Genomic DNA, 288358 nt, shown 5'->3' with positions numbered 1-288358 from the left:
GGCATTGCTCATTTCTGATGTCTCCTGCTTCAAAAATAACTTAATGACAGTGTAGGGTTTATATTTATTTTAACTAACATTTATTTTAAGTTTAAACTACCTTTCCTGTCAAGCCTTACTTTCCCCTGGAACTGCCAATGCCAGAATATGTAAATTTGAGTAGAACGCGCAAGGATTCAAATTATCAGCGGAAGTATTCTGATTTAAATAGAAGGAAACAAGTTCGGTGAGAGAGATTCTCTTACTTAGCCAGCGCGGAGGTAGTTAGCGAGAATTGAAGAACCCCGCGTTGCGGCCTATGTGCTTGGCGGGAAGTAGTGGTCATCGTTCCAGTGAGCTTCAAGTCTGCTGAATTAGCAGCGGTATTGTAAAACGCGGTGAGTTAGTTATTTGAGAGAGCCTCGTAGTTAGAATCTTGTCTTTATTTTTCTTTTCAGGTTATTATTTTTATTTGACTGCCAAGTTGGCATCGTCTGTAAGCGTCGAGAGGATGCAATTGTAATTTATTACGTTGAATAAAAAGGGACTTAAACCCTTCACAAGCTTCTATCTTTTATACAAGTTTTCACAGTCACCTCTTGGTTGCGTGCAAGTTGTAGGCGCGCAACGTTATATTGGCGCCCGAACACTTATCGAACTGAAATGGCCGAAAATTGGATGGAAGCCGCTGGACAACACCAAGAAATGACAACTCAGTTAGAAGGATTTGGATACCTGGTCCAGACTTTGAGAGCATCAATCAAGCCAAACGTCTATTTCGACGGAAAACATTCGGTGTCCGTATTTTTAGAAGGTATAGAAAACCACTTTCAGCTCTACCCTGTGCCTGAAAGACAAAAAGTTGCCCTCGCCACATCAGCACTAAGAGGACAGGCCGCGCTATGGTGGAAAAATATAGGCAAATTTCTTCTAGGTGAATTTGGAAGCCTGACGTATACATTTGAAAATTTCAAAAAATCGTTAGTAAAGGCCTTCCCCATAGTGAAAGATCGCGCACGGCTGGAAGCCGAGCTATATAGTTTCTATCAATGGGATACAGCAGATTTGACGGACTTTATTTTACGAAAAATCAAGCTAACGGATATGCTGTATGGGAAAAAACCCGATGCGGAGATTATTGAAATAATATTACCAAGATTGTTACCCGCTGTCCAAGACTACTTTGAAATTAGAAACCCAAAACATTGCAGGAACTTTTCGAATTGGCGGTGAAGTTTCAAAATCGCAGAATAGCGGAAAAAGCGAGAGGGAAACATATTGTCAACATACCCGAAGGAAGGAGGAAACCAGAAATGGAAATCGCTCATATGGGGGAAAGAACTATCAAGCTAACGCATCGAAACTCGAAGGTCAAGGCCCAAAAAGAAAATTTGAAAATAAGCATCCGCGTACCCAGAAGACACAGATTGAAAGGAAGGCTTTAAACGACTAGAGGGGCCTGTGAAAGGGAGGGTTCAGACCCCGGAAGTTTTAAAAAAACCCTCAAATAGACATTTAAATACAGTCATCGTAAAAAACTCACAGCTACCAATTATACAAGTCCTGGTTGGCGATGTACCAGTAGAAGCCCTCATCGATACAGGAGCAGAAGGAAATTTTATGAGTGAAAAGTTCTTCAAAAAGAATTTTTATAGGATACGACTCTTTAAAACCAGAAATACGGAAATTATAGCGCCGCAAGGAAAAACATGTCACTGCATCGGGAAAGTATCATTAAACGTACAGGTAAAAGAGGAAAATCTCAAAGTATTAATTTTTGTGGTGAAACACCTGCAACACTCTCTTATTTTAGGTATGGACTTTTTAAGGGCCGCGAGGGCCAAATTGAATTTTCAAGATAGTTCCGTGGTGCTGGAGATGGACCAGAGGGTGGTGGAACCTGTGGAGACACCTGAATTGGACCTTAGCCATTTGAATGACCAGAAAAGTAAAGCAATACAGCAAGTGGTGAGTAATTTTTCTCATTTGTTTTCAGAAAAACCAGGAAACTGTCAAATCGTGACTCACAAGATTCAATTAAATGCCGAAAAACCTTGTAGGACTAAACCGTATCGCTACGATAAACAAAAAGACTTAATCATTGTAGAACATATTCAGGAGATGTTAAAGAATAAAATAATAACGCCATAAATAGTGAGTACGCGAGTCCAGTCGTACTATGTAGGAAAAAGAACGAGTTTCCTCCTTCAGATAAAAGGGCTTGGAGGTTTGCTATCGATTATAGAAAACTAAATAGTATCACTAAATTTCCAGTTTACCCTTTGCCGGTTATAGACGAGATCATTAGACAGATCAAATCGACAAGATATATGTCTACTTTGGACTTAACGTCTGGCTACTATCAAATAGCTATGAGACCCGAAGATATTCACAAAACCGCGTTTATAACAAAATCGGGCAATTATGCATTTTTACGCATGCCCTTTGGGTTGTGTGGGGCCCCATCAACATTCCAGAGAGCTATGGACATTGTTCTAAAGCCTGTCCTAGGAAAATCAACTTTAATTTATCTAGATGATATAATTATAACGAGTAGTACGTTGGAACAACACATTAATGACCTCGAACAAGTTTTTAAATTATTAAAAGAGGCCGGTCTTACAATTAACGCCTCAAAATGCAAGTTCGCAACTAAAGAACTTAAATATCTCGGTTATAAAATTTCGCAAAAGGGTATAGAAACGCAAGATTCTAAAATAAAAGCTATTAAGAATTTCCCACCGCCCAACACCGCCAAGAAACTTTCATCTTTCCTTGGATTATGTTCTTACTATCGATCTTTCATAAAAGATTTCGCTAATATTGTTGAACCACTCTTAGTAATCAAAAGAAAAAAGAGTAAATTTACATGGACAGCGGAAGCTAACACAGCTTTTGAAAGATTAAAAGAAGCGCTTATTAATGCCCCGTGTTTTAAAATTCCCTGAGGGGGACGAAAACCTGGAAATTGCGGGAGATGCGTCAGACAATGCGGTGGGTGCGGTTCTTATGCAAAATAACCATCCGCTGGCATTTTTTAGTAAAACATTGAATCAGACACAAAGGAATTATACAGCTACAGAAAGAGAAACATTAGCCGTATTAATGGCTGTACACAAATTTCGAGTTTATTTCGGCAAATCGCCAGTAACAGTCTTTTCGGATCATGCGGCTGTTGGTAGACTTTACTCGGGAAAAAACCTAACGCCCAGGTTAATAAGATGGGCTTTAAAACTCCAAGAATATAATATCACAATAAAATATAAACCGGGTAAGGAAAACAATGTAGCTGACGCACTTTCTCGTATAAAACTGGACGACGAAGGAAATGAACTTAAATGCGCTGTGTTGACTGCAAAAATTTTAGATTCTAGAGATACGGTTATTACTGAACTGAAAGCTGATCCTGAATTTGGAAATATCTATGCTTATTTGAAAGACCCCGAAAGCTTTGAGCATACAGATATCGATGCGATAAGAAATAGAGCAAAAAACTATGAAATAATAGATAATTTATTATTCTATACGAAAACAACAAACGAAAATCTTGAGTATAAGCCAGTTATCCCAGCCTCGCTTCGATTAAGCATTTTGAGGGAGTTGCACGAAAAAAAAACAGCGGGCCACCTCGGGGTCAGAAAGACTATAAAAAGGGTACGCGAGGCGGTATATTTCCCGCAATTATACAAAATAGTAACGGCGTATGTCAGGTCCTGCAATCAATGTCAGTTAATAAATGATATTAATTACAGCCCGGCCGGGTACTTAAATAGCATTCGCGCTACATTTCCGAATGAAATTTTAGGAATAGATCTCCTTGGTCCCTTCCCCCAGAGCGAGTTAAATAAAAATCGTTTTCTTTTAGTAATAGTAGATCATTTTTCAAAATGGATAGAAATTGTTCCTCTTAAACGCGCGTCAGCCAAAACAGTCGCAGATGCATTCTTACACAGATACATTTTAAAATACGGTGCACCGATAAAAGTCATTAGCGATAACGGAAAACAATTCATTAGTCAAGTATTTGAAAACATATGCAATGGACTTGGCATACGCCATATCAAAATGGTTCCGTATAGACCACAGGCTAACATAGCAGAAAGAGTTAATAAAAACATAGTAAAAATAATTCGCAGTTACGTGAGCACACATCACAAGCGCTGGGATGGCTACATAAATGAATTAGCTTATGCTTTAAGAACGGCACATCATGATACTACGGGAAAAACTCCAGCAGAATTATTTTTAGGCAGAAAGTTAATTACGCCTTTAGATAAATTATTCTTTGTGCAACAAAGAGAGCAGGAGTTTAAACAGCAAGATGTGCAAAAGTTGATTGATCAGGCGATTAAAACCTCGGATACGGCAAGAAATAGACAAAAGTTATATTATGATAGAAAACGCCGTGAAGCAGATTTTAAAGTTGGGTATAAAGTATTGAAGCGGAAATTTTCTTTATCAAGTGCCCCAGACAATTTTATGGCAAAGCTAGCTCCAAAGTTTGAAGGCCCCTATGTAATTCAGGAAATCAAAGGGGTAGTATTATATCTTAAGAACGACAGAGGGGAAATCTGTAAAGCAAGTCCCGATCAGGTGAAAAAATACTATAATCCAAATGATTTTGAAATCCTTAAAAGTTTCTTGCAGGACTCAAGTCTAAACGAAATAGAAGGGCCAGAGACTGCAACAACTATTCCACCACCCAAGAAACGGAGAACTGAAGAGAGACCTAGCACTTCTACAACCCGGACGTCGGTATCAAAAAGAAAAAATGATTTTCAAACTCCGGCGTTTAAGAAAAACAAAAGTACAGATGAACCGGGTAAAGAAACCGTGGTAAAGACGAAAACACCACCTACAAAGGATGGCAGGAGAAATTACACATCAAGGAGAACGCGCACACGGCCACAGAGTCAGGTGCCAGCAAGGCCGCCGTTCCGGAAACTGAAACGACAACAGGAGGCACAAAAATACGACGAACAGAAGAAATTCAAGAAGGACTCCAGACCGGAGGACGTCAAGACCAGCCGTCCCAGGCAGAAACGCAAAGGCCAACAACCAGACGATTACTCCGTCAAGAGGCCAGCATGTAGAGGACGCAAAAGAAAAAGCAACGGGGACGACACTCGGAGATCAATAAGGAGAAGATTGAAATCCATGAAACCTCTAACTTGGGATCAATTTTGCCAAAAATGGATGACGGAATTTCAAGCATCGAAACTCAAAGATAAGTTAAAACCTTCTATAAATTTTTCTTTCTGTTTTGTTCCGAAATGTTATGCATAAGTACGAAGTTCTATGTTTTGACGAAAGTCAATATGTCTCGGTTGAGACTTAGTTTTGTTTTACTTTATTTAGCTAAGGCAAAAGTATTATTTTCTTTAAGTGTAAAAGCTAAAAACAAGCATTTTCTGTTGGTCGAAAGACTAATTCTGTTATGTTAAAGCCAAAATTTGGCCGAAGATAAAAATAACTTCGTATTCTTGTACTAATAAGAATTTTAGTTTCAGTGCCGCCAGCTTGGCGAAGAATGAGTAAAGTAAAAATTTATTTTCTCTTATTCATTTTATGGTAAATTGTAAAAAGCATATGTATTAAACTTTTGTAAATGTATGTAAATACTTGCATGTTATGTAAAAGTAGAATTTAGTCTAGAAGCATAAAATTGTAGATGCTAAAAGTGAATGCTTAAAAGCAATGAAGTCAAAATTTAAGTAGTAAATTGTAGATAAAGTCATGCTTTAGAGCGAAAGCCTGCATGTTTAAAGATGAATGAGGGGGAAGTTAGAATGAATGTGTTTTGTAGGGTTATCCACCTACATTTGAATTTTTAAGAATATTAAAGTAGCTCATTGAGTTGTAGAATGTCGAGTAAGGTGTGTCTATTTGGTTGTTGAATTCTAACAAATCATGGTGGTTAGGGGAAGTGTTGTAAGACTAAAACACGAATATTCCCGTTTGACACCACACACGGTGGAGAGCCAGGGTAAAGTTAAATTAATGCTTGAAAAATTGAATGAATGTGAAGTAAGCAATAACTAAGAAAAACGAATCGTTAAAAACAAAAATTTATTGTGTCAAGAAAGTGTAAATTATAATGTATGTAGAAAGATACTGATACTTATTCCTTCCAGATGCTGGAAGGAAAGACCAAGATTGATTGATGAAGTCCAGGAAAAGTTGCTGTAAGAAGAAAGCTTTGTAACGAGTAACAGAATTTTAATATATAATTGTTACATAAGATTTTTTTTTGTGTAAACGAGGTTCTCGCCAGTTAGTTCAGAATTAGATAAACTTACAACAGGTCGTTTGTAGGACCTGCTTCCAAGTTTTCCAAATTCTGGCAGCGGCAAATGTAGGGTTTATATTTATTTTAACTAACATTTATTTTAAGTTTAAACTATCTTTCCTGTCAAGCCTTACTTTCCCCTGGAACTGCCAATGCCAGAATATGTAAATTTGAGTAGAACGCGCAAGGATTCAAATTATCAGCGGAAGTATTCTGATTTAAATAGAAGGAAACAAGTTCGATGAGAGAGATTCTCTTACTTAGCGAGCGCGGAGGTAGTTAGCGAGAATTGAAGAACCCCGCGTTGCGGCCTATGTGCTTGGCGGGAAGTAGTGGTCATCGTTCCAGTGAGCTTCAAGTCTGCTGAATTAGCAGCGGTATTGTAAAACGCGGTGAGTTAGTTATTTGAGAGAGCCTCGTAGTTAGAATCTTGTCTTTATTTTCTTTTCAGGTTATTATTTTTATTTTGACTGCCAAGTTGGCACAGTTTGTAAGCGTCAAGAGGATGCAATTGTAATTTATTACGTTGAATAAAAAGGGACTTAAACCCTTCACAAGCTTCTTTTATACAAGTTTTCACAGTCACCTCTTGGTTGCGTGCAAGTTGGAGGCGCGCAACGTTATAACAGTATAAGAGTAGCTATTGGATAAGACGTAAAGACAGTAATTATATGCATTTTTGTGAAAGGAAAATTTATTAGTCGGTTAAGCTTCAAATAAATAAATATTACGGTAAATGGAAACTAGACCATTATAATAATGAATATTCTAAGTAAATATTTTACCATTTTTTATTAACAAACTGCCTTTAAAAAGTATGGAAATATACTTAATGTTTTTCCTTATTACTTGATGCATAGATCTCTCAAAATGACTATTCAGACATCCTGTTCGTTATCTTGTTTTAAGTTAATTTTATCACAAATCTTCTTGGTACAGACTTATCAGAAAATCAATATGCTCAACTATTAAAGTAACTTATATTGTGTATTATTGCTACTTATTAGATTTAATCAAGAAGTTAAAAACGATTACGTGTGTCATTTATATGGATATTTGCACAAAGATTTAAAAATGGATCTTTAATTTATCAAAGAGAAAATATCGATCAAAAAACCATAAGCTTAATTCGCAATGGAATACGCCACTGGTTATTATTATTGTATTTTTTCTTTTTTTTATATCAGGAGTTCTTAAAGTTTGAGCTGTCAGTTGGAGAAATGGTTTTCAGGAAAAACGCAAACTGGTAGGAATCATTTATATAATCGCAAAAAGAAGTTTTAAAAAAAGAGGAATTTATTTTTCCAAGTACTCAGGGTGAAGTGAAAAACTGAATGAGCATTTCTTGAACAAGATTACATTAAGGTACATGCTGTGAGAGATGTCTGTTCATTTCGCTAGTCTCTTTACAATGCACAGGTGCACGAAATGTCTTGCCATAGACATCAAATATATTTCCAACTTATAAGACTACTTTGATGGCAACGGGGACTTCTGAATTTCTCTTTCCTATCTAAAGGAAAGCAGGTTTCTTGAATCAGACTTTATGGAAATGCATATCAGAAAAAAAATTATTTTTTAGTTTGCAATAAAAAAAACATATAAGCATAGAAGAATGTTTTAGTATCTTAGTCTAAAAATGTAGAAACGTCCTTATACATCGACAAGTAAAATGTTTCAATCAGTTTGGTGATGTAAGATAGAAAATGTAACTTTTGTAAAGGTAACATTTTTATTCATTCTTTGGAAATGTAGATGTAAAAATATGAGTAGGTCCCTATTGGGCAATATGCTTTCACAAATTCTGCGATGCGTACAAAATACATGCAAAATAATATTTTTTGAATGCCGAATATTTTCTTGTTTTAAGATTTAAAATATTTAAGATGATTTGAAATTCGTTCCGAATGCGAAACACAGATTCCCATTCATATTTTGAATTCGAAATATATATTTTAAGAATATATTCACAGTAGAATTTGCAACATATATGGTTTGGTTTTTGGTTTATTAGATTACGGCAAAGCACTCGAGGGCTATCTGCCTTAAGGGAGGGATGCCTTCGTGGAGGAATTTTTAAGGGAAACTGGCTCGTATACACGTTACACATGGGGAAACCACGAAAGCACCCATGCAGCCAGCCCGTTCGCGGAATTCGAACCTCGGATCGAACTACCAGTGTTCAGCGACGTTACCGCTCGGCAGCTGGTGGGCCCTGCAACATTTATGAACAGTAGTCTATGTCATACCAGACGCTGAGAGAGCGAATTTAAAGTGTGTGATGATAATTTTCACTGTAAATGGTAGATTATCTCTTAAAGCAGACTATTTGACAATGCCTTTCGTTAAGAAAAATTCTTGAAGACCAAAGGTTTGCTGCTGCATCTAATTCCATGAATTTTTTATGAATACCCAAGACTAGCCTATTACAAGATGTCAAAAATCAATTGCACCGTTAATTTGATTTGGTTTTGTTTATTTGATTATCACAAAGCACTCGAAAACTATTTGCCTAATCTCGAGGAAAGGGATGACTTCGTCGAAGACTTTCTACGGGCGACTGGCTCATCTACATGTTACACATGGGAAAAGCGCCGTCCAGATTGTAGAATGGTTAGGAAAGCTTACAGCGGTTCCAAAAAGCCAGAATTCGAATCTCGGAGAAGGCATGCATGTTTGTAAATGTATATTGTCTTTGCGACATGGGGCACTCTAAATATATGGGAACCCTAAAGTCCTCTCGTGCAGTTTGTTGGAAGAGAGAGGATTGGAAGACCCTCGAACCAACCCCGGCGTGCTCTTCCTCAAAATTGGAGTGGAATTCGAAGTCCAACATCCTTGAGGCTCTGGCAACTCTTTTTACAAGAAATACATGGCCAAAAGAATAACAACAAAATGGGAAAAGCCACAAAGGCGCGCATGCAGCCAGTCCATTCTTCGGGATTTGAACCTTGGATAGAAATACCAGTGTTCAGCGACTTTACCGCTAGGCCACTGGTGGACCCGTGGCACTATGGAAACTTTGAGCTCTTGCTGGGATCCAGAAGCGTGGTTTAAAGATGTTTTTGCTTAGCAATGTTTCGATAAAACGAAGCAAAGAGGAAAAAATGGGAAAGTATCTGACTGTATATGATATGAATTTCTGCGAGAAAGGTGTAAAACTGTGCTGCAGCATTGCGACAAATATATCAATAATGCAGTTATTGTGTACACAAATACTTTAAATAGGTAAAAATAAATTATAATCGTAATTAGAAAGAAGAAAAAAGATGATGTTTTAAAAAAATACCACGTTTAATCTCATATTTTTACTTCTCGCATGATTTTTCCCTAAATATTTCAGTATATAGCTCTGAATTATTTTTAAAGTATTCACGTAATTTTCAAATTCTTCAAGGTGTTTAGAAAAAAAGAGCTCCTTTTAATTTTGAAATGAATTTTTTCACATAGTGGCCTCTTTCATCTTACTAATTGATTTGATAGACTTTTGGTTTCAGGAGATCTGATTGATGAAGCAACAATAGTGGGGAGTTTCAAGAAAATGGGGATATCGAATGCTCTTAATCGTTCTGATAATCATTGCTCGTGGGATATTCAGGACCCAGGGAAGTAGAATTTGAGAAATCTTATTAAATATTGTAATATTAATATTACTACGGGAGTTCTCGTTAGAATACAGGTTTTTCTTTAATAAATAATATTATGATAAATTACCAGTAGTTTATCACTGAATATTTCTCATTTGGTATATACTTATTGTGACAGTCTCCTTCAGAAGTTACATTATTCACATAACCTTCTCCTCTCGATTTTCGATAAATAAAATTAATATAAAAGGGAGGGAAAATATGTGGGTTATTACAAATCTTTTAAATATTTGGTCTACCATTACCTGAATGGTAAGATCGTTAACCACCAGTATTAGCCTAGGTTTCAAATGCTGACGAGAGGGTTGGAAACATGGGAAATTTCAGTCTTTTCCCCGAGTTTACTATGTTTTAAGGTTTGCACTTTTCAACCAGAAATCTTAAACGTCACTGGTATTGCTGATGTCACTGACTCATTGCCTGCAAAACAGTTACTTCTTTTCTCTTTTTTCTGAAGTGATGTTGCTAAACTCGAGCAAATATACTGACATAAAATAATAATAAGAAAAACTGGGTAATCACGTGGTATGCGATCTACCGCTTTAAGTTCTTTCTTTATTTTTTTAGATAGCGCCACTAAAATTGGTTGTTGTTTTAAAGGGTACGATAATCAAACCGAAAGAACTTTGTCAGTCCTGCAGATGGTACTAATATTTTAAGAACCCCCGGGGGTCGACATAGAGAACTCTGCGAAGCTACTGGCTAGGATCTGTACCTAGGCAGTCTCGGCCACGGGGGTACAAAATTTATGAACTTGGTGGTTCTGAAGGCTCTGGGAAAGGTCACTTATTGGCCGGCCTCGGAGTCTGGTACGTCCTAGCGCGGCGTGGTTCTAGTAACTCGGGGGTCTCCGCCGGGGTCGCTTGGTAATATCCCGTTGCGACGGGCTCGCCCAAGCGACCGGTAGGAGCATTAGACGACCGGTGCTGCCTGGTGTCTTATCCAGGTGGTGCGCTGCTCTCCTGGAGGGTAATGTGCCCAAAGGGGGAGTAGACCTGTAGTGGGCTTAGTTCCCGGAACAGGGAAGCCAAAATCTTACTTACTTAATATTTTAAGAACAAAACTGTGAAGGGGAATTTTGAAACTAAAGATTCTGAATTACATGCAAAATACCATGTCTCAAATACTTTCACGTTCACGCAGAAGCGTGGTGAAGATCTGTTATTAAAAGTCATCACTAGATTTTAGTCCTGCTGCGTGACATTCGTAATGAACATGACTGAACAACTCATCAAAAAGGCCCTTTTAAAAGCCACCTCTGCTTTTGTTTTGTGGAACTAGAATGAATTAAAATTTAATGAAAATAAAAATTTAATAAGTTATTAAATTAATTAATGTAATAATTTTAAATTATGTATTCTTAATTACTTATATTTATTATCTTTTTTAGAAACAGCGTTTTAGTGGGGCCGTCTAAGAAATAAATAATAACTTAAAGCGGTAGATAGCATACAGCATCATTACCGAAGACAGAATATACATCATTATAAACATTAGCGCATACAAGCGCGATCTTGATAGCAATAACGAGCTCAGACGCGATATACATTGCATGATATTGCGATAATAGTCATTGCGATAATAGTACGTCGTAGTAAAGTTACGGCAGGTATTTATCGCTAGTTAAGAGAGAGCGAATCTTCTTCGAGTTCCAATTTCGATAGTGATGTTCTGAACGCAGTCGCTTGTAAATTAAGCTTGCATTAAACTTTTATTCAAGGAGGAATCTATACTATTAAAATCTGTGCGGGTCTGTTTGTTTGTCTGTGGCAGTATCTCCTCCGGAACGGCGGGGAGTTGAGTTAGAGAAAAGTACCCCCCCGGAATCCAAAAATTTGTGGGAAGCCATTTAGACCATTCTCAACTTCGTACGACTTTAAACAGCCGAGATATTAATTTAAAACCCCCAATTTTCGCGATCATTTTTCCGAGCAGCATCAGTCTCGCACGCTGGAGATAAAAATCGGCTTTAATTTGAGAGCATAGCCACTGCTCGCTTTCAAATCGTACAGTTTGCTAATAAAAAAAATTTATTTTTATGAAATATGAAACAGAAATAGCAGTGCTAAATATTCAGTGTATTTTTCCGGATACCAAAAATTCACGGGAAGCCATTTTGACTATTGTCATCTTCGTACGACCTTAATCAAACAATTGTGCAGGCAAGCCTCCACATTTATTCAACATCAAGTCTGTTCACTGCGATCGCTCAATGACAGAGAGAGATTGACCACTACAACCGGTTTTCTTTCTTCTTCTGCTGGACTCCGAAGGGATAGGACGGGCTTCTGTCCGTTCTCATCGCGGATGTCACGTGTCTGCAATCTGTTCTTTTTCGTGCCTTTCTGACGACCATCTCCATATAATTTGAAGAGAATGCATTTTGCCTAAAAAATAGATTGGCACTGAAGATTCAACTAAATGTATCTAGATGCTGACTTCTGCAGTAAATTAATGATGTTCTACGACTTAAAATATCCTCGGAAGAACTTCATGTGCACGTGTAGCGCCCTTCAGATGGTGCGGGAATTTGCCTTGTGTTTCTTCAAAAATATATTGGAATAACCAGTCAACTCAGTTTCCTCCGTTATAAAAATTGAATTTTGTTATCATAAAACTTTGTTTAACGAAGATGAACTGAGATTTACTTAGATTGGAATATTACGCATTTCTTGTACGAAAGATAGGACTCAAAATGGTAGGACTGATACTTACTGCTGCTGCATTACCAAGGTCTATTATCTTCTGTCTGGTGATGATTTCTTGATTTATACTAGTATTAATTTAAATAGTATTAATTTAATTGCACGATGTCAAGATATAATAAATTTATTATTTATTATTCACATTATTTTATTATTTATTTTCACATTATTAAGTGTCATCCTTTGGGGGTAAGTTACTTTAATTCCATATTTTTTTTCAGATCACACATTTCATCCTGCACGTTTTCCAGCATTTCTGGGTTATTGCGGGCCTACCATATTTATTATTACAACAGTATATTAATTAAAAACTCTGAGAAAGCTAATTTTCGTCTTCATACTTCCGAGGGGCAACTGTAACGCTGGAGATAAAAATCTGCGTTGTTTCGAAAAGTATTGCCACTGCTCGCTTTCAAATCGTAGAGTCTGTTAATAAAAAATTTAGATTTACAAAATATGAAATAAAAATATCATTGCAAAATATTAAATACATTATTATTATATACGTTGAAGGAAGCACGCAATTTCATGTGAGGTCACAGTATATAGAAAATGTTTCGTTAATGTCAGCATTTTAAACAAACAGATGCTGTTGGCATTTTTTTGTTTCAGCTTAATGCATGATAGATTATTGCAACGTTAATTCTTTTATTGATAACAAAACAAAGTTATGATGTTACATTAAATTTGAATCCTAATGTCACAGGTATACGTATTAACCTTAAGTGTGCAATGTTTTTGTTCCCTGGTTTGGGAAAAAAAAAAAAAAAAAAAAAAACGAATTGGTTGTTGTTTGTAAGGAATGAACTGATTTCATTCATACTAAAACGTTTTTATTCACTTTCTTTTCAGATGATCATAAAACTCATAAATTTTGCTTTAGTCACAGCTAGCAACTTTGTATACAATACATTTAAATTAATAGTTCATTTTATTTTCAGTTTTTCAGTACATAGAACGAATAAATATTGCTTTGGCCGTAACCCGCTCAACTGGCGGGCTTCCCCTCTAGTATTTTCAAGTTTGCTAGGATAAAACCTCTCGAACTGAGAAGAATGAAAGAATTAACTTCTTTTCTTTCGAGGTTTTTGATAAATATGGAAAATGAGAGTTAGTTTGCAATCTGACAGCGCGGTGGAAATATAACCAGTTTTTAACAATAACAGCAGAATGTGAATAAGAGTTTGAGGAACATCTATGTGGTTTTCGCTATTTTCTAAGTTGTTTATTTCTAGGCAATTTCTAAATAACTCAGTTTTATAAATCAAAATATCATTGGTACATGTTCTACGGATGAGTAGCAATTGATACAATGATGATATCTATGATATCTATTAATTCATTAGAGACAGAGGATAACGTTCTACGTGGTACATGTTCTACGGATGAGTAGCAATTGATACAATGATGATATCTATGATATCTATTAATTCATTAGAGACAGAGGATAACGTTTCATTGCAGAGTCGTATATAAACTTTCCCAATGATAAAATACACTCAATCCTATTTTAGTGCGGTACTTTTTTATGCGATTTTTTTGCTCAATTAAATTGAAGAACGAAGTTATCAATAAAAATGTCATTTTCTTGCAATCGATGCGAAAGAACTTCAAAATTCCAAAAGGAGCTTCAATCTTGCATATCTAACTACCGAGATATATAGAAGCGTTTAGTGAAACAGTATTCGTCGCAAAACCTGATCACCGACTACATGGTAACTGAAAAAAAGTGAACTCTAAACGAGTGCGAGGTAAGTATCTTCAGGTTACTTAAGCTATTTTGAACCAGTTTACCACAAGAAAGTTAGCGTATACTACAGACTATGTATAATACAGACTACGAAGGATAATGGTTATGCGCTTTGAAAAGTTTTGTATGTATAAAATAAGTATATATGTAAATAAATTATTTAAAAATGTTCGCAAGTGCATTTTTTAAATCTGATTCTAAAAGGTCTGGCGAGATTCCAAGTAGCTGCCAAGCCTCGTGTCTTGGTTTCGTTTAAAAAACAATTTCTACTTATTTCATAAGGTTTTGAGTTATTTCCTACGTGAGCACGGCATAAAAAAGTACTTTTTAATTATGTTGCGAAAACTATTTTTTTACAGCTCCTCGTGAAATTTTGTGCAATTTCTTTTATGCTGTCCCTTTCCACCGCACAAAAACCGGTTTGAGTGTACACGTCTTTATTAAAAGTATTTATTTCATTCTCCAGTTATATAGCTTCTGAATGACTGAATGAAATTAGCAAAAAACAAAGAAAAGCAAATAAAAATATTAGCTAAACAGAAAAATAAAAATCATCTCACAATCTTATAAAACATTTGATTTCAAATTCGTAAGGTATTTAATACAAAAAAATATTGTTACGAATTTTGTATGTATTTAAATGATTTTAATGAGGCTATACAAATTTTAGTATCTCTCGTATAATGTTACAAGAAAGAGAATACGAAATATCGCCAAAAAATTAGGTTGATGAGAATAATTCAATTTAACATTGAGGTAAATAGTTATCTTGCCAATAGCACCAAGCTGGCAAAGGTTTTGGTGACTTTTGCTGCCCAAATTTAGAGGAAAATTCAAGTATGGCGACCGTTTGTTTGATATTTTGGTCCGGTCCCTGTATAACTGTAACTAGTCCGATCCACATGTAACTTTGACTGTATACGACTCTACATATTTTCACCAATTACGTTAAAATTAAACTACAGGAAATTTCTAGGCTAACGGAGAAAAACTGTATAAGATCTGAGAGAGCATCAGTTTCATTTAAGCTCAGAACATTGATAGCTTAAAGCATTGAGTTCAGAGTATTGAGAGATCATTGGGCGGAACTTGTGCATTTGAGGATCTCTGCATTACTTTGGGTTCGACGTGCTTAGTAGTTTGAATTGGTAACTACTGACTGTGCTTTCCCAATCTGAGATGAATTTTACAAGAACTTTTGTGAGGAAAATTTTAGAATTATGAGGTGTTATCGGAAAATAATATTCATGAAGCTTTTATTGTTCTATGTTCACTGATCCATTACGAACCTGTGAACAGATAACAAATTTGGTGTCAAAAGCGGCAATGAATGCTGGTGAAAAGAGCGATGGAGTTAACTAAGACAGCTGGTGACAGCCTTTGCAGCATTCAAAGAAAATAGAAACGGGGACGTCAAATCAGTTAAAGAAAAGATATGAGCAAGGTCATGAAGAGATGAAAGCGAGTCAAGAATAGATGGAAGAGCAAAAAGAAAAGATGGAAGCGGCCGTCAAGAGGCCATTAGTTCAAAAACAGATTAAGGCAGGTCAACAGGAAATGGAAAGAGAAATTAGTGCCATGACAGAAAACAAATTCTAGTCTATGGAAGGCAGAGTAGATACGGTTGAAAATAAAGTTGGACAAAACTGGAGAAAGTGTTTCTGCTGTCGAACAATAAATCGAAGAAATAGCATCTGCTGTCGGAAAACAAATGGAAGATAGAATCTCTGCTGTCGCCAAGGAAGTTGACAGCTTGAAGAAATTCATAGTGACAGCTGGAAACAATACTGACTTGCTTTAAATTTCCACCTATGTTTTCTCGACTCTTTCTAAAGCAACTCATACATAATGAAAGACCTGGCAAGTGTACTATAGAGGCGGACGCAGATGCATGGGATTCCAAAGCTAAGGCTTGCATCTCACTATTTCTGTGAGAGCTGACGCAGCGGATATCCTTCAAATTCTACTGAAAATCAGAGGCTAGACTTCGAAGCTGTATCCTGCGCTTTATAACCGCAATTTGGAGAGAAGTATTTAAAAGACATTAGAAGACTTCAGTTAAAATCTTGCCAACATATGTCCATGGAAACACTTCATGAGTTCACCATGAATGTTGAAAAGCACGTCCATGTCGTCTTTTCTGGCCATTAGAGTCAAGGGAAATGTCACAGATGTGCGAGGAGAAGCTCAGAGCTCAGACACCACCATGTCGGAATGTGTAAGCTCTGCGTGACCGCTGCTTAGACATTTGGTAAAACCTGTCTCCAATCACTTACCAAGAATTTGTGGCATCCATGCCAAGGCGAAGTGCAGCTGTTTTGCAGGCCAAGGTCGTGTAACGTGTTTTTGAGTAGGTAGTCATAATGTTTTGACTCTTCAGTGTATGTTAAAAAATTCCGAATAGAGAGATGGACACAGAGACTCCAGGAATATGACATCACTATCTGTCATCGAAGAGGATCTTCACTCGGAAACACTGATAACTCGTCTAGAAGACCTTGCCCAGAAAGCTGCCGATATTACAGCAGTGTCGAAGCGAAATGCGAGTTGTCTAACCGGGTCAAATTGCAACTTCATTGTCTGCTTCAGACCAAACGAAGAAGTCAGCAATGTTTTATAGCTTGCTATGGAATAATGAACTTACATACTTAATTTAATAGCTATGGAATAACGAAGATTTTGAATAGAAGAAAAGCAAGATTTGATGTGCAAAAGTGGTTCAAATCTTGCGATGCCTAAGTGGGCCTGAAAACCGCAGCGGAAGGAAGCTGCTTTGTTTCAACATAGAAGTGCCTTTGATATCCTGTAACTTCTGTCATGATCTGCTGATAGCAACAAATACACCAGTAATAACAATCAGTTGTCTGCTATGAACATTTTTCTTTTTTCATAGAAATATAATTAAGAAACGTAGCAAACAGTTTTATGATAAAATAGCTACTGGTGAAAATGCAAAAGAAATTGAATTTCTCGTTAAGCCTTTATTATTTTGTTGCTACAGAAATTGAACTTTAATTTACAGGGAATAAAGTGCATCTGTTCGATCATAATTGTCTTAAAAATAAACTCTGTTGTTTAGATTTCGTAGCAAAACAGGATAACGAGAATATTATTTATATTAAAGGATTTCCTGATAAATGCTTTTAAAATTAAATTTGATAAGCGTATGCTTCATAACTTATTTCAAATTGTAAAAGATTGATATTTATATGTTTGACGGTAGCACATTAAAAAATTTATCTAACCCATAAATTTCACGTTTTTGATCTATTTCAAGATGCTCGAGAATAATGAATTATGCAGACGATATCGAAATACATTAAAAAACCATGCCTGTCATCTCTTTAAATTACACTCACAAAATAAGTTTAAGATTCGCAGTCAGTATAAAACTAATTAAATGATAAAATAAGTCCTTATAAACTTAAAATTTAATAAAAAACACTACCGCTTTTGAAAAATTCAACTAACCAGAAAAATACATTCTGAAACTTTGTTTTACAAAACAACGGCGCATATACCAGGTCCGTAGCAGAGAAATTTTGGAAGCGAAATTCAGATACAAATTGAATATTGAAATTATTCGAATGATATGAGCATTTTTGTTTGAAAACTAAAAAGCATTTGAGCATAAATTCTGAAAACGTAGGTCCTAATACTGATTCAGTATACATATAGATAGAGTATTTTATTCAATACTCATTGAACGATTCATCCGAAAACTTAATACAAGATGCCGAGATTCGAAATAGAAATGCTAAGATGTGAAAGATACACATAAAAATACTTTTTCTATAACTCAGTACCTAATACAAGTTTTCACACTATGTTTTCCAAAACAGAAATTGTTGATTCAGAATTAATTGAGAAATCCTTTTCATAAATAAAATTTTAATTAAATTATGGTAGAATTTAAGAGGAATCGTTAATTTTGTAGATTAACGGTGTAGAGACATTAGATTTTTTTTTTAAAGCCGGAGAGATGAAAAATTAGCAACCGCCTTCGCCGAGAATCGAACCACGGACCTCTGAAATACCGGTCCAGCGTGCAGAACCACTACACCACGAAGGTACGCTAGAAAAGCGAGAGAAATACCTTATATACTCCACTTTTTAAATGGCGATTGGGTTTTTTTAGGGGATCCAGTCGCCAAATCCTGGGTGCAGAGAGCCAACATCCACAACCCTTTTAGTTCGGGCGCCATTGTAGAGATATTAGGTATTTTTTGGAAGTAGGCAAGATCAAAAATAGCAAAAGCCTTCGCCGGGAATCGAACCACGGACCTCTGGAAATACCGGCCCAGCGTGCGGAACCACTACACCACGAAGGCACGCTAGAAAAGCGGGAGAAATACCTTATAACGCTATGCTACTATGTAATTTAATGTTATTTTTATTACTGAAAATCGTGGGCGTCATGCTAAAAGTAATAATCTGCAAAATAAGCAGTACGAGAAAAATACATTTTGAATGTGGACCAGTTGAGACATTTTAACAAAATGCAAGTTAACTATCTTATGACATTTTTTGTACGTATCTCAGAGAATACAAATCTCTTTCTGTTTTCTGTTCTCTCTGAATTCTCTTTATGTAAAATTAATACCAGAAAAGAAAAAAAGTCTTGTTTTAGGTGTGTTTGTTTAGTTATTTAGTCTTGTTTTAGTTTGCACACTTTCAAATTCACGTCCTCCGCTAAAAGAAACTAGTTTCTGTCGTTTTAATAGGCTATATTTTGCAGCGTTAAAAGAACTGGCGAAAACAGCAAAACTAACATCTCTGGATACTATTTGCTTAATTTAATTTGTTTTTAGTAGACTGCGGGAAAGGATACGTAATTTACAGTAATTTTTTCTTTTATCTTTACTTATCTTTTCTGTTTCCTGTGATTCATATTGCTTTACACGCTAGCGCTGTAATGCGGCATTAACGCATAACAGATTTCTATACGAAATCTGCTTAATGAGGTTCCCTCTATCTGCCTTTACATTTTTAACATATAGTTTTGAACCATCCTGTATGCTAGGTAGAGCCATCTCATGAATGTATCTTATTATTAATAAATCATCATTTTGAAGAAATGGATTAAAATTTTACGTTTTTTTTCCATCGATATCATCCTGGCGTTCAACTTATGTCATGTGGTGATTATAATAGTATTTCGTATGAGGACATTAAAACAGTTTATTAGGCCAAGCTGTTTAGACTTTTCGGTAGATATGTAGAGGTATTAGATATTTATTTTGAAAGCAGGAGAGATGAAAAATAAGCAATACCCTCGCCGGGACTCGAACCACTGACCTCTCGAATACGCGCCGAGTGTGCTGACCACTACAACACGAAGGCATGCTAAGAAGGCGGGAGAAATACCTTATATGCACAGAATGTCATAAAATGTGGGCATTGGAACAACAGGAGATTACTAAAACAAAAAGGGAAGAAAAAAAGGAATGGGAAAAAGGCTTACTGTTAAAAACAAATATTATGAAATACACCCCTATAGAATAATTAGAACTATCTGTATGGTCCCTCATTCTTCAATGTTCAACAGTGCAATTTTTTTAATATAAAAGATAAACAGCGTAAGAGATAAAATAATTTTAAAAAAGCATTCTTAAATATTCGATTACTTGTATAGGAGGACTGTATTAAATGAATTTATAGTGTAACTGTATTTTTTTCTTTTTGTCTTTTAGGTAAGTCATAACTGGTTTTTTAAAGACATTCTACTTCAGCAGTAGTGGTATTTTTAACCCTTAGCATAATTCGTAAAATAGTTTCAAGTTCCCCATGTGGGTGTCGCAAATTTTATGCTCTTTTCTTCCTTTTTATTTCCTTCGGCAGATACTGTATTCTTTTACAATTCAGCAATAAGTGCATTGGCGATATTTTGCCAATAATCACTGCTTGTTTCATGTCTCCGAGTCCCATCGCATTTGTGCTTTTTCACACTTTATGTTTTGAAAATGTGTATGTTAGAGCATTTCAGGCTTTCTTTGTGATGACTGTGAAATTAATTCAATTAATAATACGAATATAATATTTAGCAATCATACAGATAATTTGCAATTCCGATTTTCCAAGACATTGCAAAGATTTTGCAAGAGAATATATGATTATTAGTACTTTGCAGCTTATTCACACTTGTTCAAATTTATGGGCTTGTAAACAATCCTTCAGGAGTAATTTAGTCAGGTAATTTTTTTTACTATTGCAGAGTTCCTCACTTCGGAATTCCAAGTTAATGTTGGAAGTGAAGAATCTAAGAACTGATAAGCGAATAATCGCTTGAGTTCGGTGACAAGAAACAACAAGATAGAAGGGTAACTAACCCTTTATTATTCCAATAAGATTTAACAAAACTCCGCCTGGGAGTGTACAAACAAAGCCCGCACTTGGGCTTGAATTTAAAGACTAAGATTTAAACTAAAACTAAGATTAACTAAAGAAGTATAGCCGAAGCTATCAAGGTTCAAATCGAGTTGGCCGCTTAACTTATTTGACTGCGAAGCTTAGCAAGGGCCTGAGTACAGCCGAGCGTAATAACACCTTTGAGAGAGAGAGTGGACAAAACGTCAGACGCGCGTAAATCAGAAACCCTGATTCTCTCTGACTCAGTAAGTAACTTCGTGGTTTAAATACCGCTCCTCCTCATTAAATATTCAGCAAGATTCCAAAACTGCGTTCTGGCCGGAAGTAGTAAGTTGAAATTAAGAATTTGACAGGAAAGGAACTTTAACTTAAAATTTAACTGTTAATAAAGTTAACATAATCCTTACATAATTAACATGAAAAATGTAGTACTGATGTTAAATAATGCATAAATGTTAGACTTGATTTTATTTTAATTATGTAAGTAAAGAATTTTTTGACTTAATTTACATTTACCTTTTTTTTTATCTCATAAATTTTGCGGGCGAAAACTTTTTCATTAAGCTGGAAATAAGGTTTATGTATTCTTCAGTAAAGATTTACATTCATTCATATAATAATTTATGTGTATTGAAAATTGTTTTTCATTGTATGGAAAATTTATGCGGCAAAAGTGAATTTAGAAAGTTTCTACATTGGTTACAATTTTTACCCTTCTGCAGAGATTGGTATATAAGCGAAACACATTTTGTCGAATGTCGAATTACGGCATTGATGTAGAACTGTGCTGCTTATTTTTTTAAATGGTGTTCCCGTCATTAACTTTTGCTAACCTTTTTAGGATCCTAACGTGTTCAAAAATTCAAACATTTACTGTACTATTACGTAAATTATATCCTTATATGTTACATGAAGGTGATTAAATTGAATATAAACTCAAACAAAATACTTACAAGTCTTTTTACTAATATTTCTAGTAATTTTAATTTTATGAGGAACGGTATCAGTCTTTGATGATATAAGAGGACTGAAGGTCCTTTGTGCTCTAAATTCATAAAGCATGATACAAAATGCAGCCCATTAGTGCTACAGAGGTAAGATCGCTTAACACTGATCGTTCAATCGGGGATGAAATCCCTGCAAACAACTTGGTTACAAGAGAAATTTCGTTATTTTCTTCATGTATAAAGTAAATGAGAGCCAGTTTCCTTTGAAAGTCGCCCACGAAGCCATCCCTTCTCTTAGACAGATAGCCCACATGTGTTTTATCATAAAACAAGTAACCTAAGACAAAATGAAGGGGAAATGCAGTATATATTAGCTGGTCAAGGGATAGAAAAATTATTAATAGATGTAGCAGATTAAGGATTATCATAATTAAGGATTTTGAATTTTTGAAATAATGTACGCACAAAATAATGATCAACAATTGATTCAAAACGTTCATACGAATACAATAATCCGAATGGAATGTAAAAGACTGTTACTATTCTAATTTATATCGAAAAGTTATACGACGTTGAAAAACCAATATTATAATTTATAAGGCAGACATGTTAAATAAACTGAAATTATTAAATGCCACAAAAATGCAAATATAATGAGACTTTTCTAATGCGACCAGTAACGGCTTCAAGCGATTTGGGCCATTTATATAGATGGTTAGATGGTTGCATTAGAGAGGCAAATGTGCAAAAGCCTGTTTACTTACGTTGTAGGAAACACTTTTAGAGTTCGTCGTCATGAGATTCTCTGCGCTTATATGTAAAACAGTTACAAATAATATGTCTTACTAAAACGATCAGACATATTTATGCTTCTAAAATGATGTCAAAAATTTAAAAAAGGATAACAGAAAAGTTGCTGAAATGGTTAATTTAAAGTCTTTAACACAGTGTATGATAAATAAAACATTAATTAAAGCATCATGGGTGTCTTCATAGAGGACTCTTTATAGTGTGGAGTTGATACAAAAATGATTTCATAAGTCTGATAACTGACTCATGTATTTATGTTACACGTGGAGAAACCCATGAAACTTTCCTTGTAAGCAGTCCATCCGCCATGGTTTGAACGCCAGGTCGAACTACCAATATTCAACGATTTTTACCTATCCGTTGCTAGTGGTCGAAGGTCATCAAAGCTATTCTCTGAATTTCAAAGTTATCGATCTATGTTTTATTACATGATTATTCATGCTCAGAATTTTGGAAACTAGGGATAAATTAAAAATTGATATTCTGCATAAAAAATAAATAATTAATTTTATTTAATATTCCGTTCTGATTCCTTTTAGGTTTTGAATACGAAAAGCTCCCACATATGATTTATTTGGAGCGCAATTTAGAGAGTAAAATGAATAAGTTTCATTTTGTTTTTGATTTAATTTGGTTTTAATTGTAACAAAGCGTGTGAAACTATCTGCCTAAGCGAAGAGTTGTCTTCGTGGAGAGCTTTCTAAGGAAAACTCGCTCGTAACCACGTTATATGTGGGAAAAACCACGAATAGCCGCTATGCTAGGAATCGAACCCACGTCTAACTACCAGTATTCAGCATCTTAAACGCTCGGCCGCTTATAAGTTTCCTTAAGCTTTACACGTAATTGTAATGAATGAAACTACTATGAATAAAAATCTTTCTAAGATATCCATCCATGTTTCTAGTTGATTTTTGGTATTCTGTGGAGGTGATCACCTTAGAAAGATGATGTTCAGTGCAAGTGTTTATTTATACTTTTAGAAATGCTGGTCACTTTTGGAAGTGATGGTCTTAGAGAGGTGGCCGCCAATCGTTTATGGGCTACTAGATGGTCCGGATCTAGGTGGATCACGCACTGTGCATTGTGAAAATATATTAAATCCTGTGTCAGACGACCATCCCCATTTCCAATTATTTTGGTCTTCGGTGGAGGTGGTCGTCTTAGAGAGATAATGTTCAGTACAAGCGTTTATTTCTACTCTGAGAAATTCTTTTGAAAGACGTCGCCACATTGTGTAGTAAATGTTTAAATCCAAATCACATGGTTAAAGGATCCATTTTAATTAAATTTTAAAATTTTAATATAATTTTGAAATAAACCTCTTAATTTTTTAATAACTATGATTTTCTTGCTTTCCTATTCCGCCTTAAATGCAAAATTAAACAATTGTTTCCTGTGCAAATACGTTACTTTTAATTAAAATCAAACGAGGAATAAAATATGCGACAGTTAATTAGCTAAAATGTTTACTACTACTTTTATCGCAAACCATGACTTTAAATTACACCTACAACTGTTCGTTATAATACTGTTTTATACCAAAGCTCAGATGAGTTCATTTTCAATTAGGCGACAATCAATGTTTCACTAAACCCAACTTAAGGCTGTAACTACATGGGGTGCGAAAGGAGCAATTGCTAATGACCTGAGAATGACACCCGCTAGACAACCCGCCTTCGCCTGCTGGACACCACTCTTTTTTTACCATAAGGGAGAAGCAGCGCATCTTCTTGCAATCATTCTCAGAAATTTCCGGTTGTCCGAAGCTACGGTTGTGGTGATAAAGCTTTTATCCCCCAGCTTGGCGATCGCCTTACATTTCTCATTGCAGACGAAGGGTGACTTAGTTTCCCGTTTCCTAATTTTCCGGTGCCCTTCTTTCCATTCCTTCTTTTCCGGGTGACATTTTACCCTACAACCGGTAGGGCTTTCTAAACCGCAGGGATAAAGAGGAAAGAAGTAGGGTAAAAGGATCCAAATTGATCTCCCTTCTGGATGAACTCATCTTTAATTTTATTTTCGATATCATTCGAAAACTCATAGCTAAGATAAGCTCTTTAAATCATTGAAATGACGCTTGGCTGACTGTTTACTAGTTTTTAATTTATTATGTGCTGCGCCATTAGGTACTACACCGAAAGGAAGGGATGCCCTGTGGAAAAAGATTTCAAAGGAAACTAGCTTTTTTCCACTTCCACTTTACATATGGAGTTAATAATGCCCATGCAGCCAGTCCGTTGGCCGGATTCAAATCTCGGACCTAACTACTAGGGTCCAGCGACTTTAAGCAATCGGCCACTGATGGACCGACTGTTTACATTTGATTACAGAAAGAAAAACTATGTCGCTGTATCTATGAGAAGGGCCGAAAAAGAACCAGAGAATTTGAAAAATCGATTGTTTTGAGAATTTAAAGGGTATGAGACTCCTTAACGATAATTAATTCTGGATTGACTACAGTTAGAAAACTGAAGAATTTCTGGTTAAATATGATTCAAACGGATCCAGCTAGCATTTTGTTTTTTTCTGAGTGATTACTTAGCTCTAAAAGTAAATTATACGATTGTGTGAAGCATATTAAGATTTTAATTTAATTAACGCAAATGTTTAATTAAAATGGTGGTAGTTATTACTGAAATTAATTTATTAGCACGTCGTTATAACGTTTCGGAAAACAATTAGGAATTGAGTTCTTAAATGGCGAAACGATACCACGAAAAGTGAGAAAACATAATTAGGAAACATTAAGATATCCAATATGAAAGTTATCTTTTTTAGTCACTTCTTTCAAAATTTCTTCCATTAGCTGGAAAGGCTACAGCGTAGAGTTAAGATATAAAAGAATTAGTTATCAATTTCGGGAGGAAAAAGTCCGCGCTGTCATCTTTTTTCTTCCTTTCCCCCTGGAACGGTAAACAACACGTAATTGATTATATTCGGGAAAAGTTTTTCAAATATTTCTACACTTCCCTGTTATTAATTTCAGCTTTTGGGGCCTCTTTTTTATGAAATGCCAAAGAAACGATTAGATGATAGGACATTCAATTAAATTTCCAATTATCTTCAGCTTTCTGAGCTGCAGAATAATAATTAATTGGTAACTTCATTAAGATAAAATGTTGTCCTGTTGACATCGGTGTTTTGGAGCGAAATCACTAAAAAGAGAGTTATAGCCTTCAAATTTTGCGTTAATAATTTTATTTTGGGTATACTTTCTTGTGGTCTCGAAATACATTTTGACACTTGTTTACTTAAAAGCTCATCAGTTAAATTAAATGTGATTTCTTACATTTTAGGTTGTAGGGTTTATATTTATTTTAACTAACATTTATTTTAAGTTTAAACTATCTTTCCTGTTAAGCCTTACTTTCCCCTGGAACTGCCAACGCCAGAGTATGTAAATTTTAGTAGAACGCGCAAGGATTCAAATTATCTGCGGAAGTATTCTGAGTTAAATAGAAAGGAAACGAGTTCGAGGTGTGCTGTTCTTACTTCACGAGCGCGGAGGTAGTTAGCCAGAAATTGAAGAACCCCGCGTTTCGGCCTGTGTGCTTGCCTAGAAGAATTGTTAATCGTTCAAGTGATCTTCAAGTTTGCTGAATTAGCAGCGGTATTGTAAAACGCGGTGAGGTTAGTTACTTTTAGAGAGCCTCGTAGTTAGAGTCTTGTCATTAGTTTCTTTTCAGGTTATTATTTTTATTTTACCGCCGAGTTGGCGTAGTTTGTGAGCGTCAAGAGCACGCACTTGTAATTTATTACGTTGAATAAAAAGGGACTTACACCCTTAACAAGACTCTGTCATTTATCCGGTTTTCACACTGACCTCTTGGTTGCGTGCAAGTTGGAGGCGCGCAACGCTGCAAGGTAATTCATTAAAGGTATTCAATAAGTGTTAATTTTTGTGTCACAATTCAGAAGGTTATGCAATTTAAAATTGCTGTTACTTTCAGATTGGCTCTTAGGTTTTAATTCTAGCAGGAAATGTTTATCAATAGGATTACCTTCTCATCAACATTTTTATTATATACATTTCTAATTAATCTATTTGTTACTCATTACAATTTCTAGACATTTCAGAATTCTCAGAAATTAGGTGTAAATTGATTAATTGCAAAAAATATGTAAAGGATGAGTTAGAAACATGGCTACATATTTGGTCACATGATGTCATGATAGTATTGCGGTTATGTGAAGTGAGATAAACTATTAGAGAGTCAGTTCGTTACACTGAGAGCAACATACAACTAGCAGAAATACTCATTCTACATCTCGGTGGCAGGTCCTGCCCTCAGCAGGTTCTGCCATCAAAACGTCAATTGCACCTGCGGTGACTCAGTTTCTTCAGCACAAGTTTAACATTGCATCCACGACTGTCCACTTACTTCTCCCACTACAGCCTCCCTTCCTCAGCTCCAGGGATCACATAGCCTCAAATACCTTTTTAAGGATTAATACGGACAGCGGGGAGTCAGAACCATCATGGAGTAGGTCTATTCTAAGAGAAACTTAATCATAGCAGATAACCAGGTATAGGCACCTTCGAAATGTAAAGGCAGCAAGCCTCTATTCATGTATTTATATGTAAATATTTCTAAACTAACTAATCCATTTGCTAATTCTGTACTAACATACCAAAGCATTGTAAGTTTAAGCACACAACAAAAAGTAATACACTAATGTTAAATATGTTTATTAATAATAAGGTTGAAAAGATAAACAACCCAAAAAGGTTGCTAGTGCAACAATTAGGATGACATGACGGACCTATAGTGCCCATTGAGAGGTGAAGCAGGTGCAATCATAATAAATAAATAATCTTGGTGGCAATCATTTTTGATGTGGCTACTGTATGGAGTCTTTAACCTTCAGTATTACGTGCTTCTCGTGCCACAGTTCCTTCAGCAGTTAGTAATTGCTGGCTTCTAGGAGGCATAATTTGAAAAAGAAAATAATTTAAATAATTAAGTTATGCGTTTAGAAAGCATAATTTAAAAAGGTAAATATGATGCTAGAGCCATCCAGTTTTGAATAACATAGTCTTCCACTCAAAGAGTTTCAAGAGAGTTCAGAGAGAATTTATTTTATTATCTATTTCATGTCTTGTAAAATTTTAACGAATTTTTGATTTATAAGTTCAACGATTTCAAACAGAGCAATGGTAAAACTGTCCGGTCGGTATAAAAAAATTTATCTTCCAGGACGCGAGACTGTCTATCGGAAATTCTAAAGATATGCTGTTTATAAATATTTTGTAATTTTGCTGTTGAATCGAATTTTATGCGGCGTAAGTGCCAAAACCATGATATTTATTGAATAAAGTTAACGCGCCAAACGTTAATAATAAAAAGAAAAAAAAAAAAAAAAAAAAAAAAAAAACAGCTGAACATTGATATAATGAACTGAGGGCATGTTGCAAAAAATAGAAAACTGTATGCCAATACTTAATACTGCATCAGGAATTCGAAACATATGATGACATATTACTTTTAAAATGTTTGTAATTTTGCTATTGAACTGTATACAATGTAAGTGCGAAGAAAATGACTGCTTAATAATAAAGGTAGGAGGATGAAATAGGTTTAGTAGGAGTGAGGCTAATAGCAGACTGGTAGACTGTGAGCTAAGCGATAGAGTCAAAAACTTTAGCAAATCCTTATGGGCGATCTTAAAATTTGAACTTTCCCAGACATTTTTAGTCCATTTTTAGACTTTTTTAGAGGCAATTTGCCCAGAAGGCCCATTAATTTCGTTTGGACGTTTTGCGTCGTCCACTATAAAGCGGTGTTTTACTTTTTAAATTGTTGCCACGAAATATTATCGCCCTGCTTTATATTAAAAAAATTAAATAATGAAGAATCTGCATGAATATATGTATGTTTCTCGCATTGTGAAGAAAAAATGGTACCTGGAGACATCAAATTTTGAATAGCGTAATCGTCCAGTCGAATATGGGTATCTCGAAGCTCAAATTTCAAATTTAGAATTCGTTTCATTTTTTTTTTCTATTTCATGTTTTGTAAAACTTGAACGAATTTTTGATTAACAAACTGAACGATTTCAAAACGAGCAACAGCAACACTGTACAGGGAAAAAAATATTTTGATCTCTAGCGCGCGATACTGTGTACTGCAAATTCTAAAGCTATGCTACTTTTAAATTATTTTGCGACATTGCTGTTGAATTGAATTTTATGATTTAAGTGCGAAGGACATGATATTTAATAAATAAAGATAACGCACAAAACGTTAAAAAAGGCCACTTTGGGCGTAATATAAAAATCTGAAAATTTTCAGATTTTATTTCTTTTTCTTTTTTTTTTTTGTTATTGATTGAGTGACTGATTTTTACTTCCTTGTACGAAGTAAAAAGGAAGTATTGTAATCGCGAAAAGTTTCAGGCAGCATATTTCAACGAAAATATCCATTTTGACCGCTATCGAATGCAATTTAACCATGGTTTTGCGTGATATCTATACGTAAGGACAGAATAAAAGACTCGTTTCCTCCAAAAAAATTATAAAACTGCTTTAAAATGAATTCTGAAGAGAGTTTTTCGTGGCGTCTGTACGGACGTATGTACGTACGTACGTATCTCGCATAACTCAAAAACGAGTAGCCTCAGAACGATGAAATTTTGTATATAGAACTGCTATAACATGTAGATGTGCACCTAGTATTTTGGTTACAATCGGCCGCACCAAACGTATATAAATATATTTATATATATATCCACTCTGTTACCCGGCTCAGTCATCTCAGTTTCTTTACTCTTATATGTTTGAAAATTGTGCATTTTTTTCTTTAAAAAAATGATTGAATTATGTTGTTTTTATCTTCCGGTTCAGGTTTTTATGCCTTTAGTAAATCTGTATGCAATATTTTTAGAATTATCAACAATTTTAAAGTGCCGCTAAGACTTAATTTTCATGGCGGCCATTGATTGTTTACATTTGAAACAGCAAACTAGTGGATTTGTTGCCAATCTAGAGAAACTTAGCTTTGCAACAACAAAGATAACGTCTTCATTTACTATTGCCAATTAAATCACGCTTAATACTTTCTCGAATTTTTTCGAGGAAATAAGTGTTTAAGATTTACTTCGTAAGTTTAATATACATATTTTGAGTTTTTATGTATTTTTGCCTTCTCGCAAAGTGAGAACTGAATTAATTGAATGAGAAATACTCAATCGTCTGTGAAAACACTGTTTCTTTTTTGTTTTGTTTGCTTAATTTCTTTTATACATCATTCTAGCTTTATTATAGTATTTGAATAGAACGTGTGGCAACGATTAGATAATTCTATTCTTTAAATGATAGAAATTTTGAGCATTATGAGTTATAATATGAACGAAATATAATACTGTTAAGTGAATCTAGCGCCAGAGTGTGGCTATAGTAAACACATACTAGAGTGAATTTTAAATAATGCATTTATTCTATTGTGGTTTATGCGGTGTCGGCGTAGTAGATTTAATTCAATCCAATAAGTTTAAATAAAATGCAAGAAAAAATGCGTATAATTTAAAATTCCGTACAAGGAAGTCATGTGGTGTACACATCAGATTTTTAAAACTGGGATAGCAATCTATAATCAGTTGTTCAAGAGTTATTCAGTCAGACAATCTTTACACATATTAAAAGACTTATAGGGAGAGTGATTGTAGAACACTTATGAAAATACTGACTTTTGAAAGAAGGGAGAGTGTAATTCGTGAATTATGAAGACATTTCAAGCAGATTTATTGTTTCATTGAGAAAGATAACATAAAAATTGTGATAAGAAATATTTATTACGAAATAAAAGAAGAAATTTTATTAAATATAAATACATAGCGTTTTACGGAAAATTAATAATTTTTCTACAAATTGCGTTTATAAACTAATTTAACTCACATTTTAAAAATCTTTTCAAAATGTAAGGAATCCTACATCTTAATATACCTTTCGTTTTTAAGAACTTATTCTTCTCACATTCTTTGAAATACGCGCAGAAATGTTTGCATAACGTGCGTTCAAGATCTCCTCCAAAAATTTACATAATGCTAGCAATTCTAGAAACAAATCCAGCTCGTCCTCTCTCGAGATGTTTCCAAGACAGTCTGCATTTTGTTGTACTCTGCAGAAAAGATTTATTTCGTTCTTAAACAAGAGATAGCTGCAGGCTCGCTTTATTCTAAGATTTAATTTAGTATTTAAATTTTCGAGAATCTTCATGAATTTTAAATGTGCTTTGCATGCTAGTAATATCGCTGGAGAACATATTTAGATTACTCGCTACGCTACGGATAAAGGCCTGCTGATAGCCTTTTAACGTGAGTTCTATGAAACTGAAACTGTTTCTTAGAATTTTGCAAGTAAAAAACGTTTTGATTTTCAATATACCAATGTTTAAGAAAATATGGAAAACAAAACGCTTATTACCTTGTATTGCTTTCAGATAAATGATAAGAATAGCAAAAAGAATTCATTTCAGAGCTACGATGTGAAATCTGCTAGGGTTCCTTCTTTAAATTTAAATCACTATCAATTAAACTTTCTGTTTAACGCTCGTTTCACCATATGATTATTAAAATTCAGGTTTTTGCTTATAAACAAACAAATCTAATCTAGATTTTTCATGTAAAATATTTATCTTAAAATACCCACCAATATTTTTCCTGTAATTAAACATCTATATTTGCAGTAAACAACGTACTGTTATAATTTGATATATAAATTACAAACACTTAGACATAAATTTTTTAAAATGTGCTACTACTGTGGTTGTTTCGCTCAGCTGGTAAGGAATTGAAAAATGTTATGGAATATGGAATTGAAGGGCTTTCATGGTTAGTTTCTTGTAACACCATGTGGAAAATGAATAGAAAATAATGCGTCTTGTGCAATGTTAACACTTGCCATGATGTGTAGATAATGAGTCTAGTGTAAAGTAATGTAACATAACGACCGAAAAGAATTAGCTGTATTCCATGAAAGTGGTATTTTTCTCAAATCAGAAGGTGAAGGAAATTATTAAAAATAGATCTAAACTGATGACAAAATTAAACTGCTTCGTCTTGAATCTCGTTATTCCTTTATAATGTTACTGAAAAGTGGCAAAGATATTTAGCATGCATTAAGTGGTAAGGAATTTAAGGCGTACCTAGCATGTCCTCTTGCGGCATAACGGATAATGCAAATCGTGAAAAACAAACACATCTAGTTAAAATGATAAATGTTTTTTCTGTTACCTTAACACTAAAAAATGCTTTTTTCTATGTATGAAGCATGGATAAAGCAAATTTTTTTTATATACAGTTAAATATATTCCCGAAAATTCTCTGTTTAAATTGTTTTTCGATAGAAAGTGTCCAATTAAAAAGGAGCAGTGTAAATAACAGCTTATACCTGTGTGTTTTTAAATAACCTTAAATAAAATCTGCTATATATATGTATTATATATATATAAACATTCATTTTTCTAGCTCATATGACTTCTTTAAGTAGATATATTTTACGTAAATTTGCTAAAAACAGTACTTTTATTATAATTAGATTATTATTAATAATTAGATTTTATTATAATTAGATTATTAATTTTGTTAATGACAATTTACAGCACTTCGGAAACTTATCACCAAGGTATGATACAAGAGATCATAATTTAGGTTTCGAAATACTGCACAATCATATTTTCTTCCCCACCAGCAGCAAGCGGTAACATCGCTGAACACTAATAGTTCGATGCAGGTTCAAATATTGGGGAATCGGGGGACAGCTGCGTGTGAGCTTTCCTGGATTTCTTTATGTGTAATTTGAATACGAGCTTCTTCTCCTTAAAAATTCTTCCATGAATGCATTTCTCTCCTTAGGCAAATTGTCCTAGTGTACATTCTTTAATCCAAATAACCCAAAGTTGCATTCCGTAAATGATACAAATATTGCCGATTTTTTTATGAAGGATAGGAATAGACAGAGAAAAAAAAAGAAGAATAAAATTATTTTCAAGGAATCTAAATGTAATTTAATTTCTAGGTACTTAAATAACTATAAATTAAGTGGAATATAAAATATGTAATATTCCAAATACCTGCGGAATAAATAATATTTTATTTATGTAGCTTTAATTTCTTTCAAGCAGTCCAAATAACCTAATCCTCTGCTTATATGAAGGAAATTTTTCCTCTTTTTTTTTCCTTTTTTAGTAGGACAAGAAAAGATGAAAAAAAAAAAAATGGAAAGGAATTTCACTCAAGCTACCTAAAGAATGTAATGTAATGTACGAGTCATTGATAGTGATGAGTCGGTACTACCGAACCGGGTATTTTGTAACGAGTACTTAGTTGTAACGGGTACTGAAAATCGGTACATCCAAGTACCCGTTACTTCAGTACCGAAATCGGTACTTTTCGGTATTCGTTACTTCTGTACCGAAACGGGTACATTTCGGTATTCGTTACTTCTGTACCGAAACGGGCACTTTTCTGTATTCGTTACTTCTGTACCGAAACGGGTACTTTTCGGTATTCGTTACTTCTGTACCGAAACGGGTGCTTTTCGGTATTCGTTACTTTGTAACGAAAATATGCGTCTTTTCTCGGTATTTCGGTATTCGTTACTGGAAGATCGATGAGGGTTCAGCTCACTTCGGTTTTGGTACGAGGACAGTAGTATTTGGTTGTATTTGCGAAATGGTGATATGCGCTCCTTGTGTCCATGAATGGTCTGCTCCTCAGACACTTCCGTAGTTGACATGTTTTCTGATATTCAAAATCTTACTCCGTACAGATAAAATCAAACACGTGGTGACGTGGCAGAGTTCCTTCAGCGCGCAAAATCGTTAGCTGCATATTTTGGTACTCCAAATCGTTACTAGGGTACTCCAGTACAGTAAACCGTTACTCCGGTATTTCGTTACTTCGGTACTCCAAATCGTTACTTGGGTACTCGTTACTTGAAATCGGTTTTCGGTACTTTTCAAAGTAACGGTTACTTGAGTAACGGGTATTTTGTACCGGGTACTTGTCTGTACCTGTTACTCTCGTACCGGGTACAAGAATGTACCGAAGTTGCTCATCACTAGTCATTGAACTGCGATTACCGTTGGTAATAACTTTTTATGCATAATTAACCATTTAAATGAATCATATTTATGCTCGGTACATGAATATGACTTTCTATAGAACGCTGGTGGCTTCAAATAAATATCTGAAATATCACTTACCTTTAAGAATTATCTTATATTATACGAATTTAAAAATTTAACGTGAAGAGCGGTGGAAGACCCTTGGACCCGTCCTCTGGAGTATTCTCCACCAGAATTGGGGAGAGGCGCAACTGAGAAAAGTCGTGCTGTCACCTCAATGGTTCTCAAGGCTATCAACGAAAGGCGCAATATTGCACTCATTGCTACAATGAAGTTCGTGGGCTTGTTCCGATGTCACTGTCAGACAAGTGAGTGGCGGAGATAATTCGTCACCACCAAGATTTGGCGACCGGTTACCAAAATCCTCAGTCGTCCTTTAAAAGATAGTGTATGTAACGTATTTTCCTCCTCATTTCCGCATGCCTTCCTTGTGTAACAGGAAGCATACTCGAGGCGTATTCAAGAGGGCCAAGGTTCGCGCCTTGGCGAGGACATTGCACATTTTGCTCGTCTCCAGCATCAAAAAAAGTTATTGTCTCTACAGAGTGATACATATTCTTCCGGAATCCAACGTCTGTGGTTTGTGAGACTAAGAGACAGATTGCCAAACATGATACACTGGAAGAAGTAATCCCAGAAGTTGCAGAAACCAGTCTGATAAAATTGGCAAAAGCTATTATTTTGCAAGGTTCCAAGTCGTCCATGCTTGGCCTTATGTAGACCATGTAGGAAAGAAAAATATCGATTTTTGGTTTTGCTAAATAATAAAATGTTTTGAATATTCAGTTGTGTTTTTAATTCATTTTTGTTTGATATCTGCATTTATGACATTTTTGCTTTTAAAACAGCGCTAATAAAATGTAAAAAGTAAGGACATTAAAGTGTCAGCGTGACCACCAGCTAATATAATGTCATTATAACGCGATAATAAATTATTTAAATACTGTTATCGACATTTAAAATTTAGATGTGACGTTTTGAAGAAAGTTACCGGATAGAAACGTATGATGATGAAAGGATGATATCATAGATTAATTTCAAAATAATTCTTTCAATTAATCGAAGAAACCATTCACTTGCCGATTTAAGACGCGTGGAATTTATTCAAACATTTATAACTTCATTAAGTTCTCGGACCAGAAAAAGATTAGATTAATTAAAATCTCAATTCGAATTCAGCTTTTCTATATTTAATTCAATTTGCCAAATTGTGTAATTTCTCCTAACTCTAGAATATAATATTTTGTTGTAATATTCAATTATAAATGCATGTGACAAATCTGCCACCGAAATTATAAACACTGTTTAATTTATAAATTTAATACAAGGAAAAGAAGATTCATAAATGCACATCTAATTAACGGAGATATTGTTAATTTTATTATCGTTGTGGTCTAAAGTTATTATTTGTTATGGCCTGCTCAGGTTTTAAGTACAGAAATCATGAAGTTCGGCTCTTAGTTGGAATCAAGAAACTGAGGATTCAAACCAAATTTACACTGCGCAAGAAAAAAAATGAGACAGTTCTCCCGTTCTGCTGAGGCGATTTACGAAATTCAACTTCGTTTCATTTTATCTCGAAAGCACGGCTTAGGATATGTATTAGATTTATATATAGAATGTTTCTAATATAGGTGTTTTGACACAAAATCGGACAATTTATGAAATGACATGCCATTTTTTTTTCATATTTTGAGTCTATGACTCAAACTATGCCCAACTGGCAAGTTTTGTAAATATCGCACGAGCAGTTTTTAAAAGATTAGCTCTCAAAATTTTAGCTCCTTCATGTTAATTAAATTTGATATATACTATTTATTAGTATCTCTTTTTTTATTAAACTTATTTAATTCTTCTTTTCATATTTCGAAATTTAAGTTGATATCAAATAAAATTAGATCATTTTTTATGATTTATTTTAAAAATTTCTATAAATTTTTCGAAGAAAATTTAATTATAACTTATAAAATGTTTGCCATCATCTGAGAGTAGATGTATTTCTAAGCATACCTGCAAAAGATTAGAGTTTCTTATTCAAAATTTCCTAAGATATACGTGAATTTACATTTTGGCGCGTTTTGAAATAGGGCGTATTTATTATAAGCCATAATAAAATGTAGTTTACGCATTTTTTAAAAATTATTTGAATGATGAACGATGACTTTTTTCCGCTCGTGCATAATGAAAAAAATCTGATGTCTACACCACATGACTTCCTTGTACGGAATATTAAATTATACGCATTTTTTCTTGCATTTTATTTAAATTTATTAGATTGAATTAAACGTACTTCGCCGACAGCGCATAAACCACAATAGAATAAATGCATTCTTTAAAATTCACTTTGTTTACCATAGCGACGCTCTGGCGCTAGGTTTACTTAACAGTATTATATTTCATTCATATTATAACTCAGAATGCACAAAATGTATATTATTTAAAGAATTATCTAATCGTTGCCACATGTTCTATTCAAATACTATAATAAAGCTAGAACTATGTATAAAAGATATTAAGCAAACAAAACAAAAACAAAACAAAAAAAACAAAACAAAAAAAAAAAAAAAAAAACGTTTTTCACAGACGATTGAGTATTTCTCATTTAATTAATTCAGTTCTCACTTCGCGAGAAGGCAAAAATGCATAAAAACTCAAAATATCTATATTAAAAATTACGAAGTAAATCTCAAACGCTTATTTCCTCGAAAAAATTCCAGAAAGAATTAAGCATGATTTAATTGTCAATAATAAATGAATGCGTTATCTTTGTTGTTGCGAAGCTAAGTTTCTTTAGATTGGCAACAAATCCACTAGTTTCCTGTTTCAAATGTAAACATTAATGGCCGCCATTAAAAACAGGCTTAGCGGCAATTAAACAGCTTTAAAATTGCTGATAATTCTAAAAATATTGCACACAGATTTACTAAAGGCATAAAATCCTTAACCGGAAGATAAAAACAATATAATTCAATTATTTTTAAAGAAAAAAAAATTTACAATTTACAAACATATAAGAGTAAAGAAACTGAGATCACTGAGCCGGGTAAGAGAGTGGATATATATATAAATATATTTATATACGTTTGGTGCGGCCGATTGCAACCAAAATACGAGGTGCACATCTACATGTTATAGCAGTCCTATATACAAAATTTCAACGTTCTGAGGCTACTCGTTTTTGAGTTATGCGAGATACGTACGTACTCACGAACGTACGTTACTCACGAACGTACGTACATACGTTCGTTCAGACGCCACGAAAAATTCTCTTCAGAATTAATTTTAAAGCAGTTTTAGAATTTTTTTCAAGGAAAAGAGTATTTTATTCTGTCCTTACGTACAGATATCACGCAAAAACATTGTTAAATTGCATTCGATAGCGGTCAAAATGGATATTTTCGTTGAAATATGCTCCCTGAAACCTTTCGCGATTACAATACTTCCTTTTTACTTCGTACAAGGAAGTAAAAAAAAAAGGAAAATAGGTTGCTATAAATTAAGAAGTTCGCTAAGTGAATTATTCATGGCGCAAACTGAAAAAAGTTCGCCAAGGTGAATTTTATAATTTCTTTATAAATTTCTCACCAAAAATTACAAAATTTAATATTTAGGCATACTTTTGAGTCGTAGAATCGAAATATCGAAATATGGTATGTTGTTTTAGAAAACGTCCGATTTTGTGTCAAAACACTTATGTTAGAACAATGCTATATATAAATCTAATATATATCCTAAGTCGCACACTAAGACGTGAAAAGCACAATTGTAATTTTGTCAATCAGCCAAGTACAACGGGAGATAGAACTGTCCCATTTTTCTCTTTTTTTTCGCAAGATGAATAACAGCTAGAAGATGAATAAGAAGATGAATAAGAGCTCGAGCAATTATGGTCTTTTTGATTTTTTTCCTGGATATTGCGACTATCACTGTTATTTTTATGATGTCGTTGGAGGCTCTAGAGGAGACTTCAGATGCATAGATTACTTATTTGAAAAATTATAATTTAAATATTAAAAAGTATTTTTTTATCAGGTTGAAGGATATTAATGAAGATTTGGCTTGCGAAAATTCAAGTGCATAAAAATATAAGAAAAATACTGTGTCATCGAAATTTTTTCTGTCACATAAACTTCATACTATCTATGTCATACTTCATGAATTTATCCAGCTTGGAGCTTGGAAATGGTGCGGAAGCTCGTTGGAAGATTTGTTTCAGTAGGTGCTTTCAGTTAATCTCTACGCTGAGAGTGGTTTAAGTTGTTCCGAACTATAGTAATATGTATCTTGAGGATGTGAAAAGAAATTTGCAACCAAGCAAAAAACAAAAAAGGATGAATTGCAAACTTCTGGCAGAATAAATTTTACGTATCAGCAGCAAAATAATAACCGGAAAGATATCTCTGTGGACACCGAACAGCAACAGATTACTCGAAATGAATATTTTATCTTGCAATTGTTTGCGTTCCAGATGAACTCGCAACTAAAAAGAATCAGTAACTAGTGCCGATTTGCACGTCTTCATTCATAAGAAACACGTGGAGTCTTCCTTACATCGTATTTGGACTGGAAATGAAAAAACAAGAATCGTCTTGATAAAGGTACTAAAAAAAAGTAATAATTGTACCCAAAGACGAAGCCAAATACCACAAAGAAGACAAAATTGTATCCAAAGAAAGTTTTGCTTTGCCTATGGGAACTTATAGTTTATTTCGAAATTTTTTAAAAATAACTAAACCATTTAAAAATAACTAAACTTATATTACATAAACTACCAGGTTATCTGTTTATCAACGTATTTGATGTGATTCGTCCGTACGGTAACACTATATCTCCTTTTGCTAAAGCGTCGTGATAAAATCTTTATAATGGGATCTTTATACCGACTTACTTAAGGGTTCAGTTACTACCTCTTATAGCCATTATCAGTTTAGGTCATTGTAGAATTTCCTTGTTGGTAAAAACAGTCATGGCGGATACGATTTTCAAAATATCATAAATGTATATTTTATTGTAAAACCAAACTGATTCTACAATTAAAGGCTTATAGGTTACCTGAAAAAACTGGAAGAAGTAATAAGATTGACGGATATATATATATATATATATATATATATAATCACCATGTATTTCCTCTTTTATTATGAAATATGTAATTAGAGCTTTGGGTTATCATAGAATTTATGGAATTAGATGTTGGAAGATCTAGTCTTTTTTGCTAACGTATACTTTAACTAGATCTACTTGAAAGTCTGCGTTACAAAAGACTAGAAGATGAATACAACAGGAGAAGGGTGTAAAAGGACCCTTTTATTGAGCACAATGTTTTGCAGACGGCCCGTGCTTACACTATCACCAAGCACTTGTTGTGAAGAACTAAAAGATAAGGTAATGTAACAAATTAAATTTAAACGCAAATTAAATCAAGACTACACAATTTAATTTAACCTATCAGGTTGAATCAGAAACCTACACCAGAGAGATACTCATCCGGCGGCAAGGATGCGAAGCCGAGATTCAAAATTCAAACAGCTGATATAAATAGCAACGTGCGCAATCAATAGCGAAAACACGCTCTGGCTAATCTTTTCGCTGATTCAGTTTAAATACACTCTCGTTCACCTTGCCTCATTTACGTGCTGACGAGGAAACGTGAGGGAAATCAGAAAGGACAGAAAATGCTAAGAAATTAAAATAACTATTAACAAAAATGGTAGAAATTCTACATTTTAAAACAAAGAATTACATATATTGTTGACAGGAATTTAAGAATTGCGTTATTGTTGATTAAAGAAATATATTTTTGCATGCGTACGGGTTCGTAATAGACTGAATACAACAAAAGGCTAATAAAATTTACCCCTGTCTCAAGAAATATAACAAATGGCCGGATATATCCTCAAAGATATTCGTACATTATCGCAATATCACCCAATATATACCATAGCTATATTTTAAACTACAAAAACATTAAATAGAACGCTATCCAAAGCGCAGAAAAAGCTAATCCGATGTCACCGCAAATTCGCTACAATCAACAGCAGCAACTAAGTAAACAACTGAACTGAGATGTTTCCCTCAGACGTTTTAAAGCTTTTTAATCGGGCACGCGAAAGTTCTGGTAATTGCTGCTTCTCGAGATTTCCGGAAAACAAAAGAGTAGAATTACGGTTACAGCTAACACAGTAGTCATTTACATTTATTCAATTTCAATATAAATTATGAGATATCTATTTATTAAATGTTAAATGAGCATGATCTTGTATTTTTATTTTTGCGGCGCAGCTTTCTCTAAAACTATGTCTCGTGCTGCATTGCACGGATATATAAAACAACTTTAATTAGAATTTTACTAAACACGGGTAACTAAATACAAAATCCGTAACAATATGCATTTAATAGAATGAAATTTAAAATTGTTAAAGAAAGTCGTTTGTAAATACATTGGAATTAAAAAAATCTTTTATTTAAACATTTCTGCAAACCTAGGAAGAAAATAAAAAAAGGAATTCAAAAAGAAAATTCAATCACACAGTTGCATTAATACATCAAACTACCCTATTTTATTCATTCATTTATTTTTATCAGTAAGAAGAGAATTAAATGCGTAGTAATCAAATAAAGTTCATTGTAAGATAAAAGTGGAATTTTTAAAATTATCCTAAAACAGATGAGAAAGTCGTTTAGGATTCTCCAAGATTTCGCTGTATGATTTTGATTTAAAACTCTGAATTTTATTACTGCACAAACGTGTCTGTCTTTCCCTAGAGTCATCAATCTTATTTTTAATAATGGCTGTAAGAGCAATAAAAAATTTTCGTAATACGAAATTTATAAAAAGAGATCCTTCTGCTAAGCAATAAATTGTATCTGAAACTAATAACAGTGAATCAAATCGAAGTATGCAATGCATATCGCAAAAGCAGAAGAGCTTCAAAATAATGTAATGCCTTTTGTTTCATTTTTACTTATGTCGAAAGGGAAAAAATGCAATATTTTTTACTCTTGGTGACATTTACATGAATTATGCATAAACTCCACATTACGTAATTTTATGTCAGAAAAGGAATTTTAGAGTTATATATTCAAAGGGGGGGGGAGTTTGATTTTTGAAGAAAAACGAATAATAAAGAAAAAAAAAAGAAAATTAAGAAAAAGTTCGAATTATTTAGTTTTTCCGAATTTATATCGATCTTGCATATTTACATAAAATTGGAATTCATTTCCAATTGATATTTTTTTTTTTGGTATTTGTTCACATCCTTTGTTTTCAGTTTTGAAAGACTAAACCTGATGTAAAACTAGCAATTTAAAACAAGAGTTAAGCAAGTTTAAACTATTCAACAGAATTTTCAACAATTCGAATTGCAATAACTGGAAATTTCAGTAAATTGAAGTATAGGATCTACACAGGTGAAATTTTGTTAAAATTATTGTTAACGTTTCTGATATAATTTTCGATATTTCTTGACTAATCTAAATCGATATTCAAATCATAAAAACTTACGTTTTTGAATTCTCAATATGATTTGCCTTTTCCATGTTTTATTTCTCTTCTTTTATTTATCCGCTTTCAAAGAAAACACAAATCCATACTTTTTAAATACTAATGTAATGTTTAAAAAACTGAATTATTTTACAAACACAACGTATATTTTTTATCTGTAATTCAGTGGAACTCAAATTTTTGACATTTCATTCAATTTGAGTTTTTATAAACATTACATATAATATGCAAAAATTGTTTTCAGGTTAGGAGCCAGTGCACTTGGAAGAAAGACTGCTATAACTTTGGCCAATCGCTTACTCCCGTGTGAGTCGCTGGCTTTAAATACAGAGACCACACTTTTAAACTGTAGCAGAACGAGCAAAGTGAATTTTGAAAATATAACAGCCATTTGTATATTTTTGTGCAGAATGACCCTGCTGGTAAGCAAGCTTTGCGCGCTATATAGCCCATAGCTTTTCTCCGGACGGATGGTAAGTTTTATTACGGTTTGTTTATATACTTTTCCATCCGTCTCCTGTCGGATAGTAAGTTTTATTGCGGTTTGATACTAAGAGAAAAGCTGTTGCCCATAGTTTTTCTCCTGACGGATGGTAAGTTTCATTACAGTTTGTTCACATACGATTGATAAACAAGTTATGTGGAAATTGATAAACGTTATGTGCAAATTCGCTCAAATACGGAAGAGTAATGCTATAAGGTATTTTTTCCGCCTTCTTCGCATACTTTCTTAATGTAGTGGTCAGCACGCTCGGCGCTTATTCGAGAGGTCCGAGGTTCGAGTCCCGGTGAAGGCATTGTACATTTTTCATGTCTCCTGCTTCGAAATAATAACTCTACAGTAGCACCTGAACTAAGAAAAAGGTAGTGGCCACCAGGATTTTGGCGATTGGGTCACCTAAACCCCAGTCGCCCTTTAAAAGAGGGAGTATATAAGATATTTCTCCCACCTTCTTACCATGTCTTCGTGATGTAGTGGTCAGCATTTGTGGCGCTTATTCGAGAGATCTGAGGTTCGAGTCCCAGAGAAGGCATTGCACATTTTTCATGTCTCCTGCTTCGAAGGTCTCTACAATGCTAATGTAAGAATGCAAAGGTAAGTAATACGGTTATTGATGAACGTTTAATCAAAGGTGATCCCTTTCCTGATGATCTGTAATTAGAATATTTCGTTTAGAATCCTCAGACATTAAGGTGATGGCTCGAACAGAACTGAGGCCCATCAAGAAGGAGAGAAGCTTAATTTCTGAAAATTTAAGCTACTCTCCTTTTTGATGTTCTCCTTTTTGAAGCTTTTCTCCTTTAATTTAGAGAATTTTTTCTCCTTTAACTTTTTTTAAAACAAAGTCACGAAAGCACAATCTTATTATTACGATGAAGTCGGTAGCCGGTGTTTGAACATTAGCTACCGACATATCAACAATGATATGTTACTTTCATGGAAGCATCAAAATCTGCATCTACAGTGCAGATCACAGACAGTTCTCAAAATAAAAACCCTTTTACCAGTGTACAGGAGCATTTAAAGAAAATGAAGGATATGTTTATCACAGATCCCAAGCCCTTGCCTACTCTAGGGAAGGAAAATATCCATCTATAATCTGCCTAAGGCCGAATACGTACATGAAACAGATCAGATTAATTTTCGTGCATCACACATCAATCTTTGGGACTTCGAGTAAGGATAAAGTTAGGCTAACACGCATTTCAAACATCGAATGAATCGACGACCAGTTCATGAAAAACAACTTTCAGATCAACACCTTAAAACCCAAACTCCATTAAAATAATGATGAGAAGACTTTCAGCTAAGTTGGGGCAGGATAAAATCAAGAAAGACATCTGTGATGTGAGTTATTCAGTTGAATTCAAGAGATTTTTCAGGAGGACTAAACAGAAGTGAAGGTGCACTTTATATTTTTCGTCGTTTCCATGGAATGACGTAAGAAGAAATATTTAGAATCTGAGAAGAACCCCTAAATATCAGCAACTGCACATTTCGGCCAGAAAAATCTCTTGTGATCTATTTGAGAGGCCAAGAACTCGGCCACAGTCGGATTGGTTGCAACAATATTCCTCGTTGCATGAAATGCGTATAAAACCATTTAACCCACCTATAATCTGCCCAAGACACCTGACAGTTAACCAAAGTTCAAAGGCTAATGTGCATGGGACGTAAGGACAACTCAAGAGATTGCCCACTATGTCCGAGAAAATAATTTCCAGAGAATCATCCTCTTGGGCAAGAAAACATCTGTCACAATTCTGAATTATAGGAAGATATCGCTGCGTAAGCGCCAGAGAATTTAGCTACTAATTCTATCTTCTAAAAGACTCGATATCGATATTCTCTCGATCTTTTAAAAGACTGAAAATATCAAGAATTTCTGTATAAAATCACAGATACAACAAAGAAATCCAGAAAGGACACGTCTCTTCTTCTAAGATTGTAAATAACACAGAAACTTACAGGTATATTAAAAAAATGACTACAAGAATTACATTTTTCATCTTTCAGCAAGGTGATTTGTTCTCTACCATCCGTGTCATGTTTTCCTCGTGAACACTTTTACGATGATTTCCTTCTTTCATAAAATGAAGCAGTTCAGCTGCCATCCGAAATAAGATTCTAGACTCTTCTTTCACATACTCTTTCTTACTGTGAAGCCAACTTAATTCAGTGATATTTATACTTTTATTTTTCAAGCAATAGTATGAGACTTTGGGGAAAAAGTGCCCTTTTTTCCTTCTTTCAGTGGACTCCTAATTTTCTGGATTACTCCTTTGAAGTTTAGTTAATGACTTTCAAGCCTTATTATGGGATCATTTGCGACATCTGGAAGAGTTGCTCAATGGAAGTAGCTGAATGCGAGTTTACAAATGAATGTTCGAACATCTAAAATTGAAACATATACATATAGAATATAATACTTAATTGGTGCAATGTAAGCCCTCTCGAAGGCAGTACTTCAACTATTAGACTTAGAAATGACCGGTACAAGGGCACAAATTTACATACAAACAATTACTTTCAATCCTTTCTAAAAAAAGTCGTTACTTCAAGTAGAATAAGAAACACGTTAATGTAAGACGCAAAATTAAGCTATAAGGTATTTTCTCCCTTGTGTTTCACCATGCCTTCGTGGAGTAACTGAAGGAATAATCGACACGTATTCGGGAAGTCTGGAATTCGAATCCCGGAGACGACATTGCACGTTTTTCACATTTCTGATGTAAACTAATGACACTTCAGTGACGTTCAGTGGCGTCCCCTCTTCAGTGGGGGCAATAAATCGTCACTCAGGAGTTGGCGACTGGTCTCCCTAATTCGCAGTCGCCCTCTAAAAGGGGGAGTACATAAGGTATTTCTGCCTTTTATGCCAGACATATTGTGAGGTCAGCCCTGCAAAACCGTGCAATCTCATCATAGCCTATTAGTAAGGAAATGAGCATGTTTGCAGCACGCCCAGTATCAGCTCGTAAGTTTCATCGACTTTTGTAGCAGCGTGGGCTATTAGCAGGTTGACCATTACTTCGGCTTCTCTTGACAATGCAGCATAGAGAAAGACGACGACTCTAGTGCCCAAAATGATAAAGCTGGGCACAGGATTGGCCCAATGTCGCTTTTCCAAACGAGTCCTGGTTTTACGTGCAGTATTCTGACAGCCGTATACGTGTCTGGAGTGTCCGAGGAGAACGCACGTCGGCTGCTGGCATTCTTTATCGGTATAGGGGCCCTGCACATAGAGTGATATTTTGGGAAGCCCTTGAGTATACGACACGCAAATTTCTAGTTCGGATCGACGGTAATTTGAACGCAGATGGGTACATTTTTGACATCTTGCGTCCAGTGGTTGTGCCGTATCTTTGAGGGCCCCAAACGCCATGTTCCAACAAGATAATACAAGACCACATGTTGCACGTCTTGTTCTGACCTTCTTCGATACACAGGTGACAGGCGACAGCAGGGCCGGACACCCGGACGGCTTTCAAAGGCTAATCCGGGACCCGCTCCATCTAGAGCATAACATGTTTAGAACATTAAATATTAGCGTTGCATTACCTACGCGACAGGAGGGCATCGCATGGCGACATAACATAGCTCAGCATTCGATGTGACATAGTATAAAATATAGTCGATACACAGGTGACAGGTGACAGCAGGACAGGGCACCCGGAGGGCTTTCTATGACTACTCGGGTATTACCCTGGCCCTGCAACCATCTTGAGTCTTCACAGTTGTAAGATGCTTTTATGTTTATTGCAGGTGCCCTATTCCGGCCTGCAGAGGTCTATGCCCATTTTTTCTAGTTTGGCCATTATGCATTTAAGCTTTTGCCGCGTGCCTCGATGTTTTATGAGAAGGCGTTTGAAAGGCAGAACATTGGTAGTTGGGAATTTTATGTGTCATTCTGCTGTTAAGGGGCACTCCGTGACATAATGGTCTGGTGAGCCCACGTTGCCACAAACACACATATCAGTTGTTGCTAGACCCCTTTCTGCAAAGTACGTCGGAAAGGGGCCGTGGCCTGTTATATATCGCGTGAGGTAGGGCGATGAGATGAGCCGGTCCACCTCTACCTTGGGCAGGAACTCATATGCTCTGCGGCCTTGCGGGATTTGGTCCCATTCATTCTGCCAGTTTCCAATGGCGGACTCCTCTATTTGCCTCTTTAGGCATGACCGGGCAGGGACACCTGAATCTGCTCCGTTTCCTCAGTTTGGGCAGCCTTCTTGGCAAGAGCGTCTGCTGCTTCATTTCCCTGGATTCCGGCGTGCGCCTTCACCCAGGAAATTTGGATTCTCATTGACTTTTCTTGTAGACGGAGGACTTCTTGCAGGTGCGAGATTAGTGCGGAGCGCTGGAGAGGGTTGTTGATAGCATAAATGCTTGACAGGCTGTCAGTAAATATCGTAGCTCGACTCTGCCGTGTGTCAATTGCCCATTTCACTGCCTTTGTGAGGGCAACTACTTCCGCTTGGAACACTGAGTTCTGTGCTCCCAGACGGCCCTTCCATTCCTTTGCTATGTTTCCATTTATATAGGCTATATAGGCACTGCCTACAGCGTTATCAGTTTTTGACCCATCTGTATAAAGCACGGCCCCTGGTCCGTCTAAGCGCGGTGTTAACGCTGGTGAGTGGAAAGTCCTTATGCCCAGTCCATATTCCGACGGATGTGTGCTTAGTTTGGACCTGCGTGTTTCGTAGACTTCTGGCAGATAGCATGTATCCCCATATGTGCATGGCTGTTGGAGTTGCGTCACCTTTGCAATTGAGGCTTCTTGCTGCGCTTTGATTGGGGGCGGCATAAGCCCTGCTAATACCGAAGCGGCCGCAGTCGACGTTGTTCTGTAGGTCTTCGTTATGGCCAGGACAAATGGTCGCTGTGCACTACTTAGCAATTTTGCCTTTCTGACTGTCATCGGGGCTGCCCAGATGGCTGCTCCGTAGGTTAGGACCCTCTCCGCGACAGTGGAGTAAAGTATCTTGTAGATATTGGGGCGAAGGCCCCAGTGCGGGCCTTGCATTTTTTGCAGATTGTTTGCGATTCGGCGAGCCTTTTCTATTTGGGCTTTAAGGTGAGGCAGCCAGGTGAACTTTTCATCCAATATAATACCCAGGAGTTTTAGTTCTCTGACCCTTTTGATGGTCTTCCCATTAAGCTGGATGGTTGGGTTTCTTATTAAAGTTTGGCCTGGCTTATGATAAATTATATATTTCGATTTTGCCTCAGAAATTATTAGCTTTTTCTCCTGACATAGCCGAGAGAAGGTATCAATAACATCATTGCAGTTTTGCTGCAGTTCATCTCTACTCTTGCCGCCCACCACAAAGGTCGCGTCATCCGCAAAGGCTACTATCTGGGTATGGGACGGCCATTCGTATCGTAGGATGGAATCGAAAGTTGCATTACACAAGTCTGGACCCGCGCACGATCCCTGTGGACAGCCTTTTGTCTGGCTTCTGGTTATGACACCGCCAGTGTGTGTTACTATTAACTTTCTATTGGACAGGTATTGCTTGAAAACCTGCAAGAGGTTATCAGGGATCCTTGCCTGGTGCAGTGCCTCTAAAATTGAGGGCCACCACAGAGAGTCAAATGCGCTTTGCAGGTCCAGACTTAGGACCGCTGCATGCTGTTTCCTTTCATGCAAGTGGCTGATATAGTCTCTTATCTTTGATAGGGCAGCAATCGTTGAGCGTAGCTCTCTGAATCCATATTGTGCGTCAGAGATTGCCCCACTCTGCGTCATATGAAATTTAAGCCGCTGGACTAGGAGCTTCTCATAGAGTTTCCCTATTACCGGGAGAAGACAAATCGGCCTAAACGAGGATGGGCTGTTTGGATCCTTCCCTTCTTTCTTAAAGAGCACAACCTGCTCCGTTTTGTAAGGTTCCGGAAAGCTTTGCAGTGCTAGCAGTTTGTTAAAATAACGCGTGAGAAAGCCGGATCTTGCTTTATGTATTGCTCTCAAGATTGGATAGTCTATTGAGTCCGGACCAGGGGCTTTACTTTTCGGGAGAATTTTGATCGTTGCGGAGACTTCCTTCTCCGTAAATGGCATATCATCTGGGACAGATGTGTGCAGCGTATAAGCCTGGTGGTCGGACGGATCTGTAATATCCTCTTCCGGAAGTACGGCGTCAAGAATTGTCCTGAGCGTGATTTCTGTTATGTGTCCAGCCTGCTGCCCTGCAAAGGCTCTTAGCTCCGGTGGTCTGTAAACTTTGTTCGAAGCTATCTTGTGGAGAGCACCATAGACTTCTACGTTCTTAGTACAGAACTCCCTCCAGCTGGCAAGTTTTGCGGCTGCAATTGCCCTTTTGTACTGAGCTTGCTCTTTATTATAAAGAACACTAAGGGCTTGCCTCCTGTCTGGGTCTCTTTCGCTCTTCATCTTACGCCTAAGTGCCCTGGTGCGACTGCGCTGTGCACGGAGCTCTTTCGTCCACCAGTTTGCCACTCTTAAACCTTTTGGTGATTTCAGGCCTAGGGTGGCATCACAGATAGATTGAATATCTTGTATCATTCTGGTGGTTAAGTCGTCAGCATCCTTTATGTTCTGACATTTCATAAGTGCCTCGTCCACCTGCTCTAGTACTGGTCCTAGCCTGCTTATAAGTTGTTTTAATTTTCTGCTATTGGTTCTATAACGCATGTTCATAAACTGCGCATGTGGCTGACCTATCTGGAACGTTATATAGCGATGGTCCGAGTTTGAGGGAGTGTCACTTACGGTCCAGTGCTGTATTTTCTGAGCCAGACGCGCTGTTGACAGAGTGATGTCGGGCCATCCTTTTCCCATTTGGGTCTCGAAGGTCGGCAGACTGTCCGGCACGTTATGAAGAATGAGTCCGTTGCATGCAATGAAGTCCACAACTTCTCTACCTCTTGGGTCTGTGGTCGGATATCCGAAGTCCTCCGCATGAGAGTTAAAATCTCCTGCCAATACATGGTGTGCATGCGGGTAGGACGTAAGGATATTCTGCAAGGCATCTAATGTGGGAGAAACGTCTACTGTAGGTGGAATGTAAACATTCGTGACCAGGACACTCAGTCCCATAGTATAGTCGATACACAGGATGTTTGATTGCTGCCCTGGCCTGCACGGTCTACAGGCCTGTCACTCATTGAAAACATCTGGTCATGGGTCGCTGTTAGACTGGCCGGGCACCCCTCTCCAGCAAGTACGATTGATGAAGTGGGGCATAGACCTGAAGCAGCATGGAATGAGTTGCCTATTTCTGTCATCCAAGCCCAGTTTGACTCCATGCCTAATGGGTTTAGGGCCTTTTCTGGCTGTCAGGGATGCCAGCTGTTTCTATTAATTTCGCACCCATGTAAACCTCCAAAATGCTTACAAATTTAACAATTTTGTTTTCATGCCATACTGTTTACGTGCAATAAATATCTTTCTTGTCTTTGCTATCCTTCATTGTGCTACAATTTTAATGGCCAGCTGTGTATATACAAACGTGAAATTTAGAAGTCTGTATTTACTGAGCCCTCTACGAATTATTATGTTAATGATAATATTTGATTGCAATTTGTCTTTATCTAGAATGTTGTGTATTTGTCTGAATTTGATTTCTCGCCTATAAGTTTTCAAAAAGTCCAAAATTACAGTAATTTTTTTCTCACTTTTAAGACTTTGATTGCCATTGCATACTTTAGAGTTCTGATGGCACAAGTGAAGTTGATTATTATTCATGTTAATAACTATAGTACAAATAAAATGAAATTTTGTATTTGAAGAGCTACATTATTATTTACAGAACATTGCGGTCATTTAAAAATCCATTGTCTGACAAAGCCATGTCAATATCAAATTTGCACCCAATCTAAATACATCGAAAAATGCGTTATTTGGGTCTACTTTATAAAAAAAACCAGCATTTGTGTGGGTGATTGTTTTAGAAAATACCATAAAAGTTCATAAAACATCGTGTTTTTATTTTGTAAAATATTTTATATCTATATTTTATGTTTATTTGTAAAAAATATGCTTATATGTCTTGTTCACATAGTAATAACTATTCATTTCGTGTTAGCCAGCCTTGAGTTTTTACCTTTTCCCAGAAGCCACCTTATCGTAAATAAACTTGTATTCCATGAATCTAAAAATTAGTTTGACGAAAATAAAACACCAATTCTCCGAATGGAAACCTGCTAGACTTTAGAAGAACTTTTTCTCATAGATAAATAGTCAACGTATTAAATTAGTATTTCCTTTTTTCTATTTCCGCTAATGAAAGAGAAGAAGTACTGTAGAATTGCCTTGATTATTCAGCCTGCCACAGGAAACTTCATTGGTACTGAAATATCTATTCTGGAGAAAGATAGGGCTCGAAAAGAAGGCATATTAACTATATTTTTTGCACAATGTTTTGTTAAACTTTATAGTTTATTAATTATCTCTGCCTTCGATATGTACGTAGAATGTTTCAGATGCATTTAAGTTTTTTTCGCAGTGCGCTATATATTACCGACCATGTATACTGTACCATGTAAGTGTGAAAACAACGAAAGCCATAAAAAACATATCAACAGTAGTTACATAAATTTTGGTTCTGGAAAGTTGAAAGATATAGAAATGTAGCATAAGAAGATGAAAAACTGCTACTAGCGGCTAAAGCCGTCGAGCTGGTGTGAACAAAGTTCTGTGCTTAGTCATAACAAGTCCTTTCGTTAGATTCTAACTGCTCATTCGTTGGAGCCAGTCACGTGGGAGGTCACCCTCCCCGAAACTGACCCCAATCGATGCTGCTTGAAAACCAGAAAAGTGTAGAAATGTGAAGAAAGTGATAGTAAAACGTAATATCACTGCATCTCTTTTGATGTAAGATACTTAAAAGTCTTCATCGGCAATCTTCACAAGATACATTGCAGCTTTAAATCCACATGAAAGTTACTCCACAGTAGTTTTTTGCTCTCTTGGTGCTCTATGAAGTATATGATTTTTCCAAGAAATTCTTGAACCTTATCGTCTCGTAGCCAAATGAAAGCTTCGCTAGTGTCTGCAGGAACTTGGTTCAGTTTATTCTTTAATTTATCACTGTACAGGGCTTTCAGAAGTAAGGGAAAACTTCCTTCAGGAGTTGTAATAGGGCGTGGAAATTCATCATTCTTGAAAGTAGATTCTGTCGTCTTGCATGGGGCTGGTTTTCTGTCAAATATTTTCTTGTACACTTCGCAACCGCGATAACTGGATACATGATTTTACCCGCAAAATAGACATGCGGGAGTTCCGTCCTGTTTCTTGGGGCAAGTATTGCTGCGGTGATTTTCTCCACATTTACAGCATCTTATTTCGTTAGTGCATAAGTGTTGGGAGTGCCCCCACTCCTGACATCAAAAACACTGCGTCGGTCGCTTCTTGGGGCTGTATTTTTCGATCTTTATGTTCACACTGAACATACAGTTCAGCTGATGTATTGCATGGTCTTCGTCGTTTCGTTTTAGTTCAACAAGCCATATTGGCAATTTTTCCGAATTATATTTTTTGCTCCAGTACTGTTTGACCTTAAGGACTGGAAACTTTCTTCTTGCGAGATCGTTGTAGATTACTTCTTCGGTAACTTTAGCCGGGAGATTTTTCAAGATGACTTTGAGTGGTTTTTCATTTTCAGTTAAATAAGTATGAAAAGGTATTTCATTGGATTTCAGAAATTTCATTGCATTTTGATAATCCTCCATCTTTTTAGTGTTTACGTAAATTAATTTCACCTTCATACTTGCTTCAATATCCTCCGTACATATTTCTCTTGAATCACGTTTAACTATCAGCCAGTCAATCAGCTCTTGTTTGAAGACTATTGGGGGGGGTATATCTCCTGTGCATTTATTTTCCGGTTCTTTCTGAGTTTCTTTCTGGATTTCATTCAATTTCTCAAATCTGTTATCAGTTATAATTTCCATATGGTCAGGCGTAGGCAGTATCTTCGCCGTTTTCTTAGGGGAAATCCAAGAGTTTTCCTTCGGCAGCACTTCCTCTCCTTTCTGAACACTTTCGGCCGGTGTAGTCAGAAAGCTCCATTTAGCCGGTAATTTCGGTTAGCCGGCAACTCCTTATGAGGTTCAGTAATCCATCCATTCTGTGCACACGTACTATTTGCTCTAATCTAGCATTCATCTCACCTGGTTTCAAGGAGGGGGCCTCATCATTTTCAGTAACATCCGGTTCAGACGATGGCTTTACCTTCGTTTTCTTGCTTTTTCTTCTAGGCGATTTCACAAAATCCTCTCTCCGAAGTGGGAATTGCATGGATTTACTTGATATCATAGACCGGTCCGATTCCATATCATCAACCGTAGATTATCCATGTGTCCTAAAGAAGGACATTCTGTTGTACCAAGGGTACCTGCAAAAGCTCAGAAATATGCAGTAAAACCTAATCAAAGACTTAACTGTCCGCCTACGTGACTGGGACAGTTCGCAGTGAGAAAAATCAGGAGAGCTCAGCAATGCGTTCTACACGCTCGGCAACTACAGCTCGATATGCAAGAACTATTTCTGGCTTTTATTGCTAAAAATGTCTCATAATATGATTTTATGCATATGTGTTTTAATAAATGGTTTTCGGCAGTTCTGCGTTTTTCTGCAGTGAAGTAAAAGGAAATAATTTATATTACTTCACTGCATTTCCAGATATAACGAAAACAATTTGTAAATTTTCGTTTTTATTTTCACATGGAGTATTCGATCTAGCTTTCCCCTACAGCAGTATAACTTCATGGAAGGGTTGGTTTCTCCAGAAATACCTTCCATCGTTTTTAGTTTCGAAAGTATTAGCGTCAAAATTGATAATAACTAATAGCTTCATTATCATTTTGTTGAAACATTTTTAATGAATCTAAATAATTCTTATCATTTATCTTACTTCGTTAAATTCTAAATTGAAAAGTTTCATGTTAATTAACACGTTATGGTTTCATTTGAATTGCACTAGCACTTCTAATTTTCGTTAGCTCTCACCAAGGTGTAAAGGAGATTAGGATGCTTGGAAAAGAGCTGGATCATTTCAATTTTTTGTATCTGAAGATATAATAGGCTTACATGTAAATAAGAATAGAGTTCTTGAAAATTAGACAGAAAGCTCTGGCAGAGACGTTGAACATTGTGATATTTTCTTGTCCAACTGTGAGAACTTTACACTCTGAGTCACAATATCAAGTTTATTTTGAATTTTAATCCACGTTCTATATTATATGAAATCTCGCAAGCTGCTTAGATTTAAATTGTAAGGACAGGCCATGCATCAGTTTAGTTTAAAGTTTGCAATAAAAGTGTTGTTTGAACCTTTCTTCGTCACCCAAACGGGATAGTGGTTAGTGACTCTGACTATCGTAGAGAACGGCCCTGGTTCGAATTCTGGAGAAGGCATGGATAAAAGTATAGCGTCTTTGCGGCATGGGGCACACTAAATGTATGGCGAGCCGAATGTACTCTCGTGCGTACTGGTAGTAGGGAAAGAGGGATGGGAGACCATCGGATCCACCCCCGAGGTTCTCTCTCTCAAACCTAGGCTACCTGGGTAAAATCGTTCTGTCACTTATAAGTTGCTCAAAGCTCTTGCCAACGACAGGCGTAATCTTGTCTTCCTTGCCGAGATGAATTTCGTGAGATCGTTCTGATATCAGACAAGCGAGATTTATCACAACATTTAACAAACCTTCCTTGACTGAGTTGTTATTTCGCTGAGAAGATAAGTCTTCTGAAAATGTCTGTAAAGTCCAGGGTTAAACTAATTAAGGAGTGGAATTCTACGAATTTTTAGCCGTATCTGCGAAGAATCCTTAAAAGTGCTTATTTGTGTCCTTCAGTTCCTTTCCCTGGATTCTGTCTTTTTCATGAACCGATGAGTGAAACAGTGTCGTATTTTTGAATTAAATACACTGCTGGCCACCGTAAATGCAACACCCTGAAGGAAGCATGCAAATAACATGAAATTTACAACATGCTTTAGCGGAGGTGAGATATGCAAATAATTAGAATTTCAGCGCAGACGCACATCACGCACGCCTGTGGCGCCACTTCAAAGTGCTATTTAAGGCTTGGAGTTTTCGACGATTTCAAGTTCGACAATTGTGTTTTTCTTATGGTTTTTTCAAAAAAAAAAAAAAAAAAAAAAAACTGTCAATTATGCCACGAAGTAAACAGCGATCATCGTTTGATCAAGTATCCGAGTTCGACAGAGGAAGGATAGAAGCCTACCCAGAATGTGGATTATCTTTCAGGGAAATCGGTAGTCGTATTGGACGGTGTCCGCCGATAACATCGCGGCAAAAACATCGCGGACGAAAACGTCGCGGAGAAAACAACGCAAGACGAAAACGTCGTGCAACAAAACATCGTGGCAGAAAACATCGCAAAGAGAAAATATCGCAATTCTAAAACATCGTGGTACAAAACATCGTCGTCGAAAATGAAGCGCTTCAAAAACTTCGCAGTTTAAAAACATCGTCGTCGAAAATATCGTGGTAAAAAATAAAGTATCTACAAATTATCGCATGACGATAACATCGCAGACATGCTTTTTTCATACATGCTTTAATAACTGTAAATGGATATTCCTATAATGATTTGTGAGCGCAAGATGGAAAGAAGGATAATTTTTACTTTCACTTTTTTATTAACTAATAACTTTTTGCTGAAAAAGTAAGAAGGAAACTTAAGCATACCAAATTAATGCAACTTATAGCTTATACTTTTCCTGAAAACTTACCAGTAAAAACTTTATAAAAAATGATTTATTAATGGCCTTTGTTAGTTAACAATGTCGGTTTAAAATTCTATTAATTGCTATAAGTTGCATTTAATTTGCTATGATTAAGTTTCCTTCTTGCTTTTACTTTTTCAGCAAAAATTTATTAGTTAATAAAAAAATGTGAAAGTAAAAATTATCCTTCTTTCCATCTTGCGCTCACAAATCATTATGGGAATATCCATTTATAGTTCTTAAAGCATGTTTGCGAAAAGCATGTATGAAAAAAGCATGTCTGCGATGTTATCGTCATGCGATGACTTTTGGATACTTTATTTTTTACCACGATATTTTCGACGACGATGTTTTTAAACTGCGAAGTTTTTGAAGCGCTTTATTTTCGACGACGATGTTTTGTACCACGATGTTTTATAATTGCAATATTTTCTCTTTGCGATGTTTTCTCCCACGATCTTTTGTAGCACGACGTTTTCGCCTTGCGTTGTTTTCTCCGCGACGTTTTCGTCCGCGATATTTTTGCCGCGATGTTTTCGGCTGTAACCGTATTGGACGAAACCAAACAATTGTAATGCGGATATGTGACCGTTGGATGCAGGAGGGTAAGACGGACCGATGTGTTCGAACACATCCACCTCAGTGCACCTCTTCACGTGATGACAGGAACATTGTGCACATGGCAGTGACGGATCGCTTAGTCACATCACGTACCATAGCACAGCACATTCAGTCTGTAACGCATCATTCAGTGTCTGCGCGTACCATTCGACACCGCTTACAGCAGAGTGGTCTATCCGCAAGACGTCCATTGCTTCGTCTACCTTTGACGCAGAACCACAGATGTATTCGCCGCCAATGGTGCGATGAAAGAAGGATGTGGACAGCAGAATGGAATGAAATTGTCTTTACTGACGAGTCATGCTTCTGTCTGCAACACCACGATGGTCGGATTTGAGTCTGGAGACACCGTGGTGAGAGGATGCTGAACAGCTACGTTATGCACCGCCACACTGGTCTGCACAGGGTATTATGATATTGCGCGGTATTGGATATCACTCTCGCACTTTTCTAATACGCATTGCCGGTACTTTAAACAGCCAGAGATACATCTTCGAGGTGTTCGTGGTGTGGTGATATGCACACTGGGCGCGTATTTCAGAGGTCCGCGGTTCGATTCCAGGTGAAGACGCTTGCTAATTTTTTATCTTTCCTGCTTCCAAATTACCAAATGTCTCTGCAACCTTATAAAATTTATCTAGCTCTTGCGAAAAATACCGTGAATATCGTGAAGCAGTACGAGCACGAAAATCGCAGAAAATTCATCGTGAGCTTATATTTCCACGGTTACGTATTCGATACCGATTACGATCTCCAGGATTAAGTGCACTATTTCGTATTCGAGTCTGAATATTTGCGAAATTCTCCGGAGGCATAATTAGTATATTTGGTTTAATACTTTTTGGAAAGTTAGACATTATTTTGAAGTTCTCTTAATTTTCACACTAATGTATTTTTATAAAAGTCAAACGGAATTAATGAGCCACAGCCAAAATTGCTACATCAACGGTTACAGTGTCACTTGGTAAGGCAGTATCTACCAGTACCAGTGCGCCGAATATTTCACGTAGAAATTCACGTAGAAAGATTGTAGCAAATGTATTTGTACTCGAATATCCAGCTTCTGTGTTCCACTAACCTCCTAGTTCAAAGGGAAAAGATTAAAGTAGTGTTATCAACATCTGCATTGACTGCCAAGGACTGAATTTCAGCCTGGAGCAACGTCCTTCTTCAGATTTCAGATTTGCCCTGAAATTGGATGATAAGCATTTAAGAGCATGGTGAGAACGAGGCACATGCAATCATGTCGAAGCATCACGCAGTCAGAGGTGACAGCGTCATGGCTCGTCTGGAGTTTCAGCGAGATATCACACCCAGCTGCGCATTTTTAAAAATGGCTCTGTGACGGCTATGAGCTATCGGGATAAAATCCTACACTCCGACGTGAGATTCTATGCTGTAGCTGCTGATCCTGATTTCCTCCTTATGACTGCTAATGCCCATCGCCATGGAGCTAATGTCCTAAAGGGTACACGAAGATTGGGGGTGGGGCGTCCCCCTTGAAAATTTCTAGGATGTTCTCAGTGTTGCTCACTCTGCGCGTTTACGTCCTCCAGCCAGTCTGAGACAGGTGGAAACTGCCTTAATAGAGCAACGGCCATTATTAGCTTCTGCGGTGTGTTAATTACATTCTTGAAACCATGAGCAGTCGCTGTGAAATCTGTGTCGCATGTGAGTCTCTGTGAAAGTCCTCAGTGGTCACATATTTTATTAAAATAAATATTGCTAGTTTGTTTTTGGTTTTAAACATCATTTTGTTAATGATGCAAATGCGACATCGAAATTTTGCGAAAATTAAATATTGTTTTCATCTTTGCTTGTTTTCGTTTCATAAACATATTTTCTACCTTCATATCCATAAACGCATATTCTACCTTCCTGTGTAATTTGGTGTTAATTAAAGGTTTATTTTCCCCATTTCGTGTATTTTAGCGTCGCATGCTTAACCTTTTCAAGCTTAACCTCTTTTTAACCTTTTTAAGTATTTCCATCCTGAATGAGTAGGTATTTATCTTTTGCTTTTATAGCTTTACATTACATGCAATTGTATCTTTTGATTTGAACAAAATGCAACAGAAATATGTTATTTGATAAAAAATGTCTTCTAATCTTTACTCAAATAACTATCTTGTGAGATTTCTTTGCCATAAGCTATTTTTTTAATATAAAAAATAATATTATGAATTTAAAACCAATACCTACTTGTTAAAATGTTTTTAAAAGTGTTTATGCACCAAATAACTGATTAATTTATTTGTGAAGTGTTTCGGTTTATATCGCATCCAATGCTGATTCGAAGTCTTGATCCCCAGGTTACTAGCTATTGGTACTTCCAGTTGCACAACGAAGGCACGTGGCAGAGGAGAAAAATTCCTTACATTCCCTTACAGAAGGCGACTGAGGATAAGGTTGAACCATCTATCATAAATCCAGGTGGTGAAAAATAATCGTGTTTTACATTTAACTCCAAGATCCACTTTGAGAAAGAGTAGGCATTTATCGAAGAAGGAAGCAACAGAAATGTGCAGTGCCCTCGGTGGGATTTTAATGCGGGACCACCCGCTTGCTAGCTGGACGTGCACCAAGGCACACAGTAAAGAGCAAGAAAATACTTTACAAATTTATATTTTATAAAAACATATATATTTGAATGAAAGATGAATTATTTTTGTATTTATTGAAGAAATTTTGTTCAAGTTATTTATTGATAAGAAACTAACACCTATTTTAATTTGATAAAATGTTTTCCTCTCAGTGAGTAGCTTTAATATTGTTATTTTTGAGTTAGTAATAGTGGTATCCGTTTTGAAGGATTAATTTTTCCAAATGTCAGAGGTTTCATAGAAACAGTATATTAAATTATTAACAATTTTGAATATATTATACTTGATTTATTACGAAAATTCACAAATCAAAATTAATAATTTCTTTTACCTACCTTTAATAGCATGCGTTTTAAATTGTTTGAGTTTAAAATTCAGTTTAGTGCTGTACAAATACTTCAAATCGTAGTATACGCAATATCCTATATTGAAGCACAATATCTTGTACTGAAGATAAATTTATAACGGCATTGAACTAAATTACAGTCTTGGAAACTGTACTAGTTTGTATGTGATAAATCTAAATCATGGACCTTAGGGACTACGGAAATTTTGGAGCAATCTGTTTGCGTTCATGCATCAGTTAGCAAACTTACTAATCAGTGACACATAGCTTAGTTTGACAAACTACATATAAATTCTTGGAAGATATATGAGTTATTAATCTATTCGGGAGAGTATGTGAAGGACGGGAATATTTCTCGTCATTAAAATCGATTAAGCTTGGTCGTCTCCATAATCTCTGTAACCAATTGCACAAACTCTTACCTCGTATATCTTACCTTAAAAGCTGTACAGAAAGTCTTCAAAAGTGATGCTTTACATTGCATCACTCCGTTTCTCTCTGATTAAAGTTTTAATAACCATTTATTAGTTTAATGAAAGTACCTGTGACTCATAATTATAAGTAGCTCTCTCATATTTTCACAAAACTAAAGCGGAATGCGTTATTAATATTTGAAATTGTAAAGGAAGACATATGTACTTATTTAAATGTTCTTGTAGGGGTATATTTTAATGTCTTAATAGTTATTTTTATTTTTTAAAACGCTTTCCTTTAGCTTCTTATTTCCTACCAACAATTCCTTGCCAGAATGAATTTCGAGGATCGAACTGTATATAAATGAGGTGGAACCCATATTTTAGTTGAAGTATCCGTCACTTCAGTAGAAGAACTTAGACGTTTTTAATAGAGCATGTTTTGCCTTCTGGCGTTGTCGTTGCTTTAAGCCAAATCTTACTACGTTCGGCCGTATTATTAAGTGCCTATTACTATTCGCCGATGAGCTTAAAAATGGGTCAACTCTGTTAGTTAGTTCTGTGCCGCCCAAACGGTGTAGTGAAGTCTACTGAGATACCAAAGGGCCCTGGTTCGAATCCCATAAAGTGCATGGATGTTTGTAAATATATAGTGTCTGTGCGGCATGAAGCTACTCTAAATATGCGGCAAGCCGAAAGTTATCTGCAGAGATATACAACTATCGAATCAGCTATATATATATGTGTACATAAAATTTCGGGTAAACTATTAATATTAAAAAATATATTCAAATGGTTCATCAGCTAATTTTAGATACAAAAAAACACGGATTTTGTTTTGGAAGGGGAGCTGAGTTCGACATAACATCCTTCTGAAGAATCAACCAATCTTCCAATCAATCTTCCAATCAACTTCGTGTCGAAGTTGATTGGATTTCCCTGCTTTCTCTTTCTTTTATATTATTTTTTAATTTTTCTTGTGATGTTTTATTTTAATTTTTACGTTTTAGAATATTCTTATTCTACATTTATAGTTTTTTATGAACTTCATTTGAATTTGAATTTTTAGTTTTTGCGAAAATTTTGTTCGAAATTTCTTTCTATACATTTATATTATGTAGACATATATACATAGACATAGGTAGACATATATACATAGACATATTTTTCTACACACACACACATATATATATATATGTAATAATAAAATTCCAACAAGAATACACTTAAAATTCTAACTGTATATTCTTTTAATTGTTAATGGCGATGGTCTCTTATTTGAAAGTACGTGGAATTAAATGCACAGCCCCGTAGTCAAGTTGTTTTTCACGCCTTTTTCTACACGTACAATTATAGAATGTTCTGGAGATTTTTAAAGCGAACTGGAATGGGTGACGAGGCTGACGCCATTTCTTGGAAGCTCCGCCTTTCCAGAGGCTATAAAAGGACTCGCAAAGGAATATCGGGATCTTTTCTTTAATGTAATGATGCAGTAAACTTCATACAAAAAGTTATTAGTAATTATTTTTTATTTACTCCGGAATTATGATTTTTGTAACTGCTATTTATCCTGACCAATAATAAATGGATCCTTGTTTTTTAAACTTATCGTCTGATAATTTAAGCTACGACTACATCTATATTTCTTCACCAATCTATTTATTCCGGACAAAAGCTGGTACATCACAAGGAGGCGACAGGATGGGTGTACCCAAAGAAGAAAGTAATTCTAATGGAAGTGAAAGAACTTTTTAAGTGCAAGTTGTGTCTGTTTTTTTTTTTTTTTTTTTTTTTTTTTTTTTCCTTTAATGTAACGATGCAGTAAACTTCATACAAAAGTTATTAGTTATATATATGTATGTTTTCCAGTATAAAGCATGTTGTTCAAGAAATAGAAAGTAACATTATTTAGAGGTATTTCATTTGAAAACATTAACTCTATTAAAAAATATTGCTGCATATAATTATTTCTGAATCTTCATTCCAGGGACAGATTTGAATGAATTGTTATCTAGAAGGCAATTTAAGTACATCTGAATCGACACAATGGTAGGTAGGCATATACTAGCTTACAACGACACATTTATTTTTTCATATATAGTTATTGTATAACGTTTTTATTTTTACTGTATGTTATAGAATAGAGCTAAATAAAACTAATTGAAACTCTTCTAAAATGTTTATTTTGTGCATGAATGTTAGTCCGGGATTAGCTTTTACCCCAAAATGTTGTTCGCACCTTGAGTAACTAGTCTGAAAATTGATATTTAATATAGATCCTAAGCTACTGTTTACAAAATATACGAAAGTTTATCAAATGCATCGCCAGCTGCAGAAATAACATCATTGTTTGCCTCTAGCAGCTCTTAATGAGAACTAGCGAAAGGAAATATTTTATTGCAACAATTTTGAATATTTGTTTTCCCAGTTTCATATCATGTCGCTTACAGCAGTACTATGAATGACACAAATTGACATTTAGAAAAAAGCTTAGTTTTATAGCACGATTTTTTTTTTAAAGACGGTTTTTGATTTGCCAATAGATTTTTTCCCGCCATAAAAAAAAAAAAAAAAAAAAAAAATACGGCTTTAAAATAATACTATTGGGCAAGGCAACATAGTGTGCTTTGAAATACTCGCCGCATAGATAAAACTGGTGGATAACATATAAAAAAGCTTTTCCATTTCATCTAACCGGGATATTGAACACTATGCTATTTACTATCGCAAGAAATGTTCCTCAAGATCCCATCAATCTTTAAGAAGCACCCAAGAGCAGTGAATATCTTCTTTGCAGAGACACAAAAACATTCCCCACAGGAGCTACAGTCCTTAAAGATAAAACCTTGACCGTAAAAAGAGTCAACTTGCTTCACAGAGGAAATGATACGTATTCTTGCGGAATCCAGAGTTTGCGGCCTGTCAGAGTGAGCGTCCCCATAGACAAGATATACTGGAAGAAGAAACCCCGGAAGTTTCAGAAGCCACTCTGACAAAATTGGCTAAAGCTATTATTCTGCAGGACCTATAAGTCATCCATGTTTGGTCTTACATAGACCACTTAGAGAAATAATCGATTATTTTTTGGGCTAAGTTATAGAATTTTACCTATTTAGTTTTGTTTTAAATTTATATTTGTTCTGCAGTTCTTTTTATTGCATCTCCTTACGTTTAAAATAACAATAGTAAAACGTAAAACAGTTTTACATTAAAATACCAGCAAAACATATGTAACTAAAATTTTGTTAAGTTAACACGATCATAGACAACTTAAATTGCATTATGAGAATAACAGATTTAAAAATGAGGATTTGAAAATCATAACCGGAAGAGAGAATAATACTAAGATTATACCAGAGATTTGCAGAGTCATTAGGATATTTTGAAGCAGGAGGTATGAAAAATGAGCAACTTCCTCGCCGAGGTTCGAGCTGGAAACTCTCGAATAGGCTCCGAGTGTGCTACCGTTACACCACGAAAGCATGCAGAAAGGAGGGAGAAAATGCCTTATAGCTAAGCCTTAAACTCCATCTTTCAGTTAACTGAAGAAGCATTCACTTGCCGATTTAAGATACGTAGAAATTATTCAAAATTTTACAACTTTGTTAAGTACTTGAAGTACGTGCGTACGTACACGTACGTACGTACTTAACAAACGTACGCACGTACCTTTTAAGGTTTTTATGCCTTTAGTTAATCTGTGTGCAATATTTTTAGAATAATCAACAATTTTAAAGTTGTTTAACCGCCGCTAAGCCTTTTTTTTTACGTACATACATACGTACGTATCTCGCATAACTCAAAAACGAGTAGCCTCAGAAAGTTGAAATTTTGTATATAGGACTGCTATAACACGTAGATATGCACCTCGTATTTTGGTTGCAATCGGCTGCACCAAACGTATATAAAAATATTTATATATATATCCACTCTGTTACTCGGCTCAGTGATCTTAGATTCTTTACTCTTGTATGTTCGTAAATTGTACATATTTTGCTTTAAAAATGATTGAATTATGTTGTTTTTATCTTCCAGTTAAGGTTTTTATGCCTTTAGTAAATCTGTGTGGAATATTTTTAGAATTATCAACAATTTTAAAGTTGTTTAAATGCCGCTGAGCCTTTTTTTTTACAGCAGCCATTGATTTTTTACATTTGAAACAGCAGACTAGTGAATTTGTTGCCGATCTAGAGAAACTTAGCTTCGCGACAACAAAAATAACGCCTTCGTTTATTATTTCGAATTAAATCATGCTTAATCCTTTCTGGAATTTTTTCGAGGAAATAAGTGTTTAAGATTTACTTCGTAATTTTTAATATAGATATTTTGAGTTTTTATATATTTTCGCCTTCCTGCGAAGTGAGAACTGAATTAATTGAATGAGAAATACTCAATCGTCTGGGAAAAACTGTTTCTTTTTTGTTTTATTTGCTTAATTTCTTTTATACATCATTCTAGCTTTATTATAGTATTTGAATAGAACATGTGGCAACGATTAGATAATTCTATTCTTTAAATGATATAAATTTTGTCATTCTGAGTTATAATATGAACGAAATATAATAGTGTTAAGTGAATCTAGCGCCAGAGTGTCTCTATGGTAAACAAATACTAGAGTGAATTTTAGAGAATGCATTTATTCTATTGTGGTTTATGCGCTGTCGGCGAAGTAGATTTAATTCAATCCAATAAGTTTAAATGAAATGCAAGAAAAAATGCGTATAATTTAATATTCCGTACAAGGAAGTTATGTGGTGTACACATTAGATTTTTTTTATTGTCTTCGCAATTATCTCATTATTTCTGTAATGACTTTATGAAGTTCGGTTCTTGGTCGGTATTCAGCTATTGGGATTTACTTACTTTTGACCTAATCAATACAACAAAAAATATATACAAAATTCAATTAACATTAAGGAGCTAAACTACGAGAGCTAATTTTTTAAAATCTATTCGTGCGATTTTTACAAAACTTGGCAATTTGGCCTAGTTCGAGTCGTAGAATCGAAATATTGAAAAAAAAAAATGTTATATCATTTCAGAAGAAGTCCGATTTTGTGTCAAAATACCTATATGAGAACAATGCTATATATAAATCTAATACATATCCTAAGTCGCGCTTTCGAGACATGAAAAACGCAAGCTGAATTTCGTCATTCTGCCCAGTAGAACGGGAGATATAGAATTGTCCTCCCTAATTTTTTTTTTGGGCGCAGTCCATGGAGCCTTTTATGCATTCAGAACGCATGTCCAGTCCTCGTCCCCCTCCTTTTTCAGAAATAAATGAAGCATCGTTAATGCCTCTAAAAAAAAAAAACAAGTTTACAAGATATGAACACTCACTGTATTTAAATCTAATAAAGAAGCATATAAGTGAGATATCACTGATTTTGTATATCGTTACATGCCAATGTGCTATTTTTTGGAACATTGCAGTTTTATGCAATCATGAGAGAATATTTCTTGTTCTTATTTGAATTTTTTTTTACTAACCCATTAAATTTGTACGATGGAATAATTTTTGGGTAAATTTGAATTTTTAGGAATTTTATGGAATTGCTTTTCTTAAATGCTGTAGAAATTGTAGAAAAAAAGAGGCGATTTTTAGAAATTTTTCTATGCTCAAATATTCATATTTGAAAAATAAATTTTATGTCAAAAAATAAATCATACCTTCTATAATAAACTTAATTTTTCAAACTGACAGACATAATAGTTTATTTAAAAAAAAATATTAAACATGATGTTCCAAAAAAAGGAACAATGGGATGTAAAAGGTTAATTTCGTTTAGCAGAATAAGAGTAAAAACACTAATTAATTTATATTCTGAATATACATTTAGTTTAATTGAAATTCAAAATATTTTCATTTGTTTCGAGCTCTAAACATCTCAAATCAATGTGAAATGCTTAAATAACTGATTATGATATCTTTCAGGAGATGAAAAAAGATCATTTAGCATTTATCACATTTTCTAAAAGTATCCTATTTGAATTTCAGAATTGTTAAAAAAAAAAAATTGGAGGCCGCTCCCTTGTTACTGATGCATTTATCGGGAATGGCCGGACCTGCCGGGTCATTTAGATGCCTCATAACTAAGACCGTTGCAGAGGATATACCACAGAGGACCACAGATATTACACTCATTAAAGTGACGATATACATGTTGAAGTGGCCAGGACACCAGAAGCTCATCATTGGTCGTATGGATGTACTTCTGCTGCAATAACTGTGTAATTCTGCTTTAGTTATGTGGAAGAACAACCAAACATGCGATCTGAAGAATTGAAATTCCTTTTGACCTAAAAGAAACCTCTTGAGAGTATATTCTCTCAGTGTATTTTGCGCGTCCCCTTACCGCACAGACATTATACACTTGCAAATATCCATGCCTTCTCTTGGATTCGGACTCGAGCCCATAAAGGTAGCACTCAGCTATTTCTAACTACTCGGATGTGCGGCTGCGAAGATAAATAATCATAAACATACATGTCTTCATTGAGGATCGAAACCAGGAACAAAGGCGCAACAGCAGGTTTCGTTAATTTCAGTAATAACCACGGCGCCTTGCCAGATTCCTTATTCGGCAAATTAAATTTTATTACGAATATTATATTTTCCATAGCTTTAATCTAGTTTTTCACTATATAGATTACACTATCCATTTGAAAATTTATAATATTTAAATACTATAAAAATACAATAAAAAGTGATACGCTTTACAACGCCTAATCAGCATGGTTGAAATACAACTCTCTTGAAAGTCACGGAACAGGTGATATATGTCCATTCTAATATTTTTAGGGATAAATGAAATATAAACAGTCATTCATTTTCGAAACTGATTGAAAGAAAATACTTTTTATCATAATAAAAAGAACATTTTCAATAGCGAAGATTATTATCTTTTTATAAAATGTGTTTTCCTTTAATTATAAAAGTATTTTTTTAAATTTGAAATAGGAAAATCATATAATTTGAGAAATACAGAGGAGAATCTTTCACTTATGTGATTAATTATCACTTTAAGCTAATGTAAGGAAAAAACAATATCTTAAGCTTTCTCGCTACATTCTGGACTACATTATTTTTTTTAATATAAAAAGTTCAACTACTCTCATTTGAAAAATGAAATGTAATGCATTCCTTGTTTCCAAAATGAACAAAATGAAGGTGGCCAATCAAGCACTGGAGAGGATATTTTACTAGTAAACGTCTAGCAGCTTTGCTTTTTCTATGAAATCTGAAATCAAATTGTAATCTTGTAATCTTTGTAAGTCTTTTATTGCTGATTGTGAATTATTGTTTTTGTGAGTCTTTTATTGTCTTTTATTGATCGATTCTTTTATTGCTGATGGAATACATAATGGCCGTTGATAGGGTTGATAGGTTAAGCTATAATTTTATGGGTTTTATAAGTTTTCAAAAGGAATATAAAACAATAAATGTGGCAATCTTTAAGAATATTTTATGTTAATTAACAAATTAGTATGATTTTAATTTTTACTATAACTTCTCCTTTCCGAAGTCCTCAGCATGATGCAAATTAGATTGTAGAGTATTTAAGTCGTGGTTCTAAATGTTTTAGACGTACAGCGTTTTGTAGCATCGCTTAAAGTTTACGTTCCTTCTCCCAATGGACATTCCGTCTTTAGCAATTTTGCTAATCGGCATTAAAGTACTGAACCAATTAAAGTAGCCCAGATTGAGTAGTCTTCAACTGCGATTCATTTATTTTTAAATTCCAAATTTTGAAATTTGTTATTAATACCTGCAAGGAACGGTGTTTATTTATATGCAAGAGTTGTACATTCTGTTCGTTTAAATAATTAATAAAAAGTTATTTAAACCTCCCCAGAACTTTCTCATAATATTTCAGACAGAGTAATAACTCGCTTGTCATTCTAAAAGGGTCTGAGAGTCTTTGAATTTATTCTACACAATGAGGAATCCATAACGTCTTACATAGAATATAACATTCAAGTTAAATAGATGATCTAATATTATTGATTCCTGAGTAGTCTGTTAAAATTATTTAACTTGTTTCAAAAAGATTTGAAAAAGCGTAAAAAGATCATGCTTCAGAAGGCGCGGCCAATGAACTTATGAGGTATTTCTCTCGCCTTCCTAGCGTGCCTTCGTGGTATAGTGGTTCTGCACGCTGGGCCGGTATTCCAGAGGTCCGTGGTTCGATTCCCGGCGAAGGCGATTGCTCTTTTTCCATTTTACCTGCTTCCAAACAATACCTAATGTGTCTACAGTGGCGTCCGAACTAAAAGAATGTTAGTTGATGATTCTCTTCACCTAGGATTTTTCATCTTGCTTGCTTCCAAACATTACCTAATGTCTCTACAAACTAAATGCTAAAGAAGAAACATAATAACAGGAATTGGCATAAATTAAATAAAATGTGCAATAATGTAGTTTCGAAAGTCAAATTGACTTCTTTTTTTTAAGTCATCATTGTGAAAATGGGGTGAAGAACTATATGTATATGTGAAGGTACTGGAGGAAGATAAGAAATCTTCTAAACTATCTGTTGACGAAGAGTGAGAAGGGGACAACTAAAAATAAGTAATATCAGTTGAAATCAATTCCCTATGATTACCACTGAGTTTCTGCTGATCCAAAATTAGCTGACGAACCATTGTTAAATTATATGCAATTTTTCCTGCATTTTCTTTAAACTCGAAAACGAATAGCCTCAGAACGTTGAAATTTTGTATATAGGACTACTATAACATGTAGATGTGCACCTCGTATGGTTGTTATCGGCCGCATCAAACGTATATAAATATATGTATATGCATATATCCACTTTGTTAACCAGCTCAGTGATCTCAGTTTCTTTACTCTTATATGTTTGCAAGTTGTGCATTTTTTGATTTAAAAATGATTGAATTATATTGTTCTTATCTTCCGGTTATGGTTTTTATGCCTTTAGTAAATCTGCATGCAATATTTGTGGTGTTATCAACAATTTAAAAGTTGTTTAAGTGCAGCTAAGCCTAAAATGTTTGCGATGGCGGACATGTTTGTTTACATTTGAAACTTGGCAAAATAGCGGATTTGTTGCCAATCTAGAGAAACTAAGCTTCGCAACAACAAAGATAACGCCTTCTTTTATTATTACGAATTAAATCATGTTTAATCCATTCTGGAATTTATTCTAGGAAATAAGTGTTTAAAATTTACTTCGTGATTTTTAATATAGATATTTTTAGTTTTTATGTAGTTTTGCCTTGTCGGGAAGTGAGAACTGAATTAATTGAATGAGAAATACTGAATCGTCGTCAAAAAAGTGTTCTTTTAGTTTTGTTTGCTTAATTTCTTTTAAACATCGTTTTAGATTTATTATAGTATTTGAATAGGCGCCAGAATGTCGCTATGGTAAACAAATATAGTGAATTTTAAAGAGTACATTTATTCTATTGTGGTTTATGCACTATCGACGAAGTAGATTTAATTCAATCCAATAAGTGTAAATGAAATGCAAGAAAAAATACGTATAATTTAATATTCCGTGCAAGGAAATCATGTGGTGAAATCATCAGATTTTTTTTCCCAGTTGTCCCAATGTTGAGTTTTATTTTTCTCAGTTAGCTAATTTACACTTTTCTTGTCTTTTATATCTTTTTGTCTTTTTAACTTTATTTATTAAGCATCACTTCGTTTGCAAAGAATTCAAAAGCAAAATCGCACAATAATTTTTAACAACTTTTCTTTAGAATTCCTCATAGAATTATAAATGTTGCCATATACTTTTTTCACATTCGCTATTTTATTTCTTAAAAATGAACATGTTTTGATAATATTTGATGGCAACATTCTTTTATATGAAGATTGATATAGAACAAAAGTGCAGATCGAGACTAATGACATCTCTGATGCTAAACAATCAAAATGGGTGTTACTAAAAACGTCTCTCTCTAATCATTTTAGGATTCTCGAAAAAACTTCTCTCGCTAATCATTCTAGGATTCTCGATTCATACTTTCAATTTTCTCTCTTAAAATAGCAGAAAAAATATTCTTTTATATCTTTCGCATTGACAAATACCGAATGAACTTAGTTCAGGATTGAACGTTCCTTATAGGTAAATCATACTTATTAAAATACCACTCATAATTTCATGCATTTTTTTCTTCTACTGCTTCTAATAAATACAGTTGATTTTCGGTCATTTCCAGTATTATTAAAACCACTAACCTAATGATATTGAACAAAATAGTTATTCTGATACATATAGAAAAAAATCTCTTATTTGTTGAAATTCATAAGATATCTATATTAAACAATTGCTAAAATGCATAGTTGTTGAATATTAAACTTTACTTTAACACAAATATTCATGTGAATAAAAATGCGTAATGCAAAAAGCATGAAATTTTACACAATCAAAGTTAGCGTACTATTATATATAAATGAAAATGAACACGCCTAAAAGCAAAGTTTAAAGATAATATAGCAGTGAGAATCAGCGTAACATAAGTCAATTTGCAGGATTATAATTTTCAAGTTTAAACAAAATTTCATCTTTCAGCAACATTAGTGAAAATGGTGAACAAGAAACATATCCTGACGCGATAACAATTTAGAAAGAAATAGAGATTCGGACAAAGGAAGAAAAAACATCGCTTCATGTAGTTTCTGAAGCTACAGCCTTGGAAATTCGCGCATGTTATGTTGATTTTTACTATTAGAGTATCTTTAAAACATAATATTATCAAATATTATATTTAAGATACTATAGCGAATTATATATGTTAAAAATCATTTGTATTAAAATAACATACTTTGTAGAGGCATTAGGATTATTTGGAAGCAGGACTGATGCGAAAATTAGCAATGCCCTCGCCAGGACGAGAACTATGGACCTTTTGAATACTACGAAGGAATGCAAAGAAGGAGGGAGAAATACCTTATATAGTCACTCTTTTAAAGAACCACTAGAGATTAGGGTTCACAATCGCCAAATCCTGGTGGTGGAGAATTATCATCCACCACCATTTTAGTTCGGGCGCCACTGTAGAGACATGAAGTATATTTAGAAAGCAGGAGAGATGAAAAATGAGCAATGCCCTCGCCGGGACTCGAATCGAGGACCTCTCGAATACGCTTCAAGCGTAGAAGGCGGGAGAAATACCTTATAACGTAATTAAAACGGAATTTCCATGAGTGCAGCGAAAATTAATAAGGCAAATAACCAAAAACAGAAATTTATGAAAGTTATTTAAAATATTCAGAATACGAAGTTTTTACTGAAGAGCTACATAACAGCTTCGAGAACATAATTTATTCTTGTAGCTGTTGCTCCAATTAAACTGATTCTAAGTTTTTACTGAAAAGCTACGTAATAACTACAGCTAGTTTAATATTGGATTGATGCAGAATTTCATGTCGTCTATTTTCGGAATGCTTTTCTAAATGCTACTAGTGATAATAACAATGGAGATTAATAAGCTTTATTGTAGCAAATTATACTCCATATTCATATTAATAACATGATACTTTCCACTGAACAGGAAATCCTTTGCGAGCATGAATTATGGAGTATGAAGTCGAAAAGGAAATGCATCTTCAACAGGTTTACTATATGAATTTGTAATATTCTAGCTAAATTTGTAGTATTTCATAGCTAGAACACTTAAGAACTATTCAGCGAATTATTTGAATAGTTCTCGTACATAAATGACAAGTCCAAAGAAGGATTAAAATTACCTTTTATTCCAACTCAAAATGATTAACAGATCGCCCCTTCTCGAGCTTACAGTAAGCTTAGCCTCCCCATGAGATTTAACTCAAAATTTAAAATAAGAAACTAATCTAATACTAAATAAACTAAAACCAGTTCAAGCTGCACAGAAATAACTAACAGAGTTGGCCCTTAAAAATGATCACCTGCGAATACTAGCAGGCGCGTAACAATACGACGGAATAGTAGTAAGATTAGACTTTTAGCAACACCGTGGCCAAAGGCAGAGCATACTCTCATAACGCTCTACTATGCTCTTCTAAGCTCTTCTGGGGAAGTGACTTCAACTTAAATATTGCTTTTTATCTCATTTACATAAAACGAAATCCTGAAAACTCATTCTGGTAGGGAATCGTAGGTGGGAAACAAGAAAGTAAAGGAAAGGCTTGTTACAAAATAAAAATAACTATTAGAAAATTAAAGTAAACCTCTACAAATTCAATAAAAGTTTCAGTGATTAGAATCCTTAAACAGAAAAATTTCCTGAGATGTTTGTTCTGTGTATATAATTATGCTGTTGTTGAGAGAACAACCCTAAAATAGATTGAAAGGTTCTGTGGTGGAAAGTTTGATTTAGGCAATGTTGCTCTGGTCTTTGATGAGGGAAATTTGAACCACCTAATACCACTTGATCCACCACAAACCACTCGCGAATTTATTTATCTGAGCAATGCGTTAATGCGCAATTTCAGCATAAAATGTAAAATAAATGATGATGATCATCATCATCCCATAGGTAATGCCAGACCGCATATAGCAAACCTGACAGAAGCTGCAGTTCTTCAGACCGCATATATAAAACCTGACAGAAACTGAAGTTATTTTACATATTACCTTGAAACAGATTTATTTATTTAAGCATTGCGTTCATGCGTAATTTCAAGATAATATGTAAAATAAATGATGTAGCATCATCGTCATCACATAGACAATGCTAGACCGCATATAGCAAACCTGACAGAAGCTGCAGTTAAGTTGGTGGTTCTATATCTGCCACAATTCACGGATGTAGCTCCTGTATATTGCTAACAATTCGACTCACTGTTGAAGCCATCCCACAACAAAGCTTTCAAAAACAATGACTGGCTCCAAATCTTTCTAATTGAGTTTTATGCATCCAAACTACCGAAAGTTTACAAATACAATATCCAGAAGCTGTGAGAACGTAGGGAAAAGATTGTGGACATTACAGATGAATACTTCAATGGTGCATTTTACAATTAGTTTACCACTGAAAGCATTAAATGATCTGCAGTGAAAAAAACTGCGCGAACTTTCAACTAATACTAAAGAACTAATTACGTTGTAAAGAAAGTGAAGAACACCAAGTCACATCTTAATAAAAACAAATGGGCAGAGATTTACTAAGCTATTCTTAGTTTTTAAGCAAATGTAATTCGGATTTAGTTCGGTTACAGGTTAAAGTGATAACAATAGTTGCCTATCTAGATAAGCCCCATGGATAAGAAGGAACTTCGGAAGAAAAAATACCCTTCACTCTTGTTGCGAGATAACTTCTGTTTCAAACAGAAGGAAAGAGGAAACATGAAAATGCAAATGCTGACGCATTACAAACCAATCAATCAAAGAGAAACTGTAGGAAATTATTGTGCTAACTTTCGGTGTGTAAACAGTTAACACGCCTATCTTACAAGAGCAAGATCCGAGGTTCGTATCACAGAGGGACCATATTTAAGTTTTCTCGTTTCCCTTTTTCCTAAATTCTATTAGTGTTTATGGTGGTGAACGAATTAATATGTGGTGGATAATAGCGCTTCGCTACTTGGATTTAATCTAATAGGTCTCTTTTAAGACGCCCTGTAAATGGGAGAGAATGCTAGGATTCCGCTTTCCTAATTCTTACAGTGTAAGTGGTTAACGTATCCAGAACAAAAAGAGGAAGATCAGTGGTTCCAGTATTGGGGACGGCGCAAATGATTGTTCTCGCTTCTTACTCTGAATAAAGTAACGGTTTCTAGGGAGTGATATGACTAATTAGACATCACCGGGAGTTAATTAGAGACTAGAGGTAATTAATTTAAGAGGACTACTTAGCTGCGAAGCGACAGTCACCTCCGAAGCTATTTGACATCTGTTTTAGCCTGGATTATTTCAACCGATAGTGCTGCTGGAAAGGAAAAGTGAGTTTTCAATTTTTAAATAAGTCTTTCCTTTGTAATGAATTTAAGCATCAATTAACAATTTTTAAAAACTTTTTTGAGGCTCTAATGATTCTACGCAACGTTATTATTAAGTTTTGTAATAAGAGTTACGGCAGTCATAAAAAATGTGGAAATGTCTTTTATAGTGGCAGAACTACAGTTCGGTTTGCAGTTTCTTCTTTTTAACGAATCTAATCACCGAGAACTTTTACAGTATCTTGACTTCCTGTAGATTTTCTTTTTATTCCTGAAGATTTTTTGAACTATGATGGATACATCATTAGTGACGGTATCGATCTTTCTACACGAAAATGTTTTCTTAAACTGATAAAGATGTTATCTCTTGCTATTTTTAACACTTTTGTCTTCATTACTTTACGAAAAATATAACGTTATTGATGTGCATCATCGCAGAACCTTATGATAATATTCGAATTTTATTTTGGTTAAAGATAAAAAGGGCTGGAAGACTTTTATGGATTCATTTTAGTATTAGAATATGTATAAAATAATAAACTTTATACTGTTTTAGAGAAAAAAGTTTTTTATTGTCTTGCATAGAAGCTCAGTTATGTTTACAGGGATATAAATTTAGCAGTTCAATATAGTCATTATATCTAGGGTAGTAACGAAACCTCATAAAATAATTCATTATTTTTCTCCAAGTATTAGAGATAAAATATAAATATTGTCGCAGTTACTTACAGGAACTTAGTAAAATACTTGCCGCCTTTCACAGATAAGGTTAATTTTCATTTATGGTTTTAAATTAATGGCTACTTAAATTCCGACAGATAATACATTGGCGATGATAAGAGTAGATAGTATACAAATAGAGTTGCAAATTTTCGCTTAATATACCAAACTCTCATATGAAGGTAATAAGTGTAAGACAATTTTTAATAAGCCCAATATAATTATTTAGCTATTCAATAATCGTTCAAAACAATTTCTTCCTTTCCTTTTTCATATCTATTAAAATTTTGTCAGATACACATAAACATTAGTGTAATTTACCTACCGTAGTTTTCATTTTATGTTGTAGTGCATTCCCTGACAAACGAATAGATATGTAAGTTTAAATGTGATGTATATTGATTTTTAGTGCTCAAGAAATGAGTTATTAAAATGCATTTCAATGGGAAAATTAAGAGTAAGGACCAAAATTAAATTCAGCATTTCTGGTCATGCATTTCAGCAGTATAGATACCATATTATTGAGCACTTTTCTTAATTTCTCCATATATTTAAAGAAAGACAACGAAATTTGCGCTATTTTTAAAGCTGTTTGCTCTGCCACACCGAGCATTGATTAAAAGAAATACAGCGGATGGACAAAAATATAGAAACACCTTGTGAAATGCATGTTTGAAAAGAAAGATTGATTTTAATGAAATATGTAGGTGGCGCTGGCGTTTTTGACTACTGACGCCACCTATACAACTTCGTAAATGTGCTAAACAGTTCAGTTGTTGTCGGAGTACTGTTATGTGAGGTTGTCATTGCCATTATGTCAGAGTTAACAGACTTCGAACGTGGGCAAATTGTTGGAGCACGTATGGTAGGTGCTTCCGTAAGCAAGGTAGCCGAGGTGTTTAGTGTTTCAAGAGGTACTGTATCGAAGATTTATTCCGCATATTTGAAAAGCGGAAAAACATCATCTGCTAAATCACAGTGCGGACGAAAGTGTGTCCTGAGTGATCGTGACAGACGATCAATAAGGGCAATTGTGACGAAAAATAAGAAGACCACAGCTGCAAAAGTTACTGCTGAAATGAATGTTGTGTTACCGAACCCTGTAAGTACCAAAACAATTAGAAGGGAGCTTCATAAACAGGGAATTGTTGGCCGTGCTGCAATTGAGAAGCCACTCATCAGTGATGCTAATGCCCTTAACAGGAAAAGATGGTGTTTAAGTCATAAAGCCTGGACTATAGAGCAGTGGAAGCGAGTAATATGGTCTGACGAGTCTTCTTTCACATTGTTTCCCACTTCTGGCCGAGTTTACGTCTGGAGAACGCCATCTCAAGCCTATAATACAGACTGCTTGTTGCCAAGAGTGAAACATGGCGGGGGTTCTGTTATGGTTTGGGCAGCCATATCGTGATTCTTTGCAAGCCCCATGATAACTGTGTCAGGGCACATGACTGCCAAGACTTATGTGAACATTTTGGCCGATCAAGTTCATCCCATGGTACAAACTTTGTTCCCCTATGGTGATGGTGTCTTCCAAGACGACAAAGCCCCTGTTCACACAGCTCACATTGTCCAGGACCCGTTTTCTGAGCACGAGGATGAGTTGTCCCATCTCCCCTGGCCACCACAGTCACCAGACCTGAAAATTATCGAACCTCTGTGGTCTACATTGGAACGGAAAGTGCGTTCTCGTTATCCACCGCCAAAATCGTTATCTGAACTTGCCACCGTTTTGCAGGAAGAATGGTATAATATTCCCTTGGCAAAAATACAAGAACTGTATTTATCCATTCCAAGAATACTGCTAGCTGTTTTGGATGCCAACGGGTTTCCTACACCATATTAAGCAAAGAAACATGTTTTTTTAAAGGTGTTTCCATATTTTTGTCCAACCCCTGTAGTTCGTGACGATATGCAGGTGAAGAATTAACCGTTTGGAAATCATGTAGATGTTTCAGACTCTAGCATGGATTGGTTTCCTTAAATGCTTAAATTAATATTTTTCTAATTTAATTTAACTAAGTTTAAACTTCATTTGTTGTTAGAAACAACTGTGAAATTTCTGAATAGTCATAACATTTAGTGCCACTTTAAGGTCTGAAAGAGCTTAGGAAAACTCAGTCTAAATATCGCAAGCAAGAATTCGCCACAGCAATTTAGTCTGGGCTTTAGCCAAATAACATCAAGGATTTCATATTTTTTTTTTTTGTTCTTTCAGTTTCAAAGCCAGCTGCAAACAAAAACATTTTTTGGTTGGCTCTGTAAGGTATTACTACCGCCTTTTTAGCTTGTCTTCGTAGTGTAGCGGTCAGCACTCTCGGCACGTTTTCGAGAGGTCCGTGGTTCGGGCCCCGGCGACGGCATTGCTCATTTTTATACATCTCCAGCTTCAAAAAAATTCTAATGTTTCTACAACTCTAATTTTAACGCCTCGTATTCCACAAAGTACGCCACGAGGCTTACACAAGTAAGTTATAGCACAAACAAAACAGATAAACATAAATACCATACCACTGCAAATAGGGAATAAATTTTAATAATGATAATTTATATATTAAAAAATAAAATAAAAGTAATAAAATTTAACTCTGTAATATAAATAGAGAATAAAATTTTGAAAAGCAGGAATTGTTTCTTCAGTCCGAAAAAAATTGGTGGACAAGATACAGGCAGGCGCTTCAAAGTTGCCTGAAGTATCTTCCTCTGCTGGACCTGATGAACGTACTCAATAAGAATATACATCTTCATCGCCGCTACCGCAGCTGCAAAAATCCTTTGAAAAGAGTCCTTATCGCTATGAGCTGCTCTTAACTTTGCGATGTCCAATTTGTTGAAAATTGATCAACTGTTAGTCTGCGAAAAATTGTTGGAAAAAATCATTTGATCTATTGACATTAAAGGCCAGATGTTCTCTGTTCCAAACACAGCATAATTTCTATAAAATTCTCGGAAAAGGTATTAAGTGCTTTAAATAAGGCATTTAATAGCGTAAACACAGTTTTAACTATAAATTTAAACAGTTTTCATGAAACAATTAAAGACATTAAGACACAATAACACGACGAACAAATATTAATTTAGAAGTCAAACAGCAAAATCCATTGATCCTGCTATTCAGTTCACTTTTGAACTTGAGACTTGCAATTCTGTTCCGTTTCTCGACATTTTGGTCACACGTAACACATCCAACTTCAGAACTACGGTTTACCGTAAACCTTCATCGGTTTGCCTTCCACCATACTTCAAATCATGTCATCCGACTAAACAAAAGTTACCTTCATTTTATTCCTATGTTTTCCGTGCTCTTCAAATTTGCTCCTCCAAACTATCCCTTGATGAAGAACTAAATTATTTAAAAGCAATAGCTATTGACAGGGGCTTTTCACCCAACATTATTAATCAAGCAGTTAAAAAATTCTCATCTCAACACACCAAAAGGCACACTCGGGTCCTTTATTCTCTCCTCAATAAAATTCCGAGTTCCATACTCAAGGACCCCATTCCGGATATGAATTTCTGGGATATTTACAGGATTCCTTGCCAGTGTGGCTAATCTTACATTGACCAAACCAAGAGAGCCTTAAAATTTCTCGTCAAGGAACATGAGGCATATGTTAGAAAAAAGGAAACACAGATTTCTTTCAAATTTTCAGCTTCCAAAATTATTCAAAAAATATCTTCCATTGGAGAACTGGATTTTCTAGAGGCATTTCACATTCAAAAAAATCTTTCTGGTCTAGTTAACGACCCTAATTCCAATTCATCTTTGCCTTCAGCCTTTAAAGAAATTATGTTTTAGTTCTGGTTTCATCAACAGATGGCGCCAGTGGCTTATCTCCTGTCCTGGCTTTCTTATCTTATCTAATCATTATATCTTATCTCGTTCATTTGCGCTGTTGCAGCTAAGGATGATGGTTAGATAAAACTATCGAAACTAACCCTGTGAAAATTTGAAAATATAAGGCTGATTTTTGTTGTTTGAAATTAATTAAAGACATTTTGGTAAATATTTTGTTACATCATTGCAGATTTATTTATTTATTATTAGTTTTTAAACACTAAAATCATTATATGCGTTTACTACTATCGACGTTTACTATAAACTATGAACTTAAACGCCATGGGTGCAATATCGGTCGTCCTCTGTAATACACGCTTGACAACATACTCGATAACGAGGCGACTGAACATCTGATAGGCTTTTCAGTTCCTGATAAATGTGCTCCCAAATAAATGTTTTCCTTTGAATTAAAAACTGTTATAAGCAGTTAAAATTTTAGAACTTTGCATTGAAGCATATAAATTTGCTTCATAATTATAGTTTCAAGTTTGAAAATGGAAGAATATTCTAACTGTAGCTTTCAGATCTAAAATTTAAGTATTATGTTACAATTCTGTTATATATCGTCTTTTGTGAATGTAATTTTCATGTTCTTCGCAAGTAGGAATTCAGTGTTCATTGTACTGAACTTCTTCCTCCCATTTCAATACAGATCCCAGATAAATTCTCTTTTTTTCAGCAGATTTTCTTCTAAAGTTGTACATGCGCAAAAGCACAAAATCTGTGTTTTGTAATTTTATTATCTGTCTTTCTTTCAACATAAATTGATTAAACCTGTTAGCAGGCACTTTGTTAAAGGTAGAATTATTGCTGTTTCTTATATACACTGCGCAAAAACAAAATTGGACAGTTCTATATCTCCCTTTCTACTGGACCGATTGAAGAAATTCAAACTGCGTTTTCCACGTCTCGAAAGCGCGACATAGATTATATATTAGATTTAATATAGCTTTGTTCTAACATTAGTATTTTGACATAAAATCGGATTTTTTTTCTGAAATAACATACGAATTGTTTTCCATATTTCCATATTTCCATTCTTCGATTCAAATTATGCCCAGATATTAAATTTTGTAATTTTTAACGAAAAATTTATTTAGAAATTAAAAAAAAAATCTTGGCGATTTTTATTCAGTTTGCGCCAATAATAATTCACTTGGCGAACTTCTTAATTTATAGCACCCTATTTTCCTTTCCTTTTTCTTCATTGTCCACGAGGAGGGAAGTCATCGTTCATACTTTCAAATAATTTTGGCAAAGTGCGTAAACCACATTTTCGTGGTGATTGCTTATAATAAATACGCCAAATTTCAAACCGCGCCAAAATATAAATTCACATATATCTTAAAAAATTTGAATAAAAAACTCTAATTTTTTGCAGGTATGCTTAGAAAGACACCTACTTTAAGATGATGGCAAAACTTTTATAAGTTATAATTCAAAATGGTTTTCGAAAATTTATAAAAATTATTTAAACATACGTACAAATTAAAAAAAATAAGTTATAAAATAAAGGCAAAATTTATTTGGAATGAACCTACATTTCGAAATATGAAAGGAAGGAAGAATCAAATAAGTTTATTTAAAAAGAGATATTAATAAATATATACCAAATTCAATTAATATTCAGGAGCTAAAATTTTGAGACCTAGGTTTTTAAAAAAACTACTGGTGCAATTTTTACAGGCTTGGCAGTTTGGCATAACTTGAGTTGTGGAATCGAAATATGGAAACAATGGGCATGTAATTTCAGAAAAATTCAGATTTTGTGTCAAAATACCTGTATTAGAACATTACTATGTATAAATCTAGTACATATCTTAAGTCGCGTTTTCGATACATACAAAATGCAATTTCGTCAATCGGACAAGTAGAACGGGAGATATAGAACTATCCCATTTTTTTTGGCGCAGTGTACATGTGTATGCTGATTCCGAATTCTGAAAGTAAAATCTGATTTTTTCTGTCACCCACAAAATTTTATTTTGTTTCGTACTAGTCTTTATCTTTAACATTATGCTGCTTTATTATCGTAAATCTATAGTTATGCTGTTTTAACCTGCAAATGAGGATAACTGCATTAACTACTGGAAAGTGTCACTTCAGCGACTTGGAGTTCTGGTAGCCAAAGTACAGATTTCTATAGATGCGAGTAAAGAGTTCTAGAAGCAACAGGTATGAAATTATCATTGAATTTTCAGAACCATTGCCTAGCTTCAGGCTTCTGTGCTCCAAGCCTGTCATTCCAAGTCATGTGTGGAAACAATTAGTTACCAGTGCCTATGAGCGATTTGCCTGATTTCTTGTCGAGTACAAAGTACCCACGAAACATATTTTTCTGTTTAAAAAAGAGACAAATTTCGGGACTTTGTGTAAATGTCAACCAAATAATTTCTATTGTATTTGTCGTAAACAAACATCAAAAGCACATAGGTTAAACATTCTTGCAAGTAGTAACAAACTATACGCCACAATTTCAGTCGGACGCCACTATACAGTCTTTTAGAAATTTTGCAGTTTCAAATGTGAGAATAACAGCTATGCTTTCACCGAAACTCGAAATCCCGAATCCCAACTACCAGTTATACAATGAAGCCACGTAGTAAAGAAGGAGAACATTCATTATAATATAAACCTAAATCAGAATTATTTGCTTTCAGACTGGAAAACTGGAACCTTCTTCAATATAAGAACAAAGTACGCTTCTTTGGTCATCGTCAAAAACAATTTGTGCATCGGGTTTCTAAGTGAGAGGAATTAATCTTCTGAAATGATATACCAATCAGTAGTAGTTAATTATATTTACAAGCTTGAAGAATGGCTCCCAATTATTAATTCCTTAAAGTCACGTTTGAAATTAGTGCTGTTTTGCAATGGGGAATAATAACAACAAGCTGTAAACTCATGCAGTTGACATGAACGAATCGATGATAAAAATGAATTTTTTCTGTCGTCTATCTAATATGAAAACTATATTTAGAGATATGAAAACATTTGAACCTAGTAGCTCTCTTATCTAGATTTTATTTAGGATATAGGAAATTCGCTTCTTATGTATACAGAATAATCGAGATAAAAAAAAAAACTACTGCAACCCCCCCCCGAAAAAAAAACCGTGAGTCATTTATTCTAGGGCCAATATATTTTGCTTATCAGCCACTTAATAAATCTGGAAACATCTTACTGTCTCTAATGTGATAGTAATGATATGTGATGGACTTTGTGATAATAGTAGGTCGGAATGAAAACACAATCCTCATGAACAAATTTAAGAAAATCAACGCAACTAAAACAGAGAAAAGTATATTTTTGAGTTTCCGAATCAGCAAAAGGAAGGATAAACTATTTAAAAACAAGTTAAATATGCAAAAAACGGCTGCATCCTCGTATCTAAAAAAACTGTCACAAACATTTAAGGTAAATGAAGGTCTAAGAATTACAAGAAACATGATAATGGACTTACTGAAACTCTCAAAATATATTTTTCAGATCCTTTTCAAAATGTATTTTAGAAACGTTGTCGCTGTGTCCGACGAGTATGGAGAACATATGGATAGATGGAAATGAAAGACTGAATAGGAATATTAAATCGAAGCATGTTGGCTGGCTGTTGGAAACTGTTCAAGAGGATTGTCGTTTTGTTTCAAAATCGATAAGAAAAATCTTTTTCTTGAATTTTATGTAAATAAAGACTGAGTTAAGATGTTCTAGTAACAGAAGTAAGAGTAATTTCTTTTATATTTTTAGCTCCAGTGATTACTCAAATATCCTGGCTGATAATAAGATGTTATAAAGATATCTCAAAATCAGCTCCAAAAGTTCTATAACAATTATTATTTCACTTCAATTTATCTCCAACCGATTTATTAAGAAACGCGAGCAACGTAATATGATAAATTATGTAAAAGCTTATTGTTTCAGTAGACTATTCTTCTTGACCAAACATGCCCCAGAACTCTTGTCAGCTAAAAGCCCGGAACTAAGCCTAAGAACATTACTTGTTCTTAGTAAATGTGAAATTTTATTATATATTGCATTTTTATTTTCACCAACAGTAAGCAGTTTTAAGAAAATAAGTAATTTAGAACACGTAAAACTGTTAAAAATGTAAAATCCTGCAGGAAAGGAAATAAGAATTTGTACGCTTAGTTTGTACGCCATCACGTGACAAGTTATGACAGGAAAAGAAAGAAATTTATAATTATTTGCATAAAAACAATGTACTTTTATTTATGCGTGGAAGAAAAATTGAATCAATAAGGAGACTATGTTGCCATTATTAATTCTCAACTTTCTCTTTCTTGGAAAATTTCGTCTAAAAAGTTAAGAAATTTTTCATAATTTCTTTCATGCTAAATTTAATTATGTTGTTTAATTATTAATTAAACATGTTAGATTTATTTTAAATAAATGCGAGACACAATTTCATATTTAGCTGTCAGTACATTTGAATAACAAAATATAACCAATAAAAATGCTTTGCGGTATCAATCATCAATCCACTATTCAATCCATGAATTTATTGCAAAATTAATTTTTCATGAAGCACAACATGCGTTCCTTTAATGCTCGATATTAAAGTATATTAATACTTCGCAATGAAGGCTTTTTTCTCTCGAGCGAAACAGTAACTCGAGATGAGTTATGACTTAAAATGATTTGACACACAAGTTAAAGACATCTAATGGTTCTTTCATGTCTAAATGGTTCTTTCATGTCTAAATGGTTCTTTCATGTCTAAATGGTTCTTTCATGTCTAAAGATACTTGCGGCCCTGCGACTGTTTCGCCGGAGACAAATGGTATTCTTTGAGACATTATTCGTATTCTCCGCGAGTTACCTTTTCTGAATTTTCAGACTCTTCTGCGGAATCGCTGTCCTTTTCACGTTCATTATCTACTACTTTTGATGTTTCGCCTTCTTACCCCTCTTTCTTTCTCGCTATCTTCATCACTGCTTTTCTCTACTTTGTCGTCATATAGTCTATGCAAGGACGTAATTTCTTTCTTCGTAAATGAAAATCCAACTCATCTTCACTTGAACTGATTCCTTTATGCTCTTTGGGCTCCGTAACTTATTCGTAAATAATATAATATAATATTCGTAAATAATATTCGTGTTGCCATGACTATCGAGTTTGAACTAACGTCGAAGACGCCTGTATAAGTCTAAAACATGTTTAAGACTAAAGATTGGCAATTGTTTCACATGCATGCACTATTGAATACACCCATATCGCCCAAGCCAAAACATCATTACCCCTAGAACTATCACGTCAAACCGAGTGATGATCGAGAGTCATCTCTCAAGTTATCACATGAAATCTGAAATCAAACATTAACCGAGAGTCATCTCTCGAGTGCAAAGATTTAAATCCACTGTGTAACTGCCTACTTATGGATGATTCTAATGCAAAAAAAAAAAAAAAAATGTAGTATTTTTAAAGTAATGGATCTTCTTAAGTGTAAAAACTACGTAACAGAATTTCGAAGAATACATTTCTACCATTATGAATTCCATTCCTTTATGAATTACCATTCCACCACGATTATGAATATTTCGCTATGCATCTGCTCCAATAATACAATAACGTTTGAATATGAAAACTGATGTTATGGAATAGGAAAGTTCATAGAAAAGAGAATTTTATTAAAAAAATACTGTTCTAAGATTAAATTTTTTTTTTGTATTCTAAACAGTTTTGTATTGTTTCAGAACGGAAACTTTTCCTTTTCTTCCAGAGGATGCGTATGAAATGAATTGCAAAAGGAAGTTCTAAGCCGAAAGCTAAAAACGGTGACTTCTTTTAAAGTGAAAAAAGATTTAAGAAAAAAAAAAAAAAAAAAAAAAAAAAGAATTTAGCCTTTGGCACCTCGACTAACAAGACTAAAATTTCGAATGAATTTAGGTTTAGGAAAAAAAAAAAAAAAAAAGACCTTATTCAGTGAAAAGCGAAATGTAGAAATAAAGGTTAAACATATATTCGCTTCCCTTTTCAGTGAAAGGCAAAACCTTTTCTTTTTTAAAAATCCGTTTTTCAATTTCCCCTTCGTTTTTGTTCATATGTTGTTTTATTTGATTTGTTCCCTCAGTTTTATATTACGTTTTGATCAATTTATTGTTCTATATAAGTTCGTTTTTTATATTATATTTTGTGCAAGTTATTGGTTTATATACGTTTTCTTTACGTAAGGTTAAGTGTTTTGAGAGTATGTTCACAAGTATGTAAAATATAGTTTTCAATCACAAGACTATTTATCAGTTTATCAGAAAAATCTTATCTTACAAATAAGGTTTTAGTACAGAGTTGATTTAGGGATCTTAAAGAACTATGTGAACAGCTGTATAAAGAAACTGCTTAATTTCATATCTATTTCTTGAATTAACGGATTGTGTCTGATTATACTTTAGATATTTTTGGCAAGCGATGAGTACCAATATTATAAATTTAAGTACCAATGGAAGGTGCAAGTAACTTCAAATAAAATTACGATTACTATATGTTTATTTTATAAGGGATTTTCGCCATCCTTTGCGCATGCCTTCGTGGTGTACGGTTACAGCCGAAAACATCGCGGCAAAAACATCGCAGACGAAAATGTCGCGGAGAAAACAACGCAAGGCGAAAACGTCGTGCTACAAAACATCGTGGGAGAAAACATCGCAAAGAGAAAACATCGCAAAGAGAAAACATCGCAGTTCTAAAACATCGTGGTACAAAACATCGTCGTCGAAAATAAAGCGGTTCAGAAACATCCCAGTTTAAAAACATCGTCGTCAAAAATATCGTGGTAAAAAATAAAGTATCTACAAATCATCGCATGACGATAACATCGCAGACATTCTTTTTTCAGGCATGCTTTAATAAGTGTAAACGGATATTCCCGTAATGATTTGTGAGCGCAAGATGGAAAGAAGGATAATTTTTACTTTCAGATTTTTTATTAGTTAATAAATTTTTGCTGAGAAAATAAAAAGGAAACTTAAGCATAAAAAATTAATGCAACTTATAGCACTTAATAGAGTTTTAAACCGACATAGTTAACTAACAAAGGCCATTACTAAATCATTTTTATAAAGTTTTTACTGGTAATATTTCATGAAAAGTATAATCTATAAGTTGCATTTAATTTTCTATGCTTAAGTTTCGTTCTTACGTTTTCAGCAAAAATTTATTAGTTAATAAAATATGTGAAAGTAAAATTTATCCTTCTTTACACCTTGCGCTCACAAATCATTATGGGAATATCCATTTACAATTATTAAAACCTGAAAAAAGCATGTCTGCGATGTTATCGTCATGCGATGATTTGTAGATACTTTATTTTTCACCACGATATTTTCGACGACGATGTTTTTAAACTGCGATGTTTTTGAACCGCTTTATTTTCGACGACGATGTTTTGTACCACGATGTTTTAGAACTGCGATGTTTTCTCTTTGCGATGTTTTCTCCCACGATGTTTTGTAGCACGACGTTTTTACCTTGCGTTGTTTTCTCCGCGACGTTTTCGTCCACGATGTTTTTGCCGCGATGTTATCGGCGGACACCGTGGTGTACCCGTAGCACACTCGGCGCATATTCGAGAGTCCAGGTTCGAGTCCCGGCGATGGCACTGCATACGTCTCCAGCTTGAAAAAATCTTTATGACTCTACAATGACACCGAAATAAAAGGTGGTGGACGATAATTCGTCACCACCCAAGATTTGGCAATTGGGATTCCTAATCCACAGTTGCCTTCTAAAAGGGGCAGTACATAAGATATTTTCCTACTCCTTCTAACATGGCTTCGTGGTATAAAGGTAGCACATTCGACACGTATTCGAGAGGTGCTGGATCGAGTCCCGGCGAGGGTGCTGCTCATTTTTCTTATCTCCTGCTTCAAAATAATCTAATGACTCTACATCTTATCAAAAATAAATAATATGTGAAGTGAATGTAAATATAATATTCAAGCATTTTACGTTGTATGGAATATAAAACAATTAATTATTTTACTATCTGAAGCGCATTCATTACTTTAGGCAATCCTTACGTAATAAAAATCCCTACTACGGCGTTGCTCAAAATTTTCATGTTCCTGGACATGACATACAGGTATGAGCAGATAAGTATACTTACAATTAAAAATAAGCAGTAATTAGAAAATAAAACTCTACTGCGGGTAAAATATTTGCGAACGGTGTATTTGTCTACAAAGATTGAGAATGAGAACAACTGTATAATGATTCGCAAAATCAGGAATCTGCGTTAAGGAAAAAACAATTCTCTTTTTAAAATTAATACTTATATACAGAGTAGGTCACAGTATAAGGATTAAGAACTTCATAGGAACCCATGCCCGAAAATGTGAGAGTAAGTGGCGCGCATGTGTGATCACCCTTATTTCTGTCATTCAGGGTAGAAACGCCCATTTTAGTCCCAAATAGGAGGGCGATAAATGAAGCTATTTGTGGGAGCTTGTGTTTGTAAAGGAGACGAAGAAAATTCGAGTTTGAAGCACCTTTCGACTGACTTTTTGGACTGACTTTTTCGGGAGACATGCGACATGCGACGGGGGGACGTGGGCACCACCCCTTTACCGTCGGTTAATTGGTGTAGCGCCACGTCCACCAATATCTAGAGTTGAACCTTGAGTCTTTCAAAAGAGCAATTACATGGCCATACAAGGGCTGTTAATATTTAGTATTACATTCTTGTTTGCTGGTTAACATATTCTATGGATAACGTGATTTACAGAGTTACATACTGACTTTGTCTCTCATTTCCGGCATACAATGCATATGCATTACCTGAATTACATTAATCTTACATTGCGTTGGATTACTTTTGTGTACAGTTACAGTTTTTAGCTGTACATTTCAATAAATATACCTACATTACTTGTAGATTGCATATAAATACAGTTTGCATGTACAGTTACATATGCCAATATTACATGTGCCTTGCGTTACATTATTTTTATATACGTACATAGTCAGGCACGCCTGCTTCACATATTACTTAATTTTACCTACACTGCTTAACCTTAGGTTACATATACTTGCACTTGCATATAGATACATGCAGATACATTCTGATTAATTTTTTAGATACAAATATTTAAAAACATAATAGTCTTACAGGTTACTTACATTACATGTTATTTGGGTACTTATTGCATTATTTTCCAGTACATGAAATAGACATTGCAATACACATACACTGCTTTGCGTTAGACATCCTATATCCCTTATTCATAATACAAAACATATGTGTTACCTATGCATTTTTATTAGACATTTCTGCATTTATATTGCATTACTTTAAATTGCATAACTTACTTATACATAGCTTACTGATACACAAAAATATTTACATATATTACACTCCCTTACATTACTTTGCTTACAGATATATGCACTTTCATACATTCGTTATGCCTACATTATATATCGGTTCATTATATATGGTCTTACGGTATAATTTGCCGAAATTTATTTACACAGTACATGCACATTGTTAAATGCAACTGACTTTCCAGGTATGAATACAGGCAGTCTTTATACTGTGAGTTTCTAGTCTACATTATAGTTTCTTACAATTCACTTGAATGACAGTTTTCCTACATTGCAATACATGTCCTTTTTAAAATGCTTAAGTTGTTTTTACATGCTGGGTTGTTCTATGGCTGACACAAGTCTGTATCTAAGTCGGACAGTCTGTCCATCAACTGTACAGCTTTTTAATAAAGTGCCGCTGTTTTATCATATATTTACAGAACGGCTGGCGATTTGTTTCAGGGAGATTGATATGCAGTCCTTCTGTTAATGGGCATGACGTTAGATAGTGCTCTAGTGAGCCTGAGTCGCCGCATGCACATTGACTTGGGTGACTTATGCCACGCTTGACATGTTGATTGACGCGCAGATTCTAAACTAGTGGTGTCATGAAGTGAAAAAAGAAAAAGATGTAGAGGCCTGCTAGATTTGCTTCCGGCGGGGAGCGGCAAATATGCTCCCCGGCCGCGTTTTGGCCTACGCGGTATCAAAACGAAGATGAAGAGTGGCCGAGTTTTCTGAAATATCTAAAAAGACTTCGACTAAAGTGGGTTTTAATTTGCACTACGTTTTGTTCGGATAGTTTTTGCTGATGTTGCCTTTCTTGCCGTGGTTTGCAAAGGCAGGGAGCTGCCAAGATGTTCCCGGGTGCTTTCGACATAAAGCGAAAAAGAAGATGGAACTATGATTTTAACATCCGGAATAATTGAGGATTTTCTCAAGTATTTTAAAAATAATAAAGTTTGCTCCAGTGTTTCGTTAATTCCTGACATTTATTGGCCAAGTTCCCCACGTCAATGTGAGATTGTATCCTCGGCAGCCGGTGGCGAATTTTGAAGGCTCTTCTTTAGTTCTTTTTCCAGTGGCAATTTTTCTTCGATGTAGAGCATGCTGAGGTGTTACTGAAAATGATGCAAAAATCGTTCTTCAATATTTCGGTCGGTGTTCCTGAAAGCGTGAGGCAAATTGGTCGTCAGTGTCCCTCTTATGGATTGTATTTCTCCTAGAATGCCAGGCCTGGCTGAGTCATTCCCGAGTGCGCTTCAAGTTCTCTACGTAACAGATAAGGTTTTTTTTTTTTTTTTTTTTTTTTTGTTATCAATTTTTTCCATGAACTTTGAGGAATTTGGACTTTATACTTAAATTAAATCTCTAATTTAATTCTAAATGGCTGAAAATTGGTTCCTCTTTCCCCCTTCTTAATTTACCGAGACAAACAGAAAAATCTTAATAAGTTAATTGTGGTGTAAAAATATAGTTTGTTTTTGTGAAATCATCCTTAGTATAGATGTTGAATTTCAGATAATGTGTTTTTTTTTACATCCTAGGATATACTGCAGTAGTCCTGGTTAAAGTTAAATTAAATGGGTCATAAAGTGAATTCTGAGACTAATTTCATTAAGTTAATTGAAAAGAAAATGAAATTTGTAAATCCTTTTTGAATGTATAAATGATATAAATTGAAGATTTCACATGTGTAACTAAAATAAAGAATTGAGTATTGATTATGCAGGATGTGAAATTTAATTTTAATTGTTAAGGAATCAGAATAAACTGTATTTTAACCTGGAACCTATTTCTTATGTTTTCTTATCTCTATTTATGTGTTTCTTTATGTATATAGAATTTTACTTTTGTTTATCCGATCCTGTCACGGCATGTTCCCGGATGCAATTATAAACACAACGCAACAACTTCCACTTGTACGATCACGAAAAATGTTGAAATTAACAGGCTCTTAAGAGTTTGCTTTCAGTTTGGTATTTAGTTAGTTCCGAGTTTGATTTTCAGGTTGGTATTAGTTTAGTTACGGATTCACCATATCTGTTTCTGTATCGCTGTTTATACCTGTAGATGCCTATATGGAAACAGAACAGAGTGATATCTATTATAAGTAAATAGCTTTCTCTTTAACATATGATGGTTACAATCCAAAGACTTACAGCAATCTGCGCATAGTTTTCCAGCTTCTTTATTATAAAAATGTAAGAAATGCCTAATCATTTTCACTCTGTTTCGAATTTTCTAATGAGTTTCTATTAATAGTTTTACTAATTTCAATGTATACCTAAGACTTAAAGTGAGCGAATTTAGATGCTCTCTACAGATAACAATTTTGTTATTATTTAAAGGGCAGTGAAAAAAAATATATCATATCACTAGTAAATTAAACGAGATTCTTGAATGAAGAAAATGTTGTCCAGTTTTTTTCCTTCTTTTATTTACATTACACAAAAATCATATTAGACAGAAAAATCGAAGCGTGATTAATCCGAGAACAGAAAATAAAATACTAGCCTAGTAAGCCAAGGAAATACGTTAAATAGAATTCTAAAGATTTGTTTACATAAACATTTACCGCAAAGCCTGCCGGGAAAGAATTCAGACGACCATTAATCACGCCATCTGATCACATGATCATGTTATTTTTAACAGGCAGGAATGATCTAAACAAACCCGAAAAGATTTTTGAACTAAAAATTTCATAAGGACATGGTGAGGCGAAAGGTTTGGAAACTATGCTCTAATCCTGGGTTGTCCAGCTCGCAGGACGTGGACCGCATGAGGTCCAAAGCAATTAGTGTTATCCAAGAAGTGAATGCGAAAGGAGTATCAGTGTTATTCAAGAAGCGAAACGCGAATACCAATGATGTATTTTACTGTTGTGATCGGTATTCGAGGTTGGCTTTCAACATGGACGGGCAAGTTAATTGACGCACCAAGTTGGCGTGAAATAAAATGCATTTTAAGTGGAATGACGATTCCAGATTTTCTTTTGACTTGTGTGCGAAGTCATTGTTTTCAATCGTGATACATTGTTTGTGTTTGTACGTATCGCCAAGATGAAAATATCAAGATTAGTGTTTCCAGAGTTTGTCGTCTTCAAGCTGCAATGGACCTCAACGATGCTATGTTTTCAAGAACTCGATGGTGTGCAATATGGCATTACACTTAAAGTTAAAATTTGATCATGCATCTTTATTGGAATTTTATAAATCAAACATACCCAGAGACAAATATACCTATGTGCACAGTCATAAATTACATGGCAGAATGTACATTTATGAACAACTATTTTCGAGAGTGAAGCATACTAAGAGCTAGAACTTCGGATGAACACTTTGAGAACTCCCTCAGTATAGCAACCTGTTCTATCAAAAAAGATACTGACGCATTATTTTCTCGAATTGAAGGCTAAATATCACATTAATTTTATGATTTCTTGCCATCTTTACATTTATAAATAAGTTTATAATGGGATGTTATGTATAAATGTCGAATACAATGTAAAAATAAATCTATGTTCCTGTCATTATATTAAAAAATCAAAAATTAATAAATTTTAAATTATTTAAATAGGCTTTTTTTATACATTTTTACTGAGCCATCGCTAGTAGTGGCTGCTCTCTTAACATGCCTTCGTGGTGTAGTGGTCAGCACACTTGGCGCGTATTCGAGAGATCCATGATTCGAGTCCCGGTGATGGCATTGCTGAGATTTTCATTTCTCCTGCTTCGAAATAATCTACAGTTTTTTTTATAAAACTATAAAAAGTCACAAGAAATTATGTGTCGCTAATTTACCATGAAGTAACATGTTTCTTTTCTGCCACTTAGCTTGCTAATTTCAAGATAAGAGCTTATGTTCTGTATCCTTAATTTCGATGGGAAAAATTCGTATATTATCAGGTCTATCGTAAAACTGTTTCAGATGTGAAACCGAACTCCTGATATTGTGATAAGATTCTTGAATCAATATTTTTATGGAAGCAAGAAACGGAGCAATATTCTAACTGGGATTCGAACTTCGGTCTTCACTATATCCAAGCGGACATACATAATATGCTAAACTCTATTGATTTGGAGTTTTATATATTCTTAACCAGGCATACCAATTACACCACGAAGGTATGTAGGAAATAGGGAGAAATTTCCTTATATATATCGTATTTTTAATCTTACGACTTTCACGTTTTTCATAAATGTTTTTAATATTTTTCGAATTTTGTAGAGTATCTTATGTTAATTAACCAATTACTTTGATTTCAACCTTTTCTACAACGTTTGCTTTCCGCATTCCTCACCAGAATGCAAATAAGCAGTAATTATTTAAATAGAGGTTTTTGGATTCAACCAATGATGTTTTACATGTGATTAAGTGTCTTGATTTCAGACAGTGTTTCTGGCACTGCGTGTGCGCCGCTATTTAGGTTCCTGATACGCTCGGGTAGAGTTAGTGAACCAACTTCTAGCAGTCCTTGACTACTGTTCAACGTTTAGCTTAAATTGGACTGTTCAATTTACTTGCATCACTACGAATTGTGGTCGTTGTAGCAAAAGTCGTGGCGTTATGTTCTAAGTTTTGTTTAAATAAAAACGTTATTTTAACCTTCTCAAGACCTGCTACCGTTCCTAGGCATAGCGATAATTTGCTTCACGTCTGTTACGGTTATAGAACTAAAATAGTATCACCAGATCAAGTGTAACTTTACAACGTTATAAAACTTTAATTGTCTCTTTCAGCTGTTACATTGGAATCAAGCTTTCAGACTGTAATTTGATTTCATTCTTGATTTTAATTCAAAAATATATTATAACATTAAGGAGGATGACTAATTGAATGGAATCATATATGTAGTATTTTCATTTACCTACGACGTCGATAAGGTAATCAATTCTCTTTCTACGTTGCAAGAAATGTATATTTCTTTCTGAGAAAGTTTAAATTTAAGCGGATTTAGTGTTACTGAGAAATCTCTGTGAAGTATGGAACTGTTGCTACAGGACCATAATCAATACATACGAAAAATATCAGCGAAGCGAGATCCTCTGTTTCTGAGGAAAAACAGCATTTAGGATAATTGGAGAAATGAGGGTATCAAAGATAGATCTTAGAGCCACTTAACTGAATGATGACACATCCGAAATATAGGTGACAAATATATGAGTTATTTTTCAGAATGTTAAGATCTCCTTTTTAGTTAAAATGAAAATTAAGTTTTTCCTAGGAAATAATTATGAACAATAATTCCCTTAATGTCTTACTAAAATTCACATGTGGAAACCCCGAAATTTCGTTTTCAGTTCCAATTAAAAATTAGCGGATAAAAATTACGATAGATACAAATTACTTCTCGTTTAGATTGTTTAATTTATATAATTTAAATTCTTTTATATAGTTTTCAATCTATGGAAGACTGAAAAGTCCAAAAGCAAGAAAATCTCTTCTTCTGAATATAACAAAATTATTTTTTCTAATCTGGCGTAAGATGTAATTTAATTAGATATCAAAATTTATCATAATTTAAAATCAAGGAGTTGCTAACGATGAAGGATTAAATTGTTTTATTTAAAATTCATGAATGTTACCAAATGTACTATAAATGTAAAATTGAAAGACTTTTGAAAAAGCACAAAAATTTGGCAAATGACACTAGAGGTTCAAACACATGAAGAAGACACATTTTTTGATAAATCCGTTGGAATAAATATCAACATTTTCTCATAATTAGTTTTAACTTATGATGATTAGTGCACAAGGATTTTTTAGAACAAAATCAAATTAAAATACGTCTTATTTGTGGAATTTTAGAAAACTAATTCCCCATATTACTATATTGTCAGTTTAAAACACGCACGAGTGAAAACCTTCAAGGGTATAGTTTGGAAAATTAATCCGAGGATTTGACCCAAACAGAGAAACCAAACTAAATATAAGAGTGTGAAAGATCTTATTCTGTAGAAGAAAGTTAAAATGGAATCTGTATTTGGCTACATTACAGATTAGTTATTATTTTCACTCGGAAAACTGCTATTTCAAGTAAAGCTGACATTTTACATGCAGCTTGAAGAAGTAATCTTATCCTGTTGCTGAGAAGGAAATGATGGAAAGATCTAAAAAGCGATTAAATTCCGAAGTTCATTTTAGTCGCAGAATTCCAAGAATATAAAATCAATACGCGTGACCCTAAGGGAAAAGGCTTTGAATTTCAGTCAGCGAGAGCTACGATGTAATAAAGTAGATATTTAAGAGATATCTGAATATTAAAATTTCCTCGAGTCAGATGGAATTCATGAAAGCTGAAACCGACTAGAATAAGAAAAGTAAATTGATATAGAAATCATTTCCAAAAATGAAATACTTTTAAATCTACAGTAAGAACTATTTCAAAAACATCTGATTACAATTTATGTTAAACCATCTTACATTACCATACGTTACGTAAACTGTACGTTTAAAGTTTTGTATGATGCCTTGAATCATTAAAATATTTCGCTAATTTCCTCATTAAGTAATTTTTGTATTTTTGCGACCTGTTGATATTAATGTTTATTAGTAAAATACCAGTCCTAAAATATTTCCTTTCCTGCTAGTAGGAAAAACTGAGAAACAACTGTAAAAATTCTTGTAACTTTTAAATAATTTTGCACCTAAGAAGAGAGAACTTGCACAACCCCTTTATTTTGTCATAACTAAAATATCTTCAAAATGCAGAAATGTCTATTTCTGAATGTAAAATTGAGATGTTACAACGTTTCAGAGACGCATAGAAAAATTATAGTCTAGTTCTCTTTGAGAGCATACATTATAGATTTTAAGAAGACTATTGGAGAATTGTCTTCTAGCCTGAAACAAAATAACAGTCAGAAGAAGGGTGCACAAGACTATTTTATTCGAACAAAAACTTAACAATTACCAACTTGGGTTTACATAAGCCAAATACTTCTGGCTTAACATAAATATGCAACGTTTAATATTCAAAACGAGGTAGATTAGCCTAACAGGTGACAGGATAATGTAAAGCGCAGGCAAGGCTCTGAGATTTAGAAAACTGGCGAGCCAAAGCAAAATGGATAGAAGCACTCAACGCTACTGAATCCAGTCGCTAATAATCACGGCACAACGTGGCATGGAATAGTCAGACACGATCTAAAACTAACTTCCGAAATACTTGCTTGTATATAGCACTTCTTTCTGTCTTATCTTAATAAATGCTCGCTGGCTCATTTACATTCTGCCGTGAAATGTGTGGGTGAAAAGAGAGTAATAGGAAAGTGCTAACTTAAAATGAACTATTAGTTAAAAATAAATTAAACCTCACAAAACGAGTAGTGTGTTCGATTATCCTTTACCAAAATACAAGCTGTATAGGGCTTTTTCTTGCTGTGTCCAGAAAATTCTGCGGTAACAAAATTTATTCAAGAAGAATAGCGACTTGATGCTCCTGGAGTGTTCCAGACGGGGAGTGCTGTTATAAATTTCGACGTCGTGACATTCATCGAATTTAAATCCGGAAAAAATGCGGAGCACTCCATCCGCTAGATTTCTTCGTTTTAAAGATTATCAATCACTACTTGCTCAGCTTGAGTAAGACGAGAATTCGGACATTAGATGGAACTTATTACAGGATGCACATCAAGGATCAAGGAACACATCTTGTATATTTCAACATTAATTGCTGTAGTGGTGAAAATTTGTACATCACTGCAGCCATTAAAAACGATGCTTTCCTATACCATGATCCTAGTACCTTTTTATAGATGCCTTTTACACATGTTCAGGCTTTCTTGCATCCAGATTGTAACACGTCTGAAATCGCCTTCAAAACAAAACGAGACTCTTTAACGAAGAGGAGTCGTCTCCAATCTATGGTACTTGAATCACGATCACTTCCATACCACTGCAGTCGAGTGCCTACTTGGATAGTCGAGTTCCTGTAGTTGTAGCAAACTTCCATACAGCCTGAAATAACGTCTTTGTTCTATTTCTTTAGCCAGCCCTTCTCAAACAATGGTCATGGGAGTCTCTTGTGATGAGTTTTGATCTTAACTTGGTTTTCTGCATACACCATTTGCAATTTTAGCCGTTTCCAGATGTCTGATCTAACCAAACTAGTAGCTAAAGTAGCCAAGCACTGGCTACTAGTAGACTTTTACAGCCTTGTGTCAGTGTCTGTCCTGCTACCATTATACCAATTATCGCATACCATTTCTCACAATCCATAGAATATATCCTCAACAATATGTTCTATCTTTCACATGCGAAAGCTTTATCAAAAATGCTTATAATCCTCGAAATTAGAATGAAAAGCAGCCTTTTGTTTTCCTTTCAAGCATATGACAAGAATGGACACAAAATGTTGCATAAGTTTTGCATAGTGAATGTTGACACCATTGGAGTATGTAATAAAGCTCAATTTGAGTTACCATTTGATTATCTTTTATTGGGCTTAATAGAATTAACAAAAAGTCCCTTTGATTCTTTCTGGAAAGATCGACCTCGAAATAAAATTGGCATATTCATTTCATACATTTTCAACATTTTTTATAAAATATTTTTTCATCCCCGAAGGGGTCCTAAAAATTGGATTTTACGTTGGTTCACTATAAACGGCAAACTACTTTTCAGATTGTTGCAACCAAATATGCCCTGTATTATTTCTAAAGAAAGAAAATAATGAAAAATCTGGACGTATGTATGTATGTATGTTTCCGGAATTGTTGAAAAACGACGGTAGGTAGAGGCGTCAAATTTGAACAACATAGCCCTCTACTCGAACATTTGTACCTGGATGTCTAGATTATAAAATTTCGAATTTTATATTTCATGGTTTGTAAAATTTTCAAACATTTTTGATTAACAGACTCAACCATTTGAAAGCGAACAGTGGTAGTACTGTACGGAATAAAACATTTTATCCCCAGTGCGCGAGATTGTATATAGGAAATTAAAAAGATAAGTTGTTATTTTACTACTGAAGTGAATTTTTTGTTGCGCAAGTGAGAAGAACATGGTACTTAATCAATAAATTTAGCACACAAAACGTTAGTATCTAAAAGAGAAAAAATAGTTTTGCATGCTATCTTATTAAGAAAACTGAAAACTGATATGATGAACTAACAAAAGACTGAGAAAAAAGTGAAACAATACATGTAAACCTTAACACTACATCGGGTATTCTAAACTTATGCTCCTATGCTTATTTTAAAATTTTTGTAATTTTGTTGTTGAACTGTATGTGCGAAATTTCGAAGAAAACGATGCTTAAAAATAAAGCTAAAAAGACAATAAAAAAATGTTAGCTGGAGTGAGTGCTACAGCGCAGATAAGAAATCTTAACAAATCCTTTTAAGCTATCGTTCCAATCTGAAACATTTCATATATATACGTAGGTAAGCTGAAAAATAAGTTCCCCCTGACGACTGTGGTCAGAGTTGTGTATGAAAGTCAAAAAATAGAATGAGGCATTAAAGATATGACATACCTTTATTTTTCCACATAGGTACCAAGTACATTGATACATTTGTCATATCGCTTGATAAGCTTCAAAAAGCCCTCCAGGAAAAAATCAGGACTTTGAATATGGAAGAAGCGTTGAACGGCTTGTTTCACTTCAGTATTGCTTCCAAAGCGCCTTCCCCCGAGATTTTTCTTCAAAGCCGGAAACAGATGGAAGTCGCTTGGTGCGAGATCAGGACTGTATGGCGGATGGTGTAGGCGCTCCCAACCAAGAGTTGCAATATGGTTTTGCGTTGCCGTCGCCGAATGTCGTCTGGCATTGTCATCCAACAGCAAAACGCCAGATGTGAGAAGTCCAGGCCGCTTTTTCCGAGTCGTCTCTTTCAATTTCGACAGGGTGTCACAGTAGCGCGTAGCATTGATGGTTCCAACCTCCAAAAAGTGCAGCAACAAAACTCCTTGGGCGTCCCAGAAAACTGTGAGGAGCACTTTCGGACGGGTGACAACTCCCTCTGCAGGTAAAGTGCTCCTCACAGTTTTCTGGGACGCCCAAGGAGTTTTGTTGCTGGACTTTTTGGAGGTTGGAACCATCAATGCTACGCGCTACTGTGACACCCTGTCGAAATTGAAAGAGACGACTCGGAAAAAGTGACCTGGCCTACTCACATCTGACGTTCTGCTGTTGGATGACAATGCCAGACTATATTCGGCGACGGCAACGCAAAACCATATTGCAACTCTTGGTTGGGAGCGCCTACACCATCCGCCATACAGTCCTGATCTCGCACCAAGCGACTTCCATCTGTTTCCGGCTTTGAAGAAAAATCTCGGGGGAAGGCGCTTTGGAAGCAATACTGAAGTGAAACAAGGCGTTCAACGCTTCTTCCATATGCAAAGCCCTGATTTTTCCTGGAAAGCTTTTTGAAGCTTATCAAGCGATATGACAAATGTCTCAATGTCCTTGGTACCTATGTGGAAAAATAAAGGTATGTCATATCTTTAATGTCTCATTCTATTTTTTGACTTTCGTACACAACTCTGACCACAGTCGACAGGAGAATCTTATTTTTCAACTTACCCTCGTATATGTGTGATGTACCAGCTTTTGTCCGGAATAAATAAATTGGTGAAGAATCATAGATGTAGTCGAAGCTCAAATTATCAGACGATAAGTTTAAAAAAAAACAAGATCCATTTATTATTATTCAGCAGAAATAGCAGTTGCAAAAATCATATCTCCGGAGTAAATAAAAAAGAACTACTAATCATATTTTGTATGAAGTTTACTGCATCGTGACATTTAAGAAAAAGCCCTGATATTCTTTTGCGAGTCATTTTATAGCCTCTGGAAAGGCGGAACTTCCAAGAAATGACGTCAGCCTTGTCAGCCATTCCAGTTCGCTTTAAATATCTCCAGAATATTCTATAACTGTACGTGTAGAAAAAAAGCGGGAAAAACCACTTGACTACTGGGCTGTGCATTTAACTCCACGTACTTTCAAATAAGAGACCGTCGCCATTAAAAATGGAAAGAACATACAGTTAGAATTTTAAGTGTATTTTTGACTATCGAATTTTATTATTACATATATATTTATACATATATCAAGAAAACTGTATAGAGTCTCTGCTTATATAAATAAGACTCGTTCTTGCGAAATACTTTACTAATAGATATATCGACGCAGTTTTCCTTGTTTTTAACCCTTTTCGTATTTATTATGGACCAAAGTTTTCTCAAAATCTATGGTAAAATATTAACTAACTAATGTGCTTAATGTTTTACTTGATATTTTTACTTCATATTTTACCTTATAGTACAAACTAATGATTTCATTCGTTTATTGACTTCACAAACAGGAAGAGAGACAAGAAAATAAAATAATTTCCGACAGCATACGAGTCTTTCAAAATAAAAATAAAAGAAAAGGTAAAATATTTAAATTGCTGTTAAGTATTCACTAGGATTGAATACAAAATGAAGCTAGAGGGTCGAATTTCCTTTCAGCCCACTTATGTTTCCGCTACCTCTTCTGCGTTTTAAAACCCATCTTAATATTCATCAAATATTTTCGTTGAAAAGTCGAAGAGAGTGCATATTTTACGTTTCAAGTACTCTGAAGAGATAAAATTGCATTAAAGGTCAAAGGCCTCTTGCAGATAAATTACTCACAGTTTAACAAGCCAAGAGAAAACCCTTCGAGATATTTTGTAACTTTGCTGTTAACACCAATATGAAAAAAGAAAATCCTTAATCCTAATTGTACAAAAACACCGCAGTTTTAGAAGATTAAGCTTAATTACACTGTATCTTAATATTCAAAAGTGAAGACAAAAAACAAGCAAAACTTTTGGTCATCTTGGAGGCGCGATAATTTATTTTATTTCAGATAACTTGATATATTAACTTAAATCATTGCGCGTTGGCAGCAGCTCAACTTGCTGTTGTTAAGAATATATTAGGTGTTTGTCACGACTTGATACTGGTGCAGGAGCCATGTTTGGTTAAAAGTAAGGTTGCCTATACTGAAGGGAAAACGGAGAGTTTTAAATTGTAATAGTTGGTCGATCAGCTATTGTAACAGTTACTGAAAATATAGATTTTGCTGTCGATTGTGAAATCGATGAGATTGTAGGAATTACTGTATTTTTGGAAGAACAGAGTATGGCAATTATTTCGGTTTATTTCTCTCCAGCCGAGGGTATTGCGATAAATTTGCATAGATTAGAAAGAGTTTGTAATTTTTATACAAAAGTTTTAGTAATTGGCGATTTTAATGCAAAACATTTTACTTAGAAGGCTGATTTGAATGATTTAAAAGGGGTACTAGTTTTCGATTTTATAGTAAGAAATGATTTCAATTCAGAACCCACGGTTTATTCTTCTGTTGGAAGAGGATGGACTGATTTCGCCATGGGTTTAAAAATTTTTGATATAGATAATTGTAGTCTCAAAATCTGCGAAGAGGAATCACAGAGTTATATGTTATTTGATTTAAGTGATGTTTGTCTTCAGCATGGAAGTCGGACTTGTATTTCAAGAAATCGTAACAGAATCCAAAGACTTGGGTTAAAATGAAGCATAGAGCAATCCCAAAAAAAAGGTCTCCTATTTTTTGGGGACGTAGACAAAGTTTTAATACGGTTGTTGGCAACACTGTTGTGAGTGGTGCCTTTTCCGCTACCACATAAGCACACAGGCGCTTCGCTCGGATGCTCAGTCTTGGCTTCGCAGCCATTCGAAATGGAGCTCCCGATAAACGTTACCGCCAGGTGCGAAGTGCACGCAGTTATTCGATTTTGAACCGTTAAACCGGTTGAAATTCACCGCCTATTGACGGAAGTGTATGGACAGTCGTGCATGGATGTCAAAAGCGTTCGCAAGTGGTGTAGAGAGTTTACAGCCGGTCGTACTGAAATTCATGACGAAGAAAGGAGCGGGAGGCCGTCATTTGCCGACGAGACAATCGCGAAAGTTGAGTAACTCAACTTTCGCGATTTTTGAGTTCGTATTCGTTGAGTTTCGCGATTGTTGAGTTCGTAAAATGCGTAAAGATCGGATGATCATCTGGATGCTCCTGAAGCTCCTCAACACTTCCTGAAGGGCATGGCGGCAAGCTGGTATGACATGGGCATTGTAAAACTGCCACAGCGTCTACAAAAATTCATCGACCGAAATGGCGATTATGTTGAAAAATAAAGCATTCTTCAATCTTTAAAGTGATGTAGCAATTATAGAAAATAAACGGTTCTTTGTATATCTAAAAATATAGGAGACCTTTTTTTGGGGATTGCCCTCGTATTATAGGAAAGCTCAGTGAAAGACTTGAATATGTTTACAATGGCGAAAATCTTGTTAAGATTAAAGATCAGTTTGAAAACACTTTACGAGATAAAATTTGTCGGGATTTATTGTTAAAGAGGAAGAAAGGAAAAAAGATCTATCAGTGGAACTGGGAATTGAAGAAATGTAAAAGGCTTATACGCGCTGTTAGGAAAAGCGCCCCAATAACCTGGACTAGATTGCGCGGACTATTCGAATTGTTGAAAAGTTAAATATAAGAAGGAATTAGCACGTTATAAATCATTGATTAGAAAATCTGAATGGGCATGTAAAATTAAATATTTTTTGAATGGCGTTAATTATTTTGATGGTTTTTATCGAAATGCAACTTCAAAGCAAAACCCTATTCTATGGCTAAAGGACCAGCTGGACCGGATGGTAGATCTTTTGAGATCAATATGGCATACGTCTAAAATATCTTTGATGTGGATTTCAGAATTAATTTGGAGATTTTGGAGGGCAGAATATTGGAATGTGGAGAGGATGACTCTTTGTTTATTAGGGATGAAATTTTTTCTGTTATAGCGAACTTGAGGAACTCTGCTTCGGCTGGTCCGGATAATGTACATGCTGTTATAGTCAAAATGGTCTTTAATATGTATCCGCTGTTTTTGTGAATTTATATAATCTGTGTTTGAAGTATGCTGTTTTTCCAAGGCATTTTAAACTGGGTACAGTAATATTGATTCCCAAAAGTGGTGACAAGCAAAGAACCATTACTCTGTTAAACTACTTTGAAAAGGTTTTAGATAAGTTGATTACCAATAAATTGACACATCATATTGTTAAAAAGTTTCCTTTGAATGAGAGTCAATACGATTTCACCTTTGGAAAGAGCACGGATGATGCCTTGTTTGATGTCTTTAATTTTATTAGAACATATAAGAAAGATCAACACGTGGTTTTGATATGATTAGACATTTCGGCAGCATTTGATTTGGTCGATTGATTTAAAAATCGATAGATTTAAAAATTCCTAAAAACCAGTTTTACTTGCTTACAAACTATTTTACTAATAGAAAAATGACGTTTAATTGTTTCAATGATACAAACAAAGAGGTTATTTATAATATACATAGGGGATGCCCACAGGACACCTGCAGTGCTCCCCTGTTCTGGAATATTGTTATTGACAAGTTATTGCAAAATGATATTCCCCATAACTAAAAACATATTGCCTATTCTGATGATATTGTTGTTCTAATATGACATTATTCTTTAGAAAAAAAATCGAAAAGACGTATGATGAAATTTGTAGTATTCTAGAAAATTGGCAAAGTCAGGAAAAGTTTTAATTTGAAATTTAATTTTGACAAGACTAATGCTTTATTCTCTCCCATGGGTGGGAAAAAACACGAAATCCACAATTAAAGTTTCGAGGCAAAAGAATTCGCTTAGTAGACGATTTGAGATACCTAGGCGTCATCGTGGATAATAAACTGAACTTTGTTGAGCACTTTACAGAAATTCAAAGTAGAACTGTTTCAATTCTCTTAAATTATAAAAGAACATTTTCTGCAGACGTTCCGGGTTCCTCTCGAAACGTTGGTTGTAGATGAATAGAGGTGGAAAATTCTCGGAACTGTCTCCCAGAGAAATCAGCTAGCCGTCCAGTCCGGATAGTGGTCAGTGACTCTGACTGCCGGACCGAAGGGCTCAGGTTTAAGTCCCGGAGAAGGCATATGAAAACTACTAATCTTGGAAGGATTTACCAAAATGTGATATTACCTATTATTATGTATGGTACTGGAGCTTCGGGGTACAGAGCGGGGCAGTTGATCAGGTTGAGGATGAAGTTGGACACCATTCGAAGATACTGGGCTTTGGCTGTTACAAGATGTTTCGGGACAGTCCCCACAGAGGCTGCATTTTTCTGGCTGGGTGGTTGCCCCTTTCAATATATTATGAATTTTTTCTTAATGAATTTTATTACGCACAGTTAAAATTGATTTTAAAGTATAAAATGTATATATTGTTACAAAGTATGTATTTGAACGTTGTAATATTCATGCAATACATCCACGCAACAAAATTGGATTTCTATATGATAAAAAGCCTCCGAGTACCAGTGCTTATGATATTTTTACAGATGGTTCTGGGATTGTGGGAAGCGTTGGAGCAGCATTTGTGATATATTTTTATGAGACTGAAATTGATTATCGAAATTTTAATTAAATGGTTACAATTCAGTCTTCCAAGCAGAATGTGAAGCACTTTATTGATCAAGCTCTGTTATGGATAAAGAAATATATTTTTTCAATAGAGTTGAAATTAATATATATTATGATTGTTTATCTCTGCTCCAATCGCTCTCTTGCCCAGACAATACAAATCCTGTAATAATTAAAATAAAAGATTGTCTCCATATATTGAATGAAAATGTAACTATCAATTTGCACAGGGTAAAAGCTCATGTCGCTTTTCTTGGCAATAAAAGGGTCGACCTTCTGGCCAAGAAGGCAGTCTTTGATTCGGATTCACCCTATTTAGAAATTTCTGACTCTAAGAAAATTGCAATCACAAATATAAAAAGATTTTATATTGACAAATGGAGTGATGATTCTTTACAAAACAAAGGTTTTTATGAAATAATCCAAAACAGATTACCTATTATTAGTGATACTGATCTTAATCAAATTCTTACAGGACATGGCAGTTTCCTTACTAGTTTCATAGATTTAATTTACAAGATAATGAATACTGTACAATTTGTAAATGTATTGGTGACGCTAGACATTATGTGGTGGACTGTCTCTTGTTTGCTAATTTAAGGAAAATTTATAAACTTGATGATTTTGATTTTGATGCCGTAGAAAATTTTGATTTAAAAAGTTTTAAAATATATTCAAATGAAATTATGAGGTTTATTAATTTAAATCATAAATTAATCGGTGCTTTTATCTGAAGCTGTTTATTTTTACATATCATTATTATTGATTGTTTTGATCTATAATTTTGATTTATATTTATTATTTTCGTTTATGGTGTGAATGAGGACACTTCAGTGTGATCATAAGGCTACATTGTAGCCAGGCGGGTCGAAGTGACTTTCGATCTCTTACTGATCTTGCTTGATGGAACACTAGGATTGCTAAACGCGCCCCTCAATTTTAGATACGCATATACAGCTTAACCAATGGACAATATGTCGACTGAATCACTGTCATCTGAAGTCCACAAAAAATCCAAGGCTTCCTGCGCAGTTAAAAGCTTACGCGACATGGCACTAACAACAAAATAATTTTACAAAAGAAAACACAAATTCAAACATGTAAACACGAGAGAACTTTTGTCTACTTCGATGAATTTCAGAATACAAACTGACTTCATGAGTCAGTGTTTGAAACATTTCTCAACACCTTCCCCCCTCACTTCACATACTTGTCTGTCAATTGACGTGCATTTGCCAGTTAAACTAAAGTGCTGGGTTTGTTGTAGAATAGCGATGTTTAGGATGTAACAGAGAAAAAAAGGATTATCTTCATTACAAGCTGATGGGGACCATGTAGTACTGGATTTTACCGTCGTACTATTTTTAGAACAGTTAACAATGCAAGGAAAATTTATCTTTTAGATAAAATATTTTGGCAATGTTTTTTACTGATTTAAAAGTATCGAATCTTTCCTCAATAAATTTATGTTTTTCTTGGAGCTCAAAGCTTTAAAAAACTTATACATTGAAAACATAAGCAAACAAATCTACAAAAATCGCATTTTAAAAAAATTATAAAAAATATTTAAATTAATTCTACCAGCGATAAAGACAAATATATACTTAAATGACTCCTCGTAAAAAATAAATCGACTTTAATTTTAATTAAATTATTTCAAGGATTTTATACAAAGACAATATATGACGATGAGGGAAATATATGTTAATTAAAAGCAACATCATTGATAAGTGATCATTTTGGAATCTCTGACCGAGAAATTATTGTAATTACATCATCTGTCCTTCAAGATTATGGTATGATAACTGACTCAGACATTTCACACGTCATTGATAGAAGCGAGATATGAAGAGAAAAACTCCTAATAGGAATTATTTGTAGAATCGAATATATTAAGGAAACATTACCTGATTTGCACTTTTAAGGAAGAAAAGACAACACTATAGTAATCGAATAATAATTCAAAGCGTTTTCGAAGAACTGAAAGAAAGTTTATTATTCTCTTATGCAAGAATCAGAATCAGAATATATCGGCCGTGTTTCTCCCTTTAGAGGACTTTCGAATGATTTAGCTTCTACCATAATTTACCATTTGTCTGTACTTGAGATTTCTTTTAAGAGCTTGATGTGATAGGGAATGATGGAATTGTAACTAACACTCTCTGAAAAATGGTGTTGTCTACCAGAACGAACTGAACGTTGGAGACGCTGAAGTGGGCTGCATGTCACGTACACTACAATGAACTGCAGCACCGAACCTATTTCAACACTTGGATGGTGTTACACATAGGGCTAAAATCCTTCAACGGACCGATGGGGAAAACCTTTCTGGTTGTCAAAATCTTCCACTGGTTCGCTTTGAAAATGTTGAATGCCCCTTTCCTCAATTTGACAAAAAGTTTTAGTATTTCTTCTGTCATAAAGGCAGGTACAATTTTAGAATATTTAGAACTTCATAATCTGTGTCTACGTTCATACTCGAGACGATTACAAACCGAGTTCTCAGACTATAACTGAGAATAGGGGGTTGTCATATTTTATTTTGAATTGTTATACTCTCTTTGGTTCGGAATAAAAACCAAGAAAATTTCACAAACGGTCCAGACGTAGCCTTTGAAGCCATCAGGACAAAACTATAGTAACTTAAAATTTATTGCAAGTCATCATCCAAGTAATTCAGCGGAATGCTTTTTTTGCTTAGTCCAAAAATTTGATCTTTGCAATGATTGCAAATTTAAAAGAAAGTATCAGGCAGCTAGGACAGCGCGGATTGCTGTAAACCCGATTAGAATTTACTAGAAGATCGCGATTAGATATATGTTTTATATTTTGTTCTCTTTATAAATCAAACACTTATTATTTCTTACACTGTTAAACATTCGAATATGAATATTAAATATCAGCTTATATCTCACTATCAGTTGTGAATATACAACATTTTTAATTTCAGTTAATTATGTTCCTGTTAGGTAATTTAGTATTAATTAAAATTTTTCTTTTATTTTCATCTCTTAATTGAACTATGTTTCATTTTGCTATAGTTCGATTAATATCTTTTTTCTCTTCTTTCGAATCAGTGTTGTTTACTCCATTTTCTATCAAAAAATGCACTTTGAGATACTCTAGCCACCTATAATCACATTTTTAACTAATTTCTGCATGTAAGAGTCGGCTGAAAAAATAACCTTTTTTTAAAAATATTTTTCTCTCCTTGTATGCTGTAAAAGTTGCCTATCGCCTAAATATGAAAAAAAAAAAAAAAAAAAAAAAAAAAATATATGAAAAATATCTTTGGTTCGCACATTATTGTCATTTCTAATACTTGTATTTTTCATTTTTATTAAACAAACATTGAATATATTTATTATTTTTAATTTTGTTGTTCAAAAGAATGCACCTTAAAGTTATTATTTTGGGAAAACTCTGGCATAATACACCTTGATAGGAAGGTCTCTTAATTAACTCATCTCTTGCGTCAGCTCCACACACTTCTTTTCAGATGCTTTTGTGATATGTTTGACAAGGGAATCTTTGGAAACCCGTAAATTTGCTATGGAAATTTCTTCCAGTCTTTAATACATTTTTGATGTCCTCAGATGTAATATTTCTTTTGATAATCTCTAAAACCATATTAAAATTTAAAAGAGGCATTTCGGGCAACGTTTAAGTCGTCAGATTTATTTTTATTAATTTCTTTATGTGAAAGAGTAGGTAAAAGTAAGGAAACTTTATTAAATTAAGTAGTTGTGTATTTTAGCTCAGATATATAATTAAAAAGCATGAGCTAATTATTACATTTAAAATAACAGATTTTATATGCTTTCAAGTTTTTATTTACTTCACTTATTTTGAAATTATTTGCTACTCTATGGGAAAGTATTAAAGTTCTAATATCCTGTTTCGATACTAATAGTCCATTCGGGCCAACGTCCTTTTGAGCTAATTAGTAAAATAAAATAACACTAAAAAGAATTGCGTAGATTAGAATATCTTTGTATTAGGGTTTTAACGTAAAAACTTTCTTTTCAATGTAAATATTTTAATTAAATTCCTCTCGCTCATGCACGTAGCCTTTAGATTTGTTCGGTTTTCCTGAAATGACTATGTAAATAGTCCGAGTTCTTTGTAAAAGAGAAAATTCTGATTCCTCCAAGAGTAAAATATGAAAGGATAGATAAATAAAACTTTATATTATTTTTTAGAGCTGACGAAAGTTAACAAAGAATATTTAAAATTATCTCCTCAGTATTTATTCTTTTTCAATTTCCTTTCTCTTTGACTCATTTGATGGGATAAAAAATATATTATCAGCATTCCATATGAGTAAAATACCCTATAAACATACTATGTGATAAAACTAATGTGGCTTGCTGAAGCTAACACGGATAAATCAATTCAGGTACCAGAAAGGCATTAACAGAATAACTTGCCGACAAGGCTATTAAAAGTTTTCTCTCAAACCTGAGAAGTCTGCGCTTATATACTTTGTAATCTGGTGCCAGTTAATGAAAGTAGAAACATTTCAGTCCCATATAAACGTATATGGATGCCATACAAGGTTTGTCCCAAATATAATTTACATACGGGTCTCATAAATGTGCCCCGTATATAGGGTAAATATGGGAAAATGTTACTTGAACATACAGAATGTTATCTGAACTTTTTACAGAATTTTAGTTTCACTAAATGAGTAACAGTGTCATATTATTATTATATATTATTTTTTAGAGCTGACGAACTAATTTTAAATACAGAAAAAAAAACAGCATGGCTATTTACAATATTTAAAATACTCTCACAGTTTTGTGTAGAAGCATGAAAGCTAAAACACGGGGATTCCACTTAGTTCCACACAGGGACCGAAAAGGTTTTTATTCAAGATTCGAAAAAGAAGACATGCAGTACTATAATATATGACAAGCTTATTAGAGACTGGAAAAATTTATGGGATCTCTCTGAAGAAAACAAAAACTATCTAAAATGTTTAAAAATTAGCAAAAAAATGGGAATTTTAGGAGGTGCATATGTTAATCAAATTCTCACTACACATGGAAAGTTCCCCGCTTACTGAAAAAGGTTACACCTCCAGGAAAATGATATATGTAAAGTTTGTAATAAATTCGGCGATTCAAAGCATTTCGTCGAGGACTGTTGTCTGACTGGAAGTGTGAGAGAAAAATATAAATTTGCGAAGTTTGAGGATTTATTTAGTAATTATAAATTGCTTAGAAAATTCGCAAGAGATATTATTCAAACTGTGAATGAGAATAAGAATATTAGTATCGAGATATAACAAAGCAGAAAATCATACTGAAAACAGAAATAATTGAGGTAACTTATAAATTTAAGATGAATTTTGATAATATAAAGGAGATTTGAATAATAATAACTAATTGAAAGTAAAATGTATAAAGATTTTAAACTTCAGGAAACAGACAGGAATGGAAACGACGCATTTATATACTAATTCACCGAGAGTGTTTGGAATGTATGTATCTACTTCCCTTTTTTTTTTTTTTTTGTTTTTGTTTCGTTTTGTTATGCCTTTGTGGCTTGGCCTGTTCCCTCATAGCCATATGGCAGGTGTTAAATCTGAAAATTATTTATGTTGTCGTTTTAATATTTTATTCCTTTAAGCTTAAACTTAACTGACAAATTTGCTGACTGTTGTGCCAGACAAACTAACTAAAAATCATCAAATATCAAATAATTCTCATTCAAAATCTAATTCATAATATTCATATATCTTTTCGACATTCTTATAAACATTCGTATATCATATCTATCAATCAATCAATCAATCGTATAGTGGTAGTACAATCTAACTTTTAGGTTTGCGTTGTGAGTAACCTATGCAAAAGGAAATATCAATAACTCCAAATTAAATTAAACTCCATGCTTCTTAAAAGCCTCCCGGCTCAAACAGATGGAGGGACAATGACAGACCACAGTAAATTATACGCTACATAAATACACAAATGCAATTAAATTTTAAACACACATTTATTAAATTCTTGAATATATTATATAATTAAATAGTGGATAACTGATCAATAATACATATTTTTCTAAGCAAAATAACACATAATACTACACCAAATTACAGCTTACATTAATTAAGATTAACATTATCAAATTCTACTCTATCATAAGTGTAACACTAGTATTTTCTTCCATTTCATCTTCTAACTTTAAGTATTTATCATGGTAACACTGATAATTTCCAGATCGATTAATTAATTTAAGCAATTGCTCAAATTTCAACAAACATTAAAACGACGACTCTTGCTTCAGTATTAAGATAATTATTGAAGTAAAACAAATAAAAAAAAACAAATCACTGACAGGGTGAAGTCCAAACCGCAACACTCACTTTACTCAGGAATACCTTCGTATACTGATTTAATAAGGTGATTTGACAGCTCCACATATCGTCCAGCGTCCAAAGTTCACTCGAGCACCACATTGTTCCTGCTGTCCTTTATTCACAAAATCATCCTTAATGGAGGCAGACAGTTCTTGCGAATTTTAAAGATGAATTGGTTGCTACACCACTAAAGCTGTCCTTACAATAAATAAATTCCAGAGCATGGAATGATGAAAGAAAAAATCGACGCAGCTGGCACAGGCAGAATAAACAGCAACGCACACCTTAGAAGGGTCCTACACGAGTCTCTTTCATTCTGGAAGCCCCGAAACTCACCATAAGCGTAGAGCACCTTTGGAACAAAATCTAATTAGGAAGTCAAAGCCGGTTAAGAAAAAACCAGGAATACCGCATCAGGATGTCAGGATCACCAAGAGAATCTGCCATACAATTCTTGGGATAAGAGAAATCGAAATTCTTCTGCTGAGATCTATGCCTTATGCCAACGCAAATTCTCGCCAGGTAAAAGCCGAGAGAAAATTCATACCCGCTACCGGCTGTTCACACGGCTCGCGAGAAGCAAGACCCGAAGGGTCAGCCCCCACCTTTCTCCTCTTACATTTCTTGAAAATCAGAATCAGAATGATCTCTAGCCTGGTGCAAGCACCCAGGAAATCTCGGTTTCTCCACCTCTGTGAGTTCATAGGCTTTCAAAAAAATCATAAAATTAAATCTTACCAATCCCGGAATTTTATGTTATCTAAATTGAGAAAATGACACACCCATGACGAATCAAACACCAGAAAATCTGACAATGCAATCCGAAAAACATCTGTACTCACAACGTGAGAAAAAAAAAATAGACCCTCCAACTAACAAACGAAACTAACTTTATGAGCATCCAATTACCTAACCCCCACTGTCTTGAAGTACGCAAAACTGCAAACTTTACAAAGCGACAAGACGAACGATTTCCGTTTCACACGCATTAGCTAAAAGGACCCTACTGCCTCCACTGTTAGTAAAAGGCTATAACCAATAAACCAGATGTGTGTCCTCGCAACCGTCTCCCGCCTTTGTTACAATTTATACTCAAGAATAATGAGTTAAATAAAACCTTAAGAGCTTAAGAATACTTTTTTCCAGATTAAAATACACATGAATACAAATAAAAATATTAGAATAATAATAACTTAAAACACATATTAATAATTGAAATTCGCGACATAACACAGGTTTCGCCTGCTAGGTGGGCTGGGGGCCAGTGCTTAGAACAGGGTCTCCATAGTTCCTGTGTGGACAGCTCCATATTTCGCCCTCTCTGCTTAGTTCCACATCGGGATTCCATAGTTTCTGTGCGGAGAACTCCATAGTTCACACTCTCCATTTAGTTCCACACAGGGATTTCATAGTTCCAGTGTGGACAACTCCATAGTACTCCTGTGTCCACAACTCCATAGTTCCACATAGGGATTCCATGCGAGACTATAAAATAATGAGTTCTTTTTCCCAAAAAGGTAATGCTGTAAAAATGCGTGGCAGCCATTTGGATGGCATTTATCCAATTTTCCCTAAACATTTTATACAATTATGTGTTGTGAATGATTCGTACTTAAGGTAATTCGACAGCGTTTTGCCCATGAAACAAACATCTTGAAGGAAAGAATATTAAGTGAGCTTAACCAACAGGTATTTGTTTCCTAGTTTTAATGCTCAGAGAATAACTATGTTTTAGAATGTATTCTCAATAATGTTAATAAACGACCATACTTCTAGTTGAATAAATATCTCTTTTGATTCTTATAAACAAATACAAAGTGTGCTTTCAGGAAGTAAGGCCATCAAAAATTTTCTTAAAAATAAGAGTGTCAATTAGACAGTAATGAATTTAGCCGGTTAGAGCGTAATTTATTCTTTCGAATAATAAAAGTACTCTTTATGCATATTATACCATTTTAATCGCTTGATTGCATGATTGCTAAAACAAGAAGGTTGTTTTATTTTTACAAAACAAACTCTCTGTAATTTTAGAATGTTAAAGTTTAGTTAAAAGCCTTACCCTGTTTTGTTGGAATTTACAGAATAAAAGCACGTTAACAAAAATAGGGATAATAAAATTATACGCAGTGGTTTGCTGTAATTCAAGAATGTGCCTTATTCTGAGTAGAAAGAAACTTTGTGGTAATGTGAATTGAGCATACAATGGGGTATAAATTTAGGCTTCTTTCGAAGCAGACAGTTTTATGTTACTTGCATATCATAATAAAAGTTTTATTCTATGCAGTAAAGACGCATTGGCGCTAAAGGAATATCTGCCTTATTCAAATTCAAGCAAAGACTTTCCGCTTGTATCTTCAGAAGTAAGCACAAGATGGCCTTTAAAGCACTGGAATTTGTAGAGCATAAAGAGATTTTTCAAACCTTTTTTTATTCTTATAGCAAGCTTGCGTCCCATCAGACGCTTTTGTTACAATGACAAAGCATTTATATTGAATTCATTCTTTTAAGCAATTTTTGTTAAGTAAATCTTTGTTTAACGCTTCTATAATTTTGTATATACTGCAGTAACAACCCTTGTGTATAATAACTAATATAATATTGATTGCTATTTATAGTTTATTTGTGGGAAGTAGCAGTACAGTAGTAGTGCGTCGAGGAGATAGCTGCTGACCACGGTTAAGAACCAAACAAAAGAATTATTACTATCTCGGTGGAATATATCTACTATCTGCAGAACCCAATTAATTAAAATAAAAATAAATATAAATTAAAATTAAAATAATAATTTCTAATGAAATTTTCTTGCAACAGGTTATTATCTTAAATGAGAGATATTGTCTGCTACTTTTATTCTTTAAAAATGTCACACGTAAGCAAGCTGCGGACTGAAATTTCCGAAGACAAATATTTCCATTCCTTTATGCAGAAGCATTATGAAACGAATTATTATGAATCGGGAAGAGAGAAAGCATTATTAATCGGGAAGGGAGAAACCGTGAAATATTGCTTTTATATGGAAAGAAGTATCCAAACGAAAGCCAGAAAAAGGTACGTACTGTTTCTGATGTTTCTAAAATTAAATCGTTGGTGACATGAGAAAGTCTGTCGAAGCAGAAATCTTTTAGAAATTCATTTTATGTGCGTCTGTAGCAACAATAAAAAGTAATAAGCTTTCATTTAAAAGCTTAAAACAGCTAAAAACATAATGTTCACCAGCTTTTACCGAGGCGTATGGCTTAACGCAGAACAATTTGTAGAACCCACTATTAAAACTATATAACAGAAGATAAAGTGAAATGCATTGTGATCATTCATGAAGCAATGGTTTACCTAACAGCAAAAAAAGTTCTATTTATTTCGAAACGAGCAAATTAAATCTTAATTTGCTCGTTTCGAAAGGAAAAATATGCAAGCCTGGTTCCGTCAATGCAAAGAAAGGTTCGTTAAGGGTTTATGATTGTGGCAGGATTTTCTTACATTAGGAAATTAAAAATAAGAAGATTGGAAAAAAGTGTTAAAATCATTTCAATGTACTAACAAGAGAAAGTTTTATGCGCTATATTTACAGAAGGAATATCCTTTATTGCAATGACTTTCAAAATGAAACTTCATCAAGACAAAGCAACAAATCAGGCATCGAAAGGTATGATTGCATTCCATGAAAAATTGAAGAATGATGCAGATATTGCATGTATACCTTTTCAACGTATTCCAGGAAAAGTTTCCTGATATTTTAGTTATAAATTATTAGGCCTTTGTTGTCTTGAAAATGGCTCTCTTTTAAGCGCAAACCCACCACGATTGCTGCCTTCTGGAAAGTACTGTGGAAGAGGAATGGAAATCATTAACACCGAAAATTTTAGGAAAAGCTTTTCCATCATTGAAAATAAAGATATAGAGGTACAGACTGTAAAATTGGCTATCAGATCGAGTATTTAAAAAATGTTTTTTAGATATTAAACATTAATCAAATAATGCCAAAATCGTTCTAAAAATGTATAAACATGCACCGACCTCTATCATGCACCGACATTGGAATATAAAATTATATGTATTAAATTAATTTGAGGAATTGTGAGTTATGTACTTTCAAAATTCTATGTTTTGTAATAAAAGATTTAATTTGTTAAAATATAAGATAAATTTGATAAGAAACTTATATCGCAATTCGCTTTTGCCTTTCAAATTTGCTGAAACATAATGAGACAGGCTTTAGTCTGTCTCATTTTTTCATTCTTTATCTATCAGATATTTAACATTTTGATGTGACTGGATACGTTTCAGAAATCTTCTATATGTTTGTCAGCATTTTAGTTTATTTAGTTAAAGAGTAGTCTGATGCCAATCGCACTGAAAAGCATGCCCTTGATATTGAAAATAAGTAGGAATTAGAAGATTAAAGTGATAATTTTTAAAAAAATGCATGTAATTAATGAAAGAAATGCACATTCGTAAACAGAAAAATATAAAACTTCTTTTCCAATTAATTATCATAAAATTCTTGCCAAAAAAAAAAAAAAAAAAAAAAAAAAAAAGAAATGTTGAATGGGAAGTGGTTTAACGTGCTCGAAAGGAAAGTACTGTCGTTCTTCAACAAAGCAATGTAGTTCCCACCTCCCGGAAAAAAATCGCTTTTTCAAAAGAAAAGGTTCCCCTTTTCGCTTCTTGTGAATGATTACGTTGATTTCAAATTTTAATTCATTAGCCTCTGTAATAACAATTGCTGCGGAAACTAACATGATGTAAGCAGACACTGTAAAATTAAATTAGAATTTTATAAAAATGAGCATATAATTAGTATTACCTTTAAACAACGTACGCTTCCGATAAAGATGATTACGATTTTTTTTATGAAACCAAATTTGTTTATCGACCTAATGCTGAAAGAGGGTTAAATCTTTAGAAGAATGTGCTTAATTACTGGAATACATTTTTCGGATCGACATCAATTCGAAAATTAGCTGCGCTTTCTTTACACTTTATCATGCATTTCGAAAAATGTTTCCAAAAAGCAATCGATATCATTAGTTTGGAGCTCAAATGTAATTCTGTTGTTGTGACGTATCATTAATGATGCAAAAACTCGAAGCGCTAGGCAATGAAATCTGCAATGCGGAACACGGTCCCATCTAGCCATAGGAGTCCTAATCCTTCATAGATATTAATATCTTTATACCAGTTAATACAATGTCATTGCATAACTTTAATGCTCAATCTAATCGAATAGGGAAATGCACATTTTATCTTATATTAATGTAATGTATGTATGCATGTACTATTATTGTATAATGTATAACGATATACATAGTTGTAAGTTGTACAATTTGCACTAGTATATGTCTGTAGAATATAGAAGATTTTTATTATTGTAAGCACTAACACATCCAGTGCACCTATTAATGTATCGAATGCACATTTTATGTAACGTATGTATTAATGTAATGTATGTGTGCCTGTATTATTTATACATATAGTTATAAGCTGCGTAATGTGCGCTGGTACAGCTTTGCAATATGTCTGTAAAGTTTAGCCAATTTTATTATAGTATGTATTAATATACCAAGTGTACTATTAATGTATAATGTATTATGTATATTAATATATCAAGTGTACTATTAATGTATAATGTATTATGTATATTGATATATCGAATGCACCTTTCATGTTATACGTATGTATCAATGTAATGGACATGTGTATGTGTTATTAATGTATAATGTATATAGCTATAAGTTGCGTAATGCGCATTGGTATTGCTCTCCAAAATGTCTGTAGAGTTTAGGTACTTTTTTTTTATTGTATGGCTTAAATCGAGTGCACTATTAATGTTTAGTGTATCAATATATCGAATGCACCTTTTATGTTATCTGTGTATTAATGTATTATATGCATGTAATATTAATGTATAATATATATAGGTATAGGTATTGTATAATATATTTAGCAATGGGCATTGATACCGCTCTGAAAAGGTCTGTAGAGTTCAGAAAATTTTATTATTATACGTATTAATTTATCGTCCATGCATCGACCATTATAATAGTGCACTGTATAATGTAATACGATGTACTACTATTGTGGGTTACAGCCGAAAACATCGCGGCAAAAACATCGCGGACGAAAACGTCGCGGAGAAAACAACGCAAGGCGAAAACGTCGTGCTACAAAACATCGTGGAAGAAAACATTGTAAAGAGAAGACATCGCAGTTCTAAAACATCGTGGTACAAATCATCGTCGTCGAAAATAAAGCGGTTCAAAAACTTCGCAGTTTAAAAACATCGTCGTCGAAAATATCGTGGTACAAAATAAAGTATCTACAAATCATCGCATGACGATAACATCGCAGACATTCTTTATTCAGGCTTTAGCATGGCATTTTTACTTTCATATTTTTAATTAACTAATTAATTTTTTTCTGAGAAAATAAGAAGGAAACTTAAGCATAGAAAATTAATGCAACTTATAGCACTTAATGGAATTTTAAACTGACATAGTTAACTAACAAAGACCATTAGCAAATAATTTTTTATAAAGTTTTTACTGGTAACGTTTCATGAGAAGTATAATCTATAAATGCATTTAATTTTCTATGCTTAAGTTTCCTTCTTACCTTTTCAGAAAAAATTTATTAGTTAATAAAAAAATGTGAAGGTAAAAATTATCCTTCTTTACATCTTGCGCTCCCAAATCATTACGGGAATATCCATTTATAATTATTAAAATTTGAGAAAAGCATGTCTGCGATGTTATCATCATGCGATGATTTGTAGATACTTTATTTTTTACCACAATATTTTTGACGACGATGTTTTTAAACTGCGAAGTTTTTGAACCGCTTTATTTTCGACGACGATGTTTTGTGCCACGATGTTTTATAACTGCGATGTTTTCTCCCACGATGTTTTGTAGCACGACGTTTTCGCCTTGCGTTGTTTTCTCCGCGACGTTTTTGTCCGCGATGTTTTTGCCGCGATGTTATCGGCGGACACCACTATTGTGGTAATTCAACATAGTAACAGCACTTTTTGATGCAAGTGTCTTTTTATTGTATAATAAGCACTGTTATTGTAGGAATCCGCAATACCTCTGTTTTCCTCCATCTGCTCCTGTTTGCAAATATTCATTTTCTGGACAGTTGCGGGATTCGGACGATACCCGAATAGTCAGTGAAAGCCACCCGGGTGTCCGGATCCTGCTCTCAACTGTCACCTGTTGTGACTTATCTCACTTGTCTGAAAACAACATCAGAACAAGCCCACGAAATTCATCTTGGCAAGAAAGAAGAGCAAGATTGAGCCTGTCGTTGGCAAGAACCTTGAGCACCATACAGGTGACAGTACGACTTCTGCAGGGAGGGGAAGAGGTCGGAGGGTCTCCCACCCCTCTTGTTCTACCCTTAACCTCCCGAAAGAACTTTCGGCTGACCATATATTTAGAGTATCCCATGCCAAAAGACACTTTACATTTACATACATCCATGCTTCTCCGAAATTCCAGCCCGGGCCCTTCGGTACTGCAGTAGGCTCTCCTAACCACTCTATCGTCTGGGCGGCAGTGTAATTCTTTAATTTAATAAATTACAGTACTGAGTTTTAGGAAGATAATCTGAATTAACTGAGAATATACTTATTTTTAACTGTGAGCGTATTTCGTATTTTATATGAGGAGAAAAAATTATCTTAATCAAAAGAAATATAGAATGGATTAATTTTAATTTAAGTTACGTTTTTCCATTTTTCGCAAAGGTTGAGTTAAATTTGGAGACCTTTAATTTCGAAATATGTGTTGCTTTCCATATTCACTTCTTAAAAGAAATTATTATCTTGAGCATCAAACAGAAGTTGAAAAGCTTGCACATTTCCTGTACATTATATTGCTTATCTTGACGGTACATTTAAGTAAAAATATAAAAGTTTTACATATTGGTGTTGGTGATCTGTATACGTTGGGATAATGACGTGTCATGAATATCAGTTAAGTTACGAAAATAATACTTTAAAATAAAAAAATGAAATTAAAAAAAAACTTAATTGCGTTTAAAATAGCGTATAAATTTAAGAACATGGAACTTAAAATCTTCATGTACTTTTCGTTATAATTTACAGTAAAAACAAAAAAAAAAAAAAAAAAAAAAAAATTAGCAGTACTTAAGAGATTATATGATTTTGTAGATAAAGCATCACGGTTTTAAGCAGTACGTAAATATCTTCACTGCAGACATATTTTCACTTTTTTAATTGGAAAACAAAAGCTAAGCATATTCTCACATGGAATCATTAATTTTAGACACAACTATTTTATGTAATGGAATGCAGTTTATTAAAGATAATCTGGAATTTGATTAAAGTTACCTTAATACCTGACTTCCTTGAATATACAGTAGACCCTCAGCTTTGAAAGGTTGAATCTAGAATAAATATTTAAAGGAAAGACAGGCTTAAAACTCAAAATATGAATGACAGCGAGGATTCCTGTACATTACATTTTCTTCACATCAGTAAATCTCCAGATCACTTTGTTCCTCCCATAGTCATGTTTAAGGAATTTTGCATCAAAGAAATTTCCTTCCCATTACATATTAACCTTTAAGAGACGGGGCAGTTTGGAAAGGTTTCACTTAAAAAGACGGGAAATCCAAATGCATTTCAACCCCTTTTAGCTGCCGTTGTAAAGAGCAGCTAAAAGGGGTTGAACAGCCATTGTAAAGGGCAGCTAAAAGGGGTACACAGTTCCGCGAGCTAGAGATAAAAACGTTTTCCCCCCCCCCCCATAGATTGCTGCCATTGCTCGTTTTAAAATCCTTGAGTTTGTTCAACAAAAATTCGTTAAAGGTTTACAAAATATGAAATCGATTATAAAACAAATTCCAAATTTCAAATTTGAGATTCCACATGCCCATATTCGCAGTAGGATTGCGTCATTCAAAATTCGATGGCTCTATGTACCGTTGTTTTAACACAGTACGAGAAATATACATACATTTATGCAGATTTTTCATTATTTAATTTCTTCATATATAATTCTGGGCTTTAACATTTAGTGGCAATAGTTTGAAAAGTGAAACGTACATTTATAGTGATTCAACGCAAAAAAGCAAAATGAAAAGAATAGTCCTTCAGGGTCTAAGGCCCTTTGGACTAAAATGTAATTAATTTCAGAGAAACGCAAAAATACCTAAAGTAGGACAAAAGTTCTAATTAGGAAATATAGCATTTGATACAACAGTTAAATTTAAATCACATTCTAAGCCATGCCTTTAAGGAACGCTATATAAATACATCCAGCATTTAGTAACTTTTTTACTTTTTATGATAAAGCATTGACATGAGGTAAGTACAATTAGCTGTGTTCAAAAACATCGCACTAGTATTTTTATTTGTGTACAAAGGGGTAACAACTTTAGATTAGGTAAATGGTTCGCTTTGCAGAACTGTACAGTCTTCATTATCAATAATCAGTATCTTCTTTTCATTCTGTTCATTGTTTTCTTTCTAAAACAGATTTCTCGCAAATGCCATGTACTGTATGCGCTTGTGAAATGTTCGCATTTTTTGCATAAAATGCTCATTTAGAAATATACTCACACGGAAAAAACCTCACATGGATATATGCTCACATGGAAATAAGCCCACTGATAAATAAAATACTTAGAAATATCTTTATATTAATGAATCAATAATTAATCGATTTGAACATCGTACACATACTCAATTTTTAAAAGCAAAATTATTTCATCACTTAAAAAAAAATTATTGGACAAATGCTCACATAAACGTTTTTAGGGGCGGTATATAAAAGATTGAAAACTATAGTAAAATTTTGCATGTACTGTAGTATTTTATACCGCTGCCCCTGTACGACATTTTTATTCCTGTAATTGCCAATAGTAATTTTTTGTTTTTTTTTACTCTATTTTTGCATACTTTTGATGTATAACTACAGAAATTGATGTTTGAATATAGTTATTTAAGTTTGGAGACAAAAAAGTTGTAGAAGACCACAGTTTCCAATCGAAGTGTGGAATCATTATGAAGCAGCTTTCGAAAAATCTCCTAAAATCACAAATTGTTACGAAAGCTTTCATAAGTTACTAAATCCATTATTTAATTGTAGACATCTCAGTGGTTTTTATTTGGCGGACTGAAAAAAGATTTAGCCTGCCAACATTTATTATTAGCTATTGTAAATACATGGCGTACTAAAGTTAAAAAGAAAAAAAATAGGAAAACTTAACATTTGGTAATCGAGAATCATGTAAGAAACTATGATGAAATCGATGATAAAACTAGATATTAGCTAATATTCAACACTTTTATGTGTTTATAACTTTTTGAAATATATATATTTATGATTTATATGTAATAAGGTATTTTACATAATTTAAATAAAATAATTATTTATATTTATTTTTTTTCTAAATGTTTATATTATAAAATGCGTAACTTATATTTACTATTATTTTATTTTTTAACAATTAAAATTATAATAATTTCTCAATGTATATTCTATTTTATTTTTCTTTCTTCTTTCTCCCCTTTTCCTAATTCAAAACGACCCATTTACTAATCTTATATAGCAATTGAACTGATATATGATATACCTTAGAAGTTTTGGTATACATATATCAATCATTATATGATACATATATATATATATATATATATATATATATATATACCTTCTTTTATAAGGAAAAACTCAGAAATTAAGAACATTAACATATTTCTGCAGAGAGTGTAAAATTTTTTTTTTTACAATGTTTTATAGAAATTAAGGTAATGTAATATAACAACATAACCCTAACTTCTGTTAAAAAGTATTGCAAGCAATATTATTTCAAGGAAAGATAATATTGACTAGTTTTAAAGTTTACTAACATAAAAAAACTACATAGGAAAAAAAAAAAAAACTACGTAGAAACTACATAGATAACAACATAGAAAAACATAAAAACTGCATAGTTAACTAAGCAACATGCGTTTTGTTATAACTTGTCTGACAATAACATCAAAACAAGCCCACAAAATTCATCGCAGCAAAGAGTGCAAGAGTTCGGCTGTCGTTGGTAAGAGTTTTGCTCAGTTCCGCGTCCAATTTTGATGAAGAGCACTCTGGGGGTGGAGGGTCCCAGTTTCTCCCATCCATTTTCCCCTACCATCAGCCTCTCAAAAGCTCGCCGCATATTTAAAGAGTGCCCCCATGCCGCACAGATACTATATATCTACTAGAGGGCTCCCTGCCACAAAGACACAATATATCTATAAACATCCATGTCTTTTCCTGGATTCGAAACCGGCTCCATCGGTATGGCAGTCAGCGTCGCTAATCATTATTCTTTTACCATCATTATTCCTACCATCAGCCTCTCAAAAGCATTTTCGGCTCGCCGCATATTTAAAGAATGCCCCCATGCCGCACAGATACTATATATCTACTAGAGGGCTTCCTGCCACAAAGACACAATATATCTATAAACATCCATGACTTTTCCTGGATTCGAAACCGGCTCCATCGGTATGGCAGTCAGCGTCGCTAATCATTATTCTTTTACCATCATTATTCCTACCATCAGCCTCTCAAAAGCATTTTCGGCTCGCCGCATATTTAAAGAATGCCCCCATGCCGCACAGATACTATATATCTACTAAAGGGCTTCCTGCCACAAAGACACAATATATCTATAAACATCCATGACTTTTCCTGGATTCGAAACCGGCTCCATCGGTATGGCAGTCAGCGTCGCTAATCATTATTCCAGCCGGGCGCCACTAAACAACATATTTTTGGCAGTTATGAAAAGTTTGTATTATAGCTGGATAACATAATTGCTTAAAATTACCTTTATTCTGATATTTAGTTTCCCAAAAGAAAGATGCTAGATGTCTTATAGCTATATAAATAACCAATATAAAGATAAAAGTATATGCCTGGATTTTCATGATACAAATACTGAGTCTTGAAACTGGAACTTGAATATTTAGCTGTATATGTTTTTAAAAAATAAGTCACTTTTATCTTAATAAAATCTAAATCTAAAAAGAAATCTTAATAAAAACTAAATCTAAAAAGAAACATTCCTGTACATTTACTACACTAAGAATCATATTTTAATCTGGAAGAATGCTTGAGATCTGAAAAAAAAAAAAAAAAAAAAAAAAAAACCTGATATAAAATTTCACATAATGTGAGCATTCATAAAAGTCTATGGAAAAAAAATGTTAGAAAGAAAATATCTTTTCTTTGAAATTTAATTCTAAGAACAAAGTATTTCATCAAATGAACCAACTAAAACAAACAATAGAGCTTTGGAGATTTTAAGGATTAACCAGCTGATGGTTCTACAATAAGAGCGGTAAATGGGAAGGGAGGGGTAAACAGCACTAAAATCGGTCAATATGTTCTTCATTTTTTTCTCGTTATTTATTATATGTCAAGCTGTTTTGAGTGAATTGTCCGAAACAAAAGTTTGAGTTTAGGACAATACACTTAAGTTTAAAGTAGTAAACTGAAGCACTCAAGCTGAAATTAGAAAACAACAAATTGAAAGAAGAGATTTTACGACTGAAATAGCAATTAAATAGCTATTTTCTAATATTTTCTCATGGAACAAAGTGAATTCACCCTTACTTTAATTTTATATTAATTCTTTTCATGACTGAGTTTTAGTTTTTTCTTCTGACCGCTGGGATTAAACGTAACAAATACTTACATTATTTTTTAGAATATGAAAATTTAGATAATGCTCTAACGAACGAAAAAACTGTAATTGCTTTACAGTATCAAAGCTTTATTTTACCGCATGCTATCAATACGAAAGTCTAATTTAATGTTAAAAATAATGTTAAGCGTAGGGAACTGAATTTGACACGAATATTAAAATGGATGAGATTGAAACTTATTATCTACTTAGGTACAAGGAGTACTCAATATCGAATTTCAGTCCTTTTTATGACTTCAGACAACTGTCGCTTTTACTCATGAGCATCAAGAGTCACTCCTTTTGGAATGAGTCTCGAACAATTCGTTTAAGACTTAAACGAATTGTTCGTTCGTTTAAGACTTAAAAACGTTTAAGTCTTAAACGTTAAATCGTTTAAGACTTAAAAGTTTAATTTTCTAATTTCATATTTATCTAAGCTAAGTATTCTTTAATATATGGCCCACGAATAAATTGAAAATTTTGAAGCTTAAACAAACTAGTCTGCAAAACTTAAGCAACAAATTCATTTTTTAACATATATCCATATAATTATTAAAAAATATATTTTTGTGATCAGTACAATGAAAACCCAACTCAGTGAAAGGTGACACATATGTAAATATCATCACCATGATGTCAGAAGTGGTTATGTCAGTTCTTGCAAAATGCGAGGAATTGGTGCACTTATTGTTGGGCAACTTAAAAAGAAGACGCATTTCCTGTCATTCTTCTTCAAGTGTACGTACTATAAGAAAACATCAGGACGCCTATACGAGGAAGAATGATTGACAAGCTTGAGGAGGAGCGGACTTTGATGTCTGTCGCCCAAGATTTTGAAACTAATAAAACCGTTGTTTGACGAGCTTGAAAAGCCTTCCAGAAGACAGGTAGAGCTGTATAAAAGACTAGAGATGTTAGGTCACGGTGACTGATGACAACGAAGACTATTAACCGATATATCGCCGTGCAGAGAAGAAAAAATCGAAACCGAAAAGCTCGCAGCAATGCTAAGCAGTTGCACAGAGCAACCAGACGATAGGCGTCCCAGTTTACTCCAGTCTGACGACATCCGAAAGGTGGCCTACTCGCTCGGCGTCCTGGATGCTGGATACAACTGATATCAGCCCATCGGCGTCATCGTTTCCAGTGGTAATGTAATGTGTCCCCTTCTGGACGATAATAATCGGCCTCAAGGTAAACGCGGCAGACCCAACACAGATTAAAACAGAATACAGTTAAAAGCATCCGATCAAATTTCCCAATGTTGTTCTACTGCCATTTATAAAATTCATAAAATCCTTTGCAAATCTAAACTCTTTCCTGCGACAGTAGAATTCCTTTATGCTACCACTTTTTTTACCTAAAATGTGGCAATAATATGCAGTCTCCGATGAAATGTCGTACTTTGCCGTACTTGCACTACAAAAATTACAAGGTCTATTATTTTGCAAATTAAATCTTTCCAGGCACGCCGGAAAGCGCACGTTCACATATCATTCACATAGTTTTAGAAACTTCAAAATTCAACAAATGATCTTTCTTTTTTCCCGTTATGTTCCATTTCTCTTTCCATCAATCATAACAGAAATTGTTTACAGTGATATAGAGAAAACAAAGACTGGAGGTATCATTAGTAATGTCCCTCTTAACAGATAAAATTCGTTTCAGTCTGACGAATAACTTTCGGCGCCAGCTGATATAGAGAGAAACAGGAACACGCTTTCATACCACTAACACCAGGGAAAGATACCGTTAAGGTGCTCCTGGGCGCTCATGGAGAGGCATTATAATGAATGGATAGACGGAACTCCATATTTTTGACACGGAATTTACTTACCGAAGGTCGCTGCTAAGATGAAGGTCTCCTACCCTAAGTGAGTCTTTTCCGGAATGCTATTGGTCCCGACCTTGTTTTTATGGATGACAATACACAGCCACACAAGACTCATGCTTTTTGCTGTTGAGAAGCTCAAGGAATAGGAAGATATCCACAAAACATATTGGCCAGCGTGTTCTCTGATATAAACCCTATTGAACATGTGCGGGATACTTTAAGGAGACGCATGACGACACGTTCTTACCTTCCAGAGTATACGAGACAACTGAAACAGATACTCCTTGAAGTTTGAAAACTCTTACTCCGACAGCTGTTGGATAATCTGTTGTTAAGTATCGACAAACGTTGCAACGTAACCATTGTTGTTAGAGGAGGTCATAAACGTTGTTAAAGCTACTTGGTTTATAGTTTTCTCTCTTGGTCGGACAGTGTTTTGTATCAAAGCCATTCTGTCAACAAGGCCTCTTTTCGTTACGTACGGTATGCACCCTATTCATTTTTTTTTTTTTTTTTTTGCAGCTACTCTTTTGCTCTTGTTCCCAAATCCGAAATTTTCCTAAAGTTTACACACTAGTGTAAGTCAAATTAAAAAATTATTAGTTAGCCTTAGATTAAATAAATACAATGGTAATAAATAAATTGCAACTGCAATTCGCAGATCAGGCAGAATGTGAAATGTATCACACAATTAAATGAATCTGATCATTCAATTAAATTTTATTTACCTCTTCAGCCTAAAATATGAGAACGCATTTTTGTCTTCAGCGGTATAAATTTTACCTTTCCCCCAAATTAGTAGCTTAAAAAAATTTCGGGACGCTTATTTCCGATCACATTGTAGAAATAAAATGTGCCACAGTAAGGAAGAGCCATTAAGATAATAGTACTTGCATTGTGTCCGCAATAATCCAAATAGAAGAATATTAAGATGATATTCTGGTGTGCCTTTAATAACCTTAAGAGAAATTACATAGACATACCCATGTATAATAGAAAAATATACTCAACAGATAATTTACCTGTGAAAAACCTGCTTTATTTCAATACTAGAACTGTAACACATGTTTGATCACAAGGTAACATAACTCCAGTTTCAATCTTTATTTAAAAATACCGCTCATTTCTGTTCTAGTTAGCGACCCTAATTCTAATCCGTCTTTGCCTTCAGCCTTTAAGGAAATTATGTTAAAGTTCTCGTTTCATCAGCAAACAGCGTTAGTACCTTAACTCCTGTCCAGCCATTTTATCTTATCTAATCACTATATCTTATCTCGTTCATTTGCGTTTTGACAGCTGAGGCTGATAGTTCCGTGAAACCAACGATACTAGTTCGGTGAAACTTTGAAAATATAACCCTGATTTTTGTTGTTTGATTTCTAAATTAATACCTTTATATTGTTGCAAATAAATATCGTTGCATGAGTAAATATTGTTGCTAAATTAATCATTGATCTTAATTCTAACAAATATTCTTTATAAGACCTTTTCCAAAAGTTCTCTAATAATAATTGCCTGTGGTTCCATCGTTTAATCAACACAGATCTCGCGGATTCTAATCTAGATTCAAGTGAAGATAAAACACTCAGATCCAGCTATAAAATGAGATGGTAAAAGGTGGTTAGGTTCATCTGGTTCATTGCATTCATTATGGGTCTAGGTTTGATAACAGCTTCAAATTCAATTGAAACAATTCAACTGAATACAGTTCTTCATAGGATAAAGAAATACTTTCTAAGATACGTTTTAAATAAGTTTTTACAGATCTTACTAAATTCACTCTTGAATTCAAAGAGGTGACACACCATTTTCTGACATATTTCGTTTAATGAAATCTGAGAAAAAAATGTGACAGTTTTATATCAGTTCTACTGGGCTCATTGACGAAATTAAAATTGTGTTCTTCATGTCTGGAAAGCGCGACTTAGGATATATATTAGATTTATATATAGCATTTTTTTAGTATAGGTATTTTGAAACAAAAACGTATTTTTTCTGAAATGGCATGCGATATTTTTTTCCATATTTAGATTCTAATACTCAAATTATGCCCAAATATTAAATTTTGTAAAATTTTGTGAGAAATTTAAAAATTTATCTTGGCGAATTTTTTCAGTTTGCGCCAAGAATAATTCACTTGGACAACTTCTTAATTTAGAGCAACCAATTTTCCTTTTCTTTTTTTTTTTCATTCTAAAAGAGCGGAAAATTCATCGTTCATTATTTCTAATAATAAAATAAATAAAAAGTCACATCGTTCCTACTTTTATATAATTTTATCATAAATAAAGTGCATAAAGTGCATAAACCACATTTGGCGTTATTATCGCTTATAACAAATATGTCGCATGTCAAAACGCGCCAATATGTAAATTCACGTAGATTCTAGGATATTTTGAATAAAAAACTCTAATTTTCTGTAGTTATGCTTAGAAACACATCTAAGTTAAGATAATGGTAAAATTTTTATAGGTAATAATTCAAAATGTTTTTCGAAAAATTTATAAAAATTATTTAAAAACACAAGTTTTTAAAATAAATTATAGAAAATGGGCGAATTTTATTTGTAAATGAAGCTAAATTTCTAATTCTGGAAGAAGCAAGAAAGTAATTTTAATAAAAAAAAGATATTAATAAACATATATTCAATTACCAATGAGCAGCAAATATTTTGAGATCTAATTTTTTAAAAACTACTTGTGCGATTTTTGCAAAACTCGGCACTTTGGCCTAATTTGAGTTTTAGAATGGAAATATGGAAAAAGATTTGGATATCATTTCAGAAAAAGTGTAATTTTCTGACAAAATACCTAATAATGCTATACATAAAATCTAATAGATATCATAAGGTGCGCTTCGAGACATGAAAAAGCGCGAGTGAATTTCGTCAATCGACCCACTGGGAATATACAGAACTGTACAATTTTTTTTTTCCCGCAGTGTACCTGTCATACGAATGGAGGCAAAATAGTATGCTACACACCGTCATCTCAAGCTATATAATGTTACGAACTGATTTCCCTCCAGTAGTTACCGTTTACTTTAAATACAGTTAATAAAAGTTAATATTAAGGCTACATCTGAAAACAGATGGTGACTCCTTATTAGCACATGGATTTTCGTTTTCTAAGGAAACGAAATACAGTGATTAATTTATGCTTTTTTAATGTTTTGATATGTATTAGAACGGTGAATTACACACATCTATAGTTATACTATAAGAATATTATCTGTTTAAATAAAAAAGAAACTTTACGAAACGAAATATAGCCTCATAATAAGGAAATGCGTAGGGTTAATTCAAGTATTTGCATTGCAACATGTGCTCTAGAGAAAATGTTATAGGTGACGTATGCGTATCTGCTCAAAATAATTTCTAAATTAACAAGTGTTAGAGAAATTGGCTGGGTGGTTAATTAATTCTTCTAATTGGATTAACTAGTTAATAAGCGTAGACAGCATATTTAGAAGGATTTTTTTTTCAAAGACAAAGGAATTTATCTGAGATATTTATAAGTGAACATGTGTTATAGATATATTGCCATCAGATAAATCGAAATACTATACACAGTCAGCTATTGTTTACTATTGTTACTCTGCACATGAATGGTATTGGAATATGGCTACGCAGGCCATAGTTGGATTGTCGTCAATATTTGAATGCTGAGCTTTGCAGTCAAGTATGTGGGTGAAAAAAGAAAGAAGTTATTCAGTTTCGCAGAATCAGTAAGTGTTAATGGATGAAAGGCAGTCCATACAACCATATCGTTCAGCAATTTGATTAGATTCAAGGAAAACCTATCAGTGTCTCGTGGCTTTAGCAGCATAGGCATTGAACGTAATTAAACAAACAACAGAAACTTGCTATTAACAGACCTACATTTAGTATTGATAAGATCAACAAGGTAGATAACAAGGATAATGAAAAAAGACGGGGAGTTGGGATCTTCTGTTTCTTAAGATAATAAGTAAAATTCCGTGCTGTAGGTCTTCAGTTACAAAACACTTAACAGGCTATTTCATTCTGAATAATACCTCTATTAGAACAAAGAAAAAATATGATGCTCTCTTGCACATTATCCTTAACATCACGAAAGTGTATGAATGCTGAGTGGAGAAAATCATTTATAATATAGTTCTCGAAAGCTATATCTGGCGAGGCGTTTTTTTCCCCTAAATATTGTTAACGGAGCTTAAAACGCTATGTTCCATAGCGGAGATTTATTAAATGCGAGTTTGTGACTATAGTATTTTTGCTTGATGATGGCGCTTAAAATGCATCGATTTGAAAGCTCTGTTGGGAGGTTGATAGTAAGAATCATTATACTGTTTTAATAAGAACTTTTCACGTACTTTAGCCGTCATTAAATATTCCGAGATGCTTCTTTAAATTAATAAAGATAATTGTATTAAGAACAAGATAAAGAATGATAGTAGTTAAAATTCTTAAAACGGATTTGTGAAGAAAACAGAATTATGCGAAAATTGTAAAGGTAATTGAAATAAATCCGTTTAATAATTCGTTAAAAATTTTTAGCTATCGAATTTTGGTTTTAAATATGCATCATTTATGAAATTAAGCTATACAAAATTGTAAGTTTATACTATCTCATATTCTTATACAAACTACATTTAGTTTGCAAAATTATATTAATATGTGCGATATTTTCCTGGGGAATATCTTCTTGATATCTCTTTCTTGCCATATACTTATTTAACACCTTTGTTTCTTCGTACTTTAAATCTATAGCATAAATTACAATTTTTAAATGACTTTCGTATGCCAACATACATATCATTTTTGAGACTCAATATCAGCTATAAAAGGCTGGGAGACGAAAGTTTCATGCGAATTTTTGTTAACATTTTGTTGATTATCAGTAAAGCCAGAATTTACGATTGCTCTTTCAAAAACAAAACGTAGAATCTTTACTTTAAATACGAATTTTGAGATACGAAATGGGTTGCAGTACAACTTAGAGTTATGATAAATCGCATGCTATAAATGCATTCAAAATATTGCTATACCTCCAATAGTTTCGCAAATTAAAAATAAGCAGAATTATATATAAATATACTCATACGAAAGATCTGATAAAATTAATCCTTAAATATGAGCAGAACAAACAACGAAACCCTTACCAGAGATAAAAAAAAATCATCTAGACCATCTACGAAAATATTTTTATCCTCATTTTTCTTTCCTTTTCAGCCGTTATTTGGGAAGAAAGTCTTGCGTATTATATTCCCATGGAGTAAATTCGTTTCACTAGCAATAATATTTAATTCCCAAAAGCACAGTAAGTAAGCTTTCAACGCAAATGTTTAATGAAAATAAAAAATAAGTTCATACTTCTTCAGTGGCTGAGAACATCTTTTTTAATCCAATGTTTTTCTTTAATTTTTCCACAACGTTAATTAAAGCAAAGAACAAGAAGTACAACGGATCAAGACCTGTTTTAATTTAAATGAAAAGAGGTCCTTGTGGAATAAAGTATGTGTAGAGTGCATTAATTTACAATTTCTTTCCCCCCTTTTTTGGGGGGCAGGAAAGACCTATCTTTGTTTATTATTTAAGATATAAAACAAACATTACATAGTTCAGTTTTCTAGACGCATCCCTATAGGGCCTTTTATTAAACATGTTTGTTTGACTTAGGTTTTATGTCAGATTGTAAGTTAATTTCATCCTTTGTTCTTTAAATCGCAAGAGGATACTAGAAAAACTTGGTGAGAAAAACAAAAAGAGAACGGCAAGGAATTTACTGGAATACCTTAATGTAATATTTTTAATAAAAATAAATTTAGTATAATTTTAGCTTTTAAAAATGAACTAGCTTGGTAATTATAAGTTGAGATAAAATCTTATATAAATAAACATTTCTCTCTCTCTCTCTCTATATATATACACTGACTACCAATAAGTATTTGGACACCTGTGATAGAAAAGAAAAACTAACTGTATTCAAAATCAGTAGTTGGTAGAGCCTCCACGAGAGGTAATTACAGCGTGGACCCTCCGGGGCATACTTTCCACAAGTCTTTGTATGGCAGCTAGTGGTATTTTCTTCCACTCGGCTTGGAGAAGACATAGAAGTTCCTTCACCGATTTTGCACGGGTAGTGCACCCCTGAATTCGGCGATGCAACTCGTCCCAGAGGTTCTCGATAGGGTTAATGTCTGTACTCTGGGCAGGACAGTCCATTCGATGAACTCCATTGTCACCATACCAAGCCTTGGTTAACGTCGAAACATAACAAATGGCATTGTCGTCCTGAAAGTAACAAGGGTCCAACCCGTAAAACTCCCACAACGTAGGAAGCACATTGTCATCCAAAATAGTGCAGTAAGCATCGGAGTTGAACTTACCATGAATGGGGACCAAGGGTCCCAGCCCATACCAGGAGAAACACCCCAGACCATAATTCCACCTCCGCCGAACTTGACTGTTGGCACAATGCATTCTGGCAGGAGACGTTCTCCAGGTAGACGCCAGACCCAGACCCTGCCATCCGAACGGTAAAGGGAGAACCTTGATTCGTGACTCCAAAGAACCCGTTTCCACGGATCTACGGTCCAATTTCGATGTGCTTTGCACCACATTAACCGAGCAGCGCGGTTGGACTTTGTGATCAAAGGCTTATGGGCAGCAGCACGACCATGAAAACCAAGCAGATGTGTTTCCTTACGGATGGTATTCATTGAAACAATACTCCCGGATGCCTGTTGAAACTTCTCGCGGATGAGGGCCATTGGTTGGGTGCGGTTCTTCCGAATTTCTCTGGACAGCACTCATCGATCTTTCTCCCAGTTTCGTTGGTCTGCCGACTCGGGGCACATTCCGACAATCACCGCTCACCTTCCACTTCTTAATCACATAGGCCACTGTCGATTTTGGATACTTCAGATCGCTAGATACGTCCTATAATAATCGGCCACATTTGTGATACCCTATAATTATACCTTTCTCGAAATCAGAGAGCTCCGAACTGCGAGGCATCTTGCATGCGACTAAAGCCGATGCTGTTTCCTACAGGATATATACCGGCGGAGTCCGTGAAATACCTTACGACCGCAGATATCGTCATTTGCATAGGTGTCCAAATACTTATTGGTAGTCAGTGTATATGGCCAGACCTATTTTTTGATCATACCGCCGGCCTGTGCCGGCAAGGAGGATCGGGGCTGTGTCCTTATAATGATAATGATAATGATATACGTATAATAAAGTTTCATTAAAAACTATTTGGTAAAGTTAAATAATTTTCTTGCGCCAAATGCTGTAAGGAATGAAACATGAATTTAATAAATACAATATTATAATCTCATTCATATAAAGTAAATTAAAATGTTTAATTATGCAAACAAAACAAATAAATTAATTATTGCTGAGAACTAACCTGCAATATCATTAAATTCAGAAAACACAAATAAATAAAGTGAAAGCATGTAAACAAGAAAAAATGAAATAATCCTAAAATTTTATCTTAAAAACATTTAAATATTTTAATTAATTTTAATTTGCAATTAATTTGCTCAATTTTAAATTGAGCAGGCAGGAGACAGATCTTTTCAAGGGGAAGTTACCCCCAAACCTAATTCTTCAATTACCCAATTCTTGTTTCATCATCTATACAGGTATAATATCTATACAGGTATAAGTTAGAAAATACAGAAAACCAAAAGGAGTGATATGTAAAATGAGAAATTTAATAGTTAAGGAATTTTCGAGAAATTTAAAAAGCAAATTCAGTAAAGGAAAAAAAATATTATAAATTAAGAATACATTGCCAAAGTAATTAAAATCCCAAACCTATAACCTTCCCCGACACGAATTACGCTTGCAAACCAAAATAAACTAAAAAACTAATTCTAAACATCATAAAAATTGCAAGTATAATAGATGAAATGTAATATAAATACGGTGCTACTTTGGTAGACGGTTGCACAGATTTTGGCGATTTTTCTTTTGGCGAGTAATACGACTTATAGTAAACATATTGCTGGATAAGTTATTTATGGTAACCGATACGTTGTTGTCATTTTATTTAGAAAATAATGCGTTTTATTATGCATAAATTACGTGCTTTAAATATTATTTATGGCTTCTAAATATTAAAAATCAATTTAATTTTGCATTTTTATTTGAAACAAAATTTTTTTGTTTATTATATTTTATATAATTTTATGTTGTGGATGATGTAATCAATGACGTCACCTTACTTAAAAAGTAATTGGTTTTATTAATATCTGTAAATTTAATCTAATGTTTTAAACATTATTTATGGCAGTTAAATATTAAAATACAATTTAATTTTGCATTTGTTTTAAAAATGATTTTATTATGAATGATTATTTAAATAATTTTAATTCTAGGCGTGATGTAATCAGCTCTCTGATTGGTTATAGAATATTTGTGTATTAACGAGCTGTAATCAGCTCCCTGATAGGTTGCTGAAAGTTTGTGCATTACCGGGCCATTTTAAAATTTAATTCATATTTTCGAATTCCTTCAAAAATGTCTTCTTCAAAGATGAATGTAGTTTTTGATAAGTACCAAGAATTTTTGGTATCGGAATAAAAAAAAATTGTCCTTTGAGACCTTATTTTGGCCAGCCTATCTTTCCTAATCAAAAATTTATTTATAATTTCTTACAAGGGTCAGAGTAAATTTATTTTAAATTTTTGGAGGAAACCTCGCTAATTGCTTCTTCAATGAAGTGCGAAAATGTAGATCACAGATGAAGATTGTTAGAAGAGCCCATTCTGAGGACGGCCGTATTGCGGTCATGTTGGAAGAAATAATCGCTGTAACGGTAAGAAAAGTATTAGACATTCCTCCTTTTTTACCGACAAGAAACTAATTTCTGTACGAAGCTTTCTTATTAACTTATTTTAAAGCATTTAATTTAAGTAATATTTTAATTCTTTTAAACGTTGGTATGATGGTTTTTAATTCGTATTCAATTTACGTAATATTTTAATCCAATTAAACGTTGGCGCAATGTTTTTATAGCGGTATTTTTATTCTATTTCTGAGCTATATGAAAGTAATAATTTAACCTTTCTTTAGTATTTTATACTCGTAGTAAATGTATTTATTTACATTTGCTTGCCATCTTAAAAAACAACGTTTTCAACAAAAAAATTAATCCATTATTTTTAACGGTATTCATTTTTGTAAAGTTTCGAATACTTTAGTATGCGGAAAATAACGTAAAAACGGCGTTTTTCAAGATGGCTGACGATCGTAAAAACCGCGCCAACAATTGCGCCAAAGTAAATCGCCAAAAATCCGTGCAACCGTCCACCAAAGTAGTACCATAAATACAAACTCAAATAATATAAAAAAAAGGCAAGTAAATAAATAGTTTCGATTTAACTTACTAGGTTACCACATTATTCTAGTTTTAAACGTTTCTAAACTATGTAAAGTTTGTAACTGCTAACTGTGAAAACAGAGGGCACTGATACTATGTGAAGCTGAGTAGTGTGAAGTTTGCAAACTGTGTTAGATATTGTAAAAATGTAGCTTCTGATAGTTATATTATTGTAAAAATGTAAGTTTAATGCGAAAAAATGTAAAAATGAATGAATATTGAAATTTTGTAAAAATGGAAATTTGTAGAGTAGATATGAATGAGATTATAATATTGTATTTATTAAATATATATATATATATATATATATAATAATTTATAATAAGAAAACTTTCCGTATACCATCTCCAAGGAACACAAAGTCAATTTAAAACCATGAATGAAAAAAAAAATTACTCAGAATTTTAATTAGTGTTTTAAATTAGTATTTTTAATACCTTCTGCTTAAAAACATAAAAATCTGTTAAGAAAAATGTTTAATCGCAAAAATACCAAAACCAAAATTAAACATTTTAAGTATTGAAAAAGTAGCTATTATCATTGATCGCAGATTAATCGACTTATGAAGGGGATAAACCAATCTAGAAGGTATTTAAAATGCTAATTTAAAATACTAATTAAAATTCTGACTAAAATTGTTTTTATTCATGGTTTTAAATTGAATTCGTGTTCCTTGGAGATGGTATATGGAAAGTTTTCTTATTATAAATTACTGATTTATTCATTTTGCAGCTTTTGCGCAAGTCATAGGCTTTTCAATTTATTTTTAATTACTTTTACTTGAATATATATATATATATATATATGTAAAGGGCTAAGGTATAAAATCCTATTGTCCTTTCTTTTTCTTATTCATACTTTTTTTTATAAAATGAAATTGGAATTTTCATGAATTCTTCAAGAATCTTCAATAAAACACCGATTCTCGAAGAATACGAAATGAAATATTGTGGAAATGAAACAGCTAAGTATACTTTTTTAAAAACCATAAAACTTGAACATTCGCGTAGGATTAGTTATATAAATTTTAAAAGCTTAGTGTTTTCTTTGTGTAAGTGATCTTGAGTTTCAGAAAAATTTCAAACAAAAATGGCAACATCTTTCTATCGTTCATTTTTATCTAAATTTCGTAGAAATACTAAGCTCTCCTTTGGTAGCTAAAATTGAATTTACTTGTTTGTAAAAATTTATAATTTATTTACAAAATTTTGTTTTTAGGCTACTTATTTGTAGTAAATTTTACTTGCGATATTCTTTACAATTTTATTTCCTATATCATGGGTTGTTCTGTAAACTGTGAGGTTTCTAAAGGGGAATAAATCATAATCTTATAACATACATTTTTTGTACTTTACAAAATATCCGCTTTCTGTGGTATACATATTCCCTCTGGATTCATCGTCGTATTAGAAATTTAATGATTTTCACATTTGAAGGAAGAAGTTAAAATGGAAATGCAAGAAAAGCGATTTATATGACATTTTTACACTTCACGCTATGAAAAGTTTGAAATATTTCATTCACATCTGTTTTTTACGCTTCAGGCATATTTTAGTTTTCATTTTTGTATGTTCTTGAATAAATTAGATTTTAATGCTTCAAGTAAGGTACATATAAATCTCCCTATTTCTTTAGGTTTGATATCAGAACATGCACTTGTATAAGAGCTATCCTGAACGCCAGATACGAAAGCATCCTTTGATTTTTGCCTGAGTTAATCTCGGAAATTATTCCGCCGCATTAGGTTTGAGACGGATACACTCTTCATTCGCGAAGTAAAATGAATGAAATGCATTATGAAATATTACAGAAGTAAAAAAGGTTAAATGAAAGTATGCCTTAAAGTGTGGTTTAGTGAATGAGAAGTATTCATCATTCAACTGAAAGAGCTCTTTTCATAATGCCATAAACAAGACTATCATTATTCGAAAAGTGCGTTTCAAAATGTATATGTCATGGAACAACAAAGTGCCATTTTAGATATTGTTACGTTATTTTCTTCGTTCACGTTCGTTCCTAACTGGCTCGTACGGAGTTTGTGTGGATTTTAAGTGAATAACGACGACACTTGATTAAATATCGAAACACACTTTATTTATCAATATTCTCAGGAGGGCTCCAAAATCACGTTTTCAGTCGTCGAACTGTTATAAACAAGCTGACACGTTCAGCGACACAGCCTTCACACTGTCGGGCAATAACAGTGGAGACAGCTTCACCGCAAAACACAAGAGTATAGCTTCCGACTCAGTTTGGTCGTTCTCGGAACTCCACGTACTCTCGAGACTCTCCACGTGATGCATTCGACGATACATAAGAGTATAGCTCTCGACGCAGCACAGTCTAAGACAAAACTCGACGATGCACTAAAAGACTCTCTCGATGCGCTCGACGGCCAACTCGTGGCCAGACTTCGAGACACTCGCTCAATGACTATCAGCTCGCTAGAAAAGGCACACACACTCACTGACTGTGGACCAGCAGGGTTTATATAGCTTTCGGCTTGTGTTCGGGAACATTCTGGGCTAAACCGGTAAGAATTCGTTAGAGAAGGTTCTCCAATCGTCCATCGTATATCGCCAAATGGGCGATTTCTTCCCAAATGTGGCAACCCTGTCCACCTTTGCCATTTTATGGCAACCCTAACACTGCTTTGGGGGAGAAGCCATCTTACCGCGCCTGTACATTTCGTAACAATATATTCTCCAGAGTTTTACTACCAGAAATTTAGGACGTGATAGATTTTCCTGTTTTAGGCGATTAAGTTCTTATTATATTATTTAAGACATCTTGAATCATAATCTGTAGTGAAATGAAGTTGAAAAGAAATTTCTCCATATGTAGGTGTAATAGTCATTGACTCATAGCGGTTAAATAATTTGTTTTACAATGAGATCATCAAAGAAATAAGATTCTTGGAAATCTGTAGTGCCGTCCTGACTAGATAGCATCAATTCACACCAAAGCAGTCTCGAGTAAGTGCGTAAAGGGGTAGGTCGTCCACTAGTAGCTAGCAAATAAAAAATAAATCCTTCAAATCCCGCGATGATAGAATTGACAATATCGCTTTCTTCGTCGGTCCAAAAGGACTGTTTTTTTTTTTTTTTTTTTTTTTTTTTTTTTTGTTTTTGTTTTTGTTTTTTAATAATGGCAAAGCACACTAGGATTATCTGCCTAAGGGGAATGATGCCTTTGTGGAGGAATTTCTAAGGGGAACTGGCTTGTATACACGTTACACATGGGGAAAACCACGAAAACGCCCATGCAGCCAGCGCGTTCGTGGGATTCGAACCTCGCCCGAACTACCAGTGTTCAGCGACCGCTCGTGGGCCCCAAAAGGAGTCATTGACTTCCTAAAATTAACCAAAATTCTTTTTAAAACACAAACCATTTCATTGCAGTTTTCTTATTTAAAAATACATTTCAAATGAGAACTGAAAGACAGAATTTACTATTTAAAGTTTTTAATAACAAGATTCTAAAATAGGTGTGGAAAATCGTATACATTTTGTTATCTTGTATTATAGATATGTAACTGATACACTAAACTATAATAATAAATTTCCTTTAAATTTAATTTAAAAAGTCTTTATGATGTTTGTAAATTAAATAACATACCATTCTTGGAAGCATTTTACCACTAAATATCTTTTTAACATCTGGTAACATAGCTCCCAAATTTGCCCTTTACATAGGGCAGAATGTAAGAAACTTTTGAATTCTCTCATGGGTTGCTTCTGTGGTGTACATTATCAACGCGTCCAGCTAGATGTTGGGAGATTCATGCTTTAAATTATAGCTAGAGCACAATTGATTATTTCGCGTTATGTGAATTCTGACAATCTATATAACAACTAGCCCAAAACGTTCTTTAAAATACAAAATTTTGCAATTTTATTGTTTAACATTCATTTTTTAAGTGATAACTGGTACCTAAATATAATAATGCTTATTTTAGATGTAGCAATGTAGAAATACTATAGACTTTCAGAATTAATAAAACAGAAATTAATAACATATATGTCCTACGCAGTCATATTAGCCTAATAAAAGAATATCGTGAGTTTGTAAAAATATCAATTAAAAAAATCGCTTGCGATTGAAGGAATTGGAGCGAGAAGAAGCTATTTCATGCTCAGTCTTAGTAAAGTTAAACTAAAAATTATGCATAGCTAAACATATTTCCTTTTTACATTTACAAGCCTCACCAACGGCGAGCGGTAAAATCCCTGAATATTGGTAATGTTTCCGTTGTGACTTATATTACTTGTCTGTCAGTAATACCAGAACAAGCCCACAAAATTCATGGTGGCATGGAGAGCAAGATTATGTTTGTCGTTGGCAAGAGACTTTACCACCATACCGGCGACACTGCGACTTCGCAGAATTCCCCCCTCCCCCCAGTTTTGATGGAGAGACCCCGGAAGGGGGCTAAGGGTCTCCCACCCCTTTTACCCTACCATCAAAGTCTAGAGGGCACTTTCGTCTCCCCATGTATTTAGAGTGCCCCTATACCGCAAAGAAAACTATACATCTACAAACATCCATGCCTTCCTGGGCTCTTCTGAATCGCAGTAGTCTCCAATAACCACTGTACTCTCTGGGAGGTGCACTGGTAGTTCCGATCTGTGTTCGATTCCAGACACAAGGTCTGGCTGCAAGGCGATTTTTGTGGTTTTCCCCACGTGTAACGTTTATACGAGCCACTTTTCTTTAGAAACTCCTCCACGAAGGCATCCCTGTCCTTAAGCAGGTAGAATTAGTGCACTTTGTCATAACAAACAAAACGAAAACGTCTTAAGTTTACATAAACGCTTCTTATGTTTGTGATAATGCATTTGCCCTTGTAGAGCTTTACACTTCCCTTTTGAAACTTCGTGTATCCAGAAGACTAAATTAGGTTAGAGATTTTTTAAAATAAACGAAGCATATGAACGGTGATCAAGTTTATTTGTTTCAGTGCCCATCAAATTCAAGAATGTCTCAAAGGTTAATGAGTATTAATTTAGAAGTCAAGCAAAAAAAATCAGTTATATTTACAAATTTTCACAGGCCTAGTTTCAATGCCGTTACTCTCAGCTGCCAAAGTGCAAATGAACGAGATAAGATGTGATAAGATAAGAAAAGAAAGACTGGAGAGGGGGTAAGCTACAGGCGCCATCTGTTGATGAAACGAGAACTAAAACAAATTCCTTAAAGGCTGAAGCAAAGATAGATTGGAATTAGGGTCGTTAACTAGAACAGAAAGAATGTTTTGAATGTGAAATGCCTCTAAAAAATCTAAGTCATTAATGGAAGATGATTTTTGAATAATTTTGTTGCAGAAAAATGGAAAGTGAGATGCTGGGCAACAGAGGACTGATGTGTTTCCTTTTCCCTAACATATGCCTCATGTTTCTTAATGCGAAATTTTAAGGCTGTCTTACGGATTTCATTCATTCTCTCTTACGGACTTCAGTTTGGCCAATGTAAATTAAACCACACTGGCAAAGAATCCTGTAATACCCCAAGAGTTCCTATCCGGAATGAAGTCCGTAAGTATTAGACTCAGAATTTTATTGATAGGAGAATAAATGACCCGAAAGTTAAATCTCTGTAAAATACGTGCAATTTTATAACTAATTGATCGAAAGAAAGGAATGACAACAGAATTCTTATAAGCTCTTAAAAAAGAGTGTGGCTTTTGGTGTATTGAGATGAGAATTGCTTAACTGCTTGGTTAATAATGTTGGAGGCAAAGACCTTATCAATAGCTACTGCTTTTAAATATTTTAGTTCTTGATTATGAATCAGTTTGCAGTAGCAAACTTGAAGTGCACAGAAAAAAAAAAAAGAAATAAAATGAAGGTAAGTTTAGTTTCGTTGGATGACATGTTTTGAAGAGCGCTGGAAGAAAAACCGATGAAGGTTTCTGGTAAACCGTAGTACTGAAGACGTGTGACCAAAATGTCGAGGAAAGGAAGAAGATTGTATGTCTCAAGTTCAAAAGCAAACTGAGTAGCAGGATCAGTGGAATTCATTATTGAATAAACTTTATTTAAATCATGCACAGTCTCTATAGAAATGTCCTAAACTAAATCAAAAGAAAAATTAATTTGTTTTATTTTAGAAAGCTAAAATTAAAAAAAAAAATCTTTATTGCCTTTTAAATTAAGTACTTTGCGTAATAAAAAATTTTAATTATTCGGGAAATATGCAATTAACGACGAGTATTACCCAAGAAGTGTCTGGCAGCTGTGGAAGGAAGTAAATTTAGAATCTTAGAAAATATATAAAAACATTTAGGAAAAGATTTTGTAGTTTCCTAATTAGTAAAGAAGCGTAATAATATAACTTCTTATACATTTGTATATTTTTAATTGTTTGAAATAAAAATGTATACCGTTTTCAAATGGTATACAATAACAATTAATTGCATTTATTGAAAAAAATTTATTCCAGTGGAAAGCGAGGTTTGTGTGAGAAGCCAGTTAATTAGTATACCTAATTAAATTGATAAAATTTGTAATACTCCATTCCAATAAATAATCCTCAAGCTTTCTTATTCAAGATGCCGATAACGTTTTCTGATTTAATTACATGTAATTATTAAAGAGGGTTACCATCCTATTGTTTTATTTCCATTTTAATTTAATTTCAAGCTGTGCTATCTACAAAAGAAAAGGATCTACTTCAGCTTTTAACATTATCTACCTCGTTACACGATTCTAAGTTCAAACATCCGTTAAAGTGCATACATTTTGTTGTCGCAATGATTCCAGATTAATTAACTGTATTTACAAAGAACCTAATTTGAAACTGGAGTACTTTTCTCTTTTTAAATTTAGAAAACAAATGGGACGAAGAGACATTTTGATAATTTAGTAAATCAAGAAAATTTCACAAAATACCATACAATCATTCTTTAATAAGTATCATATCATTTATATCATTTAATTAATGAAGAAGAGAACGCTGTTTATATAAAGTATCTTTTTTTGCTTGAGATAAGCAAGAACTCTGAACTGCAAGAAACAGAAGAATATTGTTGCGTTCTACGGGTTCGTGGATTTGGAGTAATTGGCGATAACACTTGATGAAGAATCAAAAAACAATTATTCCCCAGTATTATACAGGAGAGTTCCAAGGTTACGTTCACAGTCGTCGAAAATCTACCATAAAAACGCTGAAACAATCAGCAACACAGCTTTCAGGCTACAGCGGTGAAGACAGTTTCACGGCAATTTTTTTTAACTGTTTATAGATTTTTCTAAAACGATGCCATTTCTGAAAGAAAAATATTAGACAGACATAAAGCTCTTGATTCGGTCGATCGCTCTCAAGCTAAACTCCGACCTCAAGATACACTACTCAAGATACTCCTACTCTGTCTGCGTACAAGCAATGTATATAGAGCTTTAAATTATATTTGAGAACATTCCCGAGGAAAACCGCGAAGAATGCGTTCTAGAATGTTCTCGCTCCATCTATGGTACATCGCCAATTGTTTCGCCCGATATCGCCAAATAGCGCATTTTTTTTTAGTAGTGGACATTTAAAAAATAATATAATTAATAAAAAGAACGTACAAACTAGGGTTTCATTGCTAATAAACATTTTTAAAGGTGCAGTCAGTTAGATTATGAATAAAATAAAAAATAAATCATTTTAAAACATTTAATTCTAAATAAACATTAAACAATTAATACCTAATGTGGTTTTTCGATCTATATTAGGATTAACTTTTGAAGGTGCCAACAAAATTAGGTGTTTCAGGTGCATATTAGTTATCTTGAACGATATTTTGATTTTATTATATGTTCATACCAGAAAACATTTGTTCACAAACATACGTCAAGCCAAAACTGCAACTGTATCTAACAGCCAAATCGTGTAAATTTGGAAAAGTGCTTATTGGTATAAATTTAAAAAAAATTCAATATAATTTGGATCACTTGCAGTTGAAATAGGTTTGCTTTTCAGTATAGTAGGCTGCTGTACGTTTCGATTTGGATTTCAGTTGATAACAATTTGACATTAACTGAATTATTATATTTATTGTAATGTGCTTATATGTTTATTAATCGACGGAGTTGATACAAGTGACAAGTTATGGAGGACGCGAGTACCACCCCTCTACCATAGCAGTTAATTGGTATAGTGCCGCGTCTCCCTTGTCTAGAGCACCCGAAGATGGTATGTGAAAGGGTGAGGGGGCACATGAACCTCTGACACCTGTCTCAAATTTAAAATAAAATGCCATACAAGGGCCTTGGCAGATAGTACATTGCCATACAATAATATTTTGATTCATACAGTATGTTACAATTTAGGTACATATTACATATGATGGCATATTACAAATAAGGTACATAGTATGTGTATTTAATTATGGCAAAGCACACTAGGGCTATCTGCCTAAGAGGAGGGATGCCTTTCGTGGAGGACTTTCTAAGGGAAACTGGCTCGTATACACGTTACACATGGGGAAAACCACGAAAACACCCATGCAGCCAGCCCGTTCGCGGGATTCGAACCTCGGACCGAACTACCAGCGTTCAGCGACTTTACCGCTCGGCCGCTGGTGGGCCATAAGGTACATAGTACATAATCTTACATATGCAAAGATATATACAATAAAAATATGCATATTACATTACATTAAATTGATTACGTGCATGGGAATATTTTAGATATAGGAAATTATATTAAGATTTACATGTAATCCAAATCCAATATCGTGTTACATTGGTTCATATGTTTTACACCAGATCTTATGACAGGTAAATTATGCATACATTATATTAATATTGTTACGGAATGTACAGGCGCGGTAAGATGGCTTTCAAGCAAAGCAGTTTTAGTGTTGCCATAAAATGCAAAAGTGAGCAGGGTTGCCAAATTTGGCGAGAAATAGCCCATTTGGCGACATTTTTCGACAAAATTGGCGATATACCATGGACGGTTGGAGAACTTTCTGGAACGAATTCTTACCGGTTTAACCCAAAATGTTCCCGAACATAAGCCGAAAGCTGTATAAACCCTGTTGGTCCGCAGTCAGTTAGTGTGTGTCTCTTATCGAGAGTATGTCTCGTCTAGCGAGTCAAACCTTGCGGAGTCGATAGAGTTGACAGCCGGGCAGCGAGTGCCGAGTGGGTCGTCAAGTTCACCGAAAGAGTCTCGTAGAGTATCGCGGTTAGTGCATCGTCGAGATAGCGTGTTGAGCTCTGGAAACGACTGAACCGAGAGTCAGGAGCTGTGCTCTGTGTGTCGTCGAGTGCATCGCGAGTTGTAGCGTGGAGAGTCTCGAGAGTTCGTGGAGTTTTGAGAACGACCGAGCAGAGTCGGGAGCTGTACTCTGGTGCTTTGCAGTGAAGCTGCCTCCACCGTGATAGCCTGATAACCTGAAGGCTGTGTCGCTGATCGTGTCAGCGTGTTTATAGTAGTTCATCGACGACAGTAAAACGTGTTTTGGAGATGTCCTGACAATACTGGCAAATAAAGTGTGTTTCGATACTTCATCAAGTGTCGTCGTTATTCACTCCAAATCCACACGAACCCCGAACAAACGTGAAGGAAGAAAATAAAGTGGCGTCAGAGAAGAAAGAAATTACGTAACAATATGTTATGCACTATACTGATATATTATATACATAAATACTGATATATTTATACATTTAGCTGAGATACATAACACAGTTGACTTTTCGTTATATATACATGTTATTATACTATACATTATTTAATGCAGGCTGACCATTTATACACCAATACACTCACAATAACACAAAGTGTACTCAATAGACGATATTATTATTTTTTCAAATCTTTTAATTTTTCTATATGTCTTCTCGTTCCACTGTTAAAACTCAGTAGTGACAAACACTGGCGCGCCTGCTGCGCGTTGGCCAACCGAGTTCTACACAATCAAAGTTTTATTTTCTGCCATTTTCGTGTATCACCTATTAACTACTTTAGCCTAAAAAGTTAAATATTCACTACTAGTAAAATATGGAATATGTATGTAAATTGTAGGAGGTGACTATAAATGTAGGGTATGGAACTGAAGACTTCTACAGCAGTACTATGCTTATATATCAAGTAGTTGAAATTTACATTCGTTTTCAAGTAGAAATTTTATGACAAAATTTTCGTTACTAGCTTATTAATTCCTTAGGAATTTATCTATTTCCTACTTTTTGAAAGCAGTTTGTAGAGACATTCGGTTATTTCGAAGCAGGAGAGATGAAAAATTAGCAACACTTTCCTCGGGATTCGAAACATGGACCTCTGGAATACGCGCCCAGCGTGCAGACCACCGGACTACGAAGGCACGCTAAGAAATTGGCAGAAATATCTTATAAGTTGAACCACCATTTACGCACAGTCATGACTAAATCATTTATAGGGCATATGATTCTGTTGCTGTGTATTATGTTGTGACTTATCTCACTTGTTTGACATCAGAACAAGCCCACGGAATTCATTGTCGCAAGGAGTACAAGATTGCGCCTACCGCTGGCTGGAAAGAGCTTTGAACACCATACGGGTGACAGTACGACTTTGCTCAGTTCCATCCCCCCCACTTTTATGGACAGCACCTCTGGGTGAGCATCTGATTTTTAAAAGTACATAAGAAGAATCTTAATCTAGTCTTAGTATATAAAAAGCACGAACTTATAACACTGAAATTGATTAACTTCAAATTAAAATATATTTTTAACTTTGTTTACAGATAGTAACGTCATTTATATTCTCCAAAGCTTATTAGCTCTGCAACATTCATGTATTGATGTATTGAGAAGGATTGATGCATTGGACTTGAGAAGGATTGATGTATTGGACTTGAGAAGGAAGCTTGCAAGCTGATACTTCTCAGCTTGCAAGCTGTTGAGCCAGGGATTGAATCTGGATAAGGCTTATCGTTTTTCTTTGAACTTTCTTTGGCAAATAATTCGTTATGCATAATATTTATAACAAAGCAGCAAATTGTTGACGCGTTCCGGCATTCCCAAACGAATAATGTCACCTTATTAGCAAGTGCAAGGCCATTAAAAATGAGAATCAGAACTCGGTTTTGTTCCTTCTACTAGTTAGAGAAACATTTAGATCCTAACTAGAGTTTTGTGAGGCTTACAACTAAGAGGAACACATTCGTTAAATATCTGTGGTAAATAGTGCACATTTCGTATTATTTACAGGTAACGCTAAAATAAGCATTTATCTCTGTATGCAATTCAGACCAATTTGGTTATGAAACAGAGTTGATGGAGATCATGTTGAAGAAAATGTTTTCCTCGCTGCTTTAGCAAATGCAAAAAAATTGACTATCAGAAACAGTTGGAATTTATGAATAATTTGAATAAATCCTCAGATCCTTCCTTAAGTCCTCAGATTCTCAGTGTTTTAGCATCTGAATGCACAACCAATTTTGTGATATCACTAATTCGATAATAGTAAGATATGCTTTGAGATACAAATCACTGATCTTGAGCGCTTTTGGAAGAATTTTGAAAACGCCTCTGGCAAAAGTATCAACAGTTTGTTAACTTCGTTACTAATCATACTTAGAAAAATGACGAAATATGTTACTGTCATTCCATATTATGAGTCTTTTATAATAAAGGTATAAACTTTCATTTCTAATTTTATAAAAATTACACTTTACAGGTTTTCCAGCCAACCAGCGGCCGAGCGGTAAAATCGCTGAACACTGGTAGTTCGGTCCGAGGTTTGAATCCCGCGAACGGGCTGGCTGCATGGGTGTTTTCGTGTTTTTTCCCGTTTGTAACGTGTATACGAGCCAGTTATCCTTAGAAAGTCCTCCACGAAGGCATCACTCCCCTTTGGCAGATAGCCTTTGCCATAATTAAATAACCTAACCTAACCTAACCTTTACAGGTTTTTCAAAAGTTTGTTATTTCTATTGATTTGAATTTCAAGAAAGGTAGTTTATACTGCATTTAATTAAGGTTCTATTATGAATCGAAGTGCAATAAGTTAGAAAATTATTGAACTAAAGCTATTTTCTTCAAAAAGTTAATTATTCTTTCATATTTATTTAAGATTTTGTTATGTAAACCATAACATACATACTTAAAATATAGGTTAAATGAATTTACAATACTTGAACTTAAGAGTAAGACTATTCTTTTTAACGTAAAAGTAGTCAGTGATGTTCCAGCTTTTGTTTCGTGTTTCTTTCACAAACAAATGAATTATTATCTTGCCCTAATCAGAAATGTTAAATGTTTGCATTTGAATAATTTTAGAAATCTTTATCTTTTAAAATCACCTTGTCTCAATTTTCTTCGATATAGAGAAAGCCTATGATAAGGCATGGAGATACGGTATACTTCGGGATCTTCACGAGAGTGGCTTGCGCGGCAACCTACCAATTTTTATTCAGAATTTCTTGAATACTAGAACATTTCAAGTAAGGATTGGCTCTGTTTTGTCTGATGTTTTTGAACAAGAAGAGGGTGTGCCTCAAGGCTGTGTGCTCAGTGTAACTCTTTTCAGCCTAAAAATAAATTCTGTATTAAAACAACTTCCTCCCACCATTTCAGGTTCTTTATATGTTGATGATCTACAAATTAGCTGTAGAGGTGTGGATATGAGACATGTAGAGAGACAGCTCCAGATCGCTTTGAACAGGATCCAGGAATGGGCAAAAAGACAAGGATTTACGTTTTCGAAACAGAAGACTGTGTGCGTGCATTTTTGTAAAAAGCGAGGTCTGCATCCTGAGCCTGAATTATACCTCAATGGGTCTGTAATTCCAGTTGCACCGGAAGTAAAATTTTTAGGGGTGATGTTCGACTGAAAATTGACTTTCCTTCCTCATGTCTTAAACTTGAGAAAAAAGTGTACCAAAGTTTTAAATATTCTAAAAGTCTTGGCGAACACCTCCTGGGGTGCAGAGCGTTGCTCCATGCTTCGCATTTACAGAGCTCTAATTCGCTCTAGACTGGACTATGGCTCAGTTGTTTACGGATCCGCCCGGTCATCAGTATTGTTAAAACTGGATCCTATTCATCATCAAGCTCTACGGATCTGTTCAGGAGCTTTCAGGACTTCTCCTGTCCAGAGCCTGTATGTTGACTGTAATGAACCATCACTTTATCTGAGGCGTGAACAATTGTCCCTTCTGCAATATTTTAATATTCTATCCCAACCTGAACATCCCAATAAGCTGTGCTTACTTGATGATGTGTGTAACGCGTTATTTGAAATACGTCCATCTTGTGTTCCTACATTTCTTTTAAGAGTTCGCCCTGTCATTGAGGAACTTTCCCTCTCTGATATGCACCCCCAAGCAGTACAGAATTTTGAAATCCCACCTTGGGAAAATGCACAGATTCAGTTTCTTGATGTTTTTAAGTATCATGTGAAGGCAAGCACTAACGAGATTATTTACAGACAACTCTTCGCTGAGCACAGGAACAAATATAGCAGTTATCTTCCAGTTTATACAGATGGGTCCAAGTCAAAAGATCATGTCGGGATGGCATTTGTAATTAAAAACCACATGGAGGGCAGACGCTTGCACAATGATTTCTCTGTCTTAACATCCGAACTAACTGCGATATATTATAGTCTTTTATACATCTCAAGGCTCTGCTACAAAAAGTTTATAATTTATACAGATTCGTATGGTGCCCTTAAATCAATAGAAGCTTTTCCTAATACTCAAAATCCAGTAATAGTGGATATTCTCAATATATAAACTTAATGAATCGTGGATATGAAATCCTGTACTGCTGGGTTCCCGGGCATGTGGGAATAAAAGGGAATGAGCTGGCAGATATCACAGCAAAATGTGCTGTTGAACTGTCGAGTCGTCTCATCCCTTTTGCAGACATCTGTTGTGTTGTGAAACAAAAGATCCGAAAAAAATGGCAGCAACTTTGGGATGTTCAGCTTCAAAATAAATTAAGACATGTAAAACCTAGAATTGAGCACTGGGAATTAACCAAAAATCGTAAGGAGGAAGTTCTTTTGACTCGCCTCAGAATTGGTCACACTAGAGTGACACATAGCTACCTTTTAAAAGCTGAAAATGAACCTGTTTGTTTTAACTGTAATGTTTGTTTATCTGTTCGTCATATTTTAATTGAGTGTCCATGTTTTAATAGGCTTCGCCAGAAATATTTTAATAGCTGTGACTTGCCTCTCGACCGTTTAATCGGAAGAGAGGTCAATTGTGGTTTGTTTTATTATTTGAAAGAGACTGGCTTTTATTACCAAATGTAATTTGTTTTGAAGACCGTGTCTTGAATTTTAATATGTGCTTTTAATTTGTTTTTATACGACTTCATCCTCTGGATTTGGTACATTTGTTTACTTGTTTATTTATTGAATTTTAAGTCATCAATTGTAATCATCCCATCTCGTGTTTGGCGCGCTATAATCATCTTTGGTTTTTGCGCCATAATCTCTCACTCACTCACTCACTTTATCTTTTAATACAGGTATATTTATTAAATGCGCTGTCTTTTCAAACGCAATATTAATAAGCGTTAATATTTTATTTGAAAATTCCTTATACGAAACTGACGTATTGAAACCATTTTTAAAAACTAATTTTCAACGGCTAAAGATATTTTACAGTGTCAAAATAATGGGTAAATAGTTAGCTCATTGGGCTAATGAAGAGTTTAAAAAACTTTCTAGAATTGTCAGGTTAGAGTTCATGTATCCACAGCACATGAGCTACTCGTATCTACGAGGGTTTTATTATATAAATGCGAAATACAATGGTTATGCATGTGTACTAATGCGAACTTGTTTTAAGGTAAATTAGCTTCGGACAAGCCAAGTCATTAGTATTTTTGGTTCTATAAAATGAAATTTATTTTTAGATATTTTTTAGAAGGCGTAGGTTTTCAATTTAAGTTAGAGTGTGAGTAATGTTAGTAGAATTGTGTAATGCTTTGAGTCGATTTTAATTAGCAATATTTATTATTAATTAATAAAATATATTAAAAGGATTTTTAAAAAGTACATGTTCTTAGAGTTTGCAAAGACACTTTGACACAGCTTAGGAATTATTCTTAGTATTGTTGGCAACACATAATCAAAACGTTTAAAAGATATTACAAAAAATAATGTATATGTTAATTATTCCGCATGGTAAAAGACAAATATCATGTTTTAACGTGAATATGAAAATATGTGATTAGAAAAGAAAACGTTTGTTAACTGCCCTTTTAAAAGAGGGTGTAAATTACTTAATCACTTTGATGTAAAGAATCATTCATCAAATTTCGCTCTAATAAATAGCACTGTTATTTAAATTATTAACTTTTTTCTTCATAAAATGTGTTATCAGCTACGTTAGGCCCTTCCTGTACTGATATACTTTTAGGAATCTCAGGATTTGGGCATCGAATTTTCTATTGGTACATAGTTTCCAAATTATCTGAAGTTTGCTTTATTCTCAACTTAAAAAAAACAACAAAATGTCAGCGCATTACATAACAACATATGGTACAAAAATTACTCGCAGTTTAAATGAATTTTGTAATTTACTGCTATTGATGAATAAATTCACATTTATTAACAATTTAAATACATATTTAAAATAGTTTAGACACGTATAAATACTTCAAACTAAAGAAATAAGGTCACAGAAGTCGTTTGCTTACTGTAATTGTTTTCAAACAACGCCTAAACAAAGAATAATTATACATAGAATGACAATTAGTTCTCTGTATCTTTTACAACAGGCATTGCTCAATCAAAAGTTAGAAAAGAATGTTTTAAATAATTGCACCAACATTGTTTTTGATTGAAATATTTCAGAACGTTTAAAGATACTATCTTTTAGAATAATCCGATTTAAAGTACAGTGGGTGATTGGTTAACGAACAGTTCGGACAGCGAACAAATCGGACAACGAACACTTTCAGGAAAGATTTTTGTGTTCGGACAACGAACAATATTTGGATAACGAACAAAACTAATTCTAACGAAAACCTCTCGGCTCTCGGGACACCTGACACCAGTCCTCAATTCGTCCTGAAAAATTGATGTGCGAGTGCGCTGACACGTCATCATTGGATGTGCGCGTGCGCTGACACGTCATCATTCATACTGTGTAGCAGTGAGGCAGCACGGTACGACGCGTACGGTAGCGTGCAACGACACTTTGTCAATTGTGTACCATAATTGATTTCTGTCCTTGTGATTTTTCGTATATGCTTCTCTAAACGCCTTATAAAAAATCCTGAAAATCTGACTATATTTTATGAGACCTAAAAAGAGTAGATTGTCAAGAACTGTGCTCACCATTGAAACCAAGCAAGAGATTATAACTAGAGAGTGGATAAAATATGACTGATTTTGCTAGATAGTACGGCTTATAGGCACAATCCTAGCTAAGAATATCATCAAGAAGACTCAAGCGGCTAAAGGAGTAACAAAAATTACATCTGAGAAGCAAAGAAGTGTCATCCATGAAAAAATTGAGAGTTTGCTTTTAGTTTGGATAAATGAACGGGAGATGAAAAGAGATGTAACTAGTATGGCCATCATTCAAGAGAAGGCTAGAGAATGTTTTTAAAAATTGAAAGACAAACTCCAGGTTCGACATCCAAAAATCTAGAATTCAAGGCTACCACTGGCTGATTCGCAAAGTTTAAAAAGAGGTCTGGCATTAAACATGTGGCCATGCATGGTGAGTATGCTAGCGCAGATAAAGAAGAAGCTGAGAGATTACGTCTCAAATTTCAATAATTCATTGAAAAATAAGGGTATTATCCACAACAAATATTTAATTGTGACGAAACTGGTTTGTTCTGGAAGCGCATGCCGAACCATACCTACATCACGAAAGATGAGAAAAGTGTTCTTGGGCATAAACCCATGAAAGACCGATTGACGTTATGTTTGGAAGCTAACGCTAGTGGTGACATGAAGCTTAAACCACTTCTCGTTTATCACTCGGAGAAACCTAGAGCATTAAAAAAATTCCATAATCAAGAGAAAACTGCCAGTGATGTGGAGATCGAATCAGAGGGCATGGGTCACGCAGGTTCTTTTCAAAGAGTGGCTATTTGAAGTTTGTGTCCCGAACATCAAAGACTACTTTGATACCAATGACTTGCCATTTAAAGCATTGCTGCTATTGGACAACGCGCCATGTCACCCAAAGGACCTTGAATATAATTTGCTGATAGACTTTCCCTGGCTGACAGTGCAGTTTTTACCTTCGAATACGACTTCACTGATTCAGCCAATGGATCAAGAGGTTATTGCAGGTTTCAAGAAATTGTACACTCGTGCGTTGTTTCGGCGATGTTCTAAAGCATGTCACTTCTCCTCAAAAATGACTTTAAAAACATTTTGATAGAAAAATTTGACATTCTCGAAGCTATTCGTCTTATTGAAAAGGTGTGTTCAGAAATCACTCAGCGACAGTTAGTTTCTGCCTGGCGAAAGCTGTGTCCATCCCTCGTTCAAGGAGACGGAGGTGATCAGGGTGACACCCCTGAAATTATGGATGAAATTGTAACAACTGCGAGAGATCTTGAATTGGAGGTGAACGAGGATAACATTGAAGAGCTCATAATGGAACATGAAGGTGACTTGACGGCAGAAGAACCCCAAAAATTCTTGAAGGAAGAACACCAAGAAACTCAGCGAAATGTGTTTCCTGCTGAAAAAGAGAGAGACGAAAGAGGAGCAATGCCGACATCTACCATTAAAGATCTTTTGAGGAAGTGGGAGTATGTTAGAGCAACGGTCTTAAAATCGCACCCAAATCAAGCTGATGTCAATAGGTTTGCTAATCTCTACAACGACATTGCTATCAATCATTTCCTGAAAGTTCTGAAGGAGAGAGAAAAACAATCGACATTCGACATGTTCTTTGACGCTCAAAGAAAGAAAAAGGACAATAATAAGTAAGACTATATGTATGTAATATTATTTGTAATAAATAAACTTACTAAGAAATTATACTTGTACATGACATTTTTTTAAAATTTAATTTTTAGAATATCCAGAACGAATTAATCGAATTCCCATTAACATAGATGGTAAATCGGTAGTCGGTTAACGAACAATTCGGATAGCGAACATAATCTTTGAACGGATTAGGTTCGTTAACCGATCACCCACTGTAGTTCATAACATTATAAGGTTATATCTCTCCTTTCCACTATGTCCCTCCTTTCTGCATCCTTTCGTGCTGTAACTAGGAGCGTAGGAACTTGAGAGGACTAGGGTTCGAGTCCCGGTTAAGGCACTGCATATTTTTCACGTTTGCAGCGTCTCTATAGTGGTGTCCGAACAAAAATATGATGGACGATACTTCTTCACCAACCGGATTTGACAACTATGTCCCCTAATCAGTCGCTCTTTAAAAGGAGCGTGTAAGGTATTTCTCCCTCTTTTCCGCATGTCTTTGTGGTGTAATTCTAAACGCACTCAAGGCATATGCGGGAGGTCTGGAATTCGAATCCCGGAGAGAGCAATGCACATTTTTCGTGTATCCAGCATAGAAAAACTTAATGACTCCACAACATGAAAAGCATGTGTGCTAGCATCTTGATGATGAGTTTAAATGTCCGAAGTTTCAGCTTCGTTTTTAGAGCTTCCAAAGACGATATTTACTCAAGGTGATGTGATTTCAGAAGTTAACAACCTCATTTGCTACTGATTTTCTTATGATCGTAGGAAATAACTTTCTTCTTTTTCTTTGTAGTTCTACATTTTTACAAACGTTTCGAAATACAGCGCTACATTCAATATCCCCGAAAAATCAGAAATCATATTTTGAGAAAAACATTCTTAATGCTCATATTATTATAACGTGGAAAGCACTAAAAGAAAGACATTTATTGAAAAACTGCCTGTTTTCGCAATGCTTCAGCAGAAATAGATTTGCGTATATATTTTGCATTCAGCAAATATTACGTTACGAGTTCCGATAAATTTCACTTTTCCAAATATGTTTTGTTGCTCTGTCTAAAGTTTGGAAAGCAAACGTAATTTGTCCTGAAAATGTTTTGAAGCATACTTGATACATAAATAAAGGATCGTCTTTTCAAGGAAAGCTGAGTTAACTCTGTGATAGATGGATATCACAGAAGTAAAAAAGTATGATAACTTTTATTTCTTTTGGTGTATTGCTATTGTTGAGGTTCATTTTATAATAGATTCTTCTGATACAGATCTAATATTTGACTTGTTGATTAATAGAGACTTTATCATTCCGTTCATTTTGATTAAGATTTAAAATTTAATTGATTGCAAATATTATGAGCGTTAAATTCATGCATAAATAAAATATATAAAAACATTTAAGTTGCACATTTTAGGTCACTAAACATTAAGCTGTCATAACATTCTGTGACTGTAACTAAAATCAGGGGACGGTTGCGTTAATTTTAAATCAGAATTTCAAAGAAAAATTTAAGGATAAAAGCTATATAATCGTTCTTAATATGTCATTTCTGCGCTATTACTTCTGTTTCATAAAGATATTTTTGTCCTAATGTTATATTTGACATATCACCGTTCCACAATTTTATTTTTAGCCATGCTCGAACAAGAATTTCATCTTAAATAGAAACTGTTTCTAATTGATCGGTACATTTAGCTTAATCCCTCTAACACACAAAGGTGTAAGTACACATTTTTTTGGTTTATAAATAGAGCTAAAATATTAAAGGGAAAAAACAACCATTTCTAAAAGTAGAAAAAAAGACCATCTAATCAGCGTAATTATTTCTAACGACATATATTAGCGATATGCGACATATGGCATATATCTCTAACGATATACAAAATCGTAATGAATTCTAACAGTATCGTTACGCACTTTTGATAAGGACATATATATTATCGATAGTTTATTTTTTACAGCAATTCGCGTAAGGGCTTCTTCTTTAGATATCATATATTTGTGCACAACGTTAAAGAAATTTCGGTTTTTGCTTAAATTAGCTTGGGAAAATGGATAAAGTCGTCAAGATAGTTGTAGTGTCACCAGGTTATTTGGAAGCAGGAGTCGTGAAAAATGAGCAATGTCCTCGCCGAGACTCGAACCTCCGACCTCTCGAATACGCGCCGAGCGTGCTGACCGTTACACCACGAAGGCATGCTAAGAAGGCGGGAGAAATAACTTATATACTCCTCCCTTTTAAATGGCGACTGGGGATTAAAGGACCCAATCGCCAAATCCCGGTGGTAGCGAATTATTGCGCACCACCTTTTAGTTCAGGCTTCAATGTAAAGCCTTTGGATTATCTTGAAGCAGAATACATGAAAAATGAGCAATGCCCTCGTCGAGAGTCGAACTTAGACCTATAGATACCCGCCACGTATGCTGCTGTTACACCACGAATTCATGCTTAAATATTTTAAATAATAAATAATGAATTAAATATTTTAAATAGTCATAGTGTTTGTTCCTGTATTTAAAATTACACCCACAAGTTATCACCTCATCTGATAATGTTACTCATTCAGTAAAACTAAAACTCAGAAAAACGTCTGGAGAAAGCAACAAGGCGGAAGAAATATACTATACATCTAACTCGAAATACTGATAAACGTCAAAATAGAGTTAGCGGAATATTAATAAAAGTATCTAAATCTCAATTAATAAGAATATTTTTAGATAATAACAGTTGCCGTCAAATTTAAACCGTTTCAAAATAAATAAACGTTTTAACGAATATGTATTTTACTCATTGCAGAGTATTAAATCAGACATCGATATTCAACAGGACAAAACTTCGAAAGTAACCATGTATAATAATCTTCGGACTGGATATCCGAACCGATACTCTAGAACGAAATAATTAGCATGTGGTTAAGCCTCACTGTAGTTAATCTTCGTGGTATCGCTCCAATATTATGATTAGGTTTATTATTTTTGTCCAATTCACTGTGGCCCACTGTAATTAAATCCTTGGGGTATCGCTCGAGTATTATGCATAGGCCTTATTATTTTTTCTGACAGTAACATCACAACAAGCCCATGAATTTCATCGTGGCAAGGAGTGCAAGGTTGGTGAAGATTACGCCGTGGGGGGGCGAGGGTCTCCCATCCCTCTTCCCCTACCTCTAACCTCTCGAGAAATCTTTCGGCTCGTCCTAAGGTTTAAAGTGCCCCATGCTGCATAGACCCTATACATTCACAAACATCCCTGCCTTTTCCAGGATCCGAACTCGTGCTCTCCGTATGGCAGTGAGAGTCACTAACCACTATCCTGGTTGGGTGGCAAACAATTATTAACTAGTCTTACTATTTTTAAAGTCAAGCTGTCACGCATGCGAGGTAAAGACTTTGCTGTATAGATATTTTTAATAAATTCATATGAAAAATATTCAAAAGTTTTCGCTTTAAAATTCTCTTTAACACATCAAATTGTCTCATTTTTTAAAATATCTTTATATCACTGGAAATTAAGTTATAAATTTTGAATGATTCTGAAAAACGAAAGATTTAAGAAACTTGTTTGAACTGGTTTCTGGCAACTCAAACTGCAGCTGATTCAGAATACGAAATAACTGCAAATGCATTTTATGACAAAAAAGGCATAAGTTGGATAGATGTCACCAGAGAGAATGGTGCCAAAGTCAGATGCAAATGAGATGAATCGGGATATGATAAATGAAACTAATTTGGAGCCAACAAAATTACGTTATTATGGAGTGTAATAGTGATGTTTTACGTTAAATTAAATTATTTATTGCTTTATTATTTTGGGAATATATTACATTGACATTCTGTTATTTATACAATGTCATAAAATGCTAACAATTATCAGAATTGCATTAATAGGAAGTGTAATGGTGATACATTATTGTTAAATTAATTTATTTATTGCTCAAGTTTTACAATAAATTAACTTGATCTTCTCTTACTAATACAACGTTATAAAATAATAACATTTCATGCATAAGTTAAAGTTTTTATATTTACAAACTATCTGAAAATTTTATTCGTTGCAGCAAACTGGATGTAAAATATCAACGCTTCGAGTTTTACATTATGTACCAGTTAACACTTAAATCTTAAGTTTGAAATAAATAGTTTTATATTGGGAATGTTAGTTAATTTAACTTCAGTAAATATATTAAATATTAATGAATATTGATTAAAAATAGATTAAGTAAAATAAATTTCCATTACCTGTTATCAATATATGCTTATTAAAGAAGTTTGTTAGAGAAAGATTCTACTCGATAAGATTCCCCCTTAGAACTGTCTCATGATATCCAGGTTAATGTGACCCAATATACAAGCTAAAACTTTTCAACATTCCTTAGTCGCAATAATGTGGAAGGAAGGAATTTATAGTCCTTCTTGTTAGAGGTGAATTTCGAGCGATTCGTGCCTCATTTTCCATTGCTTTGCGGAGTACTGACTTCAGGTTTTTGCACTCTAAATTCACTTTCTTCTTCCATGATCACGAGAGTTCTTCAATAAAATATGTTTAACTTGGCAGGAATGAATAATTTATGAACCCTCTTTTTAATAGTTGGCCAAAGTTCCCAGAAAATGCTAGTAATAAGAAAAATAAAAACTGAATAATTGAAAGGAATCTAAATTAGTAAGGTGCTGGTTAAAGCATTTGTAAATCTTATTACTTGTTAAATATTATTACAATATATATATATCCAATATAATGAAAGTTAAAAGTTTATTTTAAAGTTCCTCCTAAAGCAGAGATTTTTCTGTATTTCAGAAAGTTTTGTAATGAATAAATAAAAATATATTTTTAAGCTACGTACCATTTCTTTAAAGGTTTACTTTTTAGTTTTGTTGTTCTGGTGAAAATTTATTTCATATAAAATAGCTTGGTTTCAAAAATAGAGAATTTTATTCTTTAAAAAATTTGTTATATTAATTACATAGAAATTTGTTTAAATGCTTATTTATTTAATTTTTTATCAGTGTCTTTTGTTTTTAAAATATTTTAACAAACTTATATATTCTGTGGAACAGAGATATATTTGTATAGAATTACTTGTTGATGAAACTCAAAATACGTCTACTTGTGTCCAGAAACTGAATGATTTATGTGGTAGTAATGCCAAATAAATACAGGTAGAATGTCATTAACAATTATTTTTAATTTTCAAACTGGCCAGCTACTTTTAACTTAATTATTTTTTAAAGATGAAAATTAATTTATTCCAGAATTTCGAAATAAAGATTAATTCATAAATATAAATCATCTTTGACATTTTCGTTATATTTGCATTTAAATTAATTAAGGAATTTTAAGGAAATGTCTTAAATTCAAGAATGAGATAGGGTAGGTTCATTAAATTTATACTGCAGGATATTTGTTTAGTTTACAGAAGCTCAAGATCATAAAAGATAGAACTGGAATTATGCGAATAATATGGTAATAATTGGAACTGAAAGGAGTCTATAAATGGGAAACTTATATCCATTGAATTATTTTTTATAAGTTGTTGCACTTATGTTCAGAATTCAGTAATAAAAATGAAAATATATGAAACTTTATATGGAACTGAATCTAAAACCGAGCAAATGGAGTTGCAGTGTTTAAAATAATTTTATATGTTGAAGCAATAAAAGCAATATAATATGCTTTTGTTTCAATATTTATTGACTAAACAAATACACTGCTGGCCATTAACATTTTAGCACCATGAAAGAAAGCAAATACAAAAACGATATCAGCTGGAACAGCCTTTACCCGGTTAGGCATGGAGACGAACTGGACTTGGATGACAGAAACGGGCAACTCATTCCATGCGGTTTCATGTCTATGTTACGGTGAAACAGCGAAATCTGGAGAAAGTCGACTTTCACCGGTTATTACGTATTTCCGGAGTCATTCTGACTAGAGGGCGCTGCGTTCGTCCTAATAGTCAGTGGCAGGCAGAATACTAAAGGTGTAAGACGTGGAAGGCAGAGATGCCTAATAATATATCTCTAATTGATTGAAATTTTCGTATAATTTCTTTTAAATAAATGTTGTTATTGTTAACAATACCTCTTATTATCTCTTGGATGCACCTTTAGTCTCACAGAACCATTAGATGCAAAATTGGTGCATCTTGTCCGCGAAGTTGGAATATCGGAAGTAATTAGTCACCATTACTGGATTATAGTTCTGAGAAGTTTGGATACTGTACGTACGCTTTTGGATACGTAACATTGCATACTGGACTGTGGAGGTAAGATCTTTTGAACTCACAAATTCGGAGTTAATATGGATAAGCTTTCGAAAATAACTGGAAAAAGAAGTAACGTTCGCCCTAGTGTTACTAAACTAGTTAAAAGAGTGCAGAAGCTTGATGAAGCCGTCGAAGACGTAAGTTCATTATCAGAACTACTGGAACTATTAGAAACGAAAGAGCAGATCTTGAAAAGCCATGATTTAGAGGTGGAAGCACTCATAGACGATCCGGAAAATTTTAAAGGTGAATTAAAGGCTTCGGAGGAATACGATGACAAAATATTGTTAGCTAAGATTAAACTAAAAAGCAAAATTAAAGAATTAGCAGCAGAAAATGTTCAGCGGACTTCTTCAGTTCTTAACACATCTAGTGTTTCGGAAAACACTGTTACGGCTTTAAAATTACCAAAGTTAGAAATTTCGCGATTCTCTGGTGATTCTGGCAAATTTATGGAATTCTTAAACTGTTTTGATAGCGCAATCGGTTCAAACAATTCACTTAAGAAAATTGAAAAATTCCAATATTTAAAATCTCTTCTTTCTGGTCCTGCATATAACGTTGTTGCGGGTTTTGAATTAAATGAGAAAAACTATGACTCATGTCTTGAGCTTTTAAAACAAAGATATGGTAGAACTGATTCTATTATAAATTCTTACATGACTAAATTATTAAGCTTAGAACCCGTGAGAAATTCGTCTAATGTTAAGGATTTGCGTAAATTATACGATGAAATAGAAGTTAATATAAGAAATTTGCGTTCATTAAATGTAACAGAAGGTTCATATGGGCATTTATTGAATCCAATATTATTGAAGTTGCTACCACAAGATTTGGTGTTAGATTTTCACCGAAAACGAAACAGGGAAGTGAATTGTGAGGTTTCGGAAATTATTACGTTTTTGAGGAATGAAGTCGAATCTAGGGAAATTGCCGAAACTGTGATTAGTCCCCTAAAAGTTACGAAACAAAACGATCCTTTTCCCAAAATTATCAAAGTGGTCAAACTTATCAGAAAAACTATTCAAAGCCTAAAAATATATCGACCGTTTCAGCGTTAAATACACAAATAAAAAATGCTTGTTTATTCTGTGACGGTCATCACGATTCCGTAAGTTGTAAAAAATTTGATGTAGAACAAAAAAATAAATAAGCTTAGGACTGAAGCTAGATGCTGGTATTGTTTTCAAAAATATCACATGTCTCGCGTATGCAGGGAAAAATATCGTGTAAAAATTGTTTAAGCAATTTTCATCATGAGTCAGTGTGTAGAAAAAATAAACCCGTTAATGTTAAGACGAGAGGTTGTGAGAAGCAATTGGAAAGCGAAACTGCTTTGAATGACTCACAATCTAAATCTAATAAAAACGCCGAGAATATTTCTGTGTCTCATAGTAGTATATGTACCAAAAATAAGCCCTTTTTGCAAACATGTACAGTTTTAGCCTGTTCGGATAAAAATTCAGTCTTAACTAATGTTATTTTAGACAATGTTAGTCATCGAAGTTTTATTTCATCTCGATTAGTTAAAGAATTAAAATTAAAGCCAATACGCTACGAAAGAATAGCTATTTTTGCTTTCGGAGACAAAATGGCACGTGAGAAGGACTACGGTATCGTTTCATTGACGTTGCGCAATAGGGATCAAAGTTCGAAATCGTACGAGTTAGAAGTTGTCATAACGGAATATATATCTAATTTGTCCTTGAAAATTCCTGACGTATCTATTCGCAATGCGTTGAAGGAAAGACGTTTACCTTTGGCTGATTCATTTTCTGGCGGCTGCCAGACGGAAATACTTATCGGATGCGATTCATTTTGGGATGTTGTTTATGACGAGAGAGTAAAGTTAAATGAAAACATTACTGCGATAAATTCTTGTTTCGGTTGGTTACTAGCGGGAGTGGAAGGAAGTAATAATTTTACTAATAATTATGAAAATGTATGCTTAGTCATGGACTTGTCTTCAATTTTGTGCGATTTGAAAACATTTTGGGAAATAGAAGAATTTCAGTCAGACAAACAAAACTTTTCTGAATGGGATAATCAATTGATTGAAAAATTTGAAAATTCTCTGGAATTTAATGGAGAAAGGTACATTTGTAGATTGATGTGGAAGGAAAACTTGGGACCTGCAGTTGGGTTGAATTCTAATTATGAGGTTGCGAAAAAGCGTTTTGATTCGTTAAAGCACAAACTAAATAAAAATCAGGAAATTTATAACCAGTATAAACAAATTATATCGGATCAGTTAGAATGTCAGATTGTGGGAAAATGTGTTAATGAAGATAAAAATTCAGGATATTATATGCCCCACAGAGCAGTAATTAGGGATGACAAGGAAACAACTCGAGTTAGAATTGTTTATGACTGCAGTAAGGCTAATGAAAATAATAAATCTCTTAATGAGTCTCTAGAATCAGGAGTAAATCTTTATGCAAATTTATTGGACATAATTCTTAAATTTCGAGAATATCAAGTTGCATTTTGCGGAGATTTAGAGAAAGCTTTTCTTATGATAGAGATTGCGGAGGAAGATAGAAAATACCTTAAATTTTTGTGGTTTCCCGAAGAGGTAGGTGATTCAACCGAAACTCTCCATTTAAATCGTCTCCCATTCGGTTTAACTACTTCGCCATTTTCCTTGGCTTGCGTTTTGAAATTTCACATAAAGAAATTTAAGGAACATCATCCAAAATGTTATGACATGTTAAATTCTTTTCTTTATGTTGATGATCTCTGCTATGGAGCCAATATCGTTCAAGATGCTTATAATTTGACGTCTACGGCAATAGAGATATTAAAAGCAGCGGGATTTCATTTGAGGAAATTAAAAACTAATTGTCCGGAATTGTATAAACTTTGGAATGAAAACCGATATGAGGAAAATACTGACTTCGGGCAAGGAACATTCTTGGGATTGAAGTGGGATCCGATTGAGGATAAAATTAAATTAGATTTAAGAGATGTTACGGATTCCATTGATGCTAGAATCACCAAGCGTCACGTTTTGAGAGTTATTTCAAAGTTATTTGATCCATGTGGACTGATTAGTCCCTTTGTAATCACTGTGAAAATTCTTCTGCAAGAGATGTGGGAACGTGGTCTACAATGGGATGAAGATTTGCCAAGTGACCTACAAAATAAATGGAGAACCTGGTGTTCTGAACTTTGTGAACTTGAATCAGTATCTATTGAAAGAAATGTTTTTGAAAGCGTAGAAATAAGTGAAGTTTATCTTCATGTGTTTTGTGACGCCAGTCCCAAGGCATATGGGGCTGTTGCGTTCCTAAGGTTCGTGAATTACAATGGCCAAATCAAAGTGAGCTTTATAATGTCAAAAAGTAAAGTTGCTCCTTTAAACACTTTGACTCTTGCAAGATTAGAGTTAATGGCAGCTCTCCTCGCTGCACGTTTAGGAAATTATTTACAAGGTCTATTTCCTAATTTCGCGAAACAAATTTTCTTTTGGAGCGACTCTCAAATCGTCCTTCATTGGTTGACAGGATCTTCTAAACAATGGAAACCATTTGTAGCTCAAGTGCAGTCGCTGACTCTACCAGAGTGTTGGAATTATTGCAGTGGCTCCGACAATCCCGCAGACCTTACTACTAGAGGAGAATCGGCTAGGAGATTTCTTACAAGTTCTCTGTGGTGGTCAGGCCCTGTTTGGTTGTCTAAACCACTTCACTCGTGGCCTCTTCAAGAATCGCTACAAAATTTTAATGACATCTGTGATGAACGCGTTATAGTGAAAGAGCGACGGACTGCACTGGTTAATTCCATGGTAACCAGTTCAGCTAATGGAAACTTAGCTATGTCTTCGTTACTGGACGTTAATCACTTATGCGAAATAAGTAGATTACTACGTGTTACTGCTTGGATTAAAAGGTTTGTGCACAATTCTAAACCTAATTCTACAAAATTAAATGGACCTATATGTGCTCCAGAACTCGAGCAAGCTTTGCGTTTTTGGATCAAAGCTACTCAATTCAAACATTATACTACAGAAGTTACCCAACTTCTTTCTAAAGGAACTATCGATAAGAGTTCACGCATATTTAATTTCAATCCTGAACTTGATGATAATAACTTACTTTGTTTAAAGGGACGTTTACAGTTTTCAAGTAACGATATGCGAGCCAAACATCCTTGGCTTCTTCCATCTAATGATAAATTTGTTGAACTACTTATCTGTGATTCTCATACTAAAATGTGCCATTTAGGTGTTGATGCAACTTTAACACATTTACGAGAACAATTCTGGATTGTTAAAGGTCGTCAATTTGTGAAAAAAGTGTTAAATAACTGTCTGATTTGTAGACGATTCAGAGTGAAATCAGGAATGCAGGTGATTGCCCCTTTACCGCCTGATAGAATTCAAGAGCATCCACCATTTGATGTATGCGGTGTGGATTTTGCCGGACCATTTTTTGTTCGTGATTTTAATTCAAAGTGTTATTTACTTATATTCAGCTGTGCAGTGACAAGAGCTATCCACTTAGAAGTAGTTCTTAACATACGTGCTGATTCCTTTTTGTTAGGATTCCGACGATTTGTTTCTCGTCGAGGATTATGTTCCACTATATATTCTGATAATGCCAAAGCTTTTAAAAAAGCAAATAGTGAATTGGAAAAATGGTGGAATCAGATAGATAATGATCAAGTTGAAAATTTGTTTGCTTCTAAAGGTATAGTTTGGAATTTTATAGTTGAAAAAAGTCCATGGTGGGGAGGTTTCTGGGAGAGACAGATACGGACGGTTAAAACCTGCTTAAAGAAGATTGTTGGACGATCTTCTTTCTTTGAAGGAATTGGAAACTGTTTTTTCGGAAATTGAAGCTCTGGTTAACTCCAGGCCTATCACGTATCTGTACAACGAACCCTCAGAACCCTCTCCACTCACCCCATCTCATTTTCTTATTGGTAAAAGATTGGTGACTTTACCTGTAATAAAACATAAAAATGAAAATTTAAATGTTAATAGGAATTCTTTGGTAAAGAAATATAAATATCAGCAAACACTTTTGAATCACTTCTGGAACAGGTGGAGAAAGGAATATTTACTCAATATAAGATCAGATTATATTTCTCCACAACCAGGTAAAATAGTTTCATTTAAAGTGAATGATATTGTTTTGATTAATGATGAGCGTTATCCCAGAAATATGTGGATGATGGGAAAAATTTTAGAGCTATATCCAGGAAGAGATGGAAAAGTTCGTTCTCTTTTTATTCAGACTCCTAAAGGACAAATAAGACGCTCAGTACAATTTGTGTATAATTTGGAAATTAATCCTTAATTGTGTTTTAATTGAGTTGCAACCTGTTAATGCTCTATCTGTGTATTAATGATAGTTTAATTGTGCTTATATTTTAATGCTTGATATTTGAACATTTTTCTTTGGAAGTTAAAAGTGTAATTTGTTTTTGTATGTCAAGTCACTGAATAATTTTGAAAGCTTTTTATTTGATATGATATGCTATTTATATTTTATTCTTGTAATTTTAAATGGTTCCTGAATGTAAATTTAGTTGAAATTCAATGGTAAGTGAACTCAAGTGAGTTCAAGTGGTGAGTATTACGTATTTCCGGAGTCATTCTGACTAGAGGGCGCTGCGTTCGTCCTAATAGTCAGTGGCAGGCAGGATACTAAAGGTGTAAGACGTGGAAGGCAGAGATGTCGAATAATATATCTCTAATTGATTGAAATTTTCGTATAATTTCTTGGAAATAAATGTTGTTATTGTTAACAATACCTCTTATTATCTCTTGGATGCACCTTTAGTCTCACAGAACCATTAGATGCAAAACCGGTGAATGTCAACATTCACATAGTCTCTTGGTGTAGGTCCGAAATATTTTCCAAATACTCTTATTTCTGACTTAACCGGTCAATGTCGACATTCACCATGTACTAATGGTGAATGTTGAACATATAACAATATTATATTTTCTTCTCCGTAATTCAGTCCCGAATAAACGCACTTGAGACTTGAAATAAGAACTTAAGAACTTGAGAACCTAAAACACACAATACATTCAAAATGAGAAAGGAAAATAATAGAAGTTATAAACTTACTTAATTATACAGTACGTTCTAAGTGAGAAAATAAAATAACAGTAATAAAAAACTTACTGAATTATGTGATTCAAATCTTATTTATTGCAACAACTTAAACTATATGGCACTTTATGACCTCTCTTTTCGACTTTCACCAGAGCATATCTGTGATTGTCGACATACACCGGTGAGGGTCCGAATATACAAGAATGTACTGAAATATTCGGTCTTTCACCTACGTATTTGGTGAATGTTGATATTCTCCGGTGAAAGTCGACATTCTCCAATTTCGGTCTTTCACGGTATCATCTATACCACACTTCAGTGACCGTATCAGCTGGAGAGGGTTGCCAGATAGTCTCTCAGAAACCCATGACCAGATGTTTTCAATGGTGACAGATCTGAAGACAGTGCAGCAATCGGATACCCTGTGTATCGAGGAAAATCAGAACACGACGTTCAACAAGTGGTCTAGTATTGTCTTATTGAATGATAGCGTTTGGAAGGTTTCGAAGTTAGGGCACAACCACCGTAAGATGTCAGAAATGTACCAATCTATGTTAAAATTACCGTCGATCCGAACTAGAGATGTACGTGTCTTGTATCCAATGGCTGCCTAAGCCATCCCACCAGGTGCAGGGTCTATGTGCCGATATCGAAAGCAAACACATGACGTGCGGTCTCCTTGGAACCTCCAGAAAGGTATACGGCTATCAGAATACTGCACAAAGAATCGAGATTCGTCTGAAAAGACGACATTGTACCGGTTATGCATCCCGCTTTGTCATTCGGGTCGCTAGAGTCGACTTCTTTCTCTGTGCTGATAGTCCACACTGCTCAAACGTCGACGCACGGTACGAGCGTATACTGAGCGTGCAGCGATCAGGACTAATGGTTCGTGCTGCAGTTTCCCGACTAATGGTCTGTGATGTGGTTGTACGGTTTTGCAGGGCTGACCTCATAATATGTATCTCCTTTCGTTAGTCATGGGAGGGCATTGAGATCCTTCAGTCTGTTCTGTATGACCCTCAACAACACATTTATTCCATGTTCGCATAACAGTGGTTGGATGTCGACCAGGGCGACAGGTGATATCATGGAACATAATTTATACTCTCGTTAGGCAACAATCCTGCCTCTGTCGAATTCCGACTCTTGCTGTTAAGCATTTCTCCTTATTATGCGAGGCATATCATAATATTTTGAAGTCCGATCTTACAAACCGCTTCTCGAATGAGAAATCCACTACACAACTTTACTTTTATGGAGTGCTTCAGACTGCATTCCTCCCTGCTGTGTCGTCTAAATGCGCTAAAATAATAATCATTTGCTATCCGAATCTCTTCTTCCGTTCATGTGTGTTTTTCACGTTCGTTAGACCATTCCTTCCTGGTGTTGGAATTGGTGTTCGCCGATAACATCGCGGCAGAAACATAGCGGACGAAAACGTCGCGGAGAAAACAACGCAAGGCGAAAACGTCGTGCTACAAAACATCGTGGGAGAAAACATCGCAAAGAGAAAACATCGCAGTTCTAAAGCATCGTGCTACAAAACATCGTCGTCGAAAATAAAGCGGTTCAAAAATTTCGCAGTTTAAAAACATCGTCATCGAAAATATCGTGGTAAAAAATAAAGTATCTACAAATCATCGCATGACGATAACTTCGCAGACATGCTTTTTTCAGGTTTTAATTATTGTAAATGGATATTGCCATAATGATTTGTGAGCGCAGTATGTAAAGAAGGATAATTTTTATTTTCACATATTTTATTAACTAATAAATGTTTGCTGAAAACGTAAGAAGGAAACTTAAGCATAAAAAATTAAATGCAAATTATAGATTATACTTTTCATGAAAAATTACCAGTAAAAACTTTATAAAAATGATTTATTAATGGCCTTTTTTAGTTAACTATGTCGGTTTAAAATTCTATTCAGTGCTATAAGTTGCATTAATTTTCTATGCTTAAGTTTCATTCTTATTTTCTCAGCAAAAATTTATTAGTTAATGAAAAGTATGAAAGTAAAAATTATCCTTCTTTCCATCTTGCGATCACAAATCAATATGGGAATATACATTTACAGTTATTAAAGCCTGAAAGAAGCATGTCTGCGATGTTATCGTCATGCGATGATTTGTAGATACTTTATTTTTTACCACGATATTTTCGACGACGATATTTTTAAACTGCGAAGTTTTTGATCCGCTTTATTTTCGACGACGATGTTTTGTACCACGATGTTTTAGAACTGCGATGTTTTCTCGTTGCGATGTTTTCTCCCACGATGTTTTGTACCACGATGTTTTAGACCTGCGATGTTTTCTCGTTGCGATGTTTTCTCCCACGATGTTTTGTAGCACGACGTTTTTGCCTTGCGTTGTTTTCTCCGCGATGTTTTCGTCCGCGATGTTTTTGCCGCGATGTTTTCGGCTGTAACCGTTAGAATTTTAATGGCCAGCAGTGTATATACTATTATAGAAATAAAATAGAAATAACGTATGATATAGAATTACTATACAAATAATATAGTAAATAATATAGAAATTAAATGGATAAATTACTAAATTACTAAATTACAAAAATACTAAATTAAATTTAGCTTCTTGTCAAGCAAACTACAGAACAACCAAACAAACCAAACTTATCAAGCAAATTACCCGATGTTGAACTGTAAAGCAAAGTAATTTATAAAGAACTAGCAAATCATATGTTATAGCATTTAGTTGAACATTAATTTGATAAATGAGCATATTTTTATTTTTGGCAAGAATTTGTTTTACTTCTTTAGCAAAATGATTTGCACCTGACTGTATTCGAAATCGACAGAGATTGTGTTCAAAATAACATAAAATTGAATGTGCATTTTAGTTTGGATTTAAATTCTACGTTGACATGTTTCTCTTCCATTTCTGATCTCAAACATTTGTTAGATGATTATTTATAGCAAGTTTCATTTACTAGATTACATAGTGTAATGTTAATTTACAGTTTTATAACTATTTTATTACATTTAATAACAGAACTTGACAAAATTTTAACATACCTCATATTTTGGACAAAAAGGAATTCCGAAACCTAATACTTACCATTAAGGATTTATTTAAACTTTTTACGGTACACATCTTTTTAGAGCAAACATATTACTTCTGTATACATAATGCATATGTTACAGAATAAAAATGTACTTAGACTATACAGTTATCTGTAAATGTCATGCTTTTAAAATTAGATTTAATTAAAATTTTAAAGTATGTCAGTTCTTTCTGTTTGCTTCAATTTTAGAAGATGGACTAATTGTTTACTAAAGCAAAGAAAATTTTTGCGAAGGATAACACTTTATTATGTGTATAGATTTTTCTTTTAAGCTACTGTTCAACTTCATTTAAATAACACAGCAGAGACCTTACACAAATTGCATGACTATTTCAAAACACTCTTTGGTGTAAATTTATCTTTAGGTTTTCGGTTTTGGGAAAAATATATTTCCAACGATTCTACTCTCAAATACTGAATACAATTTTTAGTTAAAAGAGCCTCCGAGTTTTTGTCGCTCTGCAAATTTCATAATGCTTAAAATATACTTTTAGAATAATAGTTTTCGAATAATGCTTTAGAAGCAGAAGAACAGTTTTAAAACTTTCATTGTAAGGAATCTTTCTTTTCATAAATTCTATTCCGTGAAAGTAAACAGAGATAATTCTCTCTAACAAAACCACCCACGTGTCGAGATAATTTTGATCTTTTGCGGAGGTCGACATTATGGAGATATGATTATTGGTGTTGGCAGTTTTCGAATTACATGACGGATTCAATATTTTTAGACTCTTAGAAACTATTAAAGAGATATGCTGAAGAAAGAGTCTAGTATATCAGTTTAGTTAATGTTATTTTGATGAAATTACCAATAAACTGCAAGGATCTGTAATATTTATGGAAATGTATGTTATTCTAAATTAGCGAATTATGAAGGCACACATCTAAAACCTTGCATATCCTATATCTAAATTTTGAATTTAAAGTATTTGAAATTAAAATATGAGAAGTAGATCACTTAAGAAAGGAAAAATTCGCAAGATTGGTTAGATATAAATTTATCGCGTAGATCTTATGTAACTTTATAAATTGTTTCTTCCGCCTTCTTAGCATGCCTTCGTGGTGTAGTGGTCAGCACACTCGGCGCATATTTTGAGAGGTCCGCGGTTCGAGTCCCGGCGAGGGCATTGCTCATTTTTTCACAAAAAATCCTAATGTCCCTACAATGACGCCCTAACAAAAAAGGGTGGTGGATGATGACTCTCCACCACCACCAGGATTTGGCGACTAAGTTCCCTAATCTCCAGTTGCCCTTTAAAAGGGGAGTATATAAGGTATTGCTTCCGACTTCTTAGCTTGCCTTCATGGTGTACTGGTCAGCACAGTGTATTTCGAGAGCTCCGCGGTTCGAGTACCGGCGAGAGAATTGCTCATTTTTCATTTTTCCTGCTTTAAAAATATACCTAATAACTCTAGAGCTTTCAATGGGGATTGGAAATGAGTTTTGTTCTTGTATTTCGCAGTAATTTTATTCGATTGCTTACTTAACATCTAGGCATTTAAGTTAAAAACATTACTCTTACATATGCAAAGCTCGTAACTGTTACACTCAGTATATATATAAATGTGTTTTAGCCTCATATGTGACAATTATTTTTAAATTTTAAATGCAGTTAAGCATATTTTAAACAGTATTTTATCTTGCTTTCGGTTACATCAAGTGTATTTCTTCAGACTAGAAGCTGATTCACATTAAAAGCATGAGAACAAGAGCGCTTAAAAAGCTAGTGTTTTCCCACTTTAAGCATATTCCCGAAATGCTTCTGAGTATGGGTAGAAAACTCAGAAGTCAAACAACAAAAATCAGCGTTATATTTTCAAAATTTTCGCAGGACTAGTTTCGATGGTTTACCGAACCACCATCCTCAGATGCAAAACCGCAAATGAACAAGATAGGAAATAATGACCAGATAAGATAAGAAAGCCTGGACATGAATAAGCAAGTGGCGCCATCTGTTGATGAAACCAGAACTAAAACAGTTTTCTGTTGCTCAACATTGTTGGTCCGAAATTCACACTTTCAAATTTTCTGCTGCCAAAATTATTCAAAAAACATCTTCCATTGGAGAATTGGATTTTCTAGAGGCATTTTACATTCAAAAAAATCTTTCTGTTCTAACATCGTAATTCCAATCCGTCTTTGCCTTCGACCTTTAAAGAAATTGTTTTAGTTCTGGTTTCATCAACAGATGGCGCCACTTGCTTATTCCTGTCCAGGCTTTCTTATCGTATCTGGTCATTATTTCCTATCTTGTTCATTTGCGGTTTTGCAGCTGAGGATGGTGGTTTGGTAAAACCATCGATACTAGTCCTGCGAAAATTTTGAAAATATAACGCTGATTTTTGCTTTTTGACTTCTGAATTAGTATTTATTCGGCGTGTTATTGTGTCTTAAAACGGATAATCAATTTTTCAAAAAAAAAAAAAAAAAACAAAACTTGTGGGTATATTTAATATCTGGTTAAGGTCTCGTTTATTAAATACTGCATGGCATACAAGCCATGAAAAAGAAGAAAAAAATAGTCAGAAAGTCTCTTGTAAATCTTGAAAAAAGAATGACAGTTTTCCATAAGAATTAAAACCTTAGAAACATTTCGCTGTTCCCTAAAATAGGAACCTTAACATTTTTGGCATGTTTCTAGCATGAGCCCCATCATCGGTGAGTAGGCTGTTGATACACTTAATCGAAAGGAACGCTGCGCGCTGGGTCGGCAACAAGGATCCACTGCCGACGAGCCTAAAAATAGTTGCACACGAATACGACCCAGGTTTTATCCCGGCAAAAGCTCTGGCTACATGGGAGTCCTCCACATCCCTTACTTTAGATAGATAGCCATCGAGTACTCTTTGCAATAATCTGAAATTATGATCCATTCTAACCAATCCTCGGAGGAGTTAGCAATAGTTTGTATGTCAGCGGAAGCTACAATATTTTTGTTTGCTGGGCGAGCTGCTAAGCGATTTTAAATGCATAGTTGCTAGGAAATAACCTAGTGTAGTGTGTGAGTTCGCCTCGATCTTCTTCTCGTATCGACGATAGGTTAACGACTAGTTTTTTACTGTACATTTTTTCTTTAGATGCAGGTTCCCAGGAAGGGCTAAATAGAGAATATTAGCAGACTCCTAATAAACGGGGCTAGTACCGGAAATAATGTTAACGGCTTACTCAAAAATGCTGTTCATCCAACAGCTGATAAAAATGTAAAGGAAAGTGGAATAGCCCATACTATACTTAACTGAAAACTGTTTAACTATACTTTTAAGCACTTTGATTAGAATTTGATCAAGTAAATGAAATCAGCATTCAAAAGAATACATTTTGAAATAGAAAGAAAAATGTCTTTATTACACTCTGGCATTTCGATAGAAGGGTGTCGTAAAAGGAAGAATTAGAACTGTGTGAGGATTTATTTATTTATTTTGACTAATAGTTAATTTTGAGTTATAGTAATTTTTCTATCGCTCTCCTTTTCACCCACGCTTTCCCTCAAAAATGTAAATTAGCGAGAGTTTTCTAAGATTAAAGGAGAAAGATGTGCTATTTAAGCGAAGATTTCGGAAGTTTATGCCTGCCTTAAAGACCACTTGTTACCTTTACTTAGTAGCGGTTTGATTCTGTAGCGTCGAGTGCTTGTAGCCATAGAGCTTGTCCCGCCGGTTTCCTCGAGCCAGAGCCTTTCTGAGCATTTATATTATTCTGCAAGATGTTAGACTAGTTGAATTATATTTAAGTTCAACATTACTTGTTTAAGTTAAGCCAGAAGTGGTGGTTTATGTAAACCCAAGCAGGGTCGACTGTGAACTCTTTGTGATCGAATTAAAGCCATTTATACCCTTTTTTTTATTTCGTCTGCTTGCTGTTAAGACCAGAGGATAATTCCTCTACAGTCTTTCTAGGGCTCGTTAGTTTATGTTACCAAAGAATACTAGATTCTATAACTGTAAAGTTAATTTATTTTTGCGATTTGAAAATTTATTTATAATGGATTACTAAACAATATTCTCATATTACACATTTATGTATGATTAAATTAGTTTTTGTTATGAATAAAAAAAGAATTCCTTAAAACTGTGATATTATCTGACACCAATGCCCACACATTCGCTTTGTCATTTCGTATTTCTCGTGGAAATCATGTTTTATTTTGATGGTTTGTGGTGATAACTTTTGTTTGTTCCGCAATAAAGTAATTTAATATTTTTCTAGATGAGGCCCGGTTAATCTGCAACCCCGGTTATCCACTTCCGGTTAATTAAGGAACTGACTGTGTTTAGTCTGTGAGTTTATTAATACTTTAAGGCTGTAACTTAACAAAATCCTAAGAAATAGCTCTACCTGTAGTACGGTTGTGTAGGCAGAATTTGTAAAAGCATCTTCTTAGCAGTATTATAAACGTACACTATTTGGAGTTATTTCCTAAAGGTCGAAGATTTATCGCCTGACTGCAAATAATTTATGGAAGCACAGAACAGAAACTTAACGCGCTTTATTTGATTACGTATAGTTGATTACAACGAAAGAGAATTTATAAACTAAAGAGCTAATTACTTATTGACAAAAGCGGGTAGCAATCAGGCACCTGTCTTTAAACGTGCAAATTTCAGAATCAAATTCTTTAAAACAAGACATCTGGAATTTGTTCTGTTACTAATTAATGCAATATTACTAATTAATCTTACTGATTAATATAGAAGAAGCTCATTTACTAATCTAGGATGGCAAAGGATTGGATAGAGTGTTCGATTTATGCTACTTTATTTCCATCACGATTAGCTACATCGAAGTGACCAATTATTGAATAGCAGGGTGGTTCTTCACGCAACGAGGCATCAGTAGCAGTTAAAATTCTTTAACTTTGTACTTTCTTTTGCATATTTTTAGATTTGAATAAATTTCTGGTCTGAGTTGATGTCTATGACATGAAAAAAAGATAAGATAACTGTTAACTTTATCCTAACTGTTATTAAAATTTCAAATAACGGACCTAGTTTGTCGCATTCCAAATGAGCTTCGGTTGTATAACATGAAATACACAAATAAAAGATCTTGTCTCCATCTCAATATTGATTTAGTACATGTTACGGGCTATAAAGTTCGAAAAACGTATTAAAAACAGTTTAAGAATATGAATGAATCTTGTATGGGGTCTATAAGATAACCTTGCAAATCAAGCCTACGGGGAAAATTACATCAGGAAGAGAAAGTATAACATTAATTTTTCTTAGGTTAACATTAATTTTTCTTAGGTTAATTAAATACTGTTTTGTATAAAAGTCGCTTTGCTGTTCAATAATACTGTTACGTTATTTTCTTCCTTCACGTTCGTACGGGGTTTGTGTGGATTTGGAGTGAATAACGACGACACTTGATGGAATATCGAAACACACTTTATTTAGCCAATATTAATCCGGACAGCTCCAACGTCACATTTTACAGTCGTCAAAGATCTACTATACACTCACTCACTGGAACAATAAGCGACACAGCCTTCAGGTTATTAGGCTATAACGGTGGAAACAGCTTCACTGCAAAGCACCACAGTACAGCTCGGTCGTTCTCGGAACTCCACGTACTCTCGAGACTCTCCACGCTACAACTCGCGATGCTCTCGACGACGCACAGTTGCCGACTCTTCGGTTCAGTCGTTCCCGGAGCTTAGCACACTCTCTCGACGATGCACCAACCGCTATACACGAAGCGACTAGACTCTTTCGATGCACTCGACGACCCACTCGGCACTCGCTGCTCGGCTGTCAACTCGATCGACTCCGCACGGATTAACTATCACGCACTAGACGAGGCACTCTGACCGCGGACCAGCAAGGTTTATATAGCTTTTGGTTTGTGTTCGAGAGCATTCAAGGCTAAACCGGTAACAATTCGCTCCAGAAGGTTCTCCATCCGTCCATGGTATATCGCCGGTTTTATCGCCAAATGGGCGATTTCTCGCCAAATGTGACAACCCTACCGTATCTTGCCATTTATGGCAACCCTAAAACATTTTTGCGGGGAAGCCATCTGTAACGGTAGCACACTCGGCGCTTATTCGAGAGGGCCAGACGCGATTTCCGGTGAAGGTATTGCATATTTTCACCATCTCCTGCTTCAAAAAGTTCTAATGACCCTACAGTGGCGCCCGAAGTAAAAGGTGATGGAAGGTGTTTCGTCACCACCAAGATTTGGCGATTGAGTCCCCTAATTCCCAATCGCCTTTTAAATGAGGAATATATATAAGATATTTTCTCCCTTCTTCCAGCATACCTGCGTGGTGTAATGGTAACACACTCGGCTCGTATTTGAGAGATCCAGTTTTGAGTCCTGACTAGGGTACTGCGTATTTTCCACATTTGCTGCTTCAAAAAAAAATCTAATGATTCTGCAACGTATTTAAATATTTCAGAGATGGCCTTAACACCTATTTGCTGATCGTTATCAGATTATGCCAGAATATTATAATTATTGATATGGATATTTCTTAAATTTTCTCAGGCAAGGGTTTACGCATATTAAATATGTAAACATATAAAAGCATGTGCCATTTAAGAGCCATTTAGAGTACATCAAAATCAGTTAGTAAGACTTAATGATTATATCCGTGTGTAAAGAAAACAAGATTTCTGATATTCCTGAATGGAGTTATTTCCGAATGCAAAATATCATAACGATTACTCACTATGGATATTCATTATTCGAGGTTTTATTTCACATGAAATGCAAGTAGTCTTCATAAGGAAAGTAAAACAAAATAAAACGAAACGTAAACACTTTTAGCAAGGGCCAAATTTGTGCGTGGACCCTCATTTAAAGTTCGCTTGTTATGATTGTACTTTATTTCTTTTCGTATTCGTTGCTTAATTTAAGCATAACCTAATACTAGGTGTGGATTGTAAGGAAATAATAAAAAAGGATATATTTTCTGTTTCTCTCTTCCAGTTCTGTTAAGCAAGTTATGCTTCCATTAATTAAGAGCAGGAAACTTTCGCAAAATAATATCAAGCAATAGATATACTTAAAATAATAAAAATAGCTAATTAGTTATGCAATTAATTCTAATTTATTTCCATGAACGAACAAATTTGCACTAAATTATTTTCATCCATGTAGTAGATAACGAAAAACTAATACTTCTGTCTAAAAATGCAATTAACGAACTTTGAAACCAGAAAAATATGCTATTCCTCTTCTTATATTTTCGTATGTTTCAGGATATTTCACATTTCCTGAAACTATGTCACAAATTCTTTAGCTTAATTTGTTTAGCTAAAATTTCTTTAATAAAGAGGTAATTTTATGTTTTCTGAGCAAGCATCTGGAATGGCTGATAATTTCAGCGGGCTTACTTACTGGGAAAACTTCCCAGTTAAACAGTAAAAGAAAAATAAACGGGAAAACCTTGACATATTCTTTAAAAGTAATGACAATATAAACATATAAGACTAAGCAACTTTTTAAAACACGTAATTACGTTTAAGAAGATTGCACAAACGCGTTATGTTCGCAGCAAAGAGTTAATTTCTAAGTTCAAAGTAAATACATCTTGAATTCAACACAAACCAAATGAGCTCGGGGTTAAACCAACTTGTACGATAATCTTAGTGGAAATGTCTGAAATTGCAATTGTGATTCCAGTGAACAAATCTGTAGCCCCTACATGAAAATGAACTGCTAATTTGCTATCTTGCCTTATACAATCGTCAGTATCACGATGTTCACTTGCTAGAATGAGTTTGCAAATAGGAATTTATAAAAAAAAAATAAATAAATAAAAATAAAAAAAAAATAATAAATAAATGTGGGAGTCATCAACGTCCAATGCTGAATTAGAATACCAGGAATATGACGTCATCAGTATAGCATCATCCAGCGCAGTAAGAATCATCCGAGACAGCGCTGAGACCTGGTCGAGAGCGGAGGGCAGACGTGAGCAGACGGCTCACACGTCTTCAAGAGTTTATGAATTTGGATTGTGCTTTTGATGTTATGCCTTTAGGTGTAAAAGGACTACATCATTATGTTAATCCTGCATACCGTTAACTTCATCTTTATTTACTTTTTCTTATTGACTTTTACTTCTTTCTATTAAATAAACCATTTAAATATTACTTCGTGCTCTCATGCTGTGAATTAAGTCAAATTCTACAAAAAATATGGCGACCAACCGTGCGGCTCGAACTTGGAAAATGTGTGAGTGACATTTGTTCTGAACTCTGCATTGAACTACTGAGTGAACTGTTCTCACTAGTTATTCGATTTATTGGATTACTCGTATAAAGTGTGGATTACCCAATTGACGACGATCATCTCTCGGGTGAGTACAAAACTTTCTTTCCAATATGAAGTTAGTAGAAATTCCAGAATTGGAAGCAGCTTTAAAGAACCGTAAAAGTTCTGAAATCAAAAGTTTGCATAAGCTTATTTTTAATACTGATGGAAATCGAAATAACCGGAAACGATTACGTGAATTTTCTGGCTTTATATTTAAACCAGATTCTGAAGAATATAATAAGAAAATAGATGCAGTGCAGAATAGTTTTACTTTGAATGAGTTAATTAAAGTTTGCAATGTATTGTGCATAAATTCAGAGGGTTTGAAATCGGAAGTAGTAACCCGCATTATCTCTTTCCTATCTGATTTATCTGTACTATTTGAAAATATTTTGCATGAAGAAAATAGTGATATTGAAGATGAAACTATTAATAAAATTTCTGAAGTAATGCTTGATGATAATCAAAGGGACAATCCTGGTTTTAATGAGTCTCAAGTAAATAACAGTATGCAGCTTCCAATTCAAGATCATTTTAAACCTCATCTTAGTTTTTCTGATATTGAAAGTATTGTGAATCCTTTTTCTGGTAATGCATATGAAAATGTTGATAAATGGATTGATGAATTTGAAGGTGTTATAAATTCTTTAAAATTAAGTGATTTGCATAAATTAGTTTTTGCTAAAAGATCATTAAAAGGTAAAGCGAAACTATTTATTCAGAGTGAACCTAAAGTTAATGATTGGTGTAAGTTAAAAAAGCTTTTGAAATCTGAATATGGTAAAGCTTTTAATTCTGCTGAGTTGCATGAAATGTTATGTAAACGTAAATTAATGCCTAATGAATCTTTAGAGGAGTATTTTTTGAAAATGAAAGAAATGTGTTCGCGAGGTAACATTGAAGATGCTTCATTAATTAAATATGTTACTGATGGTATTCCCGATTCTGTAGTGAGGAAAACTATACTGTATGATTGCGAAACAATAACTGAGTTTAAATAAAGGCTTAAAATTTATGATAAAATGAGATCGGATAATGATAAGTTTAAAAATCCGAAACCGAAAGTAGACACTCAAGTTAAAGACAGAAGTAAGCCTGCCTCATCTAACCGAAATCAATCTAACGTTAATAAGGTCAAATGTTTTAATTGCCAGGAATTTGGGCATTATTCAAAGCATTGTGTAAACAAATCAAAGGGTATAAAATGTAAAAAGTTTGGGCATTATTCTACTGACTGTCTAGATCAGACCCCCGAGAAACAAGCAGCTTTAATTCAACGAATTTGAATGACAAGGATAGAATTATGAAGACTGTAGAAATAAATAATCATTTAGTTAATAGTCTAGTTGACACTGGTTCAGATGTAATGATATGCAGCTTAGAGTTACACAAGCAGATTGGTTCTCCTAATTTAAATTGTAGCGATATCACATTAAACGGAATTGAATCAAAGCAAACGTTTTTGCAAACGTTTACGTAGCAAACGTTTTTGCAAAGCAAACGGCTTTTTCATTTCTGATATTTCAATTGGTAGTTTTTCACTTTGTACGAAAATTTATGTTGTTAAGTCATTATGTAATCAAATTGTATTAGGTTTGGATGTATTGAATCAGTTTAACTTCTCTTTTACCGAGAATGGCCTTCAAATAATTTCTCATCGGAATAAAAGTAATGTAAACTTGATAACTGCTGAGTCATCTCGAAATTCTAACTTTCGTTGCGTTATGGGAAATTTGAATATTGCTATGTCATTGAAGAATGTTTATGATCCTTCGCAATCGTCTGGCGTCTCTGGTAATGTAAACAAAAGTCCGAAAGCGGAAGTGAATCGACGTTTAATTACCTTTCACATATGGTGAATGTTATTTCTGTCAACGAGATTGATTTATCGCATATTTCGAATGCAGAACATAAAGAAAGACTGTGTAATTTAATTAATTCGTACCAGCCTCGGAAAAATAGACAATCTGACTTCAAGATGCAAATAAATTTATGCGATGATATTCCTGTCTGTCAAAATAGAAGATACATGTCTTTTGCGGAACAAAAAGTTGTTGACGATCAAATTAAGGAATGGTTAAAAGAAGGCATAATAAAGCCTAGCAATTCTAATTATTCGGCGCCTATTGTTTTGTGTAACAAGCGTGATAATTCGAAACGTTTATGCGTGGACTATCGGAAATTGAATAAGAAGATTATTAAAGACAAATTTCCACTGCCTTTTATTCCGGAAGTACTTGATCGCTTAGAACAGTCAAAGGTCTTCACGACACTAGATTTGAAAAATGGCTTTTTCCATGTAGACATAGACGAAAATTGCACCAAATATACCGCATTTGTAACACATAATGGTATCTACGAATTTCTTAAAGCTCCTTTTGGTTTATGTATTAGTCCAAATGTTTTTCAAAGATACATTTATTCAGTATTTCGTGACTTGTTAAATGAAGGTGTACTAATTATTTATATGGATGATATAGTCATACCGGCTAATGATGAAGTTGAATGTTTAGACAAATTAGAAAGAGTATTCAAAACTGCTTCGGAGTATGGATTACAAATAAATTTCAAAAAGTGCCAATTCTTAAAACGTAAAATTGAATTTTTGGGACATGTAATTGAAAACGGAACTATTCGACCATCACCTTCCAAAACTGTTGCTGTTCGAAACTTTCCACAACCGCGTAACTGTAAACAACTACAAAGCTTTTTAGGACTAACGGGATATTTTCGTAAATTCATTCCTCAGTATGCTAAAATAGCTAAACCTCTTAGTGACTTGCTTAGAAAAGATATTGGTTTTAAGTTCGATTCCGAACAACAGGAAGCTTTTTGCAGATTAAAAGAAATTCTCTCTCAAGCACCTGTTCTACGCATATTTAGGCAAGGATATCCATTAGAACTTCATACTGATGCTAGTAGTCAAGGCTTTGGTGCGGTATTACTCCAATTGTCTGATGATGGTAATTATCACCCAATCCAGTATATGAGTAAGAAGACTTCACCGCAGCAAGAGAAACTCTGTAGTTATGAATTAGAAGCCCTTGCAGTTATAGAAGCCCTGAAGAAATTTCGAAACTATTTGTTAGGCTCCAAATTCAAAATTGTAACTGATTGTAGTGCTTTTCAGAAAACTTTCCTAAAATTGCGAGATGGGTAATGTTTATTGAAGAATTCGATTACGAAATTGTACATCGTTCAGGAAGCCAAATGAAACATGCTGATGCTTTAAGTAGAAATGCTTTAATTTTAACATCATACACATCCGATGTAACTGAGAAGATTTGGTTAGCACAACAACAAAATGAAGATGAACATGTGAAATTGATAAAGAATTTAGTTGAGAAGGGAGAAGAAAATGGATTCTTCGTGAGAAATGATATTTTGTACAAATTTGAAAATGGTAAAGATCTTCTAGTAGTACCAGAATCCTTACAGAATGAAATCATACAGAAGGTACATATAAAAGGTCACTTTGCTATAGATAAAACTGTGAATGCCGTAGAGCAAGAATTCTATATTCCCAGACTGAAATGCAAAGTTGAAAAGGTAATTGCTAACTGTATAGAATGTATACTGTACAAGAAGAAGCAAGGAAAAGCTGAAGGATTTCTTCACCTGTACCGAAAGAAAACGTTCCCTTGAGTACGTATCATATCGACTTTATTGGACCTCTTCCATCAACGAACAAGAGATACCAACACTTTCTAACTGTTGTCGACGCTTTTACGAAATTTACTGGGTTCTATCCAGTGAAATAACCAAGTGCGCAAGAATTTATTTCAAAATTGAAGCAACAACAGACTGTATTTGGAAATCCAGCCAGAATCATTTCAGATCGAGGTAGTGCCTTTACATCGAAAGTATTTTCAGCGTATTGTACTGAAGAAGGAATAGAACATGTCAAAATTACTACCGGTATTCCAAGAGGTAACGGACAAATTGAGCGACTACATAGAATTTTGATTCCTGTTTTGTCAAAATTATTACATGAAGATTCAACGAAATGGTTTAAGTATGTTCCAGATGTTCAGAGAATAATCAACAGTACAACTACGAGAAGTACGAAATATTTACCGTTTGAGCTTCTCATAGGCACGAAAATGAAGAATAAAGAAGATTTGAGAATTAGTGAGATATTGAATGAAGAATATCTAAAACAATTGATGCAAGAACGTGATGAAATGAGAGAAGATGCGAAAAACAACATTTTGAGGATTCAAGAAGAGAATCGTAAGCAATTCAACAAGAAACGTAAGAAACCGAAACTATACAAGATTGGCGACTTGGTAGCCATTCAGAGAACTCAATATGGGACTGGTTTGAAACTACGACCAAAATTTCATGGACCGTATAAAATCATAGCTGTAAGATTAAATGACAGATATGAAGTCGAGAAAGTAGGATGCCATGAAGGACCAAATTTGACATCTACTGCGGCTGACCATATGAAGCCATGGTCAAATTGATTTAATGCTTGTATCAGCTCAAAACCTAAGGACCTGATACTTTTTTTTCTTTTTTTTTGTTTGTTTTTTTTTATTATCTTTGCAGGTACATGATGGTGATGTCCATTCAACAGACATCGAGGACGATGCCTCTTCAGGCTGGCCGAAGCTGTGGGAGTCATCAACGTCCAATGCTGAATTAGAATACCAGGATTATGACGTCATCAGTATAGCATCACCCAGCGCAGTAAGAATCATCCCAGACAGCGCTGAGACCTGGTCGAGAGCGGAGGGCAGACGTGAGCATACGGCTCACACGTCTTCAAGAGTTTATGAACTTGGATTGTTGATGTTATGCCTTTAGGTGTAAAAGGACTACATCATTATGTTAATCCTGCATACCGTTAACTTCATCTTTATTTACTTTTTCTTATTTACTTTTACTTCTTTCTATTAAATAAACCATTTAAATATTACTTCGTGCTCTCATGCTGTGAATTAAGTCAAATTCTACATAAATAACTACAATAAAATAAAAAAATGAAAGGGTTCAGACTTTAATGATCACCCAAAAGGATTTATTAAGGTTTACCACGTTTCGCAGACCTCGCAGTCTACCAGTCTGCCATTGCACTCAGTCCTGCTAAATCCTATATTTTCGTCCTTTTAGCTTTATTATTAAGGAGAGTTGGAACGACTTATACCGACGATGTTAAATTGGCCATTTTCGATGTACCTTTTCTCGAAATCTGCTGCAGAATGTTTTGTGTAATTAAAGTATACCTATCTGATTATATAGAATATTTATTAGGCATAGTAAAGTTTAGCATTTTCTCACAGGAAAAATAAATAAATAAATAAATAAACTTTTTTTTTCCTCACAAAAAGCCCATTTCATAAAATATTAAGAAACGTAATAAATAAGCCATAAAAATTTTAGATACTTGTGAGCAGTTGTTCCTGGGAAAAGGTACATCGAGTATAAAAAAGTCACGTTTGGGAGAAAAACGCAATTTATGTAAAGATCCTCATTTATCAAAGCATTCGATGTTAAATCAAAACTAGATTTTTTACAGTTTTAATTTTTATAAAGATTAAAGTAGGTAAAAGTGTAGAGAAGTTGAAAATGTAAAAATCCCGAATAAACATTTTTCGAAGATTTTTTGTTCCAACAACTCTTAAGCATCGTTTTCTTCGCACTTACACCATACGCAGTTCAACGCAAAACTTGTAAAAATTTTAAAAGCAGCATATGTTTATAATTCCCAATGCAGTGTTAAGTGTTGGCATACGTGTTTCTACTTTTTTCAGCCTTTTTCTCTTCAAATATGTGACTGTTCAGTTTTCCTTAAAACATATATTAAGAATTTCTGAAAAACAGTTTCCCACTCAGTGGAAAAAAATGTTTTTTGTTTTTTGGTAGAGTTTTACCACTGCTCGTTTTTAAATCTTTGATAATGGAAAACTCACTCAAGTTTTGTAAAATAAGAATTAAATAATAAAACAAATCCGAAATTCAAAATTCGATTTTCCAGGTGAATATGTTCGGATGGAGGACTACAGTATTCAAAATTCGATGGGTCTAGTTACCATCGAACATTGCGAAGAACATACGTACATGCATTATTTTCATCATTTAATTTCTTTAAAAATAATACAGAGCAATAACATTTGGTGGCAGCAATCTGAAAAGTGGTTCACTGTTTGCAGTGAACCGACACAAAATCTTTCTTTAAGCGCCTTTCATTGTAGAGGCCATTATACATTTTATTTTGGAGTAGGAGAATTAAAAAGTGAAAAACATACGGTGCCCTCGTAGAGTTTCGAACTTCCAACTTTCCAACTGATAGCCTGACATGCTTCGAATTTCACCATAAAGACATGCACGATCTCTTTCTTATTTCTTTCTTCTCTCATTTTGGTGTTTTCCTTTCTTTGCGGGCCCACCAGCGGCCGAGCGGTAAAGTCGCTGAACACTGGTAGTTCGGACCGAGGTTCGAATCCCGCGAACGGGCTGGCTGCATGGGTGTTTTCGTGGTTTTCCCCATGTGTAACGTGTATACGAGCCAGTTTCCCTTAGAAAGTCCTCCACGAAAGACATCCCTCCTCTTAGGCAGATAACCCTAGTGTGCTTTGCCATAATTAAATACACCACCACACTACACCACACCTTTCTTTGCGATCGTCAAGGGGCTGCAAAGAAAGATGCTAACAATAAAGGCAAAGCAGGCATTGGAAAATGTGCATTTAAATATATCTTCTAGCCTGTCAGATCGTTAGAAAACTAAAAATAGTTTTTAACACCTTTAAATAAGTATATATTTGTATATGTATATATTTTATATTTGTATATAAATTTTTCTTTAAACTCAATGTTGCGTAACACATATTTGCTATTAAGTACATTATTAAACCAATGTATTTTCTTCTATATGTACACACATATTATTTTATATCTGAAAGTAATTAATCTTTTTATTGGTATTAGTGTATTGGTTTATTTCTCTTATTTTTTAATATTCTTATTATGAGTTTTGGCATCCCCAAAGATTCCTGGCTACGATTCCCTTCGTCTTCGTATCGATATTCATTCGACTGATAATAATCAGCATTTCATTCTTAATTGTTTCATAATCTGCTGTTGTATGTTTAGTTTTATCAATGAAATCGCAAATACTAATTCACAGAATACGTAGAAACTCACAGAAATGTCTCGTTTTCTTTTCCACGTTGAAATCAATGTTAACATGTTTTCAAAAATCTGAGGTTAGGTCATATGAATGCTGCAAAGCAGAGGAGGGCTATCTGCCTAATCAAAAGAATGCCTTTGGTATGGTTTTCTAAGGTCTGGTTTATTTATTATTCCAAAGCATTTGAGTGCTACCTGCCTATGGGGAGGGATGCCTTTGTGAAGGATCTTCTAAGGAAAACTGGCTGATATCTACATTACACAAGGAGGAAACTACGAAAATGCCCATGCAGCCAACCGTTTTGACTAGAATCGAGCCCAAGTCGAACTACAAGTGTTCAGCGACAGCGAGTCGAATTTCTAAGGAAGGGTGGCTCTTATTTACGTTTCACATTTGGAAAAACTCTGAAATCATATACGCAGTCCTTCCTTTTACCTGGGTTTGAACAAGAGTCGAAATGCTAACATTTCGACTCTTGAACATATCTTTAAATGTGCACAAGTAACTAAAACAGTACATTAACGGGAAAAGCGTTTATGGTATAAGGTACCACGAACATTTTGAAATTATTTTCAAGAAAATGACTTTCAGAAAAATCTTGAATTTTGGAGTAAATCGCTAGTCGATTGGAAGGTCTAAAGGATAAGGAAGTACGTCATAGGTCTGCAGGAGCGATTTTTTGGTGGAAATTGGTAACACGTTCTGTTAAATTATTCTTTGTAATGAAAAGAAAGACTAATTTAAAAGGAAAGCTATTAGGAAATTAGTTGTCGTTGTGACTTATCTCATTTGCGATGTTGCTCAGTTCCGCCCTCAATTTCGATGGAGAGACGCTACTTTTTGGTATAGCCTCTTTTTGAATGTCACCAATTGGTAGAGCAGAAAGTGATCGTCCCCAAATGCTGTTGTAGATTTTTTGTCATCAAATAGGCACTGAGCTTTCATCGAAACTGAAATATGGTGTCGACAATATATCCAAATCCAACCATAGGATTGGTTTGAGCCAAGGGTGCTATTGAAATGTAAGGGGCCAGTTTGAAAGTAGCGTTTTCCATAGGTCTAAGCCGTCCAGTTTTGATAAACGAGTGCAAGGGTATCCCAAACTTCACCCCTACCACCACGTTCTCCAGAAAACTTCCGGCTTAACACGTATGTCTTTGGGTTTCTAAACTGGGCCCTTCGGTACAGCAGTCAACGTCGCTAACTACTATCACGGTTGGGCAGCCGGAAATCAGTTGATGAGAAAGCAACTAATTCGGATATAGCCTGAGACAAGGCAAAATTGTGTTGGCATGAAGATAATTTGAAGGTTGAGATAGAGTTAAAAATTAACATTGTTCATCTTCCGTAGTGGAGCCAAAAGTTGGAAAGTTCTGATCTAAATTTGAAGGTCCTTACAGCATAGAGCTTGTAGGAAATGTAATGTTTTACCTGAATTTGAAGAACTGTAATCAATTCACGGAAAATGTTGATCATATAAAGCTTCTTTATGAGTGGGCTGACATATCATTAATAAGGCATAAACCTTGCAGAAGTAGTTCTAGGCATAAACCTTGCAGAAGTAGGCCAGGCTGGTTAGAAATAGTTCAGACCAGATTTAGAATAGATCAAACATTTGTGGATTCATGCCTGCTGCCAACGGTCAAGAAAAAAGAAACAGCGGATAGTTTAGGAAAACACGAAACAGCTTTAAATATCTCCAACGTCTTCTATGTATCAGGCAGCTTCTAGTAAAAAGGAGAATAGTGAACATACTGCCAGAAGAAATGTACGCCAAACAGTCGGCAATGAAAGAAGTGAATGATCTAGAGGCGATATCGGTACGGAGACGAAAGGCCTAACCGAATAGAAGAATAGAATAGCCCCAAGACAGTTTTTCGGACTAAATGATAGAGAGAACGGATGTCGTGGAACGTCAACGCCGATACAAGAGACTCTATGAGCTTCAGGAGTAGTTTGGAAGGAAACGTCTCGCGAGGATGTACGCCACTGTGATATTTTGAATTGTGATATTTTTAGTTAGACAGCTGTGAAACTTGCATCATTTTGAAATTTTTTACCTGTGCAATAAATTAGATGCTAATGCAACTTTAATTAAAATTTGGCAGGTTAATTCCAATATTAAAAAAATTATTCAAAATTTTGGTATACATGTAGCTAATTTCGGTTTTAAAGGTTATATAATAGGAAACAGAAACTCTAAAATACTAGCAAAGAAGTATGGAATAAAAGTTATGTCACCTCATGTAGATTCATGTAATATATGATACAATTAGATAGGAACCTACAGACTCATACTATCAGTTGTGACCCATATTACCAGCTGTATTCTCTAACCCATACTATTAACTATATTTTCTGAGAAATCTCGAAACTGGCTTTTGTGATGTGATAGGTCAGAATGCGAAACCATTCCACTATAGTTCCTTTCAGCGGTCGATTAAAATGATCATCTTGCATAAAATTGCTACGTATTGTACCATCTAGTTAGCTTTGTCTTACTTTATTTTTAGTTACTTCCCCGCCACATAAGATTATTATTAATTATCAGTGCATTGTTTGTTGGATATCATAGATAGTGTAAAATCATCTATGTAAAATTATGTAGCCATGCGAAATTTTAGGGAAATTTTATGCTAATTTTCATGTTTGGTAGTTGTTTTACTTAACTAAATTCCGCAAATCTGTCTTATCTAATTAAATTATATCTCATCTAATTAAATATTATCTAATTAATCTCACTAAATCTGTCTGATCTAATAAAATTTAGCCTCTAATTAAATCTGTCTCATCTAATTAAATTCTATCTAATTAATTTTTTATCTAATTAAACTGACTACTAGATGACACTAGATGTTAGATACTAATTCAAATCATCTACTTTGAAATACGAAATATTTCTTAAATACCGTGGGTGACATTTTGTATTAGATACTTTGTATATATATATATATGACTTTTGACATGTTGTTGGCGACATTTTATATTTGTATATGTATATATTTTATATTTGTATATAAATTTTTCTTTAAACTCAATGTTGCGTAACACATATTTGCTATTAAGTACATTATTAAACCAATGTATTTTCTTCTATATGTACACACATATTATTTTATATCTGAAAGTAATTCATCTTTTTATTGGTATTAGTGTATTGGTTTATTTCTCTTATTTTTTAATATTCTTATTATGAGTTTAAGGCATCCCCAAAGATTCCTGGCTACGATTCCCTTCGTCTTCGTATCGATATTCATTCGACTGATAATAATCAGCATTTCATTCTTAATTGTTTCATAATCTGCTGTTGTATGTTTAGTTTTATCAATGAAATCGCAAATACTAATTCACAGAATACGTAGAAACTCACAGAAATGTCTTGTTTTCTTTTCCACGTTGAAGTCAATGTTAACATGTTTTCAAAAATCTGAGGTTAGGTCATATGAATGCTGCAAAGCAGAGGAGGGCTATCTGCCTAATCAAAAGAATGCCTTTGGGATTGTTTTCTAAGGTCTGGTTTATTTATTATTCCAAAGCATTTGAGTGCTATCTGCCTATGGGGAGGGATGCCTTTGTGAAGGATCTTCTAAGGGAAACTGGCTGATATCTACATTACACAAGGAGGAAACTACGAAAATGCCCATGCAGCCAACCGTTTTGACTAGAATCGAGCCCAAGTCGAACTACAAGTGTTCAGCGACAGCGAGTCGAATTTCTATGAAAGGGTGGCTCTTATTCACATTTGGAAAAACTCTGAAGTCATATACGGAGTCCTTCCGTTTGCCGTGGTTTGAACAAGAGTCGAAATGCTAACATTCACCACTTGTAAGAATCAAGAAATTAAAAGGCATATGGCTAAAAATAACTTTAACGTAGGATCCTTATCATTCGACGTATGTTATACAAATTCGTACAAGCTTCTTAACTCCTAGTGAAAACAATGCCTTGGGCTGTTACGCTGCAAAAGCACTGATCCCTGAATTTTGTATTACACAACGAAATCGCGTGTTTCCATTGCATTCTTTGTCCCATTCTTCTTGAAATTGTATTCATATAGCCATATTATTTGTTAAATGAAGGTGGTATTCCAAAATAATTGTTTTCGATTTATATTCTGCAAAGAATACAGTATCGTAAGTTATTTACAGCAAAAACTACCTTGAATGTTTAAATGATGATAATGCCAGATAGAATAATCTGATGATCATCCTTAGTTAGCGCATCGAAAGATCTGGATAGTCCTGCGTTTCAAAGATGTAGAAGAGAAAGTTGGAGAAAGCTTCATCAAACATATTTATTGCAGGAAATCATTTCCACTGGCCTTGTACATACACATCTCGCTCATAAACGCATCTTCTCCACATCACGCAAGTCTAAATATGCATTTCAATGCTTGGGAGTGGAACCTTTCAGGCACAGTTTCAAAATGGAACTATAGCAAACAGTCCCCATTTCATCAAATTAAATTAGGGAAGCTATATGCATGCAGGTTAATAATTAATGTATAGATTCGGAGAGCTTTTACGAGCCAAATGGAACTGTTATCAAACTTTCCTAAAGCTGATACTCTATTGCCTGGGAATAAACTTACCTTTACTAGCGCTGTCTAAAAGTGAAAATATTCGTGAAGGCAAGTATTTCATTACAGAGGATACTGTGATAGATATTCATTGAAAAGATAGAAATTAATAATAAAAGGATTAATGCATTTTCTCGTTTATTTCAGAAGCAAAAGGGGAATATTCCCCGCTTTTAGGAAAACACTGCGAACATTTACGAATTTGTTGAGTTCACTGCAGCGAGAGGACTCACATTGAGGAAGGGGAATCTGTTTTATGCAATACGAATATGTAGTTTTTTTTAAAAGAAAGTTTAATAAAACTTTTTTAAAATAATAATGTTTGTACAATTATAGCCTGTATTACATTGTACTTTAAAAATGTTCATCAAACACAACATAAGAGTACCTGTATCTATCATAAAGCGTACTTAAAAATGAGATTATAAGCTAACTGTGGTTGTTTGACTTATCTGCCAGTAATATCAAAACAAGCCCATGAAATTTATCGTGGCTAGAAGTCCATGGTTGCGCCTGTAGATGGCAACAGCCTTGAGCACCATACAGGTAACAGTACGACTTTGCTCATTTTCGCCCCCAATTATGATGGACAGTACCCCGGGGAACAGGTATGACAATCTTTCTTTCTTCTTTCGCTACTTCCAACCTCTCGAAAGGACTTTCGGCTTGCCCCATTTTGGAGCGCCCTATTTCACTATACACAGGTTACGGAAGACAGGGACTCCTGATGACTACCAGAGTTAAGCAAGCATGTAACCCATACCCTCTACGTCAACACATAAATAATGGCAACAACTCCTTGGAGCCGCAAGAGGCAACCTCGCGCGTTAATTCAGATATTAAGTTAAAAAGTGGGTTACATTGCCATATAAGGTCGTTAGTTGTTTTACAGATAATTGTGGCTTACAGTGGTGGTTGATTGGTTAAACTGATACAAGAAAATGCACATAAATGTAAATATGACACTTGAATATGACACAGACAACACGTACAACACATAACTTAAAAAATATAAATACAATTATATACATATATAGACGTAACTTACCAATTATATATAATTACATGAATACAGCACAAGGTACATGGTAGGACCAGAATACAAAATGCTAAATACGGAATACTTAATACTTGCTATATGTTAAGTGCTAAAAAAGTTGCGTTATTTACAGTATGATACACGATACAAAATTGTGTTCTTAAATGCAGACACTAATACAATAAAATACACATAAATGAAACATTGATACAATAAAATTCACATAAATACAAATATGACACATAAATATAACACATACAACATATATATAAGCACAGCGCATCAATACAACATATTAATGGAATTACAGACATTTTTAGATGTGTAATCACATGAATACAGCACAAGGTACATACTAGAACGGGAGTACGAAATGCTAAGTTAAGGAATACTTGCTATATGCTAATGGCTAAAACGTTTAACGTTTGCGTTATTTACAATATAAATCACGATACAGAAATTGTGCTCTTAAATACAGACAATAAACACATATAAATACAAATATGACGCATACAACACTGCATGAAAACAACACATAAACGCAATACGTAAATATAATTACAGACATTATAGACATAACGTACCCAACAAATATAATTACCTGAAAAGTATAAACATATGAACACAGCTCATTGCCTATGTCTAAGCATAAGGTACATGCTAGAACCGAAACACAGAATGTTTAATGCAGAATACTCAATACTTACTATATGCTAAGTGCTAAAAAGGTTTCGTTATTTATATTATGAAGAAAAATACAAAGTTGTGCTGTTAAATGCAGACAAAGTGTTTATAAAAAGTTATGTGCACACATTATCATAATTTTCACAGAAATGCATCAATACATAAAATAGATAGACGCTTGCGAAATGTGGTATGTAATATTAGGTATCTTGAGTTGCATTTTTTAATATGTTAATCATATATTATAACTGCATTCGACGTTTCTTATCGAATCTTATTTTTCGAAATATGTTAAAAATTGGATGCCTTGCGATGTACATTGAGATTACTTCGAAGTATAATTATACGCTAAATATATGGGGAACACATTCCTAAATACTTAAGACATTAAACACACAAAATACACAATACATTAGTAATAACGCTGTTTGCTGTTCTGATAGACTAAAACTACACACATTATTGGGCTGGCAGATGTCCTGGCCATAAGCCACTATAATGTTCATGATTTTATTAATTTTGCTGACTGCTGCTCTGTTTTTGACAAGAAATTTGCGAAATGCTGCAAAATCATCAGTAGGCAATGGAATGTGATAGTTGGCCGTCAGAGGACAGTGAAAGATATAATGGTCCAGGGAGTCTTGGCCCCCGCATATACACTCTGCTGTTGTGGATACGGACGACGTACATACGAGTTCTACCCCAAATGCAATACTGACACCAAGAGTATAAAATCTATTTTAACAAGTTATATTACTGGCCATGGTTATATCCTGTTTATTTTCATCAAAGTAGCTTAATAGACACTAATATCTGAATATGCGGCTAAGGATGGAAACAGCGATGAATATCTTTTCTCATGTCTTCTCACGAAAAATTTTCATATTGGTACACCCAGAAATATTGATATATCCTTCAAAAGAATGATTATCAAACTTGAACATCTTCATTCTAATATGAAACAAATTCCCCAAAAACTTAATATAAATTGGATTAGATCTAAGCAGAGTAACTCCATCTACAACAAACGAAATATAGCAAAATATTTAATTTTCAACCTTTTAGAATTTTAAAGACAAATTATCGATCTTTGTAACAAATACAATGTATCCAAAAAAGTTCTTGCTGTTTCTGATATAACATTAAAAGAGCGAACCGCAACATAAAAATACTCGCCAAAGAGTCCGGACATTGACCATAAAGCGCGTTGCATCGGGCCAGGCCTTTGGGGATGATGCCGTTAACAAACGAACCGCTACAATGGTTTCAGAAATTCAGGTCAGGGGATATGTCTCTCAGTGATGCACCACTCAGCGGTCGTCCACAAGCGCTGTACGATGAGGCCCAGAGCTCAGCCATAGTGAGTGACAGTAGCCAAACATGTGGTGAGCTTGCTGCACACTTCCAAGTATCTGAGAAAAGATCAGACTCCATTTGCACCGCATACTCGCTGTCCGATGCAAACAAGCAACAGCGTGTCGCTGCTTGTTAGTCATCGCTTACTCGGCACCGCAATGCATCCATATTCGATCGAGTACTCACCAGCGATGAAACGTGGGTCCAGTATGACACACGCGTTCCAGACATTGGTTGTTATCACGGGATCCCGTGCCTCACACTGCGAGACCTTCTCTCCACGCACGCAAGATCATGCTCTGTGTCTGGTGGACTAGTCGCCAAGTGGTACACTACGAGCTCCTGCCAGTGGGCCAAACCACCACGGCAGGCCCGTACTGGCAGCAGTTGAACGTGTGCATCAGGCACTGATGCATATAGATCCAGCATTGGTCAATGGTAAATGTGTACTCCTCCTCCATGACAATGCAAGGCCAGATGTGGCTCGGAAGGCCAGGGATAACATCCAGCGACAGGGCTGGGAGACACTACCCCATCCACCATACTCCCCAGAACTGCGCAAACCGACTACCACGAACGACGTTTTCATTCTCTGGACAACCATGTTCGTGAGAAATGCTTCAACAACCGGCCAGACATCGAAAAGGCCCTCACGGCCTTCTTTGCGTCCAAGACTCAAAGGAAGAATAAGTTTTACCGCTATGGCATCGCACAGCTAGCCACTCGTTGGCAAACGGTACTGGATTTCGATGGTAATTACTTTGTAGATTAGCGGTGAATATTACTTGTTTTATGACTTTTTCTTTCGGACTGTCCAAAACGGCAAGAACGTTTTTGGTTATCTTGTACTTACCTCTATTGATCGTAACAGCAAAATACTTACAGAATCCATAATAAACAAAATGAAATGCCCACCAGCAGTCGCCCGGTAAGAGCCGCTGAACACTGGTAGTTCGGTCCGGGGTTCGAGTTTCGGTGAACGCGCTGTGGGCGTTTTTGTGGTTTTCCCCATGTGTAACGTGGATACGAGTCAGTTTCCCTTAAAAAGACCTCCACGGGGCATCTCCCCTTTCCATGTAGTGCCTAATAGCGGAGCACGTAATAAGCAAAAAAAAAAAAAAAAAAGAAGTATAAAAACTGAGCCACGACAGCAAATTAGAACTGAAAATGTAAATCATGATATTGATTGTTGTTTCATGATAGAAAAGAATCATGAATATTGTATGAGTCATGTAAAATACATGAACTTAAACCATGAATATTTTTATATGAAATCTATAATTATGAACACTTTGATGATTCAGGAACTTTGCCAAATGAATCACGAAATCTAAGATACAATATTATTCTCTCCTACATTTTGTACTTCTGTTTTTTTTTTTATTTTATTATATGATACATCATGTATTATGTTTTAACATTTTATTCCTTAAATTCTAAATTTTATTATTTGATATATTATGTATTAGTCTATATGTATTATTCTGTATTTTATTTTCTATATTTTAAGTATTATTTCAAATTTTTCATATGATATATTCTATGTTTTAGCACTTTATTCAATATTTGGAAACTCAAAATTTTGTCATATGACACATTACGTATTATTCTATACTGCATATATTATTCTATATTTTATTTTCTGTTTTTTCATATTAAGTATTATCCTAAATTTGTCATAGAACATAATCTTTGCTAGCTTAATGTAAAACTTGTTTTATTAAATTTCCCTGCTTTCCCAAGGGTACAAAGTGTTCGAGATCTGGTCTCATCCGGTGGGCTAATAATTGATTCACTCATTACACAATAACCCTTCTTCTAGTTTTATTCTTTTTCTTTTTCCTCTAATAACCTTTCTCCCTTTTTAATCCTCCTCTCTTAATAACAAAATTCTAAAACTCCCTCTCAAGAACTATCATCAGCTTTATTCTTCTTATAGTCCTATAGCGGTTAGGAGCTTTACCTGTTCGATCTTTAATGAAGTTCCTGGTGCTCCCAACACTTTTACATGTATCTGTGGATATGGCGATTATAATAGCTTGGTAATGGGCCATGTCTAGTTATCCAGTTACATAATTTGTGAGCGGTGTTACGGCTTGCAGACGTTCCTTGAAGACCTTTGGAAAGTGCTCGTAGATTTATCTGCCCGTCACTCCTTGCTCCCATTCTAATTGCCATTTGTCAATGCTTTTTTTTAGAAAGCCCGTTAAAAAAGAGGCGGGGCGCTTGTAGCTGCTTCTTTCGCGAGTTCATCTGCTGTCTCGTTGCGTATGTCTCCTGCATGGGCTTTGACCCGAACTAACTCTAAGTGCATTTGAGGGTTGTTTCGGAGAACTCTTTGCAGAGTGATGATGGGTGGTGAGGTATAATTATGATTCTCTATTGCATAAAGTGTAGAAGAGCTATCTGTGAAGAGGATTTCTGGAGTAATGTAGCTATCAATTAAGTAGTTAATTGCAGTCGTTATGGCCACCACCTCAGCCTAAAATACACTATTTTGTGTATTCAGAGACCTTTTTTACCCCTTCACCACATTGTCTTCAGTGAAATGAATAAAAGCACTTCCCACACCGTCGCCATACTTTTAACCGTCGATGAGGATTTTGTTGTAGACCTGCAATGTTGTGGAACTAGCACGTTGTTTATTAACAAATGTGCATATCTTAAGTCCTTTGCAAGCTGGGTGGGTATACAAAGGTGGTGCTGTACCTTTGTATACCCAACCAGCTCCCACCATGGGTGCTCCGATTGCACTAGGCTATATATGACATCTCCAAAAGATGCATCTTTTTTGAAGTGGATTAACCTCGTGTAGACGGGGTTGTGCCTTTATAAGAAGGGCCAATATTCCTGCCAGCGCCGTTGCCGAGTCGGAAGCTATTGTCCTATAAGCTTCGCACAGGCTGAGGGTAAAGTGTTGCTGGAGAGAGGCCAGTTGTTCTATCTTGCGTCTGCTCATTGGGTGGGCCCAGATGGCCGCAGCATACAGTGCTATTTTGCCCTACTGTTAAGTACAATATTTTCTCTATGTGAAGGTGTTGTCCACAATTTTTAGTCTGGAACTGATGAGCTTTCCTGGCTATGGTTGAGGTCTTATTGCGATGCTCATGAATATGAGGAATACAAGTTAGGATTTGGTCCCATAATTTTCCTAGGTACTTGAGGTTTTTAACAAATTTAATGTTTCTGCCGCTTAGCTTGATGCATGGGTGTCTGGTGGGATTTGTGCCTTTTTTTTTTGAACCAGGAGGACTTCTCAGTCGAGATTTTTAATTTAAGTGTGTTGCAGATTTCAGTAAATTGTGCACTGAGGTCTAACCCATTCTTTTCTAATTCCGCTGTCATGCGACTTATAACCAGCAGTGCCGCATCGTCTGCATATGCTACAACGGTTTTGTGAGCTAGCCAGTTTTCTTCTAGGACTTAGCTGAACGTCAGTAATAACACAATGATAACACTCGTTCTATAACAATTATTCGTTCTATACAATATGATATTGCACTATTTCACTATTGAAATCATAAATAAACTATTTCGGAAGTACGATGAAAATATAATCAACAATCTTTATAAGCACAACTTGAATTATGAGAGCTCGCGAATTAATTATACACAATTATACCTTCATTTAAATTGCTAATTAACAGGTTGTAACAGAGTGTCGAGAAATCAGATGTACACAAAATCTAAAATGCTTATTGTCTAAAAGAACAGTATTATACTGCAGAGATGAATTTTAAAAGGATAAGCCGTCGGTAAGTACAAAGTAAAATTCCAACGTATGGCGTAAGTAATTAATGCTGGGATTAAAACATTAATACATTGAAACAGTATTACATTACTGGAAGGATTATGTTTAGATTTTAAGACTGAATTAATACAGAGTTAATTAAAGCTGGAAGTGATAGTTTAAAACCTGACAGTGGTTTTGGCTTAATTAAGAAAAATAATGCCCCACCTTTGCTACGCTTCCTCGTCTGTTCTTCATCTGTTCAATATTAATCCAGTTAGTAGAATGAAGCACTAAATATTAAACGCTAAACACTTGATCGCTTAAAACACACTTCCTAATTAGTTGAGATTAGCACTAAACACTTGATATCCAAGGCAAAACACTTAACACTTAATTAGTGAAGTTATCAGTCGGTGAAGAAAATCTGGTTTCCATTTCGTCTTTACAGCTAAGTTCCATTGATACTGGGTTAAAATTGTAGAATGAGTTCTAACTTCCGGATTTCCTCCAAACTTAGAATCCTGTGATCTTCTAGATGTACTGGGAGATATAATGAACCTTTCAATGCATGATTTTTTATATTTTTACCAAACATTTTTGTTCTTCATGGTCATGGCCTAAATAAGTATGAAAAAATATTAAAAAAATTATTTAACAGTTTTTATTGGTTATTTCTTGAATATCTAGGTTTGATGCATCTATGCGTTATCATGCATTTAGCATTGTAAACTACATGAAAAAATCATTTACAATTATATAATTAATAAATATTGGCATACAATACTTAATTATTTATTGTTTTTAGAAGATATTGACTTTAATTAAAGTTTTTATGAAACGTAAAAAAATTAGAATTGTGATGAAAATTTGAATAAAATGGAAGTATGAAATATTTTGTGTGTGTGTACTTAATGTACGATGTATGTTGTATGGAAAATTTTGAAACAATTTTTATCGTTATTTAGACGTAATGCTACTGCGCATTTTTCACATCCAATAAATGTTTGAAATTTGCAATTTGGCATTTTACAACAAGTGCGATTTTTTTTTTCTATGTGGGAACATGTTGAATTTTATCCTGTCTGATGCAGGTTGGAGGAATGTTTTATGAAAGGCCTTCCCGTCTTTTCGTATTGTAATCTCATTGTAACCATTTTGTAAAAGACTGCTCGGTATTCCCCGTTTTGTGTATTTTCCTGTGTGGCTATACAGTACATTCTTATTGTCTTTACACATTAAATTACATATTTCAGTTCGACCACAGTCTGCAATGTATTCAACGCTTGTTCCTCTCGATTCTTTCATCAGATGCTTATCTGTAAGGATCTTGGAACCCGGAATTCTGTAATTACACAAAGTTCCCAAACAAAAAAAATGCCCTCATCAGCTAAGTGTTTCATTATGTCAATTGATGTATAAAAGATGTCGAAATACATTTTAAAATTTTGTTTACGTGGAATCTCTCTACAATGTTTAATCATAACATTTCCACTGACTCCCAATTCTGCATCATTTGCTAAGCGATTGTGACGTAGATATTTCTCGGCTTGAGTATACCTTAAACTTGAGAGCAGATCCATCAAATCCACATAAAAATGGTTTGAAAACAATTACCCGGTAAATGAAAACAAATAAAAAATCCTAGGAATTTTCAATACAAACAAACAATACCTATACTGCATAATTAGAGACCTAATTAGACTGCACTCTAGAGCTAAGCCTAATCATAAATGCGTGGTGATGCATATATGAATCCAACCGAAAATTTGAAATACTTCATTTTAAAATAATTTTATGGTTAAATCTTAATATAGAAATGCAAAGTGCGTATACATACCTTCAGCTATATAGAGTAAAACGTGTAAGTCTCTACTGTTGAATTTACGCATAATACAAAGTTAGCTTGACCACTAAAAAAAAAAAAAAAAAAAAAAAAAAAAAAAAAAATTAATTCTGTCTTCTTGGCACTAATTAAATAAAGAGTATAGTTTTATACTGCTATATACTAGGGAAAAGAACAGTTAACCATTTATATGGATTTATTAAGATAAAATTCAGCCCAGTAAACTGTCTGCTGTATAATGTTTAAGGTTAAATTCAGTAAAAATTGGTATGATTCATATATGCATCACTATGCATTGAAGGGTTAAGGTGCTGTTGTTCTAGGATAATTAATTTTGATGATGTACCGCTTCGAAGTTATTCCTAGGGTTCTTTGTTTGCCTCGTTCCTATTGTTTTTTACTACAGACACTAAAGCTGGTGCACCAATTGACTGTTCTACTAAGGATTTTAAATGTAAGCAAACGGTGGCCTCGCTAGGATTAGCAACACTTAAACTTTTAAATTGTTGATATTCTACAACTATGGCATTTAGATTAACTAAAAGCATAAAAACATTAACCGGAACATAATTCAATCACTTTTAAAGCAAAACATGCACAGTTTAATCGCGTGATGGCGTAGTGGCTAGTGCGTAGCGCAGCTGCACCTCAGATCCGGGGTACGATCCCTGGGCTAGGCAAAGTTGACGTTGACGTAGCCTTTCATTCCTTAAGTGGGTCGATCGATAAAATGAGTATCAAGTTTACTTGGGGACTAAACACCGGGGGGGGGGGAGCTGCGACAATCTGACCATTTGCCCAAAGCACATTTTGATGCACCCCGGGATCCACAGGTCAAGAAAACAGAAAAGGGCACTGTAGGCCATGACTCACTAGAGCTGTTGCATCACTGAGTTTTTTAGTATGCACAGTTTTACTTACTTATAAGTATAAAATAACTGGTTTTGGTTTAGTTTTAGTTTGGTTTATTTAATTATGGCAAAGCACACTAGGACTATCTGCCTAAGGGGAGGGATGCCTTCGTGGAGGACGTTCTAAGCGAAACTGTCTCGTATACACGTTACACATGGGAAAAACCACGAAAAAGCCCATGCAGCCAGCCCGTTCGCGGGATTCGAACCTCGGACCAAACTACCAGTGTTCAGCGATGTTACCGCTCGGCCGCTGGTGGGCATAAAATAACTGAGCTCACCAAGCCAGGTAGCATAGTGGCAATATACTATATACGTTTGGTGCGGACGATTACATCAAAAAAGGGAGGTGCACAACTGCATGTTATATCAGTGCCATGTACAAAATTTCAACGTTTTACCGCTAATCATTTTTGAGTTATGCGAGATATATACGTAAGTACGAACGTATAGACATCACGGAAAAAATCTCTTCTGAATCCATTTTACAATCAGTTTTAGAAAAAAAAAAAAAGTCCTCTGTTCTGTCCGCATGTGCAGATATCACGCAAAAACATTGTCCATATCTATTTAAGATCTGTCAAAATGGAGATCACTGCATTTACTTCGTACAAGAAAGTAAAAAGTCGCAAATACCCGAATAAAAGTACAATGCATAATACTAAAATAAAAGAAGATAATTGCACTTTTGTTTACCCCTAAAGATGTATTTGACTAAAAATACGCTTTTGCGTCAACTTTTCGTTTAAGTTTGTTGCTATTAGCAAAATATAAAATATAATGTCTTCTGGAAAGTTCTATCCGATAACGTTATTTCAAGTTTCAACACGTATGCAGATATTCAGTTGAGAGCATAGATATGGCTATCCGTCTTTATCATTGCATCTATACGCATCTGCTCGTGTCTCATATCATTAACAACGTAAAGAGAAGTGTCTCATATCATTGTTAAGTGAGATACAAACTACGAACACATGCCTACGTAATTACTCTCATTTACTACACTGTATTTTGTACAAATTTCAATACAGAAGAAATTCTATAAACATGTCAAAATTTATGACAGTTTTGGGTAGAGATGCAGTTTCGGATAGAACTTGCAGAAAATGGTTGTGAAAATTCCAAGCAATTGATTGCGACCTCTATGATAAGCCACGCACTGCGAGGCTGTCTTTGATAGATGACGATATCGTCAAGACCATGACAATGCACTATCTCTGTATGACAATATCAGAGATTGCGGAGAAGCTTAATTCAGCTCACCAAACCATTTCGGAGAAATTCGGAGACAAGGATTAGTCTATAAAAATTTCAGATGGGTGACTCATAAGTTACATGATGCATGATCGATACGGCGTCATAGACAGAGGCTGTTCACACATTTTTAGACGACTTGTATATTGTATTCACAAAACTAAATTACATAAATTTATTGTGTTTTAAATGTTCTATTTGACATCCCTTATTCTGAACTATGTTTTGACACCGCAATTTCCAGGATAATAATGCCTTTTGAAGTGGCAGAAGAGGTATTCTATCCCATTCCTCCCGAACAGCTTTCCAGAGTCCTGTTACGGTTTGGGGACAACGTTTGGATAATACAGTTTTAAAAGTCCGAAAGCACAAAAGTCCATAGGTGAGACATCGGGAGATTTAGTAGAGATATCAGTGAAGGGTATGGCCTTGATACCAGTTTTTTGTTCCATTTCTTTTAGGAAATTTACAGTGGATTTTGATGTGTGACTGCTAGCTTTGTCCTGATGGAGTCTCACAGATGGATGGCACTGTGGGTAAAGCGATGGTATTTCATTCAGAAAAATTGGCGATAAAATATGTTCCTGATAGTATTTGGAGTTAATCTTGACATTTTTTTGCACTCTCTTTATTTTTACCTTGCCATTATAAGAAAAACCAGCAACAATCACGAATCCCTTAGAAAAACTTTCTTTCGATTCGTTGAACCATGTGCTTAAATTTTTTTCTTCCATTTTATGATAATAAATGGCTCTTTTTTTGTTACAATCATTTAAATACACCCATGCGTCATCTATTATGACAATTGTTTCATTTTTCTTTGGATAAGTATTTCTCATATAGAATTCTGCAGCGTGTCCTGCGTTGAGCGATATGCTTTGGAAGAAGACGATGCACATTGCGTTTTTTTCACTTTCTTAAGATCTAAATCAACGTTTATCATTTTGTTTACAGTGGACACCGAGCATTTTAATGATTTTGCAACTGTCCTTTGAATAGGGGGATTTTCTTTTACCATTAAACAACGTACTTTTGCAATAGTCGAAGATATCCGTTTTTTCCTTGGATACTTGTTTGGAATTTTTGTCCCACTTGAGGCTCCAATATGACTTTTTTTCCTTTCTTGTTGATGATATTACCTATCGACGCTTTAGATATCACAAAACCATGAATCTCACGTCGTTTTTGGATAACGGAGTATGCATATTTCTCTTCGAAAAGATCGTAAATGTAGCCTTCGAACCACTGCTTTGTTAAATTCGCCATTTTGAATAAAAACAAAACTTTCAAGCCACAGACGATAATTTTGACTTTTAAAAACATAGTACAATTGCAATTACTTTTTTTGCAGCAAACGATGTTTTATTACCGCTTAACAAAATCGTCTAAAAAATGTGAGAACAGCCTCTGTACACACCTTTGCTTGTCCCGAACAAAAATTAATTTTTAGATAGCATGATAACCGGGGATGAAAAGTGCGTTACTTACGAAGCATCTTTAGGAAAAAGAACATACTGTGAGCCTCAATAACTTGCTGCTTCCAACTCTAAATCAAATTTGAACTTGAATAAAAGAATGCTGTCTATATAGTTGGATGTCCAAAGGACAATACATTAAGAGATTTTGAAACCTAAATAAAAGCTTAATTCAGAGAGATACTCCCTCCAAACGCAAGATTTAAACAAAGCAGTCCAAAAACAGAATGCGGCAATTTTAAATAGGAAGCATATCATACTACATCATGATAAGGTCAGACCAGTGCTTCAGTGAATCTCCAGAAAAACCTCCTAGGCTGGGAATTTCTGTCGAATACTCCGTACTTCCTAGACCTTGCAACCTTCCATTATTACTCGTTTCTCTCGTAAATATTTTTAAGGCAGAGAAATTCAAAACTGAAGCAGACTTCAGCCAAGCATTACTTAAGCTCTTCGCCTCTAAAGATAAAACATTTTTCAAAAAGGTTACCTACAAATTACCATCATATTGGCAAAAGATCATTAAGTAACGATGGAAATTATATTGTATAATAGATAAATTTAAAGGTATGCAAAATGTATTTTTTTTGTTCCATTTCCCAGATGGAGAGTTTCTTCTGGTAGATCTTATATTTATCCTTCAAATTAAACCTACGTATTATTGACTAACCAACCAAGCTATGTAAAATAAATAGATGCAATAATTAAAAATATTGTTATTTTATTTTTTAATATGATTGATTAAAATAAAAATGTATTTAATTCATTATATATCTAATTAAAACAGGATATATTTTTTTAGAATTGCATTAAGTATTTTATCACTTTTCAAGTATGCAGATGATATATAACATGTATATTCATCTAATGTCCTAAACAATATTTCGCTATTCAATCTGGGATCAATTGATAATCTATAATGATAAACCCTATTAAACTTTAAAAGAACCCTTTTGGGCTACAGGTAAATTTTGATCCATTTCAGGTTTATTTTTATTAATTACTTCGTACTGAAGAGTAATTATAATTAAGGATACTTTATCAAATTAAGTAGTTGTGCATTTTGTTTCAGAGATATACTTAAAAACCATGAGCTCGTTATTATATTTATGAACTTATCACATTTTAGAGTATGTGCTCAAAATTTATTTTTCTTCATTTATTCTAAAGTTATTTGTTACTATACGCGAAAATGTTTGGAGTTGTATTATACGATGGGCAGAAAGAAAGTTAACTATTAAGATGCTTTGAAACAACGATTGATGGCAGAAGTTTAAGAGATACACTTAACTTCTGTCTTAAAAATACTACAGTCAATTTATTCTGAGCAACAGTTAGAGTTATTACCATTGCTAAAAGCAATGCAAATGAGTTGGTGGATTTTCTGTAGGCGTTATTTCGAGAATGCCGAACCTAGAAATAAAACCTTTTTAAGTGAGTGCTTGATTAAGCTAATGGAAGTAAGAACGGAGTAGATAATTATTAATTATAACTTCAAAGCTACAAGTTTCTATTCTACCTTCAACAGCCATGTTTACGTTTTTAGACTAGCTTTATATTAAGATATAATAACACCCCGAACAAGTATTAATTTAGAAGTCAAGTAACAAAATTTAACGTTATATTTTCAAAGAACTAATTTCGATGGTTTTACCGAATCATAATCCTCAGCATCCAGTATTTAGAATGCCCCACGTCGCAAAGAAAACTGTACATGTACAAACAGCCATGCCTTTCTGAGCTCTTCTGTATCGCAGTAGGCTCCCCTAACCACTATACTCTCTGGGAGGCACACAGGTAGTTCCGATCTGGGTTCGATTCCAGACACAACGGCTGGCTGCATGGATGTTTTTGTAGTTTTCCATACATGTAACATTTATACGAGCCAGTTTTCTTTAGAAAGTCCTCCACGAAGGCAACGCTGTTCTTAAGCAGATAGAATTAGTGCGCTTTGCCATAACAAATAAAACTAAATAATCTTGCGTTTACATAAATACTTCTTATGTTTATGATAAAGCATTTTCGCTTGTACAGCTTTACACTTCACTTTTGGAAATGCAAGTATTCAGAACAGTAAATTAGGTTAGAGATTTTTTTAAATTAAACGAAGCATAAGAACGTTGATGAAGTTTATTTGTTTCAGTGCCCATCAAATTCAACAATGACTCAAAGGTTGATGAGTATTAATTTAGAAGTCAAACAACAAAAATCAGCGTTATATTTGCAAATTTTCACGTGCCTAGTTTCGATAGTTTCACCGAACCGTTACTCTCAGCTGCCAAAGTGCAAATGAACGAAATAAGATATAGTGATAAGATAAGAGAAGAAAGTCTGAACAGGAGTTAAGCTACAGGCGCCATCTGTTGATGAAACGAGAACTAAAAAATAATTTCCTTAAAGGCTGAAGCAAAGATGGATTGGAATTAGGTTCGTTAACTAGAACAAAAAGAAATTTTTGAATGTGAAATACCTCTAAAAAATCTAATTCACCAATGGAAGATGTTTTTTGAATAATTTTGTCTGCAGAGAAATGGAAAGTGAGATTTACGGTCCGACAATGCTAGGCAACAGAAGACTTCTGGGTGTCATTTTTTCTAACATATGTCTCATGTTACTTAACACGAAATTTTAAAGCTCTCTTAGTTTGGCCAATGTAATTTAAACTACACTGGCAAGGAATCCTGTAAATACCCCAGGAATTCATATTCGGAATAGGGTGCTTGAGTTTATAGAACTCGGAATTTTATTGATGAGAGAATAAACGACCCGAAAGTTAAATTTCTGAAAAATGCATGCAAATGGCAACAGAGTGATTTAAATGCATTTTTGCCTCAATCAAACAGATTTGAAGCAAAATTAGTTTTAAGAGCTGCGTTTTTTGCTTTTGCAATTATTTGGTATTCTAATTAGTAACAGAAACATTAATTTTGAAATTTAAATATCTTACGCTGCACTATATAACAACACTTTGGTGAGTGAAGATTTCTATTTGAGTACTCCATTTAAGTATTCTATTTGAGGCAGTGGCAATGCATTGTTTTCAAGAAACATAAATTTATGTTATGAAACTGAAAGATGAATATATATATTTTGCCGAATGGCAACAGTCTGTCACCTTGGAGATGAAAATGTTTTATTTCGTGTTGCCACTTCTTTCATTCAAATCACCGAGTTTGTTAACCGAGACTTTGATGGAACTTTTGCAACATCATGCCCAAGAAATACAGGAGTACAAAATGCCTGGGATTCACAAATTTAAAGGGAATAGAATAAACATAACTTTTTGTACTAAAGAGAATGAAATATATTTCGTTTTATTTTAATTGAATTAGTAATTTTTCTGCGGACAGACTCCAGTCCATTAAAGCAAATACAAAATTTTTGAATATGCATTGAGGCCTTTGTAAGTTTATTCTACAGCACTATTATATATCACGTGCAAAAGACCCCGATAGAAAACAAATGATGTCTTCAATACAAAACTTCAAAAGAATTAGATGCATTTAGCGATCATGGGTAATTGCTTCTGTAATTGCAGCAATTTCCATTATTCAAACGCATTCAAGTATAAAACGGAAGAGAAATGCGCCATTAATTTGAATTAACTACCACCCGAAAACTGGTGCGAAGAGCGCTTTTCAAATCTTCTTTTACATATTTTTTTTTATTTCTGCAAATATTTTGATGCCTTGATAATTATTCCAGTTTGAGCCAATTCGTCGTGTATGGATTTTTCGCGACAGTCCCTGTTGTCCAGACATTAGCTTCTTCATTGTCTGCAATTTCTATTAACCAATTTAAAAGCATCTCTAGGAAAGATTCATTTCAAAATGGAAGTTAAATACTCCATATTGACTGGCTGGTAAATTATTTTCTGTTTCAAAGAAATTGTTTTCAAGTTTATTTAACTTGCTTACAATTTCTCGCTCGAATATTCCATCGCAGGAGACGTTTGTGGTTCAAGCGCCGATCTCATGAAATAAAAAATAAATAGAAAAACCAGAAATAAAGTTCTAAAATTTAATAATTCATTGCCGGCTGTGAACCATGTAAGAATATTTCTGCTTAAACCTACTGAATAATAATAACCGTTTCATGTTGTAAACTTAAAATAAGAATGAAGTGTAAAATATTTGGACTTGCTAACATCGAAGATTTAAGTCCACGGTTGAAATCCCTGTCATTTATTTCAGATGAGGGTATATAAGATTAATTCTGAGAAAAATATTTTTTTTTTAATTTTTTTATTTTTTTCTGTGTGTAAGAATATGTGAATGCTTTTAGTCTGCAAAGGCCCGTTTATACTAGCGGAAGTTTAACCCCAAGAAGCGCTTGCGCGAACTTGATTATTCAGCTTTACGGCATCTTAGTGGAATTATTTTTATGTTCTAAGAAAATAGTTCAGGCTTGAAATTTTGAAAGATATTATTCTTTATATTATTTATTCGTTTGCAGTAAATGCTTAGCTATAAAATGTTATCTCAAGCGAGTGCAATGTTTTGCGAGTCCCGGCATGGGCACTGCTCATTTTCAACTTCTCCAGCATAAGAAAAATCTAATGACTCTTTCTGCATGCCTTAGTGGTGTAACAATGGCATACTCGGCGCGTATTCGAGAGGTCCATGTTCGAGTCCCTTCGAGGGCATTGCTCATTTTTCACGTATCCACCATAAAAAAAAAAAAAAAAAAAAAAAAAAAAAAAAAAAAAAAAAAACAATGACTTTACAGTGGCGCTCGAACTAAAACCTGGTGGATGATGATTCTTCGCCGCCAGAATTTGGTGATTGGGTCCCCTAATCCCCAGTTGCCCTTTAACTGGGAGTATATAAGATATTTTCTGCAGGCCTTCATGGTGTAACAGTAGCACACTCGGCGCGTATTCGAGAAGTCCAGGTTCAAAAATCGGCGAGGGATTTGCTCATTTTTCATTACACCAGAATAAAAAAAAATGGTTGCTCAAAGTCAGATTTATATTTAGGGTAGTAGTTGTAGTATAGATAAGAATAACTCAATAGCAAGAATAGTAAGAATAACTCAATTCCATTTTTTGTTCTCTCCATGTCTAGGCTAGTGATCGAGCGGTTATATCCTTAGCTTGAAATAAAGTTGTTCATTTGGGTTGTTTCTCCAATTAAAAATTTCAAATTCTTGTTAGGATTCGCTTTCGAATACATCTTATTCTTCAGTATTTTACCTCAAGATTTCATTTTGTCAAATACCCTTCACTGTTACCTTTCCTACACTTCAACCTGCAGTATTTATATGTCTGCAGTTTGAATCGTTGAAGAGATGAAGAAAGAAAATATTTCTAATTTCGACGACGCAAACTAAAAATTAGAGATCAGTCAGTATATTTATATCAGTTCACAAACTCTTCAAAGCACTGGCTGGCTTTTCAAAGGATGCTTTTTGATTGAATTGTGTGATAAGCCTTGAGAAGTTTTCCGAAATCCACCGAACGCCAGTTATAAAGCAGTCAATGAGATTTTTACATGTCTAATATGCCTCTTGTAGAAAATTCAGAGAATGAGTCTCATTTATTCTTGGTACCTAGCAATAAATTTGTTCTGCGGTACACCCCGCGACATTTTACCTAGGACCTAGTAAACTTAGAGACCCTAGTTACCTAGGGACGTTTCAGTAATGGAATGCAAAGATTTCAACGAAATGTTATCCCACAGCAGGCACAGTAGGAAGAAGTTCAGAATTTGCTTTAATAATATTTATTTCTTTTTTTCCAGAAGTTTGTCTATGGTTAATTGTGGCACTTTACTAAATTAATAGCAGTAACTTCTTCCTGATTTTTAAATTGATAATTACGCTTTATTCACAAAATTTTACTCGATTGTCTGATGTTTTATATTTATAATATTTACAATTTGCTTTCCTATCGCGGTGATATTGTTCTGATGTTCGAAATAATTCAAGTCAACATTTCTGAGTGTACTTCAATGAAATCTTTGTTCTTAGAGGAGGCCGAGGATTACTTCCATTCACATTCGCGGCATTTGCATAAATGGAATTATTTTTATTTTAGTGCAATGCCATTCGCCCCTGGTACCGTTTATACGGATATAACGGTTAGTAACGATTATACTAAAAAAATGCTTTCAATTTCGTTTCTCTTTCTATAATAAAAAACATTCAGGAAGATCCTTACTTATGATACAAGTTGTATCATTAGTAAGGATCAAGGTGTAGCAAGTTCATCAAAGATCTTGAATAAATAGCTGATATGAAAAGACAAGGCATGGTATTGACATTTCTCACTCCGCGAATTCTGAACCGTACTGTCAGACCTTTAGAATCAGCTACCAGCCAGTCGCTTAGAAAGCCTTTTGCAGAGGAACATTACCGAGCGTCTTCGGGACGTCACTCCGGGTTACTAGTCCCGATTGCACTAGGACATGCTACACCCCGGGCCGCTCAATAAGGGACCTTTCTGAAGCCTCCAAAACCACTGGATTCATGATTCGTCCACTGGATACCGCCGTGTCCGAGACTGCCTAGGTACTGGTCCTAGCCAGTAGCTTCTCAGAGTTCTCGACGTCGACCCCAGGGTGATGAAAAGGCAAATAAAAATGATGAATAAATAGATTAAGCTTATTGAATGTTCAGAAGTATCTCATAGGAAAAGAGAGACAATTTTCTAAGATGAACAAACTGCAAACTCTCTGGCAGACATAAGGAACCACAGAGATCTTAAATTCAATAGTATATCGGTTTAAACAGACTAATTCTCATTTAATGCATGTTTCAACTTCCTGTTTTATACAATCACGGCAAAAGGAAGACGTTCTGCCAGAAAATTCAAGAAAAACTTGTTTCTAATGCTTAAAAAAGCTTTTTTAAAGACATTTCTGAACTGCTGGTAAGTCATCATCAACTGTCAGCAAACATCAGTAAGTCTAAGGCCAGGTAGTCGCAAATAGCTTAAATGTATGTTTATTTTTAACATATATTCACAATCCATCATCTATTCACACAAAATTAGGAGTGCAACAAAGATAATATATGAGTACCTCTTTTACAAATATTTGATAAATTACAATTATATTTTATAAATGACTATAAACATTAAAAGTTAAAAAAGTAACTGTGCTACATAAAAATAAGTGCGCAGCTCTACAGAAAAGAAAAATAGTACTACAAAATATGAACAAATAAGCACACATATTTAGCATACAAATTTACACTCACAGGAATGTAAAAATGTGCAGATAAATTTACATAATCTTCACGTATCTTATTCGTCTCTTCCAGTGAGACTGCTGAAGGCTTGTAGTTTGACCCGTGTTCGAACCCAAGTGGAAGGCCTCGTCGCATGGTTAGTTTTCGTGGTTTCTCTTATGTGTAACGTAAATAAGAGACAATTTCCTTTAAAACGTCTTTCACGAACGCATCCCTCGCTTTAGGTTGTTAGCTCTGGTATGCTTTTCCATAATCTAATAATCTATTTTAATGTGACGTGTGCTGTTAATGTGACGTGTTAGTTAACAGAGATTCGTTTTACATAAAAAAGGAGAAATCTTTTATTAAGCGAAGTTTTTATGAACCATGATAACCATATACATTGTCTTCTACGTTAAAAATAAACTTGGCCAGTTATTCCACAAATTTAGCAGGGAAATGACATAATTAGTGAAACATAGCTAGCTGACGAGAATGTAACAGCCTAATCAGTATAAAAGGACTAACAAACATGTTAAGATTTTGCAATTATACGACTCAAATATACTATACAAAACTCCAACTCCAACTTGCTTTATTTGCCGAGATTAACCTGCGAAATCGCAGGTTGTGTTCCGGCTACCGAACTTTGGTGCTTCTAGGAGCGCTGCAGGTAAGGAAATGCCGAACGTAGTTCTCGTGGAGACAGGATAGCAGATGCAGGGGGTGTGACCAATGTCACGTGATGAGCGATAAGACATCTGGTTGGCGATGAGGTATCCAGGCATCGTAGCGCTGTAAATCTGAGTTTTACAATAGTTATACATAAAATAGTACTAAATCAGTTCATAAAAGGTGTGTGTTGCAGTCATAAATGCAGAAAATAAAATACGATTCCAAAAAGTAAAATAGTATATACAGGAAAAATATAAGTAATATCTTGTGGGCGTGGCTGTGTGTGTCACATCATCCGGCTAAGATTTCTAAACATCATTATTTACAAGTCAAATAAGTTTTTCAGAGTACTACATACTTAAAAACACAAATTATGTTGGAAAATCCTGGTTTGCACTGAGTAGAAAAGCGGCATATGGACGGAGGTGCCTGTGCTCGTGTAAAATTTCATAGTGAAATAGGTTGAAAATGTCCATATGTTAGTAACAGCTTAAAAAGCAAATGGTTAAGAAAATTTTAAAAAAAATGGTATAACTGTTCTTACAATTGATTTATTAATTTTTAGTATGTGAATTTTTAACAGGAAGAATGTTGTATGCCAATTCTGTTGACCAGATACCGTTGAAATCATAAAGTACAGGATAATATCTGATTATTCTTTGACATATTCTTCTGAAATTTTAAGAATAGAATTTAATGAGGAGACCTAAAATCACTTCTTCGAAACCATTGAAGAATAATACAGAACTAACCGCTTTAATAAGAGATTTTAATTGAATGAAACATTACTAGTAAGAATTACTATCATTCAATGCAGCATTGCCTGCTAGGTGTAAAAAAGTGAATGTAAATTGAAAGAAAATGCCAACGTCACAAAGTCAGTGCAATAAACTGCAAAAATTATAAAATAATTCAGAATTCCATGCATTCTACATATTTTTAACGCTTCCTAAAGAGTTCAAAACCATTTGAAAAAAAAAGAACCTTCAATATATGTTAAACCTTGTGGAATATTCCGTCTTGAATGGTCGATTCTCATTTAGATGCCGGCACACTTATGATCAAACACCGTTGTAAAGGCATTCATTAGAAATATTACGAGGACTTCAGGCAAAAAATTTGAAAGCTAAAGTAAGCTAAGCTCCATAAAAAACGTTAAATATTACTACTAAGAATTTTGGGATTCGCTCTAAATTTCAGAGATGCAAGAAATATTTAACTGCACTCGTGGACTTGGTTATTCAAAAACTAAAATAAATAAGTGATTCTTACTTAATATTGTGGCATCAGAATATCGGATGAGCTTAATACAAATACTGAGCTTTAATATGAACAAAAATATGTACAAAAATGTTTGTATATGTTTTTGTTCAGATTGTACATGTTTAACCCTTTGAAAGCCAAAACGCCAGAGCAGGCCTTTCATTCAAACGATCACAACTGCCCGGAACGGCAGAAACTGCGACGTTGTTTTCTTCACTCTCCCTAAGGTATGCAGTAGCAGGTGAAGTTTTCCCAATTGTACTGTATCAGTTTACTGCTGACAGCTTGTCCTAAAAGGCTAATGAAAGCTTCTTTGATAGGAAGTAGGAAAGATGTCATTTGGAAACTTCACACCTATTTGTGCGTTAAAGTATGGAGAGGGGAGGAAACGACGGGTCGGATAATGGTCGGGACGGGAGCTGCGGTATTTGAAGCATACAGGTTATCGAAGCTTGAGGTTTTCAAAGGGTTAAAAGAACAAAGATAATGATCCGAAGAAAAACAAAAATAAAGAAAGCTTATAAGGTATTTCTACCGCCTTCTTAGTGTAGTGGTCATCACGCTCGGAGAGTATTCGAGAGGTACGTGGTTCAATTTCCGGTGAGGGCATTGCTCATTTTTCATCTCTCTTGCTTACAAAAATGTCTAATGTCTCTACATTGGAGCCCAAACTAAAATGATGTTGGATGATGACTCTCTCCACCAGGATTTGGCGACTAGGGCACCTAATCCCCAGTCGCCCTTTAAAAGGGGGAGTATATAAGGTTTTTCTCCCGCCTTCTTAGCATGTATTCTTAGCATGTAGTGGTCAGCATGCTCGGTGCGTATTCAAGAGGTCCGTGGTTCGATTCCCGGCGAGGGCATTGCTCATTTTTCAACTCTCTTGCTTTCAAAACAATTTAATGGACAAACGGTCTGTGCTGGGCATGGAATGCAACAGTCGTACATGAGTAAAGTATTGTATCGGTGTATCAGTATCAGTATTATATCAGTCTTGTATCAGTAGTGTATCAGTCATATTTGCATCAGTAGTGTATCAGTCATATTTGCATCAGTAGTGTATCAATCATATTTGCATCAGTAGTGTATCAGTCATATTTGCATCAGTAATGTAACAGTAGAACATTAGTCTGTGATATTTTAGTTCGCAGTATTTTGAGTCTCTGTAACGTATTGACCGACTTGTGCAAAATCATTCCCATTAATTCAGTATTAATAATCAGTGTAATAATCAGTGTTATATCAATGAATTAGTAATGTAGCAGTATTAATCAGTATTAATATCAATATCAGTATTATATCAGCCTTGTGTTAGTTCTGCATCAGTCACATTTGCATCAGTAATGTACTAGCAATGTATTTTGAATATTAATCTGTAACTCTGTAACATATTTTTGTATGTCCTGTCGCGCACGTTGAATACCTTTCAGGTGGCATTATGTATTTTGAAGAGGTGTTATAGATAGTGGTGGACGTGGTGCTATATTGATTAACCGTTTGGTAAAGGGATAGTGCCCACGTCTTCTGTTCTCACTCTCTTTACAAGCTATGAGTAGTTGTTTCATAGTTTAAATATGAGAAATTTTTTATCGTATTCGAAATTTAATACATAATATGTCTATTGGGGTTAATCAGAATTAGTCTTGAAAAAAGGAGCTCACATACAGAGATAAAACAAAAATGTAGATTCTGATGGAAAAGAAGGAAAATTCTAAGGAGTGATGCACAGATTCCTTTGTTAGACAGAGAATTCAAAGCATTCCACAAAAAATTTGCACTAAAGGTATGAATTTTTACTGCCTGTAATATTTCTCTCATTACCTAAAATTTAATTCTTCGAAGCCGTTTAGAGCACAGGATCCTTTGCAGTTGCGGCTTGTTCTTCTCCGTAGTTCCGCTACTACGTATAGTGAGGAAAAGACTATTCACACACACTATGCATAGAAAGATTTAATCCAATGCAGTTAATTCTAATTAAATTACAATTTGCTTATGATATATCGAAATAAGAAAAAAAGATCTAACGCTTAAAACTAGAGATATTTTTTTAAACATCAAAAATTAGTATAAGAAATATATAATGTACTTAAAATTATGAAGGAAAAAATATTCATACACTTAAAATTTTAAATTTTATCTTATGCATTTTTTTTCATTATAGCAACAAAAACCAGTTAATACAGTTCTGTTATTTCGTTTGTTATATAAGCTACTTGTATAAATCCTTATCTTTTCTTTTGTGTGTGGAATGATCATAAAAATGAATGAAACAACGATTGATGTCCGAAATCCTGTCAGGAAATCGTTCAAAAGGGGTAAGTCTGCAACTAAAGTAAGAAAAACTTTCACTAAAGGTTACGCTATTGTGGAATATGTTCGTTTCAAAGACTGGAACTGTAGAAAAAATATTCATTGTGGTAGATCATCAAAGTTAAGCGCGAGAGACATTAATTTTTTGAAGAAAATAAAAGGTTCTTTTATAAACTCTTTTTTTCGTGAGAACTCGAAGAAGAAGAAGAAATAAAACCTTAAATAGAACCCGAAATAATTCTTTTTAGGCCACTTTAATAAAAAGATCTGGATATCGTGCTCGAAGAGCTCTACGGAAATTATTCATAAGTGTAATTAACAGAGAAAAGATATTAGAATTTGCAAAAAGATTCATTTGTAAAATCTAACGAATTTTGGAAAAAGTAAGTTTTTAGAAAGAAAGTAAATTTAAATATTCGCTAATTAGATGGTGGGAAGTTCGTGTGGAAATAAACTGGTAAAGCCATGAAGAAGAAAAGTATGCAAATGATGAGATATAGTAAGTTTTTGGAAGCTTGCGTATAATGATCCATATGATTATTTAAAATTTTATTCATACCTTATCTCATCCAGGGATTAGAAGCACAAGAAAATTAATCACGAAAAGATTCACATGGTCAAATATCAATAAAGATTCTCAGTTATGGTACATGGAATGCCAACGATCTAAAGTTCAAAGACATAGAAAGTCAGCTCTTATGGACTTCAAGGTTCCACCTGAATATTTTCAACACGTTCACATTGATATTGTTGGATCCTTGCCTTCATGTCAAGGATTCAGATACTTACTAACGAGGACTGATCATTTTTAGGATGGTTTGAAGCCCTTTCTACCTCGTATCAATCAGCAGAAACAGTTGCAAAGGAGATGACCTCAACCTGGATTTCTCGTTTTGGAAGTCCACAGGATATTACGTCTGATCAAAGACGTCAGTTCGAAAGTGAACTCTTCTCATTTTTGAGCAAATAGCTCGGTTTTCAAAAATCCAGAATAGCAGCATACTATCTACAATCGAACGGATTGATTGAGCGACAACACGTGATTATAAAGCCAAGCTTGAAATGTCATTTACAACAAAGCAAATCTTGGGTAGACGCTTTACCTTTGGTTCTTCTAGGATTACGCTTTGCACCGAAAGAAGATATAGGGTACTTTTCAGCCGAGCTTCTTTACGGAAGCCCCCTCTGTTTACCCGGAGAATTCTTCCCGCGATTTCTAATGTCACACACTCAGAGTTCGTGCGAAGGCTACAAAATATTATCCGTAACATGAAACCTTCTGCAACGACTACCCATGGTAATACAATCATATTCGTTTCCAAAGACCTTTTTACATATTTACTCACATGATTTCGTCCGCAATAACGTGGCTACTTCATCTTTGCAACCAGTTTATTTTGGGCTTTATGTTGTCAAACACGAGCACCAAAATAGTTTGACATTGAAATTAATGGAACTGTCAAAAGAATAGCAATTTGTAGACTGAAACCATGTTTTACCATAAGACAATGATAAGTAGCCTCTTGAAACCCACAGGAACATGGATTATCCAGATCCGCGCACACAGTTCGAACCTCGGGAGAAAATGTAGCCTCCGGTCAATCACAAACATATCACACGCACTGGAAGGACAGTCAGGTTTCTAACTCATCTCTCCGAATCATTTTTACTGGGAAGATAGTATATAGCGTCCTCTATGTTTCCTTTTCACGTTTAAATTTTTACGTTTTAATTTTCGTAAAATGGCATCACAAAAAGACTGTTCGAAAGATAAACATCCATTGGAATTTCGTTTCCGAAGGGCCACCTGATATTTGTTCCAAACCTATTTGAATAAAATTGTTTAAAGACATTTGTTCTTTATAGTATATTAATAATACTTTAGATTTTATGCAACGCGCTTCATATGTATCTACTATCCTCCTGATTTGAGAAGTGCTATTATTGTATGAGAACTTGGATTACACCTCCCATGATCTGAAAAGTAGGCAGGTGTCTGTGACTTACTTTCGAAAGCCGCGTAAGATCTTTATCTTTCAAATTATGATTAGAATTGTTTAATAACTTAGCCATTTAATATCAAGGAATGTACTTCGTAGTAATACATACTTACTTTTTAGTTTTTAACAACATATAAAATTCATATACTTAACCTCATTACTTAAGGGGCCTAATACACCTTAAACCCCTTATGATCTTCGAATATGTGACTGTTGCAAGAATTGGGATATTGTATTTATTTTAAAAGCAATTACTTCCAACTTTTTACAGCTGACTACATGATATAGCTGCTTTCTTAAATAGTAATCAGAAAGTTTGTGTTGCCAGAAATATTTTTGTAATTTAATCCGCTTTGTGACAAAATTTTCAGTCATGGTTTACATTGCGCGCATGATATTTTAAAAATGTCTCATAGTACATACTTGAAATGTGATGGAATTCTTTATATGGGCACTATTATCTAACTGAACTAAAAATCTGATGAATATTTTAATATTAAAAAAATTTATGGATAAAAACATTACAGATCTTTTAACAAAAAATACATTTTATAATCTCAACTCCAAATAAAATAAAAATTTTAAATGAAATTCTTAGAATTTTTGGTTCACAGTAGTTTCCAAATGTTATAAAAGCTATATATTAAATATGGAATTAAATAATGCAACATAATGTTTTAAACTGTGCGCGCAAAGTGGAAACATGACGAAACATTTTGTCACAAAGCGCATTAAATTATAAAAATATTTGTGGCAACACAAACTTTCTGATTACTATTTAAGAAAGCAGCTATATTAAGTAGTCAGCTGTAAAAAGTTGGAAGTAATTGCTTTTAAAATAAATATATTACCTCAATTCTTGTAATAGTCACATATTCGAAGATCTTACGGGTTTTAAGGTGTATGAGTCTCCTTAATATAGACATTTTTATGTATTTTGTTGGACTCTCAATTTGATTTTTGCTTTACTTACATTACGAAGATCTAATTTAGCTATTTAAATGATACTGTTTACCGAACACACTTAATCGTTAATATTAAATATATTTCTTCATAAAATTTGTGGTATCTAAAGTGTAAATAAAAACGAAATTCAATACTAGTGATAGTTCTTAAATTTAATAAAAATTAAGACCCCAAATCTGGGAGATAGTTAAATTAAATTCAGCTTTATAAGTTTCCAAATTAAGTTTTAAAGATTTTATTTTGGCGCCTCGGTCGGATCCCAACGTCGCCATATGCGGTCAGCTGGTCATGAAATTGGTTATTGAATATATCTGATGAATATTTTGGCATGGTTTAAACTTGCTTTTCGTAACATTTGAAATGAAATAACGAAAAATAACTATGCATGGTGTATTCGTATCATTTACAATGAAAAATACTTGTAATTAATATTTGTAAAATTGAAAAACTAATTGCTTTCATAACCAATAGTGTCAATCTTTTTTACCTTTACAGGAATCTATAGAACTTGTAGGAACTTAAGGGGTATCAGAAACCCCTATACCGACAATGTTAAATTGGCCATTTTCGATGTATTTTTCTCAAAATCTGCTGTAGATACAAGCTTGAAATTTTTTCTGTAATTAAAGTATGCCTATGTGATTATACTGAAATGAGCTTTTGAAGCATTTTGAATTTTAGAGTAAATTACAGAATATTTTGTTAGGCATAGTAAAATTTATCACTTTTCTCACACAAAAAAAATTAATTTTTTTTTCTAAGTTTATTACAAAACCTCATTTCAGTAAATATTAGGGAACCTAATAAATAAGCCATAAAAAGTTTAGATACCTGTGAGCAGTAGTTCCTGAGAAAAGGTACATCGAGTATAAAAAAATCACGTTTGGAGAAAAACGCGTTTGTATGTCAAAATCCTCATTGATCAAAGCAGTAGATGACAAATTAAAACTAGATTTTTTACAGTTCTAATTTTCATGGAGATTAAAGAATGGTATTTTTAGAAAGATAAAAGTGTAGAGAATTTGAAAATGCAAAAATCCGAAATCACAATTTTTTGAAGATTTTGGGGCTCCAACACCCCTTAAATGCAATATTCAAGCTTAGCAAACGTAGTTACGTATTGTTTCAGATGTCATCTAGTCATCGTTTGTCTCATTTTGTGCGCATTTACAAATACAGGTTCATGTTGTCTTTTGACAGTTTACATGCTCCATGCCTACGAATACTGCAGTTTTAGAAGCACTGAGTATTCATATTTTGATTCTAAAAAAAAATATTTTGTGAGGTAGACGTGTCCTACTGGACACTTCATTTATGTATTTATTGTTCTCCTTTTACGGATTTTGCAAACAAAAATATAAATTTTTGTTTGCAAATACCCTAGGAACCTAGTACCCTAGGACCCTCCCCCTCCCGGAGTGCTATTCATCAAAATTGGAGGCGGAACTGAGCAAAGTCGCGGCAAAAGGCACCTATAAATTTGCTATTTCAGGGGAACACATGTAGCAAATCTAGTGCAAAAGCAATTCTATGAAATAAATGAACATTTACATCTTAAATGGTTATCTTCCCCTTAGTAAATACATGCACGTGTCAACATTTAGCATTAAGATATATGGATATATATCAAAGCACGTTTTCCTGCTGTTTGCTTTTACATTTTTGAGCGACTCATTTTTAACACAATATTTCGTGTATTTTTAATCATCTATAATATTTGGCAGAATATTGTTTTAAAGTAGTAGGCCTGTCATGAAAGCTTAGCGTAGGTTTGTTTCGAGTGTTAAAATGAAAATACCAAGAATAGACTGCAGTGCAGCCCAATTGGAGTAGTCTTAGTAACTCTGAATGCCTACTCAAACGACCCAGGTTCAAATCTTGGAAAAGGCATGGATGTTTATAAATGTATAGTGTCTGTGGGGCATGGGAGCACACTAAATATGCAGTAAGCCGGAAGTTCCCTTGAGAAGTTGGTGGTAGGATAAGAGGAGGATACCCTAGGACCCTCCGCCTCCCGGAGTGCTATTCATCAAAATTGGAGGCGGAACTGAGCAAAGTCGGGGCAAAAGGCACCTATAAAGTCTTGAACACTATATAGGAGCCTGAGGAAAGGCACTTATATAGTGTTCAAGATTCTTGCCAACGACGGGCGCAATCTTGCACTCCTTACATCAATGAATTTCGCGGGCTTGTTCTGATGCTGCTGTCATACAGTTGAGATACAGTGGATGGACAAAAATGTGGAAACACCTTGCGAAATGCATGTTTGAAAAGAAAGATTGATTTTAGTGAAATATGTAGGTGGCGCTGGCGTTTTTGACTACCGACGCCACCTATACAACTTCGTAAATGTGCTAAACAGTTCAGTTGTTGTCGGAGTACTGTTATGTGAGGTTGTCATTGCATTATGTCAGAGTTAACAGACTTGGGCAAATTGTTGGAGCACGTATGGTAGGTGCTTCCGTAAGCAAGGTAGCCGAGGTGTTTAGTGTTTCAAGAGGTACTGTATCGAAGATTTATTCCGCATATTTGAAAAGCGGAAAAACATCATCTGCTAAATCACAGCGCGGACGAAAGTGTGTCCTGAGTGATCGTGACAGACGATCATTAAGGGCAATTGTGACGAAAAATAAGAAGACCATAGCTGCAAACGTTACTGCTGAAATGAATGTTGTGTTACCGAACTCTGTGAGTACCAAAACAATTAGAAGGGAGCGTCATAAACAGGGAATTGCTGGCCGTGCTGCATTTGAGAAGCCTCTCAGTGATGCTAATGCCCGTAACAGGAAAAGGTGGTGTTTAAGTCATAAAGCCTGGACTATAGAACAGTGGAAGCGAGTAATATGGTCTGACGAGTCTTCTTTCACATTGTTTCCCACTTCTGGCCGAGTTTACGTCTGGAGAACGCCATCTCAAGCTGCTTGTTGCCAAGAGTGAAACATGGCGGGGGTTCTGTTATGGTTTGGGCAGCCATATCGTGGTTCTCTGCTAGCCCCATGATAACTGTGTCAGGGCACATGACTGCCAAGACTTATGTGAACATTTTGGCCGATCAAGTTCATCCCATGGTACAAACTTTGTTCCCCTATGGTGATGGTGTCTTCCAAGACGACAAAGCCCCTGTTCACACAGCTCACATTGTCCAGGACTGGTTTTCTGAGCACGAGGATGAGTTGTCCCATCTCCCCTGGCCACCACAGTTACCAGACCTGAATATTATCGAACCTTTGTGGTCTACATTGGAGCGGAAAGTGCGTTCTCGTTATCCACCGCCAACATCGTTATCTGAACTTGCCACCGTTTTGCAGGAAGAATGGTATAACATTCCCTTGGCAAACATACAGGAACTGTATTTATTCATTCCGAGAAGACTGCAAGCTGTTTTGGATGCCAACGGGTTTCCTACACCATATTAAGCAAAGAAACATGTTTTTTTAAAGGTGTTTCCATATTTTTGTCCAACCCCTGTAAGTCCCAACAACATTCACTGCATTTTATTTTTAATTTTGAAAATTGTATCTCTTATTTTCAGGATATGTTTGAAAGTTCTTGAAACCCTTATGATAACCTCTTCGAGGTGTTAGAGTGTAATTTGATGTTTTTGAAATGCAGAATGTTTGTATGTGTATTAGATTCGGAGAAAGAAGCAAGAAGCATTTTTAGGAGACAACCACATATGCTTAAATTGTAAAAAGTAACTTATACAAGAGCAACGAGGCGAAAACATAAAACATACTTTTTTTTTTCTTTTTTGTGATATGTCTCACTTTCTAAAGAATGAAATTCTTTTAAAGATCTAGTTGATTCCCTTTTATGTTTCAGCGATATTGAACTCTTTCTACAAAGGTTTTATTAACGGAGTATTCTGCTAAATAATAACTGAGTTCGATTCTGAATTATAGGAGGGAAATTTGCAGTTTTTAAAATTGCTTATAATAAATTCTTATATGAGAGTTGAAATGTGCAATTTTTCATAAAGTGATATATCACGAAAATGAGGCAGTTGGAATACGAAAACGGCTAAATTTAGAATTATAGGCTCACATTTTTTAAAACTAAAAAATACAGGGGTTGGACAAAAATATGGAAAAATCTTTAAAAAAACATGTTTCTTTGCTTAATATGGTGTAGGAAACCCGTCGGCATCCAAAACAGCTTGCTGTCTTCTCGGAATGGATAAATACAGTTCCTGTATGTTTGCCAAGGAAATATTAAACCATTCTTCCTGCAAAAAGGTGGCAAGTTCAGATAACGATGTTGGCGGTGGATAACGAGAACGCACTTTCCGTTCCAATGTAGACCACAAAGGTTCGATAATATTCAGGTCTGGTGACTGTGGTGGCCAGGGGAGATGGGACAACTCATCCTCGTGCTCAGAAAACCAGTCCTGGACAATGTGAGCTGTGTGAACAGGGGCTTTGTCGTCTTGGAAGACACTATCACCATCGGGGAACAACGTTTGTACCATGGGATGAACTTGATCGGCCAAAATGTTCACATAAGTTTGGCAGTCATGTGCCCTGACACAGTTTTAATGGGGCTAGCAGAGAACCACGATATGGCTGCCCAAACCATAACAGAACCCGCCCCATGTTTCACTCCTGGCAACAAGCAGTCTGTATTATAGGCTTGAGATGGCGTTCTCCAGACGTAAACTCGGCCAGATGTGGGAAACAATGTATAAGAAGACTCGTCAAACCATATTAATCACTTCCACTAAGCTCCCTTCTAATTGTTTTCGTACTCACAGGGTTCGGTAACACAACATTCATTTCAGCAGTAACTTTTGCAGCTGTGGTCTTCTTATTTTTCGTCACAATTGCCCTTAATGATCGTCTGTCACGATCACTCAGGACACACTTTCGTCCGCGCTGTGATTTAGCAGATGATGTTTTTCCGCTTTTCAAATATGCGGAATAAATCTTCGATACAGTACCTCTTGAAACACTAAACACCTCGGCTACCTTGCTTACGGAAGCACCTACCATACGTGCTCCAACAATCTGCCCACGTTCGAAGTCTGTTAACTCTGACATAATGCAATGACAACCTCACATAACAGTACTGCGACAACAACTGAACTGTTTAGCACATTTACGAAGTTGTATAGATGACGTCAGTAGTCAAAAACGCCAGCGCCACCTACTTCATTAAAATCAATCCTTCTTTTCAAACATGCATTTCACAAGGTGTTTCCATATTTTTGCCCATCCACTGTATATTATAAGATTAAATTTTTTAAAACTAAAAAATTAAATGATATTTTTATCTAAATTAAGAAATTGACCAGGAAGTTAAATAAAAGGTTTGCAATATTATAACACACTAGCAAAAAATAAGGATTCATAAAACATTACATGAAAAAACAAGCTAAAATACATTAAATTTACTAGAGAGAAACCAAATGAGCAGTGATAAGGCAAATATATTATACCAAAAGGAACAAGTAAAATTTTCATCCGACAAAGTGTAGAAAAAACAAAGAGAAAATATTGAAAGTTTTTCATCCGAGAAGCAAAATATCGTTATTGTACTTTTTTCTTCCAGTTTCTAAATTTTTTATTGAATTTTACTTTGGAAACTGATCAACCTCATTACTTTTGAAATCATATTATTTTTTCCATTTGATTGAACCAATATCCGGTCTCTTGATCAAAGAATTTCGACAAGCCCATTTCCTTGTTATTTCTCCTTATATTTTGTAGTTCTTTCTTCCCATGTTTTATTCTCACCTTTCATTCTTCTCGCACACATTCGTTTGTTAGCTGACATTTGCATATTTGATTATATTTATTTTGCATCTCTGTAGAAGTACTGTTAAAATTTATAGCGCTGATATTATTTTCTACGTTAAAGCACATGACGTTTACCTACTTTATGCGGTATGTTTCTGTGGAGGACCATTTGGAGAAATTTCCACTGTATGTGAAAAATATTACTAAAACACATGCGATTACGTTGTTTAGTTTCTGCTATTAAGTAAAGCATTTGATTATGTACCAAAATTAAATTGTTTCCACTGCAGTTGGATTAGGATGCATCTACGAAATATTATATTCACTTAAACATGAAATGATATTTAAAACAAAGCTTAGCTTTAATGTTTTTTTGGTATACTTAGAAACACACTTACTTTAAGAACATTCAAAAAACTTTATAGCTAATAACTCAAAAGTATTTGGAAAATTTATAAAATTTACTAAAAAATACAAATTTTAAAATCAATCAGAAAGTAACTGCGAGCTTTATTTGGATTTAACCTAAATTTCGAATTGTGGAAGAACGGATCACTTAAAAGAAAGCTATGTTAATTAGGCATAATTTGCTTCGTAGAATCGAAATATAGAAAAAAGGAAGTAAGTTATTTCAGAATATGTCCATTTTGTGTCAGAATACCTATGTTAGAACAATGCTACACATAAATTTAATATATGTCCTAAATCACTATTTTGATACTTGAAAATTCGCTAGTTAAATTTCATCAGTCGTCCCAGTAGAATGGAAGATATAGAACTGTCCCATTTTCTGTGCAGAGTGTACATTTGGCACAAGTAGTTAAGTAGATTCTTCTATTATGTGGTCTTTTTTGAATACCATGGTTTCAAGACAATAGTTATAAATCCCACATTGAAGGCTGAGGTAAAAATACATGATACATTTTTTTAATTATTTCTATAACTTCACAGATAGATCGATTAACAAGGCAAGCTGAAGAAACTAGCATGCAAGGTGTACAACTGTTCGCTTGAATAAAGCAATTAAATAATTTTGGAAGCTTGCCTGTGACAGTTGTAACATGAATCTTAGTAGCGTTTCTTGTTAACATACCATCAGAAACTAGGATTTCAGATTAAGGGATTAAATATTCCGCATTTAGGCTAATAAACTAATGCACGTGTTCCAAGAGTCTTCTGCGTCACTAATAAGATGGTCTGAGACAGCATTTGGGGATATTTATTTCTTTGGTAATGAGAATTTAGTAAACGTAAATGCAGCTACCTTACTTTAAGTGCTGCCAGAGTGTATGATAAAAAAGGAAAAGTAACTAATTAGGTAGTTGAAGTATCTAATTAGAAGTTTCTCTTCAGAAGAACTTTGCAAGGGAAATATGTTATAATTAGAAAAGTATTATCAGTTAATAAAGAAAAGATGCATTGCATAAATTTCAAGGGTTTTAATTTAAGCAGATTTATTTTTTCCATTTTGTAGAACTAGGAAGATTGCTTTGAATTTTGAAAAAAACGTGCACTTATTAAGCAAGAAATTTAGATATTTTGTGTACTAAATCTTTGATATTGTGATAAGCATGAATAATTTGTGAACGTAGAAAACAAAGAGATTAAAATTCAGAAAGAGATTTTTGTTTTATGTTTAAACTCAGTTTTAGAATTTTAGAATGACTTAGAATTTTATTACATTCAAGCTTACGTACGAGATTGCACATGAGCACTCCATTTATAACATTTTTATTTAGTTTATCTGTAGTTTTATTTCTTCAGTAAGTGTTATGTCGTGAATTTCAATTAATATGTGTTTCAAGTCATTATTATTCTAATATTTTTATTTGTATTCATGTATATTTTAATCTGGAAAAAAGTATTCCTAGACGCTTAAGGTTTTATTTAACTCATTATTCTTGAGTAGGAATCGTAACAAAGGCGAGATACGGTTGCAAGGAAACACATCTGGTTTATTGGTTATAGCTTTTTTCTACTAACAATGGAGGAAGTAGGGTCCTTTTTAGCTAATGCGTGTGAAACGGAAATCGCTTTCCTGTCGCTTTGTTTAAAGTTTGCAGTTTTCTTACTTCAAGACAGTGGGGGTGGCTGGTAATTGGATTCTCGTAAAAGCTTAGTTTCACGTGTTAGTTGGGGGGTCTATTTTTTTTCTCACGTTATGTGTAAAGATGTTTTTCGGATTTCATTGTCAGATTTTCTGGGGTTTGATTCGTCATGGGTGTGTCATTTTCTCAATTTAGATAACATAAAATTCCGGGATTGGTAAGAATTAAGTTTATGATTTTTTTGAAAGCCTATGAACTCACAGAGGCGGAGAAACCGAGATTTCCTGGGTGTTTGCACCAGGCTACTAATCATTCTGTTTCCTAATTCTTTCAAGCTAAGAGTAAGAAGAAAACGAGTGGCGGGGGCTTGACCCCTTTGCGGGTCTTGCTCTCGCGGGCGCCGGCTATTGCGTCGGATTTGGAGACATTTGAGTTGCGAAGATGTAAGGCAGTAAAAGAAAAAGTTCGATGCGGCTTTACCTCCTGCGGGGGGGCTTGCGACTCGGTCTGAGGCGAGGTTTCTCGCCGCTTTCCCGCTGATGAGAATTTGTTCGCACGGAGAAAGTGCTCTACGCAAAATTTGATTTTACCGTTTCATCGCGTATTTTGTGATCTTTGAATTGTCATGTTAGAGGCTTTCCAGTTAGAATTGTTCGTCATAGACAGGAGAGATTGGTTACGACTAAGAAGTTTGTGCCAAAAGTGCTCTACCCAAAATTTAGTTTCGCCGCTTCATCGTGTATTTTGGAGGACTTGAATAGTCATGTTTGAGACATTCCAGTTGAAGAAATTTGTCATAAGGTACAGATTTGTTCCAGAAGGAGGTATCATGCTTTCCTTGTTCCTGAGATCAATGCACGCTTCTGAAAGTGTTTTGACAGAAAAAAGATTGGACACTAAAGATCTTTTCTTTCGGAAATTGTCTCTCACTTAATAGGCATATTTAAGGCGGTTCCTGAATCAATGGACGCTTCTGAAAGTGTTTTGAAAAAAAAAATGTTTTAGCTCATTTCCAAGTGGATTGGACACTAAAGATTCTTCAATCCAGAAAAACTGTCTTCCATCTGTGAGTGATTTTAAAATTTGTCTACCTCTCTATCTTTTCAAATTACTTAAACGGAAATTATTTATTTTATATATGTAAACTACTAAATGATTAGAATATTTTGAATAATGACTAATTAATTTAAAGTCTGTAAAGGAAAGTTTAAAGATTTGTTTTACCGGCTTAATTAGTGAGCTATTGTACGTCAAAAATAGTAAACTTACAAATTAATATGAGTATGTTAATTTTGGAATATGTGTTATTTTCCATCTTAAGGTATATTAATTTTTGTAAGCTGTAAATGCGTGTGACATTATGTGTTACTTTTCAGAGTAAAAATATGTTGTAGGATACTGATCAGTTATCCATTATTTAATTATATAATATATTCAAGAATTTAATAAATGTGTGTTTAAAATTTAATTGCATTTGTGTATTTATGCAGCGTATAATTTACTGTGGTCTCTCATGTCCCTCCTTTTGTTTGAGCCGGGAAGCTTTTAAGAAACATGGAGTTTAATTGAATTTGGAGTTATTGATTTTCCCTTTACAAAGGTTACTCACAACGCAAACCTAAAAGTAAATTGTACTGTACTACCACTATACGATTGATTGATAGATATGATATACGATTGTTTATTTGATTCATCTTTTGATATATTATGAATTAGATTTTGAATGTGAATTATTTGATATTTGATGATTTGTTTGTTAATTTATCCGGCACAACCATCAGTTTAAGTTTAAAGTTAAAAGAATTAAAAACATAAACTTAATTTTTTTTCTATTTAACACAATTGGCCATATGGAAAAACTAGTTTTTTCTAAATTTATATCAATATAATCAAAAACTTCCTCCTTTATTTCTTTTCGTTAAAAACTGCACTTTATTTGCTCAGTTGAATAACATATAATTTAAATTGTTTTTGATTAAAGAAAATTAAGTATTGTATCCGCTCTTTTAATATAAATTCTCTTGTTAATTGAAGCTGTGTTAGACTATGGTAGAAGCAGTCTAGCAACGAGGGTGCTATCTGGTGAGTAGCCAGAGGTGATTAACTTCAGAAAAAGGCCAGGCAATGAACCTGCTAGCTTGCATCAGACTTTTGCTCTATTAGATTCTTAAAATTATATGTGATGTCCGTATGTAACTTAAACCTGTTAATAAATCATTGTTACACTATGAAGGTCTCATTTATGAACCCATCCAACACGACCCCCCTATGAATGGCGCCCAACGTGGAACCGCTCCTGGTTATAAAAAGTATGGTGAACTCACTCTAGCAACGAGCAAGGCCATCTTGATGGGAAATGATCAACATGGCCTATCAAAGAGGATACCTTCTGGTGAGTAGTCAGAGAAAGACTTCAGTAAAGGTCAGATGATAAAGCCGTTAGGTTGTATCAGACTCTCAATCTGTAAGATTCTTAAAATTATATATGTGATGTTCCTGAGTAACTTAAACATATTGTAAGGATCCTAAGTTTTACTAACGTTTATTTTATTTTAAATCTTTATCACTTCTTATTTTCTACTTCCGGCCAGAATTAAAAGCTTTAACTTATTTATGCAAATTTGTCTTGCTAACACCAAGTACTTAAGTTGTGGCATTTGCCAAGCAAGAGAGAGGAAGGAGTTATTAGAAGCAGGCCGCTTGCCTTAGTAGTTTTACTCGGTTGCTGGTTGCCTTCAAGGCCAGAGGTTTAATCCTCTTGATAATTTTAAACGTATCGTAGTTTTAGCAGCTCTCTGTACTACATGCGTCTTTTTGTTAATTCACGGACAATCTTGGAGTTAGGCACTTGTTTATTAATCCAAAGTTAGTTTAGTTAGAGTTTAGTTAATATTTTTATATTCTTACGTTCAGACCAGAAGTGTTTGGTCTCTGTATTCCGAAGTTCCGGAAATCATTGTAAAGATAGAAAAATAAAGGGTTTCGTATACCCTTCCTATGTGTATTGTCTACTTCACAATTTATTGAACATAGCTTTAGTAAGCTCCCTGTTCCGATTCAGGACAGGTAATGTTTCCAAAGAAAGTAAAGAGGAATACTAATCCTGTTAATATCAATAAATTATTGTTACGCTAAGAAGGACTCATTTATGAACCCATCCAAAACGAATCGCCTATAATATTATAATATATTTAAAATAGATGCGTTTAAACGTATAAGGTATTTTTCCCTCCTTCTTCGAATGCCTTCGCGGTGTGGTGGTTTGCACGCTGGGAGCGTATTTCAGTCAAAGAAAGTCTCTCTAAAGTAGGAAAGGATCCATAGACCTAATGTAAACCAGTTTTTCTTCTACGCCGTTACAAAGAGGAGGGACAATTCGCCAAGGGATTTGGCGACGAAACCTATTGGCGAGAATTTTCCCTTTTTGTGATGTACCTGGCCGAGGATTTCCACCTCCGCCACGTGTACAGGAAATTGAAGAAGACGGGTTAAAGATGAATCGTTCTTTGACTTTTCGCGATAATTTAAACTCGAATTTTCCTGATTTTTTGCTTTACTAGTTGAACTTGTATTATCCATATCGTAGTTTGATGTCTGATTTTATGTCTGTCAATATGTAGGAAAACAAAATGGAGTCACACAGCTTTAAACTCTTGATAAACGTGACCGTCGAACCTGTTTGAACTTCGACATCAGCTTCGAGCTTTGGCGCTTTTTGGCGACAGATATTTCATGCATGCGCAGTTGTGTCCCTTTTCTTTCGGAGGGAGCCACTCCTGCTGCGAAGCTTTCCTTCTTAACAATACATAATCTTTGTTTCAGTGGTCCGCGGTTCGATTCCCGGCGAAGGCGTTGCTAGTTGGATGATGATTCTCCTCACCCAGGATTTAACGATTGGATCTCCTGAAAAGAGCCATTTTCCCTTTAAAAGGGGGAGAATATAAGGTATTTCTCCCGCCTTCTTCGCATGCCTTTGTCGTGTGGTAATTAGTACGCTGAGCGCGTATTCCAGAGGTCCGCGGTTCGATTCCCAGCGAAGGGTTTTCTAATCTTTCATCTTGCCTGCTTGCAAAAAATCCTGATGTCTCTACAAACGAATACCATAATTTAGTTTTCTTCTATGTTATTTCTATAGTATCCAAAAATCTAAATTCTTATTTAATCTGCACATATATCCCTGCCGTATTTAGCTATCAATAAACAATACTCGTTATTTTTTAGAATTACAGCTGCTAATGGCTATGATAGGTTTTAGGATAGATAGAAGTAAAACAATAGGTGTTACCCGATTTGCTGTTTGCTTTTGTGGCTTTTTATCAACAACAGTGCAGGACAATAAAAAGTGAATTTTTTTGATGACATGCACGTATAGCAACCGTTTTTGTAAAAGCACCTCTATGCTTACACAAGTTCTTAAATACCAAATTTCAGAAGTTGGGAATTTATCAGAATATAATTTTCTACGAAAATATGGTTCAGAGCTTCAAGTAAAATATACCTGCCTAAGCGAAGGGATGCCTTCATGGAGGACTTTCTAAGGGAAACTGGCTCGTATACACGTTACAGATGAGAAAAACCACGAAAACGCCCATGCAGCCAGCCCGTTCGTGGGATCCGAACCTCGGACCGAACTACCAGTGTTCAGCGCTTTTACCGCTCGGCCGCTGGTCGGCCTATTCCCATTGGTATAAAACTCTTCAATAATAAAATTGAAGTTTTAGATTATATTTTAATGTAACTTTTCATTGAAAACTGTTACAGGCTTCAAGTAAAGTATGACTTTAGGTTTATCAAGGACATTTAAATTTTAATATGTTGTTCTCAATCATGATTCTATATGCATCATATGTGCATATAATAGTTTTAAATACCAAATTGAAGAAGTTCTGGGCTGACAAACTTTTTTCACAAAAACCTTACCCAGGACTTCGAGTAAGGTATCATGTCCGATTTGTCATTTTCACCCAGAATGTTGTTCTCATTGATACTGTAAAAGTCTTAAATACTGAAACGAAAAAGTTTTGTTTAATATTTTAATACAGTCTTTCATTAAAAACTGTTATAGGCTTCAAATAAAGTACATCTTCCAGTTGTCCATTAAAAATTGTGATGTGATTCAAGTAAAGTGCTTCTTCTGGGTATCCAGTTTTTTCCAAAATTGAATACATTCTTCATAATATTTCAGAACCGTGGGAAGCAGAAATTTTTGCAACTTTTACATAAAAGTTATTATTGACAAAAAAATCGTCACACACGGACAAAGATCTCTTAGAAATAGTACAAACGTGTTGTGGGTGTCCTAATTCGTGCTTCGTCACCGAAAACTCACCATCGAATTTTTCACTAAAATGTTAGAGTTGGTTAGAGGGATGTAAAAACTATGATATTTAAAAGACGTAAATGAGTAACTGGTAACGTAAAATTTCTTATGACACTTTATAAGGTATTCTCCTTCTTTCCAGCGTGCCTTCTCGATGTAATGGTAGCACACTCGGTGCCTATTTGAGTGGTCCAAGTTCGAAGCTCGGTCAAGGCATTGCACATTTTTTCCTTCTCCTGCTGAAAAAGAGAAAACTAAACAAATGACTCTAGAGTGGCGCCCGAACTAAAAATGGTGGAAGATAATTCCTCACCACCAAGATTTGGCGATTGGGTCCCTTAATCCTCAGTCGCCCCTTAAAGGTGGGAGAATATAAGGTAGTTTCGTGCCTTCGTGGTGTACACTCGGCGCATATTCGAGAGGCCCAGGCTCTGAACCCGTCGAGGACATTGCACATTTTTCTCTTCTCCTGCTTCAAAAAAATTTTATGTATTTACAACTTGTATTACTTACTTTATAATTAACAGTTAAACACATAGCTACAGAAACAGGCACGTGGCAAAGAGAATTTGAGAATAAATTTCCTTTTCAAGTAAAATAATAAAAAAGTTATTATTCCTTAAAAAGATAAGTAATTATATAAATAATAAATAATTATATAAATAATAAATGAGTAATTATATAAATGTGGAGATCATCGACGACCGATGCCGAATGAGAATACCAGCGTGGTGACGTCATCCCAGCTTAGCGCAGTGCGGAGCAGTTAAGACAAGGCCAAATAGCGTCCAGACATGGTAGAGAGTGGAGAGTAGCAGATGCAAGCAGATGGCTTGCTTGTTTTCTTGGTGTTTAATTGCCTTTAATGCTTTAAGCCACACCGATCATATTATTTAAAGCTAGCTGCGGATGTGAAGATGGTAACGTATTCTATCAACGCGGGGGGAACTAATAGTGTGTGTGTGAATTGTTCATCATTACATGAATCCTGCAACATTAATCTTTACTTAATTTACCTTTATTACTTTTATCTATTTCTAATGAGTAAAATAAAGCATGTAACAATGCAATATTTCCGTGCTCTGTGTATTTTGAAAGTAAAACCTACATAAATAATAAATAAGTAATTATATAAGTAATAAATAAGTAATTATGCAAATAATATAAAAGCTGCGTGTAATGTTAAAACTGAAAGCATATTTTATCTTGCTTATTTACTTCTTACTTTATATGATCAACTTAAATTTAATTTCATGGAATAGTTTATCATTTTTATGAGTTAGTTTGCTACCCTAATCTCAAATGAAGGATTTCAATCGGTAATATGGATGCTGATCATGTCAGAGTTAAATTTCAGCTATTAAACTGCTTGGGTAAGATGAAAAATTGTAAAATGATGAAACTATTCTAATTAGCTGGATGGTGGGACTAAACCATCAAATTCAAAATATAGATTCAAAATATATACTACTTGAAAAGATACTGTTTCGGAGAAGGTGTGTGTGTGTGTGTGTGATTATGGCAAAGCCTCGAGGGCTATCTGCCTAAGGGGAGGGATGCCTTCGTGGAGGACTTTCTAAGGGAGACTGGCTTGTATACACGTTACACATGGGGAAAACCACGAAAACGCCCATGCAGCCAGCCCGTTCGCGGGATTCGAACCTCGGACCGGACTACCAGTGTTCAGCGACTTTACCGCTCGGCCGCTGGTGGGCCGTTTCGGAGAAGGAAAAAGATAATTTGAAGTTAAATCTTTCGTACTTTCAGAAATGCTCAGAAACTGTTCTGCGAAAAGATGGAATTTTCTTCAGTCTGCACCATTAGTCACTAATTTATGTTTAACTTAAATTGCAGAATTCAATACATTTCTGTCATCTATGCAAATGTAAAACAAATCTAAAAATAATGGACGAATTAATTAATTAATTATTTTTTTACTTTAGCACAGTGGCGGGAAAAACCATAAAGAACATTACAAACGGTATTTTTTTAGAATTATAGATCTTATGAATGAATCCATAGCGAAGGAAAAAAGGAAGCAGAATTTCAAGAATTGTCTCTAAGTTTTCCAACGATTTGGATACGTATTTAATGAGTTTGATTCTTTGTTGCAGACAGAACTTCAGAAAGAATGTCATGTCATAATTTTGTGATCATATTCCGTTTTCGTATCATCATTTTTTAGATGTGAAACAAAATTTTAATTTAATAATGCATTTTTTATTATTAATAATTTGGTTACATAAATGACAAAGATTATAATTTAACGTTTTTATAGTTTAATCGTGTTTTTGTAATCGTGTGTATTTAATCGAGTTTCAAAGTACTATTCATTAACAGAAATGATTTAATTCATAAAATATATATTTCAAGTGCCGATTCCATTTGTTAACGTAATTCTATATACTAAAGTTTAATTAAAATATCTAATTTAATTTTCAGGCTTAAAAATGCTTGTTATTTCATATAGATTTAGTCTTATCCTCACCATTAAATCATTTGACGTATAATTATTTTATATTTTATTGCATTATATTAAATAAATCAATTATAAACAACATTTATACTTTTTTGTGATATAGTTGAATAGAGTGTAAATGAAAAAGGTCTTGAAATCAGAGTTCTAGTTTTGCATTTTTGTACATCAGAAATGAAAAGAAATTAAGTTATCCGATGCTGAAAGATGTAATTAGTATACGATGATTATTTAGTTAATTATAATTTCTTTACGAAATTAGTAAAAAGCAAACAAATAAAACGCATTTACATTTTGTAGACGAAAACGCATGTTGTCAATATCTTTTAAGGAGAATGAAATCCCAAAAATTTATCCGAGAGAGAAAGGAAAGAAATTCGAATGATTCTAAGCAGTAAAAATACCATTGCTCTTTTTCGAGCATAAAAGACGAATCGTGGGAAATTCACAACTTTTCTTCTATGGTTCAATGCGCGTCTGGCATTTTAGCCTTGCACTGAAAGAAAATAAGTTTGGGTGACTTTCGCCAACTCTGATTGAAACTTTTCTACTTCACTTTCAGTTTTCTCTTATACTTCACTAAACATTTCAGGAACGTTCAGAAGAATCTCAAGTTTGCCAAAAGTTAGATCTTAAACAGCAAGGAGAAAACGAGATAAAATTCATTCGTTCACCTGATTGCACTACTGCGTAGTTCCCATATGAAGATGCGTTATCTGAATTTTACGGTGAATGAACGTTTTTACACGTGGCTTTCCGCCTAATCTCAGTTTAACCCTTTCCGGCACGCTACCTTTTAAAGTTGGAGTTTTGATAAAAGAAAGGTAGGCAGTCTAATTAGGTTTAAAGGAGTACACAAGTAAAATTTTGTGAAGATAGCACTTATCTTTTAATCCTGTGAGTGTGCCCAAATTGGGCACACTGATCGATTAGAGATTCGGAAAGAGCGCTCAAACGAGCATTTTATCAGTGAACTGACCGAAGCGATGCGGAGATACAAAGAATACAGACTATCAGTTGTCCTAGATTATCGGTGAGCCCGGTATGTGTGAGCCCGGTATGGTTCACCGTTTGATTTTAGGCAAGATTTCAAGGTAAAAATTTAAAACTAATATAGAATAAGGAGATTAGCATACAGCCAAAAAATAACATAGAAATTTTTTTCAAACAATTCCTTTTATACCCTAAAAAAATCTGGAAGACTTCTTTGAAATATGAGGGTCTTAAAAAAACTAAACATGACTAAAATATATGGACTGGTTTGTATTGAGCTGCCATCTACTATAAATAAAGAAGGTTTAGAGTAACCTCTAGTAACCTATAAATCCTTTATCATTCAATTTTTATGTGCTTACAGAAGGAAAGTTTTAGGTGTGTCCATAAAGGACACACTGTGCCGCAAAGAGTTAACTTAGATTGGACCGTAGAACGCCAAATTGGAGTACCGTCGACCTCAGTGGCTGCTGCATGGGTTGCGGAAATGGTAAGTTTCAAAATTAGAAATATACATCTTACAAATAACTGCTATGAGCTTTGCCGCTTTTGTCGAAGGATTTCTAATCTCTACTTCCAATATGACAAAACTGACAACATATGTTTCAGTTCAAACGCTAGCGCACTCAGTATTAGATATACACCTCCTTGTAAATAAATGTCATGAACATTTCCACTATCATTGAAATATTAGTGATCTTTTCTTCCAGTAAAACAAAGCTTTCCAGCATAGACATTTTAAACTGCTATCAAAATCGCTAGCGAGCAAATTAACTGCCATCAATAAAATAACTGAAAAATCTGTAATATTTCTCTCCAGTGACTGAACAGTCTAAGGTACGTCTCTCTTCACCTCATGATTCTATCTGTGTGTTCATGTCTCTCCATATCTCTGTCTGTGTTATTTAAGAAAGTCTAGAATAAAAAAGAAAATCTTTCCTATTCACGTCATATGACTTTGATCACTGAGCAGTATACCAAAGGTTTAAGGTCAGTAAACGAGATAACGCATACGAAGTTAGGCTTGGCTCTTTCAGAGAGACAGATCTTCTTTGGCTGAGAAATAATTTTTATTGCTTTTACGTTTTCTGAGCACGTTAGTTTCACAAAAAAAAGACTCTATAATAAATCGATATCAAGTTAATTTTTTTCTACCATGAATTTACCACTGAATTTCTGCCCACTGTAAAAAAAGTATGGTAACTTAGGCATCGTGTCATCATCTATTTTAATTTCGTTCTTGTTCTAGTTGGAAGTCAATGAACATTTAAAATAAATCTTCTAAACATTTCCGAGATATATAGTTAAGTTACCATTGCTTATTTCTATAAATTCTTGATTTATTTGTTATTGGGTACTAGAATATATGCTACCTACGTTTGCAGCTTTTATGTTTTGCCTGATGATAAATCTTGAATATTTGTAATATTAATTCATAAAAACTCCATGTTATTTATTTTTTAACGAATAAATCTTGCTCATCTATTGAAAGTTTATTATAGAGATGAACTTATGATGAATTTTACTTATGAACAATTTTTATGAAACCTAAACAGTATGTTACGTAATTCTAAATTTAACTCTTACGGTTTTCAGTTTCGGATTATCAATGAAATTCATAATTCTTACTGCTGTATGCATTCATTAGATAAAAATAAAGCCGAATTTAATTTGCTTCACGTTAACTCTGAGGAAATGGTTTTTGCGGATACTCGTTATCTCAATATATAGCTTTATCAATAATATCTTGATGGATTTTAAGCACATCAAAATGACTGTTTAATTAGAATTCGTTTATTTATTAATTTAGTACACTTAACTGTTTTTTATTTAAATTAACCACTGGAGGACTTACAAGAGCACAGTCTGTGTAAACTGGTTGAATATTCAATACTGTATTTAAGTTTACAGCGGAAAATATCGCGGCAAAAACATCGCAGACGAAAACGTCGCGGAGAAAACAACGCAAGGCGAAAACGTCGTGCTACAAAACATCGCTGGAGAAAACATCGCAAAGAGAAAACATCGCAGTTCTAAAACATCGTGGTACAAAACATCGTCGTTCAAAATAAAGCGGTTCAAAAACTTCGTAGTTTAAAAACATCGTCGTCGAAAATATCGTGGTAAAAATTAAAGTATCTACAAATCATCGCATGACGATAACATACAGACATGCTTTTTACAGACATGCTTTAATAACTGTAAATGGATATTCCCATAATGATTTGTGAAGCGCAAGATGGAAAGAAGGATAATTTTTACTTCCATATTTTTTATTAATTAATAAATTTTTGCTGAGAAAATAAAAAGGAAACTTAAGCATAGAAAATTAATGCAACTTATAGCACTTAATAGAATTTTAAACCGACATTGTTAACTAACAAAGGGCATTAATAAATAATTTTTTATAAAGTTTTACTGGTAATTTTTCATGAAAAATATAATCTATAAATTGCATTTAATTTTCTATGCTTAAGTTTCCTTCTTACTTATTCAGCAAAAATTTATTAGTTAATAAAAAATGTGAAATTAAAAATTATCCTTTTTTACACCTTGCACTCACAAATCATTATGGGAATATCCATTTATAATTATTAAAACCTGAAAAAAAGTATATATGCGATGTTATCGTCATGCGATGATTTGTAGATATTTTATTTTTTACCACGATATTTTCGACGACGATGTCTTTAAACTGCGAAGTTTTTGGACCGCTTTATTTTCGACGGCGATGTTTTGTACAACGATGTTTTAGAACTGCTATGTTTTCTCTTTGCGATGTTTTCTCTTACGATGTTTTGTAGCACGACGTTTTCGCCTTGCGTTGTTTTCTCCGCGACGTTTTCGTCCGCGATGTTTTTGCCGCGATGTTATCGGCGGACACCGTCTTTAACAGTCATATTACTTGGTATGAACAGAACGTAAGATCTAGGTACATATGTTTGAAATGACAATAGTGGTCTGCTACGAACAAAGATTCTCAGAATGTACGTTTTATAATATTACAAGCCAAGAAAGCCTGATATAAGATAAAGGAAGCTATTAATACAAATCAGTTGCTTAGTTAAAATTAGCACCAGGTTAACTATGGCTCATATGTATGCCTAAAAATTAATTGTTTGACATTCATATATTAATGGTTTTTATCATTTGTTCATTGGCGTTAACGTTTATTTAAGTGAAAACAATACAAGTTGGAAATAACAGCGCAATGAGAAAAGATACAGTTAAATAAAAAAAACCATGTCAGCCTGAGGAGTGGTTCTGAAGTCAGTTGTTTCAGCAGGAGTGATTCTGAAGTCAGCTAATTTAGCAGGTGTGTCACATAAATAAGGCAAATATTATTGAAACAAATATACGTGACGTCGTGGTATTCCTGTCAGGTGAAGAATTATGATGAGTGGACAAACGGAAATGAAAGCCATAGAAATTGATCGTTATGAATGAATGTTTTTCCAATGAGATAATCATAGATAAGAACAACATAATAGTGGAGGGGCAGGATGATTCCAAGGCTTTTGAAATCCATGCCTTTTAGTCGGTTTTTATGCACATCTTGATCTCCGGGAATATATATAGGATGCCATATATAAGCATTTTGAGGCATACCAACATCCACAGGCAAATTTTTAATAAGTAAGAAAAGTAATGAAGGAATAGATAATACGTAGTCATTTATTAAACATTACTATCGAAATTTACATATAACAGGTTTAATGAAATGCCATTCGAGGTTTCGGGGATAGAGATTAGAAGTGATCTTCATCGATATAGATTTAAAGTGGATACATGAAAATTAGTTTTAATGTCCTTTTCATCAGATTATTTTTGGACTCAATCTCTCAATGAAACCAATGTACAAGTATGCTGTCCTTTCAGACTGATGTGTATTTATATATATTATGCATGTATTACGTTACTATGTTCCAATTTTCTTTACCTGATTATTAGCTAAGTTACTTTATGTATAATGTTTTCCAACAGCCAGTGTCTTCCAACTGTTAACTCGATTTCAAAACACGATTTCTTCAAAGGCTTCTCCCGCCTGTTTATTCCTCTTATCTAAATGTTTTATTATCTAAATAACTAAGGACTGAGCGCACTGTATAGTACTAAATTATTTACATGCAATCTGGAAACTATTTATAATTTTAGAATGTCTATCTTCATGATCTTCTATCTAAGACTGGCAACATATACTAAATTTTTACTTTGAATTCTCAATATTTTTATTTTAACCACGTAGGTTACAAAATAAAAATAATGGTAGATTTACCATAATTTTATGTTATTTTTTCCTCGGAGTTAGATTTACCAGTTTACCGTGCAGATATAGCCGAAATATCGCGCAAGGCGCGACGTGTCCGGCTCATGAAGCAATGTCCAATGGGCACAGAACGTTAAATTTTCTTGACAATTTGGCAAAGTCAAAAGGGTGGTAAGAAGGAGGTGATCATCCAGTCACTTAGTCTTCGAAAAGCCAGAATACAAGATGAGCAGGTCAAGGAGCTGTGAGGATTACTATGGTGCATATCTGTGTTGTTGCAATAAATAACAGAGACAAATCACACAATTGATACAAGAACATACAATATAAGAACAATGAGAAGTAAAATGTAAAATACAAGGCTAAATAGAGAAATTGATACTATGTACATAAAATAAAATATATACAATTACAGTAAAGATGAGGTACAGTATGAGATGCAGCAAACAATACTATTAGGTCCATATCAGAGAAACAGTTACGTAGGGAAATTTAAGTCCCGAGTGAGGTGGGCCGCAAGTGGTCCGGGTTAGATGTTACCCGTCAGTACTTTTATCTCCGTGTATTGGATAGGATTATTTGTTTACGACAAAACACACCAGAATACCTCCTTAACAGGAAAGTACTTTAAGCTTTAAAGAATGCTTTCTAAACGGAATTTATTCTTATCTGTAGAGGGTTTATTCTTAACTTGTTTATGTTATAGCTGGGGGAACCATAAAAAAAGCCCCTATGACCAACCCATATGTCGAAATTAGAATCCGATAAAAATGTCAGTATTCAGTGGACTTATTCTTTCAGCCACTGATGGCTCATTGTCAAACTATTTATCTTATAAATGTTGTATCATAATTTTAACTAGTATTTCGACTTTTAGCAGCTCAGTGTTTTACATTAATTATTCTAATCTAAAATGTTTAACGTTTCTCAATTATTAACTTTACACTATATCCGCGTTTTAAAGAATTTAATTTTCTAAATGTTAAGTGCAAACCTTATGTATAGTTTAAACCTAAACTTTCTTTTGTTTGCTTCAGTAGGACAGGATTTATTTCTCAGATTAATTTTTGTGTAATATTGGAAAATGAAAATATCCCATTCGATGATCTTGCGCAACATATGTAAACATTTTCTTTAATGATAAAATTGTAGTTTTGCTTATAGCTCAAATGGATAGTGAGATTTTGTTTGTACTAAAATATCTTGATTTCAAAGTGTTCATTTTCTGACGCATCTTTGAGTACTTTTTCGCTCAAGGGGTCTCACATGTTGCACATGAGTTTGAGTCCTAGAGCAGGCTCACAAGATTCACACTTGTACTTTGATTTCGTCCGCAGTGAAGTTGGGATTAAAGTTTCCGATCGTAGCGAAAAAGTAATTTGGTTTCCTTATCTGTATATATGTGTGAAATTATATTCATCTTTATTGACGTTCTTGATTGAGCTTTGAGGAATCCTAATGATTTAACAATGAGAAATGTTAATTCAGAAGTCAAACAACAAAAATCAGCGTTATACCTACAAAATTTTCACAGGACTAGTTTCGTAAACACATTTTGTTTTCCAAAATAAATATTACAAACAAACTGAGGGATTAGCCATGGGAAGCCCCCTCAGTCCCATCCTGGCTGATATCTACATGCATTATTATGAATCAAAATTGTTTGAAACTTTAAACTTTCCGGCATGGTTCCGCTACGTAGACGATACTTTTACCCTGTTTGAAGGTAATAAAGATGATTTAAATAAAGTTCTTTCAACAATGAATTCTATTGATCCTGCTATTCAGTTCACTTTTGAACTTGAGACTTGCAATTCTCTTCCGTTTCTCGACATTCTGGTCACACGTAACACATCCAACTTCAGTACTACAGTTTACCGTAAACCTTCATCGGTTTGCCTTCCACCACACTTTAAATCATGTCATCCGACTAAACAAAAGTTAGCTTCATTTTATTCCTATGTTTTCCGTGCTCTTCAAGTTTGCTCCTCCAAATTCGCCCTTGATGAAGAACTAAATTATTTAAAAGCAATAGCTATTGACAGGGGCTTTTCACCCAACATTATTAATCAAGCAGTTAAAAAATTCTCATCTCAACACACTAAAAGCCACACTCTTATTTTAGGAGATTATAAAAATTCTGTTGTCATTCCCTTCTTTCCATCAATTAGCTATAAAGTTGCACATATTTTGCAGAAATTTAACTTTCGGGTTGTTTATTCTCCCATCAATAAAATTCCAACTTCTATACTCAAGGACCCCATTCCGGATATGAATTCCTGGGGTATTTATAGGATTCCTTGCCAGTGTGGTTTAATTTACATTGGCCAAACTAAGAGAGCCTTAAAATTTCGCGTCAAAGAACATGAGGCATATGTTAGAAAAAAGGAAACACAGAAGTCTTCTGTTGCTCAACATTGTTGGTCCGAAAATCACACTTTCAATTTTTCTGCTGCCAAAATTATTCAAAAAACATCTTCCATTGGAGAACTGGATTTTCTAGAGGCATTTCACATTCATAGAAATCTTTCTGTTCTAGTTAACGATCCTAATTCCAATCCAAATTTGCCTTCGGCTTTTAGAGAAATTATGTTTTAGTTCTGGTTTCGCCAACAGATGGCGCCACTTGCTTATTCTTGTCCAGCCTTTCTTATCTTATCTAATCATTATTTCCTATCTTGTTCATTTGCGGTTTTGCAGCTGAAGATGATGGTTCTGTAAAACCATCGAAACTAGTCCTGTGAAAATTTTGTAGGTATAACGCTGATTTTTGTTGTTTGACTTCTGAATTAGTATTTATTCGGCGTGTTATTGTGTCTTAATGAGAAATGTACTCAATTCACTCAATTTTTGACCGATGTTACCCAACCAGAAAATTCTTTGCTGTCAGTATAAAGCAACAAAATAAAATTTAATACCGGAATTAAATGTAAAATTATAACAAGAGAAAATGAGATTAGTTAAGTTAATGATACTTTTTCCCTTCCTACAGACGACCTTTTTTTTTTGGGGGGGGGGGTCTTTCGAATATTGTTTCCCTTTCTCTCTTCTTCACGTTAGGCAGCCAACCACCGCCAAGTAGATTAAAATTTATTCTGTTTTATTCTCATTAATTTGATAGGAATATCTTACGCAATTCTACTACATAATTTTGTCAATAAAAAGTCGCTAAAATTTTATAAAATATGAAATAAACTATAAAACAAAATTCGAAATTCGGGCTCCCATGTGCACATGTTCGGGTGGAGGACTGCGTTATCGAAACTTTGATGGCTGTAGGTACGTTGGTTTTTACCAATGCCAGTGACATACATACATACATGATTCTTCACTAGTTTTTTCTTTTAAAAATAATACAGGGCGAAAACGTTTGGCGTCAACAACTTGAAAAGCGATATGTCTTTTATGGTGAACCGATGCAAGATCTCATTTCAATGCCCCTCTCGGACCAAAAAGATGTAATAAAGTTGTAAGGTTTATACTAAGTTTGTAACAGTTATTTTTTAAGCTCCTTTCCTATCTGTCCAAATTTCAGCTTTGTCAGAATGTGTTTTTAGAATATCCTTAAATGCAAATGAGAAGGAGCAGTATTTAAGTCGAAGTTCGACTGCCTTCGAAAGAGAGAATCAGAGTTTATGACTAGCACGCATTTGCCTTTCGGCAACAACTTCTTAAGCTATTACTGCGCTTGCCTGTACCTCGGGCCCTTGATAACGTCGTTAGCTAATTCGATAGTTAGGGGCCACCTAGTTAGATTTGCTTTAGCTTCGGATAAATCCCTTTAGTTAGTCATTAGTTAAGTTCTTTTTTCTTATATTTGTTGACTTAGAGCCCAAGTGGAGGCTTTATTGTACGTCCTGACAAAGGGACCAACTGTACACATTTAGTTATGTATATAATGATATATGAGCAAAAAGGGGAATTAACCCTTCTTGAGTGTTACGTTTTTGTTTCTCGACTCAAGCGATTATTCGCTTACCAGTTCACTAGGTTCCTCCACACTTAGTTAATAGATAAAAAAGAGGAACACTACATTGGCGCCCGAAGCAGTTTGACGAATTATGCCGTTAGAAAACGAAAAATTTGCGTTGATCCCTTGGACCTTTCAAATCCCTCAGCCACCAGGAAATCCTATGGAGGAATTTGGTTTCAATCGCAGAAACCATGAGAGCAGCCATGAAGCCAGCTGCAACATTTGATGGCAAAGATTCTGTATTGAGTTTCTTGGAGCAGCAGGAATTGCATTTCACTTTATATCCCGTGAACCAGTTGCGGAAGATTATAATTGCTACAGCGGGCATAAAAGGCCAGGCCCTGAGTTGGTTCAAGGGAATCGGGAAGTTCCAGTTTAGGGGATCCAGAATCGGAAACCTGCATATGAGAAAACTTTAGAACCGAGCTGTTAAAGTGTTTCCCATAGTTAAAAACAGAGTGAAGCTAGAAGCAGAATTGCTTAGTAAATATCATACCAATTCCCACGTATTAACTGACTTTATTTTTAGAAAAATTCAAATATTTAATCTACTATATGGAAAGAGGACGAATAATGAATTAATTGAAGTGATATTGCTTCGTCTACTCCCGTCAATTCAAGATTTTAATAGACGTAAGAAACTCCCAGACGTTAGAAAACTTATTCCAATTTGCCGTGAAGTTTTCAGAGCATACAAACCGCTGAAAACGCGCGTTTAGGTAATTTCCTCTAGTATTCGAGGTTTCCGCCTCAACAGATAACTCAACTTAAGCATCCTTATCGGCAAGCGGGGAAAGCTGAAAAAGGAGATAACAAGAAGACAGGTCAATCTAAAGCATTTGGAGGATGCAGTAAGCAGCATCAGAAGCAAGAGGCGGAAAATATGGATTTAAACTGATCAGGGTGGCCGGGAAGAGGTCCCGGTCACCCCTGGGAAGACAAAATGCCTCCTACGTTAAACTAAATACGGTCGCCCTATAAAATGTGGCCTTGCTAAAAATTCATATCTTATTGAACAATGGTCCTACTACTGCCTTGATCCGTGGCGGAGTTCAGTGCAGCTTTCTGTCACAGGACTTCTTCAAGAAAATTTTTGCCATTACAGATTGTTTAAATCTACGGGACAGATGGTAATTGCCGCCCATGAAAAGCAGTGTGCCTGCATGGAAAAGTAGGGCTTCACGTTCAAATAAAGAACGGGGTTCAAAAAGAAAATTTTCTGTAAGTAAAAAAAAACCTTTTAATTTCGGTTATTTTGGGGGTCGACATTTTACGCGCAGCAAGCGCTAAATTAAATTTGAAGAACTCTACCTTACAGATGCACATTTGCACTGTTGAAAACGAAGAGGGGCCATGCCGAAGGTGAATATCTACCATCTCCAGGAAGAGGAGAAAAAGAAAATGGAAAAAGTGGTAAGACAATTTGGTAAATTATTATATGACAGAACTGGCTTCTGTCAGACAGTGCAACACGATATTAATGTTGGAAATCCTCCCCCCAGAGTCCGGTCTAAGCCTTATCGGTATGACCGTATCAAAGAGGAGATATTGGAGCGGCATATTGAGAAAACGCTGGAAAATAAAGTAATTTGTTTTGTATTTGGAAGGGAAAATTACAATTTTTCCTAAACACTAGGACTAATCCTTTTTCCTTCCAGATATTTTGGAAGGACCAAAGCAGATATCACACTGATTTAAAGTTGAAGCAGATGTAACACGGATATAGGATAAATTGTAAAAATTATTTTGTTCTCAGTTTTAGCTTAGCGTTAGATCTTTTGTAAAGTATTAGAAGTTTAACGCTGAAATTTAAGAAGTTTTGTAAAATTTAAACTCTTAAACAAAGTGATTGTGAGCTCTTATTCTTGGAGTTGTTAAATTCTGGTGGGGAAAGTTTGTTTGCCTTTTGGCCACGTCTCTCTAAGCTGTTACTACACTCGGCCACATTACGGGCCCTCGATAGCTTCGTTAGCTAATTCGATATTAAGGACCATCTAGTTAGATTTGTGTTAGCTCCGGCTACATCTCTTTAGTCAGTCATTAGTTAAGCTCTTATTTTTTATATATTTTTTAGTTTGAGCCCAAGTATAGGCTTTAGTGTACGTTATGAGAAAGGAATTGAATGTACACCTTTAGTTTGAGCAACAAAGGTTAATTAATTCTTCTTGAGTGTTACGTTTCTGTTTCTGGATTTAGGGATTATTTGCTTAGTATTTCACTAGATTCCTCCACACTTAGTTGATAGATAAAAGGGAGGAACACTACAAAGTAAAAGTGAGACCTAGCCTCAAAATTAGTCATTTTATTAGGTTTGGATAGTTTCGAATAAGTAAGTGTGGAGTTTAATGATAACCTGAGGAAGCTCTTAGATAAAGTACAGAAATTATTGGAAATAGAAAACTTTAAATGCATTTTTTTTAATTAGAAGTATACGATGTTAAAAAAATTAACTGATAAAATGTAGAAAATTAAAAATTAACAAATTAACTACTATATTTGGCTAAGCAGATATGCTTAGGAGATTTAACAAATTTTAAATTTCCTCAAAAATTTCGCTATTGGCTATCAAATTCGTCAAAAGGTTTGCCTCTAGCGATCAAAATGTCTAAATTTGCCAGTATATAAGCACTAAATTTCTTTAGTATTAAGCAATTCTAAGTGAGTAGATTCATGCATATTATGTGGAAAATTAAATGGTTCATGTTTGGAAGACTTGCCTTGTGAGCTCATTTATAATTTAACTAATTTGAATTCTGATGTAAGTTGAAGGAAGTAGACCTGTATATGAAGCCAAATTAATCAGGTTTTTCGTTTAATTAACATTAAAAATTACAAATGGTAGCTTGTTGATCCAAAACATTTTGCAAACTAAATCTAAAATGCACCTTTATGTGTGTGGGCTGTAGAAGCTAAAATAATTAATCTAAAAAGCAAAGATCATAAAATAAAATGTTCATAAATATTATGTCTACTTTATCATATATACTTTATGATAATAAGAAAAATATAAAAATTGGAAATAAATTTTATCGTATTTTAACAAATATTACTTATTTATTGATAGTATTATTGGGCGATAACTTTATTGTTACTTTTAGGTTAAGTTCTGAATTTGTCCCATTTTTTGCACAGGATGCAGATTTTAAACTTATTGTCTTTTAAATATCTTAGCAAACCTTTTGCACATATTCTTATATTCCGATCTGCCTTTATTCATGTTTAAAATTTTAACCACCACTATGGTTAAAATTCAGTGCGTAATGCATTAAAATAACCACTTGTCTAGTGAACGTCCTTTATCGTTCTCCTTGGTACTAAACATATTCTTTCAAATGGGTACTGTGATATATTATTTTATTAGGGATTCGGATAACATATACCTGCAATTTAAAAATATATGCATTATTTTATATTGCTTCATTACCTTAAACCTACTATTCAATACTGTTTACTGGGCGTTAATTAAATGGCACCGAAGTTGTTTGAGAAGTTCCGTTTTGAAATAATTTTAATTAATTGAACTATTTCCAATTTACACAAATTAAATTGTAAAACGTATAGTAATTAAATATCCATGCATAAATATCTAATAATAATTATATAAAATAGTTCAATTAAAATGCGTATTGAAACAGGTTTAGGTCCACTACATTCTAGCGACAGATTTCTATGAACGGCAAATCCAGAGCGCAGTGACAACGCACGGGAACGAATAGATATAAATAAGTTATGAAAGACGTGAACGTAAGTTCAAGAAACTATACATGTAACTAGACACATATTAAGACACAATAACACACCGAATAAATACTAATTCAGAGTCAAACAACAAAAATCAGCGTTATATTTTCAAAAATTTCTTTTTTCACAGGACTAGTTTCGATGGTTTTACCGAACCACCATCCTCAGCTGCAAAACCGCAAATGAACAATATAGGAAATAATGATTGGATAAGATAAGAAAGCCTGGACAAGAATAAGCAAGTGGCGCCATCTCTTGGTGAAACCAAAACTAAAACATAATTTCTTTAAAGGCCGAAGGCAAAGATGGATTAGAATTAGGATCGTTAACTAGAACAGAAAGAATTTTTTGATTGTGAAATGCCTCTAGAAAATCCAGCTCTCCAATGGAAGATGTTTTTTTAATAATTTTGGCAGCAGAAATTTTGAAAGTGTGATTTTCGGACCAACAATGTTGAGCAACAGAAGACTTCTGTGTTTCCTTTTTTCTAACATTTGCCTCATGTACCTTGACGCGAAATTTTAAGGCTCTCCTAGTTTGGCCAATGCAAATCAAACCACACTGGCAAGGAATCCGATAAATACCCCAAGAATTCATATCCGGAATGGGGTCCTTGATTATGGAACTCAGAATTTTATTGATAGGAAAATAAAATAAAAAATTATTGAAAATATAACGCTGATTTTTGTTGTTTGACTTCTGAATTAGACACATATTATTCATTATAATTACTATATTACTTTTATTAAATTCATCTTTTGTCTTCGTTCTGTTTTGAATATTGTTTCAAATTATTCGATGCAACAAATTGCGAATTTTTTTTCTCGGGTGCTATGCCATATTACAGGTTCCGTAAAAGCGTATTATGGTACATTATGTATTTGAACCCATGGTATCCAAAAATAACATAGCCAGGTTACAAATATTAACTTAAGTGTATTTGCTAAGCAGATATACTTAAACTTTATAATTGATTTTAATAATCACCGCTATTTTAAAAACATTGTTATCTTTAATTGGAATAGTTTCATAACTTAAAAATTCGTAGTTTTAGAAAAGAGCTTAAGGACATGTCATAACGACGTTATTTAATAATTTATCAAAGCGATTTCGAAACACATCTGCTAAGACTTTCTTCGTTCCTCACATCGTTGACAATTACTAGTCCAAATTAAGTTTCTCAATTTCTTTTTTCTATTGAAGCAGTCATGCTTAGAATAATTACAATGAATACTTTCCAAATAAGACAAATCAAGTGAGACAGAAGTGTCACATTTTACTTGTTAATGTTGATAAGAAAGAAGATATTTTCACTGGATGAATTTATGAAACTCTCGTATTTAATTCGTTAAAAAGAACAAATACTAAATTATTCGCATTTTTCTCGGAAATCTGAAAGAGCAAATTGGAGACAGAATCCAATAATCTCTTCAATTAAGAATATTTGTAATAATTAAGACTGAGAGCAGGAATTGCAGACGTCTGTTTCAAAGAATGATCTTTCTCTTTTAGTGTTCCAGAGTTGAAACTCTTTTTCAACTCTGGAACGAAGTTTGTCTAGAAAGACAAACTTTAGACAAACTTCTCATTTAGAAATTAGAAAGGCAGTGAAGCATTAAATGAATAAAATGTCTATCAAATCGAGACCAAAAAATTGAAATAATTCATCAATTTATTTTAAATTGCAGAACATTAAAGTATACCAAGAATGCTTCTTAATCGTATATATTCAAATAATAAACTGCGTTAAGTTACATGTTGAAATTCGAAAATAAAAATGCAAACTAAATTTGAATTCTAGGCTGTCGTTTATATTAGAGATGTAAATTAAATAGATTTTTTTTTACTCGAATCTAAGACTGGTTTGTTCATTCTATAAATGATTACAAATTATCGCGGATCACTTCTACGCTGAGTTTCTGTGGATAGAATGCAGCATGCTACTAAAAGTATATTCTGCGTTTGGCTATATTAAATGGGAAAATATATTGTAAATAACTACGCTAAAGACATGCAAGCAAAATTTAAAGCCCTGTCTTATTACATCTAATTACAGCTGATAAAGTCGTATATCATTACACCTATATTTTTTAGCGTTTTATGTTAGACGCGACGTTTTGTAATTTGAATTAACATATGTGCTTTAGTTGGAATGGAGCTTCGAGACAGCATCCACATTCACCGACTGGGCAATCAGTTTAGAAGGGAAGTAGATGTACAGGATCAAGTAACATTAAAATAATCAGCTATTTCTGACATCACGAGAAATTACTAACTGACGGACGTAAGCGTCACAGTCATAATTCACGCGAATGTAACTCTTAATAGCTACATGCTTAATAGTTCATCAGTAACCATGAAGGAAAAACATACAATATGGCAAAGTTAAAAAAGGTAATATTTCTGGCCATCGAAAAGAGGTTCAGAAACTGTAAGAGTTATAAATTGCTCCGGTACCTGTGTTATAAGAATACATTTCCAATGGACCAATGACATAATTTCAGTGGACCATAGGTCTGACCATGAAGCATGGTGAATCTTTAATAGTAGAAATAAGCAATCTGATGGTAGTGACTGGCAATCATTTAGCAACCATGGATCTTTTAGACATGCATGTTAATCAGGAAGCTCAAGAAGTTTTCAAAAGAGTGTTCAAGGCGATAACCTAATAAACAATACGAAGTACGTTAATCCACAGCCGACAGTTAGCACTAGCACTGATTTTTACAAGAATTCATTGAGGAAATCACCTGAAATTTGCATAATAGTATGGAAAATGAGTCATTAAAGAATACGGAGAGGCCTTCTGAAATTAATCTTGATTTATGCTTCACTGAACGGTTAAATGGGGGAACACCCGGAAAGGAAGCTGAAAATAGATATTTACGGAACATGCAAATAGATATTTACGGAAAAAAACACATCTTTCAAATCTGGAAGATGTTTGTAAAGTAAGTTCTCGTTGGTTACCCTAATACTTATACACCAAGAGTTCTCAACCACGGGGATTTCCCCCGGAGGAATAATTTCATAGTTTCACGATCTTCATAATTCCAAGGGTTTCACAGATTCACATTCAGGTAGTTATTTAGCTGTTATGTATTTAGTTTTAGTTTATTAATGTACAAAACGTCTTTTATGAAAATTTTGGTGTTTATTAGCATTTTCCATAATTTGTGTTATTTAATTTATAAAAACACGTTGCAAGTAATATAAATCTAAATAAATGTGTATGCGATTTTCAAGTTTTGGAAAAGAGGAAGAGAAGAATCTTGTTAAAGCCATATACCCGTGTTGACTATCTTCCCTGAGATGGCGACGAAAACTTCCAGCGCAATTATGTAACCTGTAATGTTGTCATCATCTATGAATGTTTGAAAAGCTAGGCTGTTTGAACATGGCACAACTCGAAAGAGTAAGCTACTACGAAACAAACTTAAAACGCGCATAGACTACCTGGTAACGAACTGCGAAAACGCAATCTAAATTTAAAAAAAAATCACTTAATGCAGTCAAAGTCTTTACAGAATCTGGTTAATAACCACAGGTCACAAATACGCATCTGGAAAACCGTGCGGCGTCGGTTGGGTGAATGGATAACAAGTACTTTCGTATACTCCAAAACTTCAAGACTTTATCCGTCGAAGCATCTTGAATTCAATTTCGTAGACATGCTCAGCGAACGAAATCTCATACTTTGCACCAATTCATGGACCTTATTCTAGATGATTGGCTTCAATTTCATTCCATAATTCCCTCGAAGTCGCTTCCAAAATTTCTCTGTATAAATTTCTCTAAGTCAGAATGCTAAAGAAAGTCACTTTTGTTATTAAAGATAGGATTGTAATAATGGGATTCTACCCTGTATATACGACATGATATGACTCGTACAACATTAAAGCATGAATCCTGTTATAACGTCGCAATTCCCTCAATACAAAATTTTTAATTATTCACTTTAAGCAAAGTTCTCGTGCACTGAATGAACTAAATAATAGAAATAGAAGAGCAATAAAAAGTGTATAACTAGCAGCACTGGAAAAAACGTAACGACAAAGTTATAAACAAAGTTTAAGGAAGCTATAATCGCACAAAAGCTTAGTATGATAAAATATTCGTAAATATGGTAATTTCTGCAACTTCAATCATCTGAGCATTGTTGCTGTAAAAAAGTCAGTTATATAACTTTTCAGGTAACTTAAAACTCTCCAAATTAAATGTACGATGCTCTACCACAGATGTTCAATTAACGGATCTCTCACAGATTTCCTACCGTACTCAGAAAGTAAGCATGTATTGTCACCGTTGACCGTGCTTTCGTACAGCACAGACTGAAAACTGCAGTTAAACTACCATTACTAGGATATGTACATATCCTGGTTTAACAAGCCCTCACTTCCCTAATCGTTTGTTTAACAAGTTAAGATAATAAAACTACTCCGTCCTACCTTAGATGGTTCATTCTGATAAGTTTAGACATATTGGCATCGTCTTGGAAAACGTGGTGCTACATTTCTAAAAACGTGAAATGTGATTAATTTTAGGACAGTTTGATGTATTAAGTAGGTCTCTGAGCATTCTAGTCTATGTTCTGTATGTAATATAGCTTATCCAGCTTTTCTTCTAGTTTGCACTGCATAACTGTAGTATTATGTGAAATTTATTGATGTTGAGCTTCGATTATGGTACCCAAAATAGTTTTGTGCCGTAAAGAAAATGTTAAGTAATATAGGTATACAATGTAACTGATTCGTTGTAATAGTTTGCGTATGAAGAATATAAACTTCTATTTTCGAGAAAAAAATACCAGAAATGTATGTGATAAATCTGGTTGATTAACATGTTTCCAAGTTCGTCTGAAGTAATATAATTTTATGTGAGAATATCGTAAAATGTTCTATGGAAATTGAGATTTTGAAAATATTTTAATATTTTTGAAGCTGCTTCATAGCACGCGAAGTCTTCAAACTGTTTCTTATTTTGTAAATTAGGAAACTGGATAAATGTGCTAAATTTAGGAAAATATTAAAATAATCTATTGTTGATAAACCAACTAACAGGAATTGGGTTAAAGTTTAAAAAACTATATGGGGCAATATGATTTTGTATAAACATTTTGGAGTGCTTTTCTGTTTTGAAACAGTGCTTAAAGCTATAAAACGCGTTAAAAGTATTAAACTTTCATTTGAGTTCTTAGCGATTAATAACATGCATATGTTTAATTCTAAATGATAGACAATTCCTTGACTAATTATGTGTTTATTATCTTACTAAGTGGTCCACTTGTTTGACCTTAAATGAGAAATTTTGCTAAGGTGGTTTATGTCATCCAGAAAACAGGATGTTATCGAAATAGATTTGATAATTACAGAAGGATGAGATCATATGATAATGAATGTTCTAGAATTTTCCATATGTATTAGTAAATGGAAAGCATTTAATTAGGTAAACAATATTGTTTTTTGATCCATATTATCTGATTGGGTATTGAAGTGATTTCTAGATCCGTAGTACAGCATATATAAATTCATATCTTGCAAAATCATTATTACAGTACCTTTTGAACTAGTTTTACGATTGTGCGTTGTTTGCTTGCTTCCATTTACGTTTAAAATGGATAATACTCCAGTTTCTTCAATTTCCAATGATTACTACTGCTGATGGATTTATACCTAAAAAGGTAGGTTTTACTATGTTTTATGAAATTTCATTTTTATTAGGTTTAAGGTTTATTACACGTTTAATTTTTATGTTATTGGGACAAATAGTGAAACTAAATTCGTGAAAAAATAGCTTAAAATAAAAATGTTAGGGTAGTAACGTTTAAGATGTATGACGAATTTAGCTAATAAAGCCTAAGAAGTGTATACATATTATCAATATTCTAATAAATTCAAATTTTGATATGCGCGTGTTTGTGTAAAAGATAGGTATATGTATATACTTATGTGTTAAGTTATTCTACGATTTTTCTCGTGTTTCCTGTTAGGTATGTCCGACTTCTGGCAGAGCGTTTACAGTGAAACGGAGCTTGATTCGACATCTAAAGATTAATTCGGGAGAGAAACTCTTTCATTGTGTGGAATGTGAAATGTCTTTCGTTCGACAAAGTGATTTAAATAGACATATGGGAATACATACTGAAAAAACACCTTTCCAATGCACATGTGTTGCAAGCGATTCACTCGCATTGATAACTTAAGAAGTCATAAAGCGATTCATCTTCGAAATTTTACTTGCGCGATATGTTTACAAGTTTTCCAAAAAACAAGTGATTTGAGAAGACATCTGAAATCTCGTGAAAGGAGCTACAAATGTAGTAAATGCCCTCAGAAATTTAGTGAACTTGATCATCTGGAACATCATGAAGCTTCCCATTTAAAAAGATGTACTGAATGTTCGGAAGGTTTTAAAAGTCAGAAGAATTTAAGAAGACAAATGAAAATTCATAAAGATACTTTCAAGTGTAAATCCTGCTCAAAGGTATTTGAAAATTTAAAACAGCGTGAAGTTTCCCATCTTAAAAATTGTATTGAATGTTCGGAAGTTTTTACAACCCAAACGAATAAAGACACGAAGTCGTTTTTAAATGCAGTAGTTGCTCAGAGTTTCACTAGTGATGATGCTTTGGAACAGTACGAAACTTCTGAAAACTGTTTGCAATTACTTAACGCGTATGATATAGAAAGAGAAATTACCGAAGCTTTCGAAAAAATAAAAAAGAGCTATGACGATACATGTATTACGATAGTGAATGCTGACTTTTATGCAGTCTGAAGCGTTACTAAAATATCATTAATAAAACTTTGAATTAATTTTATGTGATATATTTACGAATTTAATAGTATTTAGTAGGTTTTTCATAGTAAAAGACTAATCCTAAAAGCGTTACTGTTTAGTTATTTCATTAGATATGTAATACAAATCAGGACTTTTTTCTCAAGAGTTTCCTATGAAGATTGAAATATTCTTAATTATCTAACGTAGGAATGGGTGGTAAGAAAAAATAGTATACTCAGTGCACCTAAAATTTAAAAATATCGACATGAGTTCAAGCAATTGATAACCTATATTGAACTAAAAGGTATTATATGTTAAAAATTTTGGGAAAGTCTTCTGGATGAGGACGTGAAATAGTAAATATGTCCTAAAATTACAGATAAAATTTGGCACTTCATTCCAAAAATTCCAGAATCTCTCATCTTGAATGGAGGTTAGAAACTAAACACATCAAAAAGTTTAAAAATATGCGTAACAGTATGATAAATTGTAGAATTGTCAAATTAAAATAGTACCATAAAATATTGACTAACTAAGGGTTATTCAAAGAGTTGAATATGGATAGTAGTTAGGGATTGTAAAATAAAATGCTTAATTGAAAAAATCTCGGTTCTGTGTATGTTTAAGAAGTTTAAACATGTAATATTATGTAAAAAATATGTAAAATTAAGTAAAATGGTATAACAAATATGTATTATAAACAGAAAATATGATAAATACTTTAAAATTATGGGTACAAAGGAAACAAAAATGGTAAAAATGTTAGAAAATTACATCTAAAATTAAATACAGTTCATGCAAATAAAGTGAAAATAAATTAAAACTTAGAGCATGTTGAAAATTACGAATGTTAAAATGTACGAAATAAGTTAAAAATTACGTCTAAAATTAAATATAGTTCATATATATGATCAGAAAATAGAGGAATTAGGCTAAATTTAAGAGCATGTTTGAAATACGAAGGTTAAAAAGGATGAAATTAGTTAAAAATTAAATAAAGATTATGTACACTGCTCAAAAAAAAAAAAAAAAAAAAAAAAAAAAAAAAAAATGGGACAGTCCTATATCTCCCGATCTACTGGGCCGATTGACAAAATTCAAATTGCGTTCTTCATGTCTCGAAAGCGCGACTTAGGATATATATTAGATTTATATATAGCACTATTCTAACATAGATATTTTGACACAAAATCGGACTTTTTCTGAAATAACATACCAATTTTTTTACATATTTCGATTCTACGACTCAAATTACTCCTAAATATGAAATTTTGTAAAATTTGGAGCGAAATTTACGGAGAAATTCACGAATTTATTTTGGCACTTTTTTGTCAGTTTGCGCCAAGAATACTTCACTTGGCGAACTTCTTAATATATGGCAACCTAGTTTCCTTTCCCGTGAGAGGAAAAAAAGTCACCATCGTTCCTTTTTTCCAAATAATATTCTTTATATTATATTTTTAATTATAACTTATCATTTAAAGTAATATTTTTCTTTTTCGAATTTCATTTTAATTGTTTAAGTTGCACTTTTTTTTTTTTTCGAATAACTGTTTTAAAAATTTCTATTTACCTATTCGAACTGCGTAAATAAAGGTGCAGCGTTTATTTTTTTCAAATAGTTTTCTTATAAATATTTCTATTCCTTTCAAATAGTTCTTTTATATATTTTTCGTCATAGTTATTATTTTAGGTAATTTTTAAATTTTTACCATTTTATTTTAATTGTTTGTGTTGCATTGTCTCTTCAGATAATTGTTTTAAAATTTTCTATTTATTCCTTCGAACTGAGCATTTTAAATACATTTATTAATATCAATTTTCCAGAATTTTATTTTATTTATTTGAACTGCGTTTCTTTCGGAAGAATACTTTGTAACCCAGACTACGATGAATTTGAAAACTGCATACTATATTAAAAGAGAAAATACAATAAAGCACAGTTTTACACGCCTTTCAATGTTCCGTTCAGAAAAGATATATATAAATAAGAGAGATGTATAACTGACATTTTAACTTAGGATGACTTGCATACACTGCTTTAAACAGTTTTATCATTGTGCCCATTGCTTTTCACAATTTTATCCTACATTTGGTTTCTTAAAATGTTATTCATATTTTAGTCAAATATTTTATTTTTGAAATCGCAAGAATCAAATATCATAACATTGAAAAGTTTTAAATTAAAAAAATACAAATACTAAATTTTACGAAAAAATTTATTTTTCTTCTCTTTTTCTTTAAGCATTCTGAAAGTATATTAAAAAGTATCCAACTTTTCGAAGCATTTTGGTATTTCTGAAAATCATTTTAAATAAAGTTATCGCCTTACATTTCATAAAGGCCCACAAACGGCCGAGCGGTAAAGACGCTGATCACTGGTAGTTCGGTCCGAGGTTCGAATCCCGCTGTGACGTCGTGGATGCTTCAGTGGGAACGGAATCAACACTGGTATTGGTGATGCATGACTTTAATTACACAACATTACACAGATACAACATTTAATTAATACATTTAGAAAAACTTGAGTACATATCCGAGTTGGTGACACGATCAGAGACGTTAACGAAGATAGCACTCGTCATCACTGGACAAATTTAGTCTCCACACCTCAGCTCGCTGGCGGAGCTTCCCAAACTCTTCTCTCAGGCGTCCGAACAGAACTCTCATCTCTATACGCATGCGTAATTCTCAGTTAAGTCGTTGCCATTCACAGTTCTTTAAAATATGAATTAAAAATGAATTATATTCCTCGTAGTGTGATCTCTAGTCGAGAGCATCATAGATCTTTCCAGTAGAGAGTTCAGGAGCGTTCTTTACACCGCGAACAGGCTGGTTGCATGAGTGTTTTCGTGGTTTTCCCGATGTGTAATGTGTATACGAGCCAGTTTCCCTTAGAAAGTCCTCCACGAAGGCATCCCTCCCTTTAGGCAGATAGCCCTCGTGTGCTTTGCCATAATTAAATAATCCAATTCAATCCAATCCTTAATTAAATATAATTGATTTGTAACTTCTACTAGAACTGACGTTAAGAATTGAAGTGCAAATAAATAATATCGTATGCAGTCTTGATTAATATAAAATTAAAAATATTTGCACAGAAAAATATTTGCATTCAGACAGAAAGTTTTTTGAAATATTTGCAATTATTTTATAAGAAGGATTTATTAATAACCGTAATAATTACTTATTATATTACTGATGATTAGGAATCAATTCTCGACAATTACATTCTAAATTAGAATTTTAAGAATTATTAGAATTTTAAATTAGAATAATGAAAATACGCTACGCACAAAAATACATTTTAGGATAAAAAATGAGTTGATTTTTTATGTTTTAAAACTTCTTGAATTCATTTAATAAACATCGTATCCTCGTTGTTAATTGAATTCAGAATGTTGGGTGTCGTTTATATAATTATTCTTACTTTTCCACGGAATCTGCTGACTTATCCAGCGATTAAGTAGCTGCAGATCATTTCTACATAATCATTGAACTTCCATTAATTCAGTTTCTAGAAGGTTGTATATTTATATCATAATTTGACTTTTATAGAAATGATTATTCTAAATCTTATGTTTCTATAAAAATATACTGTGCTTTAAAAATATGGATGATAGTACCAGCCGCTCTTTCAGCCACTTCAAAAGCATCAGTTTGTTTAGAAATAAATTGTGCAGTTAATGTCATAAAATTCAAATAAACATTAAACGAAAATTCTCAGTTTTAGACAATTCGATTTAAACGAAGTAAAGTAGCAGACGATAAAACGCCGAAGGTAAAAATTTACACTTACAAAAATTTACTCTTATTTAAAAAAAAAAAAAAAAAAAAAAAAAAGATAGAGAGAAATTAAAAAAAATATTAAAAAATTTATTTAAAAAAATAGCTTTTCATATAGTATTAATAAATATTTATTACGCATCATTGAGGGAAAAAATGTCATATAATTAATTCTCCGTAAAATTTTACTTGAAATTTAAGGTTAAAAATAGCTGTGGCAATACAGTGTAACAAAAATCCATAGACCACATTTGGCGTTATTATCGCTCAAAGAAAAGATGCCAAATTTCAAAGCGCGAAAATATGTAAATTCGTGTATATCTTACAAAATTTTGAATAAAAAAGTGTAATTTTTTGCAGATATGCTTAAAAATATACCTACTTTAAGATAATGGTAAAAATTTTATAGGTTATAATTCAAAATTTTTTTCGAAAAGTTTGTAAAAATTATTTAAAAATAGAAATTTAAAAAATAAAACACAAAAAATGGGTAAATTCTATTCGGAATGAACCTAAATTTCGAAATGTGAGAGAAAAAAATCAAAAAAGTTTAATAAAAAAAGAGATATAAATAAATATTTGCCAAATTCAATTAACATTGAGGAGCTAAAATTTTGAGAGCTAATATTTCAAAAACTACTCGTACGATTTTTACAAAACTTGGTATTCTGGCATAATTTGAGTCGTAGAATCCAAATATGTAAAAAAATTGGTATGTTATTTCAGAAAAAAGTCCGATTTTGTGTCAAAATACCTATGTTAGAATAGTGCTATATATAAATCTAATATATATCCTAAGTCGCGCTTTCGAGACATGAAGAACGCAATTTGAATTTCGTGAATCGCCCCAGTAGAACGGGAGATATAGCACTGTCCCATTTTTTTTTTTTTTTTTTGAGCAGTGTACATAGTCTATAAATATTATAAATTAGTTAAAATTCAGAGTGTCTTGGAAACTAAAAACGTTCAAAAGTAGAAAAGAAGTTAAAATTTACATCTAAAACTGAATAAATGTCAGGTATATTATCTGAAAATATAGGAATTATGCTAAAATGAAGACTATATTAGAAATTATGAAGGTTAAAATATATGAAAAGAATCAAATAAAAGTCATGTATATAGTGTGAAAATATAAATCGGTTAAAAATTAGAGTATATTAAATGTTATGAAGGTTAAAATGTTCAACATGAGCTAAAAATGTTACATCTAAAATTATGTAAAGGTCATCTAGTATATGATCAGATAATATACGAAATAAAATACAGAATATCTTGAAGATCAGTAACGTTAAAAAGAACGAAAAATGTTAAAAATTACATTAAAGCTTGAATAATATATTACACAAAAACGCGTGACTTAGGAATTATACTCGTAAAACATAACAAATAAGTTAAAAGTGTTGATTAAAAAGGTATGAAAAAATTCCGTGTAAAATGAAATAAATAATAAAAATGGAGTAATGTAAATAAGATTACAGGAAGTAAATCTGGTATTATGAAAAGAAGATTTCAGAATTAAAGTAAAAGTTTGAGTATAGAGGAAATTATAAGGCTTAAAATATACGGAAACATAAAAAAAAAAAAAAAAAAAAAAAACATCTAAAATTAAGACCTTCTGAATCAGTCATTAAATTCAAAAATAAGGCTACCTAGGAAATAACCATCATATATGAAGTCAAGTAGCTGGAATATGAAGAAAAATACGAAGGCTAAAAATTGATTAACAAAGAACCTTGGGAAAATTAATGAAAGATAATTTCTTATCAAAGTGTGACGTCATCTTATCAATTAAATGAAGAAACTTGAAACACTGCTTCTTATCTGCTGCGCCTCTGGTTGGACTACCTCATCTGCAATCCGCCTCCGCACTTGCTCCGCCTGCGCCGCCTTATCCGCAATCCGCCTGCGAGTTTGAGATCCTCTTGCTAAGCCGTCACTTTCCTACTACTAAGGTCTTTTGAAATATGCATGAGATTTATTCATCTAAAAAAAAGTAGGATTAAAATAAATAGAAACTAAAACAGATTGAAATCCCTTCAGGCTTTCTGAATATTGAAGCATTAATTAAACACCACATTCTTCCTTTATTGAAGAAAACTTACACTTATTTTATCTTTAGAACAATTAAACTTTAGAACATTAAACGATGCAATCACACATTGATTTTCCATATTAATTTGATTTATTAGTGGTGTAGAGACATTGGGATTATTTTTCGAAGCCAGAGAGATGAAAAACTAGCAACGCCTTCGCCAGGAATCGAACCACGGACCTCTGGAATACCGGCCCAGCTTTCAGAACCGCTACACCACGAAGGCACGCTAGAAAAGTGGGAGAAATGCCTTATACTGGGATGATTATAAAATTAAAATTACGTTTCGCGTATAAAAAAAGCAAAAATACTTTTCTGCTATAAAGCTAATTTCTCTCTAGTTATTTTTTCTTCTTTAATATTTCTACAAATGGCTTTCAGAGAACTGAAAGAATTCTGTCAACTCAGAGAGCATAATATCACAAAGTCGTACATTAAGTTCGTAAAAGCGACCTATTGAGGAAAATATAATTTTAAAAAGAAAACAAAAGACATAAATCTGGAAGTCTGCAATTGTTTCTAGTTTTCGCCACAAGAAAAAAAGAACTTTAAATAAAAAATGTGTTATTTTAGTGTTTGAAGAAAAATTAGATCTCGTTTTACCGCTCTAGAAAATGCACCTATTTTTTAAACCTTATAATTTTACTTCAAAGTTCAGATGGGGCATTTCGGAAGTGTTTTATGAAAAAAAAAATTAGGAAATATCTGATAATTTGACCGAATTTATCTGATAATATGCATATTAATTTCGTGACACATACAATATGCATGAGAGGACTAAGCTGAACTAATAATGCAATATAATTATTGAATAAAGTAAACGGTCTTTATGATCTAAAACAATAAAGCCTTAAAATATAGCTATTAGTCAACATAAATATCCTAACATTAACATCTTATGGTTTTATATAATTGAAGTAAAGACTAAATGAAAAGTCAGCAATAAACATACAGCACAGCGTTCAATCTGTTTGCCAAGATTGGTGTGACTCTAAAAGTATTATGTATGAAATTTATATTCATTTTACCATGAGATATTTAAAATTTATTTTAATGTTCTAGATAATAAACATGCGTAAAATAATTTATTTGAGTTTAATAAATTTAATTTGCTTTCATAAGGACAATTCCCAAAATGATTGGCTCTCCATTTAAGGCAATTAGTATCGTAGAGACATCAGGTTATTTTGAAGCAGGAGATGTGTAAAATGTGCAGTGCCCTCGCCGGGACCCGAGTCTCTCGACATCTCAAATACGCACCTAGTGTGCTAACCGGTACAGCACGAAGGCATGCGGAAAGGAGGCAGAAAACACTCCTATCAAAGGGCTACTGGAGATTAGGGGACACGATCGCCAAATCCTTATGGTCAAGAATCATCATTCACCTCCTTTTTCAGTTCGGACGTCACTGTAAAGTCATTAAGATTTGTGAGACAGGGAACGTGAAAAATGTGTAATGCCCTCGCCGGAACTCAATACTTTTAATCTTATTTGTTATATTTTGGTCTCCAACTCTTGATATCGAAAAAACACTAATCAGTCTGCAGCGGTGCCCGCACTAAAAAAGACGGTGGTGGATGATTCTTCACCATCAGGATCTGGCGATTGGGTCCACTAATCCGCAGTCGCTGGTATTTTCTTCCTCCTGGCCAGCATACCTTTGGTCTAAAGGTTAGTACACTCGGCGCGTATTCAAGAGGTCCAGGTCCCGGCGAGGACATTGTTCTTTTTTAACGTCTCCTTTCTCAAAACTTCTAATGACTCTACAATATGAAATACTGTAGCATTATTATATAATTCAAAGATTGTTACTGGTGACAAAGTGCGTTAGATTTGGAAACTCTAGCATGGTCCCTGAAATATATTACGCGAAAGATGTGCCTGCAGATTCATGGTCATGGATTTCTTTAATTTTTTCTAAGACTTCTAAGAAACTAATTTCTTTTAAGAAAATCTTTAATTTCAATTCATTTTTATTGTTCGATTTTAAACTCATTTCCGAAGAATACGTAAACATAATTTAGCCATACAATTAAGAAGTGAGGTTTAAATGCAACTTATCAGTGGGTGACTGTACACTGATTTATCTACTGCGCAGTTTACATCACTGCTGGTTGTTCTCTTGCATTGTTACAGACTTGTTTCATTGCTAGATTTAGTAAGTGAAACTTTCAAATCTTCCCCTAAAATGGGTAACGGTTAGAATTAGCTCATTTTAGACGTTTCATTAGGTTAATAGTGTTTTGATTAGTTAGCTGGGGTTCAACTGCAGGTACTGTGAAAATCGCGGGTTTTATTAAACCTTGGTACTTTTCCATTTCGCCGGCGCAAATCTCGCCAAGCAGACTTTATTGACGACAACATACAGTATACACATAAAAAGTATTAAAAAATTTTAGTTCTAAGAATTTTTATTTATTTTGAAGGCATAAACATTTAATATTGTTTAAAATTTTGTTAAAAGCCAATAAATAAAGACAATAAATTTGTAAAAAGACATTAATTTAAAAATGTACTATGAACATGGTTCAACATCCCGATTCGGCGATTCATATCACGTGACCCCAAGTGATGTCATCTCACGTAAACTACGCTACAAAAATCTAATTCTGTCAGTAATTACCTATATTAATTTCAAGTTCAATCTTAATTTGGAACACAAGTTTAAATGCAAGAATTATTTCCGTTCGTACGAATAGCTTACTCAGAATTTATGCAAAACCGCAGTGCTTTACTTCGCTAGTGCATTCTCATTAGAACTGATGAATTTTTCCCTCGACTTTGCCTTTTCTATATTTTCGCCTTCGGGTAAGCGGTGTGATTGCATCCTAATTGACTTAATTACCGCGAATGGCCTTAGGGCATAAAACGGAACTATCTGGTAGAATTTATATGTAATTGTATGCCAGTATTGAAAGAAACAATCAATCTGAAAACAATGGCTGTGACTTGTTTTGAAAATATAAGGCGTTAACAGGGTTACCATCGAGGATATTCCTTTTGGCATCAGTTGCACCATTATTGGCGACTTTATCGCCTGCGCCGGCAAAACGGAAAAGTACCTAAACCTTTTTCATAAAAGAAATTCTGCTTTTAATTTGCACATGATAAACTGAACACGATAAACTTTATATTTTCCCATTTGTGCGCATTTGTAACATATTATATATAATAGACGATAGGGGCCTTTCATAACACCTTGTGAAGACTATTATATTTTTCTAAAAACACAAAGCTTGAAATATCAACGGTATCTTCCTGTGGTTAGAGCAAAGAAACATCCAATGCCACTGAGAATTTAACTACTCGAACCAGGAGAACAGGTAAGGGAATGGGATAATTCCTAAACGCCTTAACCTAAAATTGAAGATTTAAAATGGGCTAATATCACGGAATATGTCTTCCTGTAATTTCGAGAAATGATAGGTACTAGATATTTTCCGACGTGGACCGTCGGGATCTGTCCATATAAAACCGGAGTTTGCATCATTTCTCAGTTTTTATTTCACAGCTGACTTCGGAATGTTGATAGTGTTAGGAGTTTCGTTGTTCAGATGTGCTTTGCATTGAGGTGTGTTTAACATTCTTAGCAGTTTGAAGTATAACTATTGATTGTACTCTGTTATGTACTGAGAAAAGCTGTTCGACCATTTTTCTTGGGAAGTTCCAGAACTGTAAAGTGCTTCTTTTGGTCAAATAATAATAGCGGGACCGAAAAGAAATGTTGTTTCTGCGCATGTCGACAACAACATGCTTAGGGCAGAAGTGGAAGCAAATCCATGTCAAACACTCTTAACCAACCTTGGTCGACCCATAGAGCTGTAATGTACTAGAGAGAGAAACGGCAACCCTGAAGGGGAACAGGAATGCGAACCACGTGACATTTGGAACATTTCCCAGATCGTATTTCCCGCGGATCTTCCTTCCCATTACAGTTCTATGGAGAATTTGTGAGAAGCAAATGTTTTGCGTGTACGCGCATTGTTTCGGACTTCAAAAATGGTACTTTTGTGCTCCGCATATAGATGAAATTCCAGATACGTGAAAGGTGGAGGAGTAACATTTCACAGCTGAGCTTTTTCTAATGTTTTAAAACGTAATTATATAAAATGTAGAAGTTTTTTATCCACTCTACTTGCCGTTTTCTAACAAAAAATAGATTTTCTAATTTCATATAATATATGCATACTTGAAATAACATTTAAATAAAAGTATCTTAATATATATGTGTGTTTCTAATAACTGTGTTCCGAAAAAAATGTTAAAATTTTAGTAATACAATATAATTTTAATTAGTCTAGTATTCTGCTTTGGCGACATTTTTCATACGCCAACAGACTGCTTTGAATGCGTTTGTTTATATATTCTTCGTATGCGTTTGCTTATGCGGACATGTGCGAAGTAGTAATGTATGTATTTAATACTTGGTAATGTTGATGTAACACTGTGTAAGGACTGCATAAAATTATGATTTTTTTTAGGGGGGACATGAATGACTTTATTTTATCCTCTTTTCTTGCATCCAAATATAACAAATATGTTTACTTTCAATCACGTATTTTCTTTCTTATATCATGTTTCTGGCATTTATTCCAATATTAAGAATTTGTTAAGTATTAAGAAAATAGAAATTATATAGCAGTTAAATTTCAAAACTTTAATAGTTTTAAGTTTCTTTTTAAAAATAATGAACATTATTTAAATTTTACATTCTAAAATTATTTAAAATAAGTGCGACTACATTGTGCAACGTGCATAATATATATATATATCTATCTATATATATATATATATATATATTGCTAGTAAAAGGAAGTCTTAAATTACCACCTTTTAGTTTCATAATTTAATTATTTACCACTCTCTCTCTTCCTTTTAACTTATGTCTGCTATATTGACATTCATTTTTAGTTCAATTAATTTAATATCTTTCTCACTTTGATTCGCCTACTCCGTAGTTCTCTGTAATACACCGTATTAAGATTAAATTTCCTTTTCGTATTAATATTAAATTTCCTTTTTGTACTATTTTCTGTTTTCACTCATTTTTCTTATGTTATCTATTTTTATTTAATTCTGTCCTAAGTACTAAAAAGCCTTCTTTTTTATTTATTTATTTTACTTATTTATTTTTTAGTTTGTTATTAGTTTATTATTTATTATTTAGTTTATTATTTATTATTTAGTTTATTATTTAGTTATTAGTTTATTATTTAGTTTTTTCTCTCCAGTTTTTTTATTTTATTTTAAATTTTGTAGACGCCGAGGAACATATTACAAAATATTATTCTACAGCATGAAAATTAATTAAATTTTAAAAATTAAAATTTAAAAAAAGTTAAATTTTAAAATAAAGTGTCCAATTTTAGGGAAATTAATAATTTTGGCTGGTGTTTATCGATCTAACCTCTTCTGCAAATTCAACGGCAGCTTCTGCGAAATGACATCTTTCCCAGTTCGCATTTCGAACTAAGAGAAAAGAGAGGAAAAAATCGCCAGCCATGGCGATAGTACGCCAAAGTCTGGGTTCAGTTCCATTTCATGCCCAAACTCCTGCAGCTCATTCCTGTGCCGCTTTTTCACCCGGTTTTGAATGGCGATACTCCGTCTAGTATATAACAGGTCTATGGGTCGACCATCCAAGAACATTTAAAGCAGAATGGAAAAATAATCAAAGCAGGTGTTTGAGTCCCCCATAATCTGTCCGAAAAGAACAAAGCCAACCTATCCATCACATGCAACGTATTGCTTCAACGGTACCATACAGAACAGTTTTTGATCGTTTGATTAGTGGAGACAAAAAAGCAAGTCCTATATGATAATCCATAACTCAAAAGGCAGTTTTAATAGGGGTTACAAAGAGTTTACATCCCGAAAAGGAGTTTCTGAGTGTTTGATGGAGTATTCGCGGAATTGTTCATTTTGAATTGCTGAAACCTGGAAAAACTGTTAATGTAGACCTTTATTGTGAACAATTGGATCTAGTGAACCAATCTTTAATTGAAAAATATCTGGCGATTGTCAACGGAAGAGGCGTCATTCTGCAACACGGCAATGCAAGACCGCACTGTGCAAGGAAAAATATAATGAATTGGGGTGGGAGGTACTGCCTCACCCACCATATTCGCCCGATATCGCACCATCGGATTTCCATTTATTCCGATCCCGACAAAATTTTCTTAGTGACAAAAAATTTGAAAATTTGTATGATGTCCAAAATGCCATCTCGAGAAATTTTACTAAAAAACCAATTGATTTTTATCGGTCTGGGATTGAAATCGGCATACTAGGTGGCAAAAGGTTGCTGATAACGAGGGTGATTATATTATTAATTAAACGATATGATTAAAAATAAAAACTTGTTACAAATTTATTCGTTTGAATTTAATGTAAGAAAGCGACATTATTTTCCGTTCCCCCTATTAAATTTTATCAAACTATCTCCGGTTCTGTTTACATTCACTCCATCGCGAAGCCGTATGCATGCAAAATTATAAAAAAGTACAGGCTTTAAGGTTTATTTCTCTACCTTTAAAAAGTTCTTCATTTTAAGTCTGCGAACAAATGCATTAAGAAATCTTACAAAACAGATTATAGTTAGAGGTTTCTTACATATATTAATAGCACATACTTAATATCACGAATTTCAATTAATAATTAGTAACAAATCAATCACACTTCAGCATGATTCTTGGAGGATCAAGGTGTTATGTTTCAAACTTTGATTTTAAAATTTGTTGACACGCTGCGTATATTCAGGTTCATCTAAATTTAGAATTTTCACATTTATTTAAGTATCGCATTGTAATTAATACACTAATTTGTACTGAAAATATATATAAATTTATGATAATTATTTAGAATAATCCAGTTTGAAAGCGTTTAAAGATCTACATAGAATTATTTGTCAATATATTTGTAACTTGCTGTAGCACTCAGAACTAGCTCTATTCAAATGAAAAACGCAGAAGAATACTTTTATCTTTGCACAGCACAAAGTAACATATATGTAAATTTTCCGTACAAAGTATCATTTATTTAGATGTTATTTAATCATATATGCTATTATGACTAACGGTTTCTGAAAGTTTCAAAACTTACGTATATATTTAAAGCATAATTCATAAAAATTATAGGAGACCACGAAATGAGCTGCTGGAGTCTTGGAGACTTTATGGCATTGATGCTATTTGCGTAGAACTATCTACTGTCTACTACAGGCAGCCAAAGGCTGCAGATTTGCAGCATTTATTTAGAAAATCAAATATTTTACAAGTACAGTTGTTTTTTAAGTACAATTTTGTTGGAACACAGTGCCACAATATTTTTTTTTTAATAAAAAGTTTAACATACAAACTTTTACAAATAATTTTACTATTTTTGCGAAACAGACTGGTTCCGCGGGCATTTATAAATCTATGAGTCTTTTGTACATAAGTCTTTCTACTTTGAGGTGTTCACCATATGATATTAGAGAGTCTATCAGATTTTCGAGTTTTTGTCTGAGGATATTGCTTTTTAGGAGTTGTTGAAACCAGACTATCGCATTTTCTGAGGTGTGAGGTCGGATATGCAAATATTTGGCGATTTCGTTTGTTTACTTGGAGTCTTTTATTAGACATACTTTTTCTACAGTAAATTATTTGGAAGAAATAGTTTGAATTTTACTATAAAATATTGAAAAAGGCATCATGACCAGAGACCATTACTTCCACTATTGAGCTGACTACATTTGAATATTTTAAAATCAAATCATCAGACCACATTGAACTATCTTTGGACTTCTCGTTTTTAGGCCGGATGCAACTTGCTTGGAGGACTTGCCACTTGCTATTCAAACAATCATCTGCAAGTTTACTCGAATTTCATCAGATATTTAGCTATTGTAACCGTTCTTCTATGAACACAAATGCCAGATAGCTTTAAAAGTATTTATTAAGAGATCAGTTACAAAGAAAATATACATCAGAACAGAACATACATTTCTGAAATGCATATAATAATAGAAGAATTTCAAATAGGTTTGGAACCTAGAATTTCTTTTAGTCTTACTGGTACTAAGCTACAGCACTCACTAATTATATTCTCGTTTCCGCACTGAGCTTAATTGAAATAAGCTTTGAATGCTTTTTCCTTTATACTTAATTCCCGTTTTAGGGTGAGAAGTCTTGGCTAACTGCAACATGAAGAGGAAGATTTTACACCAAGATTTTACATTTATATAGTATTGTTGAACTTTGACTGGTTCTCATATTAAGAATCTGCTTATCAGTTATCACTTTGAATCTACTCATCGGGTTAACTCTTGACTAACTGAAATCTGTCATCAATTTTTTTTTATCTGTGTGGGTGATTTATAGACAGAATTATCTTCAAAACTGCATGGAAAATATGCAGAATCCACTCAGTTTCAGATAACACGGGGCTACAATGTTTTCAGACTCAAGCTCCAAGCAATATTTTATAGCAAATTCCTTCACAGTGATAATAGTGTTCTATATGAAAATTTTCTTTTATTTTTTATTATAATAATATATTATTTGCAATCTTTACATAAATGAAATTTTTTTAAGGATAAATTGAAGATAAATTCATTGTTCAGCTAACGTTATTTTGCAAAATGAAATAAAAAGTAAATTCAAAATTAGTCTCATATTTATTTCGGAATAAACCACATGCAAAAACTGTAATAGGAAATTTGAAATTTAAAAATGCACATGCAAAAACTGTAAATACACATGCAAAAACTGTAATAGGAAATTACTAATAGGAAATTAGAAATAGGAAGCACAATATGCCAAAACCAAAAATAGAGATTGAAATTTACAGTTTTTGTTGCTTCATCATTATGAAGTTAATGTAAAGAAAGAATTTAATAATAATAAAAAAAAAAAAAAAAAAAAAAAAAAAAGCTCGTTTCTCAAAAAATAAAGACACAAATTAAAGTTTAAAATTTAAAAATAATCTAAAAAACAACAAAGTGATATTAGTCCAACCCCTATAGATCAAAGTAAGCAGTTTAAAAGTATTTTCTGATATTTAGAGCTTGCATATGATTTATTTCGAATTGAACATGAGATGAACTTAAAACGTATTTTTTATTTTTATTTGGAATTATTACCACTATTTGTTGCTGCTGTATTTGTTCATTTGTATTTGCTTTATATTTATTCATTTATATTATATATGTCATAATATAAGCAAAGAAAAAGACGGAATACTGTAGATGCGTGATTAGACCCATATTGAAGAGAATTTTGATTGCGCGGTATGCTAGTAATGCTAACTTGGTAACATCTAAAGAACTTGGCAGTCGAGGCAGTTTTAATTCCATTTTTATTTCCAATTGATATTTGTGGCCACAATCACTTCGCACTGTAGTCGTGCCTTTCCACAGAAGAGTTACACTTTTGATATTGTTGAGATAGAAAGCAAGCCAGCGAAATTACATCTTAACACAGCACAGAGTAAAAGCTGAAGCGCGTCGTTATGAAAGATGGAAGCACGCGAAGAGAAAAGTTTTGGCCTACATTCCGGTGATAGGTCGTCAAGAGGCATCTGGTATTAACGGTTACGTAAGATCGCATTATTAATTTGAATGACGCAATGCAGATAAGTTATTACGATTTTAGAATAGAGAAGAAGAATTAATGTTTATAGTTATATTTTAATTCTGATTCATACATTTTTATCTTACACATATATATTTTAAATTAAAACAAAACGGACAAAGATGAAAGAAATTTGAAAAAAATTCACATTAAGAGTTATTGGAGTCTATTGCATTAAATTGAAATCAGCTGGTAAGTTGAAAATAAATGTACGCAAAAAGTAATCAGGAAAAAATAATAATTAGCTTTAGTGCCGTAGATAATTTGAAATAGACAGAAACATGACTGCTTTGCCAGAAAAAGAGTGTGACATTGAAAGATTGTTTGTCCTCTTGATAAAATTTTATGCTTGACAAAGTTACTAGTGTTAATTTTTCCTTTATAATTTTCTTGACTTTTGTGTATTTTTATTATTTACTCCAAACTGCTTTATTAAATCAGTTTATGTTATTGTAATTGTTTCTACTAATTCTTAACTTGAAGTTTTGCCACTTGTTACCGTACTTTGCCTGTTTTATTTAATTTAAAATAGTAAATAAGTATGTAATCTTAGTGGCAGTTGCGCGGGATATTGTTTTATGAAGATATATATATATAAAGATTAAAATTGTTTTGTAAATATTTATATAAAGATGATAAAATGTTTCGTAAAGATATATTGTTTTATAAAGACATATTAACATATATTTTTCAATTTTATTTAATGTATATACTTCATAAGATTTAACCTTTTCAGCTATCCTGCAATGTGATAGATCTCAATGTCCAACCTGGTGACTTTTCGCGCAGGAGTGAAAATGAAGAGAACAGGAAAAGGTTGTAAAAGCATAACTCTTCACCAGAAAGGCATGATCATGCGTCGGGTAAAGAGCACCGACGTACTTGCGGTGAGAACTTAAAGATAGATTAACAAAAATTTCAAAAGATAAGTAGTCGTTTTAGACTACGCAATTAAATTTAATTTAACAGGCAGACACTCACCGACGATTGACTAACTAAACTACCGGAATACGTATCCGGTACTAAGATTAAGATCAGGAGGACAAAATAACAGATGTGCGCTACACTAGGAAAATCACGCTCTGTCTAACCTTCTCGTTTCACCCAATTAAATACTCTCGTTCATTTAACCTACTTAATTTGCACCCTGGCGAGGGGAAGTAAGAGAATTCAGAAAAGATGCCAAAATTAATAAAACTAGTTAGTGAACTAAGGAGACCTGTAGAATATATATATATATATAATTACTCAAATATTAATTCGGAACTGTTCTGAATTTTGAACAGCAAATCTATTGCATTAAAATAAATAATAAGAATGTTCATAATATCTATAATATGATTATAGGGACTTTCGGAAACTTTCTAGACTTAACACTACGTTATATTATGCTATATTATGAAGGTGCTACTATTTTGCCTTGCCAGTGTTGCCTCAGCGCTAATTTTTCAACCTCCTTCAGAATACTTTTCACGCTGGTAAATTGTTTTGATACATAATTTGTCTATAATATTCAATTTAGTTTGATTAATTTCATACTTACAAGAAGGTAAATCTTTTCTTCGGGTAATTAAAATTAAAAACCAAATACTGAAATACAAATATATCACGTTTATGAGAATTTGAATGCCAACGTAACTTTGTAAGGTATTCTTTTAAAATAACAAGTTACTTTATGAAAACTGTACTGCACTTCTCCCTTTCCGTTTTCCTGCCGGAATTCAAATTTTAGCTCTCGCAAATTAAAAAAGGTAGATAGAGATAGTACTTAAAGTAAGGTTTTAGATTGTTTAATCAGAGCGTGTTCCGCTTGCTGAAGGCTACGTTAGTTGTAGAGACTTTAAATATTTTTTGGAAGCAGGCAAGATGAAAAATTAGCAACGCCTTCGCCGAGAATTAAACCGCGGATATCTGGAATACTCGCCCAGCGTGCAGATCACTACACCACGAAGGCATGCCAAGAAGGTGGGAGAAATACCTTATATAGTAGTTGAAATTCTACTATAGCATAATATTCTAAACATAGTGTGTAATAACAAAAGGAATGAGACTCTATAACTTAAAAAAATAAGAAAAAGATAACTTTTATTAATAAGATAAAAATGATAATACAGTTTAAGTCAAAAAATTAATCTTAAAATATATATAAGTAATTTTAGAAATATCGACAATTCAGCTACAAAAATCATTTCAGATCATTCTTGTCCTTGAAAGAACTAGGTTGATTTTTTTCTTCATGAAATATTTTAAATTTATGTACTTTGAAAGTACTGAAATGTTCTCTTATTTATTTATATTAATGATGTTAGCTATACGTAAGGCTTAGACTGTTTCGATTTTGTGTTTCTTCTTTTTTATGATAAAAAAAAAGGATGCTGAGACGTCTTAACTATCAAAAGAAAGATCTATTCCATTCACGCTGCTTGTTTTTGCGAAAAAGAAACAGTAAATGCGTCAAAACTAGTTTCTTTGGAAGATATTTGACAGGCGTCTTCGGTCGCCTCAGTTAATTTTGATTTTCACTCTTTTATCAGATCTCTGAGCACGAAAACATCAAAAAGTTTTTATAGCTTTTGCGAATATGGTAGGGTATTTTTGTTAAGATTTGTTCTATGTAACTTCTTTTCTGTTTTTGTTTTATGATGGTATACTTTCTAGAAAATAGATTACAAATTTACAGAAAACTTACATTTGTTCGTTTACAAAATATATTATATGCTATTTTTGTATTATGATTTAGGATAACTAATAAATTTCAGGTACTAAATACCAAATACAGAAATGACATGCTAACAATAGTTTATCGAAAATTGCGATACATGAGATCACAAACACATTGAATATAATAATGAACATAAATTAATAATACGCTAAAAATTTTAGGTGGACAGCTGTAATTATTTTTAATTAGCTTCATTCTCATATTATTTATGAAACCAGAAAACATTTCTCTGGTTAATGACATACGTTGGAATAAAATAAAATGTATTTCAGAATCTTAGCAAACAACGTTTTTCATTCCTCACATTTTTCTTTTCTTTTCTTTCTCTCTCTGTTTCAGTCAGATTTTTTCATCACATTCTTGCCTTTCTTCTCAATGGTGGCATTTAATAAACAGCTTAAAGTATGACCATTAGAAACTTTTATTCTGAGGATATAATACTACATAATAATGCAATAGATATTGGAATATTAAATTCACTAGAATTTATTGATCATAGACTAATTTGGGAGACAATTTATAAATTGCTAGTATTTTATCTGAAATTGTATCCTTATGTATTATCGCACCCCTGCTTTGGCAACTTTCCTAGTTTTTTCTTTTCTTTTTCTTTCTTTGAGTTATTTTGGAGTTTTTTGGATTTGTTCCAAAATTTCTCGAAATGATTTTTTCAAAGTAATTTATTTAATATCAGTTCACAATCTTTTTAGAACTTATCAAAGTATTCTTCCTTTGCTTTGATGCATCGTTGCCAACGCTTTACCCAGTCATTGAAAGCGTCCTGGAAGTCGTCAACGGAAATCTTCAGCGAGGTCTTTTGAGTCTTCTTCTACCGCTTCCAGCGGCCCATGCCGAGTTCTTTTCACGGTTATTTTGATTCTTGGGAACAAAAAGAAATCTGCTGGTGCCAGATGGAAGCTGTAAGGTGGCTGGAGCAGTGTTGCCACACCCATTATAGCCAGTAACTCGGAGAAAATGAGCGCGGTGTGGGTTGACGTTTTGTCACGGTGCAACAAGATCGACTTGCCGCGAATTTCATTTCGGATTTGTCTACTCCTGTTGCGCAACAGTTTGAGCACTTCACACTAAACCTGCTTGTTTATTATTTGTCCTTGGCACGAACTATTTGTGTTTGAACTATTTGTCCTTGGCACTAACTATTTGTGCACGAACTATTTACTACTTGTGTTTGGCACGAATTCACTGTGAACCTGTAATAAACCACACTTTTTCTGTCGAAACACTTAATGAGCATTGCCTTGATTCTCGATTTGCTCATCCTTGCTTTTTTTTTTCGGGTTAGGAGGGTCCTTGGTATGCCACTCGCTGCTCTGACAGTTTGAATCGGGATGGTACTGAAAAATCCACGTCTCGTCTCCTGTGATCACCCTGTCCAAAAATTCTGAGTTCGATTCGTAGCGTTCATGCCATCCTTGCAATTCAACAAAGGCTGCTCCTTCATCTCACTCGTCAGGACTTTTGGCACCATTTTCGCGCAGACATTCCTCCTTTGAGGATCCTCCATTAAAATGCGATGAACGATTGCTTTCTGTATTCCACACTTCCCTACAATCATCCGAACACTTAATCGTCGGTCATTGTCCAAAACCGGATGCACGTTTTGCACCAAGTTGTTCGTTTATGATATCGACGGGCCTTCCAAATAGTCGTCGTCATTCGAATCGCTTGACCTACTGGAACCGCTTCTGCCACATGAAAGATTTGGCTTTTTTCATTTCTTCGTCGCCGTAGACTTTTCGAAACATTTCGAGTGTCTTTGCCCCGTTTTACCCAGTTTCACACAATATTTGATTGCTCCAAAAACGTGTCCAATTTTTGCGCGACGAGCGTGCAGTAGACACCTCTGCGTGACTCTGCCTCAACAACTGCCTGCAGTCGACTGTTACCGGTCTCGTTTCCAAACTTAGATCCCCCACCAACGTCTTCGCCCATCAACCGTTTTTGCCAACTACAAAAAAATTATTCCAGGAACTTCTGGGACAAACCCTGTACTACTAACTCAACATAATCTACCATTCTATCAATCCTTGTTAACAAAGCTTAAACTTTCAGGCACTTTCATACACTTACATTGACAGGTTAAAATATTAAAGGAAATTCTTGTTTTTATGGCCGAGCATTATTTTTGTCAGCTCCAGGACACTGGCCATTATTAATGCAATGTTTAGAAGAATGCATTTGATTGACCCGATATTTGTATAGTGTATAGAGAAATGGGAGAATATAACAAAACGCATACGCAAGTTTGTTGCTGCGGTAACACTCAGTGAAATTACTAACCCAGGAACGGTGTTAATGCAATATGTTAAATCACCTACCTTTAAAATAAAGAATTTAAAATACTGTGTAGAAGAATCCTAAGTGAGGAATTCAAAGCTTTGCTGCTCGATTTGAACAAGAAATGTTGTAGAGATGAGAGCGTAACTTCAGTGGCTTTAGAGGAGATGAATCCACAAACATGACAGATCGGAAGTACTCCCATAGAGAAGTAAATGAGAATGAAATCGCCATGAACTTAATCATGAGCGATGAAAAAGCACGTCAAGCATTTCAGTTGCAGCTGCTGAGAAACAATCAGTATTTCAAAGACGTGCAAGATATCTTTGACGGTACTGTCGTATCATTGCAAGTAATCACTTGCAATGATACGCCACACAGGTAAATTGCAACATATGCTGGCGGGATTGTAAGAGAATGAACCTGAGAATACAAACTTAGGGTTATGCACCGTTGTTTAAGAAAAAGCTTAACATCTTTATTGTAACACAATAGGCTAACTGTACATGTGTTCGGCTGTTCTTAGACATATTTTTTAAGGAATGCTTTAGAATACTGCTGATGCTTCTCGTAATTATTAGGAAGTTTAACATCCTGCGGTGTATCTTTGAGTTATTCAGATTTATGAATATATTTCAGAATTAAAATGGCGATTTATTAACAAAGCAATGCAGGACAGCAGAACTAATAAGCCATAGACAGCCATGGATTAACGTCATGGATTGAGATTTCACATTAACTTCTACCCAGATTATCATTCCGCATCGTATCGAATGCTCTCATCGTTCTTATCATCTTTTCCGTATAAAATGATATACCATGTTTTATTTTGGTCCAAATGACATTCTAGTTATTTCCTACGTCATGAAATTAACACCGTTTTCTTTGTAATAGTTTCATTATGTTACGTACAATGCATCTTCAATAAATATGGTTTCCCTAGATCTTGCCTTTCTGGGCGTGGAGCGTTAAAATTGGTCCATTAAAAATGAAAATAACTTCAAAAGTAATTAATTGTTTACCTTCTTTTGGAACACAAAAACTTCATTATATCAGAAAAAAGTGGTATCTTTTGAAATATGAATGCTGCTGCAAAAGAATGTTTGTTCAAGCAATATCCTTATAAACGAAAGTGTGTATTCAGATTGAATTATAAGAGGCAGTACCATTGAATTGGGATTAAATTACGAGAATCTGTAGAGCCTGGAATTTATATAATTTGAAAAATTGCTTTTAAAATGTGAAGCCATTTCGTTCCATTATTGCATTATGAAGGGTTTTAAAAATCTTTTAAAAATTCCTTTTCTGACAATATTTGCATAAAAAGAATGAAGCGCAGGAACGTAGAACATGCGTAGATATTTAATGAAATTTATAAAATCATATCGTAAATAAGCTTCGTTAGAATAGTTTAAAAGCGAATAAAAGGTCTGTAAAAATGCTGACATTGACTATCTCAGTAAGAAGTGTCTGCGGTAATTTTACATTTTTACAGTAGACAAATTCTAAATATTAAAAAAAAAAAAAATGTATTATAATTTTTAAATTTGATTCCTATCCTAGCGTTTTGCTATTTTTAGGTTAATTGTTTCAGAAAATTCTTTATTTAGAATTAAAAAATATGTAATCATTAGCAAAAAACAGAACATTATCTTCTCAATGAATGAGAGGATTAACTAAAAGAAAAACTTTAAAAAGGTGTAGCTACGTATTTTGTGCCTTGTTTAATGAAAAAAAATTAAACCTCCAATTATAGTTAATTAAAAAATTCTTTTAATCACAGTTTTGAAGATACTTAAGTTGCAAAGTAAGTGTAAAATAATATTACAGATTTCATTAAAGATTAACCAATCATGTATTACTTTATTCATGTTCCGTCTTTTTTAGGTATTTAAATCATTTTTTAAAAATTTTGTACCTAGCTAGATATGTATTATTAAATATTTTATTTTTATCACTCAAATATAGGTTAGAATTCTTGCAGAAGACGTGAAATATGTACAATGACTTCGTCGGGACTCGAACCTGAAACTCCCAAATACACGCCGAGTGTGCTATGATTCGTGTTACATCACGAAGACATGCAAAATAGAGGGAGAAAATACCTTACATACTCCCTCTTTAAAGGGCTACTGGCATTGGGTGACCCAGTCTCCAAATCCTGGTGGTGAAGAATCATCCTGCACCACCTTTTTTTAAGTTGGGAGCCACTGTACAGTCATTAGAATTTTTGAAGCAGAAGACGTGAAATTTGGGCAATGCCCTCGATGGGACTCGAACCTAGGCCTATCAAACACGCACCGAGTGTCTATCGATACACCACGAAGGCATTCCGAAAGGAGAGAGGAAATAACTTTATATGTTCACCTCATTTGTAAGCCTTTTGTTTGCTAAATTGCATTCTATTTGACTTTTCACAAACATATTACAGCAAAAGAAATAAATAATGTTTCAGAATAGTAGCAAGTAAGGCCCTTCTTATGTTTTTATAACTATAGCTATACCTAACTGCTTAATTACTGTAATTGCGTCTAAATGGTAATCATTAGAAGTTACCTTTATTTGATGGCGAGTGATCGCTTATTTTTAAAGTTTGCTGCGAACAGAAGATGCGATCTGACTTGTTTTTAAACTTTTTATTTTTTAGTAATATTTATAAATTTTCCGAAACACATTTTGTATCAGAACCTCTAACAGTTTTTGCTATCATCTTAAAGCAGATGTATTTCTAGGCATACCTCAAAAATTATAATTTTTTATTTCTAATTTCCGAAGATATACGTGAAGTTATATATTGGCGCGTTTTAAAATTTGATATATTTCTGATAAGCGAAAATAACGCCAAATATGCTTCAAGCACTTTGTTAAAATCATTTGAAAGTATGAACGATGCTCTTTTTTTTTCCTTTCGTGCACTATGAAAAAAGGGAAAGGAAAATAGGTTGCTATAAATTAAGAATTTCGCCAAGTGAATTATTCTTGGCACAAACTGAAAAAATGCACCAAGAGAAATTTTAAAATTTCTGGGTAAATTTCTTATCTAATTTTATAAAATTTAATATTTGGTCATAATTTGAGGCTCAAATTATTATGTCATTTCAGAAAGTCCGATTTTTTGTCCAAATATCTATGTTAGAACAATACTATATAAAAATCTAATGTATAACCTAAGTCGCGCTTTCGAGACATAAAAAAGTAAGTGAAATTTCGTCAATTCGCCCAGTAGAAAGGGAGATATAGAACTGTCCAATTTTTTCCTGCAAGGTGTACGTGGGAATACAATGCTAGTATGTGACTTTCGTATAAAAGTATTATGTTGTATTCTTTAAAACAATGTTTCATAAATAGTATAATGTTAAAGAATATAACACTTTACCTTTAAGTAAAACGTTTCAGGGGATAAAATTGAACTGTGGTGACAAAACAATCATATCTTACGTCACAATATGATCTATTTCAATCTATAATTTTTTACGATAGACTCTGTTACTGAGAATAGTAAAAGAATTGAGGCTAAAACAATGATGAAAAATTGAGTTATAATTGAATTTAATATTTAAGAAAACTGGAAAAAATTACTTAAATAAACTGGATGTTTTTTATTGTAAAATCTCAGATTGCTTATTCATAGATATTCTTTGAAATTATCAACTCTGAGATCACTTTATAGCAGACTATTCCTCATCTAGGTATGAGGATTCACGTTTATTGTCAGAACACGAAATGAATTACTCGGCGTTTATAAATATTAATTAGCATTAATAAGCATTGTCTATGAGAGGAGACACCGAGCATAAGGGACATGATAATAGTTAGATAAACAGGCTGCTTGAGGTTTAGATTCAAATAGAAGCATATCACAGATGAGGGATGAGCTTGTGAATGACGAAATTTCTCTTTGTGTGATATATATGATACGTGAGAGGTACTTGAATCTATGATAACAACCTACTGAGAAGAAAGCCTTGCCGAATTTATTACAAATGTGCCACATTTTAAGCGGCTTTCCCGAAAAAGATTTAAAAGCATTAGATTTTAATCATTTCTATATCTGTCACGAAACACATTGGATTTTGGTCTTTGGCGCATTGTTGACAATGCCTATTACGATGTTAGCAAGAGCAACGTTTTTAGTTGCAGGACTGACTGTCAGTTTCAGTATTCCTCTTCCGGTAGGTACGAGCAGTAGCTACATCTATAGCAAAACCGCTTACAAATTTTAAGTAGAAATAAGTGAACTCGAATTTTTATTTTTCAGTTCTCATTCACTTAATTTGCTAATAATTATATATTTATTTCATTGTTTATTCTCATTAATATTTGTTAATTTTTTAATTTTTTCCTTTGGTTAAATTTTAACACTATCATTAGGTTATTTCTAAGCAGGGGAGATGAAAAATGAGCAATGCCCTTGCTGGGACTCGAACAACGGACCTCTCGAATACGCGCCGAGCGCGCTGACCACTCTACTACGAAGGTATGCTAAGAAGAAAAATAGAAATAGAAATATCTTATATTCTCTCCCTTTTCCCTGGGCTTTAGGAGACCCAGTCACCAAATCATGGTTGTGGAGAATCATCATCCACGACCATTTTTATTTCGGGCTCCACTGTAGAGACATTAGAATATTTTTTGGAAGCAGATGTGAAAAATGAGCAGTGCTCTCGACGGGACTACAACTACGGGCCTCTCGTAGTTCGAGAGGCTACGAGACCTCACGTAGTTCGAGAGGCTACGAGACCTCACGTAGTTCGAGAGGCCACTATACTACGAAGGCATGCTAAGAAAGCCAGAGAAATACCTTATATTGTGAGTATTCGAAAATGAACTTCCAATTAAGATTAGGATTCAGATGTTACATCTCATATATTTCATCAAATGTGTAATGTTGAGGAGTTGTCGTACTTGCAAATCGAAGCATAATCTTCGATAATTCTTCTTTAGAAAGCTTTTCGAGTTTATGGAATATTTGAATTTACAACTAGAAGAAGTAAGAATGAAATTTCGGCAGTATAAGAAATGGTGGGTTTAAGCACACATGGGAAACAGAGTAAGATATTAATCATTGGCGAATTGAGGAGAGTGGACGCGGGAGACAACCTTCGATATTAAGCTTAAAAATTCACGAAACGTATTATTATATGAGTAAGGGTCCGTATTGGATTAAATGCAGAAAGAACTGATGATAACTTTACAAAATTTATTTCCCAGAAGAGACACCTTACTTATCTGGAAATTTTCACAAAAGTATTCACAGAGCTCTTCTCAGTATGAAAGAGTGCAGTCGGTAGCTACCATTTCAAACTCCTAAGAATATTAAAAAGGCAAAATAAAAGGCCTCAAATGCGAAGTTTGCACAGTTATCTTTCAGTACTCCGAGCTAAACTCTGCACTCAAGTCTGAACGAACAAAATTAATTGTCTCCGGGGTATTATATAGTTTTCCCCCTGCCGTGAAGGAATATCCGGTACCTTCGATTTCTCGAAACTGCTGGAAGGCATACACAATTACAATTACATAGGGCCAGACACAGTTACAGTTCAGATAGGGATCGGACTAGTTACAGGGGTTGGACAAAAATATGGAAACACCTTTAAAAAAACATGTTTCTTTGCTTAATATGGTGTAGGAAACCCGTTGGCATCCAAAACAGCTTGCAGTCTTCTCGGAATGAATAAATACAGTGTCTGTATGTTTGCCAAGGGAATATTATACCATTCTTCCTGCAAAACGGTGGCAAGTTCAGATAACGATGTTGGCGGTGGATAACGAGAACGCACTTTCCGTTCCAATGTAGACCACAAAGGTTCGATAATATTCCGGTCTGGTGACTGTGGTGGCCAGGGAAGATGGGGCAATTCATCCTCGTGCTCAGAAACCAGTCCTGGACCATGTGAGCTGTGCGAACAGGGGCTTTATCGTCTTGGAAGACACCGTCACCATCGGGGAACAAAGTTTGTACCATGGGATGAACTTGATCGGCCAAAATGTTCACATAAGTCTTGGCAGTCATGTGCCCTGACACAGTTATCATGGGGCTAGCAGAGAACCACGATATAGCTGCCTAAACCATAACAGAACCCCCGCCATGTTTCACTCTTGGCAACAAGCAGTCTGTATTATAGGCTTGAGATGGCGTTCTCCAGACGTAAACTCGGCCAGAAGTGGGAAACAATGTGAAAGAAGACTCGTCAGACCATATTACTCGCTTCCACTGCTCTATAGTCCAGTCTTTATGACTTAAACACCACCTTTTCCTGTTACGGGCATTAGCATCACTGATGAGTGGCTTCTCAATTGCAGCACGGCCAGCAATTCCCTGTTTATGAAGCTCCCTTCTAATTGTTTTGGTACTCACAGGGTTCGGTAACACAACATTCATTTCAGCAGTAACTTTTGCAGCTGTGGTCTTCTTATTTTTCGTCACAATTGCCCTTAATGATCGTCTGTCACGATCACTCAGGACACACTTTCGTCCGCGCTGTGATTTAGCAGATGATGTTTTTCCGCTTTTCAAATATGCGGAATAAATCTTCGATACAGTACCTCTTGAAACACTAAACACCTCGGCTACCTTGCTTACGGAAGCACCTACCATACGTGCTCCAACAATTTGCCCACGTTCGAAGTCTGTTAATTCGGACATAATGCAATGACAATCTCACATAACAGTACTCCGACAACAACTGAACTGTTTAGCACATTTACGAAGTTGTATAGGTGGCGTCAGTAGTCAAAAACTCCAGCGCCACCTACATATTTCATTAAAATCAATCTTTTTCAAACATGCATGTCACAAGGTGTTTCCATATTTTTGTCCATCCACTGTACAAGTTACATAGGAATCGCCGCGACACATTCTGGCTGTCGAATTAAGTTGCTTCTACGGGCGCGTAAAGTAGTTTGATTCTGAATGTAAGGTAGAAAATAGGGAAGATGAACGCATTATTTGGTCTTAATGTCTTGACTGCTATAACAGTATCATAAGATAATAACAGTCAATTCATACTTTGAGGCCTCACCTCCTTAATATTTACTTCAAAACCAAAAGAAGCATTAATAGTATATGCATCAACGCATAACATGTTGGAGCTGCAGTAATGATAAAAGTACGTAAGAAGTCGCGGTATTAATCCAAGATAATGAGCACAAAAATTTATGCTTAAAATTCATTAGGACTTCATTGCATATTAAAACGTTTTCGTTCACTTTATTAGTCAATTAAATATTTTTAATGTTACCCTGATCAACAAGGATTTGTCATACCATGGGTAAGACATACCTTATATGCATTGGTTTATGTTAATTTCAGATACTCACAAATATTTCCCATTTCTAAGGGATGTCATATTTAGGTGTGAAAAATTAAATGCCTCAGAATTTAAATACCTAGAAAATTACTGTTTCAAAATATCATATTTAAACAGTAATTAACATTATTTACAAAAATTTTAAAAGTATTACATTCTGAAAATTAAGTTACATTCTTGGTAATTTACGGAAAAAACATGCTTCCGCAAATCAATTTTCGTGACTCTTTTAGCATCAACTTTTCTGGTTGTGTTTGATTTAAAGTAGTAATAAAATAATTTAAAGTAGTAAATAAACAAACAGATTACACAGAAGTAAATTAGTTTAAATTATTATTTTCCTTTGTAAGTACTTTACGCAGCTACGATCAAGTTTCTTTAATACGCATTTTTATGATGCGATTTATTTTATTCGAAGAAACAATTAAGGGAAAGTTTAGATAATAAATAAAAAAAAGAATTAAAAACAGCTAACACTGAACATTATTTCAAGAACTATACAGGGCACTGACCAATATTTTCACAGCATTGGTACACCACTTACTAACGCGAAAATACAACATTAAAATTAATGTATACTGAGGTTTATTTATGCGTATGGCAATTAACTGTGTAAACAGAACTCAGCTAGATAATGCCGTGCAACCATTTGAATTGGCAGTTTCCACTCAGAATGCGTGTTAAAGCTCAGATTGATCCACTTATACTGCTCGTGTAAAATACATTCTAGGGACCATCATGAACTGAACGTGAAATACTTGGCTTGCGCCAAGAGATCATTTTGGCAATGTAATAATATCAATTGGAGCGATATTTAGTCCAAGAGTGCTATATCAGTGTTTTGCTTTATTTAATTTTTGAATAATATTTTCCCTTTAATGAGGGGTATTTTTCAAATCTTTGAGCCATTGAATCCATATAATAATTTGCTACGGAAAACTTGCCAGTTGGTTTTATTAAACATTCATAGTTATTAATAGATAATAGCTAACATATCGGTAATTTCTTTTTATTTTCTGTCAAAAATGTAGGGAGATAAAATAAGACGCGTGTTGTGTTTTTCTATTTTTCCTTACAAAGAACAAAACGAAATACTTAGTATTGAAGACACAAAATGTATTAAAATGAATCCATTTATTTTAAAATAATTGATAAGACGAATTTATTTTACGGAGCTTATTTTTTCTTTTATTTTAATGTAACCAACGTAAAAAGAAAATCATATTTTAAAATTTACATCTGCATATTCTAAACTAATTTATTAATTAAAAAATTATTTACAAACCCTAATAATGCGAAACACACTTTTAAAACAAAAATTTCAGTAGGACTGATTGGTAAAGAAAAATGAGTAAACGAATACAGTAAAGCTTTCGAGAGAGATATATTGAAATTACACAATCAAAATCAACAACTTCTTGAATGGATGCTACGAAAATTCTGAATAAAACATGACTCGTAACCTAGCTGTCCTATTCGCAAAATTTAATGCTAAATTTAATAAAAAATAAATTAATTGAAATTAATTTTCTCAAAATTTAATATTAATCAACTTGGATAGATCTATGATAAGGATTGTACACCAAGGACGAACATTAATTAATTCTGCTTGGGAAATATTACTAATAGCTATCAACCAGAAATTACTTTTAGATCGAGCTTTCATCCAATAAAATTAATTCGCATATTAATTTTTTCTTTAAGCTCAAATAAACCTTTCTTGTAATAGAAATCTAGAAAGAGGAAGTGAAAAATCGCCACCTGGATAATTAAAGATGTATCAACATGAACGTTTGGTTTATCCATTACACTAATGCTGAGGAGGGATCAAACTGGCGAAGGATATTTTCTGGTAGAAATATTTTAAGACTAGCACCTGGAAAACATTTCATACAGCCTGTCAGCTCTTTTCTTATGGAATATCTATACGCATTAAGTTGTCTTATATATTAAATTACCAGAAACACTTTGTCTTTAGGAAAAGTTTTCGAAATTAAGAATATTTCTATGAATATCTCAAGTTTTGTATTAAAAATGGATTACTCTTGCTTTGTAGCAGATCAATGAAAACTCTTTTTAAGTACTTCGGGATCAATGTAAAAAAGGAGATTTAAGGATAAACATATTAAAACTGAAATAAAGTTAACTGAACTGAAAATAAAGTTTCAAATATCAAATGGCAAAAGGAAAACTTCTGTTCAGGAAATATATGCTTTATCGTGGAGTGAAAAAGTCGATCTCGCAAAAAAGGTGTAACAAATAAAGAATGAAAATTATATCTTTTGATTTCAAGTTCCTATCTAATAAATTAAGAATGTCATTCAATTTAAATGGGCCCACGAGCGGCCGAGCGGTAAAGACGCTGAACACTGGTAGTTCGGTCTGAGGTTCGAATCCCGCGAACGGGCTGGCTTCATGGGCGTTTTCGTGGTTTTCCCCATGTGTAACGTGTATACGAGCCAGTTTCCCTTAGAAAGTCCTCCACGAAAGGCATCCCTCCCTTTAGGCAGATAGCCCTCGTGTGCTTTGCCATAATTAAATACACCAACACACCATTCAATTTAAATGACTGCGCTTTGGTATCCAAATAAAAGACATTTTATTAGAAATATCTACTTATAAAATCAAGAATAATTGCAGAAACCAAATCAGCTGAGACCTTTTAAATATTACAATGAATTAACAATTTGTTAAACGATAATTTAAAGAATTAAGAACAAAAGTTTAGTTAAATAGTATCGAAATTTAGAAATTGCTCAAAATGTAATTTTAAAGTTGATTGCTAAGGATGTAAATGGTCGGAAATTCTTCTATATATAATTATAAAGACATGTGCGAGAGGTTCGCTTGTCCAAGAAAATATGTCTAACACGGTGGGTACTTTAGTAGAATACGATGCACGTAATGCAGTAGGCATTGAAAATACTGAAAACTTAAATTTGTTAAAAGAATTAAAATAATAGATAAGTTAAAAGAACAATTAAATTACAAAGAATGCTGGAAAATATTTTCATTAATTATTTTTATCTTAACTGAATTCGTACTTATACACTAACGCTGTCTGTTTTTTAACTAAATCATCAAAAATATATTTTGTAACGTTAACTGTTTGAAAAATATATACGCTTACATATATAATTTTTTAATATAGAAAACAGAAAAATATTGAAAGATTAATAATACTGTAATTTAAAACAGCTAACTGTGTTGAATATAATAATGTTAAAATATATTTAATTTAAACTGCACTCAGGTGCCTGCATTTAGTTTTTATCTCAGATAAAGAAGCATCTTAAAGATACGACTATGGTTACTTGTTTTGTCAGAAATGACTCTCGAAATAATTTTTGGAAGATCAGTTGTACCGAAATAATATGATACTATCGTAATACTTCTGATGATTAAAACGAAAAACCTAGACTCAATGAAATACTTAATGTTGCAAAGCCTTATACATTTAGGTTGTAAGGATCTTAAGTTTTACTAACGTTTATTTTATTTTAAATCCTTACTATCACTTCTTATTTTCTACTTCCGGCCAGAATTATAAGCGTTAAAGTATTTATGCAAAGTTTGTCTGGCGAACGCCAAGTATTTAAGTTGTAGCTTTTTGCCAAGCGAGAGAGAGGAAGCAGTTAGTCGAAGCAGGCCGCTTATCTTAGAAGTTTGACTCAGTTGCTGGTTGCCGTCCAGGCCAGAGGTTTTAATCCTCTTGATAATTTTTAAACGTATTGTAGTGCTCACAGTTCTCTGTACTACATACGGCTTCCTGTTAATATAAGGCCAATCTTCCACGTTTATTATTTTAAAGTTAAATTAGAGTTTAGTTCTATTTTTATATTTTTACGTTAGACCCCAAGTAGCGGGTCTGTGTATTCCGAAGTACGGAAGTTATTGTAAATAGAGAAAAATCAAGGGTTTTGTATACCCTTCTTGTGTATCCTGTCTACTTGCCACAGTTTTGAACATAGCTTTAGTAAGCTCTCTGTTCCGAGTCAGGTCCTTGCATGTTCCCGAAGAAGGTAAGACGGAATATTGAACCTGATAGTGTCGCCAAACGAAGAAGAATAACCATGGCCGAGTTTCAAGAAGAACCTGTGCTGCCTGCAGAAGCGGCTCAGAATCCAGAAATGCCAGCTGCCGCCCTCGAAGGATTTGGTTACATCGTCCAGACCATGCGCGCTTCGATGAAACCAGAAGCAACATTTAACTCTTTCGCATCGAGAGACGACCAAATCTGTTTTCAACAAACATCGAAAACGCCCGTGTTTACGAATTTATCTTGGAATAGTTTTCCTTTCCCCCTTTTGCGGTTTCATCCACTCATCCATTGTGCGCAGTTTCACCTTAGGGCCGGATTGCACCTGCGAACGTCAATAGCTTTCCGTATTTCTCCTTTATTTGCTTCAAAAGAATGATTGACATGTCTTTTAACAACTCGCGAAACCAATGAGCCATACACTAAAGTGGAGGGGAAAGAACTAGGTAGAAAATAAGCGAGGCGTTGGGGCGGTTTGCCGTTGCCTGAATGAACGGGCGCTACGGGCGATTTCGATGCCAAAGAGTTAATGGAAAATCACCGGTAACCAGTTTTTTGGAAAAATTGGATGACCACTTCATGCTCTACCCCGTGCACGAATTTCAAAAAGTTACCTTAGATACCAGCGCTTTGAGGGGCCAAGCGCTTAATTGGTTCAAATGTATAGGCAGAAGTCTCTTGGGTCAAGCAGGAAGTCCCACCTATACTTACGAGAATTTCAAGACTGCCCTACTAAAAGCCTTCCCTGTTGTAAGGGATCGTGCGAAAATAGAAACGGAACTTTTTAGTATATATCAACAAAGAATCGAAAACCTCTCAAGCTTTATTTTAAGAAAAATTCAAGTCTTCAAGCTCTTGTATGGAAACCGTCCGGATCCTGAGATAATTCAAGTGATTTTGCCGAGGTTACTGCCCCAAGTGTAAGACTTTATTGAATTAAGAAATCCGACTACACTGGAAAAGTTATTTGAGCTAGCAATCCAGTTTGAAAGTAGAAGAACGGCGGACGTTGAAAGAAGACGCCAATATCAACAGCGAAACCAATTTGGTGCGCCAAGACTACAGCAAACTCAAGCACACGGCTACGGAAGCAAAGCGAATCAGTGGGCAAGGAAACCCGAGCATTCAAAAACAACCGGCGAACGTCGACAGTTCAATAGCAATCCAGGAAAAAAGTCTCAAGGCCAGTGGAAAAAGAAGGAAAGCACGGAAATGAAAAATAATTTAAACTAAAACGGATTTCTGCTGACGAGAGGGTGCGGAAATCCGAAGGCCAAGAAAACCCCTCTTCCTTGAAGTTAAATACAGTAATGGTGAAAAATTTGACTCTTCCGAAGATTGAAGTGTTGGTGAATAATATCCCAGCCACCGCACTCCTGGATACAGGCGCGCTGTGTTCCTGTGTGGCAGAAGAATTTTTTAGGAAGTATTTTCGGAAATAACGCATATATAATTCGGATAATACGACAGCGTTATCGGCGCAAGGAGAAAAATGTAAGTGTATAGGTAAAGTACCGCTGTATGTCCGTATCAAGGACGAACAAGTAAGGGTGATGTTTTTTATAGTAAAGAATCTGCAAGCACATATAATCTTAGGAATAGATTTTCTTTCAGAGGCACAAGCAACACTGGATTTTAATGAAGCGTCCCTTAAGCTGACAATGAAACCAGTTCGTGCAGAAGAGGCTGAACCGCCGATGTTAAATCTTGACCACTTGCCTAATGACGAGCAAGGAAGAATCCGACAAGTGGTAAGTGAATTTGCTTCGTTATTTAGTGATATTCCAGGATTTACTCAGGTTACTAACCATAGTATTGACACCGGAGATGCAATGCCAGTTCGCCAAAAACCATACCGGTATGATAAAAATAAGGAAAGATTTATAGAATGGCATATTACCGATATGCTACGTAAAAAGATCATAACGCCCATCTCAAGTAATTATGCTAGCCCGGTGGTTTTATGTAAGAAAAATAATGACTATCCTTTGACACATCCAAAAAGGTGGAGATTCGCGATTGATTACCGTAAATTAAACTCCATAACTAAATTTCCGGTATATCCGTTACCTATTATTGAGGAAATTCTAAGGAACATAATATCCACCAAATATATGACGACTTTAGACTTAACGACTGGTTATTTTCAAATAGGGGTTAGGCCTGAGGACGTGCCTGACTGCTTTTATAACCAAGTCTGGCACTTATGCATTTTTGCGTATGCCGTTTGGCCTTTCAGGGGTCCCGGCAACATTTCAGCGATGTATGGACATTGTGTTAAGACCTGTTCTTGGAAAGTCCACATTTATCTATTTAGACGATATCATTATTACTAGTGATAATCTCGACCAACATGTACAGGATTTAAGACAGGTGTTTTCTTTATTAAATGAGGCCGGTCTAAAAGTTAATGTCGAAAAGTGCAAATTTGCAGCCCCTGAATTAAAATATTTAGGTTACAAAATATCTCAGAAAGGAATAGAGACAGACGAATCAAAAATAATCGCTGTACAAAAGTATCCGGCTCCAAACACGGCGAAGAAGCTCTCTTCTTTTCTAGGACTTTGTTCATATTATAGGTCCTTTATAAAAGATTTTGCAGCTATCGCTGAGCCATTGTTAAAGTTAAAAAGGAAAAAGGCAAGATTCTCGTGGACGGCCGAAGCCAATAGTGCTTTCGAAAAATTAAAACAAGCATTAACGCAAGACCCTGTGTTGAAATTTCCTGAAGAGAATGAGAATTTAGAAATTTCAGCGGATGCTTCGGATTATGCGGTAGGAGCGGTACTTTCGCAAAATTAGCAGCCCGTGGCATTTTTTAGCCGAACTTTAAATCAAACACAAAGAAACTATTCCGCGACCGAGAGAGAGGCACTTGCAGTTCTGTTAGCAGTGCAAAAGTTCCGAGTCTATTTTGGAAAGGCGCCAATAACAGTGTACTCTGATCATGCGGCGGTAACTAGATTGTACTCAGGGAAAAACGTATCCCCAAGGTTAATAAGATGGGCACTCAAGCTACAAGAATATAATCTGGTAATCAAGCATACCCCCGGAAAGGAAAATATCGTAGCAGATGCCCTATCAAGAATTAAAATAGATGAACAAGGTAATACTGTAAAGGTGGGAATGCTCACAGCATGTACAATAAATTCCCGAGAAACTGTAATAACCGAACTGGGTAAGGATCCTGAGTTTGGAAGCATTTATGAGTATTTAAAGGATCCTGAAAATTTTAGCCACCAAGATATTGTGGCGATAAGAAATAGGGCGACCCATTACGAACTAATAGATGGTCTATTATTTTATACAAAAACTACAAATTCCAACAACGAATTTCGACCTGTTATCCCAGCTAGTCTTACATTAAATATCCTGCAGGAGCTCCATGACAGCCCTTTAGCTTCTCATGCTGGTATTCGAAAAACTATCCAACGCGTACGCGAGGCAGTCTATTTTCCTGAACTGCAAAAGTTAACAAGGGCGTATGTCCAGTCCTGCCCAACATGTCAGGCGGTGAATTATATTAATTTCCGCCCGGCAGGGTTTCTAAATAATATTAAATCCGAATTTCCAAATGAAATAATTGGCATCGATTTATTGGGCCCTTTCCCAAAAAGTCAGTTAGATAAAAGTCGCTATCTCCTTGTTATGGTTGATCATTTTAGTAAATGGACCGAAATTGTTCCCTTAAAACGAGCCTCCGCGAAATTAGTTACTGATCCTATTTTAAATAAATATATTTTAAAATACGGGGCGCCCCTAAAAGTTATATCGGATAATGGTCCTCAACTTGTAAGTAATATATTTGAAGACATGTGCTAAAAACTGGGCATACGTCATTTAAAAATGGTGCCGTATCGGCCGCAATCAAATATAGCGGAACGGATCAATAGAAATATAGTGAAAATTATCCGTAGTTATGTTAAAAATTTTCATAAAAGCTGGGATAACTATGTCAATGAATTTGCTTTCGCCCTTAGGACCGCAAAACATGATACAACGGGCAAAACTCCTGCTGAGTTATTTTTAGGCAGAAAGATTATAACGCCGTTAGATAAATTATTTTATGTGCAACAAAGAGCCCCAGAATTTAAAATGGGTGATATAGAAAAAATAATTAAGGAAGCAAAGAAGAATACTGAAGTAGCACAGAGAAAACAAAAATTATATTATGACTTGAAACGACGGGGAGTAACTTATAAAGTAGGGGATGAAGTTTTAAAAATTAAGCATTCACTTTCTTCAGCACCAGAAGATAAAACTGCCAAACTTTTTCCACGATTTGAAGGACCATATGTTATAGAAAAAATAACTCACGCTGTAGTAGTGTTAAAAGCCAGAAATGGTGAAACCTGCTCCGCAAACATTGATCAAATCAAACCCTACTATGATCGTAATAAAATGAAAATTTTCAAAGATCTTTTGCAGGATCCGGCACGGCAGACACCGCAGGCACAAGCTCCAGAGGTGGGAAAACGACAAGTACAAGGCCAGGCCATTAAGAGGCAGGAGCAAGTGAAAAGAAAGTTTCCCCGCGGAAAAATTGAAGGTAGCAAGAAAAAAGAAGCCGTTCCACCGTCCAGAAAAGAGAGCTCGCGAACACCCCCAGAATGAAGAAGGGAGAAGGACGACGTATGCAAAGAGAACCAGGAGAAATGACGGCAACTATAACCCGGCTCTAAAACGGAAGATTTACTCATCCGACAGGACTCTCCGCAGCAAATGTCGCCGAACTGCGGAAGGGCCATCAGCGGCGGAGGTAAAGTTACAAGGAAAATTTGAACGGCCAGCAACGAGGTCCAAGCAGGAATACGAAAGAAGTTTCCCGGTTCCGCCAAGACCAGCTGCCATCAAACGACCAAGACCACAGGCAGAAGCGAAAAAGAAGGTATTCAAGGGTGACCGAACTGGAGAAAAAAGAAAGCGTCTAGAGGAAGGCACTGAAGGGCGAGCCCGTACAAGAAGGAGGATAAATCAAACAACTATCTGCACTACCTCTAAGGACTGGGCCCAGAAAAGAATGTCCGAATATCACAAAGGATAAGTAAAATTTCATGTTACTTTGCAAACTTAAGTTAATCTTTCATTCTTACTGCAAGTGGCAGATTTCAAGAAGTTTTACCTCATGCGAGGTCTACCTTTATCGCCAAAAGGGCGAGAAATGAGTTGTTACAGATTTTGGTATTATGTTTTTCAATTACTCGCGCGTAAAACTAAAGTTGATGTATAATAGCGTTGTGTAAAGACTTAAATATTGTAAAAATTTATTGTATAAATATTATTTAAAACATTCTGGTAAGAAAGAAGTTTTAGTCTGAAAGACTTTTTGAAATGTATTATTTCAATGTAGAAAGAATCGGCACTTGCTTTGAAAAGAATAGAAGTTAGCAATGTACTACTAATGTATGTTTTCCAATGTGTAAAATTACCGGCATGTTAATATGTTCTTATATACAATGTGAACTGTTATTTTAAATGTTAAGAAATACCGTGATATGGTAAAAGTGAAAGTAATGTTAAAAATGTTCTTTTATTCGTGTGACTGTAAAAAGACTAAATCATGGTGAATATGTGTTAAAGGTTGAATGATGTAGTTAGGCTCTCTGACGCTACACTTCAGAGTTAGCCACTTTCAGAATAGTACCTCAGGGTTTAGAGTTGAAATTAGGGTGTGTTACGAGGTCTTGGTATGCTGAATTTTAACACGTTAGTGTTTTGATTGTAGGAGGAAGTGTTGAACACATAGACATAAACACATTCGTGTTTGGTGTTCTTTTACAACACATGTCAGAGAGCACGGGGAGAGATAATTAAAATAGTCATGAATGAAATAAGAATGTTAAGAGAAATATAATTATACATGTTACTTGCCATTTCATTGTGTAACATTTCATTAAACTAGTTTTCCTTCCAGATCTCTGGAAGGAACCAGATTTGAATAAAAGCTCCTGTTTAGATGCAGTACAGATGAAAAAATTGTGTTCTGGGAGCTGCTATTGTAAAAACAAATTTCTTTCTTTTAAATTTCTACTTTCTAGCGAAAAATGTTTGTAAAAGATTGGCCTCGCGTTAGATTCTAGAGCTAAAAGTTTTCAACAAGGTCGTTTTAGACCTCAGTTTCAAACTAATTAACTCTGGCGGGAAGTATGTAAGGATCTTAAGTTTTACTAACGTTTATTTTATTTTAAATCTTTACTATCACTTCTTATTTTCTACTTCCGGCCAGAATTATAAGCGTTAAAGTATTTATGCAAAGTTTGTCTGGCGAACGCCAAGTATTTAAGTTGTGGCTTTTTGCCAAGCGAGAGAGAGGAAGCAGTTAGTCGAAGCAGGCCGCTTACCTTAGAAGTTTGACTCAGTTGCTGGTTGCCGTCCAGGCCAGAGGTTTTAATCCTCTTGATAATTTTTAAACGTATTGTAGTGTTCACAGTTCTCTGCACTACATACGGTTTCCTGTTAATATAAGGCCTATCTTCCACGTTTATTATTTTAAAGTTAAATTAGAGTTTAGTTCTATTTTTATATTTTTACGTTAGACCCCAAGTAGCGGGTCTGTGTTTTCCGAAGTACGAAAGTTATTGTAAATAGAGAAAAATAAAGGGTTTTGTATAACCTTCTTGTGTATCCTGTCTACTTGCCACAGTTTTGAACATAGCTTTAGTAAGCTCTCTGTTCCGAGTCAGGTCCTTGCATGTTCCCGAAGAAGGTAAGACGGAACATTGAACCTGATAAGGTGAATTATAAAACTGTACTTAAATATTAAAAATAAGTGATTATGAAGTGGTACACAAACAAGCTGGATGAAAAATTAAAGTTAAATTAAACTGGGTAAAATCAGCTTAAAATTTTAAACCTTAGGCATTCTTGACAGAAAACATGCAAACACAGTGAACACATATTGCTATTAATATCAAAACTGAATTATAATGTTATAAATTTCGTTTTGTCTTGACGTGCAATCTGTACGTTCCGTCTTACCTTTGTGTCAGAGAACACACTTCATAAAATGAATGAATGTTTATAAGTAAAGATACACATACATTTTTTCAGCTGAAATTTTAATTTGAATATCTGATGAAGAATATAAACAATTTTGACACACAATGAAAATGGACGACAGGAGCATGAATACTTACAGGAATTTTGTCACACATACTTACTTAACACTAGCTGAGTTGCTGTACCACCTGTTGTATGACTAGCAGCATTTGTACTCAATTGGTGGAGCATTCTATTTTCGCTAGGCTTAGCTGAAAATTTCTATAGAATATTAAAATTTCTAGCTGAATATATAAATTTACTTAAAGAAAAATAAAAAAAAAAAATCTTTCATCTTTATAACATCTTTCAACTTCTGTTAATACGTTTTACGAATTTTCCCGAGTCGACTGCTTTTTTACACAAAAACAGTTCCCTCAAATGGCATGCAGCGCCATCTGCCGGTCACGAAAATTGACATCCCATATATCTAATCATAAAAATTCTGATGTGTACACCAAATGATTTCCTTGTGCGGAATATTAAATTACGAGCAATTTTTCTGCATTTCATTTAAACATATTGAATTAACAGTTAACGATTTTTGAATTAAATCTACTTCGTTGATAGCGTATAAATCACAAGAGAATAAATGCGATCTTTAAAGTTTACTATATTTATTTACCATAGCGATAAGTCGGCGCTAAGTTCACTTGACAGCATTACATCTCATTCATTTTATAACTCAGAGTGCAGAAACATTATATTATTTGAAGAATTACTGCAAATTCTGTTGAAATACTGTAATAAATTTAAAATGATGTATAAAAGAAATTAATCAAATACAAAAGAAACAGTTTTTCGATGACGATTTAAGAAAAATTTCTATATATAAATCTAATATATATCCTAAGTCTCGCTTTCAAGACATGAAAAACGCAAGCCGAATTTCCTCAATCGGCCCAGTAGAATAGGAGATATAGAACTGTCTCCTTTGTTTTCGTAGTGTACCTAAATATAGTTATGAATTTTGTTATATATATAAAAATCAGAACAGTTTTAGAATTTTGATTTTTGATAAGAAAATTATGAAAATATAAGAAAGAAATACATAAGAAAATCAGTACAGTTATAAAATTTTATAATTGCAAAACAACTAAATAGTATTTAAAAGCAAAAATTAAAAATATAGAATTTTAATATATACCTAAATAGAGTTAATGATTTTGTTATATATATATATATATATATATATATATATAAATCAAAACAGTTTTAAAATTTTGATAAATACATAGGAAAATTATAATTATATAAGAAATACCCAAATGGACGGTGGCATATGTGATTCAGAAATAGAAGGGGAGCTGTGATTGTTGGAATGTAGCCCGAGTCGGCAGACCCATACTGGAACACAGAAACCAATGGGTGTTGCTCAGAGAAATTAGGAAGTACAGCAGCCAACCGAACTGGCCCACATACTCCAGTTCTTTCAAAACGGCATCTGGGAATATTATTCCGATGAACGCCACTATTAAAGAAACACATGTGCTTGGTTTCAATGGTCGAGCTGCCGCCCATAGGCGTTTGATCACAATGTCCAACCGCGCTGTTCGGTTAATGTGGTGCAAAGTACGTCGACAGTGGATCGTAGATCAGTGGAAAGGATTCTCTGAAGCAACAATTCAAAGTTCATCCTCTACCTTTCGGAAGGCAGGGTATGGATCTTGCATCTTCCTGGAAAAAGCCTCCTCTCAGAATACGTTGCGCACACATAAAGTTCGGCGGAGGTGGCATTATGGTCTTCGGGTGTTTCACTTGGAATGGATTTGGCTTAAATTCAGGTCATCTCTACTGCACTGTTTTGGATGACAGCGTGTTTCCTATGGTCAGCCAGTTTTGCAAGTTTCACTCATATTATTTTCAGAAGAGCAACGCCAGCTGTCATGTAGCAAGGTCCACCATAGATTGGTATTTTGACAATAGGGTTAACCTAATGAAATTGCCATGCCCACAGCCCACAGAACTCTCCTCTGAAACGAGTTGGATCGCCGAATTAGGGGATGCAACAACAGTCCAGGGTTGGTGAAGGAGCTTAAGGCCTTCTCTCGAAGCTGAGAGAAAATACCAATAGCCATCACACGAGAACTTTGTAGAAAGCATGCCTGGAGCGTTCAGGGTGTAATTAGAGGATCTACTAACTATTGAAGATGAATAAATTTCTGTTTTTCTTTTCTATCACAAGTCTTCAAATAATAACTTGTAGATAGTGTATTAGCAGCCCTCTAAATAGCAGGATACGTATTGTACACTTTATCTTGGACGAAAATTGCTCTTAA

Source organism: Stegodyphus dumicola, chromosome 10, assembly GCF_044657685.1.
Source record: "Stegodyphus dumicola isolate Sdum_Otavi_A_Nest chromosome 10, ASM4465768v1".
In the NCBI taxonomy this organism is placed as follows: Eukaryota; Metazoa; Arthropoda; class Arachnida; order Araneae; family Eresidae; genus Stegodyphus; species Stegodyphus dumicola.
This window is presented reverse-complemented; position numbering follows the sequence as displayed.